The sequence below is a fragment of the Jaculus jaculus genome, chromosome 16, assembly GCF_020740685.1.
Source record: "Jaculus jaculus isolate mJacJac1 chromosome 16, mJacJac1.mat.Y.cur, whole genome shotgun sequence".
NCBI lineage: Eukaryota > Metazoa > Chordata > Mammalia > Rodentia > Dipodidae > Jaculus > Jaculus jaculus.
In genome coordinates, this window is record NC_059117.1 from 34,758,361 (window position 1) to 35,046,718 (window position 288,358).

General features: G+C 43.7%; 1 protein-coding gene across 1 annotated transcript; it reads right to left on the reverse strand.

Annotated features, from left to right (window-relative positions):
- Nucleotides 1–93,401: 93,401 nt before the first annotated feature.
- Rapgef5 (Rap guanine nucleotide exchange factor 5) lies at nucleotides 93,402–198,407 on the reverse strand. The gene is made up of 18 exons (XM_004652822.2): nucleotides 198,066–198,407; nucleotides 169,138–169,265; nucleotides 168,610–168,698; nucleotides 140,661–140,739; nucleotides 135,855–135,999; nucleotides 133,716–133,813; nucleotides 130,932–130,962; nucleotides 129,927–130,005; nucleotides 127,250–127,399; nucleotides 123,350–123,441; nucleotides 120,054–120,176; nucleotides 118,233–118,411; nucleotides 111,563–111,653; nucleotides 109,642–109,692; nucleotides 107,796–107,883; nucleotides 105,322–105,386; nucleotides 100,611–100,665; nucleotides 93,402–97,094 (listed from the first exon to the last, which is right to left on the reverse strand). The coding sequence occupies exons 1-18, from the start codon at nucleotides 198,243–198,245 to the stop codon at nucleotides 96,976–96,978; spliced, it is 1,842 nt and encodes a 613-aa protein (XP_004652879.2). The 5' UTR covers nucleotides 198,246–198,407; the 3' UTR covers nucleotides 93,402–96,975.
- Between the last annotated feature and the right edge of the window lie 89,951 nt (nucleotides 198,408–288,358).

Below are 288,358 nucleotides of genomic sequence, written 5' to 3' on the forward strand. Positions count from 1 at the left end.
GATGGGGCATGCTTCTGGAGTTTGTTTTCAGCAGCTGGAGGCCCTGGCATGCCCATTCTCTCTCTCTCTCTCTCTCATTCTCTCTCTCTCTCTCTGTGTGTGTGTGTGTGTCTCACTCTCTATCTGCCTCTTTCTCTCTCTCTTAACTAAGTTAAATAAATTTTTTTTAAAGCACCAGATCTCCAGCTCCAAACAGGTACTGGGACATCTGTCCATTTTCCACTCATCCATCTAGCCATCCATCCGCCTGCCCATCCATTCCATCTGCCCTTCATGTGCATCTAACAAATACATGCTGGGCTTTGGACAGTCATGGGCATGATGCTCACAGTTGCTTCCCACTCGTCAAACATGAAGTGGATCCAGGACAACAGATCCTGGGCATGCTGTGTGGACGAGAGCAGGTTGTTATGGGCGTCTATGAAGGGAGAATATAGTATTTCTCTAATGGAGCCACAGAGGCTTCTAGAAAAGGTGATTTGATGCGTGGATACAAGAAAAAATCAGATGTTGTGTATCCCTTGGTATGATATAAAAAAAAAAAAAGATAAAAAATAGAGATGGCTTCAGGAAAGAAAAAGTCTAACATCAGGAAAGAACATGTGACTTTGCAAAACTTGAAAACAGGTCAATGTGATTGAAGTAGCCACAGGGAGCAGAATGGGGAAACCAGTATGACCAGGAAACTGTGTGCACAGATCTAGTCATCAGGGTTATGTTCCAAGCACTCATGCACATAATTATAGTTCTTTGGCTCCTTAAAGTCCTGAATACTTTGCTTTCCAATTCTATGTTCATTTCAAAAAACCGTTTCAGAGCACCTGTGCTATGTTATGCTGAGCATTGCATTAGAGTGGTCAGGCAGAGGAAAGACAAGAAGGGATCCGCTTTTATTTTTTTATTTTTATTTTTATTTTTATTTTTTTTATTTGGGAGAGACAGACACAGAGAGAAAGACAGGCAGAGGGAGAGAGAGAGAGAATGGGCGCACCAGGGCTTCCAGCCTCTGCAAACGAACTCCAGACGCATGCGCCCCCTTGTGCATCTGGCTAACGTGGGACCTGGGGAACCGAGCCTCGAACCGGGGTCCGTAGGCTTCACAGGCAAGCGCTTAACTGCTAAGCCATCTCTCCAGCCCTGGGATCTGCTTTTAAAGAGCTCAGTGTCACAGGAGACGCAGTGTCCAACTCAGCAAGATGGAAAGCGGTCAGCACCATGCTTGGGAAGCACGTAAGGCTGCCAGTGAGCTCTCCATACCCAAGGATTCTTCATCTTTGGACCCAAATTACTACAGACTGAAAATATTTTTGGAAAAAATTATACTGAACATGTATATATATATCTCATATGGTTATTCCCTAAACAACATAACTATTACATAGCATTTACACTGTATTAAATGTTAATAGTAGGACTGGAGGGCAGGAGAGACAGATTGGCCATTAAGGCGCTTGCCTGCAAAGTCTAAGGACTCATGTTTGACTCTTCAGATCCATGTCAGCCAGACACACAAGGTGGTGCAGACACAAGGTTGCGTTTGCGCACAAGGTGGCACACATACTTGGAGTTCGATTAGTGTCTGGAGGTCTTGAGATGCCAATTCTCTCTCTCTCTTGTTCTTGCTCTCATTTTCACTCTCGCACATAAAAAAGACAAGTCTGTTAGGCTTGCCTGAAAAAAAAAAAATAGGGCTGGAGATATGATGCTGCAGTCAGGTTCATATTGCTGGTAGAAATCACCCAAGCAAGAGCAGCTTGTGGGAAAAAAGAGGTTTATTTTGGCTTACAGGCTCGAGGGGGAAGCTCCAAAATGGCAGGGAAAACTATGGCATGAGCAGAGGGTGGACCACAGGAACAGGAGAGTGTGCCAAACACTGGCAAGGCGGGGAGCTGGCTAAAACACCCATCAGTCCACCCCCAACAATACATGACCTCCAGGAGGTTTTTATTTCCAGTTGCCATCAGCTGGGGAACCTAGCATCCAAACACCTAAGTTTATGGGAGACACCTGAATCAAACCCCCACAGATGGCTTAGCAGTTAAGACACTGTGAAGGCTAAGGACCCAGGTTTGATTCCTCAATACCCATGTAAACCAGATGCACAAGAAGGCACATGCATCTGGAGTTTGTAGTGGCTAGAGGCCCTGGTGTGCCCATTCTTTCTCTCTATTTGCCTCTTTCTCTCTCAAGTAAGTATATAAATAAATAATAAATAAATAAGTAACAAATGTTAAAAATAACCTAAAGGCAATTATCTGCAGTGGGGAAGATATGTATTGATTATATGAGTAGGTTATATGTCATTTTACACTCAGGACTTAAGCATCCATGGGGGGATCCTGGGACCAGTGTACCACCAACACCAAGGAGAATGACTGTACTTATTCTTCTAGTAAGGCAATGTCATAATGGGTACTTATTTATGTTTACCCAACAAATATCAATGTAAAGCGCTTAGCTATCTTAAAAAATGCCCAAATTGAGTATGAGCATTTTGCTGAGTCTGGGGCAATGATCTGAGGAGGCCACCATGAGTGCAGGAAAGGGTGTCGTTATGCCCCTTTGTCCTTGTAGGACACAAGAGGCAAGCTAGGCTTGAGTGTCCACTAGAAAATGGCTCTAGTTCATGTCCATGGGACACCTGTCCCCACTCCTCGAGGTTTCCTCTATGCCTGGGGTCTGCCCTGCTTGCAAGTTGACCCAATGGGACCATAGTAACTCACCTTCCACACCCATCAGCTCACCATTGCTATGTCCCAATGGACTCTCCTTGGAAATCCTTCATCTATCTCTTTTTTTTAAATTTTTTTTGTTCATTTTTATTTATTTATTTATTTATTTATTTATTTATTTATTTATTTATTTGAGAGTGACAGAGAGAGGCAGATACACAGAGAGAGAATGGGCGCACCAGGGCCTCCAGCCACTGCAAACGAACTCCAGACGCGTGCGCCCCCTTGTGCATCTGGCTAACGTGGGTCCTGGAGAATCGAGCCTCAAACCGGGGTCCTCAGGCTTCATAGGCAAGCGTTTAACCACTAAGCCATCTCTCCAGCCCTCATCTATCTCTTTTACCAGTGTGAAAACTGGAATGCTAGTTTCTATGGAATGACTGTGGAAGTGAGGGTTGAGCACTGGATCCTTGATGAAGGAACCATTGGGGCTAAATGACAGTGGAGGCCTAAAATTAGGCCCTTATTTATTCTTTTTCCTGTTGGAGCCCTGCACAGCAAAGAAATTATTTTGTTTTGTTCCATAACATTTTACCACGAAAATTTTGACAGTCTAGAGGGTGGACGGCAGTGGTGATGGTGGGGGAGGCAGTGCCACACAATCGCCTGAGACCAGAGAAGCGATGATTTAACTGAGTTTCCTGTAAGCCTTTTTTCATAGTGAGATGACTGAGTCCCACATAAACCCACAGTGGGGGGACCTCACTTGGGACAATTACATTGAATCATGTGCCTTCCCCAAACAATTTGCTCTGTGGGGAAGTCCCAACGTATGCCTGGCATCCTTTCACACAACCTTATTTTATGTTCTTTGCCTCAGTGGGAGAGGAAATGGATGTGATCACTGTTGTGCCCAGAACGAGCAGTCTATGTTGGATCCGTGCATTTATACACATCATTTGAGGCTGGCGAAGCGGGCTTTTCTTTATAAATGTCAAAGGACTGCTTGGAGTGTGTGTATGGCTATATAGTTGTTGTGAGGTAAATAAAGTGGATGAGTAAGTGAGGAGAATTAAGTGTGTGTGTGTGTGTGTGTGTGTGTGTGTGTGTGTGTGTGTGTGTGTGGAGGTGCAGGGGGGCTTCTTCTGGGGCTGGGAGGGTGCAGAAGGAGGAGGAGGGAGGGGGAGGCAAACCCTGCGATCAGGTGGCACTGTTCCCTATCCATCAGAGGTGGTAGCAATCCCTGTGTATCTTGTGACCAGAAACGAGTTGATGTACACGCAACACTCACTTAATTTGCCTAATTACAATTTGTTCACACCCACACCACGGGGTTTTGTGACAAATGATTCCCCAGCTCCGTCCACTGGGTGGAGGGTGGAAGTGTCACTCTGAAGTGGTTTGTGGGGGGAATTTGCATATAACATCTCCCCCACCAAATTATTAATTGGCTCCCAGGGAGGCCCTGGTTTCCGAGGTTCCGCCTAATTGCTAGTCACTTCGAGGTTAAACATCTGTCCCTGGTAAACGCAGGTACCTGCTAACCCCTCTGGGTTCCTGGCTGTCAGCATCATGTTTACATTCACAGCTAGGGAGCTCATGTCAACACATCCTTTCCATGGAAACAACAGAGGATGTTGCTGTTTATGTTGTGTAAACAAGGAGAGGTGGAGGGGGGTCTCCTGCCTCACAAGGTGTCAGGCAGTGGGGTCTTCCACCAAGACGGAGAGTAAGCTCCCAGGCTTGGCCTCAGAGTGGAATTGAACCCTCTCCGTCTCCCTCCCTCTCCCTTCCTCTGTGCTGGGGTGCAGCATGGCTACTCAGGGTTAAAATGTACCCTCGAAGCCTGGCGTGGTGGCGTACGCTTTTAATCTCAGCACTCGGGAAGCAGAGGTAGGAGGATTGCCATGAGTTTGCGGCCACCCTGACACTACACAGTGAATTGCAGGCCAGCCTGAGGTTGGGTGAAACCCTACCTCAAAAAACAAAACAAAACAAAAAAAAAAGTCTGTTTAAAAAAAAAATGTATCCTCAGCTCATCTGAACAGTTCCTGAAATCTAGGATGTACTCTGCAATTATTTTGTAAATAAGTTAGTTCCATTTCTCAGCCCCATGATCCCATAAGATTAAAAGCTCCTTGGAACATTATACTAAGATCTTGTCCGCCACTTTGTATAGCTAGTTTGTGAGCCAGGTTTCATCTTTTTGTCTTAGTTATTTTGTTTGTTTGCCTGTGTGTGTGTGTGTGTGTGTGTGTGTGTGTGTGTGTGTGTGTGTGTGTGAGAGAGAGAGAGAGAGAGAGAGAGAGAGAGAGAGATGTGCATGCACTATTGATGCATATTCATATGTGTGTGCAGAGGCCAGAGATTGATAATAGTCATCTCCTATTGCTTCTCCATCTCGTTTTTAAAATATATTTTATTTATTTATTTGAGAGAGAGAAAGAGAGGGGGAGAGAGAGAAAGAGAGAGGATGGGCGCGCCAGGGTGTCTAGCCATTGCAAACGAACTCCAGATGCATGTCCCCCCCCTTTGTGCATCTGGCTTACATGGGGTCCTGGAAAATCAAACCAGATCAAATGCCTTAACCGCTAAGGCATCTCTCCAGTCCCTTCCATCTCATTTTTTATGATAGTCTCTCACTGAACCCCAGAACTGACTTATCCAGCTTGACAAGCTAGCCAGTAAACTCTGGTGATCCTCTGTGTGCACCTCCCCCGGCTCATGCCACCATGCCCAGCATATGTGCGTGCGTGTGTGTGCGTGTGTGTGTGTGTGTGTGTGTGTGTGTGCGTGCGCGCGCGTGCGCATGCGTGTGGGGGGTATGTGTATATATAAATACACATATGCTACGGAGTGCATGTGAAGATCAGAGAATTACCTTAGGATGTCAGTCCTTGCCTTTCACTTTCTGTGACAGGGTTGCCCTTATGGTTTTGCCTCTACGGCTGTCAGGCTCGCTGGCCCGCACAGCTTTGAGATTCACCCGACTTAGCCTCCCACAGCCATAGGTGCGCTGGGGTCACAGACATGTGCAGCAGTGGGTTCAGCTCTGGGCGGGTTCTGGGGACATGAACTCCCGTCATCAGGTTTGCACGGCGAGCGCTTTTAACCATGATCCGTCGCCCTCGCTCGGGTCCAGCAGTTTTACTTGGGTACTGGCGATTTGAACTCAGGTCCTCAAACTTGCACAGCAAGCACTTTACTCACTGAGCCATCTCCCCAGCCTCAGATTTCATCTTATTTATTTTTATTTTATTTCATTTAATTTTTTTTTTCGAGGTAGGGTCTCACTCTAGCCCAGGCTGACCTGGAATTCACTATGGAGTCTCAGGGTGGCCTTGAACTCATGGCAACCCTCCTACCTCTGCCTCCCGAGTGCTGGGATTAAAGGTGTGTGCCACCACGCCCGGCTTCATTTAATTTTTTATGTTTTATTATTTTATCTTTTATCTGGTAGCAAAAGAGGCAGCTAGACAGGGAGAGAATGGGGACTCACCAGGGCCTCCTGCCACTGCAAACAAATCCAGACACATGTGCCACCTTGTGTACCTGGCTTGCGTGGGTACTAGGGAATCAAACCTGGGTCCTTAGGCATCATAGCCAAGAATCTCAGCCACTCAGATATCTCCCCGGCCTCATATTTCATCTTAAATGTAACAAGCATCATTGGGAGATGTATCTCTTAGGGCAGGAACCTTCTGGTTAGAGTGACTGCAGACATGACCTGTGGGAATCTGAACAATGTTGATGTAACAGACTTGCTTCAGAAATCCCTAAATCCTTCAGCACTTGATGATTACAACTTGCCAACTTGACAGGATTTAGCATTACCATAGAAATAAATATCTTGAAATGTTGGTTCAGAACTTTCTGGTTGAGATGAATTGAGGTGGGAAGACTCACCCTAGGGTCGGGCAGTCCCATTCCATGGGCTGGGTTGTTTGGCCTGGAGATATGGCTTAGCGGTTCAGCGCTTGCTTGTGAAGCCTAAGGACCCCAGTTCGAGGCTCAATTCCCCAGGACCTCCGTTAGCCAGACGCACAAGGGGGCGCACGTGTCTGGAGTTCGTTTGCAGCAGCTGGAGGCCCTGGCGCGCCCATTCTCTGCCTTCTTGAACTGAGAAGATAGTGCAAGTGTGAATATCTGAGTTCAGGTCCCTAGAACCGGTGTCAAACCAGACATAGAAGCACGTGTCTGTCATCTCAACACACGTATGGCAGGATGGGAGGTGGAAATGGAGAATCCCATGGAGGACTGCAGGCCAGCTGCCTGCTGACTGCAGAGGGAAAAACGAGAGACCCTGCCTCAAAACAAGGTGGGAGGCAGAGCCAGACCCTGGAGATTATTCTCTGACCTCACGTATATGCTGGGGCACACATGTACCTGCACTCACACACACAAACACACATACACATCATACACACACCAGAAAAAAATAAAAAGATTTTTCTTTAAAGATAAGGAACTGAAATAAACACTTCCAGGCTAAGGATGGCTCAGCAGTTGAAGGTGTTTGCTTGAAAAGCCTTCTGACCTAGAGTTCACTGCCCCAGAACCCACAAGAAGCCAGATTCACAAAGCACATGCATCTGGAGTTTGTTTGCAGCCACCAAGAGGGCCTGGCACACCCAAACACACACACACACACACACACACACTCTCTCTCTCTCTCTCTCTCTCTCTCTCTCTCTCTCTCTCTTATAAATAAAAAATATTTTTTAAAAACCTGCCTTTGCTATTTCCTTAATGATCACCAGGTACAAATTCCTTTGTAAGTTTTTTCTCCTACTAGTCCAAATTTAGTCAATGGATTAACCATTGGGGTGTCACTTAAACCCCATTAGTCCTTTAATGCAGGCAGGTGTAATGTGGCGTGATGCGCAGCACTCAGGAAATGCTGACTGACAGGCTCTAATTGCGCTTAATTACTTTCACTTGAACAGTTATATATTTATTTATATATGCACACACACATTTCCTAAAAAGTTAAAGAAGTCAGCAATCTCTAGAATCCCAACAATAGCATGGCAACAGAGAATCCTAAATGACCCAAAATGATGACATGTCTCTCAGCCAGGAAGGAACAAGGGATTGTAAAAATTGTTGTGTTATTATGGGGCTAGGAAGATGGTTTAGTGGTTCAAGAAACTTGCTTGCAAAGTCTCTAGGCCTGGGCTTAATTCCCAAGTCACCCACATGAGCCATATGCCAAAAAGATGTAGAGGAAATATCTAGTGTTAGCTTGTAATGGCTAATATTCACACACACAAATACATTTCTTTTTAAAAGTTGCCTTATTTTTTTTTTAAAGTAAGACTTTCTCTATGCCTGGCACAACAACCACATGCATGTATATTGTATGTATCATAGTTGACTTAAAATTGCCATTTTCCAAGAGAAATAATTGACATGGAGATTAGGAGGAGGTTTTGGAGCTGGAGCTTACAATTCCAATCTGCGCCCCTGTTTGGTGGAGGGATTTCTGAGTTAAGGTCCTCCTGGCTGCTCTGCTTCTTTGGATGACACTTACTGTATATGTACATGTAGCAGAAACTCTCTAGTTAGTAAAATCAGGAACAATATTGTTGACCTAATCAAAAAGTCAGCTGAGCTGCAAAAATATTTTTTAAAAATTCATATATTGTTCAAGCATTATATTTCAACATAAAATTATGAAGGGACACTAGTTTGCCAATTTAATTTGTTCATGGAAAGTCAAGATTTTTGTTGTTGAAAGTAGCTCTTGTTGTTAGCATTCCTTGACATCTTTTTCACAGTAACAGGAGCCATAAATCTTCATGCTCCAGCTTGCTTTCCTTGATAGAGTGAGAAACTGACATCTGTGTAGAGGAATATGACTGCCTGTGTTCTTCCAAATTTAGTGTTTACCTACGCTAGCCTGTTTGTCTTATTCATTTATTTAGTAGTAATTTTTAAGTATTCTCAAAGGTGCACTGTTCAGTTTTAAAATTTTTATTTATTTATTTATTTGAGAGTGACAGACAGAGAGAGAAAGAGGCAGATAGAGAGAGAGAGAGAGACGGAATGGGTGTGCCAGGGCCTTCAGCCACTGCGAATGAACTCCAGATGTGTGCACCCCCTTGTGCATGTGGATAACGTGGGTTCTGGGAATCAAGCCTCGGACCGGGGTCCTTAGGCTTCACAGGCAAGCGCTTAAACACTAAGCCATCTCTCCAGCCTCCACCTTTCATTTTTTTCTTTTCCTTTTATATATATATATATTAGAGATAGGTAGAGAGAAACAGAGAAAGAATTGGCATGCTGGGGCCTCAGCCACTGAAATTTAACTCCAGATGCTTGTGTTACCTAGTGGGTATATGAAACCTTGTGTTTGCCTCACCTTTGTGTGTCTGGCTTACATGGGATCTGGAGAGTTGAATATGGATCCTTTGGCTTCGCAGGCAAGCGCCTTAACCACTAAGCCATCTCTCCAGCCCCACTTTTCATTTTTATAAACCAAGTTTATATTCACATTCATACTGTATTGCTTCATATAATATTTAATAAAATGTTATAATCATGTTAATAACACTGGGCATAAAATAGGTCTAGAAACAGCTACAGATTGTTTGGATTGCTGGTAGCCAGACTGTCACTTCAATTAGATTAAAGTTTCTCCCAAATACAGATGGTATTTTGTCTCCCTGAGTTTTTCACATGTGTGTGTTACCTGGATCACATGGAGCCAAGTAATTATTTGTTGAATGGATGTAAGAATGGAGGGAGGGAGGGAAGGAGAGAGGAAAGGAGGAGAATTTGTAAAAAGAAATTATACTCTGCTTTACCAACTAGAACACTACTTAGAAGTGAAGCAATGCAAAACAGCAATATAACTAAGGGGGAAAGTACATAAGTTTTAAAAATTTCTGAAGTGATATGCGAAGGCCCTTTTATACAGCACTTCTTAGGCAATCAGTTGCACCCAGATAAGGTGGACTGTCTCCTTCCCAGTCCCTGGCTGTCAGGAAATCATTGAGTTGGACAGTGAACGTTAACCTCATATTTATGAGATGCACATGGCCACAGAAGTTGCTGCTACTGACCTGGGTGAAGAAAAGAAGAGTTGGGCTGGAGAGATGGCTTGGTGGTTAAGCACTTGCCTGTGAAGCCTAAGGACCCTGGTTCAAGGCTCGATTCCCCAGGACCCATGTTAGCCAGATGTACAAGGGGATGCACGCGTCTGGAGTTCCTTTGCCTTGGCTGGAGGCCCTGGTGTGCCCATTCGCCCATTCGCTCTCTCTCTATCTGTGTCTTTCTCTCTCTGTCACTCAAATAAATAAATAAAAATGAATTAAAAAAAAAAAAGAAAAGAAGAGTTATGTGGTCCAAGTCAATGGTGGGCATGACAAGCAAGTCTTCTAGTGAAGCAAGGTATCCTGAACCATGGTGGAATGTACCTGCTATTGAGTAAGAGGCATTCCAACTGTATACAGAGGAGAACTGAAGAAAGTACCTATCTGTTCAGGGATGTATTTTTTAAATACTTTTATTTTATTTATTTATTTATTTATTTGAGATAGAGAAAGAGGCAGGGAGAAAATGGGCATACCAGGGCTTGCAGTCACTGCAAACAAACTCCAGATGCATGCACCACCTTGTGCATCTGGCTTACATGGGTCCTGGGGGAAATCAAACCTGGGTTCTTTGGCTTCACAGATAAACCAGATGCGCAAGGTGGCACATTCATCTGGAGTTTTTTCTGCAGCAGCTGGAGGCCCTGGTACGCCCATTCTCTCTCTCTCTGTCTTTCTCTCCCTCTTTCTCTCTCAAGTAAATAAAAATAGAAACTATTTTTTAAAAAGAGTTTATGGGGAGAGCAGAAAGAACTAGAGGTTCCACAGATAGTAATTTAAATGCCAACCTTGTAATGTTTGAAAATGATGCATGAAGAAGCAAAAAGAAAATGTCACCATGACCAAAAGGTATCATCTAGTTATCTTCAAACTTTAATGAGGATAGGAATCATACAGAGATTTTATTACAATGTAAGTTCTGGTGCAGATGAAGAGGATGACTATTTTAGTTATGTCTGTGTCCTTCACATGACTGTGGGAGGCAGCATTTCTCAAGAACCTGTGTAGTCATTCATTACAATTTTTGAGAAAATGGTAGTAAAATGTCTCAAGGAAAAGAGCCTTTTTCCTCAGCCACCGGTGAGGACTGAATATTGGTATCTCCAGTGAGATGGTCATGGCAGGCTGGCAAACAAAGCAGAGGTTTTTGTAAACACTAATTGCAACAGTGTCTATTTCTCTACCTCTTGAACAAGGATTGGCCTGTGACTTGGTTTGACCAGGAGTATGCTAGGTTACAAGTCTAGGATTGTGGGTCTCACTCAGCCTTTCATCCGCTGCTTTGCCCTTTTGGATTACTTGCTCCAGTCTATAAAGAAGTCCAGTCCAACCTAGTGGAGGGCAAGAAACCAGTGAAGGAGGATGGCCGTGGCTGGATTCCCAAGCAACTCTCACCCTTTAAGAGAAAGGTCATGGCCCCTATTGTAACTCACATCCTCAAGTTGGCTCAGCCCAATAATTTCCCAGCCAACCTTCAGAATCATGGGAATGACTGCTTTAAGCAAGTAAGTTTTCAAACTCTTTGCTTAGCAGTAATACATACGTGATGCAGTGGTTTAGAAAACGAACTTTGAGGCAATCTAACAATATTTCAAACTGATGATATTTGGCTAATTGGTTAATGTAACAGCCTTTTGTTTGTTTGTTTTTGAGGTAAGGTCTTACTATATAAGCTCTGGCTCTCTTTAAACTCTTGGCAATACTCCTTCCTAGGCCTCCTTAGTGCTGGAATTACATGTATGCAACACCATACCAACCATACACATGGATTTTTGGTTCTATAGAACATTTGTTTCTAAAAGCCTATAGCTAAGTTGAAATTGAAGGAGATACAGTTACCCTAGTGATTTCCAAAAATTGCATATTTTCATAAGAAGGGGTAAAAAAAAAGAGACTATAAACTAAATGTGTTGCTACAAATTCTAAGTTGTTATTGATTTTATAATATGAGATTTGCAACCAGGGGATATAAAAATTTTAATGTCTTCATTTTATAGCAAATTTGATAGTATATTAACAATAATGCAAATCCCTTCTTTTAGAAAGGATTATATGGTATCAGAGATATGATTCAATATTTAAGAAGAGATTTAGTTTTTTATTAAAAAGGAAATATGGAGAAATCTCTATGGATCTAAAAATCACTTTTTTTTCTCCAATTACTGTGTTGCAAATCCTTTTTCTATGTTGGCAAACACACTTGTCAAATGGTTTTATTTTAGAGCTTGTTTTAACCACTTAAATTGTAGACCTTTACATTTTTATTGCTGTCAAAAGTTTGTGAAATACATTACAGAAAATTGTGGAAAGATCATAAAATCCTGCCTGCCTGGGATAGGAAACAGTACTAGTTCGCAAATTGTCCTTACAGTTAATCAATTCAGACATAACTGAACTGCAAATGAACTTGCTTTTATTTTTCTTGCCTCAAGATAGCCCTACATGATTTCTCCTAATGAAACCCACCGGTCTTCTTTTGTCTTGTCTCTGGAGCAATAGCGAATACAAGAACATCTGACAGCTTCGAAGTCCTTCACGCAACACAGAGCGTGGCTCCTTCCTGACAGTCGCAGTCTTGAAACATCACCAGGCAAAAGAGAACCCGAGCACGGCGCCGACCAACAAGGTGTTCTGAACTGCATCGTAATGTTACTAGTTGGTGGGCCAACGGAAGTGCAAGGAAGCTGATTGGAAATGTGGCAGGCACATCCTTGCAACAGACCCTACATCCATATGGTCATGTACTGTGTTGTGTGCTCCTCGGCCCTCTGCAGTGTTGTTTTGGAAAAAGTTTTCTTAAAAGCAAAACTTGTATTTTTTAAAATATATTTTTATTTATTGATTTGCAAGCAGACAGCAAAAGAGAGAGAAAGTGAGAGAAAGAGGGAGGAAGGGTATGCCAGGGCCTCTTACCACTGCAAATGAACTCCAGACGCATGCATCATTTTGTGCATCTGGGTTCACGAGGGTACTGGGGAATCAAAATCTGAGCTGGCAGGCTTTGCAAGCAAGTGCCCTTAACCACTGAATTATTTCCCCAGCCCCCTGAAATCCAAACTTTTTTAAGTAGTCAATTCCACAAGCCACTGACTACTTTTTCTTTCTTTCTTTCCTTCCTTCCTTCCTTCTTTCCTTCCTTCCTTCCTTCCTTCCTTCCTTCCTTCCTTCCTTCCTTCCTTCCTTCCTTCCTTCTTCTTTTCTCTTCTCTTCTCTTCTCTTCTCTTCTCTTCTCTTCTCTTCTCTTCTCTTCTCTTCTCTTCTCTTCTCTTCTTTTCTTTTTGTTGACGTAGGGTTTCACTCTAGCTCAGGCTGACCTGGAATTCACTATGGACTCTCAGACTGGCCTCCAACTCATGGTGATCCTCCTACCTCTGCCTCCTGAGTGCGCCACCACGCCCGGCTCTACTGGCTACTCCCCCCCCCCCCCAGCTTCTGTTACTGGCATTTAATATCAACAACTAATCAATGTTTCAAAACTGAAGTTGGGGCATTGAATTATTTTCGTTACCATCTCTGCATCTCTTCTTCGATTTGAATGTACATCCAAAGTTTACCAACGTTGGCACACGTTGTCATTACGTGATCCTTCCGTGAGAGGTGGCAATAATATGATTTAGCTTGTTTTCCAGGGGAGTTTGCCATCTTCTAAAGACAATGGGAGGCGGGTTTTGTATATATTTTTTTATTTTGTTTATTTTTATTTATTTATTTGAGAGCGACAGACAGAGAGAGAAAAGGCAGAGAGAGAGAGAGAGAATGGGCGTGCCAGGGCTTACAGCCTCTGCAAACGAACTCCAGATGCGTGCGCCCCCTTGTGCATCTGGCTAACGTGGGTCCTGGGGAATGGAGCCTCGAACCGGGGTCCTTAGGCTTCACAGCCATCTCTCCAGCCCAAAGGTTTTGTATATTTTGAACGATTATTTCAATTATGACGAATACATTGTTTTATTTTCTGTAAGACTTATATATTTACTACTTCCTTCTGCCCATTTTTCTGTGGCCGGTTTCCACTGAGAAAACAGCGAGGACAAGAACAGCTTTCATGCAGACGCACAGGGCTCTGGGCAGAGGCGCCTCCCTGCTCCGCAACCGACTCCCAGGGGACAGCAGCCTCACCGCCCTGTGAGTTCCCATACCCTGTGCCAATTCTCACACCTCCCCTGCTGTGCATCACTCTGGGGGGTTGCATTTTTAGGGCCACCACTGCTTCTCTGAGTTGCTCCATCTGTGGACTTAGTTGATTTTGAGGACTTTTTTTAAAAAAAAAATTTTATTTATTTATTTGAGACAGAGAAAGGGAGAGAGAGAATGGGGTGAACCACGGCCTCCAGCCACTGCAAACGAACTCCAGACGTGTGCGCCCCCTTGTGCATCTGGCTTACGTGGGACCTGGAGAATCAAATCTGGGTCCTTAAGTTTTGTAGGCATGTGCCTTAACTGCTTAGCCATCTCTCCAGCCCGAGGACTTTTTTTTTTCTTCACTTAAAATCACTGTTTCTCCTCTCCTCACCTTATCCAAGATGTAAACTTCAACTGCTTTCTTTGATTGCCGAGTTCCACCCCCAAAAGCTCTCTTTCCAAAAGGCTCATGTATAAAGCCATGACTTGAAAGTTTAAGGGGTAATAAGAGGGTTTTAAAAGACTACAACAGGAACTGGCTAGGTCGTTAAAGTGCTGGCCTAGTGCTCAGGAAGCCCAGGGTTCCACTTCCAGCATAAACTGGGTTTAGGGGTATACAGCTATTATGACGGCACTGAGGAGATAGAGGCAGGAGGATCAGAAGTTCAAGGTCATCCTCAGCTACATAGGGAGTTTACGGACTAAAGACCCTGTTTCACTAAATGAATAAATAAGGCTGGGCTGACAGTTCAGAGGGTTGGGTGCTTTCTGTACAAGCATGATGAAGTGAGCTTTGATCCCTAGCACCCACATAGAAAGTGGTTGTGGTGTCACGTGCCTGTAATCCTGGCACCAAAGAGACTAAGATAAGATGATCCCTAGGGCTTACTTGGCAGCTAAGCTAGTAGAAGACTCTGTCTCATAAAATCAGGGACAAAATGATGAGGGAGACACTTGGCATTGCCTTCTGTCTTACACACACATGCGCGCGCACACACACACACAAAGATAAAGAAGTTAATGACTACTACATATAACAATCAGGCTAAGCTTATTTACTAGATGTTCTCATTCTTGTAGCTAAAAAAAATGTAAATTAGTTTTTTTGTTTCCTTTTTTGCACTTTTTCAAAAATATTTTATTTTTATTTATTTATTTGAGAGAGGGAGAGAGAGTGTGAGAGAGAGACAGAAAAAGAGGAAGATAGAGAGCAAGAGAATGAGCAGGCCAGGACCTCTAGCCACTGCAAACAAACTCCAGAAGCATGCACCACCATATGCATCTGGTTTATGAGGGTCCTGGGGAACCGAACCTAGGTCCTTAGGCTTTGCAGGCAAGCACCTTTACAGATAAGCCATCTCTGCAGCCCCTCTTTTGTGTGTGTGTGTGTGTGTGTGTGTGTGTGTGTGTGTGTGTGTGTGTTGGAGCTTGCCTGCTGGTAGTTTAGAGGACAGCTTTCAGATGTCCGTCCTCAACCTTCACCTCATTTGAGGCAGGCTCTCCCATTATTGACCACTCTGTTCAACAGGCTAGCTGTCCCATGAGCTTCCAATGGAGCTTGCCCGGCAAGTGCTTTCTCCACCCCCACCCAGCCAGTCTGTTTGAAAAACATTGAAAACAGGCAAAAGCCAAAAAGGAGGAAGCCCACCCTTATCCTCTACCTCCCAGCTCTGCTACTTTCCACCCTAGAGGTAACGATTCTTCCTCGATTATTGTGTTTCCTGGCAGAACTATTCTCTGAGGATGAAAAATTGTGAATACACTCTTTTACATAAGAAGACAAAAAGATTATCCTGTAGTTTGCTGTTTTCATTAAATATTGAATCTTTCCCACTGTGTCTGATCATCCAGGACTTCCACGGTCTGGTTGTGTTGTGATTTATCGAGCCAGTCCTCCTTCGTGAGCACTTAAGGCTTTCACGGTGCTAGAGCATATGTCCTTGCACATGCGCACTGGAAACTGAAGCCAGTATATCTGCAGGAGAGAGTCTGGGAAGAAGTAATTGATCTAAGGACAATTCTTATTGCGTTTAAAAATTTTGACTGGAAAAGCCGGGCGTGGTGGCACACGCCTTTAATCCCAGCACTAGGCAGGCAGAGGTAGGAGGATTGCCATGAGTTCGAGGCCACCCTGAGGCTGCAGAGTGAATTCCAGGTCAGCCTGGACTAGATTGAGACCCTACCTTGAAATGCCAAAAGAAAATATTTTTTTTGACTGGATGTTATGAAATTGTGCTATTTATTTTTAAATAAAGATTAAATCAATTTTGATTTGTGATTTTTTTCATTTAACAGATTTTGTATTATCCTTTCCCCATATGATTTGAAATGCCTTATAATATAACATCTTTAGGAGTTTCAGAATAGTCATTTATGTAGAGATGTCACAAATTAATTAATTGTTGTTTGGCTGCTAATGTGGCTGACCCATTTTTTGCCATTTTGAATCATCCTGCTATAAACAGATTTGAAGCAAAATACATGTGCACTGTTGAGAATATTAACTTTTCAAAGAGGTTTTTAGAAGGGAAATCAGAGCTGGAGAGATTGCTTAGCAGTTAAGGTGCTTGCCTGCAAAGCCTAAGGACCCAGTTCCACGTAAGCCAGATGCAAAAAGGGGCCCATGCGTCTGGAGTTCATTTGCAGTGGCTGCATGCCCTGGTGTGCCCATCCATGCTCTCTCTCCCTCTCTCTCTCTCTCTCACTTACTCTCTCTGTCTCTCTATTTGCCTCTCTCTCTCTCTTTCTCTCTGAGTGAATAAATAAAATTAAAATTTAAAAAAATAGAAAGGAAATCATTAAGCCAAGGAAAGAGACATATTGATTATGTTGGTGCTTATCACCAGATTTCTTGTTTGCCAGGCAAAAGGAGCAACAATTTATATGGCTGTGGAAGAATGTCCTGCTTGTCATAGACTTACCAATGATGTAAGTGTATAGATTGCATATAGACATATGACATATAATGCATATATATGTGAAAAATATTACCTAGTTATGTTAATAGTAATTTTTTGAGTATTTGAAGTTGGTTTGGGCTCACTGGTTTTATGAACTTCATTTGTAAATAGTAGGTAACTAGATGTCATGTATGTTTCAGTTTTCTCATTGCATATTAAAATTGTATCTATAGGTAGTATACTAAAGTTATTCTAAAGTAATGTGGGTAATTATATGTTCTGTTTCTGGGATATTGATAGTCATATTGCAATTCATTCGCTGCGATCTTTATTTCCTGGTATGGGTTTAAGATGAACAGAATTAGCTTTCTGTAAGAGAAGAACATTAACACCACTCCTCAGATGCAGCTTAAATGTATTGTGATAGAACCAACTTCTCATCGTTGAAGTGAGAATTTACATAGAAACAAGAAGAGATTAGAATGACCAATCATGGAAAGAGACAAGGTTTAGAGACTTCAATGTGGACTCACATTTGGCTTAATGTAAATCCAGATGGTGGATTATTTATAGAAACACACACACACATATATGAAATATCCCAGCAGCAATGAGCACATCTTACACATGGGTCTTGCTACCTGATATCACCTACTCGTAAAGGTAACAATGGCTTCATTTTAAACTATATTTTATTAAATAATTTATTGAGAGAGAAAGAGGCAGACAGAGCAAGTGAGTATGGGCAGCCAGGGCCTCTTGCCACTGCAGGTAAACTCCAGACACCTGCTCCACTTTATGCATCTGGCTTTATGTGGGTACTGGGAATTGAAATGGGGCCATTAGGCTTTGTAAGCAAGTGCCTTTAACCACTGAGCAATCTCTCCAGCCCCAACTATGACTTCCTAGTGAAACTGATGATTCTAGGGTATGTACATGGAGTACGTTGAAGCATCTTATAGTGTCAGACAGTAAAGAAATAAGTAAAACAAAACAATCAAAACAAAACATAATCATTATCATATGCCAAAGGGAGGCAGAGCCCAGCTGGAAAAACTCAATAGCCAAATCAAGAAAAATGTCAGTAACAAAGTGAACTGGGATCTGAGGAGATGGCTCAGTGGGTAAAGTTTTTGCTGCACAAACAGGAGGACCTGAGTTTGAATCTCCAGAATTCAAACAAAACGCTGGGCATTGTGGTGCACTCCTGTAATTCCAGTACTGGGGAGACGGACAGGCAGGTTCCCAGGAGTTAACTGGCTAGCAAGGCTAATTGAATCAGTGAGCTACAGGTTTAGCAAAAGATCCTCTCAAAAAATGAGGTGAATGAGGCTGGAGAGATGGCTTGTTGTTAAGTTGTTAAGGCACTTGCCTACAAAGCCAAAGGGCCCAGGTTCAATTCCCCAGAATCCATGTAAGCCAGAAGAACCAGGTGGCGCATGCATCTGGACTTTGTTTGAAGTGACTGGAAGCCCTGCATACTGCATTCCCACTCTCTGCCTCTCTCTCCCCCTCCCTTCTTCCCTTCCTCCCTCCCTCTCTCCCTCTCTCAAATAAATAAATAAAAATGAAAGAATTGAGGTGAAGAGCAACAGAGGAGGATGCCTGCTGTCAACCTCTAGCCTACATACACATGCACACACACACACACACACACACGTAGAATCATAAACACACCACACACACACACACACACACACACACACAAACACACATATATATGCAAAACAAGCACACAAATAAATAAAGTACTATTGGTTATACTCTTTAACTCAATAAATGTTTATCAGACCATTCAGTTACAAAGAAGTGATTGGACAAAGAAGGAAATGAAAAGACATCCCATGTTCTTGGATTGAAAGAATCAATATTATGAAAATGTCAATCTTATCAAAAGCAATCTATAGATTTAATGCAATTCCCATCAAAATCCTACTGGCATTCTTCACTGAAAGAGAAAAAATAATCCTGAAATACATTTTGAAACACACACACACACACAAAACCCTCATAGCCAAAGCAATTCTGAGCAACAAAATTAAAGCTGGAAGTATCACTATAACTGATTTTAAGGTATATTACAGAGTCATAGTAACAAAAGCAGCATGGTACTTGCATAAAAACAGACATGTAGGGGCTGGAGAGATGGCTTAGTGGTTAAGGCATTTGCCTGCAAAGCCAAAGGATCCATGTTTGATTCTCTAGGACCCACCTAAGCCAGATGCACAAGGTGGTGCATGCATCTGGTATTCATTTGCAGTGGCTGTAGGCCCTGGTGTGTTCATTTTGTGCTCTCTCTCTCATGATGCGCTCTGTCTCATAAGATATTAAAAAATAATAAGACATGTAGATCAATTGAATGGAATAGAGGACTCAGCTATAAACCCAGACAGCTATAGCCATCTGATCTGACAAAAGACAGCCTCTTTAACAAATGGTGATGGGGGAAAAATGAATTTCTGTATGTAGAGGAATGAAACTAGATCCTTGTCTCTCTCCATTCACAAGAACGGATTCTAAATGGATCAAAGACCTTAACATTAGGCTGAAACTCTGAAACTGTCAGAGGAAACAGTATAAGAAATACATCGACATATAGATATACACAAAGAATTTTTCAACTGGAACTCAGTTGCTCAGGAGGTAAAACAGTTAATGAACCATTAGGACCTCACAGCCAAGGACACTGTTAATCTAGCAAAAAGGCAGCCTACAGAATGGAAGAAAAAGCTTTGCCAGTTATACACCTGAGAGAGGATTAATGTGTAGGATATGCAAAGAACTCAACAAACTAAATAATAATAAATAAAAAACCCCATTAAAATGGGCTACAGAACTGAATAAAGAGTTCTAAAAAGAAGAAATACAAATGGCCAATAAGGTTTTTTTGTTGTTGTTGTTTTTTGGGTTTTTCAAGGTACAGTCTCACTCTACCCCAGGCTGACCTGGAACTCACTATGTAGTCTCAGGGTGGCCTCGAACTCACGAAAATCCTCCTCCCTCTACCTCCTGAGTGCGGGGATTAAAGGCGTGTGTCACCATGCCCAGCTAAGTTATTTTTTTTAATGTTTACCTTAGCCACTAGAGAAATGCAAATTAAAAACTTTAAGGGTTGGAGAGATGGCTTAGCAGTTAAGGCACTTAACTTAGACACAAAGTCTAAGGACCCATGTTTGACTCTCCAGATCCCGTACAAGCCAGATGTACAACATGATGCGAGATTGCAATGCCGCACATGTGCACAAGGGGGAACAAGCACCTGGAGTTGGGTCGCAGTGGTTGGAGGCCCTGGCATGCCAATCCTCCCTCTCTCTCGCACGCGCGCACATAAAGAAAGGCCAGTCTGTTGGGCTTATCTCAAAAAAAAATTTTTTTAACTACTTTAAGAATGTCAGAATGGCTGTCATCAAGAAATCGCGTGAGGGCTGGAGAGATGGCTTAGCAGTTAAGCGTTTCCCTGTGAAGCCTAAGGACCCCGGTTCAAGGCTTGATTCCCCAGGACTCACGTAAGCCAGATGCACAAGGTGGCAGATGCATCTGGAGTTGTTTGCAGTGGCTGGAGACCCTGGCACACACACACTCACTCTCTCTCTCTCTCTCTCTCTCTCTCTCTGCCTCTTTCTCTCTTTGTTGCTCTCAAATAAATAAAAAGAAATTAAAAAAAGAAATCACATGACAATAAATGCTGGTGAGGGTGTGGGGCCAAAGGAATCCTCCTCCACTGTTGGTGGGAATTAAAACTGGTAAAGCCATTGTGGAAATCAGTGTGGAGTTTCCTGAGCAGCTAAAAATAGACCTACTATATGACCCAGATACACTACTCTTGAAGACTCTACACATTACTACAGAGATACTTGCTCATCCATGTTTTTTCTTTTTTCTTTTTTTAATGTGGTCTTGCTCTGGCTCAGGCTGACCTGGAATTCGCTATGGAGTCTCAGGCTGGCCTCAAACTCATGGCGATCCTCCTACCTCTGCCTCCCAAGTGCTGGGATTAAAGGCGTGAGCCACCATGCCCAGCTTACATCCATGTTTATGCTGCTCTATTTACAACAATGAGGACATTTCAGCACCACCAGGGTAGTATTGGTCAGAAAAGCCCCTGATGTCCCAAACCAATACAGGCCTTTTCCATGGCACTTAGTTGCCTACCAGAACTAGATGGTATGACCCAACTGCTGAAGATGCCTTTGGAGCTGGGCTGGAAGCCTCCTCCCTGTTGACTAACTGGCATAGTGTTGGAAAGAGCTTTGGAGCCTGGTGAAGGAGAAAAGTCACCAAGGGTGTTATCAAGCAAGCATTGTTCATGGCTGCCAATGGATGCATGGTGACATGACTGTTATGGTGGAAAGCCACTGCTTTTTGGATTTGAGTCCTGTTCCACAGGCGAGAATTCATCCCTGGAAATGAAAGCCAAATGTCTGAGGAGGTCATGAGCGTTAGCTGGGGGGGGGGGGGTTGTAGGTGGCTGGGGATGGACTACTACTGTTGTCTGGCTATATATGTGTATATAGTACCCACCAAATTAACCTCTAAATAGCTAAGGGTTTCTCATATATTAATGCTACTCTAAATTTGGCTAGACAAAGATGGTGGTGAGACTACCAGGGAGACTCAAAACTCATCAAAGTTCTGACCAGAAGTGGCAATGGCATGTTCAGCACTGGGAGAGAGGCATGTTTCACACCCCCTAAGAATCAGCGACCATTGTGGAGAAGGTGCCGGAAGGAGCCAAAGAAGGAGGGGAGTGCTTACAATACGGTCTTCCGGGTCCCCACTAGCCAGTGAACTCGTGATATTACAGTGGCTGATGCTCTACCTACACAAGACTTGCAGAATATGAGGACAGCAAAGAAAATGATGACATGAAAATAGAAGAACCGGTTGGAAAGGAGGAGGCAGTATACAGAAGTGGGCCAAAGGAGAGTGGTGGGATGGGATTATCAGGACGCATTGCATATATGCATGGGGATTGTTAATAAAAAGTTAATGTGTGTGTGTGTGTGTGTGTGTGTGTGTGTGTGTGTGTGTGTGTAATAAAAATACTAATTCCAAAAGAACCATAATGGCTTAATAAATAAACTGGAACCATTTGTCTCTAAAACAATAGATATAAAATAAAAACCCCTTTAAATTTCTAGTTGCTGATGAATAAAATACCAAACTCATACAGAGAGAGAGAGAGGATTAAGCTTAATGGAGGTGGTGATGGAAACGTTAATGTGGTGCTGGCCCCGGCATGGTAGAGTCAGGACGTGGTTCAAGTAGGCTGTGGAGCCAGGGGCTGGTGATGTCTTAGACCAAAGCCAAAACATGGGCACGAAGCTCTAAAAGCCTGGAATGGATAGGGGAAGTGAGGAGGCACAGAGAAGACTTTCATAATGAACTGCCAACATCACCTAGCCAGACTGATTAAATGGTCGGTACAAAGAATGAAGGGGGTCAAGATGACATCCTAGGTATAGTGTGACGACAAGAACAAGAGTGGGGCCATGGTCCAAAATGGGAAGCACAGGTTGGGAAGGTGGCTCAGCAGCTAAGGGTGCTTGCTTACAAAATGGGAAACGGCATGATGACAGCGTTCCCAGACAGCCCTCCGGGGAGGACTGCAGAGAATGCATGAGGCCTCCCAATTGGAGGTGAGGAGTGTACTATTTATTTATTTATATGCAAGGAGAGAGAGAGAGAGAGAATGAATGCATGGGCACACAGGGACTCTTGCCTCTATAAACAAAGTCCAGATACATCTGCCACTTTGTGCATCGGGCTTTACATGGGTACTGGGGAATCGAACCTGGGCTGACAGGCTTTGCAAACAAGCGCCTTACCCACCGAGCCATCTCCCTAGCCTGAGGAATGGTTTTACAGTCAGGAAAGGTGGAAGACCTGGCTGAGCTGGTGGCACAATACCCCCTGCTTCCTTCTCTCATCTCTGTATAATTGATCTTGAGGTAGAGAGGTGAATGAGGCAATTAGGGTGGCCTCTTCAGAGTGGGGAATGAGGAGAGAGAAACTGGCTAGGAAGCCGAGAGTAACATGACCCCCAAAGGGAAGTTTTCTTCTTTCTATGAGTGGGAAATGTCCTTGAGCCCATCACAGGAGAACTTGCCTTTTTCTTCCTTCTCTGATTCCATGAAATCTGACAGGGACTGAGTATGAATAAGACTACAAGGTGCCTGAGCACATGGCATGGGATCTGGCTTTTCCTCAGCTCTTCTTCCTTAAAAAGTTCCCCTGCCCTGAGCTAGAGAGATGGCTTAGTGGTTAAGCGCTTGCCTGTGAAGCCTAAGGACCCTGGTTCGAGGCTCGATTCCCCAGGTCCCACGTTAGCCAGATGCACAACGTGTCTGGAGTTGGTTTGCAGTGGCTGGAGGCCCTGGTGTGCCCATTCTCTCCCTCTCTCTCTTTTTCTTTCTCTCTCTCTCTCCCCCCTCTTTCTCTCTCTATCACTGTCAAATAAATAAATAAAAATAAACAAAAAATTCTTAAAAATAGAAGTTCCCCTGCCCTAGAAATCTAGACAGGAAGATGTGAATAAGATAACAAAATGGGGCTGGAGAGATGGCTTAGCGGTTAAGCGCTTGCCTGTGAAGCCTAAGGACCCCGGTTCGAGGCTCGATTTCCCAGGTCCCACGTTAGCCAGATGCACAAGGGGGCGCACGCGTCTGGAGTTCGTTTGCAGAGGCTGGAAGCCCTGGCGCGCCCATTCTCTCTCTCTCCCTCTATCTGTCTTTCTCTCTGTGTCTGTCGCTCTCAAATAAATGAATAAAAAATAGACAAAAAAAAAATTTAAAAAAAAAAAAAAAGATAACAAAATGCCTATGGACACCTACCATAGAAACTGGACTGATCAGCTCGGCCCCCATCCAGTAAATTCCCCAAATAGAGCCCCATCCTGGTATTCAGGTGGGCTTTCCTATTTCTGGGCACCCTCTCCTGCTCTGTAGGGGCTCTGTCTCCTTTCTTCCTTTTGAACTCTATGATCCAATCTTTCTAAATTTCACCTCCTATAGTCTGTGGACTTCATTCATAAGATATGAACCAGGGAAAGTTTTTTGCATGATCGTGACTGCCTGTCACCCTAACTCCTGGGTTAGTTCTCAACCAAGAGCCGTGAATAGCGCTATCACTCTCAAAGACATCCCAAATTTCCATATCAATCTCATCCATTCTATAAATGTACACTGCACATTCCTTTATGATTCTCATTTATCTCCACATTTTCAGCCACTGTCAAAGTGCTTTCTCTCCATGCAAAAATATCTGTTTCATCCTGTAAATTTGCTAACTACTTTGAAAGAATTGATAAGACTTGAAGCTATACATTGAAAATGAAGAAGAAAATAAAACTGTAAGTGGGAGGGGATTATGGTCATGGTATATTGTTTCATTTATAGAAGTTGTCAGTAGAAAGGTTTTTAAAAATAAAAGAGAAAAGAAAGAAATTAAAACTATATACCACATCCATAAGACCTAATAGGTGAGAGGTGTATGAATGAGTCAAGTTTTCTAAGATAGCCTTGAAAAAGAAAGATTACCAAGAGACACACCAGCTCCCTTTCATGGGGGCTTTATTTTATCATTAGCTCTGGAGGGCATTTTCTTTGAAGGGTCTGGATTTATGTAACTAATGCAGGATTTGGGGGTTCAGGAGGGGTCTGTCAAACTTATGAACCCAAATTTTGGGTTCTTACCTTATAACAAGGAATTGATTTTTAAAAAGCACAAAGGATAAATTATGAATTATTGAGTTTATTTAGGGAGAAATCATAAATTATTGGGTTTATTTAAGGGAAATTGGGGACTAGGAAAAGGCTGAAGCAGAGCCACAAGTACACGGAAGATAGGACCTAGCAGCTTATGTAGAGATTGAGAGGAAACATACATGTGTGTGAAAGGCATCACATCTGCCTGGCACACCTATTCTCTCCCAGACCACCCACACCCATGCCAACTCTCTCGCTCTCATAATGAAAATAAATAAAAATAAAATAAAACATATTTTTTTAAAAAGCAGGGTGTGGTGGCGCACGCCTTTAATCCCAGCACTCAGGAGGCAGAGTTAGGAGGATCACGATGAGTTCGAGGCCACCCTGACACTCCATAGTGAATTCTAGGTCAGCCTGAGCTAGAGACCCTACCTCAAGAAAAAAAAGAAAAAAAACAACAACAACAAAATAAAAAAGAAAGAAAGAAAAAGAAAAGAAAAGAAAAAAGAAAAACAAAGCAGATCAGATAGGAAGCAAGCAGAAAAACTACAGGGCTGGAGAGATGGCTTAGCGGTTAAGCACTTGCCTGTGAAGCCTAAGGACCCCGGTTCGAGGCTCGGTTCCCCAGGTCCCACGTTAGCCAGATGCACAAGGGGGCACACGCGTCTGGAGTTCGTTTGCAGAGGCTGGAAGCCCTGGCGAGCCCATTCTCTCTCTCTCCCTCTATCTGTCTTTCTCTCTGTGTCTGTCGCTCTCAAATAAATAAATAAATAAAAATACTAAAAAAAAAAAAAAAAGAGTTCTACTTAAAAAAAAAAAAAAGAAAAAGAAAACTACACAGGCCAAGAAACAATAGCTGGGTTGGGGAAAGCCAGATTTATGAGTCTAGGCAGAGATCACAGGGCACCGAGAGGTGAGAACAATGCAAGGCTTTATAGTTGATTGAAAATGCATTATTGCCAGATTCAGGTATGCAGGGAAGAACTGACTGGTTTGCAGAATCAAGGGCCTTGACCCCAAAGGCTAGCCCACTTAGATAGTATGTTAGACTGTGGGGCAGCAGGGGGCCTGCAGCCATTGGGGGTGGACTTGGATCAGATGCAAGTTGCATCCCTGCCAAGGCTGGGTGGCATCTTCTGGTTCTCTCTTTGGGCTCTGATCCCTAAGTGAAACTGCCTAAAAGAAGCTAGCTTTCTCCTGGGTCTCCTTCATAACCTTGTTTTTTGACTGGTTTTAAATTTTTGTTTTGTTCTGTTTTTCGAGTTAGGGTCTCTCTCTAGCTCAGGCTGACCTGGAATTCACTCTGTAGTCACAAGGTGGCCTCGAACTCACTGTAATCCTCCTACCTCTGCCTATGAGTGCTGGGATTAAAGGCGTGCACCACCATGCCCAGTCCTGGTTTTAAAGTTTTGATGGTTTTACAGAAGTGCAGTCAGAGCTGGATTCCGTTATAAACATCTCACACTATTTAGTTTGTTGGAGTTTATGTGTGGATTGGGTATAAAAATAAGTATGCAATTCAGTGATGAAAACAGATGGGAAGGGTTTTGTGTGCCTAGTTAGGGTGCTCCTGTTGGACTAGAGACCCTACATTTGACCAGGGTGTTGGTATCTTCTGTTTAGAATCCACAACGTTCAGATCTTAATGAAAATTGAACACCAAATAGAATTTAATTATTTTCAAATGGTCTGCATTGGAGTTTGTTTTCCCTTTGGAAAATTAGGCAGATTGAGCTAAGAAAGACTCCTTAAATTAAAAAGAGATACATGCCCTTACCAACAACTTTATTTCACCGAGTAGAATAACACGGAAGTCAAAATGATCGCTTCCTTTCTGCACCATTGACAGTGACCCAGCCAGTTGGTGGCCACCTCCTCCTCTCTCCCACCACCACAGTGACTGCACTTTGTAATTCAAATAAGCCTTTCTCGGAAAACAAGTGGAACAGCCTTAAATCTCCCAAGGCAGTTAAAGCAAATCTTGCATTTTATGAGCGAGGATAATCCTTTCAACATTTTCAGAAATAAGTTTACCAGCCAGCATGCCACGGGAGCCGCTGTGACAAATGGGGACACCAAGCATCCTCGAGGCGATCTGTGCAACGCGTGCAGTAAATCCTCCTGCTTTGGCAGGTCCGCCAGTCTGGTGAGGGCACAAGATCAATTCTCCCCCAGCCTCACAAAGAATCCTTCATTCCGGATGACTGTTAAAGCCGAGGAGAAGCTTAATGAAGGAGCTGCTACAAGCTGACAGGGGTACTGGGAATGAATAGAGAGAAGATGAAAATATTATGCACCAAATTGGCAGAGCAGAAGACGGAGTGACTATTAGTGGACACAAAAAATAGAGTGTGGCTGAGTGTTTTCTCACACCAGCTGGCGACAACAGAATATCTGTGCAAGGAAGTAGTCAAATGAAAACCCCACATGGGTTGCAGGGTACTTGGAAACCCAAGCTATACCACAGAAAGCAGTGTATAAATTCTGCCAGCACTGTGAAAAAATAAACCCAGCTACGATGCAAGGGAAATCTGAGCATCTGAACTGAGGAGTAACGTGAACGCAGAGTAATGAAAGATGAAGTTTAGATGAGCTCTGAGGGCAGGGAACCTTTAGCTCTTTGGTGGGGGTCTTCTCAGCATGTTCCTTTGTTGTTATTTTATCTGTGAATGGTCAGCACAGTTGCTCCTTTCTTTACCTTGCATTCTCTTCTGTGAGCTTCTATACAAGTGTGTGTGAAAAACGCATTATAATTCAAGTGGAAAATTCTTGTAAAGTGGGAGGAAACAGTGTTGCACTTTTTTTAGAGAGAGAGATAATGGAGCACGTGGGACTCAGCCACTGCAATCGAACTCCAGATGCTTGCGCCACCTAGTGCATATTTGCAACCCTGTGCTTGCCTCACCTTTGTGCATCTGGCTTATGTGGGGTCTGGAGAGAGATGGAACATGGGTTCTTAGTTTTTGCAGGCAAGCACTTTAACCACTAAGTCACCTCTCCAGCCCAGTATTGTGTGTGTGCAGGTAAGTATGTGTGTGTATATAATATTTTATTTTTATTTATTTATTTGAGAGAGTGAGAAAGAGTCAAAGAGAGAGAGAGAGAGAGAAAGAGAGACAGAGAGAGAAGATGGCTATGTCAGGACCTCCAACCACAGCAAACATTCCAGATGCATGCGCCACCTTGGGCATCTGGCTTATGTGGGTCCTGAGGAGTCAAACCTGGGCCCTTTGGCTTTGCAAGCAAATGCCTTTACCACTAAGCCATCTGTCTAACTCAAGTATTGTATATTTTTAACTTGCACTATGATAATGTGTATCAATAGATATAGCAGAGTAACAGAATGGAAAAATCATTAAATAGAAGAAAAGCGACAGGGTGTTGCTCTCCTGATTTTTAAGGGCTGGGGAAGTCAAGCTATTTGAAAGAATATAAAACTTTGAGAAATGTTCTCTGCTACCAGAAGAGCCTCTGCCTCCACTGATTAGCTGAGGCAGCAGCATGATTTCTCACAGCTCCCACCCAGGACTGCTTATCATATCGCTGTTATCAGCAAGAGGCACTCCATCAAAACTGAACATAAAGCCAGGCATAGTGGCACACGCCTTTAATCCCAGCACTTGGGAGGCAGAGACAGGAGGATCACTGTAAATTCAAGGCCACCCTGAGACGACATAGTGAATTCCAGGTCAACTTGAGCTAGAGCGAGACCCTACTTCAAAAAACAAACAAACAACAACACCAATAATAATAATAATAATAATAACACCTGACTGTAGAATGATACTGTTATCTTGAGTTCAGCTCCTGGCTGGAACCAGCGTTTGTCAGCTCATCTTCAAAGAAACCTGAGGGAGACTTTGTGGCTCTGTTGTAACTTGATTGACATGCGTGAACTGGAAAACAGGGAAGAATGAAACAAGAAGGGCTTGCCCTACTTGTAGATCCCATGGGCTCTGTCTACTTAACACAGAACACCGTGACAGAGGACACGGATGAGGGCTTCGGGTCAGAGCATCCCTTTGGCTGGCAAAGCAGAGGCAGTAGGGACAGGACACGTTCTGCAAGCTTCACCCCAGACCACGCCCAAGTGACAAATTGTCGGGTGGTATATTACAATGTTGGGGTTTTCTTGCTTGCCTCAAATTAAGCCAAAATAGATTTTGGTTTTTTTTTTTTTTTTTTGCATTATCCTACCAACCTGAGTTGGTTCCAAATGAGATAAAATCTTTCCATGGAATGCTATTTTTGTTGTTGTTTGGTTGTTTGGTTGGTTTGGTTTTGGTTTTATGACTGCATGTCTACAGGAACTCAGTCCTTTAATACCCTCAGAGGCAAATCTGACGAGTTTGGGGTCTTGACTGGAAGAATATATTTGCATTCAACTTCTCTCCGCAACCATTTTCAAGGGTTTCACCAAAGAAGAAGTAGAGAAGCTACCAGAAGGGACAAAAGGGGGAGGGGGAGGTGAGTGAAACAAAATGGATTATGAATTTGAAAATTGCCAATTATCCTGTATCATACAGCTCAGAGCCCTGGTACAATGATCTGCCACAATCCAGATTTTTCAGCTTAAATGGCTTTACATTCAAACTAGCAAATTAACCATAAAATAGGGGGGGGAAAAAAAACAAAATATCCCAAGAAAGAATAAACTGCAGATAATAAGCACCAATCTGGAGTTGAATGCAGCCCAAGATACCAATTGTTTTAAGTCACGACAAGGACAGCTGAGTGCTCATCTTGTGCATGTGGAGCGAGGATGATTGCTCGCTATGAGGATCTTCTCTCACAAATAACAGTTTTTTCCGCTCTTAATTTTCTGCTAAATTGGAAGCTAACTGCTTCCCACATTGTCATCGGAACACCTGCAGCTGCGCTGGATTTCTGCGCACCATTTCTTTTAGGTAAAACAGCGCTCGGCTTCCTTCAGCTCCTCATTATGCCGAGGTCTTCCTTTCACTGCGCCGGCGGCACTAATGATCCAGGCAGGCTGGTCAGTCATTAAGTGACAAGCAAATGATACCGTGTGCAACGTGTGAGTAATCGGTCTGAACAAATGAAATCACAGACTTGCCTTTCCCATCATTCATTTCACAAACAGTAGCAATGCGGCGCGCAGCAGGTAGCTCAGTTAAAACCAGCCTTGTAAAACAAATTTCCTGCAGCCGCTGAAGAGCGGTGACGGGCTGGATGCGCCCCGCTTCGGGAGGATGCCCAGAGGCGTTCAGGAAGGTTGGGAGGCGGAGGAGGAGGAGCCCGGAGGAGAGCCTCGGTACATACATTAGAGTAATGAAGGGTTTCGTGTCTTATTGGTGTGTTTTTCATTTGTATGCATCTCAGAAATGACTGTTGGATTAGCAAACCCAAAACATCTAGCATCCAACTTCCCGGTGCCTTGTCAGGAGGGAGCGGTTAGGAAAGGCGCTGAAGTTGATTTCCCAACCAAGTAAATAGTCTTCTCTCTAAATTCGGAGTCCCAAAGGCGTCCTTGTAAGCCAGATGGACGGCTAGGGAGCTAGGGATGTGAACCCCAGTAACGGAACCTTCATGGCTCTTATTTTCATGGTACATTCCCCTTCTGATCAGTCAGTTATGATGACAGCCATGTAAACTGGCGGCTAATAGAAACCTAACTTGTGCACCAACACTTAAAAATGCAGTCAGTTAGCCTGGGGAGAAATGAGTTAAAACAGGAGAGGCTCATATGGAAATGTCTGTAGTCCCCAACCTTTCTTGTCTGGCCATGCTGGCCAGCAGTGGTTTTTTTTAGTGGGGGGACTGGGGTTTATTCCCATCATCCACCCGAGGCCCTGCTGGATAGATCGGCATTGTTTTGGTACAAGATGTGTTTGGAGCCTTGTGTGGCCACGAAGTGTGATTGTGGCAGGACAGGCTAGAATGGAGCGCGTGACATCCGCTTGTTTCTGCCCACCGGGACACAACAGAACTGGGTCTCCAATCTGGTACTTGATTTTACTGTCTCTGGTCGTCCTGATTTTGGCTTCAATCTTATTTATCCTGTCCTCCTGGGCAACTGGTGAAAACCCCAGGAGGGCCCTGAACCGTGGTACTTAGCTGGAGCCCGCATGATGTGTGCCCACAGCACAGCTTTACCAAGGGCGAGGCAAGCACCTGGGGCTCAGCTCCCATGGCTGGAGTACACTGTGTGTTCTCACCCGCTGCCTGGACTAGAGCAAGTAAGTGTCCGCAGCCTCCGCTGTTCCCCGACGCGCAGAATGCTCTCAGTGTGTTCCATGGTACGCATCTGTCATCTGAATGCAGAGCTGAAAATGCTCCCAAGACTGGAAACTTTTTAAAAATATTTTGTTTATTATTTATTTGAGAGTGACAGACAGCGAGAAAGAGGGGGAGGGAGAGAGAGAGAGAGAGAGAGAGAGAGAGAGAGAGAGAGAGAGAGAATGGGCGCACCAGGGCCTCCAGCCACTGTAAATGAACTCCAGACACGTGCGCCCCCTTGTGCATCTGGCTAACGTGGGACCTGGGGAACCGAGCCTCGAACCGGGGTTCTTAGGCTTCACAGGCAAACGCTTAACCGCTAAGCCATCTCTCCAGCCCGACTTTTTAAGCCTTGATTGGATGCTACTAGTGGAAAATTCTACACCTTACTTCATAGTTAACACATATTCACGCTTAACAAAATACTCTAAAATATTGTGCAAAATTATCTTTGGGCTAAACCTGAATTTCATGTTTGTATTTGAATCCTATTCCCAAGCTATTTCAATGGATATATGCAAATATCCCAATTTTAAAACCCTTCTGGTCCCCAGCATTTTGGATAAAGGATATTCAACTTGCATAACTAGTGAAAGAAAGATGTTCTTCAGTTAAAAGTTTAACCCTAGAAGTTCCTATTTTCAGACAGCGATCTTTGGTAGATTGGCTGGGACTCATTAGCTAATGTACTCACAAAAAAGAAAAAAGAAAATCTTGCAAATAAAGTGGCCATTGCCAATCAGGCTTTCGTACAAAGACTGAAAGAAGTACCATTGCTTCAACCCCACCTCCGTGCGTGCTCAATTGTAAATCTATCAAAGTAACACTGACTCCGAACTATCCCTAACTCGAAGCAAAGGTGCACAGACATGAAAAGTTGTCAAAGCTTCCCAGAGCATACTACGAAACGCAAGCTTGTTGTGAATAAGTCAAACAATACATTGAATACTAAATACCTACTTATGTTAGTCATAAGTTCTGCCTTTTCAATGTCAATGAAATAAATTTAGTATAACCAAGATGTTTTAAGCTTGTCTCAGTATTCTGAATTCAAGTTGTATAAAACAATCCCTCCGTGTGTGTTGCGCTCACCAGGGGTAAGCACGGGCATGAGTGTGGGGTGCGTCATTCCACACTTACACACTTGTCCATGCAGGTGTAATCACACACGTGCCCTGTTCTGAACTAGCATTTTTCTGTCAGTCCTGAAAGAATGATCTCATCTATTTCTACACCCCTAGACTATTGGGGCTCATAGATGTATTTTAATTTCTTCAACCAACCATCTACTGACACACAATTAGCTTGTTTCTAATTTTTAATCTACTGAAATTAACACTGTAAGAAAGACCTTTCTGTGTATATCTTCACTTGTGTAAGTATAATTATAGGGTAAATTTCTAAGACCATAGTTACTATATGGTTTAGTCCTTACCAATTTGACAGTTGATTTAAAAAAAAAAACTTAATTTTACTAAACTAAAAAAGATGCAAAATAAATCCTTTCATATTTCAAAGACAAGTGCACTTCTTTCTTGTCTGCAGCTTATTGCCCTTTTTTTGATCACTTCCCCAGTGATTTATAAAACCACTTTTCAATGAATGTTTATCCATCATGGCTTTCGATTCTTATTATTACTACTTTGGCCTCTTTCGTCATGAGCTTTGCCTTATAAAATTGGAGGAGGGGCATCTAGAAATGAAGCTTGGTTGGAAACATGCTTGCCTAGCATGCATGAAGTCCTGGATTCCATACTCAGGCACCACATAAACAGGGCATGGTGGTGCCTACCTGTAATCCCACTCAGTAGGTAGAAGCAGCAAGATTATAAATTCAAGGTCATCCTTGGCTGTATGGGGAGTTTCAGATGATTTGAGTTTCATGAGATCCCATCTCAAAAGAGGGTAAGAAAGAAAGAAAGAAAGAAAGAAAGAAAGAAAGAAAGAAAGAAAGAAAGAAAGAAAGAAAGAAGGAAAGAAAGAAAGAGAAAGAGAGAGAGAGAGGGAGGGAGGGAGGGAGGGAGGGAGGGAGGGAGAGAGAGAGAGAGAGAGAGAGAGAGAGAGAGAAAGAAACAAAGAAAGAGGGAGGGAAGAGAAGAGAAGAAAAAGAAAAAAGAAAGAAATGAGAAAATTTTGATATTTACATAATTTATCAACACTCTCTCTGACATTAGGAGTTTTCATTATGTTTAAAAAGTCTACTCACCCTGGCATTATTATAAAACTATTTATGCCTTTATTTTTTTTCAGAATGCTTATGATTTGATCCATCTTTAAGAAGAATGTGAAATGGTGGCACATGTGTCTGGAGTTTGTTTGCAGTGGCTAGAGGCCCTGGTGTGCTCATTCTCTCTCTCTCTGCCTCATTCTCTCTGTCTTACTCTCTCTTTATCTCCCACATAAATAAATTTTTTTTATTTTTTATTTTTTTTGGTTTTTCGAGGTAGTGTCTCACTCTGGTCCAGGCTGACCTGGAATTAACTCTGTCATCTCAGGGTGGCCTTGAACTCATGGCAATCCTCCTACCACTGCCTCCCGAGTGCTGGGATTAAAGGCGTGTGCCCCCACGCCTGGCTCTATAAATAAATATTTTTTAAAAAGGAGAAGGCTGTGAAGGATCAGCCTGCTTCATATATTCCAACATGGTCAGCTGTTGTCCCAACACTATTTGTTTGTTCAATAATTTATCTTAAAGGGCATGTGACCATCCTCAACCATCACCACCCAGGAAAACACTATTTAAAACATGGCTTCTATGACCATGAGGTCTAGGTACCAATCCAAAGCTGCATGTTATTCATAAGTTCTGTTTTTTCAATATCAATGAAATAAATTTAGTAAAACCAAGATGTTTTAAGCTTGTCTCAGTATTCTGAATTCAAGATTCTGTTTCAAGACTTTCCTCTTCCTTTGTCTCTGGCTTTGAGGGTATACCAACATTCACATTTCCATTTTCAAAATGATGGAATGCAAAAGGCTCTGCAAACCTTCATTTTTTTTTTTCTTAACTATCATGTGGCTGTTTCTAGTCTCTATTCCACTCTTCTTAAATAGCTGTACTTTTTCACTTCACACTTCCTGAGATAGAATGAACAATGTTCTTTTAAAATTGACAGGAGTGGGCTGGAGAGATGGTCTAGTGGTTAAGCGCTTGCCTGTGATGCCTAAGGACCCCAGTTTCAGGCCTGATTCCCCAGTAACCACGTAGGCCAGATGCACAAGGTGACGCATGAATCTGGAGTTCGTTTGCAGTGGTGGAGGCCCTGATGCGCCCATTTTCTCCCTCTCCTCCCCTCCCCCGTCTCTTTCTCTTTCTGTCTGTGGCTCTTAAATAAATAAATAAATAAAATTATTTTTAAAAACTTGACAGGAGTATGGATTTTAAAAACATATTTGGCCTCCATGATTTTGGAGAGGGAATTGTGGCCAGTGGTCTCCTACAAGGAACATAAAGTTTGATAGTAGAGGGAGAAAAATGAATCACAGAAAGGGTTAATAGAAATGGAAGGAGGAGGCAGCAGAGGATAAGGCTGAGAAAGAGGAGGAAGTGATTGCACAATGCTTCTTCCTTTTTAAAGCAGTGGGATTTCATGTCAATCAAACTTCAAGTTCAAGGATACTGTGCTTCTGACTTTTTAATCAGGTGACTAGGAATCAGGAAGTCGCTCAGATCCTTGACAAAAACCACACCAACCCCAAAGGTCTTGAGATTTGGAACATTACCTGTACAAAAAAAACAAACAAACAAAAAAAAAAAAGATGCAACCAATACAGAAATTTTGGGGTTTCTCTACCAATGTACCAGTAATGCACCAATAGTTTCAGAGTGTTCCTGGATCCTTGTCTTGTGAATTTAAAGAATGAAATACACAGAGCAGAGGATAAGGTTCAGAAAGATTTTATTCAAAGCTTTCGGAGCGGGGAAGAGAAGGAAGACTCAAGCCCAGAACATAAGAGAAGGAAGCAAGGGGAGAGTCGTGCCCAGGGAGGTGAGAAACCCCTCGAGAGGAGAAGCAGAGTTCTTGCCCAAAGAGGCGATTTGTATGAGCCCGTGGAGGGACAGCTGGTTGAGCCTGTCTAGGCCTTGTTTCAGGTGTCAGCAGTTGTGATCCGTCCCAGGAATCTTTTTTTTTTTTTAATTCTTACAGCATTTTTTCTTTTCTTTTTTTGAATTTTTTTTTGTTTGTTTATTTGAGAGTGACAAACAGACAGAGAAAGAGGCAGATGGAGAGAGAATGGGCGTGCCACAGCCTCCAGCCACTGCAAAAGAACCCCAGATGCATGCACCACCTTGTGCATCTGGCTAACGTGGGTCCTGGGGAATCAAGCCTCAAACCAGGGTCCTTAGGCTTCACAGGCAAGCACTTAACTGCTAAGCCATCTCTCCAGGCCCCCAGGAATCTTAATTCTTCAGGAAGGGGGTGGAAGGACTGGCGGGGGGGCAGAGGTAAGGAACTGCCAGATCCTCCTGACATTGCTGACTTGTGGTAAAGGGAAATAACCTACATTTTCCCCTACAGGCCCAAGGACAATTCCTGCACTTAGCCAAGAGAAAAGCGTATACTTGGGGGGGGGGGGGTCACCAACTCTAGCCAATTTCTGTCTCCTGCCATGACTAGTTTCACAGAAACTAATAAAATTACACTTCCCTGCTCCCGAGATGCTTCTTAGTTCCTCAGAGTGAAGTTTCATTTTATCCCAAGAAGAAACAGTTTAGGCTGCACTCGTTGGAGCCTGAGCATGGGAAGCTGTAAGTGCCGCACCAGGCACCGCTGAAGCTTAAGGATCGGAAATGAAGCAAGCCCTTGGTCTTGGCTTGGCTGTCAGCAAACAGAAGTTCGTAGTAGACAGGGAAGGAAAGCCCTAACTGCTCTCAGGCCTGGTTGAATGTGAAAGAATATGGACCCCAGGAGAAATTCCCCTTGAACTTGGCTGATCAGAATCACCTGGTGGGCTTGTTGCTTCTCATTCACAGATCTAGGTGGAGCCAGCAATGTGTATTTCCAACCAGCTCCCAGGTGCAGCTGGTCTGGGACATGACTGTGACATATTTACTTAGTAAGTACATGGTGGGACCTTAGCAGTCTTCATTTTTCAGATCTCCCCATGGCATTCTAATGTGCACTGTTGCTTATACGGCAAAGTGACCTTTCCCTGTTATCTGCCTTTCCTTCCACAGTGACCAATTTAGCCTCTGCCTGCCTCACAACCTCAGCACTCTTTATCAAAAGCTCCTCACAGGGATCTGAAGAAAATGGCAAAATGGCTTTTATTTTATTTTTTAATTATTTTCTTTCATTTTATTTATTTGAGAGATGAAAGAGAGAGAGAGAGAGAATAGGCATGCCAGAGTCTCCAGCCACTGTAAATAAACTCCAGATGCATGTGCCACCTTGTGCATCTGGCTAACATGGGTCCTGGGGAATCAAACCTGGGTCCTTTGGCTTTGCAGGCAAGTGCCTTGACCTCTAAACCATCTCTCCAGCCCTATTTCATTTTTTATGTGAAAGAATTGGTGTGCCAAGGCCTCAGCCACTGCAAACAAACTCCAGACACATGTACCACCGGTGTGCATGCATCACCTTGTGTCTCTGGCTTACATGGGTTCTGTGGAGTCAAACCTGAGTCCTTGGGATTTGCAGGCAAACACCTTAATTGCTAAGCCATCTCTCCAGCCTGACAAAATGGCTTTTTTTTTTTTTAAAGGAAGCATATTTTCCAAATTCACAGAAGATCAGGATATGATTGGGACCAAGACTGTAGACATTTAACTAAAATCTAATTTTAAGTCCCCTCCCTTTCTTGTTTAGAAGTACAAGAAACTGGAAACCTAAGAGATAGCTGGAGACATTTTATCCCTGGCTAAAGCTCAATTTGGAGCACAGCTCTGTGCCAAGGTAAATCCTGCTTACGACAGCAGTGAGGGAGAAACTCCAGACTGTGCTACCAAATGACACCCTTGGAAGAGATACTTACGTAGCAACGATTGTCAGTTATTTTCTGAAAGCCCAATAATCTATTCTTAGGAAAAAAAAATCCTTTAATAGAATTGTAAAAATGAATGTCAGGGGGCAGCTAGGTAGGCATTTGTTTTGTTTGAAATTTCATGTTAACCCCAAATTTGTTCGTCTGTAATCCTCAATGCTGGAGGAGGAAGGAGACATCCACTCCCATGCTAATTCATTTCCTGGCAGCCTATGACGTGAGTGAGAATGATTTCATGCTCCGCCTTCTCCCCAACCCCTACCCCCTGGCACCATGGCTTGCCTTTGGGATAATAGTCACTTAACAATGCCAGAAAGAAATCCAGGACTTTTCTGCATTTCCAGCATTTGCTTGTATCTCAAACCGTCTCTGAGCACATGCAGGATGGGTTCTGGCGGAACAGGAAGGTAAAGACTAAGAGTTTCCCCGAGTGAAACAATGAGAGGAAGAAGGCCCCAGAGTTTATCAAGGCTGCAATACCAGTGCTTCATTTATTTATCAACATACTTATTTTATATGCCCACAGCATTATGCAATACATTCCATGTCATGCATTCTATGTTAAGTCAATACCACTGGCTCATGCTTTCACAGGAACACAAAAATCACAGCTGTCTGGCTTCGGAGGAGAGACAGCTGGGACAGCGGGGACCAGGGAGCGTCTTCATTCCTGAACTAACGAAGCTAACTGTGCCCACGACACTGGCTTGATACAGCCCACACGCTTGGTGGATGAATGCGACACGGCCCAGGTGAAACCAGCTTATCAAGCACTTTTCTTCATTTGGATGTGAAATAGCTGAAACAAGGTGTCTGATGGGGGTTGGAAGATTTTATGTTGCAGAGACCGTACTGCTGACACATGTCCATCAATAGCTCATTCGGTGCTCAGCCTGTCCACATAGGGGTCCCTTTTCCTGCCTCCACCTATGGGAGGGCCAGTTTGCCTCTCTCCACTTGGCCGGCAGGAAGGAAAGCACAGAAGGCGAAGTGAAAGACCACGGAGTCTGCTATTTCCAGGTGGCAGTCAGGGAAGAACAGTATGCCTGGAGTCAAATGACATTTGGTGCCAGTCAGATCTCTGGCACCCTAGTCTGTCCATTGGTACACAGTGGCCCGGGGCTCTGGTCACCCTCACTGACAACATACCTGGTCACCTGCATAGCTGTCAGTGGCTTTGCTAGAGAACAGGAGAGCAAGGGCTGGTGGTGGGAGGGCTTTCCTCTCCAGTCTCTTGTTGGCTCTCGCCTATGCCCACCCACCTCCATATACTGTGCCTGGGCTGAGAGTTGGGAAAGACTTGCCCATTGCCCTAGTCTTACATACATATACACTTTTCTAGTGTTTTTATTATTTTATTTTTTAGTGTACAGTTGGTGTACGGAGATTTAAGTATCATTCATTCCGGCATTTTCAAAAACATTGTTTAAGTTAATTCATGCCCTCCACTCCTCTCCCCAACCTCACTTTCCCCAGTTTCCTTTATTATTTATTATTTCCCCCTTGTGTTTTCAGATTACGAGTGCTGTTCCTTCCCTCATCCCTCTTCCTGCTCATCTCTTTGTACTTCCTCTTGGTTATCATTCTATCTTTATGGGCTGTACCCACAAGTATCTCATATATACATCCCTGTAGATACTACAAGATGGGAGATGCGTATCAGAAGATGTGGTTTTGGTCTTTCTGTGCTTAGGTTGCTTCACTTAATATAATTCTCTCCAGGTACACATGTTTTCTCACAAATTTCAGAATTTCATTTTTCTGTACTGCTTAATAGAATTCCATTGCATATACGTACCACATCTTCATTATTCATTCATCTGTTCATGGGCATCTAGGCTGATTCCAATTCTTAGCTATTATAAATAGAGCAGCAATAAACATGTGATGTGCAAATATCCTGTGGTCATATGTGAAGCCCTTTGGGTATATGCCCAGAAGTGGTATAGCTGCTTCGTATTATCTAGTTTTAAAATGAACAAAATACTGCGAGTTTACATATGACTTTTCTGTTTGGTTTTTGGTATTAAAGTTTGAACCCAGAACCTCACACATGCTAAGCATGTGTTCTACTGTGGGTCCCTGGATCCTCCGGGTGACAGTTCCCCAAAGGCATCCAGGCAGCCGTGAAGAGCAGAGTCTTGAGCGGCTGTGAGTGAGAAGGGATGTCCACCCCTGGGAGATGACTTCAGAGAGTAGTTCCATTTAGTCAATATGGAAATGGGTTTATAAGCAGTTGAGAGTGGGAAGAGGGTCCTAAGGGGATTGGCGGGTTCAATGGTTGCTAGCCAATGCCTAGGGAGGTTCATTCCAGCAGTAGGGAGTCAGGTGATCTCCATAGCGGCAGGAAGAGGGTTTCAGGGGGATGGGCTGTGTGAAGGCTGTTGGCTGGTAAGTTTCCTAGGCAACTGGCCAAAGGTCACAGGGCAAAGTCTACGTTCAGGTGTGCCAGGCTTGGAGAGGGAGTGGTCTCCTGGAGCCCAGGGGTCCTTAGCCATGCCTGGCAGCTCAGGCCCGTCTCCTGAAGGCTCCAGCCAGTGCCTGGCAGTGCCCTACAGTCTACCATTGAGTTACACTTCAGCCTTACAGGCTATTTCTCAATAAGAACCTAGATAGTTAAAAAATTAAAATCAGCAGAAAAGATAAACTTCGACTTTAATCCTGTACTTACCTCTGGGGAGAGAGGGAGGGACGGGAAAAGGCAGGGCTCCGACAAGGACTTCAACTACATCTAAAATATTTCAGCATTTAAAATAATAGAGTAAGGGCTGGAGAGATGGCTTAGTGGTTAAGGCACTTGCCTGCAAAGCCAAAGGACCAAAGTTCGATTCCCCAGTACCCACATAAGTCAGATGCACAAGTGGTACATGTGTCTGGAGTTCATTTGCAGTGGCTAGAGGCCCTGGTACACCTATTCTCTCTCTCTCTCTCTCTCTCTCTTTGCCTCTGTCTCTCTCAAATAAATAAATAAATACATTTTTAAAAATTAATGGAATAAAAATGACAAAACTTTTATATATGTTAAGCATGGGTGGATATGTAGGTACTTTTCATTATTCTCATAATGACTTCTATAATGTCAGGAATATATCATTTAGCCCCTTGCTATGATTGATAAAACATCACAACCAAACTCCAGGGTTCTCCCTTCTTTCTGGACCTTGGACGTCTTCCTTGCATCTTTTGCATGAAGTACAAAGAGAAGCCAAAACAGACATGCTGGGCACACAGGGAACTTGGACCAGCAAGCCTCTCCTCTAGATGGGCAAAGAGTCAGCGATCAGACTCTTCCAGAAGCTCTTTGTGTTTCATCTGCCTTTAAATGCTGCAAAGGAAGAAACAAAGAGAGATGCCCCCCATGGCTTTAAGTCAAACCCTTAATTTGATTTGAATATAGTTTTTTTGTCATTTAATTACTGCCATCTTTTTCTCTGCTTTTATTCTTTTTCTCTTAAAAAAAAAAAAACTTCCAGATTGCTGGGTAATTTTTATATCTATGCAGATTAGACTAAGAGTCCAGGAAGACTCAGCCACATAATTATGGTCAGAAAGGAGCAGCCATCTTCTCTGATTTCAAAGAATGACAGCTTCCATTGGGGAAAGCAGGCATGGCTAGCTTCCGGCTTTTCACTGGAGACAAGTATTTTCTACTCAGTGTGACTTTGTGGCTTCTCAAAGACAAGTAGATTTTTGGCCTTTGGAATTTGCTGACAATTTTGCTCTGGATCCACTTCTAAGAAGAAACAGTAATCTACACGAGACCACTCATATGACAAATTCACTCCTTCGGGACATTTGCTTGAGAACGGTGGCAGAGCCTGCTATTAGAACTTATACTGGATTTGGAAAGACCTCCTAGCTATGCGTGAATGCCTGTTGGTCAGCTCCTTGACCTTGGAAGTCACCTTATTTCAAGAGGCATAGGCATAACCTTAGTGGGTCCATATGTAGGAAACAGGTGACAGACCCAAATTTGAGACCTTCAGGAGAGTTTGATGCAGTGACTGCTTACAAAGATGTTCTATGGGTAAAGAAGATCACAAGATTATTGACCCCTAGGCTCCCACAGTCAGGACTGAGAGCGGCTATTGCCAGCCAGAGGGACTTTTGTTAAAGGTGCCTGACAGGAGCCATGACAAAGATACCAAAGAAAGGACAGAGGCAGAGCAGTCACCCTAAGTCACTTTCCTCCCTCCGTCCCCTGCTGTTCAGGGTACTCTCCTTCTGACAAACCCAGCTGGATCTAGAGGGCCAGAGACAGGCCAGGCCCCTCTACAACGCACAGCGAGGCTGAGCAAGAGCCACATTAGATACTGGTGAAAGTGTTCTAAAGAGGTACACACGGGTCTGTGCTTTACAGCGCGCAGAAGCTAGTGCACATTAGTTGTTCCAAGGAAAATACATTTGCTTTATGGCAGATGAAGAGTCAGTTCCTCGGGCAGTGTCCATGACATTTGGAGACACTCGGATTCCTGAGTAAGTCCACAGTGGGGTTTAACAACCAGCCGCTCTCATCAAGCTGGAGGGCATAAATACAGATGACTCACTGGAGGAAGAGGCGGGAGGGTCTGTGCAGACTGGGACAAGAGCTGATGCAAATGGACGCACTACCAGCTGACTTCTCACACAAAGCAGAGGCCTCTCCTTGCGATTTGTGTTCTGCAGTCTTCGGGGTGGTTCTTCATTTCCCTAACATGTCTTCCCTAGGGAAATAGCCTGGGCTGTCCAAAAAGGAGTGGTGTTCTATGTTCTCTCTACTGTTAGAATAAAATGGAGTTTGTGTATCTTAACTAGGATATATTGTGAAATTTGAGAAAAGAAATTGTTCAGGAGTATTATTTGTATTCTAGAGGGGTTTTAAAACATAGCCCCTATTCTCTAAGCCAAATGCAATGGTTCTCTTCTGCTAGGCAAGAAAGTATTATTATTATGACTGCTTCTGATAAAAATGGACAAAGCCCAGAACAGAGACAGGAGGAACATCACCATAGCATGCCCTGTGTCTATGCCACTTTCTGACCCTCTCTCAGTCCTTTCCCTTGAAGCCTCACTTTCTCTAGCTAAATGATATACAGGGGCATTTTGTATTTGCCCAGGTCCTGGCCCATGTGCTTTAAAAATGTCAGCCTGAGGCTATGAGATAACTCAGCTGTTAAAGGCACTTGCTTGCAAAGCCTCACAGCCCTGGTTTGATTCCCCAGTACCCATGTAAAGCCAGATGCACAAAGTGGCGCATACATTTGGAGTGCAACTTTCAGTGGCGATTTATGTCAACATAAGCGACATAAGAAAGAAAATTTTGGCAAAGAAAGGTCAAGGACATGGCCCACATTTACATAGAAAGCGAGTCATGATGCTGATGTGTGTGATTTCCAGCAGTTTAGCTCCAAAGTCCATGCTCAGTACCGTCACTGTGCTACTATCCCCCCTATAAATACATCACTCATTACTGGGGTTAAAGACTGGGAGACAGGGGCTGGGGAGACCGCTCAGTGGTTAAGACGCTTGTCGGCAAAACTGGATGATCTGGGTTCCATTTCCCAGTACCCACATAAAGCCAGACACACAAAGTGGCACATGCATCTGGAGTTCATTTGCAGCAGCTGGAGACCCTGGTGTGCCCGTTATTTCCCTCCATTTCTGCTTGCAAATACATAAATAAAACTATATATATATATATATATATATATATATATATATATATATATATATATATATACATACATATATATACACAAACTGGAGGACAGATTGAGATGTAAAGTGGCTCTTGTCCCCAAGGGAGAACGATTTTCATGGAAGAGGGAGAGGCCTTGTCACAGACAACCAATGCACATATGACTGGAGAATGGCATGCACCTCAGTGATGGGTCTCAAAACTTAGGAGACCCCTGTAGGACATATTCAATGAATCACTCTGAGAGGAAAGCAGGCCTACAAAGAGGGGTGACTTGCAGGTGTTAATGTCACACCAAAGCCCTTGGACTCCAAGGACTAGAATAAGAATTTGGGAAATTGGTCCTTTGTGGGAAGAAACTACATGGGGGGGGGGGGGGGAATGAAGCAAATTACTTGCAAGATTAAAAAAAATTGCTTACAGCAATGTTTGAAGTTAGTAACACTTGGATCTAGCCCTAAAGGCAATTTAAAAAGATGCCTCTTATTCCTTTAAAGTAGAAAAATAATTGCTATTCAAAAAGATCAGATGAGGTACAGAAAACCAGGTGGGCTAAGACTGAAAAAACAGAGGATAAGTAAGGAAGGAGGTGGTTTCTCATTGAAGGTCCATCAGGTGCAAGGTTCAGGAAGGTCAGCAGAGTGGCAGGCCAGGACCAAAGAGATGCAGAAGAGGTTCTCAAGAGGGAGGGTCTCCTCCAGTTGTCACTCTATGTGCCTCACTCAGGCCTGCCTAGAGCTGATGCTGGTGATGTGATGAGGAACGGGAAGGTTGCTGAGGGCAGAAATCATTTGGAAGAGATCTGCACAGACCAATGCCTGGATACCCTCCAGAGATTCTTGCTTCATTATTCTACAGCAAGACTCAAACACTGGAAATTTTAAATTTATATTTGATTTTATTATTACACTAAAGTTATGGAAGGTTTACCCAGAAAAGATGAAGCTATGGATGGGAGAAAAGGGCAACATCAGACCTGGAGAAGAAGAAATGCCAACTGTATGGCTAGAACCTTCCAAGTCTTTGTCATTATGATGTCTGAGAACATTAACCATAACGTCCTTACAATGGGAGTGTTTACTTTGTCAACCAACACCACTATCCAGGCCGGGAGGGCTTGGCCCAGGTAAGTAAAAATATCTCTCCCTGAAAACAAGGCCCCTAGGAAGAAAAGGCATGTGGATCCTGTAAGGCAAAGTTCATGACACTGGGGAATCTTCGTGAAGGACCTTGAACATGCCATCTATTGGCATGGCTGGTACAGAATAGAGGCTGTTGTCCTGATGTAAACATGGATAGGAACAGATAAGAAAAATGCCTATTTTAAGCAGGTGGCCAACATTCAAAGGATAATCTATCTATTTCCCCAAAATGATCTTTTCCACAAGCAATAGAACCTCAGAGTATGAGTTTTGAAGTACAGTCCAAAAACAGAGAATCCCACCAAAAATAAAAATGAGAACCCCCCCTCTTTATTTTCCATCTTTACAGATTTTTTTTTTTTTTTGCCCCTTCCTTCTCCTTGTTTCCTGACACCCTTTAATTAACGCTCTCATCACTGCCTCTGGCACCGCGTGTGCGTGCGTGTGCTGTAGGTGGCTGGCGTGACATTGGCTGCCTGCCCCTGCGGCGCTATGAGGCACCCTGTGGTGCACAAACAAAAGGCCCAGAAAGCCTGACCCAACTATTTTCCTATGAATAGAACAAGCTTTCTTTATGGAGATAAAAAGTGTTTGTGTGTGTCGCTTGGTACAGAGACATGGTACCCATATAGGCATAAATATAGGGGACCTGTGCATGTTGCACGTGAGCATCTCAGCCTAAAAAAAAAAAAAAAAAAACAGGGTCAAAAATATTTTGGTGCATCCCTAAATAGATTAGAAGCTCCTAGAAGACGGGTTTAACTTTTTTCCTCCTGTGTGTGAAAGACTCAGAGACTGAAAGTTTCTTAGAAGGAAGCTAGGGTCAACTTTCTTTCTCTTGAGATGAAAGAAGCTCCCAGGAAACTGGTGACCCTTTCTTCTTTCTTCCAGGTTTCTCTAATAACATCCATTTTTAGCATCGCTGTAGTTTCTGTCCCCTTCTGCCTCAAGTATGGGATGGAAAGAAGCCCTCAATCCTGCTCTATGGTTACGTCCAACTGATATTTATCAACTGGTCCCCAGGGCTGAGCATCCAGCCTTACTGACCAAAGGCATCATTAGATCTTCCCAGGGTTCATTCTCCAGAGAACTTGAGTACTCTCCCTGTGCTGAGATGTTAAATGACGACGGCGGGTGGTGATGTTCACAGCTGAACTAGGTACCATCGGGAGGAGGATTTGCAAGGCAGACATTAAAGAGCTGGGGTAGCAGAAAGCATGATCAGCACATGGATGTATTGAGCTTACTCTTCTCTAAATTTAGTCACATGAACACACTAGTCCTTGCCGTTGACCCTAATTTGGGGAACATGCTGTGCTCCTTTGTACCAGGCAGTCAGAGAGCAGACATGACACCTTTTTAAGTTAGAAAGGTGCTCCCTATTTTCCTACTGTAGATACCAGGATGTCACACCCTAGATTGTGATGATCCAAGGGGACACCATTGTCCTTGTGTGCACCTCTTCTCCGACTCCCAAACGTCCAGAACTTATATTAATTAATTTATACTAAGAATTTATATTGATAGATTGCATTATCACTCTAGTAAAAACAGACAACACAGGAGCTGGAGAGATGGCTTTGCCATTAAGGTGCTGCTTGCAAGCCTGAGAGCCCAGGTTTGATTCCCCAGTACCCACATAAAGCCAGATGCACAAAGTGGTTTATGTACCTGGAGTTCATTTGCAGTGGCAAGATGCCCTGGCACAACCATTCTCTCTATCCCTGTCCTTGTGTGAGTCTCCCCCTGTTTCTCCTTGCTAGTGAAAAAATAAATAAACGTTAAATAAACAACAGACATTAGGTCTGCAGAGCTGAATGTGAGCTTGGTTAGACTCAAGCTGGGAAGATTCATGTGGTTATTAATGATAACTGGGAACTTTCTAAGTTTTGAGAAAAATGAATTAACTTTTCTAACTCACACAGGGCACCGTGTGCTTAACTGTGACCTCAGACACAGTCCATCACATTCAGTCCCTTTTACTGAAGAGGCAAGATAAGCATAGTGCGTGATCTTGAAAGCCTACAAGACAATCTGTAAATTAATGCTAAATGGGGCTTGCCTGGGAGCAGGGGAGACGGCCAGCCAACAAACATGTAACAAATGAACGAGTGATGCTGACCGACGTTATGAAGGATATGGGGAAGGGGAATGAACAAGGACGTGGATTGTTTTAATGGGTGAGAAGGGAACCGGGATGAAAAAATGAGCTGAGGGCTGGAGAGATGGCTTAGTGGTTAAGCGCTTGCCTGTGAAGCCTAAGGACCCCGGTTCGAGGCTCGGTTCCCCAGGTCCCACGTTAGCCAGATGCACAAGGGGGCGCACGCGTCTGGAGTTCGTTTGCAGAGGCTGGAAGCCCTGGCGCACCCATTCTCTCTCTCCCTCTATCTGTCTTTCTCTCTGTGTCTGTCGCTCTCAAATAAATAAATAAATAATTTTTAAAAAAATGAGCTGAATTGAATGGGTGGGGAGGGTTTGTGGAACTAGGATGAAAAAAAAAAGTTTCCCTTTGTAGGAGAATAAATTGTGCACAGGTGTTCAGGCAGTGCAGCAGGGTGACAGGTCCTTCTATGTCCCACCACACACTGTTTTGCCTACATCAACAATTAGGCTTGATTTTTCCATGATGCAGTCACTTTTAGAATCAGCTGACTCTTACTAAGGAAATTATTGGCCGGTTTGATTTCAGAGTCTACCTGTGGACATCCTTGTGAGTTGATTCTCCATGAACAACTCACTATAGACACAGCTCAATAGATATTCAGAGCACCTGAGTTCTTTGAGAGAGGGAAGAGTTGATAGCAACAGTTGCAGATGACCATGAGGGATCAGTGCTAAGTGTGGAGACACTAAATGACAAGGACCGCACAGGAGCCGGGCAGACAAGCCTGCGAGTGAGGAAGGATAAGAAATGGAGTGAAATCCCACCTCCCAGACAGCCCACGGCTCTTTTACCGAATTCAAACTAAACTTTAAAGCCCACCTGCCTGACCAAAGACGCTGTGAGCTGAATCTAGTCTCTGTTTACCAGTCTGCTACGCATAAACCAACAAACTGTCCCAAATAGCCTACAAGAGCTTGGGAGGGTAAAGATTGCTTAGACTAAAAGCTCCGTGAGAAGGAGTCTTATCAGTGTGTTCCCCGAGGGGCCCCAAGTGTCATGGTAGGTCTCATGTCCGTTGAGTGCATGACTAGTTACCATCCAAATCACGTGTCACATTTATTACTGAGAAACACTTTGGGGGGATGGAGAGTATACCATGGGATATTTTTTATAATCATGGAAAATGTTAATAAAAATTGTGAAAATAAAATAAAATAAAAAATAAAAATAAATAAAATAAAATAAAAATTTTTAAAAAGCCACTTTGTGTCCGTGAGATTAGCATGATGGGTAGATAGATAAAGACTGTTCTGTTCTCTTTCTGCTTGATATTTAGCTGTGATCTTTTAGAAATACGTTTAGGTACTTGAGAGAAAGGTAGGGAGAAAGAGGCAGACAGACAGACAGAGAGGGAATGGGTACGGGAGCTCCAGGGCCTCCCAGCACTGCAGATGAACTCCAGACACAGGCACCACTTTGTGCATCTGGCTTTACATGGGTACTGGGGAATTGAACCTGGGCCATCAGGCTTTGCAAGGAAGTACCTTTAACTGCTAAGCCATCTCTCAAGCCCTTAGCTGTGATCTTGATTGGCCTGAGACACTTGTAAATTTTGATTGTTAAACAGAACCCAGTTCTCTTTCACCAGAGAGCAATTGCTCAGGGCCTGTGAACTTCGGTGGTGTCCATTTGAGTTATATCTTAGCAGGCATACTCACAACAGACTGGACAGCAAGATGGGTGGAGAGACCCGTTAGAACTACACAATGTATTTACAATTCAAGGGTGATAAGAACTAACCATTTCTGATACCTGTACTTTGGGTTTCAAAGGATGAGTTTATTAAGTTTACTAAGCAAGAAAATGTAAAATAACAAAGGGCAAGTAGCACACAAATAACAGTACTTCAAACTGGGTGTTCCCAGCAACCAGCAGAAATGACTGGTGTTCCAAATGAGCGTAACAAGCAGCAGAGATACGACAGGAAATCCGACGGGGCACTCACAACACCCAACAGAGACGACTGGGGAAGCCCTGTTTAAACAGTCAGCTAGAGTTCCCAGCCTAGAGCCCTGGGAAGAATGTCTTCTCCTCCAGCAAGGCTTCCAATTAGCTATTCCCATTGGCACTGTTTTTATGTCATGGGCTAATTAATAGTTGAGTCTTAAGTTTTGTGAGGCATCAGAACAGTCCAGCTGTGGTCAGGGGCAAGATGTTTCGACCCTTGGGCTGGATACTGAACCCTTCCTTCTGGTCACAGAGCCAGGGGACCAGGCTGCCCCAGGACAAGGGGTCTTGGAGGACATTTTCATGACTGGGTTGGAGATGGAGGAAGAGGGGTACCCCATTCTCTCAGCCAGCTGTCAGCAAGCTTAAATAGCACATGCCATTTTACTAATATAACTTATGTTACAAAAGCAAACATTCAATGGGCTGGAGAGATGGCTTAGTGGTTAAGCGCTTGCCTGTGAAGCCTAAGGACCCCGGTTCGAGGCTCGGTTCCCCAGGTCCCACGTTAGCCAGATGCACAAGGGGGCGCACGCGTCTGGAGTTCGTTTGCAAAGGCTGGAAGCCCTGGCGCACCCATTCTCTCTCTCTCCCTCTATCTGTCTTTCTCTCTGTGTCTGTCGCTCTCAAATAAATAAATAAAAAAAAAATTAAAAAAAAAATTTATACAAAAGCAAACATTCAAGCCGGGCGTGGTGGCGCACGCCTTTAATCCCAATACTCAGGAGGCAGAGGCAGGAGGATCGCCACGGGTTTAAGGCCACCCTGAGACTACATAGTGAATTCCAGGCCAGCCTGAGCTACAGTGAGACCCTACCCGGAAAAACCAAAAACCAAAAACCAAACAAACAAACAAAAAACATTCTTAAACTAAATCTCTTTAAAATTAAGTAGTATCTACCCTGGCCACTGGGGCTACCAAGCCAACTGGGGTATGATGAGTCTGTCTATGTATTTTCAAATGCTTTAACATCACAGGGAGGAAGGAGAGCAGAGACCTCTTCTTACACCTAAAAATCACATTATTTCTTAGAGGATGAAAGGAAGAATCCTAGTTCCAGTTCCACTGAGCAAATATGCATCATTCCATAGTGGTTTTCAAATGCACCTGGGTGAGAAAACCACTGTGCTGACAAACATATTTGAAATACAGATTTCTGGGCTCTACTCAGTTTCTCTGAGAATTTAGAACTCCTGTGTCTGCCTCTTTCCTTTAGTCCCCAGGATACTCAGATGCAGATGGCTCAGGGGCACTGGAAACCACTGCCTTAGGAAGTTGGGATTTTGTTTGTTTGTTTGTTTGTGTTTCGAGGTAGGGTCTCACTGTAGCTCAGGCTGACCTGGCATTCACTGGGCATTCTCAAGGTGGCCTTGAACTCACACCTCTGCCTCCCAGGTGCTGGGATTAAAGGCGTGCACCACCCCACCCACCTGGAAGTTGGTTTTTCTTAATCAAGGACTTGATAAATCAAGATTCTATTTTATCAATACGAAAAATGCATAATTATATTATTAATATATATATAATCAGTATAAGCATATATATGCATCAACATATATATGTATTCATACAACTACACTTAATTTCTGGCATAGCTTCTAAAGCAGTAAGACCACTGTTTTGATATTTTTATTTATTTGTGGGGAGAGGAAGAATGAAAATGTGCGGGGTGTGTGTGTGTGTGTGAAGGGCCCTCTTGTCACTGCTGACAAACTCCAGAGACATGTACCACTCTGTGCATCTGGTTTTATGTGGGTACTGGGAGTGGTGTAGAGGTTTGATTCAGGTGTCCCCCATAAACTTAGGTGTTCCCAGCTGATGGATATTTGGGAATTAATGCCTCCTGGAGGCAGTGTATTGTTGGGGGTGGGCTTATGTGTGTTAAAGCCAGTTTCCCCATGCCAGTATTTGGCACACTCTCCTGTTGCTATTGTCCTCCTTATGTTGGCCAGGGGGTGATGTCCACACTCTGCTCATGCCATCGATTTCCCCTGCCATCATGGAGCTTCCCCTCAAGCCTGTAAGCCAAAATAAACCTCTTTTTCCCAGAAGCGGTTCTTGGCCAGATGATTTCCACCAGCAATGCGAACCTGGCTGCAACAGGTGGGGAATTGAACCCCCAGCTGGAAGGTTTTGTAAGCGAGGTCTTTAACTGCTAAAGCCCCCTCTCCAGCACTGAGTCATAACAGTTTTAAAGTCAAGCAGTCTCGAGTGTAGTGAGTGAGCACACGTGACCACGCATGCAAGGTCAGAGGCAACTCCGGCTGTCAGTCTCTTCTCCTTGTTGTTCACAGCTATCCTGGCCAGGCTAGCTGACCTGCATGTTTCTGGGGAAATCTCCTGTCTCTGCTTCCTTTTTCTCCACTGAGATGACAGATGCCCGTCACAGTATCTGTTTTTTAGGTAGGTTCTGGGGATCACCGAGTCATCTCCCCGGCCCAGTCTTAAACGGTCTTAAAGTTACTGCCGTAAGGAGCAGAAGGCAAGCAGCTTCTCAAAAGGTTAGCAGATTCCTCATCCAAGTGGCAGACAATTTAATCTCAGTACATGTGTTTAATGACCTTTTAAATATGAAAACTCACTGGTGTCACGAGGTGGTTAATCTTGACAACTCGATGGGATTTAGTATGGTCGTGGCAACAAATCTTGGGGCACATCTCTGAGGGGTTTTCTAGATTAGGCTATGTCAGGTGGGAGATTCACCTTGGTGGTGCCACCCCAGGGCCAGGGCATCTTGAACGGCATAAAAAGGAGAGAGCAAGCTGGGCAGAAGCAGTCATTGCTCCTCCCTGACTGTGGATGAAATGCCACTAGCTGGCTTCCCGTTACTGCTGTCCTGCCTTCCCTGCCACGGTCGACTGTCCCCCTGGAACAATATGGAAATAAATTCTTCCTTCCCGAAGCTGCTGTGTGGCAGGTATTTGATCCAGCAACGAATAAAATATTTAATACATGTAACATTTCTAAACCATTGATTTAAGAACTTGCCTTTGTGTGGGAAAAAAAGAGGCAGAAAATATTGTCAGAATGTGGAAACCAGCTGGGCGTGGTGGCGCACGCCTTTAATCCCAGCACTAGGGAGACAGAGGTAGGAGGATCACCATGAGTTCAAGGCCACCCTGAGACTACAGAGTGAATTCCAGGTCAGCCTGAGCCAGAGTGAGATCCTACCTCTAAAAACAACAACAAACAAACAAAAAGTAGAAGCCTTCAGAAATTTCCTTGGAATTAATATGGAAGTTGCCGGGCTCCTCCTGCCTCCCTTCTGTCCAGCTTTCCTCATTGTGAGCACTGTATTCAGAGCTTCATTGTATAAAGATATTTAGACTATTTCATTAAAGCGCTGGAGGGGAGGCCAGCGTACCAAGAATAAGGTATATCCCTGTCTGTGACTGGAAAAGCCACTTTCATCAGTGGGAAGTTCACTGGCTTTTGATTAGGATCATCTGCTTCCTAGGGAGAGATGTTTTCAATGATGCTGCTGTCTGATCTGTTCCTATATCCTTGGATAGTAATAATTTAGAGAAAAAATATTTCTCTTCATTCTCTTTGACTTAGCAACTCCAGAGAAGTGTCTATTGTGTCTCAAACCTTCAGACTTTGGGGCTGAGGGAATGCTGTAAGACACACATCTGTGCCATGGGAGTGAGGATTAAAAGAACAGCTGACATTCTCCTGTTCTCCCTTTTCTAGAAGGAAGTGAACTTGCTGGGTAGGTTAAGGCAATAGTAACTAACCATCTACCCTACTACTGCTCACTGGCTACATCAGGGTCATTGTAGTTTTACCACTGTACTATACATATAAGTAACAAATGAATAGAGTTTAATGTGACTTAGAGAGCAACATTTGTCAGTTACCAATCCACCCCAGAAGGTCACTAGAATCAAAACTCCAGACACTCACAGAGGGATAGGGTGGGTAGGATTGCTGGGAGAAGCCCTGAAGAGACAGATGCAAGGCTGGTCCACATAACCCTGCCCACCAGGGTCCTCCAAGAACATGCCCACCCAGCACAATGCTATTACATATGCGCCACATAAAAATTATTTACTAGATAGATACAAAATGATTTGAGCTATGAGAAATTCACTGGGAAAAATATTGGAAGGAAAGTATTTATGCAGAAGACTATTTTTATGTCTCTACTTTTCTATACCTTTTGTACCAATTTTCTACAAGAAAGATACTTTTATAATTTAAAAAATCCAATCCAATAAATACAAAAACATTATTTCCATACTTCCTCATTTCTCAGTTTTCTTGGCCTAAAAAGCTTTAAAGTCTATTTTCCTGTTCCTAGAAACTTCTTTCTTATTTCACCCTATGAAGGAATATTTTTCCAACTATTGGAAAATATAAGTGTGAGGGGAAAAGTGAAGGTTGGAAAACTTAAGGTCGGCAAAGGAAATTAAGACTGAACTTAACAGAAAACTACAATTGGGCTTAATAATGACCTAGTAGGGCAATTCAGTAAACTGGGACAACCCACCCACAGAGTGGGAAGTGACAACACAGATCAACATGCTCTTAGGATGGTTTGACAAAAGTGACACTTACTGAGTAAAAGTCATATTTTGAACTTTAATTTTTCCTGGATTAGCAGATGCTACATGATATTTGAGGAAGCTGGCCTATTCTCCTAGCAAACTACAAGATCACCAGCAGAAACAATCGGTTCTTTCAGCACACCATGTTACAAGCTACGATGTTGTGTATGGTAGGTAAATGTGAGGGTTAATATTGATTGTCGACTTGATTGGCTTTGGAATTACCATGGAAGCAAACCCCTGTGTGTGCCTATGAGGATATTTCCAGGAATGTTTAACTAGAGAGGGAAGACAATGCCCTGTAATATATAATATAATACAATACAATACAATACAATACAATACAATACAATACAATACATATAATATAATACAATACAATACAATACAATACGATAATATATATGACAGTGCAGCACAATTTCATGATCTGGGTCCTTCACTGAATAAAAAGGGAAAGGAGAGTGGAACACCAACATTCATTCCTCTGCTTCCTTACAATCCTTCCTTCCTTATCATGATGGATGGTATCTCCTTGAAATTTAAACTAAAATAAACCCTTCTCTGAAATTGCTTTTTGTCAGAAATTTGATCACAGAAAATTCTCATACAGAGTAATAACTAATCTGGAAAATTGGTACAGAAGAGTGGGGTTGTTTTTGTGATGAACCTCACCATGTGATTCGTAGGTCTTTAAAATGACTTTGCAGGAGGACTGGGGAAGAGTTTGTAACTTAGAATAAGAGAACTCCAAGAACGCTAGAAGCAGAGCTACATGGGTCATTTTAATGGAAGTTTGGAAGACCAGAATGATGAGAGAAAACTCAGTGGAGACCTGGCTCACAAGTTTTAGAGGAAAACAAGGACTCTATAGAGCTTGGGTGGGGGTCATCTGTATAACACTCTGGGAAAGATTCTTGGGGTGTTCTGCTCATTTCCTGAGTTTGAGTGGGGCTGCATCTGGAAGTGATGAATTGGTTAGTTTGGTTACTAGCATTCAGGCTGTGTCACACATACTTCTCACGGCTTTGATCTGGGTCTCCTGTGACGGAGAACCGCAAGAGATACGTAAAAGGAAAAACATACTTCTCAACGGGTGTTGCAGTCAGGTTTGCATCGCTAGCAAAAATCACCCAGCTAACAGCAGCTTGGGGGATAAAAGGTTTATTTTGGCTGACAGGCTTGAAAGGAAGTTCCATAATGGCAGGACAAAATGATGGCATGAGCAGAGGGTGGACATCACCTACTGGCCAACATCAGACAAACAACAGCAACAGGAGAGTGTGCCAAACACTGGCAAGGGGAAACTGGCTATAATATCCATAAGCCCACCCTCACCAATACACTGCCTCTAGGAGGTGTTAATTCCCAAATCTCCATCTGCTGGGGACCTAGCATTCAGAACACCCAAGTTTATGGGGGACACCTGAATCAAACCACCACATTCCACCCCTGGCTCCCATAAACTGGTAACCATCCATGATGTAAAATGCAATTCATTCAGTCCAACTTTAAAAGTCCCCATAGTTTTTATCAATCCCAATGATGTTCAAACATCCCCATAGTCCAAGGTCTTTTAACTGAGCCATAATAAAAAAAAAAAACAAACAAACAAACACATAATGGCACAGAATAAACATTCACAGTGAAAAACATGGTACTGGGCATAGCAAAGAAATATTCAACTAATACAAGATTTAATCAAGGAAAACATCAAACTCTGTAACTCCAAGTCTAACAACTCTAGTCAGAGAAAAATCTCCAAGTACAATAATTCCAACCAGCAACAAGTCTCTGGTGTTCTAGGCTACTCACAGTCCATTCAGGGCTGGCACCTCTCCTCAGCAGCCATCTCGTGGTCCCGTTGTCTCCACTGGGTCCCAACTACAACCCATGGTTCATCCTCATGGCTCAATTAGGTCTCCATGCAGGCAGTCCGGCAAACAGACTACACACTGTCCATGGCCTTTTCCAAAACACAAGACTTGTTGCAAATTCAATGACCCTCTCTTTCTTGAACTTCTTATACTCCATAATAACAAGTGGGGTGCCAATTTGTTAATCCAGGGGGGAATAAAGAAAACTTTGAGGAGCAGAACACTCCTTAAGCATTCAGGCCCCTTCAAAAAAAAAAAAAAAAAACTGCATTCTTTCTGTTGTCTAAATGTAGAGGAGTTGGCCCAATGGTTGTAAACTCTCATGTAATTACAGCTGAACAGGCAGAAGCTTTGGCCCCCAAATTTCATTTTTTTTTTTTTTTCTGTGCCATATCCTTCTGCTCACACCAGTCCATTTCTATGCAATACAACCCTACACACATTCTCAGGACATGGGCATAACAACAAGCCTCTCACACCAACTGCTTTTAGCTCAGTCTAGGCAAAGCTCTTTTTCACCCTCATAAACCAAACCTCACTACTACATTCAGATCTTTCAACTCTGACCAAAATAGTCCATCAAGCCATAATTAAAGCACTTCAAGGCATCTCTGAGATCAAGATTTCAAATCCTTCCACATTCCTCCTGCAAAGCAGTTCCAAAAGGTCAAAGCCACACAGCCAGGTGTCTATCGGCAATCCTACTCTTCTGGTACCAACTTTACTATTACAGTCAGGTTTGCATTGCTGGCAGAAATCACCCGACCAAGAGCAGCTTGTGGGAGAAAAAGGTTTATTTTGGCTTACACACTTGAGGTGAAGCTCCATGATAGCATGAGCAGAGGGTGGATCACCTCCTGGTCAACATCAGGGGGACAACATCAACAGGACAGTGTGCCAAATACTGGCAAGAGGAAACTGGCTATAACTCCCATAAGCCCATCCCCAACAATACACTGCCTCCAGAAGGTGTTAGTTGCACATCTCCATCAGCTGTGAACCTAGCATTCAGAACCCCTAAGTTTATGGGGGACACCTGAATCAAACCACCACAATGGGAAAGGAAGGGGTTTAAAGTGTCAGACCAGGCTGGTGCTAAGACAGCAGCTGTATTTGTTAGATTAAGAGCATTACTGAGAAACTTGGGTCTCTGCACTGGGATCACAGAAGAGGTACCATGAGGGCAAGACTCTACCCACTGAAGGCTCCATCTTATAAAAATGCAAATTCATTTGAAAATAGAGCACCTAAACTGAGAATGGGGGCCCTGCTCAAAAACAACCACCTTAGGAAGTGTTTCCCCAGGGTCATCTAAAAGGCACACAGAGGCCAGTACAGCTGTGGTCCAAGGAGACTAGGCTACACCTGGAGCCGGCAGAACTTGGCGGCATCATTCTTGGGGTACTGGATTCACAGGCATGACAGCTGCAGAAGTAAGGGCTCATGAGGCTTGATTCAGAGTTCTAACAGGCTACTGAAGCCAAGGGAATGTGGGGTTCCCTGTAAGGAGGCTTTGACAGACCACTGCATTAACCAGTGAAGGCAAAGCCTAAGTTGTGGTGGTGATCACAGGATGCTGAAGATGCCATGACCACCAGGCATCTGCTGAGGAAAGCTGCGGGCACAGAGTGAAGTTGGACCAAGAGAGAGGCGTTGAGGTGACAGAGCTGGGGAAATGGAGCCACTCAAATTCCTTGGAGCCCCGATGAGCACATCATAGGCCCCAGAGGTTGGGCATAAAGCTGAGGAATTTGCCCTGCTGGGTGTCAGCCCAGCTTTGGACCCAGCTTTCCTTGCCATGCCCATATCCCTCTGTTTTGCAATGGGAATATTCATTCTGTCATTGCATCTTGGAACTAGGTAACTAGTTCTTTGATTTTTATATGGGTTCACAGTTAGGAGACTGGGTCTAGCCTTAGAAGCCACATTGAATTTTGGACTTTTGAACAGTGCTGGGCTGGTTGGGGATTATGGTAGTTTGAATGTATGTCCCGATAGACTCTAGTGTTTTATTAGAGCTTGTAGCATGGGTCTGTAGCCCACTGGGTGGTGCACACATTTGGAGTTCAATTATACCTGTGGGAGGCCCTGGCACACCAATCCCCTCTCTCTCTCAAAAAAAAAAAAAATTACAAAAGTGAAAAACAAAAATCAAATGAGGTATATAACTGGAGAGAAGGCTTAGCAGTTAAGGCACTTGCCTGCAAAGCCTAAGGATCCAGGTTCAATTCCCCAGTACCCACATAAGCCAGATGTACAAGGTGGCACATCCATCTGGCATTTGTTTGCAGTGGCTAGAGGCCCTGATATGCCCATTCTCTTCTTCTCTCTCTCTCTCTCTCTCTCTCTCTTTCTCTCTCCCTCCTTCTCTCTCTTTCAAATAAATAAATAAATACAATATTTAAAAAATTAGGTGTGAAGATTCACCTTACCTATGGGTGGCAATATTCTGTGGACTGGAATCCTGGACTATGTGAAAATGAGACAGCTGGCTGAAAACCATGACTCATTGCTCTCTGCTTCCTCACTGTGGACTGAATGTGACTGACTGCCTTCAGTTCCTGTTGCTGTGCTTGCCCCACCTTGATGGGCTGGAACTGTAAGCTGAAATAAACCCTTCCTTAAGATGATTTCAGAGCTGGAGAGATGACTGAGTGGTTAAGCACCTGCCTGTGAAGTCTAAGGACCCCGGTTCAAGGCTCTATTCCCTAGAACCCACGTTAGCCAGATGTACAAGGGGGTGCACGCATCTGGAATTTGTTTGCAGTGGCTGGAGGCCCTGGCGCACCCGTATTCTCTCTCTCTCTCTCTCTCTCTGTGCCTTTCTCACTCTGTCTGTCACTCTCAAATAAATAAATAATAAACAAAAAAAAATTTAAAAAAGATGATTTTGGTCAGGTTCATTGTCCCAGTAACAAGAAGTTGACTAATACATGGGATAAACACAGAATGGATGAGCACTTTGTTAGCTGTCTGTGATTGTCTGCGCATTAATTCATATGCATTTTATCCATCATCCAGGCATTCGCACACATGCTTACCAATCACTCTGTTCTTGTAGGAAGTGGACTGAAGTTCAGGCTACATTTGTGGCAAATAAGACACCTCTATCTTCAGTCTTAATGAGGCTTTTCAAGGACTACTGGCTTTCGAAGAAATAACGTTCATCACAAAGCCAGGTGTGGTAGTATGATGTGCCTGTAATTCCATCACTTGGGAGGCTGAGGAAGGGGCATTGTGAGTTCAAGATTAGCCTGGTTACATAGCAAAACCTTGTATCAGAAGACCAAAAATAAACTGAGGGTGGAGTATATACTGTTAGTCCTAGTATGTGAGAGGCAGAGTCAGGAGGATAAGTAGTTCAAGCTACTAAGACCCTATTTCAAGCCAAACCAAGTAACCGACCACAACAACAACAATAAAAAAAATACCCAAGCCTTTGAAAAGGTATTTATTATATTGATGCAACATGGCTTCTTATCCATTGACACACACCAGGAGAGCAGATATGGCCAAGAGATCAGGACCATAACTCGTGTGCTAACAGCAGAGAATCTTCCATTTGTGTGATGCGTTCTTCTTACATTTATACAGACATTTCAGTCTCTCACATAATTCATTGCTTTGGTCTCAATTGCCTTGTGAAGTACAGCCATGACATCTTGTGGAGCACTTGGAGTCACTTACTCACTATATTAGTGACTTTTCATGTTGTTTTGGCAGAATCCCCGAGAAAATCAGCTTAAGGAAGGGAGAGTTGATTCCAGCTCTCAGTTTGGGGCTACAGCTCAGCATGCGGGGAAGGAGTGAGGCAGCTGGTCACGCCGTGTCTGTAGTCAGTGACTTCCACTCACTTTCTCCTGGCTGACTCAGTCTAGAACCTCAGCGTGCAGAACGGTGGGTGGGTCTTCCAACTCTAGTTGAACCTCTCTGGAACCTCCTTCACAGACATACACGGACATTGTCTCCTAGGTGATCCTCAATTGCATCAACTTGACAATCAAGATTGTCCATCCCTGGGCGTGGTGGCACATGCTTTTAATCCCAGCACTCAGGAGGTAAGAGGATGCTGTGAGATCAAGGCAAGCCTGAGACTACATAGTGAATTCCAGGTCAGTCTGGGCTAGAGTGAGACCCTACCTTGAAAAAAAAAAAACAAACAAAAGAAGATTGACTATCACACTCACCTTGACTATCACACTCACCTTCGTACTACTGCTGGCAAGGAAGCAACTGAGGGTCCTAAATCCAAATCCAGTTTCCTTTCCTTCCAACGTACACACTCCCCTATATGTCCCGCGGTAATTTGTAGTGCCGAAATACTCACAGCAATGGCACTGAAATGTTCTAAAACAGTCCTTGGCACTAGGTGGACTGTCCCAAGTACCTGATCCAAATTGAGATGAGCAGGGGCAAGTGATTTCCTAGTAGGCATCATCATAACCACCAGCAATTACAACACTTGCCCTTTGGCCCAGAAAATGCGACAGAGAAGCTTCAGCAGTTCTGCTTCAGACACCATGGGTCTGGGAGCTTTGGTCCCCGCGTAAGGTTCAGTAGAGCATACGAATAATTGGCTGTGGAGCGGGACTGCATTGCTGACCCTCGGGAGGCTGGCAGGCCACCGTGGATTGTTCCGCTCACACTGTCATCTGGCAGCTGCAGTTTTCAAGCAATTGCCCATGGTCATTTAGTGACAGTATTAGGAAAGCGAGGTTGGGATTGTTCCCATTGCCTAATTACCTCTGGATAAAAATCATAAGTTCATCGGGTGTGGTGGCGCATGCCTTTAATCCCAGCACTTGGGAGGCAGAGGTAGGAGGATTGCCATGGGTTCGAGGCCACCCTGAGACTACAGAATGATTTCCAGGTCAGTTTGAGCTAGAGTGAGACCCTACCTCGAAAAAGAAGAAAAAAAAAAAGAAAAATAATAAGTTTAAAAACTGGTTTGGTCTCTTAGTATTATTGAAACACACCGCTGAGGCAGGTAGGAATGGAGGAAGACATGTGAGCAGGACCTTATATTAGCTGCAGATGTCCAGGGAGAAACTGGAGTCTGCCCAGGAACTGTCTTGAGGGGCAAAGAAGCTGGCAGTCAAGAGGGAGACAGCAAACACTGTGCTTACCCCACAGGGGCTTCTTTATCACAGATGGTCCAAACTAGATCCTGTGATCTCTGTCAATTGCAAGATTTTTTTTCTCTATTTTCCTTTAATAGTTCATTTTAACCCAGGTGCCATCGATATAAAAATTTGGAAAGCGAGTTCAAATGCCAGAAAATTTCTGTGTGTGTCTCCTTAGGATACTTTAATACAAACAAGATAAACTTTATCTTAAGTTTTATTTTTATAGGTGGCTTGTTGTTTTATTTTTTATTTATTTATTTGAGAGAAAGAGGCAGATAGAGACAGAATGGGCACACCAGAGCCCCCAGACACTGCAAATGAATGAACTCCAGATGCATGGACCACCTTGTGCATCTGGTTTACGTGGGTACTGGGGAATCAAGCCTCAAACCAAGGTCCTTAGGCTTCACAGGCAAGCGCTTAACTGCTAAGCCATTTCTCTGGCCCTGGTTGCTTGGTTTTTGTTTTTTGTTTGTTTGTTTTAAGCTTGTATTTATTTATTACAGTCAGAGAGAGAGAGAAAAAAATGGGTGCACCAGGGCTTCTAGCCACTGCAAACGAACTCCAGACCCATGCAGCATTATGTGCATCTGGCTTACATGGGACCTGGAGAATTGAACCTGGGTCCTTAGGCTTCACAGGCATGTGCCTTAACCACTAAGCCATCTCTCCTGCTCAGTTGCTTGTTTTTTTAAAAAAATAATTTCTAATTCAAAGATCTTTGTAAAAACTATAATTAAAAGGAGAGTGGGAGAAAGCCATTTATAATGCTACCATCCTGGCTTTCACAATTCCTCCATTGCATTTATTTTAAGGGGGCTTTCAGAAATGTTTCCATTCAAGATGTTGAAAGTTTCATGGGACAGGACTTGGCATGATGATGGTGATGAGGAGGATGGCTGTCGGAAGGTGACTACTGTTTTAAACATGAGTAGATAAGGGAAGCATCAAGGAAGTCTATGATGGACAAAGGTTTTGCTCCTTCTGCACTCTGCATTCTCCCACCTCCATGGCTCTGTTCCAAGAATTCTTGACACTGAAAATGAACTCAGCTCCTTATACTCTAAGACTTAAATGGTCTAGTTGCCATCAGGGACAGGCCTGGTAGAAGGCTAGGAAACACTCCAAAGTATGTTTTTCCCGTTGGCTAGAATTGGGCTTCCTGTCTCTTTCTGGTTAGCAGCTCCTGCTGGGCTTCTCCTTGTCCACTTTCCCTCCCTCAGCCTAATTGTTCTTTCTCACTGCGGTTTCTTCCTCCTTTGATCCGTTTCTTTTTCTCCTTGTGGATTAGCTAGTCATGTAGGTAAATACTGTATTATTGTGTGGTTCACTGAAGTGGGTGGCTACAGGAAGTCCTACTTTCTTGTTTTGCTCATCCTGGGCAGCAGAATCTTAACATGTAGGTGGGGGGGTACAAGCATGGCTGATGAACTGCAAAATGAAATCATAACCAACTTCAAATTTAAAAAAGCTGTCATGTCACGACAAAGTCCAGAGATTGGGCATCATGTACTCATATTTACATATCATAATTTAAACCTTAGGGTATGTTGCTACAGATAAATATGTAGTAATTGATCTACCAATCTACCACTGTTTTCTCTTTCCTACATTTAGAGTGCACATTTTTATGTGATAACTATTTTATAATATAAAGTAAAAACTACTTAGTATTCTTAATTTTAAGTTCTTAGACTTAATATCAAATTTTGGCAAATACTTTTTTAAAATAAAAAAAAAGAGAGAGAGAACGCCTCCAGGTGGTGAGTAATTTTAAATCCTGTAAGTTCAAGGCGCTTCTGAATCTCTTTGCCATAGCTATCATGGTTGTGGTGACCTGAGGTTTTAAATTTGGACCCAGCATTAATGAGAACTAAATCTCACTAATTAAATATTCCACTTCTGATTATGCAAACTAACTTCCTGCTTCGTACATTGCAAACCTTGCCTCTCCTTCATTACAGACACACTTTGGCATTGGGCACCTTTAGGTGACAAGGCCAAGAAGCACCTTCCCCACCGGCCTCCCTGGGGGGGAGATCACCAACCCGGAACAGCGACCAGGGTCCTATCCCTGCGTTACAAAAAGGCCCTAAGCATCGTGTGCAGGAGGCTCCATAGCAGTACTTCCGTCGCTCTGGAACTGGGATATTTACAGCTGTTTCCTTGCTCCCTCCCTCCAACCCTCCCCATCCAAGAGAAGTGGTGCCCAGGCTTCTGGAGTCTTGCAAGCTCACTTTCCCGACTACAGTGACACCTGCTGGCGACTGGGCGCGTTGCGGCTGGAAGGCTCAGGCTGCGGAGAAGGGCAGGGGGACAGCCCAGGTCAAAGGAGCCAGGCCCGTCGCTTGGCTGAGGGCCTTGGGTGGCAGCCGCCTCTGAAGACCCTGCGGGAAAATTGCAGAACAGCCCCCAGGCCGCCCCAGCTCCGCGTGCTCTTGCCATGTGGGACTGCGTGCCTTTTAGGAGCTATCGGAGCAGCGCCCTCCAGCGCCCACTGGGGGACTTGGCGCTTCTTTCCAAGTTAAATGAGTCCTACGGGAATGGAAGGGTGTGGCCCTGTTGTTCAGAGGAAAAGACACATTTATGGGCTTGCAGAACAGGCCCAGGAGCTGAAGATCTTCGTTTACCCCTTCTGCACTTCTCAAATGTGAACTCTGCAGAAGAAACTGAAAACCAGCAAGAGTAGTAAACGTCCTGAGGAGTCAGAAGAGTTTATTTAGTTGGTTTTTTTTTTTTTTTTGGGTGGGGGGAGCAGAGATTTATGTAACCCTGGCTGGCTTTGAACTACTTACTATGTAACCGAAAGATGATCTTAAACTTCCTGATCCTCCTGCCTCCACTGCCCAACTGCATGGATTACAACCATGGTCTAAAAGCCTACCTATAGAGAGCCTTTTTTTAAAAAAAAACTTTTAATTTATTTATTTCCTTGAAAGAGAGAAAGAGGGAGAAAGAGAAAGAGAGAGAGAGAAAGCGTGCACCAGGGCTCCAGCCTCTGCAAAGGAACTCCAGACGCATGTTCCCTCTTGTGCATCTGGCTAACTTGGGTCCTGGGGAATGGAACCTAGGCCCTTTGGCTTTGCAGACAAACGCCTTAACTGCTAAGTCATCTCTCCAGCCCTAGAGAGATTTCTTGAAGGTTTAGTCCACCAGCCTCCTCAGCCCAATCCTACACCCTATCCACAGTGCCCTGGGAAGCTTCTGTCTGAGCATTGGAAGATTCTGAACAAGAAATAACTTACAGAATGTGTGTGTGTGCTTGCTTAAGCCCTAGACAGTGGTTCTCATCGTCACCATGGTTGAGTGGTCAGCAGCTCAGGGAAGTCCACACACAAAGGTGAGTGAGAATCTCCTTAAGGGTGGATCTGGGTATTAGTTCAGTTCTCCTGGAAGGTTCCCATAGGACTGCGATTTGTGCTCAGTGAGGCGACCCTGGGGTCTGTGGGGGGGGGGGTGGTTGCTGAGCACGTGGGGTGACTCAGAATCACAAGTCACAGGTGTGTTTGCTTACAATAGATTCCTGGGTGCCAAGAAGATTTACCAGGTCACAGTATTCTGGAAGAGGGTCTGCTTGGAAGAATAAACACAAGCAGCCAGGTGTGGTGGCGCATGCCTTTAATCCCAGCACTCAGGAGGCAGAGGCAAGAGGATCACTGTGAGTTCCTTGAGACTACATAGTGAATTCCAGGTCAGCCTGGGCTAGAGTGAAACCCTACCTCCGGTGGGGAAAAAAAGAATAAGCACAAGTAGGTCCCAGGATGTACCCCCCCCCCACTTTCTTTCTTTCTTTTTTCTTTTTGGTGCGCACTAAAGCTTGAGTCTGGCCAGGGAAGGAGTTTTCAGTGGCAGCTGGGCAGCCTGTGTTAACAAGCCCTGCAGGTGAGCTCAGGGCTCACCAGAGTTGGAAAATCAGGAATGTGACTCTGCAATTACACGGCCCTGGCTTCAAATACCAACCTGGTCCCTCACCAGCAAGGTGGTTGATTCTCTGGGATTCAGTGTTTCTCCCCCCCCCCGCCCCCCAGTATTCACTGTCGAAGGGTATTGCTTGGTTGTGTTGTGTCCCTGCAAGATTCCTATACTGAAGCCCGAACTTCCAGGACCTTAAAAATCTTTCCTTACAGGGCCATCGCACGTGTCATTAGTTAAGATAGAGCACGGTGAACTAAGGTGGGTCCCCAACCCACTATGATCTGTATCTTCATTCCAAGGGGAAATATGGAGGTGGACTTGCACCCGGGGAGAATGTCCTTGGAGGCTCCGGTTTCAATAGTGACTTCCCCAAAGCTAAGAGAGACCTGGAACAAGTAGTGCCTTCAGAGAGAACACTCCCCTACTACACCTCGATCTCAGACTCCCCTCCCCCCCCCCCTCCAGCCTCCGGAAGTTGTTGTTTAAGTCAGCCAGGCGAATGCTAATAGACCAGCCTAGTGAGCTTCTGCAGGGCACTCAGTAGGATTCTGGGAGATACGTCTGTACAGCGCTCACAACTGGAGATCTCACAGTGAACGTTACGATGCCTTTATGTATAAAATATCCTGTGCGTAGCCTGCATATGTAGGGTGTGGTGGTTTGATTCAGGTGTCCCCCATAAACTTAGGTGTTCTGAATGCTAGCTCCCCAGCTGATGCATGTTTGGGAATTAATGCCTCCTGGAGGGAGTGTATTGTTGGGGGTGGGCTTATGGGTATTAAAGCCAGTTTCCCCTTGCCAGTGTTTGGCACACCCTCCTGTTGCTGTGGTCCATCTTATGTTGGCCAGGGGGTGATGTCCACCCTCTGCTCATGCCATCGTTTTCCCCTGCCATCGTGGAGCTTCCCCTCGAGCCTGTAAGCTAAAATAAACCTCTTTTTCCCAGAAGCTACTCTTGGTTGGGTGATTTCTAACAGCAATGCGAACCAGACTGCAACATAGGGATTAACCTGGGAGGCAGGAAAAGGTTCTGAGCTGAGGATGGGGGATGGGCAGTAGTGGTGGGTCTGGCCAGGCCTGCTTGGCCCCGGCTGAAGCCTAAGAAACAGTGGACAGATGGTCGTCATTTCTGGTCACCTCTGAGCTGGACGAGAACCAAATGAGGGATCCAGAGGCAATGGTGTGTACAGCTCCGATGTCACTCTCCTTGTCTCTAAAGCTCTCTGCAGAGGTCTCGCTTGCCTTCCATGAATTGCCCAGATTTCCCAGTCACAAGGATCTCGTCCATTACTTATGCCCTCGTCCACTCCAACCCTTCAAATCACATGCGCGCACGTGTATAAGGCTCATTAAATCAGCTGAAATGGAAATAAATGAAGTCCCCTTTTGTCAACCCTCAGAGCTGCCACCTTGGAACCGGAACCCAACCTTTGCAGGCAGATAACTCCTTCCACCTCTGTTTGTCCTTCAGAGAAAGGGAAGGGCTAGAACTTTCCACTGCGTACGCTGCCATGCAGGGTGCCACTTCTTCCTCCCAGCTGTACCACCTGTCCTGGGACACTGGCCAGCAGGTCTTAGCAGGGACATGGAGTGCTGCGCCACCTCGGAGGCCCTTTTATGTTTTAAATACTGTTCCACTCAAGTGTGGTGGTTCATGCTGAGGCAGGAGGATCACAGTGAGTTCAAGGCCAGTCTGGGATAAGTAGTGTGTTCTAGACCAGCCTGTGCTCCAGTACAAGACCCTGTCTCAAAAATCAAAACAACCAAAACAATAATCCCCCCCCCCAAAAAAAAGAATGAAAAGGCTGCTCTGTTTCTCTCAGTCTCACTGAGGAAACTGAGCTCATGCTCAGAACTTCCACTCTAGCTGCTCAGTGCCAGATGGGAGCGTCCCAGCGGTCTGGGCTGACCCTCCTGCTGCCCTCACGCAAGGTCCTGTGTCATTGCCTGGCAAGCTGGGGAGTTAACAGGGCTCTGATCATTCCAGAGCTTCACAATGTGCCCCTCAGGCCAGCTGTTAGCTGACCTCCAGTTTCAGTGGGAGGCCTCTACTCTGCAGAAAGCTCTGCTCCAGCCGGCTGCAGCACTCACTAGCAAACTTCCCTGCCCACTGCCCATTCCTTTCTCCCTCGATATCAAGGATGTTACAAAACAGAACTCCCTGGGGCTAGAGGTATGGCTCAGTGGTAGAGTGTGTGCTTAGCATGCACAAGACTCTCAATTTAGATCTCTGGGAACACACACATTTAAATAAAAAAACCAACAAACAGAAAACTTGACACGTTTATCTGAACAAAAATCACAGTAGCATTGGTCTCTGGCAGGGAGTCCTCCACCGAGCAGATTCCAAGAACTCCAACCCAACAACTTGAGAAGGTTGCATGCGCAAAAAACAAAAACAAAAACAAAGAAATAAATAAAGTAAGGCCTGTTTGGTGGTTTGATTCAGGTGTCCCCCATAAACTTAGGTGTTCTGAATGCTAGGTCCCCAGCTGACGGAGATTTGGGAATTAACGCCTCCTAGAGGCAGTGTATTGTTGGGAGCTGGCTTATGGATTTATAGCAGTTTCCCCATGCCAGTGTTTGGCACACTCTCCCGCTGCTGTTGTCCACCTGATTTTGGCCAGGGGGTGATGTCCACCTTCTGCTCATGTGATTGTTTTCCCTTGCCATTGTGGAGCTTCCCTTCAAGTCCGTAAGCCAAAATAAACCCCTTTTCCCACAAGCTGCTCTTGGTCTGGTGTTTTCTGCCAGCAATGCAAATGTGACTGCAACAGTCTGTTAGGAAAAGTTAGAGACAAGTAGGAATATGTATGATGGAGAAATGAGACTTTATTAGAGGCGAATCTAGTCTCAGAGGGACACTTCATGTCTCAGCCGTGCAGACTGGAAATGTGAGGTCCCCTGCTCAGCACTGGGGGGGGGCAGTTATGCCCAAGGAGAGGGAGGAAGAGAGAAGGATTATTAAGTGTGAAGGCTGCAAACTTCTTTGAACTCCTTTCTTCCTAGTTTGAATTCCTTTCTTCCTGAGGTAACCAGCAGAGGTATCCAGCTCCCCTGGGGTTATCAAAATGGTGCGGCGGGGGGGGCAGTTTTTGGACAGACTTCTTGATGGGCAGCAGAAGTATGATGAATTCCTCAGAGCCTTAGTAGAGAGATTTGCTAACTCCTTCAAGGTCAACCGGTTCCAGTTTTAACTGATTTGTTGTTTACTGTCTAGCTATAGTGCCTTCTTCAAGAAACCAAAACTCAGTTCCCATAATGACTGTGTTGGTTTGTTCTACTTGGCCTGGTTCAAACCCATGTTCTCCCAGAGAATTTTATGTAACAAAGGAAGAAGGGGGCGCTTGGATTATAGAAGCAAAACACTGCCCATTATGACCTTATGTAATTATGAACTCCAGGGATTCCATCTTTAAAAATGGATTTGAGGGCTGGAGAGATGGCTTAGCAGGTATGATGCTTGCCTACAAAGCCAGATGCACAAGGAGGTACATGTATCTGGAATTTGTTTGTCGTGGTGGAAGGCTCTGGCATGCCTGTTCTCTCTCTCTCTCTCTCTCTTTGCCTCTTTCTTTCTCTCTCTCTCTCTCTCTCAAATAAATAAAAATAAAGTATTAAAACAATTATAAATAAAAATGGATTTGTTATAACTTCACTTGGCTTTCCTCTTGAGATCTTGAGGATTCAGAACCACTGAGAGCTGGCTTGGAGTGCGCAGTGTGATGCCTAAGAAGCCAAGAAGCACGGTGCGGTAGGAAAAGCAGATAGGGGAAAACCCAACCGACAGCATGCAGTGCCCAGGCGCTTATGCCATCTCATTTAATCAACTCAATCAACTAACTGATAGAATATCTCATCAGAAGTTCTCAACCCTTCTCCATTGTGGGTGGTCTTAGTGTACCAACATGCCTGTGCCAAAAGTTTTACTCAACAATTCTGCTTACACATGCAGTGTTGCAGTTGGGTTTACATCGATGGCAGAAAACATCTGACCAAGAGCAGCTTATTGGGGGACAAAAAGGTTGATTTTGGCTTACAGGCTCAAGGGGAAACTCCATAATGGCAGCATGAGCAGAGGGGTGGACATCACCTCCTTGCCAACATCAGGGGACAACAGCAGCAGAAAGAGTGTGCCAAACAAACACTGGCAAGGGGAGTCTGGCTATAACACCTATAAGTCTGCCCCCAGCAAAACACTTCATCCAGGAGGCTGTAATTTCCAATTGCCATCAGCTGGGGAACCTAGTATTCAGAATACCTAAGTTTATGGGGGACACTGGAATCAAACTACCACATTCCACCCCTGACCCCCATAAACTGATAACCACATATGATATAAAATGCAATGCATTCAGTCCAACTTTAAAAGTTCCCATAGTTCTTATCAATGCTGATGATTTTCAAACATTCCCATAGTCCGAGACCTTTTAACTGAGCATAATACCAAAATAAATAATCTCCCCCAAAACCAATAATGGCACAAAATAAACATTCATACTGCAAAAGATGGCATTGGGCATGACAAAGAACTCTTCAACCAATACAAGATTTAAAACAACTATGGCAAACATCAAACTCTGTAGCTCCAAGTCCAACAATTCTAGCTAGTGACAAGTCTGTGGACTTCCAATTCCGCCCCTCCAGCTAGGCTACTCACAGTCCTGGAAAACTTCATCAGGGCCAACAGCTTTCCTTAGCAGCCATCTCATGGTCCTGACATCTCCCCTGGATCTCCACTGCAACCCATGGTACATTTTCATGGCTCCTTCGGTTCTCCATGCAGGCAACCAGCAAACCTGCTTCACACTGCCCATGGCCACTTCCAAAACACAGGACCACAATGCAAATTCAATGACCTGCTCTTTTCTGCATTTCCATACCGCATAATGCCAGGTGGGCTGCCAGTGTGTTAATCTAGGGGGGAATAAGGCAGACTTTGAAGAACAGGACACTCCTTCAGCATTCAGACCTCTTCAAAAGACTCTGCATTCTTTCTGTTGCCACAGTGCACATCAGCTGGCCCAAGCTCAATGGTTGTAATCTCTCATACAATTGCAACTGAACTGAACAGGCAGCAGTTTTGGCCCAAAGATTTTTTTTTCTTCCGTGTCACATCCCTCTGCTCACACCAGACCATTTCTACTCAGTTCAACTCTGCACAAGTTCTCAGTGTTAGGTCAAGATGGGCTTTCCCAAAATGGAGTCACCAAAGACAGCAGAATGGCGACAGGTACCAGGAAGTGGGTCATCCACATTCTTCCAGGAACCAGCAGCCATTATCCCTTCCTTGCCTAACAACACCCCCAAGTCTAGGTTTCCTACCCCCTTATCTCCCAGGTCACCTGGTTACTGGTCTGGTGTCACACCCTGGCTATGTTAGATCTCCCCTAAAGAAACCCTTTTTTTTTTTTTTTTTTAACTTAACCCTTCCTCATCTTCCCCCAACTGATATAGCCCACTATCTGAAATCCCAAGTCGACTGCTCTGCTCTTGAGGGTCAGTCCTGGAAGCTTTTGTTTTTCCCTTTTCCCAAATAAAAGCTTCCATCTTTGCTTCAGAATGGTCTGCGTGGTCTTGGTCACTCCTGAACCTTCACTCAGGACAGGGGATTAACAGCAGACCTCACACAAACTGCTTCTAGCCCAGTCCAGGCACAGCTCTTTCTCACCCTCACAAGCCAAACCTCACAGTCCATAGTTCCAACTGCATTCAGGTCTTTCAACTCTGACCAGAATAGTCTATCAAGCTGTACTTACAGCACTGCAAGGCGTCTCTTGGGCCGAGGTTTCAAATCCTTCCATATTCCTCTTGAAAATCGGCTCCAAAAGGCCAAAGCCACTCAGTCAGTGTCTAGCAATAATCTCACTTCTTGGTACCATTTTACTGACACAGTCAGGTTCTCATCACTGGTAGAAATCACCCAACCAAGAGCAGCTTTTGGGGAAGAAGGTTTATTTTGGCTTATAGACTCAAGAGGAAGCTCCATGATGGCAGGGAAATCAATGGCATGAGCAGAAGGAGGTCATCACCTCCTCGCCAATATCAGGGGGACAACAGCCAAAGGAGAGTGCCAAAGAGTAGCAATGGGGAGTTGGCTATAACACCCATAAGCCTGCCGCCAACAATACACTGCCTCCAGGAGACTTTAATTTCCAATTGCCATCAGCTGGGGAACCTAGCATTCAGAACACCTAAGGTTATAGGGGACACACCTGAATCAAACCACCACATGCATGCAGCTTCACATGACTTTGTACATACTGCAGTGCCAGCAATTGAACATGTTGTTGTTACACCCTGCATAGCTTCCCAGACTTTGGAGTCAGGTAAGGCACAGCCATCCTGTCTTATTCCACGTTGATTGGTTGTCACACTGACAACCAGCTTGTCATTCATAAACAGCACCAGGAAGCCTGAAGCCAGCGAGGGCACTAGCTCAAGTGACTTGATCACATTCACAGTGTCGGCCAGAAGTCATCATGTTTCCTCCGACAATAAAGTGTTCCTGGGTGCCCTGAGAGTTCACCGTGGTGCTCTTGTGCCTCTGAGCACCATTGGGGAACTGAAGTCAACCAACACTCTAAGACTGAGAGGAAGTCTGGGTCAGAGCTTTGCAAACCGTAGCACGCACATAGGTACCTGCAATTCCAAGGTGACTGCTCCACTCTTGAAAGTCGGTCTAATACTTGAGTCAGTGGTTCTGGAAAAGGCCTTGCTGGAGCCTTTCTACCAAGCTCCAGAGGGCTTGAGAAAATCCAGTCTGGAGACACAAGTCAATACTCTAACCACCCAGGTCTCCAAAGGCTGTGCTTGCAAATACAACCCCATCACTTCCCTAATAGCTTGAACAGTGAGGAAAACTCTTAACCTTCCAGTACCTTCTTTGGCACAAACAAGACCCTCATAATGAGAGGAAAAGATGAGGACATCAAAATAAAAAGGAGACTAATTGGGAGGGGATATAATGGTGGGTAGATTTATGAAGGGGAAGATGGGGGAGGGAGGGAACTATCATGGCTTATTGCCTATAATTATGGAAATTGTCATTAGAAAAGTTATAATTAAAAAAATAAGCTTGGATGTTACCTTTCTCCTCCACATAATAGGGAAAAGAAGCTGAACTGAAATTCATCAACTCTTTTTTTGTTTGTTTGTTTGTTTATTCTTATTTATTTGAGAACGACAGACAGAGAGAGAAATAGGCAGAGAGAAAGAGAGAATGGGCGCGCCAGGGCTTCCAGCCACTGCAAACAAACTCCAGATTTGTGAGCCCCTGTGCATCTGGCTAACGTGGGTCCTGGGGAATTGAGCCTTGAACTGGGGCCCTTAGGCTTCACAGGCAAGCGCTTAACCGCTAAGCCATCTCTCCAGCCCCATCATCAACTCTTCTTTGACCCAAGGGAATCAAGATCACAGAACAAGCTGCTGCCCCCCCAAATGGAGAGTTTATGGGACAGAATCTACCGGGCAGTGACGAGGCCGGGAAGCAGAGGCCACCCTGGAGTGAGCTGCTGGGGTTGAGGAGCCTCAGGGGCTGCCGCAGCGGGAGAGTTGAATTCCAGCATCCACACTTGTTCCCTCTAGGAGCCCTGCAGGCCTCCCAATGAAGTCAGGGAAATAAAGGCACTCCCCATGTGGGAAGGGGAATGTGCTGATTCTTGCAGCATTCTGTTTTATTTTTAATATTTTATTTTATTTTTTATTTTTTGGGTTTTTTTGAGGTAGAGTCTCACTCTAGCCCAGGCTGACCTAGAATTCACTCTGTATTCTCAGGGTGGCCTCAAACTCATGGCGATTCTCCTACCTCTGCTTCCCGAGTGCTGGGATTAAAGGCATGTGCCACCACACAGTTTTTTTTTTTTAATTTTTAAAATATATTTTATTTTTATTTGAGAGAGAAAGAGGCAGAAAGAGAAGGAGGCAGATAGAGAGAGAGAGAGAGAGACAGAATGGGCATGCCAGGGCCTTCAGCCACTGCAAACAAACTCCAGAAGCATGAGCCACCTTGTGCAGCTGGCTTACGTGGGTCCTAGGGAATCGAACCTGGGTCCTTTAGCTTTGCAGGCTAGCACCTTAACCACTGAGCCATCCCTCCAACCCAGCATTCTGTCCTTAGCCAGCCTCCTCAGGATTATTTATTTACCAGGACCTAACCAAGCAAATACCACCCCACCACTCTAGCCATCTGGTCTCACCTATAGGGAAAAAGCAAAACAAAACAAAACTGAGGGCCCAGAAGATGGCTCAGCAGTTAAAGGCTTTTGCTCTAAAAATCTAACTGTCTAGGTTCAAGTCCCCAGCTACCCACATAAAGCAGGACACAAAAAATGGCGCAAGCATCTGCGGTTCTGTTTGTAGCCATAAGAGACTGGGCCATGAGTACATGCATATACACCAGTGCAAATAAGTAAAATATTTGCTGGGTGTGGTGGTGCATGTCTTTAATTCCAGATTCAGGAGGCTGAGGGAAAGAACTGCCCTGAGTTTGAAACAAGCCTGGGGTAGAGTGAATTCCAGGTCAGCTGGGGCTAGAACGAGACCCTGCTCAAAACAAAGCAAAACAAACACTCCCAAACCAAACCAAACCAAACCACAAAACTGAGAGGCACTTGTGTGGGACATACGAAACAGACTTAGGCCGCAGAATGCTTCCTTCTCCTTACATGGTTTCAGGCCAACAGGGCTCATGTGGATAGGAATAAGTCATGATAGGAAACATACCTGAGAGAGGCGTGCATTTCATCAATATTTAATGGCTATCTATGGAGGTCCAAGGGTTATAGGGCAGAAAGCCAGAGGGAAATTTAGCCTCCAAAGCCTATGCTATAGAGAATAGTAAAGAAAGCTCAAATACCAACTAGATAGAAACAAAACAGAGCAAGCAACCCCCCACCTCTCCCAAGCCTGAGGCAGCTCTGCATGGCTGGTTTTTACCTGGTCCATCGTGTCCAGTTTGCAACAAAAACACTCTGACATAAGGCAAGACAGGAAACACGGTTTTATGGAAAAGGTGTTGGAACATCACACGGGCGGTGAATTTAAAGGAGCCATGATTGATAGGCCAGGGATTCCGACAGACAACGTGCAAGAGCAGACGGGAAGAGCTGGAGGTGCGGTTCAGTGGTTCAATACCCAGTCCTTCCTTCTGGCCAAGATGGCTTCCCCGCCAAACCACACCTCCCCTCCCCGGGAAGGAAAGGCAAGATCACTGGGGTCTTATAGGGGTTTGCAGATCCTAGTAGACTTCCGGTGGGAGGACGCGGAGAAGCAAAGTAGGGAATCCGCTGATTCCCACTCTCTGGGTGCCCCACCAGCCCCCCAATACCCTCAAGCAGCCATTCCAGCTGCAGTCCCAGCCGCCTTGCCACCAGGTTTCTCCCTCTACCGCAGGCTAAGTGGATCCAGATGGACGCAGAACCTGAGGAATCAGCCCAACGCACCTCACCGGGGCCCCAGCTGAAACCATAGAGTAATTGGGGAACTGAGCAAGAGCGCTACTTTCTTGGTGAACCTTGTACCAGCACAAGGGTGAAGGAGATAGATGCAGAGAACATTCAACTCCTACCAAACCAGATATACAGAGACACAGAGGCTCCCAAGACAGTATCACTGAAGTAGACCTAAATGGAACCCAACATGGCTCAGGGAAATTCACGGAAGAGGGGTTGGAAAGATTGTTAAAGCCACAAGTTGGGACATTATGCACAGAGACATTGCCTCTTACCCATAACTGATGGCTAAACTCATAATCCCCAATGAGGAGGGTCTCTTCGGAGGGGAAAGGACAGGGAGGAAGCTGATGATGGTACTATGGCTGTTTACACACTGTGTATGTACATAACTAATCAAGAAAAAAATAAGAGAGGAAATTACATAAACTTGGTAGTCAAATCTGTTTTAAATTCTTGCCAAATGAACAAGAATTTTAATCCTCTCTTATTACCTTTCCACAAAATTCTTCTTAGAATGCTCCCAGATCTGTTGTATTTAACAAAATAAGGTTTCTAGTGTGGCTCATGTTATTTTCCTACATAAATTTTATTGTAATGACAGTAGAGGACTTACTGAAAATTAAACTAATACTTTATATTAAAAAAAAGAGTTAAAAAAGAATCGACCTGAGCTGATTACACTGTTGCCCTACTACTGGACTTCCCAGACTCTGGGCCATCCGTGCAGTAAGTCTCTATTCTGTAAAATAACATATACATACATACATACATACACACATACACACACATATATATACACACACATATGTATGTATATAATCAGATAAGTAACAAAAGCAAAGATGAAAATGCAAAGAAAATATCAAAAGGAAATGCTAAAGTTCAAAATCATCCTAACACAAATAAAAAATGCTTTTGATGGGCTTGTCAATAGATGGAGCAAGGCCAAAGAAAAACACCTGCGACCTTGAAGAAATGCCAATAGAAATGTCTAAAACTGATATGCAAGAAAAAACTAGAATGAAGAAGACCAGAAAAGAGTAACCAAGACTAGTGGGACAAATACATAAAATACACATGGGGTAATAGCAAGAAGAAAGAAAGAGCAAAAGAAAGGGGAAAAAATGGGCTGGAGAGATGGCTTAGTGGTTAAGCGCTTGCCTGTGAAGCCTAAGGACCCTGGTTGGAGACTCGATTCCCCAGGATGCACATAAACCAGATGCACAAGGGGCCACATGCATCTGGAGTTCGTTTGCAGTGGCTGGAGGCCCTGGTGTGCCCATTCTCTCTCTCTCTCTCTCTCTCTCTCTCTCAAATAAATAAATAAATATAATTTTTGAATAAAGAAAGGGAAAAATAATTAAAGCAATATTGCCTGAGGCATTCCCTAAACTACTGTGGGACACCAAAGCACATATGCAGGAAGAAAACAGTACACCGGACACATCCCCAAAACAGCCAAAGACTCCTCAGCCCTTAGACTCAACAAATTATGATAGTCCATGTACTTTCCTTTTTATTTTTATTTTTTTCTTTTCCAAGGTAGGGTCTCGCTCTACCCCAGGCTGGCCTGGAATTCACTCTGTAGTCTCAGAGTGGCTTATTAACTCATGGTGATCCTCCTACCTCTGCCTCCTGAGTGCTGGCATTAAAGGTGTATGCCACCGCTCCCAGCAGTCCATGCACTTTCTCACTGGATGCATTGCATAGAAGGCAAAGCCATGCATATGTGGACACCTCTGCTGCGCCTTTTACAAAAGGCAGGTGTTGCAGTCAGGTTCGCCTTGGTGGTGGAAATCACCCAACCAAGAGCAGCTTGAGGGTAAGAAGAGGTTTATTTTGGTGTACAGGCTCAAGGAGGAAGCTCCATGATGGCAGGGAAAACGATGGCATGAGCAGAGGGTGGACATCACCCCCCTGGCCAACATAAGGTAGACAATAACAACAGGAGAGTGTGCCAAACAGTGTCAAAGGGAAACTGGCTATAACACCCACAAGCCTGCCCCCCAGAATACACTCCCTCCAGGAGGCATCAATTCCCAAATCTCCATCAGCTGGGAACCTCACATTCAGAACACCTAAGTTTATGGGGGACACCTGAATCAAACCACCACAGCAGGTGTTATAATTACCTTCTTGCTGCTGAGACAAAACACCCCACTAAAAAGCAACTCATATAAGGAAAGGGCTTATTTCAGCTTAGTTTTGAGGGAAACATTTCATCATGGCTGGAAAGCATGGCAGAGCAGAGGTGTAGTGTCATATCTTGTCACATCAGCTAGAAGGTGGCAGCCAGAATGAGCTAGCTATTGAACACCAAGTAGGACTGAGTTAATAAACCTCAAGGGCCAGTGACACACCTCCTCCAGCAAGCCTCCACCTCCCAAAGGCTCCACCAGCTGGGGATGGGTATGAGGCTTAATCACAAACAAACCAAACTGTGGGGGACATTCACATTCATACCACACAGCAGGGATGTCTGTGCAGAACATGCATATTTCACTGCTTGCAAGACAAGATCCAGCTTGTAGCAAGCTGGATTTCAGCCACCACTGCAATTCAACTGAGTAATAAGAAAATTAAAACTATTTCAGTAAGGCATACAAGAAACAGGCAGGATCAACATTGCAAATAGGGGTTACTTACCTCCGTACCACTGACACCTGCCAATAAGAACTGAAGACAATTCAATGAAACTCCACTATGTCTTGGTCATGCTGAGTGTCCCTAACAGTCAGAATTTAGGCACGTTTCAAACCATACTTGGTGTAGCACATTTGAACCAGCAAAGGGCATGATGGGAAAGGGGGGGTCATGCATAACTGATGACTAATGACGTCACCATTATTATAATGTAAATAAATTGATGTTTAGCATCCCAAGTACATTCAAGGAGCATGGATCCTGGCAAAGTTCCTCAGTGGATTTGGCATGCAGAGTTTAGCATGGAGCTAAACTTTGGTGATGGGACAGAGAGAGATTGTTTCTGAGAGAGAGGCTACAGAGGAGCTAAGCTGGAAGATCTGGAGCCTGCATAATGGAAAAATGATCAAGAGATTTTTTTTTCTTCAGGAAACAAACGTGCTTTGAATTCAGTGCTGAAGTGGTATGTGTTGCCATAGTAACAGGATGGAATGCTATACTAATTGAGATCCTTCTTACACCTAGAGGTTACAAAATAGTGTTGGGATAGTAGTGGATCTAGGATAGTATTGCGAACAAAGACCCCAAGTTCTCCAGGCCCAGGAAAGCTACCACTGTTCACATGGATTCTATGTAGGTGGTGAGCCAGACTAGCAAGGGTGACTGCCTCCAGTCATTGGCAGTAATGTAAAGACAACCTAAGTGCACTCGAGCATAACTCTGACCTGTTGAAGGTTTGGCTTTTGCTTAGCTCCTGGGAGGTAACCATGGAATTTCCTGCCTGTTTTGTTTACCTGGAAACTTTGCATCACATCAGATTGTCTATGTTAATAAGGTTATTTTATTTATTGAAACTTTGGCTTTATATAGCGCCTGATTTCCAAAGACTAGAGACAAAAGTCCTCCACTGTCAGCTGTATCCACAGGACTGACTCCCAACAAGTTACGTGGCCACCCATGCTCAGGTGAACTTCCCTAATTAAGAATATTCCATATATGTCTTTCCATACATTATTACAGACATAATTAATAGTAGGTGCATGGCTGTACTTGGAGAGGAGGAAAGGAATCCCACACTGCTCTCTCCAGGATTCAGCCATACAAACTTTTTCCCTTTGTAGATTTACCCAGTGTTTTTCCACCACAAAAAGTTTTAACCACAAGAGGGGCTGAGGATGTATCTCAGAGGTAGGATCCTTGCCTACCACATACAAGACCCTGGATTCTACCCTTAGCAACCCCTGTACCTCAGAGTGCAACCATAAGTGTGGTAGTTTGAATGAAGAACATCCTCCATGGATTCATGTTTGACTATTTGACCCCTTCCCCTGTGAGTGTTCCTGTTTAGGAAGTTTGTGAAACTTTCAGGAGGCAAAGTCTTACTGGAGGAAGCGTGTCACTGGGGGTGGGTCTTGAGATGTCACAGTCAAGTCTTGCAGCTTTTCTACTTCCTCCCTGCTGATGTGAGCCCATAGTTAAGATGGCTCCTCCTACCTCAAACTAAGCTAATCAAGATCATTCCTCATAGACATGGCCAGAGGCTCATTTCCTAGGTGATTGTAGTTCCTGGCAATGTAACCCCTTACACTCTCTTGTCTTCTTGTGAGGAATTTTGTCACAGCAAGGAGAGTCACTAATACCATCACTTTCTATCCAATAGTTATTCATGCTGTTGCCTCCCTGGTGGATTTGACCAGAGCTCATGTATGAGGGCCGGCTGTGGACACATGATCACATGATGTCCCTGCCACTGTACAGCCAGAACAGATATTTTGGGGCTATATTATGACAAAAGGTGAAAGAGTTATAATCTCTCTTGGTCAAAACTAAATATTTACTGTGATTTCTTCAAAGTGAATGTAATCTCTTTGGCTCTCTATTTAATATAGTGAAAAATAATGTCTTTGTTGGATTTGTAGTCATATAGTTTTTGCTTGAAAATGTAATAGTCTCCCATAGCAAACACATCTACAAATGGGGAAATGAGGTTCTCCTATTTGGTTGAGTTTATAGAGATCTACTATAATCCAGTTTTTTGTTTGTTTGTTTGTTTGTTTGTTTGTTTTTGCAGGGGCCAGCACTGGTGAATTAAGCTAGTTTATTCATCTTTTTATTTACTTGTTTGTTTGCTTGCTCGTTTATTTTTTCAGTACCGGGGATTGAACTGAGGGCCTTGTGTATACTACATAAGCACTTTACTGCTGAGCCACATTTTAATGGCAATATTAATGTCCTTCATTTCCCCCAGGATTGATAATTGCTTTGCAGTCTTAGCCAAGGGAGGGTATAGTGTCAGAGGTCTCCACTGGATTTTCCCCAGTATAATAATGTTTATCACAGCGGCCAAAGAGCCAATGTGGAGCTTTGCTTATTACCAGGTAGAGCTATTTCAAGCAAGTGCCTTTAAACACTGAGTCATCTCAGCCTGAGGTGTGGCTATTCCAAGAACACATCGGGGGATCGGAAAAATGATTACCTAGTGGGTTCACATACTCTGTGAACTGACTGTGGATGAGATCTATCCCAGATTCTATTGGCTGCCTGCCTCTTAGATTTCCCCACTCCACCCCACTGGCTAATGGTGTGGCTTTGGGTCTTTGGTTCTCAGCACCAATGTGAACCCTGTATCTAACAAACCTTTTAAAATGTAGCTATTCTGCAGGCCAGTGCATGGTAACTCAGTGAATGATTATAGTCTTGCTTACTTTGCTCTCATTGGGTCTTTTTCCTGAGGGCTCAGACTCCTTTTCCATCAATATGATCTGTCTTTGAAAGTCTGCTCAGGTTCAGCAATTAGACAAGGGATTATAATGCTTGTCAGGACAACTGCTGTGAACTGTAATTTCATTGCATTGTACCTATGAACCAGTATTTTCAAAAATATTTTTATTTATTTGAGAGACAGAAAGAGGCAGAGAGAGAGAGAGAGAGAGAGAGAGAGAGAGAGAAAGAGAGAGAGAGAGAGAGAGAGAGAGAGAGAGAGAGAGAGAGAGAGAGAGAATGAGCACACTAGGACCTCTAGCCACTGCAAACGAACTCCAGTTGCATGTGCCACCATGAGTATCTTGTTTACATGTGTCCTGGGGTCGCATTGCTGACAGAAATCACCCAACCAAGAGCAGCTTTTTGGGGAAAAAAAAAGGGTTTATTTTGGCTTACAGACTTGAGAGGAAGCTCCATGATAGCATGAGCAGAGTGTGGACATCACCTCCTGGCCAACATCAGGTGGGCAATAACAACAGGAGAGTGTGCCAAAAACTGGCAAGGGGACACTGGCTATAACACCCTTAAGCCCGCCCCAGTGCCAAGAGGCGTTAATTCCCAAATCGCCATCAGCTGGGAACCTAGCATTCAGAAGCCCTACGTTTAAGGGGGACACCTGAATCAAACCACCACAGGCCCTATTTCCAAATAAGGTCACCTCATGAGGTATTAGGGGTTAGGACTTCCACATATGCATTTGGGGGGATATAATTCATGTGACTTAACAATGTGCATGGTAGCAATTACCACACATGCGTTCTGTACCGTTGAAAAACTTCAACACTGTACTGTGGGGGGGGGGGTTGTGTTACCCCAGGGATGCTGGCCAGTGTACTTCTACCTTTTGTGTCTCAGGGATACAGGTGAACCTCAAATTTTCCTCAAGAATCCTCACCCAGGTGATAGCTGTCAGGTGGAACGCTCTGAGTCCCAGGTGACAGTACAGGACAGACATGTGGGCAGAAATGTCATCTCGAGTTGGCTCTGCAGAAAGTCTGGCTGTTTACAAAATGTTTGATGCCTTTGCCTTGTTGACGTCAGAGGAGTGCAGCGAAGGGAGAGCAGAGAATGATGAGTGGATACCAACAATCTGTGGCTTTAAAAAAATTTTTTTAGTACTTTAAAACTTGCTTTGCTTGCACTGGACTGCAAAGCCAAGGACCCAAGTTTGATTCCCCAGTATCTATTCTCTCTCTCTCTCAAGTAAATAAATGGAATGTTTAAAGAAAAACAAACCTCGCTTTGCTAAGTGTATCTTCATCTTATACTACCTTCGGCACAAGAATGTACAAAATAGCTGCCATAAGCAGCCTGTGAGATGCAGCGTGAACTTTGCTCACTTGACCGAGTGTTATACCTGGGATCTCACTGTGCTCTTGAGCTCCCAGTTCAGGTCTTCCAATCAAAGAACATCCAAATCCAGTGCTGAGCATTTTGGATCTGAGTTGAGCAGTAAGGGGTTGGGTTTGGTTTGGGATTTTTCCAGCAAAGATGCACATTTTCCCTCAGGGTAGACATGGCCTGACTGCCTGTAGAGCATGTGGGCCACTAGAGGGCGACACACACACACACACACACACACACACACACACACACACACACACAGAGTTCCAGCACACTCTGGGCCTGGATACTTGAAAGGGCCTAGTAGTCCTTCAGGCACTGTGGGCAGGATATTTTCTTTCTTTTTCTTTTCTTTTGGGTTTTTGAGGTAGGGTCTTGCTCTAGCTCAGGCTGACCTGGAATTCACTATGGAGTCTCAGGCTGGCCTCAAACTCATGGCGATCCTCCTACCTCTGCCTCCCGAGTGCTGGGATTAAAGGCGTGCACCACCACGCCTGGCTCACAAATTTCTTTTTCAATAAGTAAGAAAAGAAAGAAAGAAACATTCCTGAATTACATTTATTTTTCTGCTAATGCAGTCATAGAATAAGCTCTCACGTATTGTTGGAAGGCATGTATGTGCTGCGCAGTGATGTTTTGATCAACAAAGGGCATATGGTTATATGTTGCACTAGAACTGAACAACTTTTTTAAATTATTATTATTATTATTGTTATTTTTAGGGAGAGACAGACAGACAGAGAATTGACCCTCCAGGGCTTCAGCCACTGCAATTGCACTCAAGACACTTGTTCCCCCTAGTGGGCGTATGTGACCTTACGTTTGCCTCACCTTTGTGTGTCTGGCTAATGTGGGATCTGGAGAGTTGAACATGGATCCTTAGGCTTCTCAGGCAGGCGTCTTAAGTGCCAAGCCATCTGGCTTCTTGGTGCATTGGTCTAGAAGTTGAAAATAGCCAATCTCCAGCCTGGAGCTGAACAACTTTTTTTTTACTGCTTAGTGACTGTACATTAAGGAAACAGAATGCAAAGCATGACTCGTGTTTGTGGTGATGAGAGTGTACACAAAACTCCTGTGCTGGGCTGTGAGGGCAGCTCAGGGAGAGAGCTTGAGCAGCCTGTGCAAGGCCCTGGGTATGATACCTAGAACTGCGGACAAACCAATTAACTATGGCGCGGCCAGTCATACAGAAGTCTAGCACACAGAATGACAAACCGTGTAGACTGCCTGATAATGATGATAAACAATGATGAAACCAGTTTCCTAACTAGCAGCACAAGACCTTCCCCCGCAGAGCCCAAAATGAGCCCAGGAGCCGAGGGAAGAGAGAAGACGGGTGTTGTGTTGCACGCTTGCAAGGTGAACACTCAAGAGGCTGAGGCAGGGGGATCTCCATGAGTTATAGCGCCAGCCTAAACTACATAGAAGGTTCAAGCCAGGCTGGTCTCTAGTGTGAGACCCTGTCTCAAACAAAACAAAAGAAAAACAACAAAAATAAAAGTAAATAGGGCTGGACAGTTTGCTCAGTGGTTACGCACTCGTGTGCAAAGCCTAACGACCTAGATTTGATTCCCCAGTACCCATGTAAAGCCAGATGCACAAAGAGGCACAGGAATCTGGAGTTCATTAGCTACAGCTAGAAGCCCTGGCACGCCCTGCCTTTCTCTCTTTCTCCTGGCAAATAAGTAAAAATGTTTTAAAAATAAATAATTGGAGATTGGCTATTTTCAACTTCTAGACCAATGCACCAAGAAGTTCTGAATCACCAGGATTTCCTTGTTAAAAAAATCCTTAAGACTGTGAACTTATTTTCTTAAAATGGTCAACAAGCAGTGCTCTTCGAATCAGGAGAGCTCTGTACAGAAGCAATAATTGCACAAAGTGCCACTTTGTTTTTCCTAAGACCAGGCGTCACCCTGTAACTCAGGCAGGCCTAGAATTCACTATATAGTCCATGCTGACCTGAGCTAGCCGTAATCCTCCTGCCTGAACCTCCCTCCCTGAGCCACCATCCCTGGCATGGAAGTGCCATTTTTTGCCACTTGGAAGGATGTCTTGTTTTCTGTTAGTCCGTCCCACCCTAGGCAGTCCTGCAAGAGCCATGATTTGGGTCCAGATCAATCTCTAAAATGGGAGCACTGTTTGTGGACAAAGTGGCCAGGCACTGCCGGCCAAAGAAAGGCCAACACCCCACACCCACTGCCCGCAGCGCTGACAAGCCTGTTTATTCCTATTTGTCTGACAAATCCTGGCTTTCAGGCCCTGTTTGTACTTTGTCCCTGTCCTCAGTGGCTTGATTGTGAGAGAAACTCAGCCCTGTGCAAATGGGGTTTTCATGCACAATGGAAAATAGGGGTTTCTCCAGTGCTGGAGGCAGGGTAATGTCTTGACCCTGGCCTTCCTGAAAAGTCTGGCCATACACTGCCTACTCCAAACAACACAAGAGGCCCAGGGCAGAAGCTGGGGCCAATCTGAAGGATGGGGAGCCCGTGGCTTCTCCTTCTCCCTCTGGGTCTGCCATTAAATCACTGATAGAAAAGGGGACAGAGATCAAGAATGGCAAGTCCTTAGCTGATGCCATCTCTACACATCCCTGTTTTTGAAGCTTTGGCCAGCTGTAGGATGGACCACCAAGACCACACCAAGGCACGTCCCCAATGCCTATAAGTGACTGTGGAAGTAGGATGGCCAGACATAATTGCAAGAGGCAGGGAGCTCTGAGTCCTCATGGGACCCCTGAGCAGCCACTGCGAATAGCCCCAGCAGGGCTGTTGTGGGGGGCCAGTGGAGGGGGGAATGGTGAAGAGCAGACAGCACCCCGACCTGCGGGAGTACTGCTCTGAACACAGCCATGTTGGTGTCCTACGCTGTCTGCTCTGAATAACTGTCTGCGTACCCGAGCCTCAATGGTGTCCCCAGGCCATCTTAGGTCCGTCACCCTCGTTCAGGCTGCAGGTATGGCTGTGGGAATCTGTTCTGGGAAAGTGGACTTGGGTCACCTTTGCAGCCAGGGTTCAGACAGGGCTGAGATTGCTCCCTGTTCCTGGGACAGGCCGACTCTGAACACTGGGGAAAGTCTGAAGGGAACTTGCGCCCTACCAGCTCCTTTTGGCATCCTGACCTCGGTGGAGCCAGTCATTGGTTTTTCTCACTCCCATGCAGACTTGAAGGCCAGTAGGACTTGCTCCGTGATGGTGACAATGTTATCTGTTCCCTGGCAGTAGCATCTTTGGGTAGTAAAATTTATCGGTGCCTGTGACAATCACTATGGCTCTTCCAATAATCACCCAAACACCTGCCATGTTGGGGACATTGAGACAAGTTGGAGGGGTCATGAGGATGCTGATCAATTCAGATGCTGTCACTTAGCTGTTAGAAGGACACTTAGTGGAGGGAAGGCCAGCACAGGCTGGGAGGACATGACAGGTGTTTGGAGTGCTAAGAATTGGGCCATGAAGGAGAGTCACTTTAGTGAGGAGGACCCGAGAGACACGGGCAGAGAGAGGCCACCAGCCCTGTTCAAAGTGCTCCATAAGGAAGGTGTGCAGTCATATTTGCGTTGCTGGTAGAAATCCCCCAACCAAGAGTAGCTTGTGGCTTACAGACTCGAGGCGAAGCTCCATGATGGCCGGAAAAACAATGGCATGAGCAGAGGGTGGACATCACTCCCTGCCCAACATAAGGTGGACAATAGCAACAGGAGGGTGTGCCAAACACTAGCATGGGGAAACTGGCTTATAACACCCATAAGCCCACCCCCAACAATACACTCCCTCCCTCCAGGAGGCATTAATTTCCAATTGGCATCAGCTGGGAATCTAGCATCCAGAACACCTAAGTTTATGGGGGACACCTGAATCAAACCACTACACTCTGTCCCTGGCCCCCATAAACTGATATCCTTACATGATATAAAGTACAATGCGCTCAGTCCAACTTTCAAAGTCCCCATATTTTTATGAATTACAAAGATTTTCATACATCCCCATAGTCCAAGATCTTTAACCTGAGCCATAATATCAAAAAATTCCCCCCAAACCCATAATGGCACAGAATGAACATTCGCACTGCAAAAGATGGCATTGGGCATAGCAAAGAAATACTCAAGCAATACATGATTTAAACAGGGTAAACACCAAACTCTGTAGCTCTAGGTCCAACAACTCTAGCCAGTGACACATCTTCAAGTCTGATAATTCTAACCAGAAACAAATCTCTGGAGTTCTAGTTCTGCCCCTCCAGCTAGGCTACTCACAGTCCTGGAAAACTTCATCTGGGGCCAGGAGTTCTCCTTGGCAGCCATCTCTTGGTCCTGGCATCTCAATGGGATCTCCACTGCAACCCACAGTTCATCCTCATGGCCCCATGGGGCATCCATGCAGGCATCCACCAAACCTGCTTCACACTACCCATGGCCATTTCCAAAACACAAGACCATGTTGCAAACTTAATGACGTTCTCTTTCCTTCATTTCTTATACTCCACAATACTAGGTAAGTGGCAATTTGTTAATCCAGGGAGGAATAAAGCAGATTTGAAGAATAGGACACTCCTTGAGCACTCAGGCCCCTTCAAAAGAGTCTATATTCTTCCTGTTGCCCCAGTGCAGGTCAGCTGGCCCAATCTCAGTGGTTGTAATCTCTCAAACAATTTGCAGGTGAATGGGCAGCAGTTTAGGCTCAAAGATTTCATTTTTTCTGTGCCATATCCCTCTGTTCACATCAGTTCATTTCTACGCAAAGCAACCCTGCACAACTTCTCAGGACACGGGCATAACAGCAAGCTTCCCACACAAACTGCTAGCCCAGTCCAAGCAAAGCTCTTTCTCACCCTCATAAGCCAAACCTCACAGTTCATAGTTCTTACTGCATTCAGATCTTTCAATTCTGACCAGAACAGTCCATCAAGCTGTACTTACAGCACTGCAAGGCATCTCTTAGGCCAAGGTTTCAGATCCTCCCACATTCCTCTTGAAAATCAGCTCCAAAAGGCCAAAGCCACATAGTCACGTGTCTAGCAGCAATCCCACTCCTCAGCACCACTTTATTGTTGCAGTCAGTTTCACATTGCTCATAGAAATCACCCAACCAATAGCAGCTTGTGGGGAAAAAAGAGGTTCATTTTGGCTTACAGTCTCAAGGGGAAGCTCTGCAACAGCAAGGAAAACGATGACATGAGCAGAGGGTGGACATCACCCCCTGGCCAACATAAGGTAGACAACAGCAACAGGAGAGTGTGCCAAACACTGGCAAGGGGAAACTGGCTATAACACCCGTAAGCCTGCCCCCAATAATACACTGCCTCTTGATGGCTTTAATTTCCAATTGGCATCAGCTGGGAACCTAGCATCCAGAACACCTAAGTTTATGGAGGACACCTGAATCAAACCACCACAGATGGGAACAAGGTCTCGCTTGTGGATGAGTTCTCACACTTAATCATGGCTGGGTGGTTGCCAGTTGAGTGAGTCCATTCCCTGACCCAGAGTGAGTGTCTGTGAGTTTGAGCTCAGCTGGAATGGGGTGATGTGCTCGGGGGGTGTAGACGGAGGCAGAGCAGAGGTGAGACGGGGGCAGGATGCAGGCACAGAACATGCAGAAGTTCTGGGGTCACAGTCAGGCGTTGTCTTTCCCCTCTTGGTCAAAAGATGGAATGGGAGGAGTTTCAAGACTTACTTCATGCATTCTCTATCCTCCAAGCCAACGATCCTTGCCCATCTGTATTTAAAAACATTTTTAAACATTATTTATTTGCACATGTGTATGGGGACAGGGAGGGAAGAGACATGCCAGGGCCTTTTGCTGCTGCAAACAAACACTGGATTCTTGGCTCATATTTTGCATCTGGCTTATGTGGGTGGCTTGGGAATTGCACCCCGGGGCCAGTAGGCTTTGCAAACAAGGACCTTTAACCACAATGCCATCTTCCCAGCCCTATCAACTTTTGTATTTTAAAGGAAAGACTGAATAATATTGTAAAAATAGAAAATCATCTCCTGGGACACATTCCCATAAAGTGGTGCTGAAAAGCCACTGTGTCACCTGCTGACATGGGCTGTAAAGGAACAGTTGTGTCACTTGATTTTGCCAAGCCCTTAACAATTGATTTAAATTCTGTGCAGGATCACCATATTGCCACCAGATGCCGCTAATGGCTCACATTTTGGTCACTTGCACCACAAACACCTCATTTAGCCAACAAATAAAGGTCTGTTATCATAGAGGTGAAAGTTTGTCGACGGAATTGTCTTGGGCATCGCCTCCTGACTAATAGAAGCCTCCCTTACAGATGTGCAATGAACAAATCTGTATTTTCCACTTCCGCAGCCCAGAGCAGAGTCTGGAGTCTTGGTGGAGGGCCCCTGGGTGACTCGTTCCTGAGGTGCGTGGGTGGGCGTGGTGCACAGAACCCGAGGAGGTGCTGTGCCTTGGAGCTGGTGCGCTTGGTGGCTTGGGAATGCTCGGAGCTTGGGCCTGGAAGTTTGAAGCTTTATTTGACGTAAGTCAACCAAAAGCATATGCTCCCTCCACAATGCATTGCAGCTTACGGGTAACTTTGACCCTGAACTCAGAATCGTGGAACTGGATGGCTCCGAAGATTTGCTGTCTTCAGTATATACATCAGGCTAGATGCAAAGGAATCATTGTGGGTTCCAATCTCTGTCTAACCGTCATCTGAGAGTGAATGTGACCCAGTCTGAGCTCTGGATGCTCCCCTCCAAACCCGTTCCCTTCTCTGCAGCTGCTGAAACCAGAATCCTCATGGTTGATCCGAACTGTTGCCTCTCTCCATATCCGACCCACCAGCACGTGACTTTAGATCTACCTTCCAAATTCTTCCAGGATTACTCCGTATCACCTTACACATCCGGCCTCAGCCCGGTGAGATCCCCATTGTGTCTGACTTGGATTATGACCACACTTGCAGCTGGCTCCCGTGTCATGTAATTCAGTAGTCGGGGATTGCATCATCTCAGTTTTCCAGTGGTTTCTCACAGCTTACACTCTCTGTCTGCCTCCAGACTTCGCTTTCAGAAGGAAATCATCTGAGGATCACCCCTGAGAATCGCCTTTAATTTGATGACTTAAAAGACTATTGTTTTTAACACAAATTTTTTTTTTCCATTTTTTGACATTTTCACACATGTATGAATTTTTTTTTCTTTTTTGTTTTGGCTTTTTGAGGTAGGGTTTCACTCTAGCTCAGGCTGACCTAGAATTCACTATGTAGTCTCAGAGTAGTCTCAAACTCATGGTGATCCTCCTACCTCTGCCTCCTGAGTGCTGGGATTAAAGGTGTGTGCCACCACACCTGGATATTAAAGAGGAACCCTTCTACACTATTGGTGGGAATGCAATCTGGTCCAGCTACTGTGGAAATCAGTGTGGAGGTTCCTAAAACAGCTAAAAATAGATCTACCAAATGACCCAGCTATAGCACTCCTTATATTTGGCCAGCCAGGCCTAATGAGCCAATGGGGGCAATAATGGCACATCTGTCATGCTGGTGGAAACCAACTTCCCTCTAATTGGACTGGAGGCCCACTCCATGGGAGGGAATAAATCCCTGATACTGAAAACTTAAAACAGGTTAGCCATGAGCCATAGGGGTGTAACATCTGCTGCTGTCTGGCTAAATGTATATACTATGCTTATCAAACTGTCCAGTAATCACTTCTCTTAATGTTCATACCCTTATATTAATGTTACTCTCACTTTTGGTAGAGAATCTTCTCTTTTCAGATGCAGTGACCTTGGGATAACTCAGAAGGCATCATGGTGCTGGAAAGAAGTGACAGGGGGTGCTCAGTACTGCAATATCTCTATCACACCTTCCAAGACTCAGGGTCTATTGCAGAAGAGGTGGCGGAAAGAATGTAAGAGCCAAAGGAAGGGTAGGACTCCTTACAACGTGCTCTCCCCAGACACAAAATGGCCTGGATATCCATGACCTCACAGTGCCTGACACTACCTACACAAGACCATCATAATAGACGGAAAGATCATGACATCAAAATAAAAGAGAGACTGATTGAGATGGGGAGGGGATATGATGGAGAATGGAGTTTCAAAGGGTAAAGTGTGGAGAGGGAGGATATTACCATGGTATATTTTTCACAATCATGGAAGTTGTTAATTAAAAAAATTTGAAAAATAATTTTCTTTTATATTCACTTGAGAAAGAGTATGTGGGAGAGAGTGTGTGGGAGAGAGGGACAGAGAGAGGGAGAGAATGGGCATGCCAGGGCCTCCAACTGCTGCAAACAAACTCCAGACATATGTGCTACCATGTGCATCTGGCTTATGTGGGTCCTGGGGAATTAAACCTGGGTCCTTTGGCCTTGCTGGAAAATGCCTTAACCACTGATCAATCTCTATCCCCAAGACCAGCTTTTAAAAAGGTTATCTCCCTACATACTTGGGGTTAAGGACATCAGATCTCAATTCAAGGGGGTACCACAGCACACTTCCACCCATAATGACGGTCTGTATTTCTCATGGGATTGAACTTCCATGAAAGAAGAGATCTTCTCTTGGCTTTTGGTGATTTTCTACCATGTACAATACTATCTTGTTCATAGTAGATTGGCAAATAGGTACAAGATGAAGGCGCTGCAGCCTGTTATAGGTTAATGCCAGCTTGCTGATGTTACAAGGTAGAGATCTATGAGGAGACATTAGTTACTGACTGACTTATGGAGAAAAACAGCAGCTAAGTGCAGTCTCAGGTCCAGAAGGAGCTCTTTTGCCTTACAAAGAACACCTCATGTCAGCATAGGGCTCAGAACTAAGGCTCTAGATGAAACTAGACATCCCCAACCATGGAGCCTAGCAAGTAAAATAGCCTGCGCTTCTAAGGCCCTTGTCGGAAATGGTGATGCCGAATTTCTACCTAGACATTGGAGGCTTGTGGGGGAGCTTCTGTTCAGGGATTCCTGGCCTGTGGTGGCAGAGGGGGAGCAACAGGGAAAGGGGAAGGTGTGGGCCACAGAAGACTGAAGGCAGCTACGGGACTGGATCAGAAGATGTGAATATGACCTTTTGATCCCTTTTTTTTCTCTCAATGCTAATGCTGACATGAGTATTATTCCAAATCATTTAGAAAACCATCATTTAAAATACTCTATTTATTTATTGATTGATTTGAGAGAAAGAGGAAGAGAGAGAGAGAGAGGGAGAGAACAGGCATGCCAGGGTCTCTAGCCACTGTAAACAAACTCCAGATGCATGCACCACCTTGTGCATCTCTCTTATGTGGGTCCTGGGGAACCAAACCTGGGTCCTTAGGCTTCACAGGCAAGCGCCTTAACTACTAAGCCATCTCTCTAGCCTGAAAACCATCGTTTTGTTTCTTTTTTGCATGTAGGGGTTTCCAAAAGTCAGTGCTCGCATGGGCTCCTCCCTTTAGCATGTACAAAGGACTTTCACATGCACTGCCCACATTCCATTCGTACAACTGTCTTGTGACAGAAGTGTTGCCATAGAGACACAAGGACATGAAAAGTTCCAAATCCTGCCCCCTGTGACGTATATTCAATAGACAAGTAAGAATGTGGATACAGTCATCTGACCTGTGTCCATGTTCAGACTACTAAAAATTATGGTTGAGTGTAAGCTGGGTACTAGGTGCTGAATTAAGCATGTTGCATATATTTTTTTCTCATGTTCTTTGTAAAGTAGGGAGCATTTTAATCCCCTCTTAGGAGACTCAAAAGCAGCAGCCAAGAACAGGCACAAAGGGTCACTAGTTTTCATGGTTTTTGATGACATTAGGTGGCTTCCCAGAGTGATGGGTGGGAATCTGCTATAGGAATTCAAGCAAGGAACAAGGAGGGCTGGGGTGGTGGGGCCATTCAGGGGGCTTTGGGGCGGACAGGCCCTGTTTAGCATGTAGGGAAGGAGTTCTAGGTGCTGTGGTTGGGAAAGCAGGCCCTGGCGCATCGGCTCCAAGGACTCGTGCGTACGCATTGCAGGCCTCAGTCTCTGGCAAGAGTGCAAAATCAGCACTGGGCTCAGGATGGGGAAGGGGCGAGGCATTCTTTCCTGGCCTCTTCCCATAGTCTTCATGCTTCCAGCTCCTTCTGAGGTCTAGCCCAGGTCAACCGAACATGAAGGAAACAAGAGCAGTTATTTCCTAGAGCAGTCAGGTCACTTAAAAAAAAGTAGAAAACTCTGCTGGGCGTGCTGGTGCACGCCTTTAATCCCAGCACTTGGGAGGCAGAGGTAGGAGAATCGCTGTGAGTTCGAGGCCACCCTGAGACCACATAGTGAATCCCAGGTCAGCCTGAGCTAGAGTGAACCCTACTTCAAAAAAATAAATAAATGAAGAAGAAGAAGAAAATTCATTCAGTCTACCATCTAGTAGCCTATACCAGTTACTTACTAGCCACTAGTTTTGAAAGGTCTTAATGATCTTCTATCTCCCAACACAGCTCTCATTTTCTGTCTCCATTGTGCTCAAAACTACCCCTTGCTGTTGGTCTCAGGACTGATTGCACATCACTACTGGGGAAGAGCTTACAGCCTTTAAGTTGCCTCAGAGGCCTGGGCTCTTCCTGTTAGGATCATCACAGACACACATGCACACACACACACACACACACACACGGCTGTCTACATATACCATGTATCTTTGGCAGTTTAGGTTCAACATTTAACACCTTCAGTAGAACGGTGGCACACGTCTAGTATCTTAGCTCTTGGGAGTATATGTAGGAGAATCAAGAGATTAAGTCAAGGCTGGTCTATGAATGAGACCCTGCATAAAAGAGTCAATGCTTTGAAAATAGCAAGTAAGGGACTGGAGAGATGGCTTAGCCATTAAGGAACTTGCCTGTGAAGACTAAGGACCCAGGTTTGATTCCCCAGAACCCATGTAAACCAGAGTTACAATGTCTGGAGTTTGCAGTGGCTAGGGGCCCTGGTGCGTCCATTCTCTCTGTCCTTACTGGCCTCTTTCTATCAAATAATAAATTTAAAAATCTTCTTAAAAGAAGCATATTAAGTAGCAGGGGTCACCTCTTCTCCATGTGTAGCGTGTCTGCTTCATGGAGCACCAAGTCCTTTGTCTCCCAGGAACATCTGGCTGACCCCTTCGACCTTGGACAGGTGTGCAGAGGCCAGAACATGAAGAATTTGCTACTGAGGCTTTGTTTTACAGCCTTGGATGTACTATTGAAAGGAGTTTGAGCTGGACAGAACCATTATAAGATTTCTACTTTGGGTACACTTAAATTTTTTTTCTTTTCTTTTCTTTTCTTTTCTTTTCTTTTCTTTTCTTTTCTTTCCTTTCCTTTTTTTTTTTTTTTGCTTGCTATCAGAGAGATACAGAGAGAATGAGCACCCAGGGCCTCTTGCCACTGCAAATGAACTCCAGATGTAGGTGCCACTTTGTGCATCTGGCTTTACATAGATAATGGGGAATTGAACCTTGGGCTGGCAGATTTTGCAAGCAAGCACCTTTAACTATTGAGTCATCTCCCCAGCCCTTAGAACACTGTGTGTGTGTGTGTGTGTGTGTGTGTGTGTGTGGTCATTGTACTGGGGAAAATGTCATCTGGAAGGAGAACCAGGTAGAATGTCACTGTAAAGACTGAATTACCAGCAAGGACCCAGGCTTTTGGTAGAGGACTGGTTGTGTACCACGTGCTGGAGGCAGAGTCACATCCTTTTGGCAATGTGGACCTGAAGGGATGAGGTACCACTCAGAGGGGAACTTGAGCGCTATGAGGTGGATGTCCAGTAGGCCCTGCTGCGGCAGAACTTGGGAATGATCTTGCCACTGCCTCTCTTGCAGTCCAGCTGCCTCGGTGGGTGTGCATGGATGCACACCCACACGCCACGAGCAAGACCCCATGAGCAAGGTGGTTACTGCAGGGATTTCCTCAAAAGGTCAGTGTTTTTACTCGGGCTTTGGCTGGAAATTGCTCTCACCATACTGACACCATGGGCCTCGGTAGGGGCCCATGAGCAGGAGTGGGGTTCGGGAGAGGCGGCGCAGCACTTCCTGCAGACCTGACCTCAGGCAGGCTGGCACTGCCGAGTGGAGTCTTTCCCGGAGAGGAAAGGCTGACCAGGCATGCCGGGCATTTCCACCCGCCCCCTTCTGTGTTGAGAACTGGGAGTGTTGGGAAGTCGCTGAGATACTAGGAGGAGTCACAGCATTAAGTGCTTCTCTTCCCGGAGAGACTTCCCAGACCTGTGGGCATCTGCCACTCGGTGTGGTCACAGCAGGTACTAAGTAGTGACAGGAGGCAGTTAGGCAAGTGGAGAGTTTGAAGTCCTTCCTACTCTCCCCCGGGGCCTGAGAAGGGAACCAGAAAGTTCTACTCCAGATGGGTAAATGCAATGCAATCAGGAAGGGGGCTGAAGGGCTTACTTGGGGTGCTGTGCTGGTGTGACCCTGCCAGAGACCCACAAAACTAAGCATATGACCCCTAACCCAACCCTTAAGATGACTCAGCCTCAGTAGGGCCCCAAAGCAGCCTGTGTTTGTCCCTCCTGAACAAACACCCAGTCACCACCAGAGAAACAAAACCAAGTGAACTGACTGGGCCTGGGATCAAAGCAGCTTGCCTACGGAGCCCCATGTCAGCACAGTCCTGGGCACCGTGATCGTGTGGCTGCCTCCCGGGACAGAAATGCATCATGAAGGGGCCTTAGCAAGCCCGGAGTTTGAGAACGTTCGTTCAATGACTTTCTGAAACATACATACTGTTTGCTTACTGGGGCTCCAGAAGACCTCGAAGAATGAGACCTACTCCGGAGCCTCGGGGCCCCAAGTCCACTTCTGCAGCTAGTCCACAAGGGCAGGACTACAGTGGCCCCGAGGTGTGCTAACCTGAACCACAGGCTGCTCAGCTCGTGTGAGTCTTGCCCATCCTCCCGGTGCCCAGTGCCCACTGGGACGGTAGGAAACCTGGCGGGGCAATTAGCAACGGCACTGCCAGCTCTTCTATTTCCTCCCAAGAATGGAGCCCAGGATGCCCATTCTCATGGCCTGCATGGTCCCCAATTCCGGACGACCCTCCAGGAATGAAGTAATACAGGGCCAGAACAACGATGGTGAAGCTAGAGGGGCGCTCCTTCTCTCTCACCCCCTACTTTGCCTTGTCATACAGGAGGACCAATTCCGGTGAGCAAGAGTCCAAGAAAATTGCCATTCGGTTTTCCTTTTCCCCACCCATAAAGACAAGCACGTTGCGTGGATAGGGGTTAAGTGGCTTCACCCATCAGGCAGGGCACAAAGCCAACACTACACGTGGGTTGTGGCAGAGCGAAGGTCAAGAAGTGTCCTGGGAGACTGGATGAGGCAGCTCGGGCCAGAGTCCGTCAACACACCAGGTTGATGGCAGCACCCGAGCTGCGTGAGGACAGGCGTGACAAACGCAGGCTCCCTTGCCAAGCTTTGGCTGGCAACGCACGGCGTCGGACCTCTCATGCCCACTTTCCACCAGACAGACCAAAGCGCCGGGCTGCTCCAGAGTTCAACATGATAAGCTATCTAATCCTCTTGCAGGAAGAGATGCCACAGACCGAAGGCCTGGTGGACCTTACTGAACAGGACACAGAAACACCCTTTGGGAGGACATAGAAGATTCTTAATGCTGGTGCAGTCTACCGCAGGAGCCCCTTTGCAGCCCCAGCCACGCGCAGCTCTTCTCTCCTAGGCCCAGGGGATTGCCACCGGGCTTGGCACTTCCTTTCCTTCCTGGTCCTGGTCCAGTGCAGTGAGGTGATGATAGCAGCTAAGGGACTCCCCAAGTCTCAGATCAACACTGCTGTGGTTTTCAGCATCTGGGGTGTGGGGTGCGCAGTGACCCGGGGCAGGGTAAGTGGCTAGGCCTCTGTGGGCTGCCTGCCCACCTGCGCATCTTCCTCCAGCTCTTTCTGCGAGCCAACAGCTTCTGAGCTCCTGACCAAGCACGTGATGCCCCTGGAGCCCAGGCCGTGTAGCCCGCGAACACCACTGTGCAAAGGCTAAGGAGGGATGAGGCACGAACAGAACATTTAACATAGTCTTATATTTGGAAAAAGCATTTTTTTAAAAAAAAAAAAAAAAAGACATTTGAAAATACAAGATAAGGTCATGGTTACTTATATAAGTTTGAGCCTTACATTGCTTGGCCATTTTTACATATAAATTATTGCTTCCTGGCTTCGATAAATACACAGCACAGTCATATATACAGAGGCAGAAAGCAGGAAATACAAGAAAGGAAACACTGTTAATGGCCATCCTGGTAATTCAACAAATGTTTCATATTTACCAGCTCTTAAAATGGTGGAAAACTACGAAGCGTAGTCCCTGAGAAGTTAGGTAGACACCCGGGATGTGAGGCTTCTATCTGCTAATTGTTATCACAAGCCGGCAATGTCGCAGCAGTCCTAAGCAATGACACATCCAAAGGCAAATTTTCTTGCTTCTTGTCACTGAATTCATCCCATTCTTTAATAACAGTGTAATACGAATACAATAAATAAGCTATGCAAATAAATATTACTCTGCTAAAAAAGGTTTAGTATATACAGGCTGGCTTTATACAGTAGTACATTTTCATCTAACTTTTTGGCAACTTTTTAAAAAAAACTTTTTTTCCTCTACCAGTCTGAAGCAACATTGCCCTCCCCCCCCACTAAGGAGCAGGCTGAAATTTTAAGGACTGTCTTTGACGCATCAAGAAGAAATCCTGTGTTGGATAACTGGAGTGGACCCCGCCTTCCAGACAGTCACGACTTTTGCCCCGTTTTTGAGAAGCTTGGAATCTGCAGTGTACGCATTGAATGCAGCAGCCCGCAGGGCCAGCTCCAGGGACCAGAAGTTACACACGCAGTCGCTCTTCCACACCTATTTCTCCTTCACTCGGATGAGTGTGTATCCCTGCCACATCTCTGCACACTCGGAGGCATGGGTGTTGATTCTCATGTGTCTGAACGCACCGTGAGTGCCACACTGACTGCTTAGGAAATACTGGCTTAGGATCAGGTACTTGCTCTAAACATAATTAACTGAGGACTCTAGAAAGAAGTGAATGTAGGTTATAATGTGTGCCACTACAACCATTCATTGGCAATACAGATTGTGACAAAGAACAAAACATGTTTCCCATGGAACATGTGCAAATGTGTTTGCATTTTAATTGGAAGGCTGTGCATTTGCCTCCGTGAACCTGTGCTAACGTGCAAGCGGGTCTGGTCTGCTAGAATACTAACGACTCCATCCGAAGACCCAGCGCGGCTCTGGAAAGTTAACACAAAGGGCACAAGTGGAGAGGGGCTCACAGACCACCTGCTGGTGAGGGGGCCTTACCCAGGGTCTTCTGAGGGCATGTGGGGTTCAAAAACATCCAAAGGAGAGAGAGAAGAGAGTGTAGACATCTTTTGGTCCGCCCTTCTTGTGAGAATAAAATGGATGCTGATGAGGCTCTGGAGAAGGAAGGGGCCCTTCCTATTCATGGGTGTGTCCACGGGCCAGGAAGAGCTTCCTGTGGAACAAAACTGGCTCCCACAATTCTGCCTGGAATTCTTTAACCTCAGATTTAGAGTCTTCAACCAAAGCATCTGAAGTTTCTAGATTTGCTACCTGGGAAGTCTGTAGAAATAGGTGTTAAATTAAAAAAATATATATATGAAATTTATAATGTCCAGGCGACAGGATGAAAAAGCAAATCCAAACCAAATTTAAAAAAGCCTGTCTTCTTTTGGCTTTGGAGGAGAAAAATGGTGACTCCCCACGGCCCTGCAGCCATGGGTGCTGAGCAGGATTCTCTAAATGTGCCATGTAGGACATGCTTATGCAGCATCTAGGCATGTGTGGCTTTGTATGGCCAAGTGCACATATGTGAGTTGGGGCCTAAGCAGCCTGAACTCTGCAGAAATAGATCTCTACCAAAAATCACTCCTCGAAAGGTAAGGTTCCACTTTGCACAATAGAGATCTAATGTAAATAAATCATCTTATAGAGCACAGAGACAATGACAAAACGAACTTACATGATTTCACTCTCCAAATCGTGGTTGCTAGCTTAAAGACACAAAGAAGTGTGTGTGCTGTATGCCCATGCCGTTCTCAGGAAATGTCACAGAGAGGGTTTGCAGGGCCCTGCTCAGCTCTGCTCACCTCTAGCTGTTCCCAGCCCATGACCGGCACCAGGGAGCAGTGTTCTGAGTGGACTGGGCTTGGTTGGAAGATTCCTATAGTATCTTGTAAATTTCCAGGACTGAAGTCTTAAATACTTGGTTGGACTTAATTCCTCTGACAGTCCTACAAAACATTCTCTGCATGGTTCCTTCTAACAGCATCTCAAGCTCACTGTAGTCCTGGGCTCAAGAAACAATACTGCTCTCCAGGCATCAGTGATGAGGAGGAATGGGGTGCTCATGAGACAAGGTGGCAGGTCCAGACAAGCTCCCCAAGACCACCAGGCGGGAATAGTGAGAAACATGAAGCAGAGCCTTGTATGTGGATATGTAAAGCGGGACCTTGTGCATGACTCTGTGAAGCAGAGCCCTGTATGTTAGCAAAGTGACAGGTTTGTTTTAACCCAGAGGCTTTTTGCTCACCTGAGGATCTGGGGAAATCCTTCAACTAATCTTTGAGTCAGACACGTGGCATTTGTGGACACTTTTCACTTACGGAAAGACTGGTAAGGCCCACTTTCCTACGCTCCAGAGGGTGGGTCACACAATATAGCCTCACTTGACCTCCCTTACCAGCTGATCTCATGTCACCCTGTGGGCGGGGAGCCCACCTGAGGTACGCAAGACACCGGGCACACAAAGCAGACACCGGTGATTCTGTAGGCTTGGTAAGCAGATAATGAGTACCCGCTTACCAGATGCTGTGCTTTCCCAAAACTCCTATTGTGCCCAACCAAAAGAGCTCACTTACAAATGCAAAGAAAAAGCCCAGGAATTAAACAATAAGTCAGTTTCCTAAAGACTTATCATTTCTTGATTGGCGAAGCAACTTAGCCTTCATTGTTCATAGTGGCAAATTAGTTGTTCAGGAACTTGCTCTGCCTGGGGGCATACACTGGTAAGTGACTAGATTCCAAAGCATGCCTGCTGGCATTTCTTATCTGCATGGCAGGGTACGCTGGCCCACTGCATGTCCTCTTCATCCTGGAGGCAAGTGGCTTTTGGTGACGATGTCAACTTTGTCATGACAAAGACCTCTCCCTCTCCTGGGACAACTGGAGCCGCTGTCATGGTTCTCGGGTCTTCTTAGTCCCTTGTTTGTGGACAGCTATGTGAGGCCATGTGAAGTGAAAAGTCCTTCCTATTGTATGCAGGTTCTGATTGAAAGAAAACTGGCCATTGTATATCAAGACATGTGCTCTCCCCTTAAGGCTGGACACGTCATCTGCTGAAACCTGGACTGGACCAAAAGCATGATCATGAGGAGGCCGACATCCCCCTTTCTAGGGGACTCTGACTGCTCGGTCTTCCCATCCCGACAGCAGTGAGGAGGGGCCCCTCGCACCGCTGGTGGCTGACATCACTTCCGGAACTTGCTTTGGCTAGATTTCCTGCATATGTCCTACGGTGTGCTGATAAAACTCAGCAACTTGTTCGTAGGAAACGATGCACTGGGCGGAGACCTTCCCGTAGCTCAAAGTGCTGCAGTCACGGGGGAAGATGGGCACCACTCAGGCCCGTGGTTCGAGCCTGTGGGAGAGCTCAAACAGGGCCTGCTGGCTGTCGATGACATACAGGTGATTAACATAGGACTTCAGCTCTTGGTGCTCCTTAGGAGACATGTCACCTCCTGTTTTTTAGAGGGAAAATGGACAATCAATCTCGAGATCAGGGACGCGATTTCTAAATAGTAAATCCCACACAAACGCCTACAGTATGCTGACTCTGGCAATGTGAGCCTTGTCCTAATAGCAGAACTGCCTTTTCAGCCGAGATGAGATTCTGCAGGTCAGACAGACAGACAGACTGGCAAGGCATTTATCACCCAAAGGTGTAGACCATTTAGAAATCAGATTTACTATCCTTTTCTACAGACGAGGAAACAGCACATGCACACAATGAAACGGCACAGCCAGGAACTCAGGCGCTGTAGCTCCTGCGTGCGTGGTCAGAGCACCAGCCACTTGCCCCTGCTGCCCTGCAGACCGTCCAAATGTCCTGTACCGGCTCCTGTATCTCAGTCTGGAGTTGGAATTTGTTAGGGACTGGATAATCTGTTCAGCATACAAACACAACAACCTGCTGTTTGTTTTTAAATTTTTGTAAACGTTGCTCTCATTTTTTTGGAAAGCAAAATTCAATGATCAACTACCACGGGACAGAAGGTAAGGTATGATTAGCAGGCAAAGTGGGCCGACAAAGTGCATGTAGGCTAAAGTCTACTCAGGGAGGACAAGGCAAGGGGCCGCCAAAACCCAGGGCAAAGAATCGCGGGCCACCAGAGGGGCCTTGGAGGGGACATGGCAAGTATGCGCCATGCTAGTGACAGCTGTTGGGACGTGCCTGAGATAAAAGGCATGGACGATGGGGCCAGGCCCAGTACCCAGGCAACACTGAGACACAGGGACCAGGGGGTCTGGCTGAGGGGTGCCACTGTAAGTTTGTGAATGGCATGCACAGGATGGCCTTGCGGGGATAACAGGGGTGCTGACTCGGGGCTCAGCTGCAGGAGGAGGAGGAAGAGGACAGCACTGTTTCTTCTCCCAAAAATCATTTGTCTCCTCTTCTACAATAAGTAGATTTTATGAGGAAATCAGATTTCTTTATCATGGATGGCTTGTAGCTTTCAGGTTTAATAGCTTCCTGGTTTCAGAAAATCGAAGAACCATTTTCCCATGACCAAAAAGCTTTTATTCTGGAATGTCTTTTCTGAAAGACATTAAGAAATTGCTTCAGTTTAGTACACAGTAGTTGGCTATAAAGATACACTTGTTAGTCTTCAAGAATTAAAAAGAGGCAGAACTGGCTGTCCCTACCACAACTGATCCTTAAAATGACACTGCATAGTTTATAAGTATTTCAAGTCACAATGTCGTATGTTATCCCAAATATTGACACTGGTCTACTAGACTCATATAAATGGTTGAAATGAAGGCAAGATTTAAAATTTTAGACACACATACACATACACACACACACTTGCTATCTAAATATCTCTCTTGCCTGGCGCTATGCAGAATGGTTCTCTGGTGAATGGGAGGTGAGCTGGAACCCGTGTAAGTTGTATCTACTGGTAAGTGAGGTTGGTATGTTAGCGTCACCTGAGTACCTTGTGAACACTTGGGAGGCAAAGGACGCTGAAAGCAGTATGAAGCCACCCTCGTCAGGGACACGACGCTGTACATGTGAATGAGCCTCTGGGACAGGGCTGCTCCTGCTGCCTCTGCTATGATGGCGCTGCGCTGAGGACTTAACGAGGAGTTACACCATCACATGTCATGTGCTACTAATGGACAGTTTTTAGAAAGTTAGGTCCTGTATTTGTAATTCTTTTCAGATAGAGAACTTTATAATGTGTACAGAGGTTCAGTCCCCAATCTGCTTTGCTGGGGGGGGGGCAGATAATATTGCTAATCAAGAGCAGTACAATACAGGAGAGTAATTTTAAGAATGTATGTATAACAAATAGTCAGTTGTATTTTCTTTGGGAGGTAGAACAACTTTGATTCTCTGCTTTGTACACACTTTAATGTTCTAAGAAAGTTTTGTGATGAGGATAGTTTTTATTTAGCAATGGATCATCTTTTATTACTTATAATTATTGAGGTCTGCTTTCCTTTTTCGTTTTTGGAATTTTAGAGAAAGAGAGAATGAACATGCCAGGGCCTTCAGCCACCGTGAACAAACTCCAGACACATGCGCCCCCTTGTGGTGCATGTGCGACATTGTGTGCTTGTGTCACTGCCACTGGCTACTTGGGACCTAGAGATTAGAACCTGAGTTCTTAGGCTGAGCAGGCAAGTGCCTTAGCTGCTAAGCTAAGCTATCTCTCTAGCCATCTACTTTCCACTTTATGTGTGTGTGTGTACAGGCCTATGTGTGCCACAGCACATACATGAATGTCATAGGACAATATTCATGTGTTGTTCCTTGCCTCTCATCGCCTTTTGGGAGTCTCCTGAGCTTCCAGCAGATTCTCCTGCCTCTGCCTCCCTTCTCACTGGCAGGGGTTACAAACACCTGCCACATAATCCAGCTTTCAACATGGGTTTTGGGTTTCTGAACGTGGGTATTCCTGCTTGCAAGCTATTTCCCTGGCTCCTACTTAGGAAGGAAGTTAGGCAGACTCAGTGGATAACTGGTGAGCAAGTTAGTCTCTCTGAGCCTGGGTTTCGGGCTCTGGACCTGCAAAGGTCAACACTCCCTGTTCTCCAGAACTAGGGCAGGAGTCAGATGCCCAAGTGAAAGCTCCTGCTACTCAGTAAAATCAGTTTCCTTCCTTCCTGCAATGTTCTAACTCCACTTTAACACAGGCCAGATTAGCCCGAGGTTCAAAATGGAACAAATACTCCCACATACATCGTCACAGTAGGGATTCGACAAACACGTGCAGGGAAAAAAAAAAGGCTTAAGCTGAAAAGCAACTCCATTCAGGAAGTTTGAATGGGAGGAGAAAAAAGACCATGCAAGGCTACTTTATAAACTGCAGTTCTATTCCAGGAAGGCCTCAAGTGGAGGTTGGGCCAGGGTCACCCCAGCTAGACTCAGCAGCTCTTCTGAGCTACTGGGGAGACAAAGCAAAGCTTTTAGACAAGGAGGTGGAAGATGAAAAGCTTCTGATTGTCTAAAGTCACTCTGGATGGTGAAAACTTGTTCTCATGAAGGGAGCTGATCACATGGTGTCATTCTTGTTTTTAGTATGTATGTATGTATGTATGAGAGAGAGAGAGAGAGAGAGAGAGAGAGAGAGAGAGAGAGAGAGAGGAAGAAGGGAGAGGAAGAGGGAGGGAGGGAGTAGACCAGGGCCTCCAGCCACTGCAAACAAACTCCAGATGCAGGCGTCACCTTGTGCATCTGGCTTCTGTGGGTACTGGGGATTGAACCTGGGTCCTTTGGCTTTGCTGACAAGCAACTTAACTGCTAAGCCATCTCTCCAGCCCACATGTTGCCATTCTTTATGCCCAAAACATGCATTGAGGGAGCATAGCCAGAATCAAGGCTGTGACTACAATACGCGACCATCTATACATATACGTTCACATATTACAGTCTGTTTAAATGAGGGCCACCAAGTCCTTCTGCTCGCGTCACGGTCAGCGTCACCATGCAGTCAGCTTGCATGCCAGCCCCGCCTTCCGTTACTCACCAAACTGGCTGGTCCTGCAGTGTCTCAGGGTTCTGACGGTGTCTGCAATCATGTGCTGGAAGACAGACACGGAGAGCATCAGAGGAAGGTCCTTAGGGGGCGGGGGAGGGGTGGCTGGGGTGGGTGGACAATCTGATGCCTCTGGGTGTTGATTATATTGATATTGGATTATTCAACAATTCTTCCTCCCTGTCTGCACAAGCAGTGGCTCCCAAACTGGGTCACTCATTCTGAGCCATCAGAATGCACACCGAATAAAAGCACCCCTTTGTGCCCCACGCTTCCCGGTCCACATTTGCTTGGGCCGTTCCCCTGTGGCTGAGGTGTCGCCACGTCCCCATGAAGCTTTTGTGTACAGGGGGTGTTGGCTCTGTGTCACTGTCACTGCTGCCCGAGGGCCCCCGCGTGCTGAGCAGAGAAGCCTGCAGGTGTGACGAGCTCCTGTGCCCGCAAGGGCTGGAGTGGAAGTGAGCTACTTAGGAAAGAGAAAGCTTCTCTGCTTTCTCCTGTCTTTAGCATTCTAGTTGAACTTCTTTTTCTTAAACTCCTGTCTGCACTCCAGACCAAAGACCAAGCGTCTTCTGAAGCTTACAGCTAGTTCTTTGGGGGCAAACCAAGGGCCTGGCGCATGCCAGACAAATGCTCCACTACTGAGCTACAGCCCAGGCCGTCTTCACTTTTTATTTTGGGTCTCAATAAGTTACTCATGCTGGAGTAGAACTCACTCTGAGGACCAGACAGGCCTCCAATTCCTGAATCCTTTGTTTCGGCCTCCTGAGTAGCTGAGATGATGGGCTTGTATCACCAGGCCTGGATGCAGCTGGTTTTGACAAGATCTCACACATAGCATGCATGCCTTCAGTAGTCTTTAGCGCAGCCATGATGAATGAGGGAAACAGTGTTTTAGCAGAGACCAATCTACCACGGAAGTTTACGCCTACATAGTTGCCAGGGTAATCTGTGAACACTGCTGGCAGCACATCCCACTTCTCTGGAGACATATGTCACTCCCTTTTCACATGGAAATCATAAATGGCATTGTTCAAAAATCAACATTATTCAGTATCTAGTCCTCCGAGCCCCCAACATGGGCCGGCCACTATCCTTCCCATTCTGCTTGTACACACTGAACAAAGGATTACCCACAGGTGAAATACTCGCTGACAGAACGATGCTAATGCTAAAATAATTTTCCTTTATAATCCAGTTGAAGAACAGAAATGGCACTGGAACAGGACCTACTGGTTAACTTGCTCCCGCCACGGCACTGCTTCTTCTGGAGAATGGGACAGCGATTACAGCGGCAGCTCCAGCCCATTCACAAGGGAAATGAGACCTGACTCATGTCTGTGTGCATGCATTGTGACATTTCCTTCCCAGAGGCTACCCCCATTCCCAGGACAGTCTTCCAGTTGTTTCCGGCTGTGGCGTCACAGTGATTTCTATCCTAGCATTTGGGTAGCTCCCGCGAGGCTGGAGCCGAGGTAAGCCGTGATGCTGTGCACGGCTTTGAAATCCGAGTCCCCATTCTCATCTCTAGGCTGTCCGACAGGTTAGAGGGAGGGATGTGGTAAAAGATGATGCCCTTAACATCTAGGGATGGATAAGAAAGGCGAACACCCTTTGCTTCTCCATCATTTACTGGTGTGAGATGCGAACATTCTGAGTTGCCAAGGCAGCAGGAACCATGGCCCGGGGAACAATAGAAATCCTATGAAAATCAACGAGCACTTCTGGATCTGCATGTTGTCTGATTTAATGTGCTGGTCTGTGTCGGCCACATAAAGACAACACCCTGAATTATCGGCTAGCTGGCTTGAGTTAACACCCTTGAGGGGAACTGGCTCCTCGAAGGCTAATTCACTTCGTCCTGACTGGTTCATTCTTATGAAAGATGGTCCTGTGTCAGCAGCAGGGAACTGGTCCTTCCTGGAGAAACATTCCTTCAAACAATGTCTCTGCAGGGAAGGCCCAGTACAACACGGGCCTAGGTATGAGGTAAAGTTGATTTTTGTCTCTCTAGGAAAGAAAATCCTACCTTTCACAACCTTTCCACTAAAGGAGGGTCAACCTGAGGTCTTGCTAAGTCTAACGTGCCATTTTTTTTTTTAAGACCAGGTCACCATTACAGTACAGTCTGTTCTCTTTAGAAATGATGTGTCAGTAACTTGCTGATGGCTAAATACCTGCTAGGCATACCCATGTCCTTCGTTTTTATAAACTTCATTTTAGGTATTTAAAATAGTCCATTCTGAGCCGGGCATGGTGGCGCACACCTTTAATCCCAGCACTAGGGAGGCAGAGGTAAGAGGATCTCCATGAGTTCAAGGCTACCCTGAGAATACACAGTGAATTCCAGGTCAGCCTGGGCTAGTCAGACCCTACCTTGAAAAACAAAATAAATAAAAAAAGTCCATTTTGGGCTGCAGAGGTGGCTTAACAGTTAAGGTGCTTGACTGTGAAGTCTAAGGACACAAGTTTGATTTCCCAGGACCCATGTAAACCAGATGCACAAGGTGGCACATGTGTCTGGAATTCCTTTGCAGTGGCTAAAAGCCCTGGTGTGCCCATTCTCTCTGTCTGTGTGTCTTTAGCTCTCTCTGCTTGCAAACAAATAAATGAATAAAATATATTTTTTAAATAGTCCATTTTATATACTATTTTATTATTTAATTCAGTCTATTATCTATCATCTATCTATCTATCTATCTATCTATCTATCTATCTATCTATCTATCTATCTATCTAAATTATCTAAGATAGAGTCTATACTATACCTACCCTGGCTTGTAACTCACTATGTATCCCAGGCTGATCTTGAACTTGAGACATCCTTCTGCCTTGGCATCCTGAGTGTGGGGATGAGTCATGACAGCTAGCTTCCATGTTATTTTCTCGAGTTTTCTTAAGGAATTAAGGATGCAATTACTGACCCTTATGAAGTCAGTATCGACTTTGTGCTAGGCTTACTGGGCTCTGGAGAAAGCAGGGAAAGGTGCCAGTGTGGAAAAGGTGCTGAGATCTTCCTCTGGTTCCTTCCCATTTGTGCCCATATGGGATTACTCTCTCACTGTGGTGACCTTCTCTGAAGGGAAATGACACAATGAACCTGGCCCAACCACTGAGTCATTTTAAGGAGAAGGGCAGCCACCAGCTGGCTCTTAACAATAGGCAGCAGTCAGCTTATAAGGAGTCCAGTGGTTTTTCCTGTGTCCTGTGTGGGTCAGAGAGAAAACCTCACTGGACCTTTATAGAGAACCCCCCTGGGGGTGGTGTAACTCGCCTCACATCTCACATACTTTCTACGGATCTCATTTGCTGTTCTGAACAAGACACACTGGCCGGAGGCACAGTAGATATTGATCAGACGTTTTCTATTCCCGCAATCATTTATACCAGATACTGAGACGACCCTGCTCAGAGCTGAGGGTCTGAGGAACTACAGCCTCTGCTTGCTGATGGGTGCACTGCCAGCTTTAAGACATCACACAGCAACACAAAACAAGCACACACAAAAAATGCCACTCTCGGTTTCACCACAGCACCTGAAATAGTGCAGAGAAAGACTTGGAGACGCATCTCTGTTTCCACTTCAACAATAGCTAGTCGTGAGGCAAACATGGCTGAAGAGGAGCTTCGGGAAGTCACTGGGAACTCCCTGTTGTTCAGAACCCAGCAGTTTGGGTTCGGGGGGGGGGGGCCCCTGTGTGACAGCCATCTTCTTTCTCCAGCACTGCCTCAGCTGGTGTGTGGCAAGCTGGCCTGGTGATCAGAGCAGAGCGCCCAGAAAGCAAAGGTCAGGCGGCACACCTCACTTGGATGCCGCAGTCTGCGCTATTCTTTGGTCATTTGTCTCGGGCCCTGGCCTCAATCGACCATACTTCCAGGCTGACCTATGCTCACGTGGAGCAGGGAGCAGTTTCTGAAAGAGTTCATGCAAGTCCATTACCGTTACTGAAAAGGTCACTCAAAGGTCAGAATCCCTGGAGAGGGGTGCAGGGATCATCTCTGACCTTGATATAGCATTTAATCTGTGACATTAAAGGTCACCTGTCAGATAAATGTGCTCCCCTGGTCACTAAGCTGTCTCTTTGATGCACTCCTAAGAGAAAGCTTCTCAGTTCTGCTGGTCACCACAGGCTGAGGAGCCCAGAGGATAAGAGACATGGAGCTGATTTAAGAAGAGGACTGATCGTGGACCCCACACTCAGCAGTAAGAACGCCCTGTGTCAGAGGCCAGTAATGACATAGCCATCCGCTTCCCATGCAGACCCCACACACCCCAGGTGCATAGCCAAGCCTGGGGTACTAGGAGACAGGTGCATTTTCCCAGGACAATTTTCTCACTCTCTGTTCCAAAAGCAGTGCTTGCTGAGGCACTGAGAGATGTCTGTGAAGCAGCAAGTTCGTCGTGTGTGTGTGTGTGTGTGTGTGTGTGTGTGTGTGTGTGTGTGTGTAGGTGTGTGTCTTCTTGACAGGAGCCTTACATTGTTACATCTGGCTTGAAATGGCCACATATCAAGCAGATTCTCAAAATCTTGCTAGAATACTTATTCATGTGACTGGCAGTGTTTAACACACAGGAAACAAGCTCTTGGAAGTCACCATGTGTCCAATGGAGAATGACACTTAAACCCTTTGTTTCTAGGTGCAGGAAAGGTATACATTGCCTTTACAGCGAGAAAAAGGAGAGAGAATGAAATTTACTTACCAGTTTTTCAAAGTTGACAAGATTATCCAAGAATGTTTTATTTCCTTCATGAATAAATGTAACATCTGAAAATTAAAAACAAGAAATTATTAGGAATGGCTTGGGAGGCAGAGCTGAAAACAATGCCACTTATGATTTTCCTCTTACACCTAATGGAATTATGCCACGCATTCAAAAAGTCACTTGAAACTGAGCCTGAATAATATCTGATGAAAAATGTTAGGAGGATGGGGAGGAGTGCCGTGGAACACTGTCTTATGGCTGTGACACGTCTGTTGCATTTATGATCTCACAGCTACTGTCATTGCCTGCATATTATTGAACCTATCAAGACTCCATCACAGGGCTGGAGAGATGGCTTAGCGGTTAAGCGCTTGCCTGTGAAGCCTAAGGACCCCGGTTTGAGGCTCGGTTCCCCAGGTCCCACGTTAGCCAGATGCACAAGGGGGCGCACGCGTCTGGAGTTCGTTTGCAGAGGCTGGAAGCCCTGGCGCGCCCATTCTCTCTCTCTCCCTCTATCTGTCTTTCTCTCTGTGTCTGTCTCTCTCAAATAAATAAATAAAAATTAAAAAAAAAAAAGACTCCATCACAGATGGAGGAGATGAGAGAGAGAAAAAAGACATCAAAGTGGAAGACAGATTAGTTGAAAGGAAGAAAGTGTTCACTGGAAGAGGGACAAGAGAGGGCACAAGGGGGGGTTATGATCAAAATATATTACAAACACATGTGAAAATTGTCAATAAAAGCTTAAAAAGTACATAGGTTATGTGCGTGAGGGCAGAATCACATTATTGACAAATCATTTTGCAGTTAAGGTTGAGTTGACTTTAGCCTACTTAATATAATATAAGCTAACACTGTCCTATAAATTCATTGCTCTAACATGTTTCTACCGCAGAAGACTGAGCAGAGAACACATGACTACTCATTGGTAGCAGACTTCTGATATTTATATGCTTGTTTATTTAAAAAACTGCTGCCAATGTCTATGGGACTTGCTAAACTGAAAACAGCTAAGATTTAAATTTAAAAGTTTATTGAAAAAGAAAAATTAGTTTGAATTTAAAATTTAGGTTCCCAAATATCAAATTTAGGTTCCTCAATATCAAAAGGGAAGAGGTTTGAAAAAAAAAAAAACGTCAAGATTTCTCGCCCCATTTGACTGGGTAGGCAGAAAGACTCTTATAAAAGGAAACTAAGGAAGCAGTATGTGGGTACCTTTTTGGAGGAAGGGAGAGTTGAACTGGTTTGAGACTTGCTAGGTTTAAAGTGGCCAAGGAGCTGGGGCATGTCTCCACATAGAGCACATGCTCAGCCCGGGGCAAAGGCTTGTGAGCCATCGTCCCTCCTTCCACAAACAAAAAGGAAAGAGAGAGAGAGAGAGAGAGAGAGAGAGAGAGAGAGAGAGAGAGAGAGGGAGGGAGGGAGAGGGGGAGAGGGAGAGAAAATGATGGCAGCTATTAAAATAAGTCTCCATTGGCTACAAAAGTTCCTCCTCAGGAGAAAAATTAAAATTTGAGAACTGGACTCACTAAGACAGCAACCAAAGCTCTAAGAACTGTGACGTCAAAAAGCTCAGATTGGAGGGTGGGCAACAGCCTCCAGGAGCCTCACAGATAAGATCTGCAATACAAAGTTTGGTTCAACTTATGAGGCATGAGAAATTCATGTTATCACCAGCAACAGAAAGCCCAAGCCCCCAAACTCCACTAAACAGAAACATCTGGATTCAGCTAGCTTTTATTGGGACAAGAGCTTCCGATGCTTGCTTATAAAATCCTGGTCTATTGAGTTTTACCTGTCCATGCACAGGCAACAGTTAGAGCACACACAGCCACAACTGTTCCTAACGAGGACAAGCAAAGTCTAGGCCACTTCTACAAACTTCCCTCTCCATGCCCTTGCTTTAGCAGAGTGATCGCTGGGATTTCAGTCTATGAAACGGTCAGGTTTCATCATGACCTGTGTGTGTGCTCAATAACAATCCAGTGGCCTAGCATGGAACTGTATGACTCCTTCTCGACTGAGTTCTACTTTCAGAAAGCAGAAATAGCACTTTTTGTCAGTAATTTGTCATATACCCCATGGCTCTTGTGGACCAATGGGATTTCTCACACAATAGCACACTGTGAAAAGTTATCTCTAGAACTTGAAATTCAAACACAGGGCATGACTGATCACCCTCTGGGCTCTTTACCTCAGCCTTATTTTTGTTTGCACTGGGATAACATGGTGTTTAAAGACACAGGCCTTAGAAGCAAAGTAACATTAAAAACACAAAAGGTTCCAGTTAAAAGTTTATGAGTCAAGTGAAAACATACAATTAAGATATTTGAAAAGCTACTATATACAAATGCAGGTATGAATGTAAAAATTAACATAAGGAAATCAACCTGGCGTTCCTTTCATGCCTCCTATCTTTAGAAGGACCCATTTCTAGAAGATGACATTACATATAAGAAAGAGACCATTACCTTTGAGCAGTAAGGGCATGAAAGGGATTTTCGGAGGTTTCATCTTTTTGAACGCATCCCTGTAGGCTTTGTGGTTTAGGGAAGGGTCCTGCCGAGCCAAACCAACGACAAAGAAAGAAAATCAATATGCTGCAGAAACAGTTCTCAATCTACTTTTACTGTACAATTTGAACATGATTCAGATATAGAGAAGTACTTCCTGAGGATGAGACAGATAGATAAAGGTTTCCTAGGAGAATAAACTCACTAAATTAGGGCAGGAAATCTAGGCAACACATGAATTCAAGTTATTGGTTTACAATGACTGCAAAGACTGCAATGACTATGAAAGAGAGATACCTCTTTGATTGCCCTATTATTTTCCTGAAATAGGTTCTTTAAGTATGGTTTCCTCTGCATAATTTCTACTAAGAGGTAACCTGCAAGTCTTTTGTTAGGTACGCTGCAAAAAAAAAACCAAAAAAAAAAAAACCTGTCCTCAGACTGCAAAGACAATGCCTAGAATACCAGAGAATACTGTTTTGCTGTGTTCCAAAAGAAGTTATGAATTTTGTATTTAAACTAAGATATAGTAGGAAGAAGGAAGACAGATTAATGTACAGGACACTAATTGCATATTAAGTTTATTAATTTCATATGTGAAATGGAAAATGCTTTAAAAACTTCCTTGTTTTTCCAGTCATGATGCGGCACACATTTAGTCTCAGCATGCTGAGGTAGGAGGATTACTATGAGTTTGAGGCCAGCCTGGGGCTACAGAATGAGTTCCAGGTCAGCCTGGGCTACATTGAGACTCTGCCTCAAAAAACAAATTTCCTGGTTAGAAGTCACATGAGAGCTGGGGCCTTTAATCTCAACACTTGGAAGGCAGAGGTAGGAGGATCACTGTGAGTTCAAGGCCACCCTGAGAATACATACTGAATTCCAGGTCAGCCTGGACTACAGTAAGACCCTACCTCAAAAACTACTCCCCCCCAAAAAAGTCATATGAGGACTAGACAGATGGTTCAGTGGTTAAAGGCACTTGCTTGCAAAGCCTCAAGGTCCAGGTTTTATTCTCCAGTGTCCACACAAAGACAGATGCAAAATGTGGCACATGCATCTGGAGTTTGTTTGCAGTGGCAGGAAGCCCTACATTTATTCTCCCTCTCTGCTTACCAATCAATTAATAAAATTATTCAAAAAAGTAAAAGCTGGGCTTGGTGGTGGTGCACACCTTTAATCCCAACACTTGGGAGGCAGAGGTAGGAGGATCACTGTGAGTCCAAGGCTGGCCTGAGACTATACAGTGAATTCCAGGTCAGCCTGGGCTAGAGTGAGGCCCTACCTCATAAGATAATTAATTAATTAATTTGAAAAGGGCTGGAGAGATAGCTCAGCAGTTAAGGCACTTGCCTACAAAGCTTAACAACTCAATTCAATTCCCTAATGTCCACATAAAACCAGATGTACAAAAGTGGCACATGCATTTGGAGTCTGTCTGCAGTGGCTAGAGCCGCTGGTACACCCGTTCTCTCTCGCTTCCTCTCTCTCTGTCTCCTTCTGTTTGCAAATAAATAAAATTTTAAAAACTAAATTTAAAAAGTCATATGAAGAGGACTAGACTCCCCACGTTTTTACAGGGTAGGGAAAAAAACATTAACTCCAGCTTCCTCCTGCCTCAGCCTCCCGGTGTGCTGATGAGAGGCACACACCATCATGCATAGCTCAACGATACGCGTTTATACGCAAGCAACTGGCCCAGGCTCCCTGATGCTGGGAAGTACGGCAACCAACTACTGAAAGCTGGAGAAAACAACACCAATATTAATTTGAAGGGCGAGTCCTCTGTAGCTCTATTACTTACCGTTAAACTCTCAAGTTCAGAGAAAAGTTTCTTAAACTTCCCAGGGATTTTCTAAAAAAAAAAAACAAGCACAAACAAAAAACAAAAGGTCACAGAAGACAGTTATTTTGAGCGGCACTAGGGGAGTCCTCATTAAGCTCGGCTTACTCATGTGACATTTCTGAACATAAGCACCTACCGTCAGGCTCTCCCTTGATTGTGTCTCATTATGCGATTTTCATCACTCCCTTAATATGACATTCCTTAGGCTTGTTGCTAAAAATAGGCGTGCAGCCACATGGTTCAGGAATTGGGTAGGTTTGACATTCTACACTCTGGTAGTTACTTAATGCAAACTTAGCCTTCAGTTCCAAATTCTACCTCAGATGAATGTGTTCATCTTCCCAACCGTCTTTGAATGGGAGATAACAATAATGACTGGCTTTTTTATATAAATGATACATAAATGTATTTCACAACAGAGGCTGAACACTGAAGGCCCATGAAGCTCGTAAGTGAGGAAGCGTGCACTTGAGTGGGTGGAATCACTCAACTGTGCAGAGCAACAGGTGGCACATGAGATGTCACAGGGTGAGACTGTATACCCAAAGAAAATAAACAGAAAATGAAAAGATGCCAGGTGAAAAAATGAAAGGAAAAAAAAAGGCCTGGGAATGTTCCAACCTGCCTTTAACATGAGTGGGTGAAAACCTGGATCGAGTCACACTGACTTAGCATTTCTCTTCAGCTCTCTGAAGCTTAGTGTGACTAAAAGGCTGAGCCCTGGATAGCAGCTTGGTGTGGATTCAGCCTCTGCCTCTTGGCATCTGTGTGGTTTGATGAGTCCCTAAGCCTCCTGAGCTCAGCTTCTGGCTACAGAGACAAAGATTCAACCCAAGACGTGGACATATCTCCATGGCTGGGACTTAACACATTCTAGCTGCTCACATTTACAGTAGGGCATGTGTGTATGTATATATATTATGTATATATATATATGGACTTTCTAATTCTAAACTGAATCCAAATGATGCAGACAATTTAGCAACAATTAAACGTTTAAACTGTGTAAAAACAGATTTTTAAACTTGATAATTTTGAATTGACTCTTCTTATTATTTTCTTTATAGCAAATTGGTAGTTTAAACTTTCTGGAACCTATTGCCCCTTCCCAATAAATAAGATCTAAAATGTGCTCTTTTTTTGGGTAAATAATTTCAATCTCTTTTTGAGCCAGTGTCTTAGTGCACTGGGGATCCTGATGCATATCCCAGTGGCCAAAATCAATATGTCCCAAGTCAACGGGCTTAAACCAGTGGTTATTCATGAGCCAACTTTGGTCCAGCGGCTACTTTTATAAGTAAAATCTCGCTGGAACACTACTATGGGACATTCATTGATGTTAACTGTATTTCTTCTTAGACTACAATGGCAGAAGGAAATATGTGACTAGAGCGTGCCCATTGCTTGACGTCTGTTCTAGTTTCTCAAACCTACATCTTTCCTTTGTGACCTATTTGGGATAGTAAGATCACTTTCTTTCCATCTGAGATCCGGTGGTCACCTCTGCTGACATTAAAAAAAATTTTTTTTGTTTATTTTTATTTATTTATTTGATAGTGAGAGAGAGAGAAAGAGGCAGATAGGGAGAGAAGAGAGAGAATGGGCACGCCAGGGCCTCCAGCCACTGCAAACGAACTCCAGACGCGTGCGCCCCCTTGTTCTGCTGACAGTTTTAAAGACCATCTTATGAAAAAAGCTCCTGTCACCTTGACAGAGTACTTCCACTTGCCACCACCTTGGCACAGTACTGTAAAAACTGTTTTAGCCTAGCAGCATTTGTCTCATTTAAATGTACTTACTTGACATGAAAGTGCTCTCGAGTGCACTTCCTTGTGAGCGCGCCCCACTCCCAATTCCCAGTGGAAAGCCCGAGGCTTACCTCCCAGGTTTGTGACAGCCGGCTGACAGAGGCAGTGTTGAGACCCATCACGATGGCAAAGAAAGAATTCAGATTCCGCTGGGCTTTGCAGCTGGGGGACAGAGGAAAGTAGGCACTCTGAGGAAGCATTCCTATCCCTGCGGGGGGTCACTAGTGACAAAGCCCCCCAGCCTCTGGCAGTTACAGGCTCGGCTTGCATATCCGGTCCACGGGGAGAGGCGTCTGCCCTCCCACCGTTCTGAATGCAAAAGAACTGATTCTCTCAGCGCCTGAGAATCTCTCAGAGCCTTCAAGAAAAGCCCTTGACATTTCATGAGATCCCCGCGCCTCTAAAATCTGTCACATATATATTTACAGTTTCTAAATGCCTGCTTCTCTGTACCCACCACATTCTGCTGTCAAGCTCTCCCCTGGCTCTTCAGTTCTGCACTGACTGCGTGTGTGTGTGTGTGTGTGTGTGTGTGTGTGTGTGTGTGTGTGTGTGTGTATCAGGCCAGTTTCACCTCCCAGGTGTAAGTCCTGGACACATATTCTCTATATAACCATGTTGTGGATAATGTTGTAAGGCATATATGATGGTACAGCTATCCCACATTGCTCACCTAAAGAAAGGAAATGACAGGAAAAGTAAGATCACAGTGAGCTCCATTTATCCTCTCCATGAGGTTATCCATTCTGCATGACTTCACTTATGCCCAAGGACTTGACTGAACAGCACTCGACAGGTTTTCAAAGGCCGCAGTGGGACACTGGGGCTCCTGGTCCGCCAGATCGACCTCTGGATCCCAGACACTCTAGCTGGAGAGTGGTGGAGAGCAGCTTCTCCGCGGTAAGGCCTAACACCAACATTGCCCCACATTGAAAATGAAACAGGAGCAAGAGGAATGCGCTTAGCAGGGCTGGAGAGATGGCTTAGCAGTTCAGGCGCTTGCCTGTGAAGCCTAAGGTCCACGGTTCAATTCCCCAGGACCCATGTGAGCCAGATACACAAGGTGGCACATGCGTGTGGAGTTCGTTTGCAGTGGCTAGAGGCCCTGGCATGCCCATACTCTATCTGCCTCTTCCTCTCTCTCTCCCAAAATAAATACAATAAAATATTTTAAAAAAAGAAACAGAAAAAAAAAAAAACGTGAGCAGAGGCATGGCTGATACTTTGCATGTGTTTAGCTTCTCTGACATGCCATTTCCACCAGTGTTCCTCCATGGCACCTCTGCCATCTCCACCAGTCTTTCAAACAGATCATGATCTGAATCCTGCTTCTCCAACACCATGTGGTATTACGTGCTATGAATGCCTCATTCATCATCAACAGCCATATAATATTCTATCAAGAACATATTCCATAATGTAGTTATTCTGCTGGCATTAGCATTTGTTTTCAATTCTTCCCCCACTATACAAAATACTACAGTGAGCATATTTATGTATGTAACTTTTTATTTACTTGTGATTTTTTTAGCATGTATGGTATATGTGCATGAATTTGTGTGTGTGTGTATGCATACTAGTGTGAGTGTGAGTATATGCATGTGTATTTGCATGTTCGTGTGTGTAAGTATGTAGAGGCCATGGTATTTTCTTCAATGGCTCTCCAACTAACTTTTCAAACTGATCTTGGGGTTCATGGAGTCATCTGGACTAGCTAGGCAGCAAATCCCAGAGGCTTTCCTGTCTGCCTCCCCAGCAGTGAGACTGCAGACATGCACTGCGATGCCCAGCTTTGACTTAGGTCATGGAGATCCAAAGCCAGGTGCTCATGCTTGAGAGGCAAGCACTTTACTCTTTACTGGCTGAGTCATCTCCCTAGGCTGTGATTTCTTTCTTTCTTTCTCTTTTAAATTTTTATTTATTTATTTGAGAGAAAGAGAGAGAGAGAGACAGAGAAAGACAAATAGAGAATGGGTGCGCCAGGGCCTCCAGCCACTGCAAACGAACTCCAGACGCATGCGCCCCCCTGTGCATCTGGCTTACGTGGGTCCTGGGGAATCGAATGGGGATCCTTTGGCTTTGCAGGAAAATGCCTTAACCGCTAAGCCATCTCTCCCACCTTGAAAACATGAACTTTGTGGATGCATGTGTGTGTACATATGGAGGCCAGAGGTTGATGTCAAGTGTCTTCCTTATTTGCCCTTCAACTCACTATTATGAGATGCCCTATGTTTACATTGTTTACTCAGCAACATTTATGTATGTAACATTTTAATATGATTTTCATTTTTTATCTTTTACCTCCTCACACACAATCTCACTGGTCCATACAGCGTTTTGTAGTCATACAAATAACAAATACAAATAAATCACACACACACACACACACACACACCCTCAACATGTGAATCGGTTTAAAAAAATTAAATTAATTTAGACATAATTTCTGAGTAAAACAAATAGATTTTGTGCCAATAATAGATACCAATCCAGTCTGGAACCATGGGTCATTCATTCTATGGTAAGAACAGACTGTCTGACACTAAACATTCCAGTCCACCAACCATTCCTTTGTCTGTGTGAGGAAATAAACTCCACTGAATTCACAGAGGTGGGGGATGGGGATGGTGAGGAGGGAAGCATGAATATGCAAATAGGATGCCTGAGGCAGGGAAAACACTTCATGATTGTGAAAATTACTGTTTTCCCTTGGTTATTCCTACTAGTGTGATTATAGGGAATTTAACTTTATGTTTCTGTTGGCATTCTATCCCATGGGCTAGGATACAGACCAGTGCCATAAATAATTCAAGAGCATGGAGTTATATGGAGAAGATGTGAATATATTTCATTTCCCTAAGGATGGATATTATCTTGTGCTGGGAATGGAGCTGGGTGGTGTCATTTTACTGCTTAGAACAGTAATGTCCTATTTCTTTACATAACTAGTGCTTGTAAGAAACCTTTTACCTGGAAGTGAAGCACTTCCAGGAATCTCAGAGCCCATTTAAAAATTTTAAAATGCATTGTCTGAGTTAAAATTAAAAAAAAAAAATCTACAACCTAAGAAGAGCCTACTCAGCATAAAATCAGCCTATCAGTGGGCCTGTCTGTTACCCGCTCTTCCGTCAAGTCACACAGGTGGCCAGGCAGATGCTTCCTCAATCTTTGCTTCTCGGGTCCTACAGGCCAGGCTGGGTTATCTCCAGACCAGCCTTCCTGAAGGGCGGGCCTGATTTTATCAGAGTCCTGCTTACAGACTTGCAAAAGACCCCTTGTGCCTTTTCAGTTCAGCTGAAATTGCAGATCCTTTATGGCTGGTCATATCCCCCTCTGTTGATCAGTCTCCTACCCCCTCCTTGGAGGCTGTGTGCCCCAGTGGGTTTTGTATGTTATCATAGAGTGCTCTTCTGAATTCCCACCCAGGATTTACAGACAGCCAGGGACACTCTTTCACCTGTGTTTACCCCCTTTCACACACCCTTATGGTATGTATCAGCTGATTGCCCCTTAAAGCCCAGATGAAATCAAGTCTCACACCAGAGCACTTCCCCATTCTGTTCCGCACAACACCAGTTTGAGCTGTAGGAGTACCCAAGCAGCTAGAGTACACAGGCAGGACTGGGAGAGCTCACCTGATTTCTCCACACTACCCTATATGCATATGAGTGACCAGTCTGTATTTCCCGCATAAGCTCCACTGGCATATCTGGTCAGTCATCTACATCCATGAGTTCTACATCTATGGGATTAACCAATCACAGACTGTGCACCAGGTAATAAGCTTCACAATGGTGTGTCTATATTGAGCATGTACAGACTTTTTCCTTGTCATGATTCCTCACACAATTCAGTCTAACAGCTATTTATAGAACATTACATCATATCAGGTAGGATAAGTCCAGAGGATTTAAAGTATATGAGAGGATACATGTACATTGTATGCAAAAACTGTACTGTATTAGGTAAGAGACTTGGGCACCCAAGAATTTTGGTATCCAAGAGAATCCTGAAGCCAGTTCCCTGTAGACATCAAGGAGTAATTGTACTTGAAAACCATTTCATATAAAAGGAAGCCAGGTGTGGTGGCACACACCTTTAATCCTGGCACTCGGGAGGTGGAGGTAGGTGGATCACTGAGTTCAAGGCCATTCTGAGACTACATAGTGAATTCCATGTTAGACTGGACTGGAATGAGACCCTACCTCAAAAAAAAAAATTAAAAATTAATTAATTAATTAAAAAATAAAATAAAAACAGAAACTACTTTGGGAGAAATAAAATAGCCTGACAGGCAAAAGGAACTGGGGGAGAATGGTCCATACAGTGTGCTTCTGCTGGGGAGCTGTCCCAAGAGACTCTGCTATTTAACAGAGATTCCCAACAAGGCATTAAAATTTCCTTTGAGGGCTGGAGAGATGGCTTAGCGGTTAAGCGCTTGCATGTGAAGCCTAAGGACCCCAGTTTGAGGCTCGCTTCCCCAGGACCCATGTTAGCCAGATGCACAAGAGGGCGCATGTGTCTGGAGTTCGTTTGCAGTGGCTGGAGACCCTGGCACGCCCATTCTCTCTCTCTCTCACTATCTGCCTCTTTCTCTCTCTGTTGCTCTCAAATAAATAAAAATAAAAGTTAGGGCTGGAGAGATGGCTTAGTGGTTAAGCGCTTGCCTGTGAAGCCTCAGGACCCGGTTCGAGGCTCAGTTCCCCAGGTCCCACGTTAGCCAGATGCACAAGGGGGCTCACGCGTCTGGAGTTCGTTTGCAGTGGCTGGAAGCCCTGGCACGCCCATTCTCTCTCTCTCTCCCTATCTGCTTCTTTCTCTGTCACTCTCAAAAATAAATAAATAAAAATGAACAAAAAAAATTTAAAAAAACTTAAAAAAAATTTCCTTTGATCAACATTTATGGAGTCACTGCTATTTACCACATTCTGAACCAGGTCCCTGGGAACAAGAACTCATTAGCAATAGTTCCTGTGTCCTTTAGAGGGGAATATAACCAAGTAAAGGAGTTCTGTATAAATAGCTATGTTTAACACATATAATAAGGAAATTTTCAAAAGGTAGAAACAATGTGTGCAGAGGGACGTTTTGACCCTGCATATGAAAATCAGGAATGGATTCTAGAAGGAAGGAACTTTTGACCAAGGTCTTCAATATGTTGGGTGGAAGTGGCAATTCTTGGCAGAGCCAACCACATTTGTCTAAGATTGGAGGGTGGTTGTGGTGGTTTGATTTCAGGTGTCCCCCATAAACTTAGGTGTTGTGAATGCTAGCTCCCCAGCTGATGGAGATTTGGGAATTAACGCCTCCTGGAGGGAGTGTATTGTTGGGGGTGGGCTTATGGGCTTTATAGCCAGTTTCCCCATGCCAGTGTTTGGCACCCCCTCCTGTTGCTGTGGTCCACCTTATGTTGGCCAGGGGGTGATGTCCACCGTCTGCTCATGCCATCGTTTTCCCCTGCCATCGTGGAGCTTCCCCTCAAGCCTGTAAGCCAAAATAAATCTCCTTTTTCCAGAAGCTGCTCTTGGTTGGGTGATTTCTACCAGCAGTGAGAACCGGACTGCAACAGTGGTGCACATGGGAGACGTTCAGGTGCACCCAGAGGGTGAGGCCCAGGTTTAGGTGGGGACAGCAGTGCAGGGACTTCTCATAATGAATGGGAGAAGGTTCTGGGCATCAAGAAGTAAAGAGCAGCACCCCAGAGGCATCTCATTTCCCATGTTTCTCATTCTCACATCATCCTCCCCTGTAGTGGTTTAAATGTGTGGCCCCGTAGACTTAGGCTTGAATCTTGAGTCTCCAGTGGCCGGAGCCCTACTGGGGAAGAGGAATGTAAGTCACTGGGGACAGATCGTGGAGTCTAGCCCTAAGGTATGTGCAGATCCGGTGGAGCTCTGGCTGTTTTGTGGTGCTGACTGTTGGTGGTGTCTCTCTGCTTCGATCTGTGGAAATGAGCCAACTTCTTCCACCATTGATGGTGCTCCCCTGGAATTTGTAAGCCTGAAATAAACCCCTTCCCTCCAATAAGCTGCTTTTGGTCAGGTATTTGTCTAGCAATCAGAAGCTGAGTGTAACACTCCCTTGTGGTGGTGTGAATGTATGGCCCCATAAACTCAGGCATATTTTCCCCAAGACTGAGCTTGTAAACTTGAGTGTCCAGTGCGCAGAGGCCTGCTAGGAAAGAGGCATGTCACTGAGGGTGGATCTTGTAGTCCAGCCCTGAGGTGTGGAAAGACCCAGTTTGAGCTCTGGCTGTACATGGTTGTTGGCTATCAGGTGATGTTGTTCTGTTATCGTCTATGGGAGTAAACTCACTTCTTCCACCACTGATGGTGCTTCCCGTGGGTTCTGTAATCCTGGAATAAACCCTTTCCTCCCATAAGCTGGTTCTGGTCAGATATTTGTCCAGCAACACAAAGGTAACTTGAACACCCCCCTTTCCTAACCTATTGCAGCTTAGCCAGCCACACCACAGGACTGTACACTGCCTGATATTAGTGCTAAGCACAAACCACAGTACTTCTGCCTGGAATTTTGACATTTACTTGGAAATATAAATACTTCAAATACAAAAGCATAAATATTCAAGAAAAGACCTTTCTGACCATTTGGACATTTAACTTAATGTTATACTTTTACACCTTAACCTTCTTTTCATCACAAGGAACAAACAAACATAAAAAAAAATGTGCTTTTCCAAAAGGCTAGGAGAAATAGCAGTTTTCACCACTGAAAACTTACTGAGCAGCAATTTTGATGAATTTTTTCACCAGCTGCACTCGCTTGCCCAACTGGCTGCAGAGAAGAATCTCCGTGGCCACCCAGAGCTGGACTTCATTGCATCTCTGCAGCAGCAAGCTGAGGTTCACAGTGTGCTCTCCGCTCCCCTGTCTGCCGAATGTGAAGTAGATCAGCTCTTGCTAAAAGGAAAACATATCCATAGAAGTGTTTAATTTTTATGACCAAGTTGCTTGATTCTAAATCTAGTCCCTTTAAAAAAGATGCTTCAAGTAGCCATTCCTACGTCACTATTATACTATATTAACTATATACCTATAGAAAACAACGATATATCAAACTCATGATAACTTAGTTTTAGAGATGTGCTGTAGGATGTCCTCTGGGCATGACACTACCACTGCCCTCTTGAATGTCAGCAGCTGTGACCACCTCAACAAGACCAGCACAAGATTGGACTCTTTAACTTCCCACCATGGAAAGGCAGTGGGGAAAGCAGAGGGGCTGCACCCCTCCCCGGTGATGTACAGATAGAGCAGTTGCTGGAGAGACATTTTCCTCAGTGGTTTATCGACCCGTAAGTTGTCTGTGCTCCTGTAAGAAAGCCCACCTAACCTCACTGGTTCCGTCACTGGTACCCCATCTGGGGACAGTGGATGCTTGTTCATGTCGCCTCAGACAAGGGTCACATAAAAAGGAGCTGCATTCAGTAATGTTTACCCACAATTCTTAAACAACAACAACAAAAAAATTTTTTTCAGAAGGTCAGGAAGACAACATCCTTGGAGGAGAAATCTGGGACTTTCTAAAATTTTCATGTGCCAAAACAACAGAAGAGACTGTTTTGAAATGAGCACGTGCATTTTACAGACACAATCATACACTCCACTGCATAAGCAGGGACAGACCCTTGTCTACTAACACTTCCAAAGGCATAAGTCATCTCACCCGAATACGGTTAGTACTTGCTCAAACTTAGGTCAGAACGTTGAAACATTTCAAAGAGAAGATATGACAAAATTTACAAGACATCCCAAAAGGAAAGAGAAGCTAATGGTGTCTAAATTGGACACACATTCCCCTTCAAAAAGAAGGGGCACCTCAGAATGAATATTTCACCACAAGGCCAAATACATGCAGTACATGGTTATACGTAACTGTCATATTTGTCACGCCCTGATTTAAGTGAGCCTTCTTATCATCCACTTCAACCATTAACTGTCAGTGGCATTTTCTTGTAATCTATCATTTACAAATATTATAACCTGCCCTCAAGGGAAAAGTTGATACACATAAAAACACCTAAAGTATATCCAAGATTAAAGAGATGTATTTAAGTCTTAGAATAGAGTTTAAAGCGTATCCAATATTCCCAAGTAAAAGGATGTGTGTGTACACACAAATATATATATATGTATAAAATATATATATATTTATATGTTATATTTATATATTTATATATATATATATGTACACACAAATAAATAAAAACAGAAATGTCAACAAAGGTAAAATCGTTCTTCACTCTGATTACATCCTATATATAAAATCACATACCCACAAGTTATTCACTCTATAAATGCATCTTGCATACAAACCCCAGCATATCTACCTACCTTCTCCTAGCACATGACCACACTACAAAGAAATGAAGTGTGCTCACATATTCTGAGTTCTTTAGGATGGTGTCAGATATTTCATATATTTTGAGTTCCCCAAGTAGTATTTGGACTATGCCACCCACGCAGACCTACATGAATCAATATTTTCAAGAATTCAGCTAAAACTGCATTATAGCATTTTCATCGTTTCATTTCTCCTTACCTCATGAATTGAATTGAATAGACTCCAATCAAAATTCATTAATTCCAGAGCAAGATCCCAAGTGTTCATTCCCAAAATCCTCATCGACCTTTGCTGTGATTCCTCATTTTCTGCAAAAGGATTCTAAATCGACAGACAGAAACACAAAGATCTTTAGTAATTCCCAAGCGTTTCACACTGCATTGGCTGCCTGTAGGAAGGCACCAGAAGCCCAGATTAGAAAAGTAATCTTTTCTGAGTGCACTTAATATTTTCCCTGGTCTGTTCACCTTCAGTGAGTTTACAGCCAATTTAGGAACGGGTCTTGGAGGCCGTAGAATGTGATCAATGGTATTCCACCGTCCACCGAGTTAGCCTGCCCCTCCCCCTCCGCTCACACACCCACAAATCTGATTATAAAACATTGCCCTGACAGACAGCATAATGAAAGTAAAAGCTCTGGAAACACTTTGGCTTCTAGTAAGAATTAATGTGCCAGCAGGGTTGGTATAAAAACAAACAAAAGAAATGTCATAGTGTACTTCAATAAAGACAGACATGGCTTTTACAGGAAATAAATTTAACAAGGCTCATCCCAGACACACATTTACAAATTTTATTACAATGCCTGTGGAACGTGAAAAACAACATGAAATACATAAAAGCGATTTCATTTATATCCCACGGTGGCTGATAGACTCTTAAGTAATAACTATGTTCCCTAGGGAACTGGGGCCTAATCACTCTGAGGTTGTTAACAGACTCCCTTAAAAATCTGGCACGAAATTATTAAATGCCAATACAACCTTTAATCTATCATCTCTGTTGAAGTCATCAACAAACAATTTGCCACTGTGACATTTTCCAATTAAAATATAAATTTTCCCATTTGATAGGCTAGACTTGACGTAATAACTTAAAAAACAAAAAGAAAAGGACTTAGCTGGAGGTATGTAGCTCAATGAGAATACCTTAGCATGCAGGAGGCCCATGGGTTCAATTCCCAGCACCCTTAAAAAAAAATAAGGAAAGTGCTGGGCGTGGTGGCGCATGCCTTTAATCCCAGCACTCGGGAGGCAGGGGTAGGAGGATCTTTGTGAGTTCAAGGCCACCCTGAGACCACACAGTGAATTCCAGGTCAGCCTGGGCTAAAGTGAAACCCTACCTCAAAAAAAAAAAAAAATAAATAAAATAAAATAAATAAATAAATAAATAAAAATAAAGAAAGGGTCTTTGGAAAAAATAAATTGCGTGACAGGATAAAGGGAACATTTCAGATGCCTTTGCATTTCAGAATTTTTATGTTTATGAAAGGTTTCCAAATAAACAAAAACCATACAAATTAAAAGAAAAAAAGGGGCTGGAGAGATGGCGTAGCTGTTAAGCGCTTGCCTGTGAAGCCTAAGGACCCTGGTTCGAGACTCGATTCCCCAGGACCCACGTTAGCCAGATGCACAAGGGGGCGCATGTGTCTGGAGTTCATTTGCAGTGGCTGGAGGCCCTGGCGTGCCCATTCTCTCTCTCTCTCTCTCTCTCTGCCTCTTTCCCTCTCTGTCTCTCATAAATAAATAAATATAAACAAAATTAAAAAAAAAAAAAAAGAAAAAAAACCACCACTTAATGACAAAGACCTTCACAGACTTTCCCACAGAACCAGTTCTCTTCAGAGCAGGTCAGGGTACAAACTGCCTCTGCATGCCTGTGGTGCTCAGGAAGCCCTGACTGAAATCAATGCACTTCCAGACCGGTGCAGTGACAGGAAGCCCAGGAGTCCAGGGTCTGTCTGCTAGGAAGGATCAGACACTTCCACAGACTCAAGGAGAAGCCAGCTCCAGGTGGGTGGGGAGTAGCAGCGGTGCCCTCGATCACGTGGGGGTAAGAGGATGTTGACTTGGCCTTCAGGCCTTTCACTTTTCTGTAAACAGCCCCTTGTCCTTCCTGGTTCTATCCTCTGGTTATTCGAGGCTGTCTACTTCCCCCACCGAGAAACTGTTCACCTTCCTCCACCTTGTATCTTGATGACTCTAAGCCTCTGACTTCTAGGAAGACTCATGAATGATAGGAAAACGCGAGTGGGTAGAGTGAATGGTTTCACGTGGGGGACTTCCCCTACCATATAGAATCTTCTTAAGTCAGTTTCCCAACAAGAACATGTGAGGAGGTCCAAAGTTGGTGAGGAAAACATCAGAGGCCAGAATGGACTCTAGCTCCTCTTAGGACATACTTCACGAGACCTGTTCATTCCACCAAGTCATTGCCCAGGTCTACCTGAGACTTCTGGAAATAGCATAACCCAGGAGCAACATGAGACAGCTGTGTGGCCAAGGAAGGGGGAAATGGAAGCTGCTAGATTATGGGTCTCTCCACTATCAGAAGACCCACAGTAGCTGTATATTGGATTATTCTCTTTCATGGGACACTGAAAATAATTTGAAGTGTGGGTTTGTATATCTTCAAAATCTTACAGCCCGAAGGCACCTGATACCTCACGTTACTGACCCCATATCATGCAGGGAAGGCTGACATTCTACTCTTTCTTCAGTGAAATGTAACATTCAAAGAGCACTGAATGTAGTAAATCAAGGACAGGCTCCTTCCCTCTCAATCCATTCAAGAAGCATTTCTCAGCCTGGTGGCACCAAAACACCCACCAATGAAGATTCCATGAGGCAGGGAGTCATGTCTCAAATCCTTTATTTCAGTGAGTCAGAGAGAACCAAGGCAGTACTTCAGAGAAGGGGTTCACAATTCCCCAAGTTGGACCTTTTTCCAGTTACAAAGGAGTCTTATCTGGGGCTGGAGAAATGGCTAAGCGGTTAAGGTGCTTGCCTGTAAAGCTAAAGGACCCAGGTTCGATTTCCCAGCACCCATGTAAAGCCAGATTCACAAGGTACATGCATCTGAGTTTGTTCTTTGCAGTGGCTAGAGAATGATGTACTCATTTCTCTCTCTCTCTCTCTCTCTCTCTCTCTCTCTCTCTGTCTCTTTCTCTCTCCATAAATAAGAATAAAACTTTTTTTTTCCCCCTGAGGTAGGGTTTCACTCTAGCTCAGGCTGACCTGGAATCACTATGTAGTCTTAGGGTAGCTTCAAACTCAGGGTGATCCTTCTACCTCTGCCTCCCGAGTGTTGGGATTAAAGGCATGCGCCACCACTCCTGGCAAGAATAAAACATTTTTAAAAATAAGTGTTATCTGGCAAGTGTATTGGTGGTGAGAGGAGGAAATAGCTTCATACATCTTTTCATCATAAAGCATAAGCAAATATGCAGTGAGTCTGACATTCATGGGTTGCAAGTTCAAAGCAAAGGTCCTTACCAAAGTGTCGGTCAGGTCTTTCCGGTACACATACATCCGACCAGATGCCTCCAGGGATTTGGCCAAGCCATTTGGCTGAAGTTCATGCTTTTCTTTATTTTATTTATTTAAAAAAAAAGGAATTAGAAACACAATTAAGTCCAGGCAGTACATGTAGAATGAACTTTACCCAAGAAAAATACGTGAAAGTGTTACGTAGAAAATTTCAAGCAAATGAGTACACTTCTGTCCACGTACAGTGATCCAGCATGTCTGGGGCAGCCCCACGGGGCACCTGGAAGGCAGCCCTCCTGGGTTTCCTTATGTTTAGTCCCTTTTCAAAACACAGGGAAGTTTAAGGGAGGAATTGACACTTACACTTCTCTGTCTCCAAATTAACCACATACATGCATTCATATGTTTTTATAATGCACCCATAATTATTCATATACATACACATGTGCAGTTATTCCATATATGGTCTTATATGCTGGTTTCATTAAAAGTGCTTACCCACTTATCAAAATTATTTATATATGACATGTTTAATTGGTTATGTAACAGCCCATTATACCATCATTTAATCATTCTTCTATTGTTGAACATCTAATGGTTTCCAGCTTTTTTGGCCATCTAAATTAAATGGCATGATATATGTTAAGTATTAGCATAGGGCCGGGCACATAACAGAGCTTGACAAATGGGTTGGTTCTGTCATTATAGCAGCCATAACACATGCTGATGAAGTCAGCACCCTCCTCTATAAATCCTTGTCTGCTTCCACGAGCTTTTAAAGATACAGTTTTCCACAGCAAATTTACTGGGTTAGAGGGAATAGTTTTTAATTTTTTGACACAAACTGCCCAATTGCTTGCCAATTCTTTTTTTAGAAAACAAATCAACATATGTCCCTAAAATTAGGTTTAAAGCTTGTATAATGAACAATAATGATACTATTTTAGATAGGTTTGCTATTTTGCTGCAATTAGAAGGGTAGTTCTCAGCTTAGCAGTTATTTCTTGATTACTATTGAGGCTGACTGGATGTTCTTCCCAGAGTCCTTTTATTTCCCAATTGCAAATGTTCTCAGCTGTTGGCTTTTTCTCTACCACAGATGAACCTCTCTAATAACACAACCTTTCTTCACTGACCAACGCCCTCCTCTAAATCAAACATGCCTGTAAGGAAAGACTAAAGTAACACTACGTTTATTCCATAGTCATATTGTCAAATTATGTGGGGGTTGCATTAGTTACCCGGCATGACTGGGAAATGCAAAGTTTTATATATTTTGTTCAGTATACTAAGTTATATTTAAGAGGAGTAAGCTTTGTACAAGTGTCAAATTTTGATTTGAACATTTTTGCTTAATACAGAGTCCACAAATGATCATCTTATTTATTCACAGTGGGCCAGCATTATAAAGATCAATGGCACTAAAATGGTGGGCTACTGACCCAGGAAATAAATGATTTCAAATTGCTGGGTTCTGAAGTATGTTCAAGTTTGCTACCACACTACCAGAAATTAAAACTGAATTTTTGGGCTGCAGAGATGGCTTAGTGATTAAGGCATTTGCCTGAAAAGCCAAAGGACCCTGGTTCGACTCCCTAGGGCCCAGGTAAGCCAGACACATAAGGGCACATGCATCTGGAGTTTCTTTGCCGTGGCTGGATGCCCTGGTGTGCCCATTCTCTCTCTCTCTCTCTCTCCCTCTTTCTTTCTCTCAAATAAATAAATAAAATATATAAAAAGAGAAAAAACAAAAAACTGAATTTTGATTTCTAAACAAGAGGGTAGGTTACTGTTATGACATACACATTCCTACCTTGGGCACAAAACAGCTGGCCATGTACTAACGCTATGAGAATAGTTACTGCTTCTTTTAGAAAATATCCACGAGACCTCCAATATTTCTAATTTCTTAATTTTTTTTTTTGCAAAAATGAAACAAAACACAAATTGAGGTCTTGGTGACATTTCGTTTGGAAGAAGCTATGAAACATTATGTAACTAGAGCAAGGAATACATGAAGCTTGGTGTCTCTCCCCACTTTACTAGAACATTCTTTGGAGAATAAGGTGCAGGCAAGAAGGGTTTTTACAAAATAAAGCCAAAACAAGATACCTAAAAAACAAACGAACAAACAAAAATGCCTAACAAATTGAAAATTATGACACACTTCCAAATCTGTGAGCTAATTCATAAGTAATGAATAGCAATGAGTTTATACACATTGGCATGCCACTCTTTACCCAGTTGGATCTAACACAATAGAATGTAAAAATGGTCCTTCATAGGCATTAGATAGGCCTTAGGTAGTAAAGGAGCCATTCACTAGTGGTCAGATACTCATGTGGCCCTGGACTCACCAAGGATAAGGGTCTCAACTGTGTTGCAAGTTCACCTGAACCTCTTCCTTCTCCAGTACCTTCTGTCTGAATGGGGACCCAATAACCATTTTCTGCATTTCTAGAGGCAAATGACAGCTTTGATGGAGCTTACAATCATTTAATTTTAATATTTTGGTCACTTACATATCAAATAGAATATACATTTACCATGTCTATCTGAAATTATTATTAAAATTACAAGTATTGAGCCAGGCGTGGTGGTGCACACCTTTAATCCCAGCACTTGGGAGGCAGAGGTAGGAAGATTGCTGTGAGTTCAAGGCCACCCTGAGACTACATAGTGAATTCCAGGTTAGCCTGGGTCAGAGTGAGACCCTACCTCGAAAAACCAAAGAAAAAAATAATTACAAGCATGGTTCTCCCTCATTAAAATTCGTGGGGCCACATGCTTCTCAAATTCTTGCTTTTTTTTTTTTAGAGATAACTCAGGGGTAGGGTACTTGATGGGGACAAATCCCAAGGCCTGTATTCCACTTCCGAGCTACACCCTCAATCCTAGATGAAGCTTTGCTATGTGGACAATGAGAGAGGGAGAGACTCAATCAGGTTTCAGAAGGGCTCCTTTTGCATGGGTAACGGACCGACTTGTAGGACCATTTTACCTGCCCAGGAGCAAGCACTCTGGTATGTAATATTTTAATCTCATGTATACTCTGAGATCCGTCTCTCTCTGCAGGATGAGAACAGAGGATAAACAGGAGTGCCCAATATTTGATTCTGTTCTGCATCTGCCCCACAGCTTGATTAGTTCATCATACACTTCCCTTTCCAACTTCTGATGGGTACTCAGTGTCTCTCCTGTATTTTTCTCAGGGCTACTGAGATATTAAATAAAGACTGTAAGGTCAGAAGGAGGCCACTGCATTGAGGTAGGACAGATCCCAGTGAAAATGAAGGAGTTTGTTCAGACCGCATAGATCAATAGTGTCAGCTTGTAATCTGTGTGATCTTATTCAAAACAGACAATAAAGCCTGCTCTGAGGATGAATAAGGCCCAACAGGAGACTCTGCTCCCAAGCCTCCCACCCCCTGTCCACCTGAGGGAGCACTGCTTGGGAGCTCTGGCAGAACGAACAGCCTCCCTTCTTCCAACAGTGAGCCCCAAGTATTACCCAGTCAGTCAGCAATATGACTAGTTCAAGGCCATCTTGTTCCTTTTATGTTTTCTCTATAGTAATTTCATCCTTTAGCAATTTCCCGTTAATTTAAATATGAAAATGGAAGGCTTATCTAGAGGGGAAAAAAATGTGAAAAGCATTTTGAAATGCATTTCAAAACAATGGCATGTCTTTCTATTCAGTTCTCGGGGAGGAATTTCAGTATATAGCAGGTACCCCACTGTTGCCATGGAAACATCTCTGTAGGTCACTTCCTATTGTTACTGTGGTCATCTAGCTGCTGCCCAGACAGAGCAGCGACATGTCTAATCCACAAAAAAAAAAAAAAAAAGTCAACTCTCCTTTTGGATCCAGTGAAAGATAATATTCAAGGGTAGGAGATAATTTACCTCCCGAAAACGTGACGACCACCAGAGCCAGATCGTCTTCTGCGCGCTGGAGTTTTTCAGCCACGACCTTCAAGATTTCCTGGACTGTACTGGAAACTTTTGCCTTCACACTGACATAAGAGTGCTCTGTTATGTACACATGGCAAAAAACTGCACAAGGCAAAAGAAATGTTTGTAAGTACAGAATTGTGGTCATAAGGCGAAAACTTTTCCATTTCGAGGCTCCTACCTTACTGTTCTCTTCAGTATAGAGCTTGCATGGCCAGACGCAGTTCTGACCCACCAGAGGCAAGTGCCCGAGGGCCCAGGCATACCTGCGTCTGTTTGTAACCCAGGAGACTCAGACACTCAAACCGAACAGGCAGGCGCCATTTAGGTGTCCCCTACTGCAAGGGATCCCAGGTCATGCCAATAAGTACTTGTAGCAGGGATTGTACTTTTGAACCCCTTTGAGAGTTGCTGAAATCTTCCCAAGCAGCATATTAAAGTGGGTAACTCATAAATTTATATTTTACACTCCATTTCAATACAGTCTCAGTGGCCCAATCAGGAACAGCACGTTTTGCGATAAGAATAAGAATCCATCTAAAGCTTATTTAAAAATCTGTCATCTGCTTGGGGTTTCGTGTTCAGCTTCCTCAGTCCTTTAAGAACAGCACCCCTCCCCCATGCCAAAGTGGAGATGATGGAGATGAGTTTAGTTTCCAAATGGAGGTCACATCTCTACCCTTCTTAATTTCCTTCTTATTGTCTGCGGTGCTGATAATTATTATTAAGGCATTATAACTACCAGGGTAGTGAATGGGTCCTGGAAAATTTGTCTTTATGATTACACAAAAGAAACTGTTTTAATAGCAACATACATCACTGGACACATTGCTTCTTGTGACAGCTTCTCTTAGCATATAAAACATTAGCTTCTATAGAATACACAGGACAATAATATACGCACACGTTCTGCCCCATGGTTTTGCAGGGAAATAAAGTGGAGGGAGGGGAGTGCAGCTTGCAGGGAAGTTTTATATGCAACCTGAATGACATCACCAAGCTAAGCCTAGGGACGGTTTGCCAGAAATGCAAATGTAGCAAATACAGACCCTTACTGCAAACATACCACGCACGACACTGTGCTTTGGCTGGGTCTGCTACTAAATCAACAACATCTAACAAATCATTGTTCGCCATTTTATCAGCAGACTGAAGGGGGGGAAATGGTTTACATCCTTCTAGAGGAAAAAACTGAGGGTTTTTGTTTGTTTGTTTTGTTTTGTTTTCAGGTAGGGTCTCACTCTAGCTCAGGCTGACCTGGAATTCACTATGTAGTTTCAATGCCATCGTGACTGGCAAAAAATGGAATTTTTGAGCAAAGCAAAGATCCAGTTCATAAACCACTTCATAGGAGGGTGAGTCCATGCTTGCTCAATAAGGCGATGAACAGAGAGGCCAGGGGCCTTGAGATACTTAGGCTCTGTGAAGCTCGGCTTAGAAAACGATACAATCAAATTATAGGACAGACAGGCAAGGAGGGTCAGCAATTAACAAATTAAGAGGCAAGGGTAATTATGTTTTGTCTTTCACTTGTGGCAGATGACAGTTTACAAGGTGTGACAGAATCCCTTGTGTTGGCAGCATGACATACAAACAACACTGGGCGGAAATACCTGTGACATTTTATTCTCGAAATGTTTAAAAAGATGAGCAAATGTTAAATGTGTACATTCTGAGTTTCAGCATATGGAGAGAGGGGTACTCAAAGAGTCTTATCATCACAGTGGCATGGGCATTTGAATTCATTATTTCTTGGCACTTCACTGCACTCAATTTACCCAAACAGGAGTCCACTTTGGTTCCAGTATCAAATGTTCAGGATGCTGGGAAAGCCTTTTCTCTTGTATGGAATGAACGCTTCTCAGCCCGGTTGGCACAAGCCCTGTGAGCTCAGGACCGCTGACTGAGGACACACAGCGGGTGTGACAGGCTGCCTGGCCTTGGGGAGTTTCTACCACACCCCCTCCCTCCTTGCTTTCAATACTCTCTCCATGTTTTCATCTTTACATCACAGGGAATTACTGCAGCCCAAATCCTGTGCATTGGCTTCAGTGGGCTTTCCAGTCAAGTGCTGGCCAATGGGCTGACAGTCAGGCTGGGGGCTGGGGGGGGGGGGTGAGGGGTTTCAAGGAAGAAAAGGCTGAGAGTCCAGTGCACTTCATTACCTTGCCTCAAGAATGCAAGGGGGCTCTCTGCACACATTCCCTTTCATGCTTCCCAAATCAAAAATATCAGGATTAGGAAGATGGCTCTGCAGTTAAAGGCACTTATTTGTCAAGCTTACTGGCTGGGACTTCAATTCCCAAGCCCCCCACATAAAGCTGGATGCAGAAAGTGACACAAGCATGTGGTGGTCGTTTGCAGCTGGGGGCGGTCCTGGTGTGCGCACGTGCACATACACACACCGCACCCAAATTCGGTGAGTACGTAACTGAATCATAAATGAATTAATTTAAAAAACTTCAATCCTTGGGATCGTTATTCTATGATCTAACGAAACTAACATTCAAAGAAAAAGAATAGCAAAGCCATACTATTTGGTGGTAACAAACGTGTGTGAGGGCAATGATGGGTAGAAATGACAATTACAGGCAGGCTGGTGTGTTCCTGCAAAACGTTGACTACTCACTTTCCTCTGTTTCAGCTACAGTTCCTCGATGCTGGAGCCAGTTCTCCTTAAGACTGAATTGGTGGAAAAGGGCTTTATTCTGTACAGAGAAGGGAGAAAGATAACAATGGATGAATGTAACCCTGCCCTTTGAAAACCACAGATGTTTACAACATGTTCCAAAAGAGCTAGCCAATTTTTTTTTCCCCAAATATGAAATCCACCCATCCAATCTTACAGGAATGAAAAAGAAGTCGCTGCTGTTAATGAAAGTGGCCGTGGAGATTCTGAACAATGTCGTGGGCCTCGGCCAAGGCCAGTAGCAGGCAAAATGCCCCTGGGATTATTCCATCCAAATTACTAGAGGATATTGCCACATCTTCGCTTCTGGCTCCCACAAACATCCACAGACTCTCAGACACAGCTATAACACTGTGAGTTTCAGCTTTTTATAATTTTTACTGAATCAACTTGGTGAGCCAATGTCACACTCCCGCTTGGAACATGGTGACTTTCTTAAAGACAATCACGGGTCACCTCGAGGGCTCATCTTCTAAGAGGTTTGAGCCTGGGTGTCCCCTCTTGCATAGTTCCTATCAAGCTCCGTGGGAAGATGTCATGTTTGCTGTTGTCATCTCTGTCATGCTGACAAAGAAAACCTTTTCCTTAAAAAGACTTCCTTAGTGAAGATTTTGTCTTGGATTTTTCTTGCATGAGTATTTAAAAATTAATGTTTTGAAAAAAAATCAGTTTGGGACAGCAGGGAAAATCTCTGAGTCTTTACAGTGCATCGCAAAACGTATACATTGTCAAAAAATCAAGCGCATATATAAACTTAGACCTGTACCAGCACAGGGAAACCACAGCAAGGCAGGACAGTATAGGCAAGTGGCAGCCTGGGCTTCCTTGCCTTGCTCTGTTAAGGCCCGAGGCAGTATTCACTTTAATCATGAGGAAATGCCAAGTCAGGTAGGGCCAGGTTCCCAACCACATCGCTCCTTTTCAGGCACGAAGGTATCTGCCTACCTTCCCTTGTGGCGAACATTCATCGACAGTGCTGCAAAGGAGAAAGATGAGAATTAGTCTTTGTCACAAACTCAGAATAAGGCAGGTACTGTCACTGAAGACTCACTTTCAAGAGACCTGTGCAGAACATTTTGCTCTGTTCTTTGAAAAAGCTAACATAAAAAATAATAAAATAGGGATGGTGAGATGGCTTAGCAGTTAAGCGCTTGCCTGTGAAGCCTAAGGACCCCAGTTCGAGGCTCGGTTCCCCAGGTCCCACGTTAGCCAGATGCACAAGGAGGCACACGCGTCTGGAGTTCGTTTGCAGAGGCTGGAAGCCCTGGTGCGCCCATTCTCTCTCTCTCCCTCTATCTGTCTTTCTCTCTGTGTCTGTTGCTCTCAAATAAATAAATTAAAGTAATAATAATAATAATAATAATAATAATAAAATAAAAGCTGGATCTGGTGGCTCCTGCACTTGGAAGGCTGAGTTAAGAGGATCGCCATGAGTTTGAGGCCAGTTTGAGACTATAGAATGAGTTTCCTGGATAGCCAGGGCTCAAAAACTAAAACAAAAACCAACGAACCAATCAACCAAACAAACAAACTCAAGGAAAATACATCTGGGTGTGGCGGTGCATATCTGTAATTCAACTACTATGGTGGCTGAGGCAGGAGGATTGCAAGTTGGCGGTCAGCCCGGGATACATAGTGAAACAATGCTTTAAAAAACAAAAACGAACAGCTGAGTGTGGTGGCTCATGCCTGCAGTCCCAACACTTAGGAAGGCTCAAGTGGAAGGTTAGCCTGGGCTACATAGTGAATTATATGCCAGCATGAGCTAGAAAGTGAGATCCTGCCTCAAAGACAACAAAAGAAAAACAGTTTTCCTTGATTGACTGTGTACAACACAGTGGACATTGCGCTCTAAGTTTCAAATGACCGGGGAGGAGGCTACCCGTTGATTAGGTGTATGCGCTTTCAACCCATGAAGTAAAACCAAGAACTGAGAGATCAACCAAACTTATTCAATCCACAGAAAGTCTATCTGTAGTAGTGACAAGTGGAAGATATTTCACTGTCTTATACAAAAGAGGAATCATGCCTTTTTTTTTTTTTTTTAAGTGGTGAGGAGGAACTCAGGCTCTTGAGCATGCTGGCCATGACTCTAACAGTGAGCGCTACCCTCAACCCATCTTATATCAATACCATTTTCTTATTTTAATCTATTATTTCCATTATAATATGTTTCGAATTGGACACAAAATTCCAGTGATGTCAATAATGTATTAAAAAAATACACAATCCCAGCCAGATGTGGTGGTGCCCACCTTTAATCCTAGCACTTGGGAGGCAGAGGTAGGAGGATCGCAGTGAGTTCGAAGCCAGCCTGAGACTACATAGTGAATTCTAGGTCAGCCTGGGCCAGAGTGAGATCCTACCTCAAAAAACAAACAAACAAACAAAAATAATACACACACACACACACACACACACACACACACACACACACACATTATCCCACAAATTAAAAGTTTCCTAGCTGCAGCAGATCCACTTCCACATATTTGATTTAAAAGTTATCTTTTTCCCCCCTTTCTCTCTTTTAGTCCCAACTTGTGCTGGATAGTAAATTTCCACACACACAATTCTGACGATTGAGATCTTTAAAGCTTACACATGGCTTATCTGCTCCCTAATGTGAACTTTAATACATTTCTCACTTGCAATGGCAACTCCTTTGACCAAAGTTATGCCTGGCTTTAGATCTCCAATCAGTCATCTCCAGGCCCAACTTTGCGTATCCCATGAGAAGTGCACTTTCTTATGATTACTAAAATGTTAAACTCTATCTGGAAGCTGAGTAGTGGTGGTGTTCTCGGTTAGCAGACTGGATCAGGAGAGCAGTGGCAAAACCTAGGCCAGTGAGGTGTCATTGTGATGGTCTGTGAGTGGTTCCCGGACACGGAACAAATGGTCTCCTTTAGTCTTTCTAAACTGATACCCAAGGGAACTCAGAAAATTGAGCCTCTGAAATACTCCATGACCTACTGGGACCTGTTTATAGAACTCTTTTTCCTTATCCCACAGAGTTAGCTATGAGTCCCCAAATGATAAGAGCTAAATATGGGACGTAAAGTTAAGTCATTTGTTAAGTAACTGGTTTTATGTACCCAAGTTATGAGCCAGCTTGTTTTCATGACAGAAAAGCATTTAATGTGTGTGTGTGTATGAAAGAGAAAGAGACAGAGGGAGAGGAGAGGAGAGAGAGAGAAATAGTATGGGGGGAGAGAATGAATATGAATGAATGCGGGCATTCCTGGGCCCTACATGCGCCACTTTTGTATATCTGGCCTTATGTGTGTACTTGGGAATTGAACCCAGGCCACAGGTTTTGCAAACAACTGTCTTTAACTGTTTAGCCATCTCTCCAGCCTTGAAAATAGTTTATGAAATCTGATAAGCTTAATTCAATATTTATTCATTTTGAGATCTTAAAAAAAAGTACACAACTTCCTACTGAAAATGGCAGGATGCCGGGTGTGGTGGTGCATGCCTTTAATCCCAGCACTCAGGAGGCAGAGGTAGGAGGATTGCTGAGAGTTCGAGGCTGCCCTGAGACTACATAGTTAATTCCAGGTCAGCCTGGACTAGAGTGAGACCCTACCTCGAAACAACCAAAAAAATATTAAAAAACAAAATGACAGGAATAAAGATGTTTAAAGTAAGTTGATGCATATGACATCCCAAACTCATATTTACTGTTACATCTACTAACTTCTGGAAGAAAAAGTAAATACTTACTGACGACGATGCATTCCAAGTATCTTTTGAAATTCTTTCAATTCCTTTTCAAGTATTGGATATTCATAGACATCATCTAGCACATTCCTGTATATAGTCTGGAATGCAAGGGAAGACAGACAGACAGACAACAGCTGTAAACATCTAGTGTATAATTCATAAAGATTAAGAGTCCATGATATAGCTCAATGGCAGTATACACTAAGCCCTGAGTACAATTCCCAGCAGCACCACCAACAAAGACTCAGGCCCATAGTAATCCTACTTTGGGAAATCAGGTAGAATCGAGGATAAGGTAGGGGCTTTATCTTAGCCAACATCATGGCCTTCTAGCTGCTTTTAAGGACTTATAGGTAAAGGAATGTTAGACGCTTAGAGGTCTCTTCCTGAATTCTCCATGCCTAGCCTATATCTTAAAGCACTCAAAAACACTTGTGAGAAAAAAAAAAAAAGTCACTCATCAATTGCTTTGAAAAAGAACACGACTTTGGACAGAGAGATGGTTAAACCAGTTTTTAACTGGGTATCTAAATGACATCAGAACATTAAGTTCAAAGTCATTTCCTTCATGAAAGGCAAAATCAGTTTAGGTGCTCATCTATTCTAAGTTAGACCTCTTGGGCTGGAGGGATGGCTTAGCAGTTAAGGCATTTGCCTGCAAAGCCAAAGGATCCAGGTTCAATTCTCCAGGACCCACGTTAGCCAGATGCACAAGGGGGTGCATGCATCTGGAGTTCATTTGCAGTGGTTGGAGGCCCTGGTGTGGCCATTCTCTTTCTCTCTCTCTCTCTCCTTCTTTCTCTGTCAAATAAATAAAAATAAAAATAAAATAGACCTCTTTGTTGTTAGAATTCCATTCTACCTTTTCTGTGGCCTAACCTGTACTCCTAACTGGTTTGGATGGCAAAGAAATTCAACTGTCTATTCCAGAGAACTGTCCATGTTGAAAACATATTATACCTTATTAATGGTCAAATAAGTTGATTAAATTCAAAACACAAATGCACATATACATGTTGGACAATTATTGCTTAAAATTTTCAAAATATATTATGGGCTAAAAGTTACATATTTATATTATGCACATATTGCTAGTATAATTTCGTTCTGTGTGTGTGTGTGTGTTTGCACTGGTATGGTCACATGTGTGTGCACGTGCATGTAGAGGCCACAGGACTGTTTGGGTTGTCATTTGTAGGTAATTCTTTTCTTTCCCTTATTTTATTGAGACAGGGTCTCTCATTGGCCTGGAGCTCACTGATTGGGCTACTGGCTGGCCAGTAAGCGCCAAAGATTCCTTTGTCTCTGCCTCCACAGCACCAGGGTCTGAGCCATCACATCCAGCATTTACCCGGGTATTAGGGAATTCATCTTAGGCATTCATGCTCATCAGGTAAGTACTTTACCAACTGAGCCATCACCTCAGCCTTGTCAATATTTTTAATGAAAATGTCCTGTACAAATGTTTTTAACATTTTGGGGGACTGGAGAAATGGCTTAGCAGTTAAGGCGCTTGTTTGTAAAGCCAAAGGACCTCGGTTCGATTCCCCAGGACCGACCCACGTTAGCAAGATGCGCAATATGGCGCACACGTCTGGAGTTCATTTGCAGTGGCTGGAGGTCCTGGTGCGCCCATTCTCTATGTGCCTCTCTCTCTCTGCTTCTTTTTTTCTCTCTCACTCAAATAAATATATATATAAATAAAAATAGTAAAAGAATGTTTTAACAATTTTATTGAAAACTTTCATGTATGTAAATAATATGTACATATAGGCCAGGTTAGTTTAATTTCATAATGAATGTGTAAACTTACTGAATAGTATCAAACCCCAAGGTATTTTGGTTTACCTTTCGTATTTATTTCAGTTGTAATCATATGTCCCATGACTAATGACACTAAATCATCTTGGTGAATATAAAAATTTCCTTCTATAATTTTTTTTATAATGAAGTATTCAAAAGTTAAATAATTAAGTTTCTACTCATGTAGAGAATGTCAGTCCTTAGAAGTCTAATGAATTACAAATTGGCATAAAAAAAGCTGAATGACTAGAATCTACAAATGAGATTTTTGGAACATATGGCTAAAGATAAAAGCAGCCACTTGCCATGAAACCCCATGTGAAAGCATTGGCGTACCTTCAGAAACATTTTTGAATGTTCATCTTCACGCAGCCAGTCTTTGTATAGAGCGATCCACTGGGACACAAGATGCAAGACCTTACGCTTCCGACAAGGCACATCTGAGTTGTCCTCTCTGCCTTGATATTTCTTAGCAGAATAGGTACAAATGGTTAAGAAAGAATGTGTTGTTGAAATAAAAATATATAAAAAGATCCATTTATCCTAGCTGTTACAAAATTGGCTAAAGCCTATTTCCCAAAGAATCTACAAAAACATAAAGGCTAAAGAACAGAACACGCGAAGGGAGAGCAGAAGGTGTGCCCCGAAAAGAACGAGGGGCAGTCAGGCTGTGTGTGAAGCCTCCTCGGCGGGAGCCGCGCACTAAGGGCTAGACCAGCACACAGGCAGCATGGGACTAATGCCACTTCAAAGACATACAAGGTGGCCCACTGACTTCAAGGGTGGCTTCCATAGATGACCTGCCTAGGTGAATACTATCCAATGGAAAGCGACATCAGAAGGAAGCCAGCTAATCTTTGATCTTCAGAAATTCCTATTTCATAAAACCAGTCATTTCTAAAAGTTCCAAACAGGCTCAGGTTTCTGGAGCACAGTTTATGACATGATTCAAAGGTCCACTCCCAGGAACTTAATGAAAATGAACTGGATAAACACAGACACGGGTTAGAAGGACTGCATTGGATAAACACAGACTATGGTTAAGGAGGACTGGTAACTTACTTTCATTAGAATTAAATTGAAAAAATAAAGAGTAAAAAAACCCAAATGCTTCAACAAGAATTCAGTTAAATACATGGCTGGATATTCATTCAATAAACCATCTCACAGTCATAAACGTGACGGTCAAGGGAGAAGTGCACATACCAGGGTGGAATAGCCACGATGTAGTGCTGAGTATACAAGCAAGTATGAAAAGAATACAGTAACACGATCTATTTGTAGTAACACACTTATGTGGATATTTTTATTATTTGGAAAGATATTGCAGATGATTCACAGGGGCTTTTTCATGTAATGGGATTGGAGAATATATAAACTATTTTACTTATTAGAATAACTATATAAAAAAATATCATAGTAAGCCAGGCATGGTGGTGCATGCCTTTAATCCCAGCACTTGGGAGGCAGAGGTAGGAGGATTGCCATGAGTTTGAGGCCACCCTGAGACTACATAGTGAATTCCAAGTCAGCCTGAGCTAGAGTGAGACCCTACCTCGAATATATATACATATATAAAGTCTTTATATGACTCAGAATGGGACAAGATCTTGGCATTTCTCAACTCATCATACTTTCTGAGGTTTTTATTTATTTGTTTGTTTGATACTGCGTGTCATGTAGGCCAAGCTGGCCTCATAGCAGAGACTAGCCTAAACTCCTGATCATCCTGTGTGGATCTCTTAAATACTGGGATTACAGGCCAGCATACCAGGCCCTGGAGTCCCTATAAGTATTTTAAACACAATGAAAAGTTATCCAAGAAAAGCACACATGACAGTACCAAACACAGGTAGATTTGGCATTGTTGAACACAATTATATATACAGCTTTATTTTGCATCAAGGTCTCCCATGAGTCCTCTGTGTGGTTGAGAATGATTTTGAACTTCTGAACCTCCAGATTGCTGAGATTAACAATATGCACCCCCATGCCTGGTTTATCCATGCTAGGGATTAAACTAGGACTTCCTGAATATAAGACAACTGAGGACTTTAATGTTGATAAGTGACTGTAAAACAGGAATGAACTCCATATCAAACTTTGTAAATATTTCAAATGAACTTTGTCACTTTCTCCTACTTTGCAAAAATATGCCATGCCATCTTGAATTCTACCTGTGAAAAAAATCAGGCAACACCCCTCAAAGATCTGTTATCTATTCCTTCTTGTTTTTCTTGTGAAAGGAAAAACGTAGACTTATTCTGTATTATTTCTATTTACACAAGAGTTATATTTTGCCTATGAGCATAGGGACTTTATTAATATGAGGAAAAAGATCTAAACAATTAAGAAATACCAATAACTTTATTTTTTAGGTTAGCACAGTAAGTGAAGATTTGAGCTTTTTATTTTAAATCCATATTTAGGCTCAACACATCAGCAGAATAAAGCAATTTCAAGGACTGAAGGTTTCCCTTTTATGGTAATTAATATCATTTGCTGTTGTGCTCTTCTGCTTTCCCATACTAAGGTGCAGGTTCTTTTACATTTTGTCCATGCTTACTATTACTGTTTTACAGCTTTAGCTGAGGGAGGTGTGGTGGGTGGGAGGCACTGGGTAAGTTTATTTCTAATGCAAAGGATATTAGCTGGCCTAGGGCGATGAGCATAAAAAACATGCTTACGAGGAAGAAAAGCTGAGGGTGATTCAACCCTCTTACAATAAAATCATCACCCATCTTAACTATACAAACCAGCAGAAACAACTATAATCTATATACATGGTGTTTAAAAATCATGGGGAGAGAACAGGGAGTGGTGGCACACTCTTTTAAGCACACGGGAGGCAGAAGTAGGAGGATTGCTGAGAGTTTGAGGCCACCCTGACTACACAATGAATTTCAACTCAGTCTAGATTAGAGCAAGACCCTACCTCAGAAAAAAAAAAAAAAAAAAAAAAAAAAAAATCATGGGGAGAGCCAGGCATGCTGATGCACATCTTTAATCCCAGAGCCCGGGAGGTGGAGGTAGGAGGATTGCTGTGAGTTTAAGGCCAGCCTAAAATGACATAGTGAATTCCAGGTCAGCCTGAGCTAAAGAGAGATCCTACCTCAAAACAACAACAAAATGTCATGGGAGAAAATAGAGCCACATCATTTGGATCACTCCTTAGAATCTATTAGTAATGGGATATGGAAGACATCTTCCCTAAACAGGCACAACATAGCTCATGAACGCCCCAGCTTTGTTAGGATTGTATGATTATGCAGAAGGCAAAAAGCAAAGATACAGAAATAATCACGGAGAAAGACTCATGGTTTAAAATATTTTGGATTTTGTGGGCTTTAATAATTGATAAAAAGGTTGCAAAATTCTAAACTACATTCTCATATAAAATGTCATCATCTAAGACTGGAAACATTCATATCCAAGGAAACTATAAGAAAGTCTTTAGGGATATTCCAAGGGTACTAACTTATTATATGGTAGGATCACAGTTGAAGCAGTACTTTGAAAGCAACTAATTTGCTAAAGAAACATAATTTATGGTACTTAACAAATGGAAGTTGTTTTAGATATGTAAGCACTAAAACATAGATGAATTAGTTGGTAGATATTTCCAAACTGCTTCTGAAGGAGAAATTTGACACCATATAATTACTGCTGAATTTCTTAGCAACAATCCAATTGTAAACTGTAAGAGAAATCTGAATATTATTGAAATTTTCAAAATTCAAAAATTTTATTTCAAGATCACTTTCACGAATCAGTTCTAGAAAGTGCCAAAATGTACAGTTTTGTTTTCTTTTTTCTTTTTAAAGTTTTTATTTATTTTTTATAGAGAAGGGGAGAGAGAGAGGGAGAGAAAGAAAGAAAGGGCGAATGGGTACATCAGGTCCTCTAGCCATGGCAAATAAACTCCAGATGCATATACCACCATGTATATCTGGCTTACATGGGACCTGGAGGATTGAATCTGGGTCCTTAGGCTTTACAGGCAAGTGCCTTAAAGGCCATATAGCTTATAGACACACACTTTTTTTTTGGTTTTCTTTTTTGAGATAGAGCCTCACTGTGTATCCAAGGCTATCAATTCATAGTGATCATGTCTTAGCCTCTTGAGTCCTGGGATTGTGTACCACTGTATCTGGCTTAGTCATATGTGTTTTTGTGATACTTTATGCCCTTTATGGAGTTTTTATATTCTTTTAGACAGGAAAATATTGTATAGTTGGGAGACACATAATAATTATTCAACAGTAAAAGACTATTATATGGTCATTACTGCTAGATCTTAATAAAACATTGCCATATTTAAAAAAGCAATCAATTTTCCTAAACATTTTTATGTGGGCTAGAGGGAACCTCTAGTTTGTTTTAATAAAACATTAAAATGCATACTACATGTATAAAAGCTTTAATTAATTTAATTTTACTACTATTAACAACAAAATTAATTTTATCTAAATTAATTTATTAAATACTCAAATGCTTTTGAAGCATCTTCTTTAAGCACCATAAGGCAAGAAGCCCATGTGGAGATTTCCAGTTTGAGTGTTTCTCAAACATTTCTCTGAGTTCATGGGTAGAAGTTTAAGGCTTTCTTAACTGCGTACTAACCTTCAAATCCCACCCATTGTTCTAAGGGAGTACACAGTGGCAAAGCCCCAAGAAGTTCACAGTTGATTCCACCAGTGAGTTTAGGTTTCCCAGGTGGGGGAACGGCTCGAGTCCCCAACTAAGGAAGAAACACAGCACCACAGAGGCAAGTTTTCCTGCTCATTGCGTCTCCTATCCCAAGACCACTTCGGGTGTGACACTGCCAACCCACAATGGGGTATCCGGGAGGCTGATTTACCCCCAGATCTCTAAGCACTCACGAGCACCAGACTCAAAGCACGCATGATGCAAGAACTGCAATTTTCCCACATCACAGCCTGTGGAAACAGCATCTCTGCTCTGCCAGTGGCCCCTGTGTATTCTGTCTCGTTTCATCTTTACCTTGGATATCATTACATTAATATTTAACGTATCCATTCTCTTCCATGGGTTGAGTAAATTAAGAAAGGCAGTTAATTCATAATGTGAGACATGTCTGAGAGGAAGCCCACACAGCATCCTGCGGTTAATGAAGGATATTGTCTCAACAGCGCCTGGCATAAGTCATCAGTTGTCATGAAGACAGTGTACGTGAGTAGGAAGTCATCAAGGAGGGTCTCTGCAAAGAAAGAAAACAAAGGCAAGGTAAGTAAAGAAATGACAAGGAGGACACTGAACAGTGCAATAAATGATGGAGGTGGGGGGGGTTATAATAAAATTCTACCAACAAAACAATGTTTATTAAAGATGGGATTTGAAAAATGCTTTACATAGAATGCCTTAAACATTAAAAATTTTTTTCTTGCAAAGTTCTCTCAAGATACAATTCTTATATTATTCCCCTCACTAAAACATCATTTATATTTGTGGATAGAGAGGTTATTAAAAAAAAAAACCAATGCATAAATAATGTGCCTTAAAAATAAATTTTGTAAGACTTCTTTCTGAGGGATAGACTCCGGCTGTACAGGGAACGAAGCCAGCATGTTCTAATAAATTACGCTTTTCCATAGCCATTTGCTTTCATTTGGGGCAAGAACAATGGATAATAAAACCCAGAAAACACATTACAGGTTTCCAGGGCCATTCACCTTTATCTTTCAATGCATCTATAAGATTTAACTTCCTTATCATTTATATTCTGGACAGCAAATGTTTAGTTGCATGAGCAAGTAGTACATAATAAAAGTAATAGGTTATATACCACTATGACTGAATGCTTATACTGGTCCCCATCTTTACCAATTGAAAACTCAGCCCCTAATGTAATGAAATTAGGAGGTAGAGTATTCAGTAGGTAATTAAAATTGTAAACAATCAGGAGGGTGGATCACTCAGCAATGGGATTAGTGTCTTTTAAGAGTCCTAGAAGTACTTGCTTCCTTTCATGTGAAAACATAATAAACAGTATACGAACCAGGTATCAAGCCCTCACCACACACAGACTCTGTGAGTGCCTCAACCTTGAACTTCACAGTCTCCAGAACCAAAAGAAGTGTTTGTTGTTTACAAACTACCTAAACTGTGGCATTTTGTTACAGCAGCCTGAGCTAAGATAAATACTCAATAGGATTTGTTCTGTCTATGACCTACACTTTACAATTTGGAGGCATGAGTGATTGTCTGCAGCAGACCTCTGCAAGCCCGTGTTGACGACTGAAAGAAAAATTTCAGAATTTAGTTACATACATTTGCTCTAAAAGTTGATCAGTATAAAAGATGAGGCTCTACCTACAAATACAAAACTCATTTACAGCCTTCTATCAGCTGCTGGTGTTAATTTGTTTCTATGTTTTATTCTGTTACAGAGTATCATGACAATTCTGACCAAGATTAGGTACTGCAAGTAGTAATGTAAAGAAAAAAAGTTTGCTTTTATATTGCAAGAAGCTATTAAAGTGAACCAAAGGTGCTAATGGAGACTATGACAGAGTTTTTTTCAGTTATTTATAAGCATGAGGCCCTAGATCCAATCCCCGGCACACATGTGCATGCGAACACACACACACACACACACACACACACACACACACACACACACACACACCATTTATGAGTAACACTAATCAATTCAGTACACCTTATCTAAATCACAGATTTTTATAGATAGCACCTGAAATATTCAGGTACCTTAGACTTACTATGTTATGCCACACTGTAACCTGCCAGCAAATCACTGGTATGACTTATAATTACTCTATAAAATAAAAATACAAGTCTCCAAACAGGTGATGGTTTTTCTGCACAAAAGTTCAGTCTAGTCCAAGAAAGATTTTTGTGTGTGTGTGTGGTTTTTCAAAGTAGGATCTTGTTCTAGCCCAGGCAGACCTGGAAGTCACTATGCAGTCTCAGGGTAGCCTTGAACTCACAGCAATCCTCCTACCTCTGCCTCCCGAGTGCTGGGATTAAAGGTGTGCACCACCATGCTCGGCCCAAGATGTGGTGTTTTCTTGATCAAAGAGCCTGTATTCACGCAAGAGCTACAAGCCCCCACCCAGTCCCTATAGATGAAAAGTGTCAAATATCTGCACAACAAGGTAAGAGAAGCATATTCTAAGACCTTCTCATGAACCAAGTTAAGGACTAGAAATTATGATGCAAGAATTGGGAATTCAGCTTTTAAAATACTTGCAGTGAAAATCATCCAGGTGCGGGCCAAAGAAGTGGCTTAGCAGTTAAGGAGCTTGCCTTAGTGACCCATGTTTGACTCTCGAGGCCCCATGTGAGCCAGCTGCATAAAGTGATACAAGCGTGCAAGGTCACACATGCGCAGAAGGTGGCACATGCACCTGGAGTTTGATTGCAGCGGCGGGAGGCCCTAGCACACCAATTCTCCCTCTCATAAAAAAAAAAAAATTACAAAAAAAAAATCAACCATGTGGACCTGGAGAGATGGTACATGCATGAGATAGAAACTTCAATCCCCAGTGTCCATGCAGAATGCTGGGTGCAACGGCATATGTCTGTGATCCCAGCACTGTGGGAATGGAGGCAGGAAATCCTTGGGGTTTGCTGGCTAGCCAAGCTAAACTGGTGAGTTCTAGGACTGAGAGACACTGTCTCAAAGAATAAGTTGGAAGGTGACTGAGGAAAACCTCTGAAGTTGACTTCTGTTCTTCATAGGCATATGCACACATGTGCAGGGCCCTCCCCAAGGTGTACCCCACACATATGAACACCCATGCACGCCAAATACACATGCAAAAAAAAAAAAAAAAGCTGAAGTTAGCTGTGTTTAGAAAGTTTGCTACCCTAGGATATTTTGGAAATATAGTTTGAAAGTAATCATTTGGGGATACTGTTCCAAAAATGGAAAAATTCTGCTGGGCTAAATGTAGTTGATGAAAACTTAACTTCTCACCTGATTAGAAAATTAAGCTTTTTTCCCTCTTCTGCATGCAGTGTAAGATTCAGGCAGCAAGGACAAAAGGTTAGACCAGAATCTGTTTTAGAGTTTTCAGTGAGCTCTTACAGGTAGGAGCCACCAATATAGAGAAACCACTAAGTGACAGCTAGGAGAACCTCACATCACTAAGTGACAGCTAGGAGAACCTCACATATTAGACATTCAAAATGTTTGATATGACAGACAGGTTCAGATGTTCTTACACTTAGCTATATTTAATGAGGTTAGAATTATTCTCTAATCAAGATTTACTCCATTAGTAGCTGGGATTTAGAAAAAAACACATTTAACTTTGGCATACCCAGCTATTCCATGCTGAACAACCTTAGATAATGAACTGAACAACTGAGAGTCTGGTTGGATATAGTGGCAACCCACTTAGCATTCAATTAATCAGCTCACATATCACAATATTTTGTGAAGAGCTTTGACCCAGAAATGCTTATTTTCCCCTAAGCTACTATCATATTTAATATTCAACAGCATTTACCTAATTATCTCTCTGTCATAGAAATATTAATTAAAATAAAAACAATGAGACCATAGAAAATATCACCAGCTAAAATCATAATGAATAGAATAGCTAAAAACCATTTTGATTCCCAATACGCCTAACTCCAATCTTTCTCTTTTTAGCTACTATATTGTTCTGAAATTTCTCTCTCTATAGATAACAAGCTTTCCTTTACTCTTATTTTTCCAGCACTGGTATTCTTTTGCTACAGAGATTCTGAAAGAAATTGAGTGATATGAACAAAAAAAGCTGTAATCAAAATGATGCTCTTCAAATAAAAGTGCATTTTATAATAACCATGCTTCAAAAAAAGTCTGTCCCACTGGTATCCAGAGATATTTTTAGAGCCACAATGGCTATATGAATGACTCCCTAAAGACTATTAGCCAACAATAGCCATTTACAAAGACTAGCAAATCCACCGGCATCCATAATAAAACACTGTAATTATCTATTATATTACATGGTGCTTAATTAATAACAATTTAAGATTGGAGGCAGAAAAGCACTTTTGCGTACATAAAAGCATCTTTCAGTTAAAAAATTCATTTTGACTCCTAACTGTGAATTGCTCAATATTAATGTACAAACCAAGCTCTTCTTTGAAATGTTGATTATTACATCAAATCCTATATTCGTGGCTCCTCACTGAACTTTTGGGGACCACTGTCTGCCTTCCACCTACATGCTGTTTACTGGGGGGAGGATGCTGGGGATAAACCAAGGGCCTCATACATGCCACTGTTCCCTGGAGCGACAGCCCCTGTGTCCTGAAAAGACTATTTTGTACTAGATTTTAAACTTTTAAAGAAATTGCTGTGTGGATGTGTATGATGACACACTTGTAGAGGTCTGAGGACAACTCTGGGTCCCCTTTGTCCACTGTGCTGGAGACAGGGTCTCCCTTTGTTACGGTTCTGGTTTTGCCTTCTTCGTGGACAGCAGACGAGGTGGCCCACACATGGATTTTTCCGTCTTCCACTGCCATAGGTACACTGCGGTCACAGACCCATGTGCTATTTTGAGTGTGGCTTTACATGGGCGCTCAGGAACCGAACTCGGACCAGCAGGCTTGAAAGGAAAAGTGTCTTTAACTGCTGAGCCATCGCCCCAGCCCCAAGCTTTTTTTTTTTTTTTGGAAACTGCAAGTTCAAAGGGTTATGGTTTGAGTGGTGTGTGTGTGGAGGTCAGAGGACAATGTCAGGGTGCTGGTCCTCACCTTCCACTTCATTTGAGGCACAGTCTGCCTTGCTTGCTGCTGCCGTACAGGCTGGCCGGTCTGTGAGCTTTTGATACCTTCCCGTCTGGCCTCCCATCTTGCTGCGTGAGGCTTAAAGAGGTTTACCCGACCAAGTCTGGCTTTACATGGGGTCCGGGGATCCTAACTCTGGTCATCCAAGCACTTGATTAATTTTTTTGTTATTTTTATTTATTTATTTGAGAGCGACAGACAGAGAGAGAAAGAGAATAAAGGCTGGCCAGAGCCTCCAGCCACGGCAAAGAACTCCAGATGCGTGCGCCCCCTTGTGCATCTGGCTAACGTGGGACCTGGGGAAGCGAGCCTCGAACCGGGGTCCTTAGGCTTCACAGGCAAGCGCTTAACCGCTAAGCCATCTCTCCAGCCCCACAGCAAGCACTTTTAACCACTGAGCCACTTCACCAGCCCAGAGTTGTTTTTCTTTTGTAAGTACTATGCCACTTGATATGTATGCAGTCCAAATCTATAGCCTTGATGGAGACGGTCCTAAAATCCAGCTGGTGGTTAGGCATACTAATGTGGCAGGAAGCTTTTCCTATCACCTGCTACTGTTTAAAATTTTAAGGCACAATAAAACAATTTTTTAAGTTTCATTTTACTTTTCCCTTTTGTATCAGTGAAAACAGTTTCTCATTTCATGTTAACTCTAGGAAGCACTAAAAATTCCCAGCTTATTTTTGGAAAATGAAAGTGTCTCTAGAGTCTCTTAGAGTTGTATTAGGGTGGAACAGTAAGAGGTCTGTCAGAACCCCTTTTATAGGGCTGTTGTACAAATGTCATCAACTAACAGAAACTGATAGAAATGCTACCAAAAGGGTTAAGTGATTTTTTTTTAATTTGTTTTTTCTTTTTTTTGGTAAAAAAAAAAAAAACACAAAAAGAAACAAAAGCCAAAAACCCACTGAAATACTCAAATTATAAGGGGTATATGGTTACTTAGAACAATGACAGAACTCTACCTCAGTGGATTTTCAACACAAGCAAAATGCATTGCAATAATGAAGCCACTCATCTGTTTCAGGGAGTGCCAAGAAAGCAAATGAAAGAGCTCTGGCAGGCAACTGCCTATAGCTGCCGTTTCATTAAGGTGGTGAATAGCTCACGTTTCTGTACTAACTCATATTCCCTAAAGTCTTGTTAGCAGTTTCGTTTCGCCCGCATTCCTACTGCAGGTACACTGGAATTTACGGCACTCTAAAATATGTCTCAGCCTTGATTTCTAGAAGCCAAGAAAAGCTTTCAATTCAAAAGAGCTTATTTCTGACCCTGGAATGTTACAACCTGCCATTGCTTTTCTTTCCCTCCCTCCCTCCCTCTCTCTCTCTTTCTTTCTTTCTTTTTTGAGAGGTACTGCCAGAATGTACCCTGTAATTTGATTAAGCACAAATAAACTTAATGTGAACTACAAAAGGCTAGGTCACACAGGCTGTGCCATACACAAGGCTATTTCTTGTGTATCTTACATTACTGGAAAGGATATTCATGACCTAAGTATGGCTGTTCAACTTTTAAATTCACTCAATTCCTGCCTGTTTTTACAATTTCACCAGTTCAGCTTAGCCATGCTAAAACTAACAAATCCTGGGATGTAATTTTGTTTTTTGATATCTGTTGCACATGAAATGCTGATTTATTTAATGTTGGTCAGATCTTAAAAGTTGTTCCTTTCGATGACAGAAATGTACTACAGACAGATATTGGATGTGCTTTTCAAATAATCAAGTCTATTTTTATTTTAGCTGGAAACATTCCACTGTGCATTATCATCACCCTTACTTTGGGAAAGAATGACTAAATATAGTAGTCTTATGTTCTCCATGACACCTGGGTGCTCACACAGGCTTCCACGAGTGCTTCCAGTGGGTGCGTGGAGCCAAGCCCAGCGCGGCATGCTGGTGCACAGGACAAGGGCAGCGCGTGTGCAGGGGACCTGGGAATGAAGGAAGAAAGGCAGCCTGTGCGGAAGCACTGTCCAGCCCCGGTCGGCTACTGTCCGTGTCCAGCACGGCTAGAACCTGTTGGCGGCTTATGTGTGTGTCTTCTAATCTGTTCGGAAGCTCAGAACACAGTATCAAGAAAGGGTTCAGTGCATGCCTTAGGAGACAGAGGTAGGAGAGTATTGGAAGGAAGAAAGGAAGGAAGGAAGGAAGATAGGAAGGGAGGGAGGGAGGGAAGAGGGAAGGAAGCAAATGGAATGAGGGCTGGAATTCTCTAAGGCATAGCATAGTAAACCTGCCTGGGCATTGTCACCTAGGAAGTGGGTATCATCTACACCTTGTTACACCTAGTACACTTGTGGTGAGGATTCAATAAGATAGTACAGGGCTGGAGAGATGGCTTAGCGGTTAAGTGCTTGCCCGTGAAGCCAAAGGACCCCGGTTTGAGGCTCGATTCCCCAGGACCCATATTAGCCAGATGCACAAGGGGGAGCATGCATCTGAAGTTCGTTTGCAGTGGCTGGAGGCCCTGGTGCGCCCGTTCTCTATCTATCTGCCTCTTTCTCTCTCTGTCTGTCTGTTGCTCTCAAATAAATAAATAAAGATTAAAAAATTAAAAAAAAAATAAGACAGTATAACTGAAGCAACTAGGAGAAAACTTGGTATAAGTACATACTTAATAAATGTTACCTAGCTGGGCGTGGTGGCACATGCCTTTAACCCCAGCTCTCGGAAGGCAGAGGTAAAGAGTATCGCTGTGAGTTCGAGGCCATCCTGAGACTACGTAGTGAATTCCAGGATAGCCTGAGCTACAGTGAAATCCTACCTCAAAAAAGAAAACAAAATAAATAAATAAATGTTACCTGTCCTTTATTTTCATAAAATAAAATTATTGAGATCTAATTCCTGTTCTCCAAGTACCACTAATGACCCAGTAAAAACTGAGTAGTAATGTTGTTATGAACTTCCAGTAGAAATCAGAGGATGTCCCTGTGAGCCAAAGAGAAAATGTTGGTGCCACTATGGCTACACCTTAAAACGATGGCCTACAGGCCTCAATGAGCCTTAGAAGTGACCTTACTTTAGGTGATGGCATTTCAAAATCAGAAGATGTGGTCAGACCAGCCCAAATGTAATTATGGTTGAGAGCCTGTTACCCAGTTTTTTCTTTTAGGCAAAACATTTTTATTACCTATGCTTGAATGAGTCTATTCTAGATTTTATAATTTTTTTTTGAGGTAGGGTCTTATGCTAACACAGGAAGACCTGGAATTCACTATGTAATCTCAGGGTGGCTTGAACTCAGCAATCCTCCTACCTCTGCCTCCCAAGTGCTGGAATTAAAGACATGTACCAACATGCCCTGCTCTAGAATTTTTAATACAGGGAGATTTTCAAGCATGTTACAAATAGAAATGTATGTTTATAACTCTGGGGAGGTTGCACTAGAAACACAGACAACATGGGCGGATGGCCACCTTTCTCCTGCGGGCTCCTTGGACCCATTTTTCCTGCTTCTGCAGCTCTGGAGTGGACGGCGCCCATGATCAGTGCGGGCTCCAGGTTATCACGCCTGGCCCTGGCTGGCTTCACGACGTGGACCTGAAAACTTGTAAGACTTCATCTGCAGTGAAATCCTAACAGAAGAGCCGGCACGTAATTGCAGGTAAGCTGGAAAAGTAGGTCAGAATCAATTTCTGGAGGGCCTCTGAGAGTTGACTAGGGAGCCAGGACTCCTTCCATAGAAAAAAGGAAGTGAAGGGAGGTTTTCAAGGTGAGCAGGGAGGATAGATGCTGATGGATGAAGCTTGCTGCATCAGGAATGGCATACAGGAGAGGGATGACTGAAGGGAGGAAGCTGAGTTTACTTCTAAACCTGGGGAACTTGGGGTTCCTAGGCTATTCTAGCTAAAACTGTAAGACCAAAATATGTGACCAGAGCTAGCCCAAATGGGGTAGAGGTATGGTGATGGGAGCCATGTATAAAGAAGAAGCCAGAGTCTAGCGAGAATTCTCGGACGTTTCCATGGAAAAGATAAGCAGTGGTATAGGGTTGCCCAGGGGTGGCCACCAACGAGAAAAAAGTGAGTGAAGCCAAGGGAAAGAGAAGAAAAAGAGACAGAATTGAGAGATGCAGTTGCACTAAATGCTGAGAAGAGAGGAGGGTCGGAAATGTGGAGCCCATGTCAAAAACAGTGGGGAGGAGGCCTAGCAGACAGAGCATTCAAAGACTAGGGGAGGGGGGACGGTCGCAGGTCTGAGGCCCTGCAGATGCCCACTGGTCATTGGAGGTATGCACTCGTGCAGACTAGAAAGAGCTAAGCACGTTCTCATAATCTACTAGCGCAGTAGGTATCACGCTGCTTCTCCCCAAAGGCTTGTTACACTTGTAGGCCTCATTGACCAGAAACAGCAATTGCTCTCAAACCTGAGCCAGGAGGAAAAATTTCTTCGTGATCAATGCAAGTGGCATTTTATTTCACAGCACAGATCAGAACGTGGAAATTGCCATGCGCTTGATGCTTTCGCTACCAGCTGACCAGCATCTGCTGACAAAAATTAACATCCTGGTTTGAAGGTTGGCTCAGTCTAATATCACTGACCTCCCTGAGCTGCTGCCTGCTCAGACGATTAACAAACATCACCCAAAACACAGACTGCTCTCCTAAATGATCGACAAGCTTCAGGAAACAAAGACAACATTGAATTTAAATATAACATCTTAAATTAGGAGCCTGAGGCATGGCGATTGCAAGCAATTAATAGTTACTTCAAGGTGCGAATCAATTCAGGTCCTGGTGTGATGTTTCTACCTCTCAGGTACCAAGAGGAAGCTGCAAGATCAGCTGTCTTCTGAAACCTGAACTACATAAGCAGTCCGCATGTTAATCTTTTCTTCTAGCTGCACTTAATTTCACATACTGGAAATTTAACTTTCTTGTATGTGACTAACAGAAATTCTAGGACCATGAGAAAAATTATTTTCCTCAGAGCTTAGAATGGAGAGATAATTGGCTTTTGGTGAGGGTCTGGTTTTAGCAAACTAGCTAGATTTAGGCAAGGAAAAAAGGATATTCTACAAAATTTACTAATTGAAAGTAAACACAACTGAGGTTCCTTCTATGTAATACGGCGTAAGTTCTCACACAAAGGGAAAATCTCCAAATCAACAGTGTGTTGCCCACATTTAAAAATACTCCTAAGAAACATCACCAGCCTGCAGCTGAGAGCAGGCATGCCTTTGTGCCGCTTTGTTTTACACGCTGGTAAAAGAGAGAACTGTGATTCAGGGTCACAAAAATAAAATAAAATAAGATAAAATAAAAGTAAAAAGGTTGGTGGATTTCCAAACCATTAGCTGGACTCCTGTGGCTGCTGTGGCGATGGCAAAGCTGCGCAATGGACTTTGGGAGGTGGCTGGTGGGATCTTAAAGGGCCAAATAAGGCAGCCTTCCAGCTCCAGCCTACTAAACAGGCAATGGCGTGAATGAACAAGCCTCCGTGTCTTGAGCCCTGGCCACTCAGCACATCATGCTAGAAAGATCAAGTTGACTTTATTTATTTATTTAAATATTTTATTCATTAGTTTATAGGAAAGAGAGGGAGGAAGGGAGGGAAGAAATGGGTGCACCAGGGCCTCCAGCCACTGCAAATGAACTCCAGACGCATGCGCCATCTTCTGTCTCTGGCTTACGTGGGTTCTGGGGACCCCAGCTTGGGTCCTTAGGCTTCAAAGGCAAGCACGCCTTTAACTGCTAAGCTATCTCCCCAGCCCACCAAATCGACTTTAAGTCACATCTATTCCTTGCCATGACCAGAAAGTTAGTGCAAGCCCCAGAAAGACTTCACTGGGAAATTCACTGGCAAAAGTGGAGGGAAGACAGCAGCTGGCATTGTATTTGAAAGTATCCTTAGCAGTCCCCCTTCACTGAGCATAGCCAGTATCGTGGCCGCAGCAGCGTACCTCATTGATCAGAACTCGGCATAGTCACCCCACGAAGTAGTGCTCACCCTCTCTCTCTGAGATGATGCTGAGAAAGTAAGGTGACCATCCGAGGTTCCCTAGCAATAACGTTAGGAGGGGCTTACACCTCAGGCTAGCAGGTTCACTGCACTTGGCTTGCCTGAGGGTACAGATGCAAACAGCCCATGCCAGGACCGGGCAGAGATGGGATGTGTGAGGGAAGTCAGACTTGCGGACGTGGTCTCTGTGTTGGCCTTGAATCATCCAATACCCCTGTGAAGCTGATTTCCCTGAACCGCCAGCATGTAAGAGTTCCTTCATGCCTATAAAAATCGTGCTTGGTTTTTACTACCGAGTAAATACCTGCCTGTCCATCACAAACAGATGTGACAGCAGTCAATTTGCTCCCCCAAAGGCAGAACTGACAATCACATTGGAGAATTAGGACACTTTCCAAATTCATAAATGCTATTGAAATGTATGAGTTGGCCAATTATACGTATGTATATTAAAAAATTGCAATGTTAAGGCAAAAACCATTTCCCTCCCCCAAAGCCAAATGCCATGTGTGGTATACATCTGTAATCTCAGCTCTCAGGAAATTGATCAGAGGATCAAGAGTTCAAGGCCAGTGGGTTGGGGGGTGATATTTCAGTTGAGAGACTTCTGTACAAGGGTAAAGACCTCAGTTTGGACCTATGTAAATGCTGGGCAGAGATGGAAAGCTCATCTGCTGTCCCAGTGCTTGGGAGGCAGACAGGATCCTTGGGGCAAGTTGTTTAGTCAGACTAGCCAAGTTCACAAACTCTGGGTTCCAGTGAGAGAGCCCGTCTCAATAAATAAGGTGGAAGCCAGGCATGGTGGCTCATGTCTATAACCCTAGTGTTTGGCAAGCTGAGGTAGGAGGACTGCCACAAGTTTGAGGCCAGCTTGGTGACAGAATGTGTTTTAGATCCCCCTCGGCTAAAGTGAGACCATGAGTCAAACAAACCAAAACCCCCGAATAAGACTCAAATCAAACCAGCCTTCACTCTTGGCAAACTTTTCCACTAACACTTCAGGTACTAAAAAGAATTAGTCATCCTTGTATTTTGTTCATACTTTCCTAAAGTATGAACAGACCTCCACGTCCAAGCTGTGGTGTTGCTCATCTCAGCTGGGCCTGTCTACCAGCTCTATACCTGGAGAAATATACTATTAATAAACATCTACTAACCAATAGGCTCCAGACAGAACCTCCATTGCTCTCTAACTAAGAAGCGTGGCTATACACATCAATATATCTTTCTAATGACTAGGCTTATCCCTTTTATTCAAATGTTCTCACTTTTGGTTGGAGAATCTGTTATATTTTACAGATGAAGGAGAATATGGGCAAGGGGAGAACAACGATAAGTCAACACATCAAGAAGAGAGAGCCAGCTGTCTACCAGGAGATGAGTCACCTCCACCTCATCTGCCCAGGCCCAGAAGTCATTACAGGGGAAGCAGTGACATGAATCCTACCCTTATGGCTAATGTGAAAACCAGTTCCAGGGAAATAGTGACAGACACTGTGGTCACTCAAACCTCGTAAAAACAGAGATCCAGAGTCTACAGAGAGAGCAACCCTAAGTCATCTCTATCTTGCCCACCAAGGCTCTGGGAGTATCACAGAAGAGGGGGCGGAAAGATTGGAATAGCCTGAGACACCATGTTTCCCCATCCCTACAGAGACTGCCTGAGGCCTCTTAGTCTCTAAAATGAATACCAGTAACCCCACCAAAGAACCTCAGCAGAACTGGGACAGGGAAGAGTGGTCTATGTGTGCAAAATTTTAACAAAAATATCAAGAAATCTAAAAAACAATCTGAAGATAATCTCCTCCATGTACACCAGCTGACAGAAAGCTGGAAGAAGCCATTCTGCATGCAGTTCAATGGGAGAGAGAGAAATCACCAGTGAAGATACTCAACAGTGGACACTGCAAGTGTTATATTTTGCCAGCCAGACCAAATGAACCAACGGGTACAACAGTGGCACATCTGTCATGGTGGAAACAAGCTGCCCTCTCATTGGACTGGAGGCCTGCTCCATGGGAGGGAGTACATCCCTGATACTAAAAACCTATAACAAGGGTAGTCATGAGCCCTAGGGGTATAAGATCTGCTGCTGACTGGCTAAATGTATATACTATGCTCATCAAACTTCCCAGTAAGCCCTTCTCTTAATGTTCATACCCTTATATTAATGCTACTCTCACTTTTGGTTAGAGAAGCTTCTCTTTTCAGATGGCAGTGATTTGGGATGACTCAGAAGGCATCATGGTGCTGGGAAGAAGTGACAAAGGAGTGCTCAGCACTGTAATATCTCTATCACACCTTCCAAGGCTCAGGGTCCATTGAGGAAGAGGTGGTAGAAAGAGCATAAGAGCCAAAGGAACGGTAGGACTCCTTACAAAATGTGCTCCTCCAGACAAATGGCCTGGATATTCATGACCTCACGGTGCCTGGCACTACCTACACAAGACCATCATAATAGGAGGAAAAGATCATGACATCAAAATAAAAGAGAGTCTGATTGAGAGGAGGAGGGGATATGATGGAGAGTAGAGTTTCAAAGAGGAAAATGGGGGGAGAAAGGGTATTACCATAGTATATTGTTTACAGTCATGGAAGTTGTTAATAAAAATAAATTAATTAGCTGGGCGTGGTGGTGCATGCCTTTAATCCCAGCACTCAGGAGGCAGAGGTAGGAGGATCACCGTGAATTCGATGCCACCCTGAGACTACAAAGTGAATTCCAGCCTGGGCTAGAGTGAGACCCTACCTTGAAAAACCAAAAACTAAAAAGAAAAATAAATAAATAAATAAAAATTAATTTAAAAAATCTGTCACAGAACTAGACTTTTTAAGGCTAAAATGTGTTTTTTTTCTTTCTTTTCTTTTCTTTTCTTTCTTTCTTTTTTTTTTTTTTTTTTTTTGGTGTCCTTATGCTGAAACTACTTCTAGAAATGTCTTCATTTTAAACTTTTCTAAGTAGATAGGTTTTGTTTTTGGTACTGGGATTGAACTCAAGGCCTCATGCCTCCAAAGTAAACATTCTCCTAATGAGCCATATCCCAGCCCTGTTTTTGTTTTGTTTTCAAATAAATGTGCTACTCAAACCTACCAACAACCTTCAGACCTTTCTCTTACTACTGAAATCACACGACTCATGGTGATGCATCAGAGTAATGCAAAGAGCACGTGAGCTCTGAAACAACCCCAGGAACATAAGTATAATAGACAACACAACATAACAAAACCAACATTCCCTTTCCCTATCAAAAAATCTGCTGGGAATCCTGCAATTCAATTCTGACACTACTACAAGCTAGTATACAGCCCATAGGTTAAAGAGTTGAATTCCAGAAGACATGCCCTTCTCTTCAGAGACAAGTCACAAGTCCCAGGTTGCCAACCCGTGCTTCTCACAATAAACTGGGAGTTGTCACAAAAACTTCCTCAGGTTTGATATATTATTATAACGGCTCACAAAACTCAACACATCTCCTGGAGTATTACTAAGACTGGTACAAAGGATAGAGATGAACAGCCTTCTGGGTAGAGAACTAAACACGACCAGGCCTCAAAGCAACACACTCCTGTGGATTTGTTCAGCAACCTGCAAGATCCCCAAATCCCAGAGCTCAGTGTTCTTAGGGAGGCCTTGTTCTGGGTCAAGGATGGGCAACTGGTAATTAAGTCCATCTCTACCTCCAGCCCCAGGCCTGCTGGGGTAGGGCTAAAAGCCTCATTCCTCTAGCCGCGTCTAGCTCTTCTGGTGACTAGCCCCCATCCTGAAGGGATCTAAGGACCTAGCCACCAGTCATCTCACTAGCACATAGCAAGTCACTCTGACCACCCTGGGGACTCAAAGGTCTCAGAAGGTCTTGAGTTAGGAGTGAGGGACTAAGGCCAAATAATGAAAAGGAAAGATGTTCCTATCACGCCTATCAGGAAGGACATTGACATGGGTTTTAGGAATTCTGAGTAAGAAGTGACAGATCATTTCTCCTTTAATGATGCTGCAATAATGTTACATAAAATTATATACTGCAAAGTACTCATAAATTTTATTTAAGCCATTATTAACTCCAAAGCACTGAAAAGGACACGTCTCTTACTACATGTTGACTCCTTTATGAAAAATATTTCTAAAAATTTTGGAGTAAAAGGTGCAGAATTCTCAAACATGTGGAGAGATGTAGAATTCTCAAATGTGAGTTCAAACCTCCATAAGCAGACATGGGAAGGGTACTCACAGCGAAGTGAGTTGTACATGCTAAGAGTACCTGTGATTATTATCAATATTCACTTGAGGTGGGTATAGGAGTCAAAGTAGTCTCAATCACTTGTAGGCTTTTTAAAGGCTTTTAAATCACTATAAGCTTGTGTCTCCTTAAGAAATAGACAGAGTTGTGGCCTCAGGTCTACAGTGTCAAAACTAACAGCCAGGTGTGGTGGCACATGCCTATAATCCCAGCGTTCTCTAATCTCTCACTTGAGAGGATGAGGCATGATGATACACATTTTAAAACCAGTCAGGGCTAGCTAGTGAAACCCTGTTTCACAAAAGCCACCGCCACCATTTACCCATTCACGACTCCCCTCAACAGGCATGAAAAAAAAAAAAAAAGAAAAGAAAAGAACCCCCCCAACCACCAAACTAATGAAAATTTCCACATAAGATTACATGCTATCTTTCTTTTCTTGAAGAATCACACTATTTTTTTCGGGGGAATCTTTTTCTCCAGATATTTTAAAATCAAATTAAAGCAGTAAAACATCCAGCTTTACTTGAAGTGGGGTTTGGGCATGAGAAAGTATTATTTGGGCCATGCGATGAAAACAGAAGTAATGTATGGGACAGACGTGTGTTTACACCTTTCTGCCACCACTACGCGTGTTCACTCTCCCTGAGATGAAGGTCCTATTCCGGTGTGCTCCACAGCCACCCACTCAGAAGGGGTCTTACTGAAGATGACAAGAGAATGGTCTAACAGGTTTGGGTTGCATTTCTCCATACTTACTATCACATGAGCGAAAAATACACTTATGTCATGTTTAAGTCACCCTGGGGCCATGTTTAATCTCAAATGATACACACACATTGAATGTTTCTAGCACGTGATCATATGACCTGATTCTCAACTTTCTCAGTCATCAAAAGTAGAAAGAGAACGCATGAGGAGGCAATTAATATTGTGAATTTATCCTGACTCAGGACTGTGTATTTCTGCAATGTACTAAGACACACTTGCCTTACACTTTTTCATTTTGTAAGGATAGTGTGGACTGTCACAATTCAAGGATGGGCACCCCATGCCCATCAACTGGAGAACTGGACTCTCTCTATGAGTCACCAGTGCAGTAGAAAATGGCAATATCTCCAAATTCAGATCCAAGCAAACAGAAATTTGAGAGGTCATATTTTACATGTCTACCTATGGGGAGAAGATGCAAAAATTTAGGTTGAAAAGATCATCAGGTTTTGTTTTGTTTCGTTTCTTGGTGCCGAGGACAACCCAGGGCCTTGGGCATGTGCTCTGCTGCTGAGCCGCCTTCAATGCTTATTTTCCAAACAAAGGTAGGACACTAGATTTAAGCATAGTACACAAATGTGATTCCATGAAAGACAGGAAGAAAATTTAGGGAAGAAAATCCTTACTAGCTCCAAAGGATTTATATAAAACCCTTCTTTGTATGAAGTACATGTAAAGCCCATGGAAAGGAAAACAGAAAGGAAGACAGCAGAAGCTTCTAACCAGCCAGTGGCCGAAGCTATGTTCACTTTCACACTGAGCATAATAAAGGCAAAAGTTCTCCCACAATAATGTTGTTACAGCAATTCCACGATATCATCCTTTCACATGAGCAATATCTTGATTAAAGCATGCTGTGAGCGATTAACATGCAGCAGTGATTATAACCTACCAAGTGCCATCATTCTTTTCATACTTGCAAGACTAAATTATACACACACACACACACACACACACACACACACACACACACGCACACACACACACACACACACTCACGGGGGGGGGACTTTTTGTTTCCATTTGTTGATAAGCTGCTAAATTTTACTGAAGATGTCAAAAGCACTTTGAGATTAAGACAAACACATCTAATAATCTCGCTTTAAACCTATCAAAGACGAGACCTCAGACAGAGACAAAGTTTATTCAACCTTTGATATTGTCTTAAAACAGTTGCAAGGACGTTTTATTTCTGAGGTGCTGGGGAGCAACCGAGGGTCTCCCACTGAGTGAGCACGCACTCTCCCTGAGTTGTATTCTTACCCCTCAACTAAGTTCAGCTGGTGTTGCTGAAGGAAACTACCACTGTGTTCAAACTACTGGGGTGCCACACCACTACTAAAACAGTATCTGGGGCTCTGTGAATTTTATCATCTGCTATTCCTTTTAGCTCACTTCTCCATAAAGGCCTGACTTACATCAGACATTCAAACGAGCTTCTGGAAGCATAACTGGACACTGGCAAATGCACATGTTTCCACTCTAGGACAATGGGAAACATGCCCATGGAATACCTAAAACTTACTGAGAAAATATGGCTTAAATTTTGTAAGATTGGGGCTGGAGAGATGGCTTAGCAGTTAAGGTGCTTGTCAGCAAAGCGAAAGGACTCAGGTTCAATTCTCCAGTACTCATACAAAGCCAGATGCACAAGGCGGCCCATGTGTCTGGAATTTGTTTGCAGTGGCTAGAGGTCCTGGTGTACCCCGTCTCTCTCTCCCTCCCTCCCTCTCTCTGCTTCTCTCTCTCAAATTAATAAATAAGATTTTTTAAAAGTTGTAAGATTTGACAATAGAATTTTACTTTAAAAATAAACCTTAGCACAAAACTAAGTGAGAAACTTCTGTAGAACTATTTTTCCACAGAAATATAGGTTAAAAAAATATAAATTGCCTTCATGCTTGTATACGTTCAAGGAAACTAAACATATACAGAAAATCAAGGTGTTATCTGTCTCAAAGTTTTGAAAATTTTTACACTGAGGATTTGCATTTCAAGTTTATATGCTAACCTGCCTATGTAGATATAAGCCAATGTCACACTCATACAATAATAAAACTAAAGACTATCACTAGAACATATTATTTTATGTGAACTTTGTGACGGAGTACATACAGAGGCACTGGACCAGTTCTTGTGAAAACAAATTTCATTTGCTCTACCAGCGAGCTATGCCCTCAGGTTTAAATTTCGCTTCATTTTAAATAACGAGTTGTTTATTGTTTATTTGAGACAGGTCTTGCCATGCAGCCCAGGCTAGCCTGGAGCTCGAGCCACTCCAGCCTCGACTTCCTACGTGCTCATTTAAAGGTTTACATACTACTGTGCACAGCTACGTTTTGGTTTTTGAAAATTTCACCCACTCAAATACATGCTTATTTGTAATAATTTGTCCTCCCTCCAGTTTAGAAAGTTAGAAATTTAATGAACTACAAAACAAATCCACCAAAATAACAATGAAAAATACCCACTGGAAGTCTGTCTAAAGAGATGAGTAGCGAGTTTGTTTCTTGGAAGGAGAGAAAACCTTTCAGGGAAAGAAAGAAGTACAGATAAATCAAAGAAAATGTGTGACTATGGAAAAAGAGAAGGCCCACATCTTCCATATTAGTTCAGAGTTGAGGTCACCATTGCAACTAACCTTACGGACACAAGCAGTCCTGGGCATATTTCCTCTAGAGCACAGCGGGAAGGAAACAGACTAGTTTACCTACACTCTCAATGATAAGCCTTGATGACAAAGAATAATGTTTATATACACTTGTTAAAGTATGCAAGTATTTCACAATCCTTACAGCTGCAAAACTAAAAGCCATATTTCTAAGGTAACTTTTTCATATACTCTAGTCTTCCATTTTCTTTTTCTTTTTTAAGATAAGCCCAACAGACTAGTCTTTTTTATGAGAGAGAGAGCGAGAGAGAGAGAGAGAGAGAGAGAACTGGTGCACCACAGCCTTCAGCCACTGTAATTAACCTCCAGATGCATGTAACACCTGGTACACGTGAACAACCTTGCATGCTTGTGACATCTTGTCTGTCTGTCGTCTGGCTTATATGGGACCTGGAGAGTTGAACATGCGTCCTTGGGCTTCACAGGCAAGTGCCTTAACCACTAGGCCATCTCTCCAGCCCTGTCTTCCATTTTCTATATTCAAGTCCCCCTGAAATGAATTTCCCATTGCCCTGCAGTATTGTGGTTTCTCTCATGTGATTTGCTCTTACACCTAAACTCTCCCTTCACAAAATCTACCATACAACGGTCACCACTGTATGGCAAAAGGCACATATGGTAAGCAAATAATTTCTTTTAGTGGTCTGGGAGAAGGTAGCTTGGTTGGTAGAACGTTCCTCTAGCAACTCATGAGGTTAGGAATTCTATCCTCAGCACTGCATAAACTGGACATGGTGGTGTGTGTCTGCAATTTTAACACTTTTAGGGTATGTATGGAGGCAGGAGAATCAGCAGTTCAAGGTCACCCTTGGCTACATAGGAAATCAAAGAAGCCAGCCTGAACTAGAGGCCTTGTCTTAAAAAAAATTGTTTTAGTTAAAAATAGTTTTAAATTATTTGATGCTTTCTTTCTGACGTTATTAACGAGTACACATACTCACACACGGGCTGCGTGATGAGCACAGGGTCCACAAGGAGAGAAACAAAGAATCACAAAGTGAGAAGCTTCCTGAGTGTGTCGACTCTACACTGGGAAACCATTACACATTTATCAACTCTGTCCAAAGTACTTGTAATACTAGGGGTAAATCCAGGTTACAAACTATAGCTCACATGTGGAACAAACGTGAAAATGTTGCCACCCTAATGGCCCATTTCCAGTCTAAAGAGGCTCTTGTTTCTCTGCGAGGCATGCTTCACCCCTTCTTATTACATCCCTGTCCATTAACCAGTTCCCTTTGCGCATCAGTCGCGATGCAATGAAAACTTCCACGCTGCCATTTTCAGACAGTGAACGGTAATGAACTTCTGCTTGACAAAAGCCTCACTTCATTTCACGTTGCCTCATTACCAACAAGGGTATTAATTAACCCACAATCTACTGGCAGTGCAAAAGCACCAATTCCCTTGTTATCATATATAACATTGCGTGTTTGAAGGTGATGAGAAAAGATTAACCCAAACTATGAACATCTGAAATAAAAGTCACAGGCAAAAATGTGATTTTCACCTGTTTCTACTTTAAATGAGCTAACAGTGTCAGTTTTCTCTTACATACGCTCTCTCTCCCCCTCCCTCCCTTCCTCTCTGTCTCAACATTTTGAAGCAGTTAGCTGCTCAGGTCATCCCTCACAGCAGGCAACCAGAAAATGATCTTTGTGCTAGGGATTAGCTCGCAATTCTTGAGTAGTAAAGCACTAATTTGGGGTATTTTGAGTTGAATGATAGATTTTTACTTCAATTGTGACTTTCATCTATGATTCCAGTTTCTAATAAAATTATCTTGGGAACAAAACTAGGAGCATGTCTGGGTTCATTTCTAGATTCTGATGTACACTCAATCACTGGAGCATTCAATTAACTTCTCCCTCAGCATATAAACCCATTAAATGGGAACAATTATTCTGTACAACATTCCATCTAATGGGACAAGACATGGATAAATGAATTGCCATCTTGGGTAATCTTGTGAGCCTCAGGTCTCGGATCTGGAAGGCGCTTCAAAGTTCAGGTGGTATAAGGGTCTCTACTCTTCTTAAGTGAGCTGAGAAGAAACTTTCCAACCCAATTCTAATTATCTCACCACTTTGTCAACATGAATCTACAAAGTCCCTTAAGGCTTCAACTGTGGTCGACAAGTACATTTTCCATATCAGCAATTAGGACTAAGCTGCTGGAACTGCCAAAATATGACACCAAAATAAACCAATTTAAACCCACAGCACATGGCTCTGTGCTCTGCGTGGGGAAACAAGCCCTTATGACCAGGAGTGCTGTTCATCTCCTCCCCAGGCACACCTGGAGCAGCTGCACCTGTGCTAATGAATTTAGCCTTTCCTTGATTTTGTTTGAATCAGTATAAAGGCAAACGAAATTAACCTAACGTTTATAAATGACAGTTTGATAAGACTTGCTCAAGTGGCACTTAGTCTAGTTATCCCAGGAAAGGTCCGTTCACCATCGAAGATGGTTTGAAGGCTGATATGTATCTCTTTACCAAATGTCTCCATGGGTGAAGATTCTTTGTCTTTGACAATATCCGGAGTACGCATCTAAGGGCAAAGATGCATGTTTCAAATTTATTTTATGTCATTCATTTCAGTAAGTCTATTTCTTTGGATTCCAAACTTTGATTCATGTTAACTTTTTTTTTTTTTTTTTTTTTTTTTTAATTTTGAGGTAAAGTCTCGCAAAAACCCAGGCTGACCTGGAATTCACTATGTAGTCTCAGGGTGGCCTGGAACTCATGGTGATCCTCTTACTTCAGCTTCCCAAATGCTGGGATTAAAGGTGTGTGCCACCATGCCCAGCTTCATTCATGTTAATTTTTAGAGTACTTTAAAGATGCCATAAGGCACCTTCCAATGTCCTTGTTTTTGAAGCCACGTGGATACTATTACTGAAACTAGTATTTGCCATGATCTTGACTACTTAACACCTACCAGTTGATATGTGATATTTTCTACTTACTTTGTTAACTCTTGGACCCTCTCTACTAGGAGATAAGCCTCCATCAAGAGAAGAAACCTGTTCTGTTTTCACAGTATTTAAAATGGCACCTACATAGTAGTAAGTCAAAGATAATTAAATGCAAAAATGAGGAATTAAGATTTTCTAAATGGCTCAGTTGCAGATAGAAACTGCATAATTAAAAGTGCATCTTTTTAATGTTCACATAAAAGTAGTCTGTAAAGTTAAAAGTTAAAAAGCAGAGAAGAGGCCAGGCATGGTGGTGCACGCCTTTAATGTCAGCACTTGCAAGGCAGAGGTAGGAGGCTTGCCGTGGGTTTGAGGCCAACCTGAGACTACATAGTGAGTTCTAGGTCAGCCTGGACTAGAGCGAGACCCTAACTCGAAACAAAACAAAACAGCACAAAAGGGTGGCTGGTCTAAAAGATCTGGTGTAGTCTATTTTGTCTGGGGGAAAACTGCAGCTTTTCTCTTGCAATAGAGTGTTTCTGAATATGTTAAAATGGCTTGGTAATAAACTCTGCAAATGGATTTTACTGGAAGCTGATAAATCAAAGCTGTTCTCTGGAAATGTTATAGCATAATTTCTCAAAGGAACTTTAAAAGTTTCCCACTGGAGACAGTTATACATAAACACACTTAAATCCCCACCACATATGGCCCACGGAGCCTTGCATTCCAAGCTCCACACCATACCCATCAGCACTCTGTCTCATGGGGCTGCAAGACCACAGCAGCATTAGTGACATGAAATGAGACCTGATTTCTTAAACTCTTGTGCAAATGCTGCCTGATGGTGCTTTCACATGCAATGCCATAAAATTCTGGAGGTCAATTGCACATGTTTTATTTAGCCTCCCTCAGATCTAGAACTCTATGACTTGCTGACATATTTTGAAAACACAGAGGATCCAGAGCCTTTGAATGAAAGCCACTTCAGAGATCATCTCATTGATGACTTCCCCAGATCTGGGACTCGGGGCTTCCAGAGCTTACTTTCGCATAGTTTCTACTCAAGTAATCTTGGCTGTGAGAACTAAAGACCACCCAGAGATTTCTCTAATGGAGCAAGACCCTGGTAAAAATCCACATGGCTTCTGTTCACGGATGGCGCTTTGGGTTCACTTCCTCATTCCAAGAGTAAGAAGCCCAACAGCTGTGTGTGCAGTCCCCTGTCCACTGTCCCCTCTGAGAAAAAGGACCTTGGCTCAAAACCACTCTAGCAGAAGGCCTGACAGTACAGCTTGTTGATTCTGAATATCTTGGGCTGCGGGGCAGGGGAATGATGTCCCCAACTCTGTGTGTGTGTGTGTGTGTGTGTGTGTGTGTGTGTGTGTGTGTGTGTAGGACAGAGGATGACCTTGGTGTCATCCTCAAGAATGCCATCTACTTTTGAGACAGGATCTCTCACTGGCCTGAAACTCACCAAGTTGGCCAGACAAGCTAGCCGCTGAGCCGTAGGGATCTGTCTGTCTCTGCCTCCTGGGATCTTTGGATTACAAGTTTACATCATACCCAGCTGTAGTTTTACATGGGTTCTGGGGGTTAAACTCATATCCTCATTCTAGGAAAGCAAGCACTTTACTGACTGTGTATCTCCCCAGCCCAAGGGTCTTAAAATAAATGGAGAGGAGACAGACACAGTCAATGTTCCACTTTAGAGGCGTTCAACTCTAACCACATTTCCATCACCTAGGGAGCAGTGAAAGCCTAGGTAAGACTTAAGCCTCAACTTAGGCTAACTGAATCAATGTCCAAGCACTGGAATTTGTTTAAAGCACCCCATTTGCTGCTCATATGCAGCCAAAGATAAGCATCACTGGGCAATTTGTCACATGACACTACCAATAGACGGGATGAGAGAGGAGTGGTAAGTGTGTTTATGCACAATGCTCACTATCAAAAATGCATTAAGGAAGAAGGAAAAAAGGATCTAAGTCAATGTACATATAAATTATGTAAAATCACGGGCAGACAAAAATTTCTGTAACCCATCTTCAAAAGTTTAGCCCTGTAACAGCGTCTGTGATTAGGGTTATTATAGATCTGGGGACCTGGGTGTGGAAATCTGAAATAGAGGCACTGGGCACTGTTGTAGTAATATTGCAAGGTCTGCAAAGAAGTTCAACTAACTTACCTTTCCAACCCTCAGCAGAAAAGCATTCTTAATTTTCCTCCACAAAAATCAAGTGACAAGGTTATTATAAGTTTGGTGCTGGCGTGGAGGGGGGTGGGGGAGTGGAGGGGAGAAGTTAAGTAGAAAACAAAGTGTCTACCCTAACTTAATCAGGGTTCTGTCAGTGCAATGCTCAACTAAGCCACTAGGCTGATCCCCAAGAACTCTTAGACTACCTGTCCCTGGGGTGGGGGAGTGGGGCATACTCCACACTGTGAAGTATCCCCTTAGGGACAGTAAGGAATTTGTTTTCTCTATCATGATGGTTAAAGATAAACCACGAGCACAGAAGTGCCCACTGAGTCATCAAGGTAGGCTGCACAGACATATATATTTTTTTTCACCAAGGCACATAAACAAAATATACAGAATGGAAGCCTTGTGATACTAAAAGAAAAGGGGGGGGGGAAGCAGTAAAGAAACCAGGTCAGGTCCAATGAGAACCAGCCAGTGGCTTTACCTTTTCCTTTGGTCCTATTATCTCAGTTTACTTGTTTTCCCTGGAAACCTGTCATTATAAGCACAGTTTGTTCAAAGAAGATGAATATGGAATTAGAAAAGGAAAATAAGAAAATAGGCTCATTTTTTTTTTCTAGGAGCCATCATAACACAGACGCCGACAGAATTTCAGTGTTTCTTGCTCTGTATAGTCCATCTGATACAGTTGCTGTCTTGCCTTGAAACATAAGTCAGTGTTGTGTATAGAAGCTTCTAGAAGCCAAACATGTTCTATCCTCTGCAGAGAAGAGGCACCCTGCGCGCACCACCGCAGAGCAGCGCGGGCTGGGCTCACACCTGCTCCTCCGCTCCTTCCACTCCTCTCCCAACTGTGCTTTGGTCTTTTCTTTTTTTGCCTTTCTTGTCCTTCCCAGGCTGGGAAGTCACAATATTGTCTTGCCCTGTTTCTGGGAAGATGAAAGATAGAGTTGCAGAAATTGCTTTAATTTTCTCCAACATTTCAGAGTGTTTCAAGTCAGAACCTGAACCTCGAGTGAAAAGGAAATCTTTGAAAATAGCTTCAATCACTTTTCACAATCAGGAATAAATGCTTTACTCAGTGTTTTTTGTGTTTTTTTCCATTAAAAAAATGAAGAACTATGGGAAAAAGGAGAAATGTTTAAATTCAATGAAGTGGTGTTTTCTATTTAGGAGATATTACCGATTTCATAAGAAGAGAGATTGGCATAGATAATCTTCATTAGAAAATTTCAAAGTTACCTGCACAGAAAGGCATAATAAATTCCTGGTTGGTTTTCTTCTTCCCTATCAGCAGTTTCCAGTCTTCTATAAGAGTTTAAAAAATTCATTCATTCATCCATCCATCCAACCATTCATTCCACAGATATCACTGGATAATTCCTATGTCAATGCTGCCAGGCAGGAAAGGGATGTATGATAATGGAAATCAGTATGGTAAGTATAAAAGGATCAAATCATTTAGAAAAATCATTAGGGTGGTTTTAAGCATCTTTTAAATTATTTTTTATTTTTAAAATTCAGCTTGATTTGATGATAAAACACTGTATGAATCATTGAATTGTTTCGGTTCTATTCTTGATTTCAAGTAGCAACAGAAATAAATGCTTTCTTTCAAAAGCCTTGGCATTCTCCTTGCTATCCCGTTCAATTTAGTCAACCTTTTCCATTTGCATGTTAAAATCAATGAGTGGTCAGGCCAACTTTTGTCCTATGTAAGCAGAGCACTGGAGGGGTTGATTTTCCTTTAGGCGCCCACACACAGATTTCACAAGTTAAGTTACTTTTGTGGGAAACATGTGACCATGCACCTCTTGCTTAGTTATCTGAACCAGCCTGTGGTGGGTCCAGGAGGAGTACAGGAATGTCAGAACAATCACATCCCAGCTTCTATGTACTTCCATTTCCTTCTTCTCAAGTGCCCTCTCCTTCTTACTGCCACCAGAGCCCTGGGCAGGGCCCCCATATGGCAATACTTGGCCCCATATGGCTCCATCTCACTAAAAGGGACTCTCAAGAACATAAAAATGCTGCTGTGTACTTTTATTGCAGCCCCTTCTCGTTTCCCTCCATCTGTCTTCCATATGGCTTCTGCACCTCTATTGTGCTCATACGTGCACAGGCCTTGGGTAAGACGGCTGCCAATCCGACCTAGGTATAAAGCTGGCATTCACCTCCATCAGTGGCAAGGGGACACCTCTCATGTTCAAACTATAACCAACTAGAACAACTTTTCTTCAGTTTGCATATGATGATTCTATATTCCTATTTTTAAATGTTACCAATAAAAACCACATGATAGCTTTTCTACTTGAAGTTTGGAGAGAAATATGTGACTTCCACATAGATCTCTAGAGTATGTGAACTGATTATTATCTCCAAATTGACTATTTTTTTTCTCATTTTGATAATATTCTCCTTTTTGCACACAACTCGGCTGAGGAAGGAGGATAACTGTAAATTCCAGGCCAGTCTGGGGCTACAGAATGAGTTCCGGGTCAGCCTGGGCTAGAGTGAGACCCTTCCTTGGAAAATAAAACAAAAATCTTCCTTTGGTTGGAAAAGTTACCATATTTTTCTTTAAAGGCCTCTATGAAAGTATATATTTCCCTTAAACTTCAGGGGGACAGAAAGAGCAGAAATCAGAGACAGTTGACCCTGACTGGCCATCCTCCTGTCCACCTAGACTGTAGTTCTAATCTTTGCTTTGTGTGCATGTGGCTGACTCAATGGTTGGTACAGTTGAGAAGAAAGCAGAAATAAAAGTCACCAGGCACCATGCCCAGCGACTCCCAACATGAAGCAGTTCTGGCATTAGTTACAGAAATGATGGGGACTTGTCATTTCCAGTGGTAAATGGTATGTCTGTTAGTGAGCACCTGCATCGTTTCCTCAAAAGTAAATATGACAGGCTGGGTTTGGAGCTCTGCAACAGAATGTTTGACTAGTTTTCAGGAGGCACTGGGTTTGATCTGCAGCACCATAAGAAAGGGAAAAAAGAATAAAATGCAAACTGGTAAAAAGTTAGAGGGAATGCTTTCTGCACTTATGATGTGAAGGTACCAGAAGCATTCAATCCTTCACAGCTCTTCTCCACTGAACGTGTCCTATCCTTTCTATAACAGCTCGCCTGTATTCTAGCCCGAGCCACCTGTATAAAACAGTCTGGCAGTCAGCACCTGGAGATGCATGTCCACTTTCACCATGATATGAACAGAGCCTGGGGTCAGTACTGATAGACAAAAAAAATGACCCAGTGAAAGTCACAGGAAGACTTTTATCTTACCTTTGTGTCTAAATGAGAACCTGTGGATAAATGGGACCTATTTACTCCCATTTATATGCAAAATAAAGTACTTGAATTTTGAAATCAAACAATGTGATTGCTTTAAGTGACTGGGCCACGGAGCTTTTCATTTTCCTCTGTAGCCTCCTCTCATTATTTCACACGTTGTTGCTTCTCTTTACCATGAACTACAGATCGAAACACCACCCATGTTCATACAAAACTACTGGAATGCCAGTGAAGTCTTGCTTCCACCTAGTTGGTGTTTTACAACTTTTCCAGCGTGGTCAAATATCCCAGTGGCTACTCTACATTAATACATCACAAAGCTGCCTTTTCTTGATACAATCAATATTTTAAGCTGTGGGTGTCACAGGTGCTACTGGAGCAGCAAAAAGTACATCTTAGTCAGGGATCGAGTTGCAAAACTCAGGCTACCACTAGAGCCTTCTCATCAGAATCACTGCTCTAGGCTGGAACAAGCAACACATCCTGGTTCTGAGAGGCATGTGTTGGGGGGGGGGGCAAAGGACCTTATGGGAAAGTCATTTGTGAATGGAACATAGGGTCTCTATAAGTGCACGGACGGAAAAGCTAGGTGACATTTTGCTCTCATGTTGAATAAAGGACAAGAAATCTAATCAATAAGGCTGCAGCGAGTTTCCGCCTGGGAAGCTGTATTCTTGAGCACCCCAGAGCTTGCTCTGGGCAGACAGTTTGTAAGCCCCGTGGAAAAAGGCAGAAGTTGCTGCTAAGCTGGTCAGGAATGGTTGACAATTTGGCAGGGAGATGCCCTCCCCAGCTCAGCACTTCCTACAGGCCAGGAAAAAGCTGGATAGCCCCCTCCCCACACACAGAGCACATGGGCTATTGAATGTTGGCCTCTTGCCAATTGCCTTGAGGTTTGATTTGGTAAAAATTACCACACACACACACACACACACACACACACACACGCATGCACGCGCACACACATGCACACGCACACCCTGCCATCTCCTTATTTTCTTTGTATAGTTCTTCCCAGGCAGCTGTTTGGGAACCACATGTGTCCATTTACTGGATGGAAACAAACAGCACAGGCATGGGAAGTGGGGTGTGTGTGTGTGGGGGGGGTGTTGGAGGTGGAGGCGGGGCGGGGGTACACAAAGCATATGCTGCTCTGGCCCACCCCGGTTTCCAAACAGTGGGAGCCTCGCCCCTGAGGAGTGGGGACCAGGGCAACAGCTGCTGCCCTTCCGGAAGCCCGAGAAGCCCCTGCCTTACCTGTTTCTTTGTCCTGGACTTCTTCCAGGTGCAAGTCATTCAAAAGGTGCTCCAAGATCTTCTCTGGGGTCCCGGACACGACCACGTATCTGTCAGAGAGCAGAGAGTCTCCGGAGTCATCCTCCGAGGAAGACTGCGAGCGGCTGCTCCACTCGTCGTCCTCGTCCTCCTCGTCGATGTATTTGAAATAAGGCACATCGAAGGTGGGCAAGGGCAGCTCTCGCCCCAGCAGCGCCGCCGACTCTTTCCTCTCTAGGTGGGGGTCAAAGACCCTGAGGCGGGAGCTGCCCATTGTGATCGGTTACTAACAAAGGCATCCCCTAAATGCTAAAAAGCTCTTGCCATCCCTGTCCTCTCACTGGGAACCGAGTCCATCTGGCTGCTAAGAGCTCTGCAGTCAGCTAGAACGCCGGGGAGGCGGGGAGAAAAGAGAGGGAGGGAGGGCAGGGCAGACCGCAGACAGGAGAGCAAGTGAAAGCCGGGAAGGGAAGGAAAGAGAGCGCGTGCCTGGGCTGCAGGGAGACTCACCTCCAATCGCTCTCGGCACTGGCACTCCCCGCCGCCGTGGGGGCTGGGCCACAGCTCGGCACTTTCTTCAGCACCAGCACATTTCGGTCTTGCTCCTTAACCTGAACCATCGTCACTTCATCATCTTGCTTTAATTGTGTTCAGGAGTGATGGATGGGAGAGGGAGAGGGCGAGGGGGAGAGAAAATTAAAAAGCCAACTAAAGCTGCATTTACTAGGCTCGCTTCACAGCATCGTTTCTTTAAAGATTCTGAATGAATTAGGAACAGGGTCAAGTATGTCCTTTCTAATAGTACAGAATCCAGGCTCAACGGCTATGAAAAACATAGAGCCTTAGAAACATGAATACCTTCAAGGAGATTGGGGTGGGGAGCGTTGTATTTGGGAAAGTGTTGGGATTCAAAGAGCTTGCTTTTGAAATTACCTGAACAATATGATTTAGAGAATACAAAGTTCAAAGTTTCCAAAAGCACAACATACTAATTGAACTTGCACTATCTTCTTTTTTACCTGGGTAAATTTTTTTAATGCTGCTAAAACTGGAAAATCATAAAATGTCTACTATTTAGACAGTAAAAGAATGACAAAGCCTTGCTTTCAAAGGTGGATAAAACACTACCCATTGGAGCATTCTGGTCCTTGTTTTTCCCCAGACTTCAGATGGCTTTCTAATTTATTATGCACTTCTTTTACCAGAATACAAGCAAAAATTGATCTCTAGTTAGAACCTTATATAGGCTGACTTTGGATGCTATGGGCCGCTGCACTGACTTCTTCACTCGGTCCCTTTACAAAAGGCGAGAGGGCTGAACCATCACTCATTTCTGCACACACAGCTTCCATAGGCCAAAGCCAGTGTGGCCCGCTGACCTGGCTCAGTCAGGGGACGCTCCCTGCTGATCCAGCAGTGTGGGGCTCAAGTCTGAGCCATGGACACAAACTTCAGGGCATTTGCTGTGAAACTCTCCCAATATGCAACAACCAGGAGTAGAATGGCACCAGAGAAAAAGAACTGAAGGATGAATGTAAGAAAATCTAACATGCATTGCTGATGACTTGAGAAAGAAAGAAAAGTTGATAGAAAATAGGTTTTACTCTTTAACAAGGGAAGCTTGTGCTAGGGTTTTAAGCATCTTTCTGCTACTGACAACATGCTACCTACCGTTAAGTACAAACATATCCTATCCCCATGGACAGATAAAATGAGCCATAGCCATGTGTCTTATTATAATTCTCTAGATCCATCAGAGATGTCAACACATTTTATTCTCCTTTCATAAGAATAAAAGCACCGATAATGCTCCAAGTCCTGACCAAATCAGTGGAAAGGTAGTGATGTCAACGCCTGATGCCCTGGTTTCTAAGAAAATGTTGTCATTTGACTCCTCCTGGATTTTCTTACAAACAATATTGGCCATTTTAAATAACACAATTTTATAAATCATTCTTTCTTAATCTCTAAGTGAGAAATAATTTCACTATGTCAAACCACTGTATTACATTTCAGCAAGGTCAGAAGCACGGGTTCGGTGGCAATTAATGCTGGATACTCATTGTTCCGCTCCCCAAGGAAGGCAGTGTGACTCCGGAACATGAATACCAATGTGTAATTGCTATCTTTTCATTTCTCCCAGGCAGTTCTTTTGTTATCCTGGTGGCTGAAGTGAAATAAAGTGGCTGGAAAGAGAGGTAGATATTGACAAAAAAAAAAAAGAAAGAAAGGAAGGAAGGAAGGAAAGAAAGAAGGAAACACCGGGGTGCTCAGGCACACAGAAGCAGTCAAGTAATTCTATTATTTCAAAGAGCAGATCTGAATGGACAAAATCTTCCCCTAGTTTCCTCTAATCGTTCTAATGGTGAACCGATATTCATTTTATATGAGCTGCTGTCACTCTGAAGTACATCTCGCACCTTCTGTGCACGTGATATATGGCGTTATTAACTTCTGCGGGCTGCGCGCATACATATGGAGGGGCAGGGCTCTCTACCGTCTGCGTACGGGATGTGTATTACACGGCTATGCACCCAGCCAGCAGCTGTACTCTACTGGGCAGGGGGAGAGCTGAGTCAGATTGATGTACTATCAATAGCATCTTATGTCATTGTAATAGGTTCCATCTTGAAAATCTGTCAAAACCAGGAGAAAAAGTAGAAAAATCAATGAAAGAAGGGAGATGTAAGTTACTGAACACTGCCACGAAAACACAATGGGCCCATGTGTTACATCCAGCCCTGAAGAAGAGCCGTTAAGTTAAATGAATCCTAACCTGTGGACACTTCTCTAATTTCTCTTCCTGAGAAAGAGCGGAAGTTGCATTGGCGATGTTCCGGATAGGGAATTTTATTTCAGCACTCATTTGGTAAAGAACTAAAAGCACTGCGTGAATTGATGATGGAAAATATGTTCAATGACGGACAGTGCACAAAAGGCAAGTACGGTGTTAGAATGCTTGACAGTCATTTATACAACAAAGAAGGAGGGTACCCCTCCCCCTTCGGGCAGACCCTCCTGATACAACAAGTGGCTGGCAGAGATGAGTGAGACAAGTGCCTTGGCTCTGTTAAGATGAGAGTAGTCAAGGAAGAGGGGAGGGCAAGGGAGGGCCAGGCTGGAGTTGCACGCAGGAGGGCTGGGTTCAGCCTGAAGAGGCTGTGCCCCAAGAGCTGCCAGTTAGGAATCCAAGTGGAGAGTGAGGCCACAAAGGGAAGCCTTCCTTTCCGACAGGATCCTTAAGGCCTGGATGTGAGGCAGAAGGAAGCTGAGGTGATCATACACAATGGCTTCTTAGTAGGTGGGTACTGGGGAAGCTTCATGAAAGGGGGGGGGTATTGGGGTGAAATGGCCTGGAGGGGTATAACAGGATAAACCAGGTATGAAAACAAGGATGGCCCCTTAGCTTTGTGGACGGCTGAGACTAGAAAACACATTTACGGTTTTATGACTTTCTGCTTTAAGAGCTCAGGAGCCTCAAAGAAAAGACTGAATGACGAGGCCCCCCTGGCTAAGGGACAGCCAGGACACACCAGGGAGCAGGGGAGTGTAAGGTCCATGGACACCCGGGGGAAGCTCTGTCACACTGCCCAGGGAAGGGGCTGATGCACTGTGAAAACTCAGGGGCTGCTGACCGCCTACCATGTGGACTAAAGACACAGGCTTTTGATCAAGGGAGCAAAGGCCTGAGGCAGAACCATTCAGAGAGACAAGAACTCCGGGAGGACACAGTGGCCCCTGAGCCACACACATACTTTAGGTTTGATCTTGAGTTCCTAACTTAGAGCATCTGTAATCCTTATATTTTCCCAAGTGAGTACAGCACTGAGTATCCTTAGCTTAATTATTTGATCTTTTGTCCTTGGTTCCCAAAGCAGCCCGAACACTTCCAGAGCTATAAAGGAGAAAGGCCGTCTTTTGTTACTTACAACAAGCCCCTTTCCACCACACCTAAGCTATGTTAATGAGGTGATTTTTTTTTTGTTAAAGTCCTTAAATAACCACACCATAGGAGGCCTGGTTGCCAGGGTAACCAACCACCTGCTGGGAGGAGAAGGGATGGAACTCACAACCCCCCACCTCTGGGGAGGACAGAAGGGCTGAAGGTTGCACTAGTCACCAATGGCCAATGACTTAATCAGTCATGGTTCCATAAGGAAGTCTCTATAAAAACCCATAGGACTGTGTTCAGGGACTTCTAGGAAGGTGAACAGGAATTCATCTACCTGTCAGGACGGGGGCACATCCCAACTGTGCAGGGACGGGAACTCCCAGGCCTGAGATCCTTCTAGATCAGGCCCTGTGTATTGCTTTATCAAGTTGTTTGTTTGTATCCCTTAGAATAGTCTTCATCATAAGCTGATAAATGTGCTTCTCTGAGTTTTATAACCATTCAAGAAAATCAGTGGGACATGAGGAGGTTGTGGGAGCCCCTGTTTGTAGCATATGGATCCCACAAGGATCATGGTGCTGAGAAGAAGTGACACAGGAGTGCTCAGCACTGCAATATCTCTATCATACTTTCCAAGACTCAGGGTCCATTGCGGAAGAGGTGGCAGAAAGAATGTAAGAGCCAAATGAAGGGTAGGACTCCTTACAATGTGCTCCCCCCAGACACAAAATGGCCTGGATATCCATGACTTCAAGTGCCTGACACTACCTACACAAGACCATCATAATAGGAAGAAAAGATCATGACATCAAAATAAGAGACTGATTGAGAGGAGAGGGGATATGATGGAGAATGGAGTCTCAAAGGGGAAAGTGGGAGGGGGGAGGGAGGGCATTACCATGGGATATTGTTTATAATCATGGAAGTTGTTAATAAAAATAAATAAATTAATTAATTAAAACAAAATCAAAAACAGTAGTAATGGGGGGATGGAGAGATAGCTGAGTGGTTAAGGAGCTTGCCTGTGAAGCCAATAGACCCAGGTTCGATACCGCAGCACCTATCTAAGCCAGATGCACAAGGGGGATACATGTGACTGGCATTTGTTTTCAGTGGCTGGAGGTCCTGGCATGCCCATTCTGTATCTGTCTCCTCTCTCTCTCTCCCTGGTTGCAAATAAATAAATAAAACAAAATAATATTTTTTATAAAGGCATAAGAAGTCAAGGTAAGACATGCTGGAGCAGGTCACTGTCTTTAATGGCTGGGGGCAGTCTTAGGAGACTCAGTGCTCAGCTGGTGGCACCTGATGCTCCCTTCAGGTAGAATCAGAAGCCAGCTGGCTTGTGGAATGTAGAGCTTTCACTGTTTGCTTGTGGGTAAAGAACCTCCCCTACACACACACACATACACACATGACCACAAAAGTATTCTATGTGGGTTTGAAAATGAAAATAGAACTCCCCCCCCCCAAAAAAAAGAAGACAACAACAACACATTACCCCTCTCCCTGTATTACTAGGCCCTGGATCCTAGTTGCTGAGCTGGTGCACACAGCTAGACTCTCCTGGTGTTACAGTAGAAATAATCTGGTAGGAAGCCAACACCGGATAAGGTCAGTGTGTGCTCATGACGAAGCGAGACCCAAACACAGCAATTACATCTGTTCACAAGGAATAAATGTTGTCAACCTACAAGACGGCCCCAAACCCAGATCCCGAGCATCTGTCTTCTCTTCAATGGCAACTGTAGCTTTGCAGTAGGGAAGAAAAGATAGAGCCACAGAATTGCTTCCATTTAAATCCAGAGCAAAGACTCACTTCCTTAAGACCTTCACGAGGTCACCTAAAAGAAATCCAAGTCCTACCCATCCTTTTTCAAACTCCCTTTCAACCAAAATGAGACCCTTACAGCAATGCCACTAAGCCCAACTCAGTCAATTTTCAGGTGTGTTACCAGTGGTCTCTGGCTGGAGGGCACTGAAAAGGTCCTACCATTGGATGAGGCAATCACGAAGACAGTTGTTTTGGAATTCAAGAGAAAAAGTATTTCTGGCTAGGGTTAAGAGTCACACTTGGAATATCCCATCAGTGGTAGCTAGGAACGGGGCTCAAGATGGCAGGGCAGGGCAGGAGCCAGTGAAGTGTCTGAAGAGAGCGGGACAGCATGCTGGAGTAAAGGACATCAAGCTGGTGGTCTGGAAGAGGAGGGGCTTTGGGAGATGGGACGATGGTATGAACAACTGAGTTGCAGAGTGCTGTATTCTTTTCCACCTCCGCCCATGGTGCTGAGTGCAGGGTGTGCACTTTCTGAAAGCCCCCCCCCCCACCTCTGCCTGTGAATATGGTATCTCCTGAGACTTGCCTGCAGCAACCAGTTCTTGTCTCTACTCACCTTGGGAGTATGGGGGAGGGGGCAAGGAACTCTAACAGTTGGCCCTGTGGACTCTTCCCAACTTGGCTTGGGGCACACTGTTTGGGAAGAGGGGACATGTGGGGAAAAGGAAGCACCTAGAAGCTGAAGGTAGAGCAGCCTGTGTGATAAGGGAACATGGGTTGCCCAGACTCCCAAGGTCTTCTGCAGAGCCATCAGGAGTATGGAAACAGAGGACAGCTTCCACATTCCCCAACGCCTTGGTTCTGATCTACGCTTCGGACGAACAGCGCCGATACAGTTTCTCAGTCTGGCCATGCTGCCAGCCTTAAGAGAATGGGTTCCCACTGCTGACCTGGGATGACTTCCCGATCATGCTCAGCGTTTACTCCCACATCAAACTCATACTTATTTTCTTCCATCAGTCATATGAGAGAGAGAGACTTACTTTTAGGGTATTTACATAGTTTTTGAATAGTAATTTTTCTACAAGGTAAGGATTGGTGTTCATTGTTTAGCAAGTCCTAAGCAGTGCTCTTTGGAGCCAACTTTCTGACTATACTGACATTTCCACATATCACCACCATGACCAAAAAAAAAAAAAAAAAAAAAGGTGATCATGAAGGTATCTCTCAGACCTGCTGAGAGGGTCACAATAATGAAAGAGACTCCCTTCCCATGAACTTCTGAGAAGCAGCCCCTAGCATTTTGCAGGGGTAACATGGTGCCTCCAGTCCTCCACACTTTTATAAGAACCTTTGGCTTGGGGTGCAGAGACAGGCTGTAGGAACTCAGAGCCCTCTAAAAGTATATCAGATTTTTGTGTACAGCTTTACTTTTATTTTCTAGACAAAATCCAGAGATTATAACGTCGCCAAAGTTTATGAGCCCCAAAGATGCAAACCATCCCAAATGCAAGAATTCAGATTTGCCACCTCACCTAAGAAAACTTCTTTGGAAAGTCTCCTGCCTCCTGCCCGCTATATTCAGATGAGATATCCAGTTAGGTAAATTCACCTATCGCCTGACTAAGCGGACTCTAGGCATCTGCTTTCTCCAGTCCCCTCCACTAAGTGCTAATGTCACATGGGTAGGGCTTATGCCTTCTGTTTTCTTTCTAATGCCTGGGTCAGCACTGGGCACATGATATTTACTTGATAAAGATGTACTGAACATGCAAATCAGTGAGCGAGCAAAAGAGAGAGATTGAAGGGCGGATTCTGGCCCCTATGGCTCAAGGTCACCCTGATGGTGAAGCTTCCATTGCCTTCTCCTCGCAGACCCTTTCCTCCTGCCTTCAGTGTCTGACAAGAGAGGTCCTCTGACCTGGAGCATTGTTCAACCTGCCCAATCCACGTGTGCTGGGATGCTGGCCAACTGGCTCCCCTGCAGCTAACATTTAGGAAGCCAGGTTCCATTATACCAGAGAGGCACTGATTAAGTGGTGCTGTAACTTGTCTATGACTCATGAACAACAAAGCAGGTGGTCACGACCAGGCCACATGGCAGGCTAAATTGTGAACTGGGAACGATGAGTCTTTTGTGCACTGAGCCTCTCCTTCCTGCTCCATTGCCTTTGCCTAGCGATCCCCTTACATGTTACTGCTCCGAGAGCACCCTGTCTGATGCAGACATCAGAGAACTCTTCAAAGGGGAAGCAGTGAGTCACCTAATTTGATGACAACAGTACTGCAGGTGCTAACTTCCAGCAACACAACTACGGCCAACAGCCTGGGACGGCTCCTTTCCTCACACCGTCTCTCTCAACTGCTATTCTTCCCATAAAGTGCACGGCAAGAATCGCCTCCTCCTGGAAGCTGGCTGCCCTGGCCTCCAGGTTTGGTGGTTCCACGTGACCCTATGGCATGACAAGCGTCATTCTCTTAGCGCCCTGCCGGGCACTTCCGACAGACTTCTCTGTCTTCCCCACACCATAAGCTCACTTTCAGCACACATCCTACCTTCTTACACTTTGTATTGCCGACAGTGAGCTGGATCTTGACACTTCACGCTTTCTCGGTGAACATTCACTGAATAAGCCAGTGCACAAAAGGGGGAATGTGGATACTGAAGTGTCGATTCACGGAGCAGCACCTTATATCTCAACAAAGTGGTGAACCGTGACGGGGCTGAGACACAGGAACTGCTGAGAGGTGCTTATTTGCAGGAGGTGAGACCAAGCTACTCTAGTGACAGATGACACGAGCCACCCTGCTCTGGACTTTGACCATCTACTTAAATACAGCATTCAAATAGACCCAGATCAACTGAGAAGAGCTGGCATGCTTGTCAAATCATGACAAAGAAGGCCAGGGCTCTCTGATCAGCTCAAAATGGCCTATCCTCATTTGGGGTGTTGGCCTTAGAGGTCTGTGTGAAAACCACTGGGAGACAGACCTGGGACCTGACCGCTTTCTGAGATAATAGATGCTATATATTTTAGTATCTAAAACATCAAGCAGCAACACTATTCCACAGCCGCAGAGGTAAACCCAGCTCTGGAGCTAAGGGGGCAGTGTGGCTGTATGCCAGAAATTGACTCATTAGGAAAAGGACAACAGAGAGACTCAGACTTGACAGCCACAACTAACACTTACCAAGGGTTTTCCACAGAGCAGGCAAGGGCGCATGCCCATTATCTAATGCAATCACTACAGTGGCTCTATAAATACTATAAAAAGCTGATAACAAACACAGCAGGGAAGAGATCAGCCTGTGGGTACATGGGTATGCTGACCAGTTTCCCAGGACTCTGCATCACGCAGCCGCAGTGGGGCGGCGGGGGTGGTGGTGGAATCAGAGAAAACATGCCCTGGGAGGTTCAGTTCACGTTACCAGAACGTGTGAGACACATGAAATCAGAAGAACCAACAGTGCATTGTTTCCATTCTCTGAGCTGAGCCTTGTGGGAGAGGGTGCCCTGGAGTTACTCATGATGTCCTGGAGGTAATTTTCCACCAGTGGGTGGCCAGATAAAAGAGACCGGCTGCAGTTCAGTTTAAGGCAGCACTTAGGACAGAGGTATAATGACACATTTCTCAAGCTGGGGCAGAGCCTGTCAATAAGACTACAGAACATGCAGAGACGTCTCGCTTGAGAATAAGGGCTGGCCTCTGCATCCTTTCCAGTGATAAAGCTCTGTAACACCCATCTGCCTTGGCTCTACTTTCCTCCCAAAGTCCAAAGTGTTGATTCTCCCAACTAGGAAGAAGGCATGTGTTGCAGTTAGCTGCTTGTTACTGGCAGAAAACACTTGACCAAGAGCAGCTTATGGGAGGGGAGAGGGTTTATTTTGGCCACAAGACTCAAGGGGAAGGTCCATGATGGGAGGGGAAAATGTGGCATGAGCAGAGGGCAGACATCAACCCTGACCAACATCAGGACAATAGTAGCAGAAAAGTGTGCCAAACACAGGCAAGGGGAAGCTGGCTATAACACCCATAAGCCTGCCCCCAACAATGCATCACCTCTAGGAGGCTCCAATTCCCAAATTGCCACCAGCTGGGGACCTAGCACTCAGAACACATAAGTTTATGGGAGATACTTGAATCAAACCACCACCTTCTACCCCTGGCCCCCATAAACTGATAGCCATCTACAATGGAATCAATGCAATGCATTTTACCACTTTAAAAGTCTCCATAACTTGGGCTGGAGAGATGGCTTAGCGGTTAAGCACTTGCCTGTGAAGCCTAAGGACCCTGGTTCGAGGCTCAATTTCCCATGTCCCATGTTAGCCAGACGCACAAGGGGTGCACGCATCTAGAATTCATCTGCAGTGGCTGGAAGCCCTGGCACACCCATTCTCTCTCCCTCCCTCCCTCTCTCTCTCTCTCTCTCTCTGCCTCGTTCTCTGTCTGTTACTCTCAAATAAATAAATAAAAATAAAACAAAAAAAAGTCTCCATAACTTTTAAAAATCAATCTCAGTGCTGTTCAAACATTCCCATAGTCCTAGGTCTTTTAATTGAGCCATAATAATAATAATAATCCAATTACTTTATGTTTCCTGCATTTGTTATATTCCATAGTCCCAGGTTGGCTACCAACTTGTTAATCCAGGGGTGAATAAAGCCAACTTTGAGGAGCAGGACATTTCTTCAGCATCCAGGCCCCTTACTTTCAAAAGAGCCCGCATTCTTCCTGATGTCCCAATGCAGATCAGCTGGCTCAATCTCAATGACTATAATCTCTCAAACAATTGCAGCTGAATGGGCAGCGGTTTAGGCCCAAAGATTTTGTTTCTTTCTGTGCCATATCCTTCTGTTCACACCAATCCACTTCTACACAATGCAACCCTGCAGAAGTTCTCAGGATGCAATAAGACTCTCACACAAACTGCTTCTAGACCAGTCCTGACAAAGCTGTTTCTTCTCCCTCTGATCCAAACTTGACAGTCCATAATTCTCACTGCATTCAGGTCTTTCAACTCTGCTCAGAATAGTCCACAAAACTGCACTTACAGCACTGCAAGGTGTCTTCTTAGGCCAAGGTTTCTAAGTTTTCCACATTCCTCCTACAAACCAGATCCAAAGGCCAAAGCCGCAGAATCATGTTTCCAGCATCAACGTCCCATTTCTCGGTACCATCTTACTATTGCAGTCAGCTTCTCACTGGGTACAGAGCACTCTCACACAGCAGCTTGTGGGAGGAAAGGGTTTATTTCGACTTACAAACTCCAAGGGAAGCTCCATGATGACAGGGGAAACCTGGGCATGAACAGAGGCTGGACATCACCTCTTGGCCAATATCAGGTAGGCAACAGCAGCAGGAGAGTAAGCCAAACACTGGCAAGGGGAAGCTGGCTGTTATAACATCCATAAGCCCGCCCCCCAACATTACTTTGCCCGTAGGAGGCTCTAATGATCATATTGCCACCATCTTGGGACCTAGCATTTAGAATATATAAGTCTGTGGGGGACACCTGAATCAAACAATCACAGCGTGTGACTTAGCAGCGAGTATCTCTTTCCATGTCGTCCAGTGAAAACCCACACAAAGCTCAGCAGACCGAAGTAGTACAGCCTACATCTATGTTGGTCCTGTAAATGTGGGTGTAACAGAATTATAATGCTCACTTGAAAAAGAACGGATGAGAGAAAGGAAGGCAGGCAAGGGAAGGGAAGAGGAAGAAAGGACTGTCTTTGGTCATCTGAGACTAAACTTTACAGAAATCATTGACAATATAGCTCATTATTCTTTCTCATGGGGAAACAGTTTTTATAAATGGAGGAGACAAGACAGGCATGGTGGCGCACGCCTTTAATCCCAGCACTTGGGAGGCAGAGGTATGAGGATTATCATGGGTTTGAGGCCACCTTGAGACTACACAGTGATTTCCACATCAACCTAGGCTTTAGTGAAACCCTACTTTGAAAAACAAACAAGCAAACAAAAAAAAAAAAAAAAAAAAAAAGGAGGAGGAGAAGACAAAAGAATCTTGATGGCAAGACAGAATGGACCAAGCAAACGATTAAGGGACTGGGGAAGGAGCTCAGAGATAGACTGACAGACAGCCTGCCTCCTATGTGCAAGGCCCTGGGCTCATCCCCGACATCACAGGAGAGGGAGCGAGGTTGAGTGAGGGATTAACCAGATGTGTAGATGTGTGTTATCACCCAAAGCAGCTCCAGGTGGATGTCACTACAAATTCAAATGGTCCAAGACCAAGAGCAGAGATGGTGGCCAAAGCCAGGACCAGGTTCAGCCCCAGGGAGCTGAGCATGCAGAGTAGGCTAGGGAAGAGACACTGAAGTGGGGCGCCCACAGAATAAAAAGAAAAGATCTAGACCCCCTGTGGCTATGAACCAAGGCTGCAGTGTCAGACAGACCCAAGTCATAGGCATAACTACCCCAGAGCAGAAACCAAGCTTGATTCTGACACTGGGGCCTTTGGAACCACTTCTCCCCCAGGAAGAAAAGCCAGGTTCATGGATGCAGACAAGGTGCCAAACTGCGCTGAGAGGGCAGAGTTCGTAGCGCTTGCCTTAGGTACAGCCAAATCCTGGCAACTGCCATTAAGCCATGTTGCTAAAGGAAAAGATATAACCTCTCCCCCAAACTCCAAGGCATCCTCAGAAATATATTACAGACCTCGAGGCACTAGAAAAAGATAATATATGTAAAGAATGACCAGAGTCCCACTCAACTGGCTTGCCATCATCAAGGACTAGATAAGTCTAATGCACTTAATACTCCACATGCTTACCAAAAAGCTCTCCACCAAACCCCATGCTACGGTCATGCTCCACTGCTCCCTAGTCCATGGGTATGAAGCCATTATTAAAGCATAAAACTTAAGTTCGGATGACGATATCCCTCCAAAGTACTCATGGCCTGAATAAAATTAAGCTGGTATCCATTTGTATCCTGCCCTCCACCCACCAAAACAAAGACGGACCTGCTTGGGTTTGAATCTTAGACTTACTGCTCATTAGCTGGCTAATCTTGACCGAGGTGTTCAATTTTATTGGGCATTAGTCTTCTTGCCAGCCAAATGGGAAAATTAGTATGTATCAACCTTAAAATCTCAGCTGAGTGTGGGATGCCCAGAAACACAAGGAATTAGTCTCCCCACAACAAAGATGCAGAAAAACACACAATTTCCAAAGGACATGATCTCCTACTACGGTAATACCAAAGTGTTATGCAAAATTATGCATACATATCATGGGAATGTAAGGAAACACTACATATCATCACTGTTGCTCCCTGTTGTGCTGCATGGACCCTGACAGGCAGTTTATTCTGGGGCTCACTGAACCTGGTGGAAAGGAGGCTCAATGCCATCTCCAGAGGAGGCCTGAGGATGATGAGCTGGGTCACTTATGGTGAGGGAAAGCACAATTGTTCCTCTTTGGAAATCACGGTGCCCTCAATCCTGTTTCTCAACTGCCACAATCACTCACATCTAGAGACTTTACTCAGCAAAAAGAAAAGAGGGAAAGGATCAGGTGTTGCTGACTGGTCCATTTTTTTTTTTTTAATGATAGAATTTCAGGACTTTGTTAATGTGAGGGGAGCCCTCAGTCTTGGGGGAGGGGCACTGATGGTCAAAAGAAAGCAGTGACACCCTTCAGTGACTGAAGCACAGAGAACCAAGGAGTCACAACACAAAGTGGCCTATGTCCGCCTCCGTCACCTGGGTCATTGCGACTAAATCACACCCCGCGTGCATGAGGAAACCACGGTTCTTCAGCACTGTGGCATCCCTGGAACCACCATGGGAAAGGGCAACTGAGAACCCTGCGTAGTGTGCACGTCTGACATGCCCGCATGACACGAACACACACGGAGAGCCCTCTCTGAAGGCTTCTGTAGCTCAGAAGAGAGAAGATAACTTTAGAACCAAGCCAGAGCCTTCAGCATTCCCTAACATGCAAGTAGGAAGAGCAAAGCATGGCCAATGACCAGGGTCTCTGGAGAAATGCCATCAACACGTGGGGTACTCCACAGCTCCACACAGGATCTATGTGAGACTCCCCATACTGGGGGTGGTGACGGTGAGACAACTTGACACTGAAAACAGCCCTTACTTCTACCTCCACTAATGCACCTCCATGAAACTCAAAAGATAATACCCATTTAACCGAAAACTTCTTTTTTGGCAGGGGGGAGGATCTCACTATAATCCAGGCTGATCTAGAGCTCACTTTATAGCTCAGACTGGCCTTGAATTCACCATTTTTCTCCCACTTTAGCCTCCTGAGTGCTGGGATTATAGGCATGAGCCATCATGCCTGGCTATCTACGACTTTTATTTATTTATTGTTTTTGAGGTAAGCCCAACAGACTCTCCCGTTCTTTCTACCTACCTACCTACCTTCCTTCCTTCTTTCCTTCCTTTCTTTTTTTTAAAAATAAACTTTATGGACAGGTCAATTTTCAGTACTTATTTTTTAAAAAATATTTTATTTATTTATTTACTTATTTATGTATTTATTTATTTGAGAGAGAGAGAGAGAGAGAGAATGGGCATGCCAGGACCTCTAGCCACTGAAAACAAACTCGATGCATGTGCCTACTTGTGCATCTGGCTTACATAGGTCCTGGGGAATCGAACCAGGGTCCTTAGGCTTCACGGGCAAACGCCTCAACTGTTTAGCCATTTCCCTAGCCCAGATTGTCCTTTCTTGAGAGAGAGCAAGAGAGCTAGAGATAGACAGAGAGAGAATTGGGGTACCAGGACATCCAGCCACTATAATTGAACTCCAGACACATGTGCCACCTTGTGCATATGGCTTATGTGGGATTTGGGGAGTTGAACACGGGTCCTTAAGCTTCACAGGCAAGCACCTTAACCACTAAGCCCTAAGACATTTTTTTAAAGGCAAAGTAATGAATAACTATAAAATCTTATTTCCATGGAGCTTTCACAGAAATGACAAGTATAGATGAAAAGATAAAAAAATTTCAGCTTTACAGAAGCATTTAAATCTGAATGGGAAGTGGATAGTCTAAAATTTCTAGAGTTGTAGGACCCAGCCCAGAGGTCATCTCCATTTAAATTCTTCCTACAGGATCTGAAACTCAGGAGTACTTGATAATGCCTCCTAATCATGTGAAGACCTAATTCAGACACTAAAGCTGCCTAAGCTAGCTAGTTCTTAGCTGTGATTGGGCCTGGCAGAAGCATTCTTCAAACTTAAATGGAAGAAAAGTATAAAGTACTTTAAAAATGGAAACGATTCAAAGCCAGGGACTCTGTTATCTTTCCAAATGTCCTTTGGGTGTGCAAATGCGCGCATGCAGTGTGTGCACGACGATGTGCTCTTATGTGTCTGCACACGTGGGTTAGCTCCAGAGAGGGCAAGGCTGCAATGAAAGGGCGGTCTCAGTACTTATGCAAGTTATGGAATGAACAATTCCTAGTCACCATGGCAACTGCTAGATCACTTGACCTGGGTTGGGAGGAGATAGGAGCCATCTTAAGTGAACACTCCTGTTTCACACATTGCTGAGTGGCTTTAGAGAGCAGTGCCTTCTTTAATCTCGGCAGCAACCACCTCAAGAACTTCACATTTGGAAATAAGACAAGAAGAGAGGCAAGACGATGTGTCACTCCTGTCATTCCACACAGTTGTAGAAAGTTGGTATTGCAATAGACTGAGAGCATTTTAAATGCAATGCTCTTGCTAGAATGCTTTGGGAGACATGCAAACAATCACAAAAACACTAACAACAATGATCACAAGCCCAGAGAAGTAAAGGAAGAAAGGAGGTTAGAATAAATGAATGAGTTTGGATGCATGGGAGATCTCTCACTTTTTTTTTTTCTTTAGATCGGGTGTAGTGGAGGGCAGAAGAACTGAAAAAGAAGAAACATTTATATAATAACACAGATGAAAAGTTCTCTTTTCTTAAATAACTACCCACTAGAGATGCCTGAAGTCAAAATCTTTACACACAAACCTGCCCAGATAAGATTCTTCCCCATAAATGATGAGCCACTACTATGTGAAAGTTGTGCCTACTCTGTCAAGAAGGAATTCTTGCCAAGGCTTGTCTGCATTTATAGACCGAGTGTGAGTGATGGGTCTCCCTGAATTTTTTGCTTACCGTGTGCAGGTCAATTTTCTGTAATAGGAGGCTTTTTTAAAAACTTAAAGTGCTGACTAGAGAGATGGCTCAGCAGTTAAGAGTGCTTTATCTGAAGGCCCAGTAAACCCACATAAAGCTAGATATACAGACTGGCGCATGTATCTGGAGTTTGGATGCACTGGTAGGGGTGCCTATACATCTCTCTCTCTCTCTCTCCTCACAGGTAAATAATAATTTTAAAAAAACTTGAAGTGCTCAGTAAACTAGTAATGGAATCCAAGCGATGATACAATTTTGGACTTAACACATTTGATCTAACATTTAAACTGGGAAACATTTCACATCATCGACAACTGTCTTCTTCACCAGATCCAGTTCCACATGCTGATGAGAAGCCCGTGTCCAGCACAGGGGATCAAAGTTCACATACAACTTAGGAGCACACTCACAAAGTAATTCTCCATGAGAGTTTTCCCTGCAGGAGACATGGATTTGTATTTTAAAAAAACAGTAGTTTAGAATGATTCTGTGGACAGTGGTTAGTTAAGGAACCCAAGCCACCAACAATAACCAGCTAAAGCAATTAACATCTACTGACTCTTAGTTTGTCAAGACTTAGGAATGCCAGATCTCTGTCCTCTTTGGACATTCTGAACTCAGAAAAACAATTCCAAATATTTAACAACTTGACTTAAATTATGGCTTTAATAACCTGATAACACAGACAGTTCTAGCCAGATAGACTAAATTCCATCTGTCCCATATCAACACCATTTCACAAAGAATAAATTTTTAGAAGTTCTGTCTACAGGAATATTTTTAGAACATAAAAGAACAGAACGATTCTTGGCATTGATAGGCATATTCAATTAGAATTTTCTTTTAAAAGAGCTACTGGAAGCTTCCTGAGCAGTCAATTGCTCTCCATTATAAAATGGCAACATTTTCCCCCAAAGAGTTCAACCCAACCCTTCCAAGTACAGATGTTTCTGGGTGTATATGTAAAGATGGGGGAGAGCATTTTATAGCTAAAAGAACTCTTGTCTCTTTAATAATTTAAGAGACAAGAAAACTAAAGCCCAGAGAGGTCAAGTGACTAATTCAATCTATAGCCAACATATGTAACTTAAGAGAAGAGTTGCTAACAGAATTTTAATCTCTCCAAATAAAATGGATATTTTTATCCTAATGATAAATTAACTGAAGAAAACTTATGCATATGATAGGTAACAAAGAAATCTTACTGTTTACATTACAAAAGTAAATTACAGTGATATTAAAGACCTAAGTGGAAAGTGCAACTCCAGAAGAAATTGAAAGGGCCACTGGGCAGGAAAGAGCTTTTTAATTTACAGGTAATTTTTTAAATTAAGAAAATAAGAATGAACAATTTTATTCATGAAAATAACTAAATAGCAGGAAGTAAACTGGGAAAAACCATACATAACCAAATTTTGTATCCTGTATATACAAAGAATTGATTCGAGTCAATGTATGGAAAATGGGCCAAGGAGGCAAATGGATTAATTATGAAGAAAGAAATGTGAATTTGAACAAAGTATAATTTCTTTTTCTTCCATTCTCCCTCCCAGCAACCTGACAAAGACTTTAGCTTCTCCTACTAAAAGTCAGCATCTTTGTGAGACTGCAGGTGAAGGAGAGAAGAATCTCATAGAGTAAGGACTTTTATGTACTCTCTGGCATAAGTAAAAAACCAGTGTAAACTTTAATGGGAAAGTGCTGGGCAAATCATAAAAGGGCTTAACATGTCTGCAAACAGTAATTATGTTGGGCATTTATCCATAAGAATGTAAACTTAGGAAGAGACTTGTGTAGAACTGGGCAATACCAATTATTGTTTATAATAGCAAAATTTGGAAAAGCTATTTGCTCCCAAGTGAAAAAGGGCAGGTAAGTGTGTTATGAAGTCACTGTCACATAGATGTTGAGGCAGCAGGGGGTAAGTGGCTGCACTATAGCTGTCTATCATTTCTAAATCCACTACCAAAGTCATGCAGTATCTGTTCTCATGTATTACCTTTTCAATTAGTAACTTTCAACTACCAAAAAAGCTTTAGCAGAAATGTGCCATCAAGCAGGATAGAAAGGCAGGGAAAAATCATGGGGACAGGGGAAGAAAAAGAAAGAGCCTGTCACCTCACTCTGGTTGATGCCTCTTGCCAGCTGAGAATCAAGAATCCTGACAAAAATAACACTTGCTGTGAAGGTTGCTGACACAGAGACATTTCTTATAATATTAAGATAACAATAAGTCAGGTTTAAGGCCTAAGCATGTATGACTTCCAGTGTGGCCTTATTCCTCACTTCCAGGGTACTTTCTGGGACTCTTACAAACAAGACCATTAACTTGTATTTACAGTGAAGCTATCTTAACTTCCTACATCTCTTTGATCTAGAATTTTACCTTATCAATCTTAATTATGTCAGGTCCACCTCAGAAACCATCCTCTGACCTCATTTAAATTTAACAATCCTTTGATGATAATAACTTGAGAACTCACCAAAATTATAATCATGCCTAGCCTATCATAAAAACAATGAAGTATGACTGTCCCTTGAAAAGCCTGGATCTACTCCCTGGTGTGGCCTGAATGCTTGATTGCTTATTTCTCTTAATTCCATGCTTAAATCTGCTATAAATGTCTTCTAATAAACTCCCAACTCTGCTTTATACCCACAGAACGTACTTCTGGAGTTTGCAGTGGTTAGAGGCTCTGCATACCCACTCTATCTGCCTCCTTTCCTCTCTCAAATAAGTAAGTAAGTAAATAAATAAAAATATTTTTAAAATTTTTCTAGGGCTTCAACAATGGTTGCATGTTAACTGAATGACCACCAGTGGCAGTGGCGAGCTAACTCCTATCTTCAAATGGGAAGACCATTCCTAGTTCTACGAGCTCTTTAGAACATGAGGCTCTGAGGTGGAATCTTGATGTGTGCGGTATCGCCAAAGATGCCCAGCCCTGCCGGAAGACTCTGGTGCAATATCCCAAACGGAGCCAGTTCACCAGTGTCTGTGGTACACACAGCATTGAATAAGGAATCTTCAGTTCCTTCTAGGTCTTCCTCAGGTTCGTGCTCCCAGCTCTTCCTTCACAGATCAGCAGGCAGAGGTGGCTGCAGCTGGCTGTCCAGTCATTCTGAAGACAGAGGGACCCCTTCTGGTTTCTCTATACCTGATTGAGCTCATCTCAAAACAGAGACTCGGGATGAACAAAGTGCTCTCTCACTGTCTCCTCTGGACTAGTCAGATGTGGAGCATAAAAGTGCAAAAACGGAAAACCACAAAGGGCATAAGCAGCTGAACATGCTGAACCTACCTGGGGCCACTCTGATCTTTTAGTATAAGAAGGTTTTTTTCCAGGGCGTGGTGAATTTTCTCAGGTCTGGACAAATTTCCACTGTATGCCAAGATTATGAGTAATACTGGAGGACAGGAATTTTATGAGTGACTTGGGATGGAAATGGGATCTACTTAAAATTGAGATAAAGGTCAGGTGTGCTTGCCAAGTGACAATGAAAATGGCATTGAGTAGTTCAACAAGCCATCCAGGGTTTTTATGCACCTGGCATTCAAGTGTGCTCCTTAAAAAACAATCAAAATAAAATTAGCTGTGTGCATGAGTGTGGCATGCTGGGAATTGAGCCTTCTAGACAAGACATGCTACCGTACTGAGCTACACTCCAGCCCAAAGTTCCTTCCTTCCCTCCTATTTTTTCTCAATGTTTCTGTTTCTTTCCTCAAATTTTAAGGGTTGGATGGAGTTTTACTTTATTCAGTTTCAAAAGCTTCCCTTTCCAGCTCAAGGTGTTATCCTTTAGCTATAGGCGTAATTTGGGCCAGTTAGGGTCCTTTGTGCGCCTTTTTACATCCTTAAGGTTTACTTAGTTACATCTTACAAAATTCTGGTCACACTTATCATTGGAGGGGATAAAATGATCTCTGCGGCTTCAATTACCCTGTACTCCCCTCGATTTTTACAGATGGATCTGAGTGCTTCTTTAATACTGAGATAATTTTTGGAAATGTGCTTCCCAGTGTGTGTTTAATGAGAAGCACCAAATGATCTCATTTATGTGCTGCTGACAAAATTGTTGGTTTCTGCTTTCATGAGCTGATAATTTTCTGATGGGGTGACTGCTAGTAAAGAGGGGGAGCTGTTCCACAGAAGCATTTTATTGGGGTTAAGGGTCATTTCAATCATGCCAGCCTTGAGTTAGGGCTCCACAAAACAGAACTCCAGGAACATGCCGTGGTGAAGGCATCAAGACTGGATTATACCACCCTCTAACAAACCTAAAAGGGCTCCAGTGCCCACTGCTTTCGCTAACGAGTTCTGCCTCTGACTACAGAGGTATCTGCCTCGCTAGGACAGTATGACCAGTGGAGACATTTGAACAATTTCCTGTGATTAACGAGCTACCGGCAGAACTAATCAATCATACAGCACTTACCATCCATTTTAGAGGGAGCTGCTTATAACACTACTTAACAGGTGCCAGCCTGTGAAAGAAACTTTTTTTTTTTTTTTCCCTCAGACAATCATGGCTCATGGTATCGGAAGTTCCTCCCAATGCCTACAATTCCAAGCAGAAAACTCTGCTACTCAGGTTCACTGAGCAGAAAGAATCTACTAGCACTTACCCACCATAGTTTCAGTTTGGGATTTCCTCTTTATGCACAAGGGCATCACCATAAAACTTGCTCTATCTCCGCAAATCCTGGCCAAAGCAAAAGACTCATGCCAGGTTGAACGAATCATCTACATGAAGTGCCGCTCTCTTCTCTTTGATGGTATCAGGGCCAACATTCACTCCTCCCCTCATCTTGGAGCACACCAGAATATGCTGTTATGACTCACTGCATTTTCCTGAGCTATCTTACAAATCCCTGCCCCAAGCCACGTCCTGCCATCGTAATTGTCTTTTGATCACCTCTAGCCTCTTCCACTATGTGTTTCTTAGATCTCGAAGAGCCCCTAATCCTTTATCATGAGTCACTGTGCCTTAATCACGCCCAGCCATTCCTGGAGCCTAAGCGGACAAGACATTTACAAAGGCTCGTCAAAATTACTGAGCCTTCTCCTTGTACAATAAGTGACTGTGGGTGCCGTGTTTTATTTCTCCACTTCTTGCTACAGGAAGGAAACCCTGGAGAAGCAGACCCCTCCGATCTATTCCTGCTAAGCCCAGGTGTGACAGCACTGACTTCTAAAGACCTAAATAACAACCAGTCAGCTTCAATGCTTTATGTAATGGCAAACAGGAACAGGGGCCATGTTGTAAGGAAAACATGAATAGCATGAAGTATTAGAAAAATATGTACTGTACACTTGCCTACAGTCTGTCATGTTCTGTTATTATATTGTCAGCAATCTTCTATTTTTGTTATCTTAAAACAACATTTAGTGCTCTTAGATACCAGATGGAATTTCTCCTTTCCACCCACTTCCCATTGCTGAAAGGAGAAGGTTCTTTGCAGCCTATATGCAAACCTTATCAATTCCTGTTCCTCCTCTTTATCAACTCATGTATCTGATCACTTCAGATTGCAGAGCTTTGGCTAAGTGAATACACAACACAGTATGCCATACTTAAAACTAAACATGCGTGTCTGTGATGGTACTGAGACGGGAGTAAAGTTGGGGTGACTGGACCCCTGAAGGTAAAAAAGGCAGGCAAGTTTGCACTTGTGAGAAATCAAGGATGATTTGACTTCTCTAGTTATCCTAGACCTGGTTTTGTTTTTCACAAACAGGACCCCTTCTAGGAGGGAGGTCTTTCCTATGAAGTTCAGCCCCTAAAACGTGGTGCCAGGGCTAGCCTCTTCCTGAGATAGCCCGTAGCCCTAACCAATCAGTGTCCCTGTGGTTCACCTGAGCCAGAAGACAGCCAACCACTACAAGGTTATAAATACATTTGCAAGGGGAGGGCAGGCTCTCTGACCATCTGGGAACTTCCAGCTGTGGGTGAGTTTTTCCCTCAGCTGGGCCTGGGCTGGCTCACCCAGCCAAGAGGGGCCCCTAGCCCTTACTCTCCACATGGGTTCCTTTATCCCCTCCAGCTCCCCCACATGGCAGGAGCTCCTTGAATTTTCTTTTCTCTTTTCTTTCTGCGTTCCCCCCCACCCAAAGGCCTCCACGTGGGATCTCTAGCCATGTAGGTGCCTTTCCTTGGCCCTGTACTTCCCTCAGTAAATATAATTTAATAATTATCTTTGTCAGCCTTCTCTTTTATTCAATTCTTTGATTAAGCTTAGAAACGAATCTAGGGTTTGGGGTTCAAGGACTTTCCTGGACCTCCATCACCCCATTACAAAGGCTTTCTCATTACAGGTGCACACACACTGCATTCTTACAAAGCCAGGACTAATTAAAAATCAGCCCTTTAAAAGATAAATGATTTAAGGGCGAAGACAGTAAGTTGGGATTGAGCTATAAATGGACATTCTGTCTTCTCTGAAACTTAAGTTCCCAGAGCTGAGCTCAGCTTGCAAATCTCTAAAATGCCTGCTGGTGACTGCCTCACGCTTAGATCCTGTCTACCCCAAGGAAGTCTGCGTGACTCTCTTGACTAACTGAGATACCAGGGAGAAGTTCCTACACACCTGCAGTACCAGTTAAGCCCACAGATAACTGAAATTTGCGTTGTAATTCCTTGTAAAACACCAACTCAGCAAGGACAATGACGAGCCAGAACAGTCCCCAAGGAGCCAAGGCTCATCCCAAGTTGGTGTCTGCGTCGCCCTGCTGATATCTCTTCTCGTCCTTTCTCCAGCGGCACAGGATGTCATGGAGTCGCCTGAGTGTGCATCTTTTCTGTAACATTTTACCTTCAAATATCCATTATAAACCTAAATAAAACAAATCTGCCCAAAGTTTCTAGTGTTGCTTGAGCAGAAAACAGCTGGCAAAGTGTTAGCATTATTGCCTACATGGGAGGAAGGAGGAGAATATAAGGTCACCAAGGGTCTAGAGAGAGAGACACACACATACCACTGGAATAGGGGTGGAGGAGACAGCAGCCAAGAAAAATAACCTAGTTTCTAATACTTCACTTTAATTATTTCCCAGCCATCCCAGAGATGACATGACTATTTCACTTGTCCAAGAGCAAGAGCCCAATAAAACCAAGGGACAGCGTCTGTACAGCAAGAAATAAAAAATTCTTTGACAACATGAGTTTGGTAAATCAGGCTAACTGAGCCAGGACCCATTTTCTTAATTGGACTTTTAAAATGAGCTTGAACATTTTTCAGAAAAATAAACAAATATAATGATGATAAATTCCTCTCCCTTAAAATGCTAAAGCTAATAAATACAGCTAATGTGCAGACAGCTTTGCCAGACAGCACGAGATGTCCCTGCGTTTAGTCTAGCCATCATTTTCTGGCTTAAAATCTAGAATTTAAGGAGCACACAGTTAACCAAATTTGTCAACTTTCTTCCAGGTAGGTGGGAGGTCATGGAAGGCTGCTGATATGAAATGTGTTGCTGGATTTATTTCCCTCCCCCAAACGCACAGAATTATTTGGAAACTTCATTGAATGCTGCCGTGAATGACTGTTTGTCTATGTACAACTTCTCTTCTTGGCTAGACTATAAACTTCTTGAAGGCAGAATTTACCTCAACTGCTTTTGTGTTCCTCTGTGGCCAGATAAATCATAATTAAAAATGGGCCCCATGCTCAAGGAAGCCTGTTTTCTATGAAAAGATACTTTACCACCAACCCAACACAAAGTCAGGATCTTGTCATTAGGAAAAATAACACAACTCTAATGGGGTAATTTCTGTTTATAGACGGGCAACTTAATGTTCTAAGAATTAGCTATTATATTTGAATTCTGACTTTTAACACCAAACAATAATGCTATAAAATTCTATTTTTCTTTAGGTTTTCTCTGGGTTAAATCAATTAACTTGTAGTCATCAAATAATAATGAAATTGCTCGAAATTGTACTCCTCTAGATGTACACTGAATGATACTTTTCCCTTTTGGTGCTCTACACATAGCAAAAAGAGGATTTCTGCCTTATATTTTATAGTCATTTTAAAATAAATGCTACAGACCAAATGAAAGTTAGAAAAAGACAGAGAACAATTTTCGACATGTAAAGAATACTCCCAACCACTTCTCCCCCAATAATCCTTAAACAAGGATCCCTCTGACATCTGCAAAATTCCAGGATGAGGCTGCAGGAAACAGGGACAAGGAAATTCCGGTGGCGGTGGCGGCGGGTAAGTGACAGGGAGCCTTCCCTGGCAGAGGCCCCAGACCATGCCCGGATTCAACCTCAGAATCTCCCGTCCCACCCAGATTTCATGAGTGAACTAGAAAAAGGGAAGGAAGTAGGGTGGGTCCTCAGACCTAACAAAGGAATTGAAGAAAACTGGGTGGGGTGAGGCAGGAATGCAGATAAGGCCCTTCAGGAAAGTTCTGCTGCTTAAGTCCTTCACACACACCCTCATTTGCACTACCGGAAACTACACAAGTCAGTGTGGGGGCTGCTGTTGGGTCTATCTAATTAGCTATTAAACATCTGTCAAAGCACATGCTACGTTTCAAGAAAGATATAGCTTCAGTGTTCTGGTAGACAGTGTAACTGTATTCCAGAAAACAGAACCCACGTCTGCACATACACTTAGGACACCGATCCTGAAAATGTGAACAGTTGGTGAGCTGTTCAAGTTGGAGTTAAGACTTACTCGGAGAAAGTTCCTGAGCTTTTCCTTTTCCTTCTCAGCCCCACATACCTCACCTCCATCTCTTGCCATGCCATCATCAATCTCCTTCCTCCAGGGGCTGCCTGCCTTGGCTGTTCCTTCTTTCTTGGGGATATCATGATTCTTGCTCCCCTAGCCTGTTACCTTGCTGTGGGTCCTCACTCCTGTGTCAGAGGCCGTGGGAAGATGCACTCCTGCCGCAACTAGACTTGTGTTCTCTCTCGGCCCAGATCAACCCAACTGATGTCACCCTCAGCTTTCTAAAGCTGTCTGACTGAAGTTGTGTTGTCTGCCTCACGAAGGCCCCACCTCATCCTTCTCTTCAACAATAAACAAAATCAAGCACTAGTTTCAGAGGAGTGCTCAGCACGGAAATCTATCACACCTTCCAAGGCTCAGGGTCCACTGTGGAAGAGGTGGAGGAAAGAATGTAAGAGCCAAAGGAAGGGTAGGACTCCTTACAACGTGCTCCTCCAGACACAAAATGGCCTGGATATCCATGACCTCACAGTGCCTGACACTACCTCCACAAGACCATCATAATAGGAGGAAAAGAGCAAGACAGAGTGACTGAGAGGGGGAGAAGATATGATGGAGAATGGAGTTTCAAAGGGGAAAGTGGGGGAGGGAGGGAAATTACCATGAGATATTGTTTATAATCATAGAAGTTGTCAATTAAAAAAAATAAAATTAAAAAAAAAATAAAGTGGAACTTCACAGTCCTCAAAAATCCTTCAAGTTAAGTCTGAAACCTATTTCTCATGGAACCTATGTACTGACTGCTTGTCTCCATCTCCTCTCTCACTCAACTTCTGATCCACTGGTGGCAGAGAATGGTTTCAGATTTCTGAAGAAACGGTTTATATTTTGACATCTCTGTGCATTTTCTAGTGTTTTTCTTCAAACAGAATTAGTTAACTCCAGCTCAAACCTACTTTAGATCAAGGTCAAACCCTTCCTCTGACATAAGAGAGAACCCTTTTACTCATCTGTAAATGCCCTTTCTCACTTCTATGTTTCTGCTGGAGTCTCACTGCAGCCTTCCTGCAGATCTGTTAACTCATTTTAATTTTTTTTTTTTTTTTTTTGAGGTAGAGTTTCACTCTAGCTCAGGCTGATCCGGAGTCTACTCAGTTGTCTCAGGGTGGCCTTGAACTCATGGCGATCCTTCTAACTCTGCCTCCTGAGTGTTGGGATTAAAGGTGTGCACCACCAAGCCCAGATTATTTTAATGTCTTTTCTCCACAACTAGATTCTTTGAGGAAGAGAAGCCACCATGGTTCTTCTGAATTCTCTGTGACATCAACTTAAGGAAGACTTCACTGGATGAATAAATGATAGGGAATATTCCGGAATAACAGTTATTACCTAACAAACTCAAATGACCCAGGTTAGAAGAACAAGCTTAACATTATAGTGATCTCTAAATAAGGCACTGCATCTCACTCAAAGCTTTGGCCCAGTGAGTCAAGTCACTGGGGCAACTAGAGATGCTCTCTGCTGAAGGTATTTCAAAGGGATTGGCTAGGAAAGGTATCAATGTAGTCTCCATACTGTTGGCTAACTACCAGCTCATCAACCAGATAAAAGCTAAAATCCCAGACACCTGCCCCACACAACATGAGAACAAAGCAAGGTCAAGGGCTCCTGTGGCTTTCTGGCAAAGGTGACTATGGCAGTTTGATTCAGGTGTCCCCCATAAACTTAGGTGTTCTGTATGTCAGGTTCCCTAGCTGACAGCAATTGGAAATTAATGCTTCCTGGAGGCAGTGTATTGTTGGGGGCGGGATTATGGCTGTCATAGCCAGTTTCCCTATGCCAGTGTTTGGCACACTCTCCTGTTCTCATTGTCACCTTATGTGGGTCAGGGGGTGATGTCCATTCTCTGCTCATGCCATCGTTTTCCGTGCCATCATGAAGCTTCCCCTCGAGCCTGTAAACCAAAATAAACCTCTTTTTCCCGTAAGCTGCACTTGGTTGGATGATTTCTACCAGCAATGTGAACCTGACTGCAACAGTAAAGTGGACATTTCAGTGATAAACAAAGAATTCTAGGTCAGGTGTGGTGGTGTGCAGGTATAATCCTAGGCCTCAGGAGCCTAAAGTAGGATGATTGTAAATTTGAGTCCAGTCTGGGTTACATAGTGAGACCTTGTCTCAAAAGAGAAAAAAAAACTCAACCAGAACATTATTAATGTTTACTCTAGACCCAAGAAACCTTAATCAAAATTTGAAAATTATTTAATATAAAATAGCTCATATATTCATCATTAACAATCAAATTCTGCCATTTTCACACCTATATTTCTCTGAACAATTGCTCTACCACCTTCTCAGTTCCCATAGCTTAACACAGGTTCACACCTCACCTCACTGCCTGCAATAGTTTTGTAAGGTTCTTGCCAACATCTCCCTCTTTCTCACTCAACTTTTCCTTTGAACTGAAGCCAGAGAGATCTGACAAAGCTTACCAGTTATGCCACTTGCCTTCTCTGATGGCTCTTCTGTGCCAGAGAGGCAAGTCTAAACCCCTTGGGGTGGCTTACTAGCTCTTTCATAACTGAATTTTAGCCTCTGTTCTAGCCTTCCTCCTGCTATTCCCTATGAATCACCAATAGCTAGCTTTGTCTTCCTGCTGTTCTTCTCTGCCCAGCCCTGACCTCTGACCATCAGTCATCCCCCGAAGTGAAGCACAGAATTCCGTGTTTGGTACCACATGCCTCTTCCTCTCTTGATAAAACGATAGAATTAAGACTCATAAATCTAATACCTATGAAAGAGATCATGTCTTTAAAGGATTAATGACTATATGCTAATTCTATTATAATGTTCAGAAAACAGAACCACTTCTGCCTTCTTTAAGCCCTTATATAATAATTCCCAACACTTTTTATAAGTGCTGCCTAATTCCACCTACAGCAAGTTAACAGACAATAGTTAAGCTGGGTGATTCCTGAGAAACCTGTGATAATCACACATTCAGCTCCCGCCCCTAGGAAACTCCTTGCACAAAGCACAGAGTGAAACATTTCTATGATCGCATGAATCTATAATTGTGACATTTGCCAGTTCAAGAAAATCCTAGAGGCTGTGTGCATGGTGGCTCATGCCTTTAATTCCGGCACTCGGGAGGCTAAGGTCAAAGGAATAAAAAGCCTTAATGCTCTATGTTCTAAACAAAATGAAGGTATAAATGCTACAGGGGCAATAGCCATGGGTGAAGCTGCAATCTCCAACCATGATATTCCTGTCTCCTCTAAAAGCCTCGGGAATGACGACGGCTTCAGACCCCTGTAGTCATGTTTGGAGGATATTGCGATCTCATTCGCTGTAACTATTTGCAAGACAAAGGGAGCACAGAATTATGTTACTGGCGCAAAGCTCCTTGTGGCCCAAAGCCTATGATGTCTAGCTATAATGTGGTGCTCTACTGTTTGTTTTTAACACTCCTCCTGTACCCCAACTTGTCACTGGTTCACTGCCTCTCCTCTGCAGTCAACTGTAAGGTAAAGCATCCATGTGAAGGACTGCTAGGGAAGAAAAATGCTGATGCTTACACGGTGACAGGGTTTCCTATCATCACTGGCTAAGACTCATCCTGACTTCAGAATTGTTGACACGTAGGGAAATGAGCACCTTACAATCGATAAAATAAGGCATGTGAAAACTGCTGCTCGCCAAATAAAATGAATCAAAAGCAATTCCATGTTTAGGAACTTAGACAACACCACCTGATCCTCAAATATCCTAAGGATATAATGCGGTAACAGCCAGGCTCTGATATGGTCAAACTTCAGGGTGCTTTTAATACATTCGGCCCATGAACTTCTCCTTTCTCTACAATATCCAGAAAAGTGAAGGTTTCTGAGTCTTCCAACTACATGACAATCAACAGCTGGCCCCCCAGACAGTTCAATCACAAAGCCTAGAAATTGCCTTGGTATTCTCCCCCTTGAGTCACCAACTCCTACAATGCAAAGCCATGCTGTTGTGGATGTGCTGGGTTGACACACTAAAAAGCCACCCAGCCTTGCACATCCCACCCTCTCTTGCTCAGGAAAATCATATTGACAGAGCTGAAACAAACAAACAAACAAAAACCTGAAACAACTTCTTCCCTCTGGCAGGGGTTGAAACTAAAATGTGAAGAATAACTTGCAGCCAGAAAAAAATCTGTTTGAAAGCGTGGAGAACTGTTCCCCTCCGCGAGTAACCCTGGGTTGTGCTGCAAGAGAGGTCTTACAAACAACACACCGGCCCGTCCCAATGGGCAGCAGGAGAAAGTGGCTGCATTGTCTTCCCATGGTGAGGGCAGCTTTCTCGGCTCTGAGGCTCAGCTGAATGGCTGCTTTCAGGGGACCAAGCAATGCGCCCTACCCTCCAGCTTTCACTGCATCTACACAATGCCGCTCTTGTGTTCAGTGTTCAGAAGACACTGGGAAATCTCCTTACCCACCCTCTTGGTTGAATATCTGTAATCTGTTTTTCTGTCATTATCTATTCCTAATACATTTCATTGGCCATCAGATGCAACCCCAAGCTCAACACAAAAGGACATTGGAATAGTCTTTCAAAATTCACGCTCTCCAAACTATGTGATGGGACAACATTTCCAAAGTGAAACTTGGGAACCATCAAATCAGAATCATGATAGATATGCTTTCACGGGGGTCTACATGTAGTCTCATTTCTACATTGCTTCTGAGAAGTATTCTGTAAACCCAGCTCTTAGGTCAGTAGCTTAGAGCTTAGAGCAGCTGTCATCTTTACTAAGGAGGGAAAATTCTCCAAGCCTAAACAGTTCAGAATAAAATTTTCTTTCCTTCAGATAACCAAGCAGAACCATTTCCACCCCTCCAAACTACATCCCCAGGAGGAAAAGCACTTACGTGTTCAGATTTCTCCGGCTCTTTTTTGTCTGTCTGTAAGATGTGGCAGTTTTCTCTTGACAGTTTCTGGACCAGCTCAATACGTCCAACATCATCTCTCTCCTGAAGTTTGCACATCACCCCGGCCTTAAGCGTTGGAGAAAAAGCGAAGATATACTTAAATCCACAGTCCCAGGACATGACACCACCACTAAGTTCACCTTATAATAAACTCATCTTTTCCATGGCCCAGATTAAATCATGGCCTTTGTGAAATAGTTTGCCTTTCCAAGGTTAAAGCTGTATCGTTTTAATATAGAGGCACTGTGCTGAAAGGCTTCAAACACGGAGAGCACGGGACAGTCTACTTCAAGGTAGCGGAGGGCAAACTAAACCATCTGCTACTATGTGCGCCCAATACACTGGTATTTGTTTGTTCCTGACAGCCTGTTTCCTGTTACATAAGCAGAGCCTAGCAAGAGGTTAAAAATTCATGGGAAAGTTAGCCAGGAACCACTCTGGCAAAAAGGGCAAAGTGATACAGAGTCCTAAAAATAACAGTCTACAGCTTCCCAATTCTTGACTCTAGCAGATCATTCCATAGACAAATCCATGGCTGTCAAGAAGCTTACAAGATAATTTTTTTTTTCACAACTGGAAAATTACCAGGGGACATGAGCAAAATACCTCCAGTGTTGCATGGAAAGTGGTTAAAATTGCAATAAAAAAAAAGAAATCAGAAGAAAATTTAGATATCACTTGTTGGCCTTTGGAAATAATTCGGAAAGCATGATACTTTTTTTTTTTAATAGACTAAAGTGCTTAAGAAAAATAATGAAGGGCTGGAGAGATGGCTTAGCAGTTAAGCGCTTGCCTATGAAGCCTAAGGACCCTGGTTTGAGGCTCAATTCGCCAGGACCCACGTTAGCCAGATGCACAAGGGGGCGCACGCGTCTGGAGTTCGTTTGCAGTGGCTGGAAGCCCTGGCGTGCCCACTCTCTCTCTCTCTCTCTGCCTCTTTCTCTCTCTGTCTGTCGCTCTCAAAATAAATGAATAAAAATAAACCATATATATACATATATATACATATATATATATACATATATATATATATATATATATATATATATATATATAATAAAAGCTGAGATTAAAAAAATAATGAAGATACAGATGAATCTAGGCTTTAGGAACAGAAAACCACAGTTGCTTTAATAGAGGGACTGTAAGTTGTTTTTGCTCAAATTCTTTTCCAAATGGTTCCCACTGACACATGGAGGCTTGATCTAATAAATCTTGGCAGGATCAAACTATAGCAACTTTTATTGCACCTCAAAACAACCTACAGGATGTACTCATTACCATGAGTAAACGTGAGGAAGGAGTTCACAAGTGCTTCAAAGCTTCATGGCCTAAAGTGCTGGTGTGGAAGACACCCATGTGGTAGCATGGGAATCACAGAAATGAAACCATCCACACAAAGTGGAGACTATGACCTTACTCCCAAGTCAGTGATGCTTTTCTAGCTCACAAGGAAACAAGAGAAATCCTCGGGGTGGCCAAGCCACAGACTCCCACAGAATAGAAATAGAATTCTTCCACTAAAGTAAGAGGTTTACAACCTCTCTCACAAGTGGGTTTCCAGGTTTCCAGTTCTGTTCTCAAGATTCCTTGGACAGGGATCATCTCAACTTATTTTGACACAGCCTGTATGCGGGTGGATAGCCAGAAAGTCCCATATCACCCTAGGCAAAACTCAAATTATTTAATGTCAATCCATGAGTACAAGCTTTGCCCTTTATAGCAAATAAAACTAAGCTTATCCTTTATCCAATATGACAGTCTTTTCACTATTTAGATACAAATATATACTGCAACTTCCAATTACTCTGTGTGTATGCATATGCTTAGCTCTCTAAAATATTCCATCTCATTTTTACAATATTTTAATTAATTTATTTGAAAGCAGAGGGAGAAAGAGAGAGATGGAGAGAATGGGCATGCTAGGGCCTCTAGCCACTGCAAACAAACTCCGGGTGCTTGTGCCACTGTGCATCTGGCTTTACATGGGTACTGGGGAATCGAACCTGGGTCATTAGGCTTTGCAGGCAAGCCCCTTAACCACTAAGGCACCTCTCCAGCCTCCCCCTCATTTTTGAAATCATCTTTGGTGTGAATGTGGATACATGTGTGCCACAATGTGCATGTGGAGGTCAGAGAACAATCCCCAAGTGCTGGTCTTCAGCTTCCACCTTGTTTGGATGAAGTTCTCTCATTTTTCATTGCCATGTATGCCAGGGTAGCTGGTGCTTCTCCTGTCTTCTCTCTTCTCATCTTAGAAGGGCTGGGGTTATAGATGCTTGCTACTGTATCCAGTTCTTACATGAGTTCTGGGGATCTGAATCCAGATGGTCACACTAGCATAGCAAGTGTTTTTACCCTCACATCTCCTTGGCCCTAAATTATTTCATTCATTCATTCATTCATTCATTCATTCATTCATTCATTATATTTTACTGAAGAGATAGCTTAGTGGCTAAAACACTTGCCTGCGAAGCCTAAGAACTCATGTTTGAATCTCCAGGTCCCACGATGCCAGACACACAGCGACCCAAGCACACAATGTTGCAAATGTGCCACAAGGGGGCGCACACGTCCATAGTTTGTTCACAGTGGCTGAAGGCCCTGGTGTGCCCATTCTACCTCTCTTTCAAAATAGTAAATAAATAAAAATTTAAAAAGGTAAAATCTAAGGTTATAGAAATGAACAACAACAAAAAAAAAAACCCTCAAAGATCACTGGTATCCTAGAAATTACATTCAATACAAGTAGATCCATAACACATAAAAGGAACATGAGGGGGTTGGGAAAATAGCTCAGTTGGTAAAGAGCTTGACTTGCAAGTATGAGTTTGATCCCTCTAATACCATATAAAAATGCCCAGCATGGTGGTATGCATTTATAATCCCACTGCTGGGGAGGAGCAGACAGAAGAGTCCCTGGGGCTCACTGGCCAGCCATTCTAGCCCTAATTTATGATCTCCAGGCTAATGAGAGACCCAATCTCAAAGCAGGTGGATGGTATTCCCAAGGAACAATGCCCAAAGTTGCCCTCTGGCTTTCACAAGCATGTACACATGTGCACATAAAAACACACTTATTAAAAAGTCCTTTGGAATGGTTTGAACATAGGATTGCCATGACCTGATTTATATTTTGTAGAGACTCATTATGTCCCCTGATAGAAGGAAGTGGTTGATGGCCAAAAAGAGCAACTACAAGACTGGCTGTCACATAAGAGATGGCTCGGAACTTGTAGTGGTGGAAGCTATGACAAGAAGTGGCTAGAATCTTTAAAAATTTTTTTTTCATTTATTTATTTGAGGGAGGAGGACTGAGAGAGAGAGAGAAAGACAGAGAGAGAGAGAGAATGGGTATGCCAGGGCCTCTAGGCACTGTAAAAATATTACATACATATGCACCACCTTGTGCATCTGGCTTTATGCAGGTACTGGAGAATTAAGCCTGGGTCCTTTAGCTTTGCCGGCAAATGTCTTAACCTTAACTGCTAAACCATCTCTCCAGCCCTAGAATCTGGATGTATTTTTGAGCTAAGGTAAAGAGCAGATTTTGATGTTTGGGAGTCCCTAAAGTCTAGAAAAACTACGAGAAATGGCCTAGGAAGGAGTTGTTTCAACATTCCAATGGGGTTTCTGGCCTGGCAGTGTGCTGGTTTGGGGGAGAAGGTGAAGCTGGAGATAAAGCTTTGGGGGCCATTCAGACTGTAAATATTTTCACTCTGTGTTGTGGCTTGAACATAATGTCCCCCAATATGTTCATGTACTTGAACATTTAATCTCCAGGTGGTAGCACGGTTCTTTAGGAACTAGAGCCTTGCTGGAGGAAGTGTGTCACTGGGGGGTGAGCCTTGAGTTTATGACATTCTAGTCCCATTGGTTTGATTTCCCCTTTCCTGTGTCTTCCTTACTGATGATGATATAAACCAGGTTTCCTGCTTGGGTCTCTCACACCTTCCTCGCCATAAGGAACTCGACTCTCTGGACCTGGAAGCCAAATGAAACCATTTTCATTCCATAAACTACTTCTGGTCAGGTATTTTTGTCCCAGCAATGAGAAAGTAACGATACCCTCCGTTATCTGAAGGTAGGATGTGAATCCAAGAGCTGAGTGTGATGTTTAGACACTGGGAAGGTGAGGAGTCATAAGGAAGCAGACAGGAGGAGCGAGCAGCTCCTGAGGAGGAGAATGGCAAGGAGACGGAGAGAAGAACTTTACCAAGCTGCTGCCAAAGCCAAGCTAACTGACAAAGGCAATCTGTGATGGTAAAGAGCACTTCCATCTGGAGGTGGGAAGGACAAAACTGCACTGGCATGAAGTCACCGGAGAGGCCAGGGGTGTTGTGACAGGAGAGGCCCTAGCTAAAGGTTTGTGGAAAGGGGCTTTTGCTTGCTCAAAGAAGGCAGGATGAAGGATCTTCTGGCATATCTGTCTGTTTTAGAAATCATCCAGTTGGGCTGGAGAGATGGCTTAGTGGTTGAGCGCTTGCCTGTGAAGCCTAACGACCCCGGTTCGAGGCTCGGTTCCCAGGTCCCACGTTAGCCAGATGTACAAGGGGGCGCACGCGTCTGGAGTTCGTTTGCAGAGGCTGGAAGCCCTGGCGCGCCCATTCTCTCTCTCTCCCTCTATCTGTCTTTCTCTCTGTGTCTGTCGCTCTCAAATAAATAAATTTAAAAAGAAAAAAAAAGAAATCATCCAGTTGACTGGGAAATTTGACAGTGCAGGAGAGAGCACTCATGAGTAGGCAAAGAAGACAGAGATCTACTTGCACAGAGAAATGTTAAATATCTATCTTCCAACCCCTCGACCAGAAGGGACCAAGGTGAAAGTCAGGAGAGAGCACGCTATGCATAGGCTGGCAGATTCTGGTGGTGGGAACTTGTGAAAATTCTTTTTTAAAATGATTTTATTTTTATATATTTATTACAGTCAGAGAAAGAGAGAGAGAATGGGCACACCAGGACTTCTAACCACTGCAAACAAAATCCAGACACATGTGCCACTATGTGCATTTGGCTTATGTGGGACCTGGAGAATCGAACCTGGGTCCTTAGGCTTCACAGGCATGCACCTTAACTGCTAAGCCATCTCTCCAGTTTTATTTATTTATTTATTTTTTGGTGCTGAGGACTGAACCTGGGGCCTTGTGTTTGCTAGGCAAGTGCTCATTGCCTATTCCCAACTTGTGAAAATTCTTTACTGAAGGTTTCTATTTCCCAGCTCTGAGGGGAGGAAATGCTGGAGGTATGGTAAACAGATACACACACAGTCATCTATGTGGTATGCATTCACTTTTTGTAATAGGACAGGCAGTGAATACACCTGACCTGGGAACCACAAGGTCTCTGTTGCACTATTTGGCTCTGCAGTTACAGCTTGAGAGCAGCAAGGGATTGTGGGTGAGTGAATGCACTGCCACTAATATTATTATCCACACACACTGGCAGGTGGCTGGGGCTTATCAACCCCTGGTCCAAGGAAGGGAAGCTGGACTGGAGAGGTGATCACTGAGGGTCCATTTGACTTTTATGCTTTAAATCCTATTATCATCCCAGCCTTCCTAGTAAGGGCATGTTTCTGTTGGTCAGGATTTTAATGAAGCCTAGATCCTGGGATAATGCTAATACATGGACCAATCATGAAGATGTTCTTTGACTAAGGGCATATAAATGGTGTTCAAACCTTCTCCTTTAAGCCAGGTCAAGGAGACTATGTGGCGGGGGGGGGGAGGGGGGAGATGACTATTTCTACTTGCAAATAATTAGCATTCTTCAAACACTATATCACTGGAAGGAATTCATTTCTGTTCCCTCTGCTTGCATCTGAGATTTCTTCTCTTTCCATGTCATCTTCATAGTGTTTAAGACACTCTCCTGCTACTGTAGAGGGGATACTAATGACCCTCAGTCTTGGGACCTGCCCAATGAGTGATTCTACACTGTGATAGACGAGCCCACTCTCTCTCCCTGCTTCCCAGTATGACCCCCGAATAATACAGAACATGTGGGGGAACTGAGGCCCGGCAGGGGTGGTCCTAGGAGGGAACCCTGTGAGCTACTGTGCTGGGCATACTGGACACAGCCTGCACTTACTCTCGCCAGCACAGGCTCCAGAGCAAACAGGCAGAGTACCACGGATACCGATGCAGAGGCAGTCTTGTCTTGTGGCTGTGGGTCCCATCTGCATGTGTGTAAACAACTACAGACCACTGGTACCCAGCAGAGGACGTGCAGAAGCCCTTGGCTCTGTGTGAACACAAGTATGTATGGAGCTTATCATGTGGTGATTAGGCTTCTAAACATAGGCCTTATTTTTGCAAGAGGAAACAGTTTTATCTGAACCAGACACTTGGGCGCACAAATGAAATATGTACTAAAAGGGCAAATGCTATTACTCTTTTTTTTTTTTTTTTTGGTTTTCCGAGGTAGGGTCTTACTCTAGCCCACACTGACCTGAAATTCACTATGGAGTCTCAGGGTGGCCTTGAACTCATGGAGATCTTCCTACCTCCACCTCCCGAGTGCTGGGATTAAAGGTGTGCGCTACCACGCCCGGCAATACTATTACTCTTAAAAACAAGTTTCAGATTATTTTATATTTATTTCATATTTTATTTATTCATTTATTTTAGAGAGGGAAGGGGGGGAGAGAGAGAGGGAGAGAATGGGTGTGCCAGGGCTTTCAGCCATTGCAAACGAACTCCAGATGCATGTGCCACCTTGTGCATCTGGCTTATGTGGGTCCTGGAGAATCAAACTGAGGTCCTTTGGCTTTTCAGACAAGCTCCTTAACCACTAAGCCATGTCTCCCACCCCTTATTTCATATTTTTAATTAACAAGGAATACTACTATCTTGATTTTCTGTCTTCCACATAATTTGCAGATGTATTTTCATGAAACAATTCTATAGGACTCTTTACAAAATAACTACTAAAAAAGGAAAGAGGAAAAAGGTTCCAGGGCTGTGGAAATGCCTCAATGGCTAAAGCACTCGCTACTCTCCCTGGAGTACCTGAGTCCAGCCCCCAGAGTGCACCGCATAAACAGCCGGAAGCACGCTGACGCTGACCGCGAGGTTAAGGGGCGGAGATGGGAGAATTTCCTGGAAGCTCACAATCAAAGAAAGCAGCAAAGAACAGCCGAGCAAGAATCCAAGTGAGAAACCCTGCCTCAAATTAGGAAGATGAACAAAGCCTGACCCGAAAATTGTACTCTGGCCCCCCACACATGCACTGTGGCATGCACATAAAGACACACATACACGAGCTGCCACATAAACCAAAATTATAACGTTTGTAAACAGTTCTGGAGAGATGGCTTAGCAGTTGAGGTGCTTGCCTGCAAAGCCAAAGGACCTCGGTTTGATGCCCCAGGTCCCATGTAAGCCAGATGCACAAGGTGGCACATGTATCTGGAGTTAATTTGCAACATCTGAAGACCCTGGCATACCCATTCTCTCTCTATCGGTCTCTTTCTCTGTCTCTCTCTTTCAAATAAAAATCATTAAAATTTGAAAAAAAATATATACATATATATTTTAAGAAAGCTTTTAAGGAGGATTGTGGATGATATTTCATTCCCTGGGGAGTTTTCAGGCACCCACACATCCTCAATATTTCATAGTGTGGTGTTCTTGGAACCACCCTGCTAAACCAGATTATCTGCTGTGAGAACCTTTCACAACTCCATCATTTAATGATTTAATTCAAGAAATCCAGGAATTTATTAACATAGTTAGGGAGCTTAGGTAGGCAGGAGTGACAAGATAACCAATAGCCCTCCAACAAGACTTTCATATTCATGGCCTATTTAATTGTCTATGTGAAATTAATTATAAACAGTTTACCTAACACTGCTAAGCCAGAAAAAAAAAAAGGAAGATTAATGTGTAACTGCCAGAAAACTTATTTAAGCACCTTATTTCAAGGTCTGTTTTGAGAAGAAAAAAGCATTTCTGTAACTTATAATTAAAGCTATTCATATGATTTTCAGTATGAGAAAAGAAGTGTTATGAATGCCAATGAAAAGTCTGTTTCATTTATAAATGGAGTCACAAAAATGTTGGATTTGTTCTCTCAGTGGTAAAAATGAAACTTGGGCAGGAATCCCTTGGGAAATGACGCGCTGGTGATAAACGAGCGATCTTTCTGTGGCTCGGCAGTATAGTTTCAAGTCTGAAGACGCTCTGCGTCATCCTAACACTGAACATAATCTTTTTCTAAAACACCCAAGTAAATCAGCAAGTAAAAAGTGTTATCAAGGAAGCCAAAACAAGGAGAAAAGAGTCTACCTTTTTAAAAGCATTTAAAAAGTTAAATGGGGCAGGAGAGATGGCTTAGCCGCTAAGGCATTTGCCTACAAGGCCAAAGGACCCAGGTTGGATTCTCCAGGACCAACATAAGCTAGATGCACAACGTGGCTGGCACATGTGTCTGGAGTTTGTTCTCAGAGGCTAAAGGCCCTGTCATACTCATTCTCTCTATATACCTCTTTCTTTCTCACTCTCACATAAATAAACTTAAAAAAAATGTTGAGAAATTCACAGTTTTTTTTTTTTTTTTTTTTTTTGAGGCAGGGTCTTGCTGTAGCTCAGGCTGACCTGGAATTCACTATGTAGTCTCAGGGTGGCCTTGAACTCACAGGGATCCTCCTATCTGCCTCCTGAATGCTGGGATTAAAGGCGTGCGCCACCACGGCCAGTCCACTGTTTTTTGTTTTTTGTTTTTGACACAAGGTGTCATGTAGCCCAGACTGGCCTGAAGTTCACCATGTAGCGGAGGATGACCTTGAACCTTGTGTTTTCTTACTTTTACCTCCTGGGCGCTGGGATTACAGTCATGTGCCATGTCCAGTTAATGCAGTGCTGGAAAGCACAGCCAGGGCTTTGCGCACGCTAGGCGTGCACGCAACCCGCGGGGCTACATCCCCGGCGACCTCCTTGACGTTTTAAACAAAAAACATAAATGACACAATACAAAATAATACTGGGATGGAATGACACCTATTACCAAACCATATACTTCACAGTTATGGTAAAATAGAAAATACTGGGCTGGAATGATCGCTCGGTGGTTAAAGTGCTTGCCTGCAAAGTCAAACGACTCCAGGATCGATCCCCTAGGACCCAGGTAAGCCAGATGCACAAGGTGGCCCATGTGTGTGGAGATCCTTTGCAATGGCTGAAGCACTTGCTATGCCCATTCTCTCTCTATCTGCCTCTCTCTCTCTCTCTCTCTCTCAAATAAATAAAAATCTGGAAACGATTTCGAAAGAGAAAATATTAGGATTCTTTGTAGGAAAAATGCAAGTAACAGGCCATAGTAAAAGAGGAAAATAAGAGTAGCAAATATTTATTTTCTCAAATTTATCCAGAGGGAGAGAAGGAGGGTTGGGAGAAGCCAACTGAGAAGGAGGGTTGGGAGAAGCCAACTGGGATAGAAACGTGCCGTTGGTCCTTAGAAAAGGGACTAGAGGCCACAGTGCAACCTACAGATGGCCCAGCACGGGATGCTCACAGCTGTGCATCCACACTAGTGGGGCCTCGAGCCCGTGTGGGTACCCGGGAATTCAGACATCACAGCACCTCCCGTCCTCATTGTTCCAGGTGAGATGCTGGAGGCCCAGGGAGATTCACACCTCTTGGTCCAGTTGCTTTGTGGAGATTCTTGTATTAACACATCACACAAAGACGGACCTACCCTGTACTACACCACACGATCTCCCCCCTGCCAGGCCACGTGGAGGGTGGAAATCCATCACACGGAAGTTATGAGCGTTGTTTTCCTCAACTGCCTGCTAAATGTCTTACAATTAAAAAATCAGCCTTTACGGTTGAGATCAAAATACACTATAAGTTTACACACTTGATGAAGTCAGGGGCTCATTCACTTCACATAACTGATTCCTTGAGTTCTGGCACTGAAGTAGGGAAGCTACCAGTATTTCATCTAGTTTCAACATGAGAAATTACAGCACAGCATTGTTAGGCTAGCTGCCAAGGCTCTTGGTTGCCCACCAGAACTAGATGGTAAGAGCCCATTGCTGAAAGACTGGCTGCTTCAGTCGTAGTGCCCTGAGAAATCACGTTGGAGGTGATCTGGAAGCCAGCTCCCTGCTGGCTAGCTTTCATAGAGCTGGAAAGTAGCATGCAGGCTTCTAGGGGGAAAGAAACCATCAACAGTCTTAACCAGCAGTAACTGCTGCACGCTACACAACTGGCCACCCAGTTGAGATGTGCCCAGTGGTGCAACACCAGCATGCCAGTTATGGGAATAACCAGCCTCTCTCCGATTGGATTTGAGGCCTGCTCCAAAGGGAGGGAATTCATGCCTGGCACTGAAAACCTAGTCAAAAACCCATGGCTTGCAAGGTCATGAGGTGTGGGGAAGTGGACAGGCTACCACTGTTCTCTGGATAAGCAGATCCGCTGTGTCCACCACATTGCCCTAAGAGTCGCTGGTCTCACTTTTGGTTAGAGAAGCTTCGTTTTGTAGATGGTGGTAATGACTGGGGAGACCCCAGGCTGACGAGAGGTAACAAGCGAGTACTCAGCACTGTTTGAGTGACCTCTATCACAGGAACACCGTGGAGGTGACAAAAAGAACAGTGCCGATGCTCTGACCACTGGCCAAAGGAGCTTCATTGTTAAGGTAGCTCTGAATACTGGGGAGACTCAAAACTCACCTAAGTGCTGGAAATAGGGTATTGCGAGCTCAGTGCTAAGCAAAACCATCCAAGGCTCAAGGGACATCATGGCAGACGTGGTGGAATGAATGCCAAGAGTCAAGGGTGGGGAGGAGTACTCCGGAACTATCCTCAAAACACGAAGTGAGGGCTGAAGAGATGGCTTAGCACTGAAGATGCTTGCCTGCGAAGTCTAAGGACCCAGGTTCAACCCCTTAGAACTTATGATAAGCCAGATGCACATGGGACATGTATCTGGAGTTTGTTTGTAGTGGCTAGATGCCCTTGTGTGAAACCTCTCTCTCTCTCTCTCTCTCTCTCTCTCACACACACACACACACACATAAAAATAAAAATTTAAAAATATTTTTTTCTTTTCACAATTATTAACATTTTCCGTGATTATAAAAAATATCCCATGATAATACCCTCCCTCCTCCCCCCCACATTTTCCCCTTTGAAATCCCATTCTCCATCATATTGTCTCCCCATCTCAATCACTACTTACATATATACAATACCAACCTATTAAGTACCCTCCTCCCTTCCTTTCTCTTCCCTTTATATCTCCTTTTTAACTTACTGGACTCTGCTACTAAGTATTTCCTTCTCACGCAGAAGCCCAGTCATCTGTGGCTAGGATCCACATATGAAGGAGAACATGTGGTGCTTGGCTTTCTGGGCCTGGGTTACCTCACTTAGTATAATCCTTTCCAGATCCATCCATTTTTCTGCAAATTTCATAACTTCATTTTTCTTTAACACTGAATTAAAAATATTTTTTAAACAACATGAAGTGACTTGTGCATTCATATTTCACAATAGATGTCATGATCTCCATAAGACCTGCACAGTATTGAGCCCAGCGACATTCTGATATAGATGATGAGGAGAGCAAAAAGAATTTTGAGGAGACACCAAAATAGAAGGACTTCTTGGAAAGAAAAGAGGGTTCAGTGGGATGAGGAATATAGGAGTAGGGAAAAAAAGAGGGTAATAAGAGAGGATTATGATCAAATTATAGTATGTTACGCATATAAAATTCCAATGGCTGGGAAGATGGCTCCACAGTAAAAGGTACCTGTTTGTGAAACTTGCCAACCTGGGTTTAATTCCCAAGCTACTTGTGTAAACCAGATCCCAAAAGTGGCCCAAGTATCATCTAGCATTCACTTGCAGTGTCAATAGACTCTGGCATACCTACACACACACACACACACACACACACACACACACACATACACACAGAGAGAGGGGGGCGGAACCAAAGCAATGAGATAGTTGATCTAGTAACACTGATAGCCAGTGACAGAGGTGAACATTTTTGAGTGTTTACTGCATGCCAGACATTGTTCTAACTGCTTCACATATCATCACTTAATCTTCAAAAAGGCCCCATACATTTCTGGAAAAGTCTCCTCACTTTACAGAAAGTCGAAAAGCAGTTTGCATGGTGGTTAAAAGCAAACGCTTTTGAGCTGGGCTGCCTTGGTCAGGAACCCAGCCCGTTACCTCTCCCCAGCTCATCTGTAAGATGGCGGTAACCTCGGGATTGGCTATAAGGTTTTAGTACGTGCGCCCAAACAAGGAGCTCTTATGGAAGAGTGCCCAGTGTGCATGGCGGGTTATCTAGTCGTCCCCACTCACGCTGCTACAGAGAAGGAACACTGGCGACAGGAGAGCTGCCTCACCCAAGATTAGCGCAGCAGAGCTACCGAAAGACTCCAGGCAGTCCGGTCAAGGAGGCAGTTCTCTGAAACCTCATCTTAGGCTGTCTAGCACTGCGTACCAGGATTATACATTTCTGGGTTTTCTGTCTTGGTTGAAATTTTTTTTGTGTGTGTTTTCTTACAATACTGTGGATACAACACAGGACCTTATGCACAGCAGGCAGCCATTCTCCCATGAAGTCGTTCCCTAGCCTCTGTGGACATTTGCTAAGCTGCTTTATTCCAACCGCATGCAAACCTTACCTCTCCATTGGTCAGGGATGCACACCATACATGCTGGGGCAGTGGGGCACTACGGTGACAAAGGTGCATGCTACCCTGTGAGAAGTGGTAGGTCCAGAGCTGCTGAGGGACTCGCGAAAGCTAAGGAAGAAAGGCTGGGGCGCAGAGGGCGTCAGACAACTTAAACCTAACTACCGTGATACCCTGACAGTTGGCTCGATCACCAAGACAGGGACAGCTTCTGTGACTGATGGCGGGTAGTACACCCACAATAGACCCGCTGCCCAAAAGACGGATTTGCCTTCTGGGCGGGCAGGAGCAGGGCAGCTCTCAGACAGCGATGGCTTAAAACATATGAACTGCTTATTCGGAGGACTTTCCCACTTAATATTTTTGGACTCTAGATGACTGAAGCTACAGAAAGAAAAACTGCAGATAAGGAAGGAGTGCTATAAACATGATTAAAAATTCAGAACCCCTTCTAGTGAAATACTGTGTATCAAATATTAGCACTTTAGATCTATTAACATGACAACAGTGTGACACGCATGATCAAATCCGCAGGATCCGCAAACACGGCCCCACCTGACCACGGACGCAGAGGAAGCACGGTAATGCGCCGTCGCAGGGCGGGTCATACCTGAGAATTTGGAACGCCTTCGGCTTCCGTCCCAGCCACGTGCTTGTCACTGCTTTCCTCTTCTTGCTCAAGCGCTGCCGAAGAGAGGACAACATTCAACAAACGGGGTATCAAAAGAGAAAATGTTTCGGGACATTATTGTCAGATATCAACTTGAGAGGAATAAATAATTTGTAAAATGTAAATGCAGCGTAACGGTTGGATATTTCTACGTAAGGTTTACGATAACACCAGGTCTTCACGTGTACATTACCTCATCTATTAAATCCGTGCCAGAGAGAAATTTTAATTCCAGTGCTTCTCTCTACCTAAACACATACCGGCATCATCTTCTCAGCACTGTGCCTTACCAAGGGGATTCCGGGGCACAGAAAAAGGCTACTGCTCCTTTTGAAAGGAGTCATTCTTTCTTTCTTTATCGGTGATTAAACCTAGGGGGCTTCATACTGAGCTATAGCCTTTAAAAATTATTATTATAATTTTTTTTTATCTTGAGACAAGGACTCACTAAACTACCCAGGCAGTCCTTGAACTTTTGATCTTCCTGCTACGACATCTCAAGTAGCTGGGATGGCAGGCCTTGAATGTGTGTGCCTGTGTGTGTGCGTGTGCGTGCGTGTGTGCGTGTGTGCGTGTGCACGCTGGTTTGGCTGGCAGGATACATATCATCGTACAAAGGAAACACAATGCTTTATATCTCAGCTGCTTGCTGCACTGTCACCGCAAAATCCCACACTCTGGAGTCCCGAGTCCAGCTGTCCCTTTCCCAGCACCTCCTGGTCCAAGTCCTTGTCATTCTGTCCTCACTGCTGCCACAGCCTCTGCACACAGCCTGGTTCTAGCCTCTTTGTTTCATGCAGCTTGGGCACAACTGCTGGAATAATCAGAACGCTAAGCACAGCCAGTGCCAGGGTCTGGCCCGGGGGCTGCTTTATCTGTAAGTGCGCTCAGCTCTGAAGGACTCCTTTCCATTCTCAAGCTTCCTCTTACCCCTCACTCTCACAATGACATTCAGCAAGATGTAGGCGACCCTGAACCAAGCAGGGATGACTTTGTGGCATATGCTACTTGCTTTTTCATTTGAACACATAGTTATCGAGTACCTACTATGGGCAAGCAAGACAGAGAAGCCACATGAAGCACTACTATCTGGGGAAATGGTAACACAAGCACAATAATAGTTTTTGAAAATAAGATAAAAATTCATGAGAAAGAGCTTAAAAGAAAAAAAAAAAAAACAACAACAAAACAGGGAAATGGCAAGAGACCAACCTGGGGCAGGACTTACGAGAGAAGAACATGAATGGTGCTTTTCTGAAGTGGGGGTACGGTACGTATTTGGGCTGAGACCTGAAGGTTGAAGCTGTCACCCAAGCAGGAGGCAGTGACAGACAAGCCTCAGCAACAGTGTAGGCCACAATAAACTTAGATTTGAGCCTACGAACATGGGGAGCTACTAAGAAGTTTTAAATCGGGAATTACATGACGGCGTTTGTTCCCAAGTTGTTTTGGATTTGTTGAGAAGAACTTCATGTCAGGGGGAGCAGGAGGCTGGCCGTCCCCACTGAGTCCACAGCCAGGAAGCAGCTAGTGAACAGGAAGTGAGACTGTTAGGGTCCACCCCCAGCGACCCACTTCCTCCAGCAAGGTCCAACTCCCACAGGTCAAAAACATTCCCAAAGAGCACCTCCAGCTGGGGACCAAGTGTTCAAACACACGAGCTTGTGGGGCAGAAGCCACATTCAAACCACCGCAGTCAGCAATCAATGATGATCTTAAGCCGAGTAAGTGATTCCTTGCATCCACCATAACATCCTTCCAGCCAAACATGCACCAGCCCACCACTCTTGCTGGCAATGAGGTCGCCACTGTACTTAGGGACTCAGTTTGCATTTATTTGTCCAGCAATTCTTAGAATATCATTTCATGTATCTTTTGGTTTTGTATGCCTTTCATGCCCCCTGCACAGCACTTACCCCGTAGCCACCCACAGAGCTCTGCATACAGTGTGACTATAAAGGCAAACAAGAACGGGCAATAATGCATCGCCACAGGACCACAACGCTCTACTTGATCACATCTACTTATATAATAAGCTACTTTAAAAAAACATAACCATGAAAGGAGGAGGCAGGGAATTCTTCTGTTTAACTCCCCAGGTAAGTAGAGTAACTCCTATCAGCTGAACATTTTCAGGCAAAGTAGGAACGGGGGAAGTGGGTAGAACCTTTTCTTGCTATCAGCATAAAGTCCCATTCACGTTTGTTCACAGGGAGCCAGTCCCCTGTCACAGTTGGCCAGTTAGGAGGAAATTTAAGAAATACACTCCTGTCTTCTCTGAAAAAAACAAAACAAAAAACCTAGAAACTGCAAAGGAAAAAAGAATACAATAAAAGAACAACTTTAAAATACAATGGGTTATTGAAGTAAAGAATACCACAAAGCACCTTGAAATTATTTAAGATTTCTTCTCGGGTTGGAGAGATGGCTTAGCGGTTAAGGTCTGCAAAGCCAAAGGACTCAGGTTTGACTCCCCAGGACCCACGTAAGCCAGATACACAAGGGGGCGCACACATCTGGAATTTGTTTGCAGTGGCTGGAGGCCTTGGCGCACCCATTCTTTCTCTCTCCCTGCCTGCCTATTTCTGTATCTCTTTCTCTCAAATAAATAAATAAAAATTAAATATTAAAAAAAAAGAAGTCATGACCCAGAGGACAAGCTGGAGGCACACTAGAGTGAGCTCACTTTACGCGAGGACACCCATGTGAGCTGGCTTTAGACAAGGACCAACTAACTGTTCTTGGCACCTAATTTATGCTTTCTTATTTTTTGCTCTTTAAAGCTCATTTTTAAAAATTAATAACAAAGAAAGTTAAACTTTGTAATATTTTAGCCTACTAAATTCATGATTCTCTTTGAAATAACAATGTCCTAGAGTCTAGGCATCTCATTTTCTTACCTTACTAAGCTAGGACCCAGACCTTCAGGGCAGGGAATGAGAACTGTAGGAAGGAGCTGCGCAAGTGTTTGCAATGCAGGCACACCTCTTGACATGCAGAAACGGAATGGAAGGGAGCGGGAGACGTCAGTCCTGGTTTCTTCCTTGTCCCCAGCACTAACGCTGCATGTATCTGTTTACTTTGCAATGCTGGGGGCTAAACCCAGAGCTTCATGCATGCTAGGCATGTACTCTACTCCTTCCCAAGCCCCTCCCAGATACATTTTCTCTGTGTCTTTGAAGATGCAGAAATCTATTGTCTGGCATTATACCTAAAAGAGTGAGAATTAGGCCAACAAGTTAAGGGACTTGGCAAAAGGGCAGTCAGAATCTAACTCCATCTACACACTAGAGAGACTCAAAGGTCGGCTGGACACACCCTCACTATACTGAGTGTGAAGAAAAGAGAATGTCCTATTCCAACAAACTAAAACCCTGTATTTTTTGGAAAAAAAAAAAAAAAACTAACAAGGTATATTTTAGCCAGTGGTTTACATATACCACTTGCAAACAAAAAATTATTTATCTCGGACTTCCAAAGGTGTAGATCACCCCATGAAATATGCAGTTAGAACCATTCCAAAGGGAGAATTCGACTGACCCTTTTACATAAAATGCCAAAGAATGAGTCAGGAGACAACTTTTCTCTGTGGCTCTTAACAGTGAGGTTCATGTGGCAGTCAGTACGAGGAGGAAGCAGCTATTTAGATTGTATGTTCAATGTTTCTCTTATCTGATCAAATAGGGATAGGCTGTAGAAAAGTTCCTATGCAAATATTGATTCTGGGACAGTTTCCCTCCAGCAGAACACGTATACAGAAATGACAGCTTCTGGGACCAGCAAGGCTAGGAGCCTCGCCCTCTGCCAACACAAACCATCCTCTTATCTCTTCACACACAGAGTCTAAAAGCAAGAAACAGCCTTTGAAAATAACTTAGCATAACAAAAACATAAGGATAAGACCCAAAGCATGTACTGTGAATAGGAACATTAGAGCCCACATGAGGGCTAACAGTGTATGTGAATTAATTAGCACTAATTCACATAAGAGTATCTAGTTTAAATGCATCTATTTGTAAATTAGCCAAGAGGGACCCAAGAGACCTATAGTCATCAGCCTACAGCGCTCTTCCGGGCCTGCCTTGATAGCACATTCTTGTTGCCCTGGAGACAGGTTTCTCTTCCCAAAACTTACTAAGATGAATACTAAGCGACAAAAGCAACAATCTCTTACTAGTTCTATGACTATTACCTAAACAAATATAGTACCTAAGCAAAAATGTCATTTGAAAAATTTTTGCTATTTATTCTTTTGTTTGAGTCAAGAGTCCTGACAGGCAACCTTAAGTGGACTGGTACTCATAATGTGGCCCATGCTGCCCTCAAAACCACGCAACCCCTCTGCATTGGCGGCCCATGTGCTGGGATTACAAGTGATGTCTTTTTAAAGCGATTCTTCTTTAATTTCAGCAGTTCCATTGTGTAACAGAAAGCCACACTCAGGAAACATGAGACACACAGATTGTCATACACTATGGATGGCATCACTCTTAAAATCGGCCAACATACATTTTTTAAAATTTATTGTTTATTTTTATTTATTTATTTGAGAGCGACAGACAGAGAGAGAAAGAGACAGATAGAGAGAATGGGAGCGCCAGGGCCTCCAGCCACTGCAATTGAATTCCAGACGCGTGCGCCCCCTTGTGCATCTGGCTAACGTGGGTCCTGGAGAATGGAGCCTCGAACCCAGGTCCTTAGGCTTCACAGGCAAGTGCTTAACCGCTAAGCCATCTCTCCAGCCCTACATATGTTGTTGTTGTTGTTTTTGAAAGATTTACAGATGAGTGAAAAACTTACCTACAGACAGAAATTTAGCATTTCAAGTCTCTGTGTGAGCAAACACAGTTGAGGAAAATGATTGAGTGCTTTCCCAAGAACTGAAGATTTGGCAGTAATGGAACTCTTCATTCACCTCTGCAGTATTTTTTCTTTTCCAGAGAGAAAGTCCCTTTCATAAAGGTTCCCATGTGGTGTGTAAGCTGAAGGGCTGGTCAGGTAAAGGGCCCTCCACTGTGCAGGTGAGGAAACAGGCCATGAGGCGAAGCATTCGACTAAGCCTCAGGTATGACGGTCTATCTGTGACGGTCTATCTTCTACATCTTCATATCTTATACATCTATCATATCTATCTTCCTGATGCAGATGGGGCAGAGCCATGTTGGCGAAACTACACACCAGCCAGTTTTCTTCTTCTTCTTTTTTTATTTTTTAACTATCTATCTATCTCACTATCTAACTCAGGCTATTCTCCTGCCTCCACTTCCTGAGAGCTGGGATCACAGGCGGGCACCGCCACACCCGGTGATTATTCGTGTTGATCTTGGCATGATTCCTTTTTCAACTCATTCCCTTCTCAGTGAAACAGAACAGAATGTAATGGTGTGTGTGGGGGGAATTAATATCAAAATGCATCTGAACTAGTATTTTTCACAAATGTGAGTGAGATGTGTACCAAGTCCAGGCCTTTATGCACTGTGTGGATTGTGAACCTAAGATGTTAGGAAAACACCATGGGGTTTCTAGTCTGCAGGAGGCAGAACCTGGTTCCTCTTTATGAAAACAATAAGCTGTTGTTTTGTACCATCCTGCAGAGGGGTCATAATATTTTTGGAAGAGGCCCCTCAACAACAGGCCATGCACACTGAGCACGGAACACACGCAGCCCTGTGAGGAGGCAGGGCAGCCAGCTACAGTGACAAGTGCACGTTGTGACCAATATATAACTGCGACTGGTCCAAATGCTCAAATCGCGTTCCTTTCTTAAAAACAAGAGGAGCAGTCACAACCCTTCACCACACTGTATATTGTGTTAGTATTGGAATTTGAAAATGAAGAGTCAGAATTCACTGCTCAGTCACTCCCCATGGAACGACATTAGAGTGTGACCCTCTGGGGCGCGGCACTTCCCTCTCAGCGGCACCAGTGACCCACTGCAACGCTGCCCAGCACTTCCCCCGCACACTGCCGTCTGCTAGCAGCTGAACTTGAAACGGTCCATCTTCAGCTCTCCTTTCTGTGTCCTTCTAGCTCCCCGAGTCCTCTTAAAAATGCAAGCTTGCCCCGGCTCACTTCCCCTCTTTCCTTAGAGATCCTATCTTGCTTCTCCGGTTTCAATTCCCAATGTGGGCTATTCCGGAATCGGGGTCCCTACCTCCCTCCTTTGTGAGGCCCGGGCCCGTGCTGCCAGCCACACGCTGAACGTCCACACGTCACATCAGCTGAGCACCAGCTGCTATGACCGCGGCAGTGCTCTGCGCTGAGGAGGAGGACGGAGCCCAAGGAGACCAAGACACACATGGAGACGTGTGCCGCCTTCCCCATGCCCCTCCATCCTTTCCTCCTCCTGCACTCAGCGTCATAACTGGTCACCACCAAAGACTACAGGTTCTCCGTGCCCTACGTCAACCTCACACCAAATCACATCACTTCTCCCTGTGGACTGTTTCCTTGTTTCTTCCTCTCTGCCACCGTCATAGCTCATGATCTCATCAGCTCTCACTGGGGTCACTGTCACAGCCTTCCCTCACACCAGCTGCTTGAGATCTAGGTGGAGAACGGGTTTAGGTGACTATGCTACCGGTATCCTGCTACGCCCACTTGAGAACTCACTGCCCCTGTGTGACAAGGTTTAACCTCAGGGACACGGGGGTGACCTATGCTGTGCTCTCTTCAAAGCTGGCCTTGAGACACAAGGTCCCACACTCTCCTCTCACGATCACCCACATTGTTTTCTGACTTGGCATGCCCTCGCCTCTATCTTCACCAGGTATGGTCTTATTTACTGGACCCCCTGACCCAGACACTCACTGCTTGCACATAAGGCCCAAGACAAGTTGAGTCCTTTCTCCAAGCTTAACAAGGAGCCTTTTCTGAACATTACCATTTACGTGTATGTACATGCGTTTGTATTTGTATGCATGCGCTTAGACATGTTTCAGGTGTGTGTGTGAGGGCATGGATACACACATGTCATGGTGCATGTATGAAGGTTAGAGGTTAATTTTTAGGCCAGTCCTCACCTTGACACCTCTGTTTTTTGGTTTGTTTGTTTTTGCTAAACTCACTGCTGCTCCGATAAGATTCTGGGAAATTCTCCTGTCTCCACCTCCCATCTTTCTGAGATCATGATAGGAGGCTTCCAGCTTAAAAAAGATGTATTTATTTAAAAGAGAGAGAGAGAGAGACAGGGAGAGAACAGGAATGCCAGGGCCTCCTGCCACTACAAATGCACTCCTGAAACATGGTGCACCTTGTGCATCTGCCTTTCTGTGAGTACTGGGGCATCAAACCTGGGCCATCAAGCTTTGCAAGCAAGTGCTTTTAACCCTGAGCTCTCTCTCCAGCCCCATATTTTTAAAAAATTTATTCATTTATTTATTTGAAAGCGACAGACAGAGAAAAAGGCAGAGAGAGAGAGAGAAACAGAACGAATGAGCACACCAGGGCTTCCAGCCACTGCAAACTAACTCCAGACGTGTGTGTGCCCCTTGTGCATCTGGCTAACGTGGGTCGTGAGGAATCAAGCCTCGAACCGGGGTCCTTAGGCTTCACAGGCAAGCGCTTAACCGCCAAGCCATCTCTCCAGCCCCAGCCCCATGTTTTTTTAATAGGGTCTAAAGAGGATTAAGCTCAGGCACTTAGGCTTCAGTGGTAAACGCTGTGCCACGGATCCTTCTTCACCACTAAGTTCTCTCCCTGGGCCCACGAACAGTAACACTTGTATCTCGATGTTTTATAATTAGTAGCACAAAGGTAATCTCATTTATATCATGTGTCTCAAGAAGAGAGAATTTGTTTTCACATCCCCAATACCTGCAAGAATTTCTAGAACTCAGGGTGGCAAGAAATGGTCTACTGAACTGAACAAAAGTGACCCACTTAGAAGACAACGATTGTGAAAGATACAAATGGAATAAAATGTTAGTTACATCCCCTTTGGGGGAAGATGTTAAGATCATGAAAGAAGCTTGGAGGATTCTGCCAAGCGTCTCAGGTGAGGGAGGAAGGGCAGTCAAGGTTGTGAACCGACATAAATAGAGGTAAATGAGAAAAAGACCTGGGAATTATGAGTATACTACAGTGTTGGTAAGAACACATATTTAGAATAAATAAATAAATAAATACAAGCTAGAATACTATTGAGCTCTGCCATACTTTGGATCTGGAATGCTCTCTAGATGTCTAAGTAGTTTGATCCCCAGTATGGTCTCTTAGTGAGTGGAATGGGAGAGGTGGGGCCTGCTGGGAGGTAATGTGGGCCATTGGGGCACACCCTTGAAGAGGACATTTGAACCCTCTCCCCTTCCTTGCTCTCCTTTTGAATTCCTGGCCATGAGGGAAGCAGCTTTGCTCTTCCACACGCCTTCCCACAGGCTTTTCAGGCTAGCAACTTAGCTGATAAGCCATCTCTCCAGCTCAATCTAAGCATTTTTAAAAATTATTATTATTACTAATTTTATATTTATTTATTTGACAGGGAGAGAGCGAGAGAGAATGGGCACACCAGGGCCTCTAGCCACTGCAGACGAACTCCAGATATGTGCACCCCCTTGTGTACCTGGCTAATGTGGGTCACGGGGAAATCGAACCTGGGTCCTTTGGCTTTGCCGGCAAATGCCTTAACCGCTATGCCATCCCTCCAGCCCAATCTAAACATTTTTAAAGTGTTCTTACCTAACTCTCCCTCTCTAACCCACGCCCCTGCCTCCTAAATCATGGGCTACTACTGAGCACATAAGAAATGTTTGCAGCATGAGAAGAAATGCATGCCTTTTTGCTCACAGCTGAATGGAGGTGTGCTGGAAATCCACTGTCCTCAGAAAAGACGAGGACTACACAGTGAGGAGACTGAGAAGAGAAGGAGCTGACAGGCTTCAGCATCCTTCTAGCAGGGGCTACAGGATGCCACACAGGGCACTCGAGTGGAGGTGACCCTGCCCCGGGGAAGGCAGCCTTGCTGACTGAGGACTGACCCTGCCCTAAGGGAGACAGGATTTCATGTCTGTTCTTGTCTCCCAGCTAAGACCCTCCAGGCTTCCTTGTCTGTACTTCTTATTAGGTTCTCAGTGCCTTCTTTCCTAGGAGACTTAATAAATCCAGTTAACAGAAAAGGCATTCAACAGAGAAAATGCTAATGTCACTAGAACAAAGGGTATCCACTACCAGGCCCTTTCATTAGAGCGTAAATATTTATCCCCTTGGCCAGGGTAATAAAGACATAATCAAAACTTGATCCCAATAGCCTGTTTTCTTGCTATGCTTACCTGGAAAAAGAAAAGACTTACTTTAATGCAAAGATGGCTTGTATTTCATCCAACTAAAAGAAAACCTCATGAACAAGGATCAAGTTAACCTTGTCTACATTTTCCTTGAGAGGCAGAACACTTCAGGTTTAGTTTTTTAAGTGTCTTTCAAGGATGTGTTCTGGTGATGGGATAGATGGAGGCCAATCTGTTATTATCACCTGGTGCGGGATACAACTAGCCATGACTCAGAGACGCCTCAAAGCGCTGCTTCATTTGCAGGGAGCCTCGTGCCCTCTACCACTTTGTGTAATTTCTCCCAGGAATTAAATTCTAAAAGATTTATCTCAGCTTGTAAAAGAAAAATGATGTCGAAGCCCAACTGCGCCAGCACAAAGCTGTGGACTTTGTGCCATGTCATTTAACCCCTCCAATAAGCCCCAGGGGTGTGTGGCATGAGCGCCATTTCACAGAATGAGAAATGAGTCTCTGGAAGCCACTAAGTCACCACACATGAGCAAGCGAGGACTGAACCGAAGCCCCTTGGTTTGCCTTTCACAAGTATACAGTTTTGCCATAGGGATTATAAACCAAAACACAACAGGCCAGATCTATATGAGACACCCTTATTAACTACAGCGTCATGGCAGCCAATCTACATGTACTAGCATACAATAACTGTATAAGATAGGCCATGTATTTTCATGTATGTTGATCATATTCATCCTTCAACTGTTTTGCCTCCTCTTTCCCTTCCCACTACTCTCTACGTTTTCCAAATGAATCTCCCTTCTGTTTTTGTGTCATTAAAAACAATCCAGATCCCGTATGACAGAAAGCCCGTGATGCCTGTCCTCCTAAGTCTGGCTTCTTTCACTTAATATAATGATCCCCAGTTCCATCTATTTTCTTGCAAACAACATGGCTGAATCATATTCAAGTGGGGTGTTGGTATGCATGTGTGTCTCAGTTTCCTTACCCAGTCATCTGCTGGTAAGTACCTTTGACTGATTATTGGCAATAAAACACAAACCACCATGGATGCGGCAGTGGGGTGGTTTGAATTAAATGTCCCCCCCACACACAAACTCATGTGTTTTGAATGCTTGGTTCCCAGCTGATGACAATTTGAAAGACAGGGCCTTGCTGGAGGGGGTATGCTGTTAGGGGAGGGTTTGGCTCACTAATTTCTACCTGCTGTGGCAGAGGTCATGTCCAGCCTCTGCTTGTGGCATCCTTTCCCCTTCCATCATGAAACTTTCCCTAGAGACCGTCAAAATTTAAAAAAAAAAAAAAAATCTTTGTCATCAGTTGTTTCTGATTGGGTGTTTGTCTCAGGAATAAGGACACAATTGCAAGTGCAGGCATCTCTGTGGTAAACTGACGTGGATTTTCTGTGACACATTCCTAGAAATAGTGCATAGCGCGATCATGTGGTAGTTCTAGTTTTAGTTTCATAAGCCCTATACACTGATTTCTTTTCTGACTGTACTAATTTGCATTCCCAACACCTATGTATACAGAAGCCTTTCAACATTCTTTTTTTTTTGCTTTTGTGTGTGTGTGTGTGTGTGTGTGTGCATGACAGTGTAAGTGTGATATGCTTGTGCATAAACACGGCCTGCATATACCCTAGAGCACGTGTGAAAATCCAAGGGTAATTTCAGGAGTCAGTCCTCATCTTCTATATTGTTTAAGGCAGGGTTTCTCATTGCTTCAGGCTAGCTGGATCTTGAGCTTCTGGAAAGTTCACTTGTCTGCCTGCCTTCTTGTGGTAGGTACCCTGGAATTACAGAGGCTCACCACAGCGCCTGGCTTTCATGTGATCCTGGTGATCCAATCTTAGGTGTTCACGATGTGCAGCAAAGGACTTTGTTTGTGGAGCCATTGCCCCAGCCCTTCCCCACATCCCTGTCGGCACTTACTGCCGTTTGATCGCTGGAGGTTATTCTTTCTGATTGAGGTGAAAGTAACTGCAACATAGTTTTGCTGATAGCTAGAGATATTGTATATTTTTTCATGACATTTACCCTTTCTTTAAGGAGTATCTATTCAGGTCATTTGCAATTTATTGATTGGGACTGTCCTATTTGTGCTTGGTTTTTTTTTTGTTTTTTTTTTTTAGTGCTTTATATATTCTTAGTATTACTCCTCTGTCAGGTGAATAGCTGGCAAACACATTTTCCCACTCTTGTAGGCTGTCTCTTCACTCTGGAAAGTGTTTGCTTTGCTGCTCATTCCTTTTTTGTTGTTGTTTTTTTGAGGTAGGGTTTCACTCTGGTCCAGGTTGACGTGAAATTCACTATGTAGCCTCAGGGTGGCCTGGAACTCAGTGATCCTCCTACCTCTGCCTCCTGAGTGCTGGGATTACAGGCGTGTGGCACCACTCCCGGCTATATATACTTTTTAATTTCAGGCGACAGCATTTGTCAATTCTTACTATTATCCCTTATGCTATTGGAGTTTTCAGAAAGGCCTCACCTTTGCATGTATCTTGGTGTTTTCCTCTAGTAATCTGAAAGTTTCAGGTTTGATTTATTCTGGACTGAGATTTTAAGATTATTTTAATTTATTTGAGATTGATAGAGAGAGAGAGAGAAAGAAGCAGAGAGAGAATGGGCGTGCCAGGGCCTCCAGCCACTGCAAACCAACTCCAGACACGTGCGCCCCCTTGTGCATCTGGCTAACGTGGGTCTTGGGGAATCGAGCCTCGAATCAGGGTCCTTAGGCTTCACAGGCAAGCGCTTCTAAGCCTCTAAGCCATCTCTCCAGCCTTTGAATTGATTTTTATACAGGGTGGAAGCCAAGGATCTTATCTCATTCTTCCACATGTGGCAATCAATTTTTCTAGTATCATTTGTTGAAAAGGCTGTCTTTTGCCCAATGTATATTATGCTTTCTGATCAGGATTACTTGAGTATTTATGGTCTTTTTCTGCTTCCATATGATATTTAAGATTAATTTTTCTATTACTTTTAAGAATGTCATTTGAATTTTGGGGATTACAGTAAATCTGTAGATCACTTTCAATAACATAGATATTTTCACAATATTAATTCTGTCCATCTATGAACCTATGGGTCTTTTCTATTTTTCTGGTGTTTCCTTTCCTTTCTTGTGTGCTTTTGTAGTCATCATTGGATAAGATGAAAGATAGGGGTCTAGTTTCATTCTTCTGCATGTGGAAATCCAGCACCATTTGTTAAGAGGCTGTCTTTTCTCTCATATATGTTGACGGCATCTTTGTTTAGAATCAGAATCCGATAGCTAAAGCTGCATCTTATTTCCTTGGTGGTTTTGGAAGGTAGCTAAACTGTATTTTAAAACTGTATGTGTTAAAATTTTTATGGGCTGGAAGTATGGCTTAGTGGTTAATGTTCTTGCCTACAAAGACAAGGGACCGAGGTTCAATTCCCCAGGACCCATATAAGCCAGATGCACAAGGTAGTGCATGCAGCTGGAGTTCATTTGCAGTGGCTGAAGGACCTTGTGTGCCCATTCTCTCTCTCAAATAACTAAATAAAAATAACTTAAAAAATTTTTATGCCATTCTTACCATGCCATTAAGATTTTTCTTTATTTCTGGAGTGTCAATAACTATACTGTTAGATTTTTCTATTGGTACCATAGTAGAATTTTAAAAACATTCTGACAAGCACCAATAGTTCCCTGGAAGTTGTTGCATTTGTAAGAACAACCGAAGATACCTATGGAGAAAGAAGGAAGGGAGGGAGGGAGGAACTAAGGAAGGAAGGAGGGAAGGAAAGGCAGCTTAAGCAAAGTCCAGAAAAGAAGACCTGAAAATTTTCTTCAACATTCACCAAAATCTACCCTGTCAGAATGGAAAGGGAATTTCTTTGCTATACATTTGAGGAAGAAGGAAGGGAGGGTGGGAGAGAGAGAAGAAGGAAGGAAGAAAGGGAGGGAGGGAGGGAAGGAAAGAAGGAGGGAAGGAAGGAAAAGCAACTTAAGCAAAGTCCAGAAAAGAAGACCTGAAAATTTTCCTTAACATTCACCAACATCCACCCTGTCAGAGGGAAGGGACTGGCTTGCTATACATTTGGGGAGCATGCACCACGATTACTACAGCACCTCTACATGACCTTTGTCAAGTTATGTCAACTCACCAAACTTCAGTATCAGCACTTGCCAAAGGGGAATGGATGATGACAACACTACCTAGTGGACGGGTGGATGGATGGACAGAAGGAAGGCTAGACGTAAAATACTTAATCAAGGAGCGTGACTTTATAGTCTAAGCACAGTCATTTCTAACAAGATCCATCTGCAGTGGAATATAGTGGAAGATGAGAACTATAAAGACAAAGGCATAACCGTGCGTGTAGAATTTTGCAGCCAGATAGCAAGTTTGATAGGACCCACCTGTAGAGAGACATTACATTCCCTTTTTATATTAGGAACCAACCCCATTCTGATCTAGACCTCAGAGTTTTCTCTCCTGAGATGGAAAGGCCACAGATTTATCCCCCTGAGCAAGGAAGTTAGGAAAATTAAAGGCTGGAAAGCTCAACACTGCCCCCTGTTGCTTCCAGTGCACTATAGGGAGAGAAAAGCAAAAAGGTCGGGTCTCAGGCAGGACCAGGGAGATGGTGTAGGAGATGCTGAGGACACAGATCAGGTTTGGCACACATTCAGGTTTGGGGCACAAACGTGAAGACTTGCTGATCCAACCTCCCGCAGCTCTACATAACAGCACTGACCACAGTGAGTGAAGCTGGACACTTAGGATGCAGACTTCATTTTCCTTGAATCGTTCTTTCTTGGGATGGGAGACATCCAGAAGTTTCTACATGCCTTGACACAGGGACTTACCATGGAGTTTGCATTCACACAAGACAAGGATTTGGATGAAGCCTGTGGCAGGTCAGTCAAGAAGGCCCAGTGTGATGGCCAGCTGAGGCAGGCCATGCTGTCCAATGAGAAAGCAACACCTGGCACAGACTATGCCCTCCAACAATGCCTATGGGCCACGGACTGAGTGATTCTAAGAAGGGAATCTAACCAGCCCAAGGAACTTGCTGTATCCTGAAGAGACTTTTGATCAAAAGCCACATAGATGGGCTCGAGAGATGGCTTAGCAGTTAAAGCACTTGCCTGCGAAGCTTAAGGACCCAGGCTCAATTCCCCAGAACCCACAGAACCCAGATGTACAAGGTGGCACAGGCATCTGGAGTTTGTCTGCAGTGGCTGGAAGCCCTGGAGTGCCCATTCTCTCTCTGCTGCTTCCTCTCTCCTTTTCTCAAATAAACAAATTTAAGAAGCTATGAAGAAATGCAAGAGGCAGGTAACATACTATTTGGGCGTGGAGGGTCAGTTGGCTGTGAGGACCGTGAAGCAGCTGTCCCTTTCCCTCCCTACGTTTCTGTGCTATGAGTAACTTAGGACTTGCCACCAGTTTTAAGAATTAATGTAAGGGCTGGAGAGATGGCTTAGCACTTAAGCGCTTGCCTGTGAAGCCTAAGGACTCCAGTTTGAGGCTTGATTTCCCAGGACCCATGTTAGCCAGATGCACAAGGGGGCGCACATGTCTGGGGTTCGTCTGCAGTGGCTGGAGGTCCTGTCACACCCATTCTCTCTCTCTCTGTTGCTCTCAAATAAATAAATAAAAATGAATAAAATATTAAAAAGAATTAATGTAAATTACTTCAATGGTTCAGAGGAGAAAATAAAATCTCACAATATTGCCAAAATCTGGAGAAAAACATCTTCATAAGCATTGGTTGTGAGCACTGACTTTTTCCATTTAAATTTGAATTAACAAGATATAATTGTGTTTGTAGGATACACTGTGATAAGCAGGGTATGGTGATGCATGCCTTTAATCCTAGCGCTTGGGAGGCACATATGGGAGGATCGCTGTGAGTTCGAGGCTACCTCTGAGAATACAGAATGAATTCCAGGTCAGCCTGAGCCAGAGTGAAACCCTACCTTGAAAATCAGACAAAACAAAACAAAACGATACACTGTGATGTTTTGATATTTCATATTACATCTCATCATTCCTTGGTATTAGGGAAGACTGGTTCCAGAGGATTGGTACCAAAATACTCAAGGTCCTTAGATAAAATGGGAATGCATTTGTATACAAACTGTATAAGTCCTATTATATACTGCATATCATCTCTAGATTACATTACCAAATATGATGCAAATGCTAATGGTATGTAATAATTGTTAAACTTTACTTGTTAGAGGATTAAGAAAAAAAGAGGTTTGAATATGTTAAGCCATCACAGTGCTAACTGCATATGGGAAGTAAGTTATTCTTTATGCTTGACTTTTTAAACATTTGGGCATATAAATGAAACCATGTAGGATTTATCTTCCTGTGCCTAGCTTAACTTGCTCCACATAATATCCTCCAAGTTCATCCATTTATAACAAAAAGCATCCCTCACTTTTTTGAGACAGGGTCTCATGTAGCCCAGGGTCTCCTCAAACTGGCAATAAGGATGAATTGAATTGCGGATCCTCCTACCTTCGTCTCCTGAGTGCTGGGATTAAGGGCATGCAGGTGCCACCACACCTGGTTTATGCTGTGCTGGGGATCGAACTTGGGGTTTCATACATGTTGGGCAAGCAGCCCACTGCCTCCCATCCCGGCCTATCGTTTACCTCTTTCTGAGGCTAGATAGCATTCCACTGTAGGTGTAGACAACACTGCTTTGTGCACTCATCCGCTCACACCTAGACTGATTCCCCACCCTGGCTCCTGTGAACAATGTTGCCGTGAACATGGAAACACTGCTGTGCCTTCAATACCCTGACTTTAGCTTATGATGTACACTCAAGAAGTGAGACTACTGCATCATCATTCTTATTTTAGGGTTTTTTTTTTCTTTTCTCTATGTATTGAGTAATCTTGACACTAGCCTTCAGAATGGCTGGACTAATTTATATTCCCACCAGCAGTAATGTTCCCTTTCTCCACATTCTCATTAATCCTTGTTCCCTTTCATCTTTTTTATAATAACCATCCTAATGAGTGTGACATGATATCACACCATAGTTTTAATTTGCATTTCCCTCGTGATTAGTGACGGTCATTTTTTCTTGTGTTTATTGGTCATTTACATGACTTTACCTGAAAAGCATGTATTCATATTCCATTTTAGTTAGTGTATTTTTTTCTTGTTATTGAGTTGAACTCTTTACATATTTTAGTCTAGTTGGTTCCTAAGTATGTATACTTGACAAATATTTTCTTGTATTCTGCAGTTTGTTTCTTCCCTTTCTAGGCAGAATTTCTTAATTTGATGTAATCAAATATTTGTATACTTTTGCTTTTATTGCATTTCATGTTTCTTTTAGACATTTACAGTTAAGGAATTATGCTTAAATCTTTAACCTCTTTGAATTCATTTCTACATGTGGGGTAAGGTAAGGGTATGATTTTATCTTCAGCATATGGATATTTAGTTTCCTCAGCATCATTTGCTGAAGAAACTTGTGTTATTTTTCAAGTACATGTCAAGGACAGTAAGCCATATTTCCTCCAAATAAGTAAAGTTATGTTTATCTTGAAATTTCACATATATTGAGAAAGTCAGATTATGACCTGTGTGGTTATAAGATCACTTGACTCAGGTGAGCCAAAGAAAGCAATTTCAGGAACTCCAAGTTCCACACAAATATTGATCCTGAATTATGAGCCCTTAGTCAGTTTCAGGGCTGAATTGAGGACCAGAGGCCCAAGGCACCTGGGATTAACGCCACCACACTAGTTGGTGGCTATAACACCTATTAGGCCTGGGAGTCTGTCACCTCCCAGACCAATCCAGGTGAACATACGGTCTTCTGGGGTGCACAGGCTGCTGGGACAGGGAGCCCCACTCCCTGTCAGAAAGGGGGCTTCTCAGCCAGGGATTACTGACAACCTCCACAGATACCTTAGTCTTTCCCCCATCCACAAAAAGAATTGTGAATGTTGCTTTCATACATATGATAGGGGAAAGTGGACCCACTTGTTAGTCATCAAAGCTGGTGACTAAAGGCAGGGCTCAGAACCCTCCAGGCAAAACTGTCAAACTGCTTTGCAGCACTGCTTTGATAGCCAAGTGTTGCTTTCCTGGCATCACTATGAAAACCAGCGTAGAGAACAAACGCCTTGGTGAACTTTTCCAAGGCTCTCTACCCAGTTCCAGTTTGACAGGCTCTCTCCTGATTGGTTCTCTCCTTTTTACGTCATTTGCGTGTATCTAACCAATAAGAGCCTGCTGGAGCCTACGTGAATCCCGGTACAGAGCCTTCCCGCCAGAGATCTGCTCTGACACAAATGCAAGACTTGCTCCAGCGCCTCAGAAGATAGAGGAGAATATAGATCGAGGACTCTCGCTGCCAAGTCCAAGACTTGCTGCTCTGTCTCTGAGTCCCAATGTCCTGGGTCCTGTTTCCCTCCATCTTGGCTGGCATCCTGTGGCCTGCTAAGGGTATAGAGATGTATTGCGTTATTTTTCAAGTGGTATCCCTCTTGTCTGGCATCCTGAGGCCCACCAGCAGCTCCCCTTGGTTGTCATTTCACTGCCACCCAGAGCTGTCAGCACTTCTGCTTTTGTGCATGCAGCCCTTGCTGGCTTGTCCTTCATCATCTGACTACTTAATTCCTTGGGATAAGGAGACAAGACTTGACAGGAGAACTGGCTGTGTCACTTATTCCTAACACAGATGTGTTTGCTGGGTAACAGGGGGAAATCCTGCACACAGCTTCACCTCTAGAACTGGCAGGTTGAACGGAACCTTTCAAACACACCGAGACAAAGCTAAGAATCAAAATTAACACAATTAGAAGCCACAGTGCCAGGATGCACATTGTATCTTTCCTGCTTTGCTTTCCAGGAGGGAAAACAGGTACTGTTTCTACAAACCCCCATTATTATTTTAAAATATTTAATTAAATTAATTTGTTTATTTGGGGGAGAGAGAATGGGTGCTCCAGGGCCTCCAGCCAGTGCAAACGAACTCCAGACACGTGCACACCCTTGTACATCTGGGTAACATGTGTCCTGGGGAATCTAACCTGGGTCCTCTGGCTTTGTAGGGAAACACCTTACTGCTGAGCCATCCCACCAGCCCACCACCAATTATTTTAAGGCTATAAAGACAACCCCAACCTCAGATTTCTCATGGTCAGTTTTCTACCACAAAAACAAGTACCATGATGAGGTATAAACTTTCCCAACTGATCTTAACAGGTCTTAAAAGGTTTCATCTCTTTATTGAATATTTGCATTTTCAAGGTTGGAAGCCAGCCACTGTTACCAAAAATGATAACTGGATTAGTTGTGGGATGGGGGTTCTGCACCCATACCACAAGTTTGGTGGGGTACCTTCCTGGAGACAGACTCAAATTCCCTGCCTCTTGAACCAGTGCAAACCAGTGCCAATAAAAGGTCTTTCTGTCAAGTTTCATTTAAAAACTTCAGTAAGCATAGTTGCTTATTCCAGACTCCCTCCATGAAGCAAAGGTTAGGAATAATGCTATTCATTTATAAAGCTTTCACTTGTCATGTTATGAAAGACCTGCAATTCTTCTATAATTCCTGTGAGAAACTCCTTATTCAGGTCAAGAAGCATTGAGAAGCCAAGTACAGACTCTGTAGTAGCAGAAGTACCATGTATACTTCCTAATATTTGTTTGAGAGAGAGAGAGAGAGAGAGAGAGAGAGAGAGAGAGAGAGAGAGAGAGAACAGGCACGCCAGGTCTTCCAGCCACTGCAAACCAACTCCAGACACATGCGCCACCTTCTGCATCTGGCTCATGTGGGTCCTGGGAAATCAATGTATACTTTTGATTCTCTTGACCTTCTCTTGGAGGGATGGCTTAGTGGTTAAGGCACTTGTCTGCAAAGCTTAAGTACCCAGGTTTGATTCCCCAGTACCCAATTAAGCCAGATGCACAAGGTGGCACATACGTCTGGAGTTCATTTGTAGTGGCTGGAGGCCCTAGCACACCCATTTTCGCTCTCTTACTCTCCCTCTTTCTCAAATAAGTAAATAAAATATATTTTAAAAATAAAAGAAAGAAACCCTTTCAGAAAACTGCAGCTTACTTTCTGAATCTACAGCTCACAGGGACTTTGATGTCTGGCATCTAAATGACCCAGGGCTACTGGTTGAAAAGCAAATGCCAGGGCCTCCATCTATACTGAAATGAAAGCCCCAGAGGCAAGACCCAGGAGTCAACACTCCTAACAAGTGCCACAGATAGTTTCTATCTGTGAAAATTAAAATTGAGGAGCACTGCATTAGGAAGGTAAAATGTTATTTAGTTTAGGAGGAACTTTAATACAACCAGCTAAGAAAGAGGATTACTAGAATATACTATATATATTACTATCTATCTATCAGATTCCACACCTCCATACAAACACAAAATGTACTGCTGAAGCTAAAATTGTATACTTTGTGTCTTCACTGGCTACAGGGTGAGAATTTCTATCACCAGTCTTATCCCTACACAGATCTCAATGACTGTGTGACAGACAGTATTAGCGTACAGTGAGCTATAACCACGTGCGAAGAAAACGTCTGAGCTGCCTCGGATATTACATGTTCATGTGTTATACGGAACTAATGTACGAGGCAAATTTCACTATCGCCATGAGCATCACTTAGCCTGGCAGAATGCAGCTGAGGCAAATCACGTGCTTCGCGTCCCTCCTGAAGCTCTGCCCACTTAGAGCCACCTACACTGCTCATGTCGTCTTAGCCCTACTAAGGACCAGCTCCATTTTCATGGCTATTTAGGCACTTAGACTTTTAATGTGATGAATGATGAACAATAGCTGGGTCACAGAGCCAGACAGAGATTTCCCATCATGCCTCTTACTTTTCAATGCAAATGACAATAGAAAATGTCCCTGAAGGGGGAAAAAGAAGGCCTTTAGATTTCAGTGACACACACAAAAAAAGTCAATGAAATGAAAAAAAAAAGCCAGGAGGGAAATTATATTATTTGTAATTATTATTCCCATATTCTTAGGGAGTACATAGCAACGTATGAGAGATGTGAACTTTCTGGTGAGCCGTGATATTAGTCTTCAGCCAAGCCCTTATCTTTCTTTTTATAACAAAAGCAAACCAGAGAGCCGAAGTGATTTACCATGGGTGATATAGCCAGTGTGGGGCCCAGAGTTCCTGACAACACTCCCCAAACTACTGAATTTGTGTAGGAGACCGTGTTTACTGGAATACAGAACGTCACAACTTGATAAAAACAGCATATGGCAAGAATTCTTCTTAAGGAATATTTTAATACCTGAGAGAGATGACTTTTAGCCATTAATATAGTTTTCCTTTTAATTATGTGATCATCTCACATCTCCTTAAATACTTTCATGTTTAATATTTTAAAACATCTGCAGATTGATTTACTTAGCCCTGTAGGGCATACTTGGAAGTCACAGAATTATACATGGGAACAGTAGATCACGGACAATTCCCATCCCTGCCGTGGCCCATGAGCCATCCCCCACACCCCCACACCCCACTTGTAAACCTTTACTTAGATGCACAGAATTAGTCAGATACAGGGTTTTAAGTGAATGTACTTCCTTTTCGGGGGCACCTGGCAATTATCATAATGGCCTCCTGGGGCCCTGCCTCCCAGTACTGGGTGCCATATATCATGTGTTCATCTGGGAAGCTGCTCCGGGTCCCGAGAGCACCCAGGACAAAGGAGCCAGCAGGCTGTGGGAAGAAGGCTGCGCAGTCAACGGTGTATTAAGGACACCCATTAGCTGCTTCAATCAGTTAATTAGCTCAACAAAATGCAAAACCTAAATCATTAAACAAAGTGGCCCTGATTGCATTGCAGGCTTCTGATTTAGTGTCACCAACTCAGCAGGGGAGGACAGGAAGCTCAACAGAAAACAGAAAGCTGTCCACACTGGGGAATGGCGAATGGGATGGAACTTAATTTTTTATTAAAGTTGAGACCTGCCAAGAAGTTTCACTAACCGGCCCCCACAAAAAAAAAAAAGGTACCAGGGAGACCACAGTGTTTATGCTTTGAAATTTGAAATCAATTTAAATATAAATTGCTCTCCTTTTTATCATTACGAAACAAAGGAAAAAGGGGTTGTAGATCTCTGGTGTGCAAATGGTCATTAACTTTCATTTGACCTTGGGTGTGGAACTAATATTGGATCTCTGCACAGGGCACCCTCATTCTACTCTTCCTGCTGCCTCGCAGAAAACACATTCCCAGGAGCTGCGATGCTAGAAGCCTCTCTTTAGCTTGCAGCCACAAAACTCCCTCTCCCTCGAATGCCTCTGCCCTCCCTCATTCCTGTCTCTGCTATAAAGCCAGGACCCTGTTTCTAGTTTATCTATAGGAAGCTGAGTGGCTCCACACCACAGTCAGACAAGAGCTGCTGCCCAGGTCATCACGTTACGGGGTCAGGGACCGCCAGCGTCCAGCTCTCCTTCCCTGCATCGAGCTCTCCACAGTAGGAACAAGCTGCCATTTCCAAGAAGTTAATTACCTTTGTCTGCTGAGCCCTGTGAAGGTTACATGTCTTCCCTGAAGTGCCCTGAGGTGCATTTTAATACCAAGGCTTCCAAACCTGCCCTTCTAGAGTGCACTGTATTGTCGTTGTTTATTGATTTCCTTGGGAAATAGGTTTCATTTACTATCTCAGTGGAAATGGCCATACAGAAGAGGGAGAGAAAGGAAAAAAAAAAGTTTGCTTGTAATGTACTTAATTCTAAACCATACTCAGGGTTAAAGGAGTTTGCCTTCTGCTCAGTACTCTCAGTCTCTTCTTCTGCTTAGTACTACTCTTGGTGCCCCTATGCTCAGTACTCCCGGGTCTCCTCTTATGCTTAGTACTACTCTTGGTACTCTTATGCTCAGTACTCCCGGGTCTCATATGCTCAGTCCACTCAGGTCTCTTACTATACAGAGAGTGCAAGGGGTTATTTTCTTTCAAAATATGTCACTGAATGGTTATTTATCATTTCGGTTTAATAGCTCTAATTACAAAAGGCAGTGTCACGGGAGTTTTTTAAAAGGCAATTTTCTGTGTATCCCAGGGGGAGCATTAGGAAGAGTTTACAGAGCATCTGCTGCGTGCATTTCCCATTGCCCTGGGCCTCATCAGTGCTCCTGCTTTCTTCATGGGCAGAGCATCCTTTTCCTTGCACCGCATTGAGCACTACAATTTCAGGCCTCTTACAATGATTTTATCACATTATAAAAGGACAGTGCAACCTGTCACCACCAAGCTGCTCACTCACTGCTCAGGAACCAGGACGAGGGAGGGCGCAAACCCACCAGCAGGCAGGGACAGAAAGAGCTGTCTCTGGAAATGCTAGAAAAGGGAGTTACTATGGTGCTGGACAAGAAGAGAGATTTTGCAAATGTCTATGACCAGCACAGTGTCAAACAAAGCTTCTAAGGAGAAATCTAGATGATCCACCAGTCAGGAAGACAAGAATGGTGCATTGACTCTTTTAGGGAAAGAAAAAACAAAAACATGGTAGGAGGCAGGAGCCAAAGAAAACACCAGTGGGGTCCAGAGACAATTGAGGGAGGCTTGTGCTGCCCAGACATCAGTGAAGGATGTGGACAGCCACAGCACCCAGGAGCAGGCAGAGCAAAGAAATAAGCCACAAGGGAAAATCAGTGTGACGAGAACACAGGCTCATCCTGTGGGGACAGACTGTAAAAGCTTTAACAAGAGTGAACGAGGTAAAATTATTGCTGAAAAAAAAACAAGCATAGGGCTGTGGACATGGCTTAGCAGTTAAGGTGCTTGCCTGCAAAGCCAAAGGACCCTGGTTCGATTCCCCAGGACCCACATAAGTCAGAAGCACAAGGGGGCACATGTGTCTAGAGTTCATTTGCAATGGCTGGAGGCTCTGGCATGCCCATTCTCTCTATCTGCCTCTCTCTCAAATAAATTAATAAAACAAGCATAATCTCCTGACTAAAAAATACCCCCAATGGATACTACAAAATCACAAACTTTGGGATAGGGAAATGAAGTATAAGTACTTGGTTTCAGAGCCGGCTGGTCCAAGTACAACTCCTTAGCACCCACATAAAGCCAGATGCAAAAAGTGATACAAGCATCTCGTGTTCATGTGCCCATACATGCACACATACACAAACACATGAAAATAAATAAAAATATCTAGTCTAGATAAAGTATTGATACAGTCATTCATTTGTTAGAGCAGAAGGAAAAAAAAATCATTCAAGAGTACATCAAGATCTTTTTATAGAAAATTTACATTTTTCAATAAAATATTATCCCATGCTATCAAAAAGGTCCAAGAAGCTTGAGATAACACTAATCACATCAGTAGTTGTGCTGTGTTTGCTGGCTCTTAGTTTTATTAAAATCTAGCCTAAACTCCCATTTAGTTATGTGTTCTTCTGAACATGAGTGATGTGTTTATCAGAGGAATTAACGTACTGTTACATGAAAATGATATTGTCAATTTAAACTAAAAAGAATTGAGAGGACCAAAGTAGGAACAATTCAGAGGTTATGAAGGGGTTTTCGTCTAAATATCCAAAAAGAAAAGATCTTACTGCTTACTGTTTAACAAAAAATGTCAATCAGGGCTAGAGAGATTGCTTAGTGGTTAAGGCATTTACCTGCAAAGCCTAAGGACCCAGATTTGATTCTCTAGGACGCATGTAAGCCAGATGCACAAAGTGGCACATGTGTCTGGAGTTTGTTTGAAGTGGCTTGAGGCCCTGGCATGTCCATTCTCTCTCTCAAATAAATAAATAAAATTTGGGCTGAAGAGATGGCTTAGTGGTTAAGGCACTTGACTGCAAAACCTAAGGACCCAGGTTCAGTGCCCCAGAGCCCATGTAAGCCAGATGCACAAGGTGACACATATATCTGGAGTTCGTTTACAGCAGCTAGAGGCCCAGGTGTGCCCATTTCTCTCTCTCTCTAAAATATTTAAAAAATAAACAAATAAAAAATTTTTAATTCAATCAATTATATTCCTTATGACAAAGTAACATGAACTCTTAGCTTTGGAATGCATCTGCTTTGAAATAGAATATGACTTTTTAACTCTGTCAGACCAGAAACCTCACAAATGTCTCATAACAGAGCACCCTGCTGACATGTAATTTCCCCAGTGCTACTCCTACCTAAGAGGGGGACTAAAAATGGCTAAATTTCCCTAAAACGTGGCAACCAATAATTGCTACCAACAGTAACCCTGGAAAGCTAAGACTCTGCTAAGACTATTGGGGTGATTAAAAACTACAGATTAAGTTGGGGACATGGCTCAATAAAGGTACTTGCTTACAAAGTCTACAGACCAGAGTTTGACTACCCAGTCAACACCCATGAAGGGCCAGATGTGAAGTGGCACATGCATCTGTGATCGTAGCACCTATGACAAGGGAAGGTGGATTCAGTGAATCCATAGCTCATGTGCCAGCTAAACTGGAGTTCTTTTGTAGCGACAGGAAACCCTGTCTCAAAGGAAGGTAAAAGGGGCTGGAGAGATGGCTCAGCGCCTACAAAGCCTATGGACCTGGGTTTGATTCCCCAGCACCCACATAAAAGCCAGATGCATAGATGGCGCATGTGTCTGGAGTTTGTGTGCAGTGGCTACAGGCCATGGTGCTCCCAGTCTCTCGATCTCTCTATCTCTCTCTCTCTCAAATAAGTAAATAAATAAGCAGATAGATAGATTAGATGATAGATATATAAATAAATAGGTAGGCAGACTGGCAGACAGATAAATGAAGGCAGTAGAAGAACACAGAGTTCTAGAAATTGTCCTCTGATCATCATACTCATGCCATGGCTTGTGTGCACGTGAGCACTTGCACGCACGCGTACACACACACACACACACACACACACACATGAATAGCTAATTTTGTTTTGTTGTTTTTAGAGGTAGGGTCTCACTCTGGTCCAGGCTGACCTGGAATTAGCTATGTAGTCTTAGGGTGGCCTTGAACTAATGGCTCATGGCGATCCTCCTACCTCTGCCTCCTGAGTACTGGGACTAAAGCTGTGCACCACCAAGCCCAGCACGAATGGCTATTTTTTTTTTAAAGCAGTCATTGTCTGTTGCCTCACCAGGATCACCAGGTCACAGGTTGTTTACTTACATGCACCACTCTGAGTTCAATCTCATGGAAAAATAGCAGCAGCCATGTTGCTGAAGCAATGCTCAACCAAGAATGCCAGTTTAAGCCCGAGTGTAGGACTGAACGATAATAGAAGATATATTCTTTAGAGATGATTTTTTTAAAAAAAAATGTAAACTCACCGAGCTAATCTATAAAGGTAGAAAATAACTCATCATTAAAAATAATGTTTTCTGGGGTCTAGAGAAATGGCTTAGCAGTTAAGCGCTTGCCTGTGAAGCCTAAGGACCTCGGTTCGAGGCTCAATTCCCCAGGACCCACGTTACCCAGATGCACAAGGGGGCGCACACATCTGGAGTTCCTTTGCAGTGGCTGGAGGCCCTGGCGTGCCCATTCTCTCTCTCTCTATCTGCCTCTTTCTCTCTCTCTGTCACTCTCAAATAAATAAATAAAAATGAATAAAATATGAAAAAATAAATAAAATAATGTTTTCTAAGTTAAAAAACTAAAAGTAAATGCAATAAGCTAAGTCATTTTAGCTCATGTTTCTTATATACCTCACAGATAAGCTGAAATATGATGCATAAACAGCACTTTAACATGAATTCCTGTCTGGATTATCCAAGACTTGAATAATTTCTATGAGTTTTTACTCTTTTCCATTAGCAGAAACAAAAGTGTCCAACTGAAACCTCTTTTTTTTAAAAGAAAAAGTTTTTATTTATTTGACAGAGAGAGAAAGAGGCAGAGAGAGAGAGACACAGAGAGAAAATGGGCATGCCAGAATCTCTTGCCATTGCAAACAAACTCTAGATGTATGCACCCACCTTATGCATCTGGCTTACGTGGGTACTGGGAAATCGAACCTGGGTCCTTAGGCTTCATAGGCAAGTGTCTTAACCGCTGAGCCACCTCTCCAGCCCATGGAACCTCTTTTCATAAATCGTCTCTTTACTCTCATGATGCTCAAGCTTTCTAACCAAGAGTCTAAATTTACCTGGAAACTCTAGCCTGCACTGGGAAAGAAGGTTTGCAAGCTGTCTACAGGCTCTGCAGCCCATAAGACTTCCCTCAGACCCTTGACTTAGAATCTGGAGGCTGGAACAGTGGCGCGAGCAATTCCTCAGGCTCTTGCCTACCCAGCAACCCATCTCCTCTGCTGGTGGCTGTGTGAAGCCAGGCCGGCCTTGACCCTGTCCATGGGTCTTAAGAGCGGTGCTGACTGGAGGTCTCTCTTCCCCAGTCCTGTCATTTTCCCCCCTGGCTCCACAGCAGGGGGCATTGACCTTCCAAACAGATCCTACACCCCCACTTCTGCTAGGGCAACCCTGAAAGAGGCAGAGCCCTCTCCCTGATGAGTTTTTTGTTTTTTTTTTTTAAATTCCACAGACTCCCTGAGCCAGTAAGGTCTCCTTTTGGTTTTCAGCTTGTTTTACTATTATGTGTAAGGGAGTTCCAAAATTGTGGCTATGGTAGATGGAGGAAAAGAGTGAAAATACTGGTAGAATTAATACTGGATATTGTAGGAACTATTAAGTTGGTCAAATTCAATCCCAGATCTGCAGACACAATTGAAATCACTTAGCTAATCTAACAAAGACACCTAGTACCAAACCAGAGCCCAGAACTCCTTTCCTGTGCAAACCTTAATTTCCCAGATACTTAAAACACTTCACTAGCTATGGGCTAAACAGCCTAAGTAAAATTTAAACTCTGGGGCTGGGGAAACTGCTTAGAGGTTAAGGCATTTGCCTGCAATGCCTAAGGATCCCGGTTCGATTCCCCAGGACCCACTAAGTCAGATGAACAAGGAGACACACACATCTGGAGTTCATCTGCAGTGGCTGGAGGCCCTGGCATGCCCATTCTCTTTCTCTCAGCCTCTACCTTTCTCTTTCTCTCTCTCTCTCCCAAATAAATAAATAAATAATATAAAAAAATTAAACTCTGCCAAAGAGACTTACTTATCAACTTGAGATTTCTGGTTCTCCACCATAGTACGCATTGAACAGCATCTAAAAATAATGAGAGCTGACATGCTCTGGCTGTGGGTTCCCTGGAAAGTGGAAGAAACACTTCTTTCAAGACACTGACATGCTAACATGAGCAATACAATAAAAATCCAATGGAGATCTGCAAGAGTAGCTATATTACTCTTGATAAACCTTGCGAAGTTTTAAAATGCTCTCCATGCCCACCACTTAGAGGAGAAAACTGGCTAAAAGCTCATCCTAGTAGCCTCTTAGAAAATGACAACAAATGGATATTTTACTAACTAGAGCCTTGGAACACTTACAGTATGGGTATTGATTGGCTAGTATTTTTATTCCTATTTGTATGGTGAGCTGAAACGAAAATTATGCCTTTCTTCTAATGCTCATTTTAATAACTCTTTGCAGTAAGAAACAGACCTGGCATGACCACCTGAGCCTTAATTAGTAGTTTGACTGCAAGATATGAGGAACTAGGGTAATCAATTCCATTTGTCAAGCTCCAGATGTGCCACCCACAATTTTCCTACTATTTTCTATTAAATGTATGCCAGATTGTTTTCTTCTTCCTTTAAAAATAAAAGCCAACATAGTTTTGAAAAGCAAGAAGCTTATACGGAAGGTACCACTCTGTGGCTGGAACTCCAATTAAGGCTGTGTGTAAATGGTCCTGCATTTTATCACCCTTGCACCGTGCGGTAATAAGGTTGCCTTCCATCAGATGGTCACTGATTCACTGGCGCATTATGTGTATGAAATACATGCAGTGATTTACAAGCAGCTAGGGCCAAATTTGTCCTTGCTCCTCACTCTCCGTGCCCTACAACGTACTGCCTGAAGAGGACGTGGTAAAGGAACGAAGGGAAGGACCCTGAGTGTTCAGTTCCCTGTGCCTTGCCCTCGCTGCTGTCCACCCACGCTTGGCATCAAGCCAGTCACTAGGAGTGCAGAGTGAGACAGGTGGGTATTTCTACAATTCACATATAGTACACATGTGTGTGTATAGTAATGTACATCCTGTGGCCTATTTTTATTCCTGTTGTGGTTCAGGGTGCGTGAGAAAGAACTGTCTTTGATTTTTTCTAAAATAATCTATGCTCATATTAGTTTCTACTCAGAAAATATTCTCTTTAACAAAATTAGCATGCCATTGATCAACTAGGATTTCTGTCCTGTGTCCTTATTGTCACAGGCCCTGGCTAAGGAAATCAAAAATAAAAAGTTACAGAAATAGAAACAAAATAGTTTTCTCTTTGGGCTGGAGAGATGGCTTAGAGGTTAAGCGCTTGCCTGTGAAGCCTTAAACTCCAATTCAAGGCTCGATTCTCCAAGACTCATGTTAGCCAGATGCACAAGGGGGCACACACCTCTGGAATTCATTTGCAGTGGCTGGAGGCCCTGGCGTGCCCATTCTCTTTATGTGCCTCTTTCTCTGTCACTCTCAAATTAATTAATTAATTAAGGTTTCTCTGACAGATGATACATTTGTTTTGTATAAAATCAAAGATAATTTTAAAACAAATTATTGGAATTTAGTGGAGTTCAACACTTGTTTGAGACACCGAATTTTCAGACAGACAAAAATAAAGCCAACTAGAAGGGATAAGAAGATAAGCAAGTTGGGGCTAGAGATATGACTTAGCAGTTAAGGCACTTGCCTGTGAAGCCTAAGGACCCTGGTTCGATTCCCCAGGACCCACATAAGTCAGATACAGAGAGTGGCACATGCATCTGGAGTTTGTTTGCAGTGGCTGGAGGCCCTGGTGTGCCCATTCTCTCTCTCCATCTGCCTCTCTCTCTCTCTCTCAAATAAATAAATACATAAATAAATAGAATATCTTATTTTTTAAAAATTTATTTATTTATTTATTTGAGAGCAACAGACACAGAGAGAAAGACAGATAGAAGGAGAGAGAGAGAATGGGCACGCCAGGGCTTCCAGCCTCTGCAAACGAACTCCAGATGCGTGCACCCCCTTGTGCATCTGGCTAACGTGGGACCTGGGGAACCGAGCCTCGAACCGGGTCCTTAGGCTTCACAGGCAAGCGCTTAACCGCTAAGCCATCTCTCCAGCCCAGAATATCTTATTTTTTAAAAAAGAAGAGACATAAGTTGATAAACTGATTCTGAAGTTCACCTGGAGTAAGGAAAACAAACAAACAAACAAAAACAGAAGAGCTGACACCACACTGAAGGGAAAGAACAAAGGTGGAGGGCTGACATAACTTGATATCAAGACTTACTACCGAGCTACAGTAATCTAGTGAAAGAGCAGACAAATACATCAATGGGGCAGAATGGAGGCCAGAAATAGACACACATAAATATCGACAACTGATCTCTGACAAAGGAGCACAAACAATTTAATGGAGAAAAGACTGTCTTCTCGATAAATGGTGCTGAAACAACTGGATATTCACATGCGAGGAAAAAAGAAAATAGTGAGTCTAGCACAGACCTTATACCTTTCACAATAATGAACCCAAAACAGACCACAGACCTAAATCAACAACAAAATTACAAAATGCCAGTAACACTGAAAGAAAATCTAAATGACTTGAGCTTGGCAATAATTTTTAATTTTTAAAAAATACTTTATTTATTTATTTGAGAGAGAGAGAGGAAGAGGCAGATAGAGAGAAAGAGACAATGGGCACAGAAGGACCTTTAGCCACTGCAAACGAACTCCAGATGCACGTGCCCCTTGTGCATATGGCTTACGTGGGTTGTGGGGAATTGAACCAGGGTCCTTAGGCTTCACAGTCATACACCTTAACTGCTAAGCTATTTCCCCAGCCCGACAATAATTTTTATATACAACACCAAAGCACTGTTCAAGAAAGAAGGGTGGGGCTAGAGATGGTTTAGCAGTTAAGGCAGGTGCCTGCACAACCTAAAGACCCAGGGTTGATTCCCCAGTACCCAAGTAAGCCAGGTGCACAAGGTGGCACATGCATCTGGAGTTTGTGTGCAATGGCTGAAGGACCAGGAGTGCACATTCTCTCTCTCTCTCTCTCTCTCTCTCTCTCTGTGTCTGCCTCTTTCTCTCTCTGACTTTTCTAAATAAGTAAATAAATATAATTTTTTTTAAAAAAAAAAAAGAAAGAAAGAAAGATGGGCCTCATTCAAACACAGAATTTTCCAGAAACACCACCACGAAAATGAGAAGACAAGCTCAAGACTGGGCGGGGTGGTATTTGCAAAAGGTATGTCTGAGAAAACTGTTATCTAATAATGGCACAGAACTCTTAAAACTCAACAAGAAAAGGACAAGGCCAGTCAGAAATTGAGTAAGAAAAACCTGAATAGATAGCCCACTGAAGAAGACATATGTCAAGTATGCACACACACGATTGTGAATTACAACAACAATGGAGGAACAAAGAAAAAGCAAACAGAGATATTCCTGCATACCAGCTAGAAGGGTCCAAATCCAAAACACAACATGAAAAGCTGGTTGAAGATGTGCAGCGACAGGGACTCAGTTCATTGCTGGCATAGCCACTTTGGAAGACAGTTTCTTATAAAACGAAGTATATTCTGAGCCAGGATCCACACCAATCACACTGTTCAGTATTTAAATGACTTAAAAGCATCCACACAAAACCTGCAGAGGTGTTTATAGCAGTATAGCTCACAATTCCTAAAACTTGAAAGTAACCAAGATAATTTTCAGAAAGTGAGCAGATAAATAAACAGTAGTCCTTGCCAGATGTAGTGGCGCACGCCTTTAATCCCAGCACTCGGGAAGCAGAGGTAGGAGGATCGTTGTGAGTTCAAGGCCACCCTGAGAATACATAGTGAGTTCCAGATCAGCCTGGGGCTAGAATGAGACCCTACCTTGAAAAACCAAAAAATAAAAATAAATAAACAGTAATCCATCCAGACAACAGAGTACGACTCAGCAATGCAATGAGACGAAGCAGAGGGCTGGGACAGAGACAGGCTCACTCGCCTCACCCACACCAGGGCCTGACTTGGGATCCCCAGCACCCCACATCAAAGCTAGGTCCGGCGGTTCTGAATACTGAACAGGAAGAGACAGGCAGATCTCCAGGGCTTGCTGACTAGCCTATTTGGTAAACTCCAGATTCAGCTTGAGACCCTTTCTCAACTATCTCTCTCTGCTTAACCAGCTGCCTTTTGCCCCTTTGCCACCACGATGGGTTGTAACCTCACACTGTGATCCAAATAAACCCTTCTCTCTTTAAGCTGCTATTATCAAGTATTTCGTCAGCAACCAGAAAAGTGACTAGTACAGATATCAAGCCAGGAAAAGATTTAGAAGAACCCTAAGTGCACATTACCCTAAGTTTAAAAAGCCAGTCTAAAATAACTTCTTGGGTCATCATGGGAAAGGCAAAGTTATGGAAACATTAAAAAGACCGGTGATTGCGGACACAGAGGGATGAGCAGGTGTGATGCCAAGCAACCCTGTTCCCCTTTTCTTTGCAGTGCTGGGGGTGAGCCCAGGGTCTTGGATATGCTGGATGCGAGGCAAGCACTGAGCAAACGAGCTGTGTCCTCACGACAAACTGAACTCTGCAAGACACCTGTGGACGTTGCAGTGGAACTTTACAAACTAAACTGTGGCGAGATCAGGTTCACGAACAGTAAGAGGAGGGCTGGGGAGGTGGCCCAGCAGTGAAAGGAGCCTGCTTGCAAAGCCTGCCAGACCAGGTTCAATTCCTCACTACCCGCACAAAGCCAGATGCATGATGGCACATGTGTCTAGAGTTCATTTACAGGCACAAGAAGCCCTACAGTACCCATTCACTACCTCCTCCTCTCTCTCTTAAATCCTAAAAGATGTTCTTTGCATTCACTTCACCTCTTCAACCCAGAAGTCTTACCATAAAACTTTAGTATGTAAGGCACAGGATTGGGTACGTAGATCAACAGAACACAAACAGTCTACATGCACTGAATTACCATTATAGATCAGTGGACGAAATCCAATTACTGTTGCTGGAGTGAAGGGCTTAACAGAGGCAAACATAAGCTTAAATTTTCACTTCACACTGCATAGTGAAACAAATGTCAGAAGGTTTTATGTCCTAAATGGGAAAACAAAACTTGAAAATTATCTACATCTATTGACCTAGTTTATCTACTTTTAGTCATTTAAGAAAATAATTGGACAAGTTCATACACACACACATATATACACATATATTTATATATGTACACACGGTGTGTGTGTTTAGATGCCTCTGTGATCATTTATAATAAAAAATGTTAAAACCCAAGTATAAAATATAGAATTACTTAAATAGGTTATATGGCATATGCAGCTATATGTCTGATATTGACATAAAAAGCTCACGAAAACGGACTACATATAGCTATGGAAGTTACTCAATAGAGCAGAAGACAGAACTAGAAATACACCCACACAAATATGCTCACAGGATCTTTGACAAAGGTACAAAAACTAACCAGGAGAGAGAAGATTATATTTTCAACAAATGTCATGAGAACGATTTCACAGACAAAAAAAGAAAATAAAATATAACAACTGGTATGAAAAGGCTCACACCTTTTACTAATCTAACTCAGAATGAATCAGAAACCTAAATGACAAGCATCAAACTACAAACCTTTAGGAAGAAGAAGAGAGACGATCGTAGGATCTAGGGTTAGACAAAGCATTCTCAGACTTAATCCAGGGGTGATGAAGAAACATAAACATAATAAATTGAGGGTTTTTTTTTTCTATTTGTATCCCACCTTGGGCCCTCTTCCTTTTCGCTTCACATTGCTTCTCTTTGCTTTCCTTTTTGGTGAGAGGTTGGTGAGATGAGCGGGTTTCTGTGACATAGCCCAGGCCGTGGTCAAGTTGGTGATCGTCCTCCTGGCCCTGCCTCCAAGGTGCTGGGATTCGATAGGCACCACCAAACCCCTCCCTCCTTCACTCTTAGAAGGAGTACTGAGAGAATGAAAAGACAGGTAACAGACTACAAGAAAGCATTTGCCTCTGCTGTATGTAATAACCTATCAGCAAAGGACTGATATCCAAAATATATTATAAAAAAAAATCAAAACTCAACAGTGTAGGCTGGGGACGCAGACTTAGCTCAGTTGGTGGAGTTCTTGCCTCGCGTTCACAATGCCCTGCATTTCATTCTAGGGCACCATAAACCAGGTGCGCAGCACACACTTGAAATCGCAGCACATGGGAAGTAGAGGCAGAAGGAATAGAAGCTCAAAGTCCTCCTTGGCTACATGGTGAGTTTGTGATCGGTGAGGGATTCAAGAGATTCTGTCTCAAAAAGGGGCGAGGAGTGCGGGGGGGGGGGAGAGGGAAGCAGGCAATAGGTACCCTACCTCACAAGCAACCATGCACATGGCCTATGGCGAGATCACCAGCCATGGAGTCACTGAATCCTGGAGACAGGGATGCTGGAACCAACTGAACAAATGCTTCCCTGAAAAGCTATGACTTTATATCCCCACCATTAGTGCATGCGTGTGAAATCACTTCACTCCATCCCTGACCAAAGGTATATTATTCATGTTCCAAGTCCCACAGATAAATTAAGTGAGGAAAATAGACGTAGCCCCCTAGGACGATGACAACACATAAATCAAACTCATCCTGGTCTGCTTGCACAGTGTTACATGGATGTGTCTTCCTTGCCTTGTTCACCTCCAGAAAGCTCAAACCGCCTGCTGTGACATCCGCATCGCCCACCTGCGGCCCTTCTCCTCTCCTTGCTGTTACTCTCACACAGCTGGCCCTACACCCCTGCCCAAGTGCTCAGCAATGTATCTTCCCAATCTTTTTATGAGACTACTTTTAGAAAAATCAAGGGGTGGAGAGATGTATTAATAGTTAAGGTGCTTGCTGCCAAAGCCAAAGGACCCAGGTCTGATTCCCCAGTACCCAAGTAAAGCCAGTTGCACAATGTGGTGCATGTGTCTGGAGTTTGTCTACAGTGGCTAGAAGCCCTGACATGCCCATTATCTCTCTATCTATCTTCCTCTTTCTCTCTTCCTCTCTCTTTTTAATAAATAAATTAATTAAAGTATTTTTAAAAAACATATGCAGGGCTGGAGAGATGGGTTAGCGATTAAGGCACTTGCTTGAAAAGCCAAAGGACCCAGATTCAATTCCCCAGGACCCACATAAGCCAGGTGCACAAGGTGGCACATGCATCTGGAGTTCATTTGCAAGAGACTGGATGCCCTGGCACCCCCATTTTTTCTCTTTCTCTCTACCTGCCTCTTTCCTTCTCTCTCCCATCCAAGTACTAACCAGGCTTGACCCTGCTTAGCTTCTGAGATCAGACAAGATCGGGCATGGTCAGGGTGCTATGGCCGTAGACTCCTTCTCTCTCTAATAAATAAATAAAATATTAAAAAAATATATCCAATGCTTTGCTAGACCAACCAACACACACAGACTTCAAGATTTCTCTTCTTAGCCTTAGAAGAAACAAGATCAGGTCCAGTCTGCTCTCTATGTAAGCCTTTCCCTCTTACAATCTTGAGTGGAAACCTGTTCTTCGTATTGTCCTCCACCTCTGCAAATATCCACCATCTAGTGCTGGTCCCAGAGGAGTCCTTTCCACACTGCCCTCACTGCTTAACCCCATAACCCTTGGGTCATTGGTCTTCATAGCATGCTCTCCACCACCTTCAGGGCTCTGTCCTCTACATTGAGCCAAAGGAAATAACATGAAAACAATAAGCAGATTCACACTTAGGTGTGCTTGATGTAAGAAGTAACTGACAAGTAAACAAATCTTAGAATTTCTCACTAGAAAAATATAAAATGTAGGGCTGGAGAGATGGCTTAGCAATTAAGCGCTTGCCTGTGAAGCCTAAGGACCCCGGTTCGAGGCTCGGTTCCCCAGGTCCCACGTTAGCCAGATGCACAAGGGGGCGCACACGTCTGGAGTTCGTTTGCAGAGGCTGGAAGCCCTGGCGCGCCCATTCTCTCTCTCTCCCTCTGTCTTTCTCTCCATGTCTGTCGCCCTCAAATAAATAAATAAAAAATGAACAAAAAAAATATATAAAATGCATGGCTGGTTTTTGCCAATGCATTCCCATTCCATTTACTTCTTCAAATTTGGTCTTCACGTTAACTTTGTCATACTTTCTCCTTGGAAAGATTTTATTCCAGTCAGTGTATGATTACTGTGAAGTACTTCTTCTCTGATTTCATTCCATTCACGCCTCCCTCTGAACAGAAAAGGACAGCACAAGATGCTATCTTCTGACATTTCTCCATAAACAAGCATTTTTCTACTTCACTAAGTTATTTCATACCATATTTTAGCAGAAAATGATTTTCCATCTTCATTTGTTGTGGCATGGGTACATGTGTGTGGCATGCATTCATGTGTGTGTGCTCATCACGTGGAGACCAGAGGTCAGCATTGGGTGTCATCCTCAGTTGTTCTCCACTTTATTTTTTAGGGGCTCTCACTGAACCTAGAGCTCATCAATTCAGAGAGACTAGCTAGCCAGCCAGTGAGCCCCAGGGAGTCCCTGTCTCTACCTTCCCACTACTGAGATTGCAAGCACATGCCACCATGCCTGGCACTTTACTAGGGTTCTGGGGATCCCTACTCAGATCCTCGTGCCTATGTAGCAAGCATTTTACCCACTGAGACATCTCCCTGGACCTTAAAACACATTCGAAAGCCTCCCATTGTTTAATACTTATTATTTTCACAGATTATATCCTACAGGCACGAGGAACTATGCAGTTAATCCTATGAAAAAATGATTGCTTTGAAATGACAGCAAATTATTTTTAAACACCTCATTTTAAGATTTAAAACAGTATGTACTCTGTGAAAAGGCCCACCACGATATTGTCCATTGTTCTCTGTCACCATGATAGGTGATGCAAGAGGATTTGATTACTTTTGTCATGCACTGAGATCTTTCTCATGGTTTCAGTGGACTATAAATGCTTTTAGTTTCTTTTTTTTTTTCTTAACGTCTGAAATAAGTTAGAAAAAAAAAAGGAGTGAAATTTTGCTTTAAAGATTTATAATACCCTGTGCAGCTTGGATAGCAGGATAAATGCTTTTTCAAACATACAGTGATGGTTTTCTCTGTGCTATTGCAAGCATCCAGAGACATACTCAGCTGCATACTTCCAGGTAATGTGTGAAATCTCCAAAGAATGGCAGTCTTCATCCAGCCCCATAAGAGACTACTCACCAGACTTTCTTGCTTTCAAAGCAATAACAGCTGCTAGCTCTCTCTGCACCTAACAAAATATTAGAGAAAGAAATTAAGTTAGAGTAAGAAAGATGTAGCCATCCAGGCAGCACATAGTTTATAGCTCTGTGGCCCACAGAAGGCTCCCCTGCCGGAGCAATCCCTGAGCTTATCCCCCTTGCTGGTTGTTTCTGGAATGTGGAAGAAACAGTGCAGGAATCTCAGCCTAAAAAGCTGGAATCATCATACTGCCTTACCTTTTTAAAGAGATATTTTAATTAATATTTTATAAAATGTATTTTAATATACCATATCTTTACTTCAAAAAGTTAGTTGCCAGAGGGTATATATTGTAAAACACTGTGGCATATAGGTCATGATAGGCCTTTTAAAAACACAGCTGCATGGCCTTCAGAAATAATGCACATATGAATTGTTATTAATGACCCTCTGGCAAAGACATTAAATGTTACTTGTCCCTCAAAGAGTCTGGTTTATGCAGAAATTCTAGAAGCACTAAGGCAGGCGGACCCTGGCTCAACTGGCCCTCTGCTCAGAAGCAGTGAACGTTAGCTGCAGGCCTGGCAGGTTCACAGCCTGCACCTTAGATGATAAGCAACGTAAAAGCAAGTGTCATAAAGTCACAGGGCAGGTGAAATGGGAAAGACAAGTCCACCTCTAAAACCCTGTGTCTTAAGTTCTATTTATCGTCCCAATTTATTTTATTTTTTTTAATTATTTATTTATTTATTTGAGAGTGACAGACACAGAGAGAAAGACAGAGGGAGAGAGAGAGAATGGGCGCGCCAGGGCTTCCAGCCTCTGCAAACGAACTCCAGACGCGTGCGCCCCCTTGTGCATCTGGCTAACGTGGGACCTGGGGAACCGAGCCTCAAACCGGGGTCCTTAGACTTCACAGGCAAGCGCTTAACCACTAAGCCATCTCTCCAGCCCTATCTTCCCAATTTTTAATATCTTTTATTTATTTATTAGAGAAAGAGGCAGAGAGAGAGAGAGAGAGAGAGAGAGAGAATGAATATAGGCACACCAGACCCTCCAGCCACTGCAAAGGAACTCCAGATGCATATGCCACCTTACGCATCTGGCTTATGTGGGTACTGGGGATTTGAACCTAGATCCTTAGGCTTTGCAGGAAGTGCCTTAGCCAGTAAGCCATCTCTCCAGCCATACCTTCCAAAATTTTTAACACATACCTGCCCACCCCAGTGTGAATGCTTAAAGTGGCCCTGAAAACATTCTCAAAGAGGAACACAACAGACCAAAACAGATAACATAAACACAAACTTTGGGAGTAATAAAACTCTGGTAGTAATAAAATCCACAATGAGCAAGCCTTTTCCCCATCAGGGTACAATGTGTTAGGCTCAGAAGTGCGTGTATATGAATGTCTACACCTGAATACATTGTAATAATGATACTTTACAGGGGGAAGATGGGAATTCAAGGTTAAATTGCAGATTTGCTATTCCATTTAATTTATATTCATTGGCTGGGAGGGGAGAGGGGCAATGTGCTAGACCCTGAGACCCCACCCAGGAGCAATATCCCAGGGGCTTTAGCATAGCACAGGCACCCTGAAGACGGCAATTTGCTCCAACTGTTTTTATTTCCACACTTTCCCTGTGGGCTGGTATGAATGTCATCCAGAAGTGCATATTCAATCATGTGATTCTTGAGTCCTCGAGACTCTCATGACAATTACACGGTAGTGAGAAGGCAATCAGCCTCTTTCCATCCAATCTTGGGAGTTTGGGGTCTGAAAATGCTCACAACTGAGACATTTAGAGAAGAAAGCATTCCTGGGGAAAAGAGAACTTAGGGGAAAAAGAAGTCATGAATAGCCACAGGATAAATTCTATAAATATATGGACATGTACTCAAATTAATGTGAAAGCTCACAAATTAAAATAGCAATCACTGTATACTTCATATTTTGAGTTGTGTGCAAGGCTTATTGTATTATTGTCATCTGTACTGGGACTTTCCTGCTTCACAGTGTAATGTATTTGGAAATGGAGCAAAGATGTCCTTTATGGACGCTTAATGGGATTCTACCAATGGCTGCCCTTCTACACCCTCACAGGGCTCAGAGACAGGAAACAACAGAGATGGAAACGAGCCAGTTGTAGATCACTTCATCACTTCATCAGAAACAGTCTTTCTAGCTCCCTCTCCCAGTTCTCCACTCCTGAGTTCCTTTTCAGCTTCTCTTTTAGCAACTAGGAATAAAGCTCAAATTATGAACAGCTAGAAACAGGAAAACAAGATGCCCTCAATGCTATAAAACACCACATAGTTTCCAAAGATTTGATGGGGAAAACAAAACAGGAGGAATGGGTGAGCGATAAAATGCAGAGCTTTGAGGTCACACCAAGAAGAGGAGAAATGAACACCAAGAACTTCAGGTTAACTTTGAAGGAATCAAAACCTTTTTCTGGTGCGAAATAGATGAGATTACTGTGTCCACTACATCCCCCGAATCTCTGCAGCGACAGGAAGAGAGTTGATTGTGCAGGGTGGGATGTAGAAAAGCTTCCATATTTATCTCCTGTGGGGAAAGGGTTTTGACAAAAACCCTCTTCCTACAAAGCACAACGGGGGAAGTGCTGATCAAGCAAACACAAACTGATTCTATTATAAGCACCCAGAGCACTCCTTGGGTCTGTTTGTTCCTTAAGCACCTGGCAATTGTGTCATTAATCATTTTGAATTGTGTGGCTAAGGCTTGTCTTCTGGGCTAGAAACTCCATGAGGCAGGGACCTGTCTGTCTTATGCTGACATTACCCAGAACAATAGACACTCCTTTCCTGATCCACAGGGGCTGGGTACAAAACCAACCCATAATGAAGCTGGAGACGTGAACACAGGAAAAGGAACTTTCAAAGAAAAGACATTCATCCCCTGCTATAAGCTCCTCCAGTAGGAATCTTCTGAACATAGTAAGCTTAGGTATCTTTGGTTAACAATTATTAGGTTTATAATGAAAAACTAAGATTATGACCAGGATTTCTCCACATACAACTGAAGGGCCTGAAGGCATTCGAAAAGGAATGACATATTCTAGCACCAGGCCAATCTGTAGAGGCCCATGTTCTGATCACAACCCCCTAAGACGATGAGCCAGGCACACTGAGCTGAGATACTCCCAAGTTCCTGGCCAGCAGCCTTTAGAGGACAAGGAAGATTTTCTACTGTCTCTGCCTGCGTTTTCGATTTGGTTTCTCTCAGCAAACCTGCAGTGGAATCCTCTTCCCAAGTCAGGCCTGGGAAGTAGCTATGACAACCCAGAACCCTGTTCTGAAACTGCCTAGTGTTTTCCTCGTGTGGATGCTCAACTACTGCCTGGGTACTAAGAAGAAAGGCACTTCTCTTAATGTGACAGGAAAGTAAATTATCACCCTGGCTCTTCCTACCATCACCTACCCTACTCTGATTCATGACTCCTTTCTTAACCCGGGCAGGCTAAATGAATTTCAGAATTCAAAATTGTGAGCACATCAGGAAGGTATCATTTCTGCACCATTCCCTCAGTGAGGAGCGGCATGGCAACTTGTTAGAAACAGTAATGCTTGGCCAATGAAATGCAAAAAGGGTAAGAGAAGCCTAGAAAATGCCTCAGGTTTTGATACTAAACATACTAAACTCTGGTTAGACTGTGCCATATGCAATATTGTGAAAGACTTGAATTTTAGAGCTGTTCTAGTTCAGAACTGTGAATGTAAACCTCTGCTAACTTTACACTAAAAATTTCTTTTAAAAAAAGAGTTTTGACCAGGTGTGGTGGCACATGCCTTTAATCCCAGCACTTGGGAGGCAGCCGTGGGGGAAAAGGTTGGAGAACTGCCTTGAGTTGAAAAGTCAGCCTGGGATTACAGAGAGAGTACCAGGTCAGCCTGGGTACAGTGAGACCCTACCTTGATAAAAAACAAAAGCAATATTTATTTATTTGAGAGGGGAAGCAAAGAGAAACTGTGTGTGTGTGTGTGTGTGTGTGTGTGTGTGTGTGTGTGTGTGTAGGCGCAGGTGCACCAGGGCCACACTGCAAATGAACTCCAGATGTGCCACTCTGTGCATAGGGCTTTACATGGGCTTTGTGGAATCCAATCCAGGCAGGAAGGCTTTGCAAGCAAGTGCCTTAACCGCTGTGCCATCTTTCCAACTACTGCAGACAGTGTCTCATGCTGGACAAACACCCAACCGAAAGCAGCTTATGGGAGGAAAGGGTTTATGTCAGACTTAAAAATTCCAGGAGAGCACCATTAATGGTGGACGAAGCTGTCTCACTTCCATAGATCCAAGCAGAGACCACCAATAGCCAGCAAATACCAAATAGTACCAAGAATATCCAGAAGTCAAATTGTTCTTTTTGTACCTTAGGGATAAACTGAAGATCCACCCCCAAACACGCCTTAGGGCTGGACTCCAGGATCCATCCCCAGGACCCTGTTCTGAAACTGACTACTGGGTTTCTCATGTGGACACCTCCTCCAGCTGGTTTGCTGGAGACTAAAGTCACAAGCTCAATTCATTTCTTTCTTTTTGATTTTGGTTTATTTTTATTTATTTGAAAGTGACAGAGAAAGGGAGAATGGGCACGCCAGGGCCTCCAGCTACTGCAAATGAACTCCAGACGCGTGCGCCCCCTTGTGCATCTGGCTAACATGGGTCCTGGGAAGCGAGCCTTGAACTGGTGTCCTTAGGCTTCACAGACAAGTGCTTAACTGCTAAGCCATCTCTCCAGCCCACAAGCTCAATTCTTAATCAAAAACACCCGAGTCTACGGGGCCATCCATTCAAACTACATACCACCCCACACTAGAAGTTTCTCTCCATTTTCCTCATTTTCTAGTCCAACAGCTAGTTAGCTACATTTTTTTTTTTTTTTTTGTCTTCTAAGAAATGCTTTACGTAGCTTGACACTGCATGCATTTCAGCGGTTCTCAAACCTGACAGCACACTGAAATCACTTGGGGAATATTGAAAATACCCATGCCTCAGCCCCAGTGAAACCAGCAACACTGGGAGCGGTCCAGGTGTGGGTGCTAATGTTTCTGGGCTTCCCACACGACTCTAGACTGTACCCATCACTGAGAACCACTGCTGTTCTTCAAGACACAGTTGTTTTCCCCACTCCTCCATATTTCAGTCAAACTCCTCTCAACTGGCAATCAGTTGCTACTTTTTATTTTGCTCTCCCTTAATTTAATTCCTTTATAAAGGAACATGGTGTTCACTGTGTCTTACAGATAAATGCGATACTATAATCCAATCAAATGAGTAGACTGACTGGGTACATCAGCAGGTTGACAGTCTCAAGTACATGGAAAATTGCAAGGAAGCTTTTTATGCAGCTTCAACTTTAATTTAAAATATAGTTTACAGTGGGGGCAGGTGGTGTCTGAGGAGCACGCATGGAAAAGTCTGGCCCTTTGTGGGTCATTGCCTGGTGGAGGAGAGAACGAGGTGAGGCCAGAACTGAAGTGTAAGTTAAAACCAAACCGCACCAACCTGACCTTGAGAATTAAGTGAGGTAGGTGTCAAGCTCTGGTTCTCAGTGCTGTAATAATAACCCCTAATCCTTAATTGTCGGCATCGTACACCACTTCATTTAATTCTCACAAGAATGATGAAATATTTCACCCCCACTGCAGGTAAAGGGAGTGTGACTAAAGGGGAAACATGGAATTTGACCCATTGCTAGTGGCTTTTTAAAATTTTTTTATTTTTATTTTTTTATTTATTTGAGAGCAACAGACAGAGAAAGAGGCAGAGAGAGAGAGAGAGACAGAGAGAGAGACAGAGAGAGAGAGAGAGAGAGAGAGAGACAGAGAGAGAGACAGAGAGAGAGAGAGAGAGAGAGAGAGAGAGAGAGAATGGGCGCGCCAGGGCTTCTAGCCACGGCAAAGAATTCCAGACGCGTGCGCTGCCTTGTGCATCTGGCTAACATGGGTCCTAGGGAATCGAGCCTCCAACTGGGGTCCTTAGGCTTCACAGGCAAGCGCTTAACCGCTAAGCCATCTCTCCAGCCTACTAGTGGCTTTAACCACAATGCTGTACACTGTTAAGTTCCACTGTGGACGGGGGTTAGGAAAGCTTGGAGAACCAGCAAAGGCGTTCGTTCCTCGGAACATGTGACACGTGAGCTAAATAAACCCTAGGTGATGAGCAGACGTTAATGAAGCTGAAAAAGTGGGCAAAAGATCTGTCCACACTAGTTATAGAACAAGTAATTCGATATGTTCAGAGTCCAGCTTCCAGGGGGAGAGTAGCAGGAGACTGCCAAGAAAAAAAAAAAAAAAGTATGAGACAAAATAGCTGAGGCAAGTTACATTGGAGTTTGGACTTTTTCTTGAAAGCAGTGGGAACCTCCTACCAGAGGACTTTAAAAAAGAAGAGTAAGATGGGATTGGCATTTTCTAGCTACAGAATGAAGAACTGGTGGAGATGAGAAGGTCCTATAAAAGCAGGACATGGCTCAGAACATAGCTCAAAAAAAAAGCTTGCCTGGGGCTGGAAAGATGGCTCAGTGTTTAAGGACCCCAGTTCGATTCCCCACTACCCACATAAGCCAGATGCACAAAGCAGGGCACGCTTCTGGAGTTCATCTGCAGTGGCGAGAGGCCCTGGTGCACTCATTTTAATCTCTCTTCCTTTCTCTCATCTGCCTCTTTCTCACTGATAAATAAATAAATAATAATAAAACCATTTTAAAAATAAAGTATAGTTTACTTCATGTACAAAATATTATACAGTTCCAAATGCATGCAGCTGAAGGCTTCTTTGCTCTTGCAAATATCTACGTGGAGGGTGACTATGGGACTACTGGACATATCCCCCAATTTTCCTCTGGTTATGCATCAGAAACCAGAGTCAGGAATATTGCAGAAAGAATTAAGAGCCAAAGGAAGGAGAAGGAATTTTTACAACACTGTCTTCCCAAAACAAAGTGGCTGTGATATCCATGGCCTCAGAGTGGCTGATGCTACCTATACAAACCTGCATAATAGGAGGGAAAAAGTGGTGACATCAAAATAGAAGAGAGAGGGCTGGAGAGAAAGCTTAGTGGTTAACGCTCTTGCCTGCAAAGCCAAAGGTCCCAGGTTCAACTCCCCAGGACCCATGTAAGCCAGCTGCATAAGGGGGCACATGCATCTGGAGTTCATTTGCAGTGGTTGAAGGCCTTCACATGCCCATTCTCTATCTGCCTCTCTCTCCTTCTCTCTCTCTCTCTCAAATAAACAAATAAATAAAAATAAACCTTAAAAAAGACATTAAAAAATAGAAGAGACATTGAAAAGAAGAGGGATTCAGTAGAGAGAGGATTTGGGAGGGGAACGAAGAGCAGTGGAAAGGGATTATGATCATGGTATGTTGTTTATATTTATGGATGTTGTCAATAAAAATGTTTTTTAAAAAAAGAAATGTTGAGGATTTTGGCTTTCGATCCTCCAGGACTGAGTATAGGTAGCTCTGAACCTCAGGAAGAATCTGAGCCAGTCTTATTTCTAGCATTCCTTTTTCCACCCCCAACCTCCACCTGGCACTTTATCATGCATTAAGCCTCAAAGCTTAAATGTTCACAAAATTGTTCCGCACCAAAGCTAAGACGCGAAGCAATGGGAGCGTCAGATACAAACTTGGAGCTGGTCTCCTGGGAGAGGTTAACGGAGAAGACAGGAGCCAACTTCCTGGAAGAAGAAACTATTGGAAACAAAGCTGGCTAGAAAGTGAGCGGAGGTTGTCCTGTGAGCACATACCAACACTAGCAAAGTACTTAGCTAACCAGCAGGGTTTCCTTACAAAACAATTTAAATAGTATCAAAAATTCACCAGTTTCATAAAGACGTTCAGTAAATCTAGAAATAGTTAAAGTTGATACTATTTATAGAAGTGTTTTGAAAACAAAATATTTTTTAAAAAACAAAATTAAAAAAAAAATGGTTACAGGGACCTGCCTGCAAAGCCTAAGGTCTTGAATTTGATTCCCCAATACCCATGTAAAGCCAGATTCACAAGGTGGCGTATGTGTCTGGAGTTTGTCTATAGTGAATGGAGGTCCTGGTGGGCCCATTCTCTCTCTCCAGGCCTCTCTCTCTCTCTCAAATAAATAAATAAAGTATTTTTTTAAACATAGGTGCCTTTTGGCAATTTCTTTCTTTCTCTTTTCCTTTTTTTTGGGGGGGGGGTTATCGAGGTAGGGTCTCACTCTAGTCCAGGCTGACCTGGAATTCACTATGTAGTCTCAGGCTGGCCTTGAACTCATGGTGGTCCTCCTACCTCTGCCTCCCAAGTGCTGAGATTAAAGGCGTGTGCCACCATGCCCGGCTCATAATTTCTTTCTTTTTTTTTTTTTTTTTGTTTTTCGAGGTAGGGTCTCACTCTGGCTCAGGCTGACCTGGAATTCACTATGTAGTCTCAGGGTAGCCTCGAACTCACGTTGATCCTCCTACCTCTGCCTCCCGAGTGCTGGGATTAAAGGTGGGCGCCACCACGCCGGCTTCACAATTTCTTAAATATAAGAAAAAACACCAACCAATAGTTTTTTGAGTTTTGTTCTAAACCTCCTAAACTTAAAAGCCACTAAAAATCTTAAGCTAGTGTGGACTTTAAGAATCCTAGAAAAAAATAAATAAATATGCTTGTGAATAATTGTCCTTTCATATAAGACAAACTAAGAAAGGATGATGACCGGATTTTTCTCCTAGGAAGAAGCACACATGGGTGAAGGAGCAAGTGCCCCATTTCTTGGAGGCGTACTGTCTTGCTTCTAAGTTTACTCTTTGATTCTGACGAGCTAATATTGCCACCGTTCTGACAGAGGATAATCTTGTGATTACCTGCTAATGCCAACTAACAATTAGAAATTAAAAAGGTTTCGTATCCGTCTAGACATTACTGTTTTCTACCTAACAGTTCATTTTACAAAGAACGGTTTCCCCACTAGTTGTCACCACATCAAAGCAGTGTTTACGTGTGCTGGGGAGGCTAATATAAATACACTTATGCCGACTTGTCTGTTTCAAGGCAATTACAGATATTTAAGCATGTCTTATATAGACTCCTATTGAATCAAACAGATATGCTAAGTCTTTTATGACTGAAATAACAGCTTGCTCGCCAAAGATGAATATGTGTAGAAGTGGTCTGAGGCTAACTGGATGTATTCTGCATTATGAGACGGCCATGAGTCTATAGCAAGAAGGGGAGGACTTGTAATGGTCACACTGTCTGCTTGACAAGACGTAAAAGCTGAATGCCAGCACTTACCTCTCTGCTTGCTGACTGTATGCATGAGGTGTCTAGACACTTCACGCTCCTGCTGCCAAGACTTCCCCACCGGGATGAACTGTTTCCTCAAACTAAAAGCCAACATAAAGCTTTCCTTCCTTAAGGTGCTTTTTGTCAGGTATTGTATAATTAATACAACTCTCAATATCATCATTACGTTATAATTAGTATCTTTGAACTGGGCAAAAAACTAGCAAGACATACTCAGTCCTTGTTCTAACGTGTTCATACCCCTTCTTCTCACCCAAATGCCAAGTACCTTGCCAATGAAGATTGTCTCCTCACACTATATTCCACCCACCTAGCCCACCCCCAATGCAACTAGCAAAGGACTGACATGTTTCATGGAAAAGCCCACGAGTAGTGTTTCAAGTGCTTGCATTTTCAGAGTTTACTTCAAAAATAAACCTTTCAATTTCCACAGAACTCTGAAGCTTTCTTATATTCATGAAGGGCAGACTTGAGTTACAGAAATTCACTTTGAAACTTCACCCTAACTAGCTGTGGCCTGGCAGCTCTGATATTCAAGGGAGAGCTGTTAGATTATGAATCAAGGGACCATGAGCATGAATGCCACAAGAAGTGCACAGTAGTTTAAAGTTTTTCCATAGCAAGTTATCAGCCATTTATCTGCTGGAAATGATCATGATCTCGTGAGCTCATCTTGCTGTGAGTCAGAAGTCCAGGTACAGCCTGGATCAACGGGGCCCTCTGCCTAAGAGCCTCTTAGGATACCCTCAAGGCTCTAGTTCTTCCTGGAGGCTCTAAAGGACAACGTGCTCCTAAACTCATCAGGATGTAGGCAGAATCCAGTTCTTGCAACCACAGGATGTGGAGATCTACTTTCTTCTAGGCTATGCCAAGAAGCTGCCGTTTCCTCCCGTCGGCCCTCCCTGGTCTCGGCACATGAGCCCCTACATTTTGGTGCCAGGGGTCACACATGAGCCCCTCCCCAAGCTTTGACTTGCTCTGCCATTTTGCCATTTGTCTTTGGCTTCCCCCAAGGACAAAATTACAAAGAACTGGTAAAAACTTCTCAGTCCATGGAAAGAACCAGGTCCAGCCGGGCAGCGTTCTACTAAGCCCTGAAGTGGAAGAATTCTCTGACCCGCCTTCAGCAACCGTCCAGGAAACACTGGGGGTCTTGAAGTTCAGGGGCAAGTGGTCGGAGTGCTGCTGGGACTCTTTCTCAAACATGCGTGCCTTAAATCAAGTGAAGGGGACTCAATCACTTGAACTAACTGGCATGTATCCCTGCAATTTAAGAGACAAAGAGACTACTTTCACTGGAAAGCATCTCGGGCCCAGCAAAGGGGACATGGGGACACAGGAAAAGGGACAAGCTGCACTCTGTGGGCATAGCCTGCATTGCCAGAGTTGGGCCAGAAAAGGGCTGGTGGAGGTCACTTTCAAGACGAGCCTGTTCATCAAAACATACTAGCTAGAAAGGGACTAGTTAAGAAGGGATTTTTGTGGAGGGAGGGGAAAAAAAAAAAAGAAGGTATGGGAGAAGATTATGATCAAAATACATTATGTACATAGGCGAAAACTGTCATACATGTCCACAACGTGCATATGAAAACACGCGTGAAATCTGTCATGCATATGAAAGCATGCATGAAAACACAATGACCTGCTGTAGATCAAAAGACATTTCTTCAACTTTCACACAGAGAACCCTGATGCCACTAGGCAGGTATCTCCTCCCTTCCCAATCCCTGCCAGTCCAGAGGCACAGAGGGAAAAACAGCGTCCACAGACTGGGGTGGGGACAAGATGATGTGCTATGGGTGAAGAAACGAAGCTGTGGTCACGGACTCTGCTGGACTTTCAGATGTTTGCCAAGACACCTGTGGCCAAACCTTCACCTAAGGGAGTAGACATGCAGAGCCTGCTGGAGAACAGAGGTGAAAAAAACAAGCTCTTCTTCCTTCTGCTTTGATCTTAGCAAATCCAGCTCATTTAATATGACATTGACAGTTGCACACCCATGTCTAAAAGGCACTAATACCAAGATCCCCTGAGAACACCAAAATCCTCAGATGCTCAACTTCTTTATATAATAATAATAAAATTACATATACATTATATATAGGCATATCTCATGTATTTTTAGTCATTTTTATACTGCTTATAAGACCTATGCATTGTAAATGCTATGCAAATAGTCGATATGCTCTTTTATTTAGGGAATAATGATATTAAAATTCTAAACATGTTCATTACAAATTAAAATTTTCTTGTAATTTTTTGGGGGGATTTATCAAGGTAGGGTCATATATATGTACTATATATATATACACACATACATACACACATATATATGTACTTGGTTTACAGTAAGAATACACACATCTAATTGTAGGTATCACGTTTGTTCTTACTTACAACTCTCTTTTTTTTCCCCCTTGAGTGTCATTTTGTGTAAACCATGTTGGCCTGGAACTTTCACAGCCCAGGCTGACTTCCACATCACAGCCTTCCTGCCATGCTGGCAATCACCACGCCTGGCTGGGTTACTGTTTGTCTTCTCCCCTAAGCATGTGTTTTGGCAACAGCCACCTTTGGGATGAATCTCTACTATCCGGAATGTCAGCCTAACTAAATTATTTAATGAAGTGATCGCACTGAGAAGCAGGAGGTGCCCATCTCTAGCACTGGATTAAAAAAAAAAAAAAGCTTGGGAAGAAACAAACAAACTAGCAAAAAAAAAAAAAAAAAAAAAAAGTGTATTCCCTAAGAGGGAACTAGCCAGGATTGGGCCCAAAAGAGGGAATTAGAGAGATGTAACTCCTCCTGCCTTCTCCAGCTGAAGCAGAGCTCAGGGGCCCACCGGAGTGTACCTACCTCTTCCTGATCCCCAACCAATCAGCCCTCTCTCTGCCTCACCTGAGCCTAAGGGTAAAGCCTACGTCAGCAGATCAGAAACAGAGCCTTAGCAGGTGTGCAAGCTCTCTCTAGCTTTTCATCTTTCCTGAACTTCCAGGTTCCCAGTCTGGTTAAGCCCCCCTCATCCTGGTCCTGCTAGGCTGAGATAGTGGGGAGTGCCCCGTCCCCTACTCCCAAGGGTGTGCTCTCTATCCCCTCCTGTCTTCCACATGGCAGGAGCTCCCTGCATTTTCTCCCCTTTCTTTCTCTTGATGTAATGTAACTTTCTTTAAGCCTTACCCTTTGGTCCACAGATTTAATTCTTTACATTCATAAGACAAGAATCTGGAGTTCCCTAAATTTATGGATTTATTGACATTGCAGGAGTCCCTAAATGTCTGTAACATTCTCCTATGAGGAATAAATTTCTGCCTTTTTATGTACTTCCATACTTTCCTCAGGGGAAGGGGAGGAAAAGGAAAGTTTGAGAAATATTAACAAATGTCAGTCAGTCTATATTATTTTCACCCTTAAAACACACAGGACTCTGGAGCCACTTCTCTAGTTCCCACATTTGCCACAGGTGTTGCTATTCCCATCCGTCCGTCATCCAAGAGAATAAGGATTTCCTCCTTTCTATCACTGCCCCAATGTGACCAACCATGATGGACGCAAGAAGCTACCAAATCTATTAAACAGGACTGTTGCCTTCCTCTAATTTCTGCAGCGATCTACAGCATTTGCCACGTGGAGACACAGTACAGATCAGTTCAGCCGAGTTGAAGTGAGTTTAATAAAGACAAGATGGTTAACAGGGTTTCCTGGGTTAACTTAAGAAGCTGATTCTCTGTTTTCTTCCTGAGCTGGCCAACAGATTCAGCTTCTTACGGCACACTGAGAGCCTCTCAGGAGCTCCAGTGCCTATTTTTGCCTTCTAAGTCAAATTTAAACCCTTCCTTGTGCCATTCTGAGCTCCTGACAATTCACTCTGCTCACCTTAAACAGAGGAACCTGTCCACTCACTATCCATCATCTACCCATTCTATTTATTTTATTTTTTATGTTTAAAGAGAGAGAATGGGTGTGCCAGGGCCTCACCTACTGCCATAGAATTCCAGATACTTGCGCCACCTAGTGGTCATGTGCAACCTTATGCTTGCCTCACTTTTTGTGTGTCTGACTTACGTGGGATCTGGACAGAGATCAAACTTGGGTCCTTAGGCTTTACAAGCAAATGCCCTAACTGCTAAGCCATCTCTCCAGCACCCCCACCCACTTTCCTTTTCTTTTTTCTTTGTTTGTTTGCTTGCTTTTATTTTTCATTTTTCAAGGTAGGGTCTCAGTCAAGCCCAGGCTGATCTGGGATTCACTATCAGATTCAGGGTGGCCTTGAACTCATGATAATCCTACCTCTGCCTCCCAAGTGCTGGAATTAAAGGCATGTGCCATTAAACACACTACCTCTGGATCTCCCCCCCACCCCAATGCTGTCTTTTATAAACACAATGCTATTCTCTCCCTACTCACTCTTACTATCACTGGTATGCAACATCTAGTGAATTCCTCTCCTTCCATGGGACCTATTTTAATTCCTAATTGACTCTCCAGGCCATTTTAGCACGTTACAAAGAATGGACTCAGTGCTGCCTTTAATCATAACTACTCACTGATGGTAAGGTCCTTCAAGACATGCAGACAGCCATACTCTTTTCCCATTTCTTCTGTGTTCACAGAGAGGACCCAGAAAACTGGACAACTGTATGAAGTGACTTCTCACCTATTCAGCCAGAGGCCTCATTTAATGAAATCCTTAAAAATTCCACAATCAAGTCTCAACTAACCTGTTGAGACCACCCAATAAGTACAAAATGTTCTAAATGATAAAATTAAGGAAAACTGCCATTTTAACCATGCAGTGATATTTTGTTGTTGCTGTTGAGGCAGGGTATCAATCACTTGCCTGTCTCAAGTGCTTCTTCCCTCCAGTGCACAAAAATGTGCCCTGCAAAGTGAGGCTGCAATGTGACTGCACAAGAAAACTTTCAGAGACTCCCTGCGGAAGGTAAGAACTCAAGGAGCAGCCAGTCTTACTTTTTACGTGTTTCTCACTCAGATTCCATAAGTCAACAGGAGGCCAATATATTAACATCTGCCAACAAGTGCTTTAAAAGATTTCCCTAGGTTCTGGGGATGTGGCGGAGTGTTGGTCTAGGACATGCAAGGCCCTGGGTTCAATCCCTAACACTCGAAAAAAACAAACAACAAAAAGAAAATCTTTCCCTCCCACATAGATGTTGTGAGTTCGAGGGCAGCCTGGACTACACAGTGAGTTCGAAGTCAGCCTCGGCTAGAGTGAGAACCTGCTTCAAAAAACGAGACAAAAACAAAACATCAAATCTCTATATTCAAGGTCAGTAATCCAAGTGTCAGATAAAGGAAAACTGTTAAAAACAACTTGCTAATTGTCAGATTTACTATTATCATGACATCCACAAGAAATGCAGGCAGTAATTCACAGTATTTCTACCATGTGTCCACACGAGATGTCACTGTCTCCTGATGTGTACAGCAATATGAAAGGACAGAAAGTAATTTAAAATTCACCTCAGTTCATCATCACCAGAAAAACAAGCAAGCAATTCTCATTTTTCATATGCACCCTGGCCCTCCTCCATACATGGACACAGTATACAATGTCGTAACACTGACCTAAGTATGCGGATTTTTTTTTTTTTTTGAGGTAGGCTCTCACTCTGGAGGTCCAGGCTGACCTCAAACCAACACTGATCCTCCTACCTCTGCCTCCAGGGTGCTGGGATTAAAGGCGTGCACCACCAGGCCAGGCAAAGATGTGAAATTCTATTTTAAATTTACCCAGGAGCAACACAACTTGAAATAAATACTCATGGTCATCCTTTCATAGCTCCTTCGGCTTCCCAGGCAGATTTCACAGCAGCGCTTCAGAAACCCAGTCCTGTCACGGTCCACACTGGCCACTGAATGGTGCATTTCAGTTTCTTGTCAGTTTAAGAGTCTACCTGTTCTATGGGCAGTACACATCAGAGAGCTTTCCTGCATCTTAGGGTGGCGTCTCCAATGCTACACCATGTGCAGACACACACGGCAATCTTCCTCTAGTCCCAGGAAACTCATGGAGACATGTTTCATTCTTGACTGAATCTAGTCACAGCTCTCCGAATAGATGTGAGGCTTGTGAGGTTGCTTTCTGGCTGGGGAAGAGGAGACACGGTTTCATGCAACCCAGACTGGCCTTACAACTACTCCTGACCTTCCTGCCTCTCTCTCTCAAGCTTTGGGTTTGTAAGCGTGTGGTACCATGCTTGGCTTGAACGGGCGCCTTGCAAGGTGGCACAGTGCTAGGGATTGAAGCCAGGGTGTCTAGCGTGTGCCTTATTACTGAGCTCTACCCTCAGCCCCCAATAAGCTCACCACAGCAGGTAAAGCATTGTGTATTATGTATCATGCCACTCCCCCAAACCAAATGCGCATAGCTAGCTCCAATCCATATCACATAATCTGATACGCTGAGGGATTTTCCTTGGAATTAGATGATTTCAAAATTGTTTGAGGTTGTACATGTGTACACTTGCCTGTGTGTGAATACCTATATTTTGTGGTATTTGAGGACCCTATTTTTAGGAAGAAGAAAGAAAATGTTGGTGTTCAGTAGTCATAGGACATAATGGCATTTTATCATTCAGCAATCTGCTCAGATATGGCTAGACATAGGTGTGTGACAGGTTACTGTGACAGAGACCCTACCTAAGGGAAACTGAAAGAGCATTTATTTATTTATTTTGAGTTAGGGTCTCATTCTAGCCCAGGCTGACCTGGGACTTATTTTGTAGCCCAGGCCAGCCTTAAAGTCAAAGGGATCCTCCAACCTCAGCCCCACAGCAGGAGAGGCTCTGAACACTCCGTAGCAGGATGAGGGGCGGGGGGGGACAGACAAAGGCATGAGGAGGAAGGCAGTGACAAGAAGGTCACAGCAAGCCTGCAACAGTCTACCAGAATGGGGCCTCAACCACCCACCACTGGACCACACCCCAACGGTAGCACACAGCTGTAGGTTGTTGACATGAACTTTGAGATCTGGCACAGTTATGGAGGAAGGGATGTGTATTGAAGTTTATAGATGTAGGGGAAGTTTTATAATGACAGAAGAAGCTGGCCTGTTTTTACAGGTCCAAGTAGAGAAAAAAAAAAAAAGCCACAAACTCCACACCAAGCCAAAAGCTATACCACAAAGCACACTTCAGGAACTCCAGCTAGACACACTTTGTTGTTGTTTTTAAATTATTTATTTACTTGAGAGCGACAGACAGAGAGAGAGAGGCAGAGAGAAAGAGAAAGAATGGACACACCAGGGCCTCCAGCCACTGCAAACAAACTCCAGGTGCATGCGCCCCCTTGTGCATCTGGCTAACGTGGGTCCTGCGGAATCGAGCCTCGAACGGGGGTCCTTAGGCTTCTCAGGCAAGTGGTTAACCACTAAGCCATCTCTCCAGCCCTAGACACACTTTGTATATCTTTAGATTAAAATTTCAAATCCACCACCACCCCTTGGGGCTAGATCCAGCCCAATGACACCTCCTCCAGCCAGGTGGCTACAGACCTAAATTACACACTGCAATAAAACATTAAACATATTGGGGGCCATCTATTTAAGCTACCACATTGACAAGAAGGTCACAGCAAGCCTGCAACCCTGTACCAGAATCATGCCATACGCCCTCAACCACCAACCGCTGGACCACACCCCATCTTGCCACTTGAAGCCAGATCTCACTGGATACCTCCTGTCAGCATCCAGTGTACCTGGCCCTTCCCAAATCCCACAGCATCTCTAAAGCCGCCGGAAGGGCCTGAGCCAGAGTAAAGATTCCAGATAGGAATTTTATGTTCTCCACAGATAACAAACATAAGGTATCAAGCTATTTGTGATCCTTAGGCAGTCAGACAGAAGGTTAGTCATTCCCTGAGGAGGAACTTCCTTTTAGTTTGAACAGACAAGCCCAATCAGGTCTGTGAGAGATGGAGGGAAGGAGATTAACTACATTCCAGTTCTCCATTTCCCAGAAAGGAATGAAAGGGGGGATAGCCAGAAAAGAGGGTAAATGCAAACGAAGTGTTGGCATTTTCAAAACTGGTCACCTGGGGCACTGGGGGCATGGCTCTATGGCAAGAGCACTTGCTGCCCAAGGATAAGTACTGGAGTTCAATCCTCAGCACACACTTACGAAGCCAGGTGTGAGTGTGCGTGCCTGGAACCACTCCAGCTGGGGAGAGGGCAGAGAGAGGAGGATGGCGGAGGCTTGCTGCTCAGCCGGTCTACCTGAAAGACAGTGAGCTCCAGTTTCAGTGAGAGGTCTTCCCTCAGGATAAGGTGAAACAGCGATACAGAAAAGCACCCATCGTCCTTCTCTGGCCCCCTACAGGTGTGCAAGGGGCATGCACATCTGTACCTACATGCGCATATGAGACACACACAAAAAAATAAAATAAAATTAAGAAAAATTATTACATGGGGTTCGCAATGCAGTTCACTTGGTAGAATACTCTCGTAGAATGTATAAAGTCCTAGGATCAATCCCAAACACTACATAAAACTGGGCGTGATGGACCAGCCTGTAATCCAAGCATTTGAGCCATGGTGACAGAAGGATCCTAAGTTCAAGGCCATCCTTGGTTACACAGCCAGTTCAAGACCAGCCTGGGCTACATTAGATTGAACCTGCCTCAAAACAGCAACAAGGAAAGAACCACCACATGACCATGCGTTCCACGTGCTCAGTGTGAAAGGCTCGCTCACTCACAGAAGATTCCTGCTGGCTTGGCTTTTACACTCCCTAAACAGACCTCTGATACTCTATACTCCACAGAAGTCTGCACCACATGCTGCTTCTGCGTTTTGAACCAGTACCAATTTGAATCTGTCCAATTAGCAAAGCTGTCACTGCTGGGCTTGGGGTGTAGCTCAAGAGCACAGTCCTCAACTGACATAAATGAAGCCCAGGGTTCATTCAACAAAAGACAAAAATAAACTGTCACAGCTATGTTCAGACGCTGTGCTAATAAAAGGGTTTCTTCAACATGATCAAACCCAAATTGCTGAGTTATCAAGAAAGAGCTATTAAAGGAATACTAGCCACATTAATCCTCTTGTTGCAAGAAAGGGAAACCAAAGCCAGGTGTGGCGGCTCACACTTTAATCTCAGTGCTGAGGAGGCTAAGATCACTGTGAGTTCAAGGCCAGCCTAGGATACAAAGTGAGTTCCAAGTCAGCTTGGGCTAAGGTAAGACCTTCTGCCAAGAAAGAAAAGAAAACAGAGAGAAAAGAAAAGAAAAAAGGAAGGGAGGGAGGGAGGGAGGGAGGGAAAAAGGAAAGAAACAAAGAAAGAAGAGAGGGAGAAGAAGGAAGGAGAGGACAGAGGAGGGGCAGGGGCGCCCAAATCCTGTGAAAGAGGAGACTTCGCAAAAGAGACAGGCACTTTACCCTCGCGAAGGACCATCTAAGGACGGTGGTGCTATTAGAGAAGTGAGGCAGCAGAGGCAAGGAAGAACCTCAGAAAGAACGGGCCTTTGACGTGCATGGTGTCAGACATCAGGTAATGATATCAGATAGAAATTTCAAAACTGGTATAGTTCAGAAGCAGAAATAACATGGCATATAGATGCCACTGCATTTTGAAGAGTGCAGAGTATCAGAGATCTGGTTAGAGTGTGTAAGACAAGCCAACAGGAATCTTCAATGAGGGAGGGAGGCTGTCACACCTTCCCTGACGGGACTATGGTTTTCCTTTCACTGCCCAAGAGAACTGTAAGGAAAAGAAGGCAAGAGAGGAGAGGAATCCAACAGAGGCCCAAGATAAATCAGAACTTAGCTCATGACAATGAACTGGACCAGCTCAGCTATGAAGCAGGATCCCAAATGGCATCCCGAGTGAAGCCTGGAGAGCAAGTTCAGTGATGTGAAACAGATGGAGGAGCATCCCAACCTCTGGGCTATGCAGGAAAAACTCTTGTCAAGTTGACACTGTGTGGATGTTAGCTATGCTTGTTTATTTTCTCCCACAGACATGCCAAAGAAAAATCCTGGTTCTGTTACTCTCTAGCTGAATCAAGTGAACCAACCTCTACTAGCTTTCATATCTGTCAAACAGAGACAAAGCCGGCTATTTCACAGTGCAGTTGGGCATTTTAACAAAGTATGTACACATACGTACACATGGTATTTAACATAGCCTCTGGCCTACAGTGGTTTTTAAAGATGGCAAATATGATTTTATGTACCGCAGGAATTCCTCATTGGTCAATATTTTTTTAATGTGGAGTTAAATACTGTCCTAACAAATTAGCTGTCAAGGTGTCCAGGTGACAAGATCTTGTGCGTCCTGCTCTGCACTGACAGTTCCAGCCACGCAGGTAACCCACTCAGCGCGAGCGCAGAACTAAACAATCTGTGGAAAGGGTTGAAAAGCTTCCAAACAGCCAAGCCAAATGTATAAAGATTTTTTAACCTGGGTTTTCTAAAACGTGTTGAAAATGAACTCAATAGGGCTGGAGAGATAGCTTAGCGGTTAAGGCGCCTGCCTGCAAAGCTAAAGGTCCCAGGTTCAATTCCTCAGGACCCATGTAAGTCAGATGCACAAGGTGGCGCATGCATCTGGAGTTCGTCTGCAGTGGCTGGAGGCCCTTGCTTGTCCTCTCTCTCTCTCAAATAAATAAAAATACGAACATATTTTAAAAACTGAGCTCAACAATTAACAACCACAGCCAGCTCTTGCTATGAAGAATGTTAGGAACTGGCCTTCAACCAGCAAAGCTACTAACTACTCAGATCAGAGGCTTTATAAACGCGAACAGATGTGCACGCAATGAAAATGTTGCAACCTGGAGCATTAGCAACCAAAACCCTGGCCTTCTTCTGTTGCCTCAAGTATTTTTTTCTTACCCTGAAGCAAGTCTTCCCTTCTGTGCAGCAGGTCACAACTTTTCTGGGTTAAATCATGCTGTATTTAAGTGATCAGCTACGTCACCATCATGAGAAACTTGCTGCCGGAAGTGTGTGTGATTTCAGCGAGGCCACTTCAGGGCACAGAAACTCACAGCTACATTCTCTCCCGCTGCCAGCCCAGGCTTCCCCCAAGAACACTCAGCCTCAAACTACATCCTTCCCAGGACCTTGGCCCCAGAATCTCTGGCCCCAAGCAAGGAGCTTGTCTTACCGCAGATGTCAGTCGAGCAAGAATTTCATCACTGCTTTCTTCCGAGTCTTCACTTTTCTGATGAGACCTTTGGAAAACAAACAACAAGTCATTCAATAGCTTTGATTGCTCAAATGTATCTACCAAATTATAAAGAATAAAGGGCAAGAAAAAAAAAAAGATACTGTCATTACGACAGGGGTGAAAGCAAGTAAATGACACTGTATGAGGAAAGCCACCGAAATGCAAGCGGTTCCTTGAGAATGAGTTGGCACGCATCTCTTCGGGGACTCCTCAGACGCCGTGCCGCCCTCTGATTGGCACCGCAGAGAAACCTCCACACCTCCGTGCGTGAAAGCAGACAAGTGAGGTGGTTAAGGACCGGGATTCCCTCTAAAGCTAAATGGAACTATGAAGCTATGAAATGTGAATTTTCTACTACACTTGAGCTGCAGCCCAAACAAATGCACTAGGAAATGATATATTTTAGGCCTTAATACCATGGTGGCAATGATAAGGAATATGAAAAGCAGAAGAACTTTGCTTTTTCAGGAAAGCATAGCCCAAGTGAAAACTAGATATACCAGTGTCAAATAACTAATCAGATATAAGTGGGTAAAGATCAGAAAAATCTTTTTGACCTAATCCATGAAAAAGCAAAAAACATGTCACCACATAAAAATACAAGATAACAGAATTTTCTACGTAAGAAAAATCTTTATAAATTGCATTTTCCCTGATTTGGTCAAAGAGAAAAAGTGAAATGATGCCAACTCGATAAATAAAATTGTCTTCCGGGTCTATTTCCACAAACACTTCCTTTAGACACATCTCATGGATGTGGAAGGATTTGCAGTAATTGCCCTGCAGAGCTGCGTTATCAGAAACCCAGTCCAGGCGCCGATTCCCATCTTCCATCGGGAGCTGAGGCGGGTGGGCTGGGGCGCTCCCCTCTAGGGCAGGGGGGCTTCTCCCAGCAAGTCTCAGAGAAGCCAATCCATTCTGGCCTGGAGTTCTGGCTTCTGCAAATACCATTAAACCCCCTTTCACAAAGAAAGTCATGCCCTTCAAAATAAGAGAAAGGAGTTACTTGTAACTGCTTTTACAAGAACTGAAAAACAAAACAAAACAACAAGCAAGCAAGAAAAAGAACTGCAAGAGGCGAGCAGGGAGCTTACGGCTCCTGCGGCACGTTAAGTGTCTGAAAAGCTTGCCTGGAGGTCTGCAGTGGGACCCGGGCACTTGAAAACCATTTTCGTTTAAAAGATACCTAGTTACTGAGTATCCCAAACAGCGAGCTTTATTATGAAGGTTCCTTGCGCTACCTTGTAAAGGAAGATCCACCGAGAAGAGACTTAAACCCCTGCCCAGGGTTCTAACTGTGCAGCCAGGCTGACGTGATTAGGCTGAGGTGACTGAACAGATCTGACAGGAAATTACGAGCCAGGCGCACCAGAGAGCCAACACTAAACGAGGGCTCTGCGGCCTCATCTGTCTGTCCCTGCAGAAAAGCGTGGGCTAGCCGTGCCCTTTTATGCCTCTCGTACCCCAACAGACCCCTGAAGGATGAGTTAATGGGCATGCATGAGGCATTTTGCACTGGCACACAGATTCGGTCACGGATGTGTGTTCAAAAGGCTGCAGAGGGAAGCTGCCACTGTAAGAGAAGCCCGTGCGTGTGTCCGTGACTGGTGATTTTGATTTCAGGAGCAACAGCTGAGCTGTCACTATTTTAGTGACAAATCGTTCCACCCCTGCTCAGCAGCAGAACTACCTTTCATCATTCTTGCGGTACAAAACACATCTTGGCAAAAACATTTCTAGAGGAGATGTGTGCGCATGACAGAGCGGTGGCCTCCCTGGAGCCACCCCACGGCACCCTGATTTACGAATTCATGCCCAGAACTCCTTCCCTAGGTCTCTCTAGCTTCTGAACCTCACCGAGGCCACCTTGTTTCTCTACCTGCTTTCAAAGTGACCGTGGGTTTTAATTCCAGGAATTTGATTTTCAAATACCTACATGAGAATCTTACAGGCTCCAAGAATTGAACTTAAGCTCCATGGACTTCTCTTTCCTCCTCCCCTCGTGGTCTTTAGCCTGCCTCTCACACTTCATGGTGTCTTGGTCACTTTGTGGCCATCCATACCTCCCACAACCCTGTCCTTGGCCAGCCACTACAGACTCTCATCCGACCCCCCCACTTTTTTTTTTTTTGGCTCTCCTCCCTTTTGTCCAAGCTCTCAACTTCTCTCAGTTATCTGACTGTAACTACCTTCTAACCCACCTGATTCACTTTGGTCTTTCTTGTTCTGGTCAACCTCACACAGACACCAAGATTGCATTTCTATAAACCCCAACGCTTGGCTTGCTATCTTCAGAATCGGAGCCTTTGAGATTTAGCCCCAACTACCTTCTGAGAGCTGAAAAATTTCAGAAACATCTTTCCTTCTTCACTAGGTGCCCAAGCTCTCCTGCAGTAACTTGGTGCATCTCACAGGGCCTAAAGGATCTCAAGGGAGCAGGGTTGGTGATCACAGGCAAAACCACAAGAAGAGCTTAGAAAGGAAGGAGGAAAAGAGCACAGTAATTACTCCTGCTCTCACCACAGTGGCCTCTTGTACCTTAAACCCCTATCCAACTCTAACAAAATGCCCAAAAATGCCAGATTGGCTTTCTACAGCAAAAACATTTTTGCAAAATGTGGATAGATTATGATTTCCACATATGGAAATATACATCAGTGCAACCCAGGAAAGACAAAGTTCTCACTTATTAAAATAAATAATGAGAGCCAGGCGTGGTGGCGCAAGCCTTTGATCCCAGCACTTGGGAGGCAGAGGTAGGAGGATCTCCGTGAGTTTGAGGCCACCCTGAGACTACATAGTGAATTCCAGGTCAGCCTGGGCTAGAGTGAGACCCTACCTCAAGAAAACAAAAAAGTAAATAATGAAACAGATGGGGCAGAAAAGCATTAAGTGTAGTCTCGGAACTTTTTCCATTATTTCCAAAGTGGGGTATGCTATTCAGTGAACAAGAGAGGAAGAAACAGTCATAGTGGGTCTGGTGTGGCAGTCATTCAAGAAGAGAAACAATGAAGTTCAGGCCAGGGTCTGTAAGTAATGATAGTGAAAAGTGACATAGGCAGAGAACTGAAAGGTAGATTCCCCAAGAAGGAAGAGCTTCCCTTCGGCGTCGGTAATGGCAGGAAGCTCTAGGCCAGATGTCCCCTTGAGGATTGCCTGGTTGCTTGTCAAGGACCCCTCTGCTTACCAACAGTCCAAGCCAGGCCTGGTAATTCTCCAAGGGAATGTGCTCAGTGCTGGGACTGAAGGCTGATGTCTTTATAAGCCTGTGAGGACTGATATTTAACATTACCACTATGAGGATACACACACAGACATACAGGGATACAAAAGGCCCCTTTCTTCCTATTTCTTAACTAGTGGCAACTATCTGTCTAGTTAGAAGTCATCCTCGACTCCTCTCCTCAGCCTCCCCTTTCAACTCCACACTGGCTCTTCTTTCAAGGCATTTCTCTCTCTTTCTACCATCTCCATCACTATTACCATGGTCCCAGCCACAACACCTAGGCACACAGGCCAAGGGGGGCCTTGCTAACATGTAAGTTAGAGCGTGGTTCTCCTCTGCTCAAAATCCCCAAGTGACTTCATGCCTCACTCAGATAAAGCCCAAATAATTTTTCATTCAGGATTATTTAATGAATAAAGGCTGTGTATAATCCAGGTGGACAAGGTGACCAGGTGACTTCAGCACACACTTTGTAGTCAGCAGAAACTCTGCCTGTGTTGTACAGCAGAGCCCCAGAACTTGCTCATGTTACAACAAGAAAATTTATATTATTTAGACAACATCTTCCCTTTCTATGACCCATAATGGATACTAGAAATGTCTGATATTTTGGAAACATCTGTTATGCTTAACAAAGCAAATTCCCATCTTTTATTTTTAAAAAAAGTAAGATGGTAGAAGATTTTTTTTGAGATCTTAATATCATGAATATAAACATCTATTCACAGTCTTGAAAGAAGACAATTTTCCATAACATCAGGCTATTAGTTATGCTGACAGAGGAAATTTACCAAGGAGCCAACTGTGAATGTGACCGGTTTCAAAAGCCGATTGGTACACAGTGAAACAACTAGTATAAAATTGAACAAAAACAGATATTCCTGGTATCTTGTATTTTCTTTTGAGGACTTGAAGATCAATGCTTAATATTTAATTAAGCAGCCGCACTTCAAATGCTTATGCAAGCAAGTACAAAAGTTCAATTTTGGCTTAAGTTCATATACTATTCTTTTTTTGTTTGTTTTGTTTCCTGAGGTAGGGTCTCAATGTAGCCCAGGCTAACCTGGAATTCACTATGTAGTCTTAGGGTGGCCTTGAACTTGGTTTCCTGAGGTAGGGTCTCACTGTAGCCCAGGCTGACCTGGAATTCACTATGTAGTCTTAGGGTGGCCTCGAACTCACAGTGATCCTCCTACCTCTGCCTCCCGAGTGCTGGGATTGAAGATGCGCGCCACCACACCCGGCCCTGTACTATTCTTAAATATCAATGAGTTCCCACACCTAGACTAAGCCTTGTCATAAACAGTGGAAAGTTTGGAGAACTCAGTGCCTCCTTAGGAGAGGGGGTGATGAATAATAACAGACTTGGAACAGCTGATGTTATAATAACACTTTTTATAAAATGAGTTTTGAAAGACTAAATGGAAACTTTCTTCACTATGACCCTAATACACACACACACACACAAAATACCAAGTTCCATCATGAAATAATTTTACTAATCCAAATTATTTGTTTACCCACATAGTAAGTTTCTCCTCCCCAAGTGTCATGAGAACCTAATTAGGAAAAGCCAGAAGTCTAAACGGCAGGTTTGGGACACAGGAATGAATAAGGAGACAGGAACCTGCAGCTCGCGAGCCTGAGAAGAGTCGAAAAAGCACTCTGGGAGGCTCTGGCTTAGAGCTCAGGGCTGAATATGTCTGTTTTACTATTTCCAGGCACGGCCAATGAGCCATCATCACTTAACGTGTCCCCACAGTCTGTCTTGTCGAGGAGGAGGAGGAGGAGGAGAAGCAGGGAGAGATGTAGACTGAGGTCTTTTAACAGAAGATGCCACACAGTTTAAAGGAAATTCCACAATCACTGTATTAGAATTATCTTGCTAGGTTACAGCAAAATTAAGGACTTCTGTCCCTTCTCCCTGGCTACCTAACAGGATGGATGCTCCACAGGTCTCAGATACCAGATCTCTTAACAAAAGACACAGGACACTAAAGTTTTCTTTACATTGCTGTGTATGTCCAGAGTTAAGTTTTAGCAACCTCCTATGAGTCTTTTAATAACAACATAAATGTAAATCGCTCTGTAACTGGAAGGCTATAGTTTCATGTACTCAAGGGTCCATGACAGTCTGTCCAGAGCCCAGCCCCTCTCACCCTAGCAAGCTAGGAGTTACTGCATAAATTCTCAAGAAAGCTCATATTAGGAAGAAACATCTTACTAGTCTGGAAGGAGCACTTAGGTCACCTTTCCCAGGGCTGTTAAGTCCCATTCTTCATCCAGTCGCCCTCTCCTCCCACCCAAAATAAAAAACAAGACTTAGGGAAAGTACATTCTGGCTAAGTTGGTTTGGGTTCAGCTTGGAAGAGGCATCACTGTTCGCTTTTCCTGAGACTGAACCCCTGATGTGATTCACTTCTTTCAAATTATTTTTTCAGCTTGGACTGAAGAGGTATTTTGTACAGAACAAGGGTTTTCCCCCCTCAAACTTGCCTGCAAGTTTGCAGCAGTTCCATCTCCTCCTGCTTTAAATATCCTTTTGTAAATGAAAAAATCCCCTTCACTGTTTTCTCTTTCGAAGTACATTTGCACAGAACAAATTTGTGTTTATAGAGAGAACATTAAGTGGTTTTCTGGCATCATTTTAAAGACACTTATAAAAAAAAAAAAAAAGATGGCAAATTACAGAGACCTAATGTAGAACCACATAAGTAGACCTTAACAGCTTTCAAATATCAAAAAGATTATTAAAAGCACCACAGGATGGAGGTTTTAGCTCATAAATGGACAACATAAGAATCAAGAGGACTTCAGAGGGCATTTCACTAGAAGGGATAAAAATGAAATACGGAGCTAAGAATGACCAGTGAAAACTGAACTTAAAAACAAGAGGAAGAAAAAAAAAAACAAAACAAAACACAGCAAGACCCATGCAGACCAGAGACATCATGGAAGTTTTGTGGTCAAGGTAGGACTTGGGCTCCCCCTTGAGGGTTGGGTAAGATTTAACTAACAAGGAAAGAAAGGCAGAGGAGGGAAGAGAGAATCACACCAGGGACACACAGGGACAATCAGGGCAGGCTGGAGGCTGACACAGTGGAGATTTCCAGGTCACTGTAGGACTTTCATGGCGACATGCGCACAGAGCCAGGGTTAGGGCCGGGCTGATACAATTCAAAGAAATAATGTCTCTGGGCAAGTTCATCTGACCATAGTGTAGTCCAAATCTGAGTAGACCAAAGCGTGGCTTTCTGAAAGCATCCAAGTACATTCTAACCCTGCACAGAAATTGGTCTATAACTCTTATGGGGGGGGGGGGGAGCAGTAGTCTCTCTCTCACACGCACGCACATGCTCACTCCAAAATAGACTTACAGTTAGTAATTTTAACCTTTTATGTGTAGCACTTACAATATGGACAGACAGGTCCTTACATCCCTGGTGACCACTTGCTTGTGGGAGTCAATGATCATGACCAAATAAACATGATCACACCCAAAGGGGAAGAAAAATCTACTGGCAATCGCATGCTACTGTTGATTCTCCAGTGTCGGAACTTGTACCTGTGTGCAACTCCTCTAGAGTTCATGTTAAATTCCAAAACGCCTTTCACCCTTGGAAATTAGAGTAGCTTCAGGATTGCCCTATCACAGGATCATCTCACCACTGCATTCCAGGTTGCTATGAGGGTAGGGGGAAAGGAGGGAGGGTTTAAATCATTATTGCCTGCAAGGTTATATTTGCTGCTTGGCCTCATGATCTGGGTGTACCCATGGGATTAACACGCCTCCATCCTGTGTTCCAGACAGGAACTGGTTGAGAAGGGCTGTCTGCAGAATGCCTGTCCTTCCAGAATCAGCCGTCACAGCTGCCTTGGATTTAGAAGCATGCCACTCCTTCTTAGAAAGCACTTAGGGTTTACTGAAGTGCTCCTTGACTTCTCTTAAGACACCTCTGACCTATATACCAAGAGCCTTTACAAGAAAGGACCTTTGCCACACCCCTCCCCAGCAAAAAAAAAAAAAATTCAGTAACATTAGAATTTGTACAGCCACTGCAAGGCCCTCTGTACACAGCCGTAGTGACAAGCCCATAACCATTTCACAGCTCAACCCAACATTTTCATAACTTGTGCTTAAGCTCTCAGAAGGGGCACCAGGATGATTGAAGGACACACCATGCCAGCTGCTAAAAGCAAGGCAACAGGGTTTGGCAGCTGTGGGTCCAAACACCAAGATCGCAGCTGTCACTTGTGTGACCCTAGGCAGGTTACCTGACCTATGTGCCTCAGTTTCCTGACTTATGAGATGGAAAATGATAATGCCTGACACAAAGAGTCCTTCTGAATGTAGTACATAGAATGTGGGGGCACTTATTTAGTGCAGTTCCTGATAAATCTATTCTTTGCACTCAATATTTCTATCAACAGTGTTGCATTAACGTTATATAAACTTTTGCTTAAAAGTCTATATTAACTGTTCAGAGCTGTCATTCTTTAACAAGAGTAAATGACCTTGGTTACAGATGGCTACAAAGGGGTCTCTCTTGAAATCGGCTTTCTTTTCTAAGAAAAGGTATTCAATTCTACTGGCCTTGCTAATAGCCCAGATCTGAGTCAACCTGTAACTCTTATTTCTGAAACAAGCTTGTCACTATGCCAAGGATAAACAAAGACAGGTCAGAATCTCCCTATTGTGACTCAAGTCCTGTTCCCAAGACTCTTCTAATTAATTTCCATCATTCAGTGATTCAATACCTTCATGTGATAATGATTCACACGTCTGAATTTGCCAAACGTTGCTTCTAGATTATTTTCAGAAATGTCGGCCTGAACTCCTTCTTAACAAAGTCACGACTTGGATAGTGGAGATGTGAGTTATTATTTCATTCCAACTCAAGCCCAATCATATGTTTACCCCTGACTTAGATCATCTACTCATTTAGCAATGGTAAGTTGGAGGCAGCACGGTGTAGCTGGTGAGGCATGGGTATCTGGATTTGCACGCCCCTGGAGTCCTCTAAGTGCTGGATTTAATCTCCAGCAGAAGAGTGGGTGTGGAACACTGGCCACTTAAGCAAGACACTGGTCTCAGGGAGCAGAGCCCAGTCCCGGGACCCAGGATGTGTTCTCTGAATACGAAGTTTCACGATGGTACACGGCAGATCCTACTCACAGATCACAGGTGCCCGCTCTAGCGGGAATGAGAGGCACGAGTTGAAGCAAAAGCTTGACGCCTTTTTGCCATTCTTCATCTCTTTCAAATTCACAATACAGGTAGCTACATTCATCAGATGAAAACTGGTAGAAAACGTAATTATCTTGAAAGTACAGATGCTGGTCCACTGTTTGAAACAAATAAAAACAGACATGTATGCTTGGTAAGAGTCATAAATCAGATAATAAATTGAAAAAAAAAAATCCAATAATTGCAAAGGAGCAGCCAGAGGTAAGACGATACCCTGAGCTCACTCATGCTGACGATCACATTGAATTGAAAGGAACTCACTGACTAGTTCATTTGATTTGAAGCTTTAGCCAACAGAGTCACAGGTATTTTACAAGCCTTCTGCTTCACAGACAAGTGCTGAGAACACTGGTATCAATCAAAGAGGGTTGGCAAGAAATGTTCCTTAGTGTCTCAAAGCAAATGTAGTATGTTTAATCCCTTTAGTAATATGCAAATCCAACATGACCACAAATTTTGGCTTAGCAAGATTAGTGGTCCGCAACTGGGGGTGACTGTGCCACCCCCTCAGGAGACATCTGGTCATGTGTGGAGAGGTTTGGGCAGTCATAATGGGAGGAAGTATGCTAACCAGCATTTAGATAAAAGAAAAAAGGCTGCTGCCTATAACAGATAGGACAGTACCCATGACAAAGAATTGTCCAATTTAAAACTTTAATATTGCCAAGATGGGAAGTCCAGTTTTAAGGGAATTAAAATTTAGAACCTTTCTAAAGGCAATAATACAAAATGTGTTGCTAACTAGAAACCTGATCCTAGCCAGTGAGCTAAGAATAGTGGCATCCCTCAAAGGTAGTTAACTGATTTTCCAGATAAGAGTGTCAGGTGCTAGGTATTACTAACTAAGAAGATTACATCCATGTCACCATCTGGGCCGTCTTTCCCAAGGTGCCAGGGGTATGCCCTCAATATTTGTCATTAATCAAAAAGGGGGCTCTTCAGCACTTGTGAGACTATTCTAAAGAAAGACCCCAGACTGCTTGGCTTCCTCCTCCATTTCCTGGACTCAACTATGGAAAGAGATTGCCATTTATTTCAGTTTGCAGCTAATGTTCTTTCCTGGTTAAAGAATTAATCTTCACAGGTCACACCTCTAAGTACTCGTGATTACTCACTCAATTAAAATGGCATACGCATCCCACTCATAAAATCAGTTTCTGATGATTACTCTATACATAGCATGATAAATCACTCATTTAGAGCAACTGAAGATGTCACTGACTGAAGGAGTTTGTGAGCAGCATTTTGAAGAGAGGAGAGGAAAGGGCCAGGTCTCTGAAAGGTATTAGTCTACAAATCAATAGGTACATAATTATTTTTACGGAGTATGTGGGAGAAATAAATGAATCAAAAGATGGCCTGTCACTTTTACTTAGAAAATAAGAAAGAAGGAAAACCTTTTCCTTCAAAAACAATTCTTACCGCACTGTAAGATCCTCTAGAAGATCAAATATAGTTTGGTTTAATACTGTGACAAAGCAATGCTGATGGTTCTTCAAAACTGACCTGAAGACATAATTCCCATGTCCAGTAGGAGCTGCCAGACCCCGATGGCCATAGATCTGCACTGGACAAAAGGGCAGTGTTCCAGAAGCCAGTCGACCAGTTCTGAGCCCACACAGCTTTTCCTGGGCAGAGGCAAAGGCATCCACAGTGAGACACTCCTAGCACAGTGTGACTTAAAGAAGAATCATCTCTGTAATCAATCACCTTCGGAACACACAACTAGAAGCCCACAGTCTGAACATCACATCACCACCTCCATGCCAAATTTTCACGGGTACGAGCCTCAGGGGAAAGACAAAGAAAACTGTCTGAAATATGCGTTTTCATTTGCAAGAATGTCATTGAATTAACCAAAAAAAAAAAAAAAAAAAAGAATGATGTATAATGGAATGTTGATCTTTCTTCCACAGTCAGTACTGAATGCCCAAATGATGTAAATGTTTGTTTTTCTAAACTAGAGCAAGGTTTTGCTCTCTTGTGATTGACACTGTCACAAATAGCAGTGACCAGTAAAAGAAGGAGTTGCATGTTCTGCCAAGGTACTTGATCAAATATTGTAGATTTGGTTAAAAGATTTTATTTGCTAAAAGATACTCAAAGGCTATTAAGCCAATTCCAGACATGTTCAGATGCAGGTTACCATTAACATAATAGGAAGATTAACAGTCTGATATATAGATTTAAAAAAAATGAAAACACAGATGGCAACAAAACAGGCAATTAGACCAAACTGTCAGTATGAACTTCTAATTCTATAGGACACCTTTCATGTTAAAGGTTCAAAGTGTTAATTAACTAATTCCTCAGCGCCTCTCTCAATTAACCAACATCTTTGGGCTCTGAATATAATTTTATCCCACGGATTAAGCACCCTATCATCTTATTCATGTTTCTCCAAACACTGTGGCCTTTCATCCTGCCCCGGGTGTCTGACAGAACATGGAATACAGAAGCCCAAAATACAACATTTGCTCAACAAGCCAACCTGCCAAAGTAAAGAAGGTAGTGAGAACTGACACCTCAGCTTGCTGTCCACAGATGAGCTCTGGGAATGTTTCCTGGACCAGGCCTTCTCAAAAACGTGCTAAGCATACAGAGAAGGGGTGCAAGGGAGGCTTGTCAGGGTGTAGATTCTCAGGCAAGGCTTCATCAGACTTGAACTCACTACTCCTAACAGACTTCAGGTGTTGCTGGTGACCAAAAACTTCAATCCCGCACCCTTATCATTGGGAAGAGCCCAGTTCTGTTTTGCAGCCCTGGCTGGAAATTACAATTTGAAACCACAGAATTGCCAAGACAACACTGATGAAAAACCGGGCCTGACTCCCCAACAAAAACCCATCTCATTGTCCAAGACCCTTTCCGTCCCTAATTTGAAGGTATGGTTTAAATCACTTTTGCCATCTATCCGCACCAGAGAAAACAGTAGTGGTCAGGAGAAATTCTATTTCTAATATCACTAAAGCCAACAAAATGAGGTGAGCCTCCTCTGCATTTAATCCTAATCCCCTGACTTACTGAACAGAGCTACAACAATTCAGTTAAAATATCCAAATCCACAGGGCAGAGGGAACAGTAAAGAAGACAAAGATGGTTGGAGCAGAGCAACCCAAGTAGAGACAGCAGCCCTGACCTGTGAGATGAAGCAAAAAGCTACAGAGCCCAAGTGGGCAATGAACACTGAGGAACTCTGATGAACTCTGGAGAAAAATTGTTGTTGTTGTTTTTTCTGGGCTTCCTCATGCCTCCCATTACAATTTTAGAAATTCATTCTTGATAACACAGATACTAACTTCCAACATAAATGGGGCGGTGATACTTAGTGACTTTTACGTGACAGAAATGATGAGGTTTCAGAAACCAGTTGGTTCTTCCTGTAGTACAAAATGAATGGAGAACTCTTCAAGCTTCCAAAGTGAATTCTCATGTGGTATGTGGGAGACGTTCTCCTCCATTTACTAGCAGACACATGAAAGTGATCCTTGCCAGGCAGGCGTTTTGTACTTCATTTTCAAACCCAGACTATTAATCACTCCTTAGATTATTAAGGAAAAGCTGCTCTGCATCAATCATTCCAAAACATTTTCTTCCTGTTCTTCTCTCATAAAATCCTAAATATATGCCAAGTTGTATGCTTCACTTTCCACAAAATGGATTAATGTACATCTCCCTTTCAGTCTATACCCATGCAGGTCACAGTAAAGAAAAAAAAAAAAACAAACCCTGAGAATAATAGACTTTAGAATTCACAACTAGAATTGAACAGTCATCCACACAATGTCAGATTTTTAAAAACTCAGATGTGGGGCTGGATAGATGACTTAGTGGTTAAGGCACTAGACTGCGAAGCCTAAGGACCCAGGTTCGATTCCCCAGTACCCATGAAGGCCAGATGCACAAGATGGCACATGGGTCTGGAGTCCATGTGCATTGGCTAGATGACCTGGTGCACCCATTCTTTCTCGCTCTCTCCCTCTCAAATAAATAAATACATAAAAATTTTTTTTTAAAGTCAGATGTACCTAAAGATGAAATCATCACTTCCTTTGAGGGAGGGAGGACAGTTCTATATGAAATATTCTGTTCATCACAGCCCTGCTTACTTCCAGTCCTTTCTACTTAGTAAGGATTATAAACCAGTGTTTCTCACATCATGGGCTAGGAAATACCCCCCAGGGGCAAAATGGGTATTGGAACTTCTCAAAGATTTGTGAATCCAAATTTTAAAAAGTATTGATTGTAAACAGAATGTGCAATGTCCAGCCAGTGATATTAAAAAAAAACCTAGGTAAGGGATGGAGAGATGGTTCCACGGGTAAGGAACTTGATTGCCTGCAATGCCTAATAACCTGGGTTCAATTCCCCAGTACTCACCAATACACAAAGTGGTACATGCACCTGGAGTTCAATTGTAATGGCTAGAGGCCCTGACACACCCATTTTTTAAAAGTATTTTAAAAATTTATGTAAATGCTTAATGTCATTAACTAAATATAGGGTTTAAAAGAATTAACTCCATGTGCTATCTCTGAAAAATTTGCATTTATTAAATGACGGCTTCTATGAATACAGACTGTGCATAGTTCTGATGTTAAAAGTATTTGGTAGGGCTGGAGGGGTGGCTTTATGGTTAAGGCACTTGCCTGCAAAACCAAAGGACCCAGGTTTGATTCCCCAGGACCCACATAAGCCAGATGCACAAGGTGCCACATGCATCTGGAGTTTATTTTTAAAAACTTTAGTAAAATAAGCAAATAAATTTGGTTGCAAGAACTGGTTATTTACTGTTGAGAAGCATGAAGAAAATTTCTGGGGCATGTAAATCTGCTGTATTTTTTTTAAATATTTTTTATTTGAGAGAGGGAAAAATGAAAGAAAGAGAGAGAATGGGTGCGCCAGGGCTTCCAGCTATTGCAAACGAACTCCAGATGTGTGCGCCCCCTTGTGCATCTAGCTTATGTGGGTCCTGGGGAATCAAACTGAGGTCCTTTGGCTTTGCAGGCATGCATCTTAACCGCTAAGCCATCTCTTCAGCCCCAATCCACTGTATTTTAATAATGGTCACACTGATACTGATTATGTAATCAGTATTTATAAAAATTCATGAAGCTGAATACTTAAAATGTGTGCATTTTGTTGTGTATAATATATTCATTACAAAGATAGCTTTCTTTTTATTTTGTTTATTTATTTGAGAGAGAGAAAAAGAGGCAGATGGAAAGAGTGAGAGAGAGAAAATGGGCATGCCAGGGCCACTGCAAACAAACTCCAGACCTATGTGTTACTTTGTTCAACTGGCTTACATGGATACTGGGGTATCGAACCTGGGTCCTTAGGCTTCCCAGGCTAGTGCCTTAACCACTAAGCCATTTATCTAGCCCAAAGATAGCTTTCTTATTCCTGTTATCTGGGAGTTACTATTCCCAAAACTCTGGCCATCATGAAATTTTTCCCATCTGTGGCCAATGGGCAAAAAACAAGATATTGTGATGACTTTTTCACAAAGTTAAAATTATGTGACTTAAATTAATAATCCTTTATTCAAAGTACATTTCTACTTTTTGATGTCATTTATTCTGAGTATTATCCCTAATGTTTGTGGCTTTACAATGCCATTTCTTTTTTATAAAAAGAAGTGTTAGCAAATGGTGATTTTTTTTCCTGTTGGTTTTATTTTTGTAAACTATATTTTGGTATCATTCAGTGCAAGTTAGCATCTTTACTTGGCAAATAAAAAAGGTGATACTCCAATCTTTCTCTTCAACATTCCCCAAAAGTGAACCATGTGCTCCAAACTTTCTAAATGAGCACTGTCAACCTAGCCATTCTTTTTTCAATATTTTTTAAATTTTAATTTATTTATTTGAGAGAAACATTTATTTGAGAAGAGGGAGGGAAAGAGAGAGAAAGAGAATGGGCTGGCCAGGGCCTCCAGCCACTGCAAACTCCAGATGCATGCGCCACTTTGTGCATCTGGCTTATGTGGGTCCTGGGGAGTAGAACCTGGATCCTTTGGCTTTGCAGGCAAGCACCTTAACCACTAAGCCATTTCTCCAGCCCCAGCCATTCTTTAAGACTGACCATGAGCATACTTGTTTACTTGAATACATTTCTGCCCTCATTCACTAGACCAAACAGACGTCTCCACATTGCCACCTAAGACGTAGCTCCCTGTCACCTGGAGGGTCTGGAAAGCTCTCTCTGCCTACAGACCTTCCAGGAGTCCTCAGAGAGCCTTGACATGGTCCCTAGTGTGGGGGCCTATATTTCTTGAAATCCCCATTGCAGCATACGTTCAAGAAAATTATAAAATATCACATCTCAGGGGAAGCAGAAGAAAGACTACACTTCCGGCTGGAATTTACACCCCACTTCAGACTCAGGAGTAGCCATAAGCAAACACATCACTAAGTTTTCCCACCCATAAAGAAATGACCTGCCTCCTGGTATTCAAGGTCACAACTATAATATAAGCTTGTTGGATTTTTGTTTCCTCAAGGGGAATTTCTGACAAGGTGTTAGGAAACTGTGTTACCTGTAAAAGCCCTTGAGGTTCACTCTGTCTTTTACCAGGTCAGCTGCCTGAATGATAATAATATTCCTCAATGCTCTTCCTGCACAAGAAGAATTCTCTCCATAAATCTAAACAGAAAAGACAAACATTCACTACAAATGTAGAACAATAATGTGACAACTTATGAGTTCTGAACAATATATGGCATGACCAAATCCCTAAGCTTGAGACACATTTTAGCCTATGTAGCTACAGGCCTATAATTACCTTATTTTATTCTAGCTACTGGTCCACTTATGCTACTAAGCTCTAATAACTATTTTCCAAATGTTAAAGTGCTTTACTTAACTATAATTATAAGTAATAAGTAATCTCTATTTAAAACACAAAAAGTTTTCATGATAAAACATCCACTATTTTTAAAACAGTGTTTCTACCACTGAAGCAAAATGGCTAAGCTTTTTTGTTGTTGTTGTTTTTCGAGGTAGGGTCTCACTCTAGCCCAGGCTGACCTGGAATTCACTATGGAGTCTCAGGGTAGCCTCGAATTCAGTGCGATTCTCCGACCTCTGCCTCCTGAGTGCTGGGATTAAAGGCATGCGCCACCATGCCCGGCCAAAATGGATAAGCTTTTTATTGATAATGAGCTCATATAAATGTCTTTGAAGACGGGGCTGCTTCCCCCCTATTCATGAGCGTGCTGAACCACGATGCAATGTGACAATAGGCTGCTTTGCTCTCAGTTCACTTGGTGCTGAGTTCACGGCCAATGCCCAGCATCCGGGTTTCATGCACAGAGTGTCACGATTCTATCAAATAAGGAGTGCACTACTTTATTTAATCTTCTAATTCCCCCATCTGAGCCTCTGCTTCCTGGAGATGCAGGAGACAGAGAGGTGTAGTTTCCACTGTATAAAACCATTGGTCTTCTCTCCAACTGCGCCTTCCTCCACAGCACATGGCTAACTCAAGAGCCCAGGAGGCCAAATGCAAATGAGCTGTGCTCATAAAGTAAATGATTGTGAAAATCACAGGGAGTGCACGCTTTGCATCTTCTCACTGGTTCCTTGTATGTAGCACGTGCACATGCGTGCACAGGCATGCTCCTTGGATGCGCACGTGCAGAGGCCATGGGAGAATGTCAGCTGCCCTTCCTATCATTCTTTTGCATTGTTTCCTTGAGACAATCTCGCACTGAACCTGGAGCTGTGTTTTCCGGTCAAAAGGGATGATCAGTGCACCCTAGTGATTCTCCTGTCTCTGCTCCCTTCAAGACAGGTGTTAAAATGGGGCTAGAGGTATGGCTCGGTGGTTAAAGATGCTTGCTTGTAAAGCTTGTCGTCCCTGGTTCAATTCCCCAGTACCCACGTGAAGCCAGAGGCACACAGTGGCACATTCATCTGGAATTTGTTTGCAGTGGCAGGAAACCCTGGTATGCCCATACTTTCTCTCTCAAATAAAAAATTATTTTTTAAAAAAAGACTAGGGCTAGTGGTATGCAGAGGTGTGCCCAGCTTTCTACGTGGGTTGTGGGGATCAAGCTTAGGCACTCACACCTGTGTGGCAAGCGTTCTTGCCGACTGAGCCATCTCCCCAGTCCTCCCCAACTTCTATGAATGTTTTTCTTTTTGTCTGACAGTGTTGAGATTTGAACTTGGAGCCTAGGCAAGAGGTATACAACAGAGCTATACCCCGTACAAACTTTGTTATATCTTCTTTCAAGACACACAAATTGATAATGTACTGATTATGGCCTGATAGGGTACATGTTAACCATACCCTCGTATTTCTTTAATTCTCCAATTTTATCACCACCTGAATGAAATCTGATAAAAAAAGCCAAAATGTCATAAATGATTTATTTTAATATGGTAATTGTTTTAAGAAATCAAAATTTGAATAAACCAATGACAAAAAGTTACCAAGGAATAGGTGAGTCAGATGACTCTTGACTAGTCCTGACACCAAATGCCTTACTCAGGCATTCAGAGGCATTTAAGCAGCAGCTGACAAGTGCCAGTTCTGCTGCAGGTCCTGGTGACACAGCGGGAAACGAGGTAAGAAAATGTCCTTGCCTTCAGTCTCTGGTTTGGAAATGTGAGTCCACTGATTCTTTTCCTCATTTATTCATTTACTTATTTGCAAGTACTGAGAAATTAGAAAGAATAAGAGAGAGGGAATGGGTACATCACAGCTTCCTACTGCTACAAACTACCTCAAGATGCATGCGCTACTTTGTGCATTTAGCTTTACATGGATAGTAGGGAATCAAACGTGGACTGTTAGCCTTTGCAAGCAAGAGCCTTTAACCACTGAGACATCTCTCCAGCCCTCCACTGGTTCTTTAATGTAGCACAATAAAAACATACTCATCTGGGCTGCAGTTAAGGTGTTTGTCTATGAAGACTAAAGGACCGAGGTTCAATTCCCCAATATCCACATAAGCCGGATGCTACAGATGACACATGTAGCCGGAGTTTGCTTGTAGTGGCTGGAGGCCCTGGCATGCCCAATCTCTCTCTCTCTCTCCCTCTTTCTCTCTCTCAAATAAATAATTTTAAAAAATCATAACTAACAACATACTCATCATGTCTTTCATTACTGAGCACTATACACAAGTATTTCCTCTTCTACAAGGTTCTCAGTGTAACTACATAGTCGCTGTAAACTATGCTGCTGCTGCTCCTGTCAAAACAAAAATTGAAAGATACATATTTACTCTGTTACATTGATTGGAGGTGCATATAAAGCATGTAGAAAATGTTTATCTTCAAGCCGGGCGTGGTGGTGCATGTGTTTAATCCCAGCACTCAGGAGGCAGAGGTAGGAGGATTGCCGTGAGTTCAAGGCCACCCTGAGACTACAGAATTAATTCCAGGTCAGCCTGGACCACAGTGAGACCCTACCTCGAAAAACAAAAAAAAAAAAAAAAAAAAAAAATGTTTATCTTCCCAGCACTCGAGAGGCAGAGGCAGGAGGATCATTGTGAGTTGGAGGCCACCCTGAGACTACATAGTAAATTCCAGGTCAGCCTGGGCTAGAATGAGGCCCTACCTCGAAAAACCAAAAAAAAAAAAAAAAGTTTATCTTCTGTCTCATGAATGTCACGGGTCATGACAAGGACCCGGGCACCTCAAACACCTTCACTGGTCTTCCCTGCAAACTCCACGAGGTCAGGAACAGTGGGAGCAGCTGGAACGCGTGCCCTGGTCACCAAAGTTTGGGAACCACTGTTATAGAAAATGCAGTGAGAAAGAGAGAGAGAGAAATATATCATACCTGGGAAGGAGTATGTTCAAGGTATGGGTTGGAAATTCTTCGTGATAGAGTCTATTTGAAAGGAAAAAAAAAAAAGAGGAATAAATTAGATTCAAACAGAAACTTGTACCATCAGAGCAAAACACATGTCCATGCTCAAAGGTGAGGCCTGAGCCCCGTGGAGGGAGCCTCCTGCTTCTCCCTCAGAGGGAGTATTTGGTCTCTGTTCACACGCATCAGACAGGACATTCCACTGGGGCAACTTGAGAGGGCAATCGGAAGTAGTCCGTGGACAGACTGTGACTATTTCCTTCTTCCTTTCCACTCTTCCCACTCAGGCCTCCTTCAGGAGCACTTTAATGGCCACTTCAACTTCTTTGTGGATTTCCTGCCCTCTGTCCATCCGTCCTAAGCCACCTTGCAAAGCTCAGCTGAAGAGGTCTTCTCAAATCACGCTTCCCACTTAATGTGGGTACCCAGCAGCCGATGGGGGTCACTAAAGGCCTTTAGCCCCAACACAGTATCCTCCTATTAGCTTCCAGCATTCTCTCTATATATCCCTATAAGCCTTCTCTTATTAAGATCTCTGTGTCAGAGCCAGGCGTGATGGTGCACGCCTTTAATCCCAGCACTTGGGAGGTAGAGGTAGGAGGATCGCCGTGAGTTCGAGGCCACCCTGAGATTACATAGTAAATTCCAGGTCAGCCTGGGCTAGAGTGAGACCCTGCCTCAAAAACCAAAAATAAAAATAAAAATAAAGAACTAAGTGTCAGAAAAGCCTGCCACTCCCATCACTGCCCCGTCATACCATTTTCCATGCCCCAACCCCCATGTTTCTCAACACTTCCCTGAACCCCACTGGACCCCGTTATTCAGGTTTTCAGTCACCTCCTGAGCTCTTTGTTTCTTGCTGCTTTTCATGTGGCAGCACGTGGGTGCCCTGTACTATGGCACCCATGGAGTCTGTAGGCCTCTTGAAGCATGCTGGCACCTTACATGATTGGCTTTCATGGCACCTAGCACACAACCTGGCATAAAGATGCCCATTTTCCTATTCATTTCCCCAACTACTTATGTATCCATATCAAGGCAATAAATGTGTGCTGAACGGTTGGACTTGAAGGAGGTGGAGTTCCCTCCCCACTGGTCTCAGAAGCCACAGTATCACCCGCACAGGCCTGAGCACAATGGGGAACTAGGATCACTCCCCATTGCGGTTCGGGAAAGGGAACAGAGAAACCAACGCTTACTGAGCTTCCAACCTATGTTTAAGAGCTCTTTCTACCTCTGTTTGAAGGCTTGCTGTTTGTGAAAACCTAGTTTTTAGCCTGCCGCCTCCACTTCTTAGAATAATGGGGCTAAATTTATGAAACGTACCCTGCCAGTCATTACTTTCTGGCATCTGAGCATTCTTTCAAATTTTAAAGTTAAAAGAGAGAGAATTTTCATGTTACCTTTTCCATACAGTGCCACACTAATTTATCCTTTAATTAAATGAATAAAACTGACTCTTCATCCACAAATGCTAATAAGTATTCTGCTAAAGATTTGCAACTCGCTTCAAGGATCAGAAATTTTGTGAGGTAAGCAGCCGTTTTTAACTCCTACCATTCTATTCTAATTATATACACTCCCAATCA

Bases quoted from the DNA above. Each gene is read 5' to 3' on its own strand.
- Rapgef5 (XM_004652822.2), bottom strand. From the start codon at position 198,245: ATGTCCTGGGACTGTGGATTTAAGTATATCTTCGCTTTTTCTCCAACG. The intron at 120,177-123,349 runs GTAAGGACCTTT...CTGTCGATTTAG, and splicing joins AAGACCTGACCGACACTTTG to AATCCTTTTGCAGAAAATGA. The intron at 111,654-118,232 runs GTAAGTTTTCAG...TCTGTCCCCCAG, and splicing joins TTCATCAAAATTGCTGCTCA to CTGCAAAGCCCAGCGGAATC.